Source organism: Odontesthes bonariensis, chromosome 8, assembly GCF_027942865.1.
Source record: "Odontesthes bonariensis isolate fOdoBon6 chromosome 8, fOdoBon6.hap1, whole genome shotgun sequence".
NCBI classification, from domain to species: domain Eukaryota; kingdom Metazoa; phylum Chordata; class Actinopteri; order Atheriniformes; family Atherinopsidae; genus Odontesthes; species Odontesthes bonariensis.
Window position 1 is genome coordinate 23753204 of NC_134513.1, and position 285350 is coordinate 24038553.

Sequence of the window (285350 nt, forward strand, 5' to 3'; positions counted from 1 at the left end):
AGTGCCTTCAAAGCCAACATGGACTTTGGCATCAAGAATTCCCCCGGCTTTGGGTGCTTTTAGACCCAGAAATGTACCTGTGGTAAAAGTTAATGGTGCCACACAGTCTCAGTCACTAGTGTAGTTTTAATGCAGTGAGTAAGAGAGATGTGAGCGTTTCTATTTTTCATGGCAGATTTGTGATATTTGTTATATTTTTTATAACAGTTATGTTATATATTACGTTGCATATTCAAACGTAAGTTTTAAGTTTTTTTTTTTTTTAAATATTTTTGTTTTGTATTGCAAATACATGGTATACAACACCACACATTTTTTATTGTATTATTATTTGATATCAGGAACATGCTTGGGAAACTGCAATTGCTCCCATCAAACCTAGGAACAAGAACAGAAAATTGTTCACTGTAGTTTTCCTGTCAAGTTTTAGCATCATGGTCATTCCAATTATCTCCAGAGTTTCTTACAGGACAAGGATGCAGAGACCCAAAGATAAGCTATGAGCTTGGGTTCAACTAAGTGTCAAATATTAGAGAAAGCACTACACATGAGGGTAGCCTGCATAATATCTGTGTTTTGCTGCATATTCGAGTAAAGTTACCGAACTCGATTCTCCTCTCGTTAGCGGTCTCTCCGTGTTAGCCGAAGCTAACAACACACTAGCATCCTCCAGTTCAATTTTAAACCTGGGGCTACAAAGCCTAACCAAATAACACATTAAAAGCACACGTAGCGACATTAAACACTAACATTTTCACTTACTTTCTCATTCGTTTCCCAGTGGTTACTCCTCGTTTCTTCTTCTAAGTTACTTCTCCTCACACAGGGGAATCGGCAAAAGCAGTCCCCGATTATCCACTTCCGTTGTGGCTCTTTTTACTTGCAGCCTCTCTTTTATTTGCAGTAGAGTTTGTTTTTGTTTGCAGCTTTACTTTTATTTGCAGCAATGGCGGGTCCCGGCCACCGTAGGAAAACAGTGATTTGCGTGTTTCTCAAAACAATTCCCTTCTCAACTACGCTATTTACTTTATCAATAGAGTCCAAAAACAAAACTACCGCATTATTCATTCTAGATGCTGCCTTCACGCTTTCTTCTCCAACAGCCAAACCACACTCCTCAACAGAAAAATCCACGCCGACTGGTATTTTAATTCCATGTTGACGGGAAAGGTTCCGAAAGCCTTCAGAACCATAACTTCTTCCAACCATTGCACCCAGCTAAAAAGCTAGGTGCTGCCGAAAAAGACACTAAAGAAACACCAGTGAAAACCAGTCAAACTATGTTAAAGTGCGAAAAACAAAGAGAAACACCGCTGTAAAGAGTGAAGTTCAAACCTTTAGCAATCCTCACATTCGTTCTCCTCTCCACACATGCAGCAGACGCTCACGCATGCGCACGCGAAAGAAAGAAAGAAAGAAAGAAAGAAAGAGAGAGAGAAAAGGAAAAAAGAGAGCGAGAAAAGAAAAGAAAAAAAGAGAGAGAGAGAGAGAGAGAGCAATAATTCATGTCACTACTGTGAATATCATATCTATTTATGGTCAGACTATGTGCATACAATGTGTAATTAACACAAGTGTAGTGCAATATGGCCAATAACTCAACCATAGTGCTATAACTTATTTTAATTAACTCTCTTTACTTTGTATATCTTGTATAGCCTATATTCTTTTTTTATACTTTGTTTTAGATTATTCTATATTAATTATATTTTAATTATATATCATATTAATTATTCTATATTATACTGTATTTTGGATTCATAGAGATCCTATGTGTGTGTTTGGAGCTACTGGGGACTTGAATTTCCCTGAGGGAGTCATCCCAAGGGATAAATAAAGTTCAGTCATGGGACAAATAAACGGGAAATATTTACGTTTTTATTTTAAAAAATAAATATGGACTTCGTCTGTAGTGTGATAATTAGCTTACTACTTTGATGTTTATAATAACCTAAACGTTTGAGAATTAAGCAAGTTATGTCTTGAATGTTTCACCATCAACACAACACATTCTATACATATCTATGGCTGAGAGGCTGCTGCAGCTTAATAACTTCTAATCAGTCCAGCAGGGGGCAGTAATGCTCCTCACACAGCTGGAAGTCATGAGTGGAAATGGTCTCTGAGTTAATAACAGATGTGGAGCAACAACTGGAGGAAAAAGAGAAATAAATCAAATAGAAAGGAAACAAAGGAAGAGCTGCAGAGAACGGAGGAGAAAGAAACTCTTTATCTGGATTATAAAACAGATGTGGAGCAACAACTGGAGGAAACAGAAAGGGAAATAGAAGCAGCGAATGAACGATTAAAAGAGCTCGAGCAACAACTGCGGCAGACAAAAGAGGAAAAAGAAAAGGAGAACTTAGACTGCAAGAAAAAGATTCTGGAGGGCCGTGGAGGAGCACGTGGGCCTGCTCGGGGAAGGGATCTGGAGGCGCACGCTGGTGCTTTTGACGTGGGGGGAAACTTTGGGAGAGAGTGCCGAGCAGCACATCCTGAGGAACGGGGAGCTGATGGCGCTCATCCAGAGGTGTGGGGGCAGGTACCACGTGCTGACCAGCAAAAGAAACAACGCCGTGACCGAAGGCTTGTTTGAGAAGATGGAGGACATAGCTGCTCTGAACAGCCGGATGTCGGTGTAGAGACTGAATTCAACATGTAAAAACTGTGCATTTCCTTTGTTTATGTGAATATATTTGAGTAAATGAGGCAGATGTCGTCATTTCTTCAACACATATCAGAGTTTATCTTGTTTTTCCTCTTCTTTGGGCGTCATGTGTAAAACAGGAAGGGCACTGAGTAGTAAACCGGTGCAAAATACACAAACTTGAAAGTATTTAAAGTACTAATAAAAAAGTGTAATATCTACAGATACTTGAGAATCATGCTCATGTCACACTTTGAGCTTTTTTTTTCATTAAAACTCTTTTAATCTTTGCAATATTACAACTTATTTGGAATTGATTAAAAAAAAGATTTTAAGTTAAAGTTATTTATTTAAAATGTTGTTGAATATATTTTTGTACATTTAAAAACTGTATTTTCATAATCATATCTTCGTAACAGTGCACCGAAAGCTTATTTTTTAAATATATCCTAAAGTTTTTGCATATTCATGTTGGATTTTAACGTAATTTTAAGGGCATTTTTTACACTTTAGCACGTAAACTAATAACAAAGTAAGTGATAAGTTGCATTAAATACTCATTGTTATTAATAGAAATGTGCAAAAAGTGTGATTGAGCGTATTATTGATAAGATAACAGCATATTAATGGTATGTAGTCTAAATTTTTAGCATCTATATAAGCAAAGTCAGTATATTTAATTTTACTGCTTCATCCTGTAAATGTTTATATACACATGTACTGAGGAGTACTTTAAGTTGTTCCACTTCAGCACAAAAATGTACAATAAAAACACTTCAAATTCACATTTTCTACAGTTTAATTACAAATAAAACATACTAGGTGTAAAACTGGTTGTTCCTAAATAGTAAAGTTAACTAATCATCACCATTAAAGGATAAGACCGGTTTTTTGACATAGGGCCCTTGATTTCACATTATAACATGATGTTCTACTCACCCCTGCTTGTTGTTGGTCATTTGGAGCTGTTCCGAAGATATTCGAGAGGCGTCTGGCTGCTCTCTTGAGACATTCGGCCATGAAACGGTTTCCTATGGGCAAGCTTATACAGGCACAAACTATGCTGTTTATATTTTATTAATTACTCTACACTAGCACTGATAACGTGGAGGTGCGTCGCTTACTTAAAAAAATCCGGGTTACTAATTTTGAATTTTAGCCGAATGAATAAATAGGCAGCAGGTCTGTGGGCTGTCTGTGGCAGTAGCACGACGAGGACGTCAGTAACACCCACTTTACGACAAAAAAATCAAAATTATATTATGTTATAATGTGAAATCAAGGGCCCAATGTCAAAAAAACGATCTTATCCTTTAAAGCAATACAATGTAACTTCTCAAAAAGCCCATTATGGAGCTCCCCCTACAGGCTTGGAGGTAATGTACGGTTACACTGTCGTAAATACAACACCCTTTCGCTTTCACGTTTCACGTTTGTTGACGAACCGGCGAGGAGTCAGAAGGTACAAGCTATGCCGACCAGTGGTGTAGTCTACCTTTTTGAGGTGGGTATACCGTATAGTTGGCCAGTCATAGGCCCGTGGTACCAAACTAGGGGTCGGGACTCGGGACCCCTCGGGACCCCTCGGGACCAATAGTAGCCCCTTAATGCACGCCGTACCTCCAGTGGCGCGCTGCAATAGTCATTGAAAAGTTAAGTACCATAGTACTACAATAATATGACATAACATAGGGCTTTTAATAATGCACTACGACTTGGTCATTGCCATTCTAGTAACAGCACATTTATAATGCTGTCTTAACGTGTTAAGGGACAAACATGTTTGTGGGGTCGCAGCTTTGCACTTACCTGCCCCTTGCATGCATGAGGGACAGCATAAACTCACTTTGATTGTGTGGACTGTGTGCTGTGTATCTCAGTGGCAATGGGACTCCCTGTGGCACTTAATCTTTGTACTCATCCCTCATAGAGCGAGGCCTAACAGAGTGTTTGTTTTAAAGCAGCAGAACACCATCACATCTTGAGACAGGTTGTTTTTTTTATATATATATACATATATATATATATATATATATATATATATATATATATATATATATATATATACACAAGGGCTTTCAGAATAAATATATATATACACACACATCCATTTTAGTTTTCCACCTTCCACTCCTATAGGGGGCGCTGTTGTGCGTTAGAGAATCACCGCTTTCAACTAATACAAAGAAGAAGAGTTTCTATGGGACGTTATTGTCAAACAACTGATGGGGAATCCCTGGGAGATTGACTGACTGCCGCAATTTCCGAATGAATGCTATTCTGAAGTGTTGTCGTTGTATTGTTACATTATAACAAGGCATCCATGAGAAGTGGTAGTTGATGAAACGTGGCTGTGCTATTCTAAATATTGAAAAGCGAATTTTAAGTGGGTATACAGAGCATTTCAGGTAGGTATCCCCCCAAAAAAGAGGTGGGTATACGCCGTATACCTGCGTTCAACATAGACTACACCACTGATGCCGTCCGAGAAGGTAAGAGTAATCAATGTAATGTACCTGGGAGCGTGAGAGGGTCTATTTGTTTTTGCGGTAGGTGTGCCAGAAAGCAAGTCGAAGTACTTCCGCTCAGTTCCCAGGCCGGTCCAGCAAAGTTACATAGTGCAGTTTTTCCAACTCAGACCCCGAAGGGCATAGGAGACAGGCCAATCGTAATATTAAAACTCATTCTAGCCGCACAATTTTTTTCAAGCTGTTATTTTAAGGTAGAAAGGTTACCGCCATGAGGGGGCAATCAAGCTCGAAGCCACAGCCACTGTCAACAAAAGCGAGACAGAGGCTCTGTGGCGCAATCTGTTAGCGCGTTCGGCTGTTAACCGAAAGGTTGGTGGTTCAAGCCCACCCAGGGACGTTCTGGCTTATGCGTATTATGTGAGTTAACGCAAACATTCTGTCGCCAAAACGCTCTCCTTATGCATTATACACGCTCCTTGGCAAAATATTTCTCCAAGGGTGACCTGTTAAGTGCAGTGTAATGCATGACTCAACCTGGAGGCTCCTCTGTCTTTTGTCAAAATTGCACAAGCAAAGTGAAAAAACAACCTTTTTGTCATATTGCTATGAAAGTCACACACAAACAAGAAAAAATTCAAAAAGGCCGAGAGACCAAATGAAGGCACTTGGGAAAAAATTTTGACATTAAATCTCTTTCTTTAACAAGTCAGACCAGGAAGTTAATGACTACTTGTTGTGTGCTACTTTACTTGTTACCTACACAGCAGATATCAACCTTATGACAAACATAAAGAAATCGAACACACAGTAATGAAGGGATGAGAGGTGGTAATGATCGAGGCCACGCCCACAGACAGCTACAGCAAGTCTCTGTGGCGCAATCGGCCAGTGCGTTCGGCTGTTAACCGAAAGGTTGGTGGTTCGAGCCCACCCAGGGATGAGTGTGTATACCAAAAAACCCACTGGTCAGCAACCAGTTGTAGGTTGGGTAGCAAATCGATAGCTGTAATGGGTAACTGAACCCACAAGTTATCCTTTAAGTCATTTGGTTGACAAGAGTTAAAGTGATAGTTATGAGTAGATTCACCCTAGGGTCATTTTGAACATCCAGCCAAGGAGTCCACCCGAAGTTTTTTCAATATTGGCTGAACATCAGCTGAATTACTCAGTTATCCCGAACAGCTTAGTACAAGCGCTAATGGAACCTGGCAGTATCTCCAAAATTACCACACTAAAATTACATGCCATGACACCAAACTTCTACAGTAGTACAAATATGGTCTGTACTCAAAAAACAATGCATTTGGAAGTTTGAAAATAGTCCAGGAGTTTATTATTATCAACACAAGCTTGATAGCTTTTCTGCTGCTAAAGCTGCGTTGACGTCACTTCCTTGATCTGGGAGCTTCAAAGTAAGATGAGGGTTGATCTACTACTGTAGACAACAAAGTATATGCTATATTCTACATGTTTTTTTTATGAATTTTTATGTTGTAGAGTTGTGAAATTATTTTATCAATGGAGAAATTGAGCAGCCTTGCTTTGAGTCAAAAACTGACAAAAACTGCGGGTGGGCTACTTGGCTGGATATCACGGTTCAAATGACCCCAGGTTGAATCTACTCCGGAGTATCGCTTTAACAAGAACCCGGCAACAGCAACAGTTGGATTTGATGTATTCTGTGATCATCAACGAGGTGCATTACTAGACGCAAAGACACAGACCAAGTAGCATGTATACCTTCGCATTGATGTCCTAAATTCTTGTGTCATGTTTGTGTCACATAAAACTGACATCACAGGACTTTTGGACCTCCTTGCAATAACGACCCCACCCACATTGAGGGGGTTGTGAGTAAGTACGAGTGGAAAAGAGCTTAATGTAGCAGGAGAATTGCCTCATCGCACATCAGAATTGTGTATGTTAATGGGAGGAACTGAAGGCCCGTCTTCAGAGATAAATGCCCTTTTTCCCCATGGCCTGACATGGCTTTCTTCACGGTCTTCTAATAAGCAAGTAAGATTTAAGCAAGAAATTAGTGTCAGGAGTGGGATTTGAACCCACGCCTCCTTTTGGAGACCAGAAGTCCCTGTGCTAAGGAAGGAATGAAGCCTTGAGTCTGGCGCCTTAGACCGCTCGGCCATCCTGACACCATTACTTCCCTGACTGTGTAAAATATGACAAACGTGAACCAAAATGCAAAACGCTACTCCACTTGACTATATTCGACTCAGGTTTTAGGGTTTTCCATGAGGTAGTAACAGCTGGTAGCAGCTACATTTTTAGCACCTACACGGCAGGGATTCGAGTTGAGTCCAGCCGAAAATGTGACGTCTACAGACTGCAGGCCACTGATTGGCCAGGGAGTGATGTCACTGGATGAGTAATGAAAGGAAGAGAGGGCCAGAGGCCATGGGTTGTTATTCAGATTTTCCTTCTTTTGTTTTAAAGTGAATAATCATACTTGACCAAAAAGGGAATACAGAAATGACATGAGCCCAAAGAAAGGTAAACGTAATGCTCTTATGCAAGTTTGAATGTTTTTTACTCATATTGTGCATTTCAGGAGGTTTGTGATCATTCAAAGAGGCGCCACTGAGGACGCTGTGATGGTGGTAACAGAGCTGAACTTTGACTTTAAGTGCTGGATCAAACATCTGTTGATTATTAAAAGTGCTATGCCCAACGTGGGGCTTGAACCCACAACCCTGAGATTAAGAGTCTCATGCTTAGGGTTGCCACCCGTCCCTTGAAATACGGAATCGTCCCTTATTTGGCAACAAAATGTTGCGTCAATACGGGACGCGATTTGTTCCGTATTTTCACAAATGTCCAATACACTTGTCTGTACAACACGCATCCACACAAAGCCCCGCCTCCCCGGCTGCGCACCTCTGTGAGCCTGGCTCCCTGCGCGCGGTGCTGTCGCTCACAGTTATTTAGAGAGACACACACACACCAGCGCGGCACAAAACCCGTGCATTTTTAATAATGTCCACTACACCCGACGCTCGACAACAACCTCAGAAGCGAAAACGCTTACAAAGTACAGGCGTGAATGGGAAGAGGCACATCTATGGCTGGACAGAGTCAGTGGCGATGAATATAAAGCCAATTGTAAAACGTGTCGGCGAGTGTTTTCTGTGGCTCACGGTGGGCTGTCTGATATCAGGTAACATGCATCAGGAGAGCAACACTGCAGACACATAAGAATGCAGACCCAAGCCTCAGTGTCACAGTTGTTCATTCCCCAATCGTCTGCTGAGACTGATAAGGTATGGAACAGTAAATAAATACATTTTGTTCGGAGAAAACGTGTATATATATATATATATATATATATATATATATATATATATATATATATATATATATATATATACATATATATATATATATATATATATATATATACATATATATATATATATATATATATATACATATATATATATATATATATATACATATATATATATATATATATATATATATATATATATATATATATATATATATATATATATATATAGACAAAGAGTTACTCCGTGCTGCAAGGAGTAACAAAAAGTACATCTGGAAAAAGAAGTAACAGATTCTGATTAAGATGGTTGAGGGAATAAGGAACATTTTGTTACTCCTTGCAGCACGGAGTAACTCTTTGTCTATATATAAATATATATATATATATATATAGACAAAGAGTTACTCAGTGCTGCAAGGAGTAACAAAAAGTACATCTGGAAAAAGAAGTAACAGATTCTGATTAAGATGGTTGAGGGAATAAGGAACATTTTGCACTTCCTTTTTTCTAACTGAATGAGAAGAAAAGTTTACAAATGTTTTTTTTTGTTTTTTTTCTGTTTTTTCCCCTCTGTAAGTAAAAATGTCCTGGAGGTTCATATGGTTTTGCACTTAAAAAGTTACATTAAGTTATCAATTTATTTTTTTTATAATTTAAAAGTTCATTGTTCCACACTCCACACAGATTTGATTTAAGATTTAATTAACTTTACTTTATAAGAGAATGTGTTTATTGGTAATAAATTGGCATTTCAAGCTTTAACTATCAATCAAGTTGCTTTTTTTTATCACCACTGTACTTAAGAGATTGGCACAAAATAACATATTACTGCTGCGAGCAGTGGCCAATGGAGTCGGCGGTGGTGGTCAAAGTCCAGACGAGCCATGGTGGGCGTCCCTTATTTTCATTTCTGAAAGGTGGCAACCCTACTCATGCTCTACCGACTGAGCTAGCCGGGCTATTCATATGTTGTAAAACATGCCTTCCGAAAAAAAAGAAGAGATATAACAAGCCAAAGTCAACTTTCAGAGATTTCGAATGACATCGGAACACATTCCTCCCTTTTCAACCTCTACCTACTCCACTCGACTGGATCCCACTCAGCTGTTAGGGTTTCCCAAGAGGTAATACCACCTGGCACAAGGTGGTACATTTTTAGAACCTACTCGGTCGGGGTCGAGTTGAGTCCAGCCGAAAATGTGACATTTACAGACTGCAGGCAACTGATTGGCCAGGGAGTGATGTCACTGGATGAGTCATGAAAGCCACTCCTGAACAAGAACCGGCAACAGCAACAGTTGGATTTGATGTATTCTGTGATCATCAACGAGGTGGATTACTAGACGCAAAGACACAGACAAAGTAGCATGTATACCTTCACCTTGATGTCCTAAATTGTTGTGTCATGTTTTGTCTAATAAAAGTGACATCACAGGACTTTCGGACCTCCTTGCTATAACGACCCCACCCACATTGAGGTGGTTGTGAGTAAGTACGAGTGGAAAAGAGCTTAATGTAGCAGGAGAACTGCCTCATTGCACATCAGAATTGTGTATGTTAATGGGAGGAACTGAAGGCCCGTCTTCAGAGATAAATGCCTTTTTTCGCCATGGCCTGACATGGCTTTCTTCACGGTCTTCTAATAAGCAAGTAAGATTTAAGCAAGAATTTAGTGTCAGGAGTGGGATTTGAACCCACGCCTCCTTTTGGAAACCAGAAGTCCCTGTGCTAAGGAAGGAATGAAGCCTTGAGTCTGGCACCTTAGACCGCTTGGCCATCCTGACACCATTACTTCCCTGACTATGTAAAATATGACAAACGTGAACATAAATGCAAAATGCTACTCCACTTGACTATATTCGACTCAGGTTTTAGGGTTTTCCATGAGGTAGTAGCAGCTGGTAGCAGCTACATTTTTAGCACCTACACGGCAGGGATTCGAGTTGAGTCCAGCCGAAAATGTGACGTCTACAGACTGCAGGCCACTGATTGGCCAGGGAGTGATGTCACTGGATGAGTAATGAAAGGAAGAGAGGGCCAGAGGCCATGGGTTGTTATTCAGATTTTCCTTCTTTTGTTTTAAAGTAAATGATCATACTTGAGCAAACGGGGAATACAGAAATGACATGAGCCCAAAGAAAGGTCAAAGTAATGCTCTTGCTCAAGTTTGAATGTTTTTTACTCATATTGTGCATTTCAGGAGGTTTGTGATCATTTAAAGAGGCACCACTGAGGATGCTGTGATGGTGGTAACAGAGCTGAACTTAAGTGTTAGATCAAACATCTGTTGACAATTTAAACTGCTACGCCCAACGTGGGGCTCGAACCCACGACCCTGAGATTAAGAGTCTCATGCTCTACCGACTGAGCCAGCCGGGCTATTCACATGTCATAAAACATGCCTTCCGAAAAAAAAGAAGAGATAAAACAAGCCAAAGTCAACTTTCAGAGATTTCGAATGACATCGGAACACATTCCTCCCTTTTCAACCTCTACCTACTCCACTCGACTGGATCCCACTCAGCTGTTAGGGTTTTCCAAGAGGTAATACCACCTGGCACAAGGTGGTACATTTTTAGAACCTACTCGGTCGGGGTCGAGTTGAGTTCAGCCGAAAATGTGACATTTACAGACTGCAGGCAACTGATTGGCCAGGGAGTGATGTCACTGGATGAGTCATGAAAGCCACTCCTTAACAAGAACCCGGCAACAGCAACAGTTGGATTTGATGTATTCTGTAATCATCAACGAGGTGGATTACTAGACGCAAAGACACAGACCAAGTAGCATGTATACCTTCACCTTGATGTCCTAAATTGTTGTGTTGAATGAATGAAGCTTTGAGTCTGGCACCTTAGACCACTCGGCTATCCTGACACCATTACTTCCCTGACTGTGTAAAATATGACAAACGTGAACCAAAATGCAAAACGCTACTCCACTTGACTGTATTTGACTCAGGTTTTAGGGTTTTCCATGAGGTAGTAACAGCTTGTAGCAGCTACATTTTTAGCACCTATGTAACCGGTGGTGTTTATCTGCACCCTGCGTTGTGATTATTTTTGACTGATTACCACACGGACACAGGACCCGAAGTTTTCATCGGACGCGATCTCCATTTATTTTCTGGAAACTCTGGAAACATGTACGGCACACACAGATATGCAATGAGAGGTGTGCCCCGATACAGCGTCTGTACAATTAAATCATAAAAGAAATGACAAACAATGAGTTTTCAAGCTAGCAATAAATAGCTTGTATATGCAGCTAGCACACAGAGCCACAAAGCTCACCTTTCCCATCAAGTGCAGTTGGCAAAAGGGGAGAGGTTAGGGCGAGGGGTGGCTTATAAAGGGAGGTGCTGCACTCAAAGAGACCCACAAGGACAAAGGAGAACAGTCCCACATGACAAAAATGGGGCACACACATAAATTATAACGTTTTAAACATATTTTGGGTAATTATATAAAAAAAGAAATATACATCAACATGTCGACAGTACACACAACTGTCTCTGTTACACTCTCCCCCCTAGAATTACACAAAATACAGAGGAGTGTAAGAATCTGCACACATAAACATTGGCCACAAAATCACACAAATATTACAAAATGTAAAAAAACAGCAGAATAAGCTTCCTATGTAAAGGATAAGAGAATCAGAGTACTGCTTGGCGCCTAGCAGGAACACATGAAACTCCACAGACAAAATGAGATGCCTTATACACCTCACATATGCAGGCCAAACTGTGTGGGTACATGAGAGTCACTACATCAAGACAGTGACTGATATACATACAACTTTTATCTTGGAAAAAACAATAACTTAAACAATATATGTTCAAAACATATTACTAACATTTTCACACATGAAGAACAGCACTGGGCCTTGGTTCAACCCCAAAAACAGATTCAAGTTGCACCATAGACTCAATCAAACGACACACTGGCTTTATGACCCGAACTAGAGCTAGCAGAAGATTGGGTTGAACCACCAGTGGCTGTGACAAGGGAACAGGCAATGGGGCTGAGGACTCGGCAAGAGGGGTAGGACCATCCAAAGAAGGGGAAACTGCCACAGAGGGAGATACAGGACACTCCAACCCAGCCGAACCATTGATGGAGGAATGCTCATGGACCCACGAAGCAGTGCGATTATCATCCCAGGCAACAGCACTGGTGAGGGAACCAACGGGGGATGGATCAGCTGTCGTAGCTGCAGCATCCAACGCCGACATCCCAGTGTCATGCCAACCAGTTGCAGGAGGATCACTGGCTAAACTAGTAGCACGCTCGGACACAGGGGCAGCATCACCATCCAAGACCACATCCAGGGGAAGGAAGTTTAGCTGGAGCAGCAGGTTACGATGGACAACGCGTTCACTCCCCTCATGATCTCTGATTCGGTAGATATGCAAGTCCGGTTTTGATGCCACTACAGTGTAGACAACGGGAAGCCACTTATCTGAAAGCTTATGTTTCCCCCTGACACCTTTGTTGGCTAGCAGAACCTTGTCACCAACTCAACTCAACTCAAACTTTATTTATAGAGCACATTTAAAAAACAACCGAGGTTGACCAAAGTGCTGTACAGGATAAAAGCTGCATTAAAGGTAAAAGTGAATAATGCAACCGTTCCAAGCACTTAAAATCAATAGATACTAAAACACAGTGCAATAAAATTTAATAAAATAAGTTCAAATAAAATACTTTAAAATAAATAAAATAAAGATATAAAACAAATCAATGTTATCAGCCAAGAGTCTACTTAAATATGATTAAAAGCCAGGGAGAAAAAGTGGGTTTTTAAGGAGGATTTAAAAGCCTCAAAAGATCCTACAGATCGAATGTGCCAGGGAAGGTTATTCCAGAGCCGAGGGGCCGCTGCCACAAAGGCTCGGTCACCTTTGGTTTTAAATTTTGTTTTAGGGGGGACCAGTAGGAGCTGATTCGAGGATCTCAGTGATCTGGCGGGGGAGTGGATATGAAGGAGCTCGGTCAAATATTGAGGGGCTAAGCCATTAAGAGCTTTAAAAACAAACAATAAAATTTTAAAATCTATTCTAAAAGCAACTGGGAGCCAATGCAGCGAAGATAAGACCGGGGATATGTGGTCACGCTTGCGTTTACCAGTGAGGAGGCGGGCCGCTGCGTTTTGTATGAGCTGCAGGCGGCGCAACAGTGACTGATCGAGGCCAAAGTAGAGAGAATTACAGTAATCCAATCTGGTGTTAATAAAAGCATGGATTACAGTTTCCAAATCTCTACGTGGCAAATATCCTTTAACTTTAGATAAAACCCTCAAATGATAAAAACTGTTATACACAACCGAGCTAACCTGGCGATCAAATTTCAGCTTGTCGTCAAATATTACCCCAAGATTTTTTACAGCAGGCTGAATATTTACTGTTAGGGGGCCCAGAAAGCCAGCAGGAAAGTCTGCTGGACCGCATCCAAACATAATGATTTCAGTCTTTTTTTCATTAAGAATCAAAAAGTTTGCAGACATCCAGGATTTTACATCGTTTAGACAATCAAGTAGTGTCTGTACAGAGTCAAGGGATCCAGATTTCACAGGCAGGTAGATCTGGACATCATCAGCATAGAAATGAAAAGAAAGATTGTGCTTCTTAAAAATTGACCCTAATGGTAACAAATATAGTAAAAAGAGAATTAGCCCAAGGATGGAACCTTGTGGGACCCCAAGAGTGAGAGGGGCCGATAATGAAGTGAATTCCCCTAGCTGCACAGAAAAGCTCCGATCAGTCAAGTAAGACTGGAACCATGAGAGAGCAGAGCCTGTAATGCCCACCCACCACAAGACAGAGGTTGCCCTTTAACCTTCTTATCATACTGGGCACACTGATGCCTCTGCTCAGCAGTACTGTTCTTTTGAGCCAGTGCCATGGTACAATGTAGATCAGCCAATAGGGACTTCACATAAGCATCATAGTCACACACTGAATCATCATGCAGTACGTTTTTGAAGAGAAGGTCAACCGGCAGCCTGGGAACCCTCCCGAACATCAAGAAGAAAGGCGCAAACCCAGTGGTTTCATGAACGGTGCAGTTATATACAAAAGTCATGGTCTGAATCATCTGCGGCCATTTCTGCCTGGAACGAAGGGGAAGAGATCTCAGCATGTTACCCAGTGTGCGGTTGAACCTTTCTGTACCGCCATTACCCATAGGATGGTAAGGTGAGGTATGGGACTTGTCAACGCCTGACAACTGCAACAACTCAGCAATCAATTCACTTTCAAAGGTAGCCATAAACGCAAAAGAAGTTGTCCCAGAGTTTCTTCGCCACTCTCTTAGCTGTTTGATCTCGACAGGGAAAGGCATGAGCAAGTTTGGTGAAGTGATCTGTGATTACGAGAACATCCACAGACTTGTTGTTACTATCCTCAGCTGACCAAAAATCAATAAAAACAAGCTCCAGAGGGGCACATGTTTTGATGCTCTCCAGCGGAGCTCTTGCGGAAAGCTCAAGGGTCTTACTGAGGATGCATCTGTGGCAGTTCCTCACATGATTGCGAACATCCTTTTCCATATCGTACCAGAAGAACCGCTGGCGGGCCAAAGAAAGAGTGCGAGGCTGACCTTGATGACCGGCGTGGTCATGAACACCTGCAAGTGCGTCTGCTTTCAGTGGCTCTGGTACAACAAACTGGAACCTTTTGTGTTTTGTCAGGGGTTCCTTTATGACCCTGTACAGGATATCATTCATAAGTGTCAGTTTGTCCCACTGCTTCAGAACCCTCAGAGTCTGCACACTTTCACCGCAGCGTTCACGCCTGGAGGGCCTGCGTTTCCGTCCGACATAGTGAACAACCCGTGAAATGAGTGGATCTTGTTGCTGATGAAACTGGAGGTTATCATATTGTTTACAATTTATTTTGATAATATGTTTAGAATTCAGATTTATTGATGCCATGATAAATTCTAATGAACAATGTTCAGTGGAGTTTATTTACTGCTGGACTGTTAATTTCACTCATTTTTCTTTTATTAGTCCAATGCGAGGATCAATAAACATGAAAACATGAAAATACGATTAAATGTGGTTCGTGTGTACAGTTTAATGATACAAATGATACACTTTTTTATGTGACTGCTGTCCTAAAGAAGCATATTGTCACACCCAGGGAATGGAAGACGCAGGAGCAGGTGATGTTCAATCCACAAGCTTTATTTGGAGGAGCAGGTGTTTCCAAAAACTCTCCAAGAGAGAACAAAACTAAAAAAGAAATCAATAATATATATACTTCTCCCAAAATGAGAGAGCATATCTATGAAAATTTATCAAAATAATAATCACTCCACTAAGGAGGAAAACAAAAAGATTATCAAACTTTAATCTTTTACCTTAAAGTCAGTCCTGCTGCGGAGGAAAACAAAAACCTCTCCTGTAAAATAGAAGGCACTACAATATGAAATCTTATCCAAACAAAAGATCACTCCACTTGGAGGAAAAAGCAAGAACGCTATAAAACTTAAACTATGCTTAATCAAGGCTATCTTATTAAAGTTATCAAAAACCAAAAACTCTCTTAGCGAGGAATTGATCTGAACAATGGCTTGGTACATGGACTATGGTTTATCAAAGGCGAGAGTGAAGCACGTTGGGAACAACAGATACGACACACTGGCACAAGACAAGGGGAGACGCAGACTCTTATACACACAGGGTTAACAGGGAACAGGTGGAATCATTCATGCGACAATCTAGAGACTAGAACACAGACTAGAACACGAGAGGAAGGTCAAGTGACCTGAAACTAGAGGAGAGTTAATCTTTCAAAATAAAACAGGAAATGACAAGACAAAAAAACCCCACTTGACCTCACCGCGGTGTGACACATATTAGACATTGATATTTTGTTTAACAGCTGTATTTGTGTTTGTGGGGCTATAATTGCATTTATTATGATGTGTATTTTTCTACTAAATAAATTATATAATTACTTCAACAAAGATACACATTGTTTGAGTGTGTAATATTTTTGACACAATTGACTGCTTCTTCCGTCATACAAGATTTTAAATTTAAATTCGAAATACAGAAATTATAAACACAGTACAAATACAAAGTGAAGCATAAATGGGATTCGGGAACACGAAGGCAGGACATAAAGAAAACGAACCAATACAGGGCATGATTAGCCATAGTGGTGCAAAGGTAACTACTCGATTTGATTCTTTTCATCCTGGTTGTGATCAGTGTACTTATCAACACAGTAAAAGATGGATCCTCAGCTTTTCCGTAGTATTTTTCAATACAAAGTGCATGGTTCATATGACAGTGGTTTGTCAAAACCTCAAATGAATGAACTTTGTATTATTACTCACAGGCAGACTACATGGCAACTGCCACTGGAACGAACATGACTATGAGGTGGATACACTATGAGGTGGATACGATTCAGTGAAGGATAGGGGCACGGACCTATCCTCTAGGGCTACAACCACAGACATAATATACTTAGACATTGGTAATTAGACGCCTCATAGACTGACGCTGCCTATTGGAGCAGACGTATCAGCGCGGCCGCCATCTTGGCTGGGTCTCCAATGCCCCCACATTGCATTTATTTCGACTGAGGAAGATGTATATCCCCAACTACAATAATCATTACTCTCCGAATATTTACCGGATTTTCAGTTTGCTTTGTTACAAACGACAGAGATTTAGTTGTCACACATTAAAAATATGTGCTCTCATGCTGAAAGACTTTGTATTATGCTCTTTAACAAAGACATATGGTAGGCAATGGCATGTTGATAAATGTATAAATTAATTTATTTACAATGTCGATGGAGATAATTATTAGAGCTTCCAAGTGGGTTGTAGGTGGAGAGAGACGTCAGGATGGCATGCGCCTTACACCAATTAGAGCATACATGGATGATATGACGTTGGTGACTACAACACTTATACATTTGTCATGTCTTTGGGGTTTTACCATGTTTTAGTTTCTGCTTAAGTTCTTAGTTTTCTCATGTTTTAGGTTCAGGTCTTGTTTTTAGTTTTTTCCATGTCCTGCCCTGCCATCAGCCTCACGTCCCTCACCTGTGTTTTCCCCATCAGCTGCACTCCATCCCTAATCACCCTCCACAGTATTTAGTTTCCAGGTTCCCTTCATTGTTTTGTCAGATCCTTAACCGTCGTCCATGGTCCATGTCACAGTAAGCTTGTATTTATCCATGCCAAGTCAAGTCTTTTGTTTTTTGTCACAGTCTTGTTTTGTTCACAGTCTCGTTAAGATTTTTGATATCCGGCTAAGCTGCGATTTTTGTTAAAACTTTTTTGTGAAAATAAATCAAGTTTTGTTCTACAAGGATCTGCATCCGCATCCTTCCTCCACACCCACCCATTTGGACAAAATTGATATATCTGAACTCTATAAATAGATGGAAATGTCTATATAAGTGGATATTGCACTGTTATAAATATTTATGGTTCTTACATATGGCCTACACTTATATACACTGCTCAAAAAAAAGGGAACCCCTAAATAAAACAATGTAACTTGAAATCAGTCACACCTTTGTGATTGAGGTGATTTAGTTAATTGAGATCTAGCATTGTGTTATTTTTGTGTTCCCTTTACTTTTGTGAGCAGTAGACATAAAATATTCTTCTTTCAACAACTTCTTGAAACAACTTATTACTGTCTACCATTGCTCAAAAGTAAGTGTTTTCATCTTATGACAATTTTTTTCTAGCAGAAAGCCTGTTCTACTTGAAAGGACCAGGAAAAAATACTAAAATAAAAGTAGTCTGTGGTGCCGAAGAAGCCAATGCAGTTTTCTTGGATTTCCACGCAAGCGACTCAGGAGCTCACACTGGCCAGAAAAAAACGCGAGATGCCATTTCTCTGCGTTTTTATTGGCCTGGAATGACTCGTGACATCGATAAATGGGTAAAAACACATGTAGATGAATTTTATATCTGTAGAATTCTCATCTCTTCTACAAAACGATTGCCTACAAATAGCTTTGTAAAGTCCTGTACAGGTGTGAGGAGCACATGAGATGGGCAGATCTGATCATATGCAATATTCTATAAATTCATTTTTTTTTACGTCATTATGTATTTTTTTCTTACAGGTATCGTGAAGTTATTAGACACTTTTAACTTAGTTACATTAAATTTAGTTAGATGAAATCTTTTTGGTTTTTAAATGTGGTGTCTACTTCATCGAGTACTAACACCGCACCACACTTTTTCATCTCTGATAAATTTATAGCAATAGTATTTAGAGTTCATGCTTATGGCTGACCCGTTGTTACTTAAGGAAAAAATTGCATTCTTTAACAAAACGCACAGACCTACCCTTAGAATTGATCTAAAAGTGTTTTCATTTAAACATGAACTGTATTGTTAAAATTGTGTTTTTATTTAATGATCATTTGGAGGTCAGGTGAAGAAAAAGTAAACAATCATTTTTAATGGAAGTACAATCCTCTGTTTGTATACACACACAATAAATATGTAAAATTATTGCGACACCTATCACCTATGCAGGTATATGAATGTGCTGTTTGCCAGTCAGCTGAGCATCAAATAAAAGAGACTCCAGAGCACATCCCAATAAAGGTATTGGTGAAGTCTTATTAACAAAGATTTTTTTCTGCGAAATGGTTAATGGACTATAATCTTTTACTCTACTTTTACAACCTTAGCACATTGTTGAATGAAATGTTTAAATCCGATCTGTTAGTGTATTCTTTATTTTGTCTCTTTCCATTTAGGTGTCAGAACCTTTTGGGCTGATAGGAATGGACTAAAATGGATGGAATGGACTAAAAACAACAACAAATGGACACCAATATATCTGTGTAATGATAGACTATTACACAAAGTGGACACAGGCGTACCCCATAACTTTAAAAAAAATGCCGAGGAGGTCACAAACCAGATTCTTAAGTTTGCCTATCAATTTGAGGCACCAAAAAGAATTTTGACTGACCAAGGCACAGAGTTCGTGAATGTGGTAAAATTACATTTCATCATCATTTTTTTTTTTTTTTTTCAAATTTGGCATGCAGTTCTTTGATTTCTGAAATGTGTATGGTTGTGACAGATAAACAAGAATTTCTGTGAAAAACCTTGGCATAAAGAGAAGTTTGTGTGCACCCTACAATCCCCAGACTAACGGTCTGGTTGAAAGAATGAATGGGACTATCCAAAGGTAACAGTGACAGGAATTGGCTATTGATCTACAATAATAGTCACAATTTCATAAGCTAAATCATGTCATCATGTCAATCTTAACATGTTTTTGTCAGATCTCTTTGCAAACTGGTAGGTTCTAAACCCGAGACATGGAACGAATATCTTGATGCGGTAATGTTTGGACTTTGAACAAAAAAACAGATGACAACAAAGTTTTCACCATTCTTTTTGATGTTTGGAAGGGAAGCCCGCTACCCAATGGGGATCCCAGAAAAATACCAGGTTTGAAACATAAAAAAGTATGATTTACATTGTATTAAAAATACTTATGGTTTGCCAATGTAGTTAAAGTCTGAAGTTTATGTTGTTATAGATCGACAAGAGCATGGATGAAGTAATGGAAGAAGAAAGTGTAAGTGAAAGCATAAAGCAGCTTGATCTCATCAAAGACATAGTAAAGGAAAATGTGTCAAATGTCTCATTCAGTTGAGAAAAAACGTTTTGAGACAAAATGTGAGGACTCAGCAGCGAAAAGGGGGAAAGCTGGAGCCAAACTTTCTTGGACCCCTCACAATCATATCCATTCAAGGAAAGAGTGCTGACCTTCTTGCAGAGAATGGGACAGTGTACAAAAATATCAGTACTGATCACTTATAACACTTCAAAGAACAAAATCCACGAGTTCCACATAAAATAACAACCACCTCACCTCCAGCTGCTACAACCACCTCACCTCCAGCTGCCACAACCACCTCACCTCCAGCTGCTACAACCACCTCACCTCCAGCTGCCACAACCACCTCACCTCCAGCCCCTACAACCACCTCACCTCCAGCTGCTACAACCACCTCACCTCCAGCTGCCACAACCACCTCACCTCCAGCCCCTACAACCACCTCACCTCCAGCCGCTACAACCACCTCACCTCCAGCTGCCACAACCACCTCACCTCCAGCCCCTACAACCACCTCACCTCCAGCCCCTACAACCACCTCACCTCCAGCCCCTACAACCACCTCACCTCCAGCCCCTACAACCACCTCACCTCCAGCTGCCACAACCACCTCACCTCCAGCCCCTACAACCACCTCACCTCCAGCTGCTACAACCCCAGCTCCAGGCAAAGAGGCAAAGTTAATTGCACTGTTGTGTTTCAGTGAAGTGTGAAGGTCCTGGGTTCAAATCCCAGTTAGAGCCTCTCTGCATGCATGTCACGTGCTTCCAGTATATTTGTATTTTATGTATTGTTACTCAAGTTTCCGGTGGTGAAAAAAATGTCTATTAGGTCAGTTGTTCTCTCTTGGGTATGTGTGTGTGAATGGTTGTTTGTCCTGTGTGTCTCTGTGGCAACTTCATGATTCATCCTCCCCAGATAGGTAATAGTCCTGCAATGACCATGAAAGAGGAGGAAATAGTCAGGTTCTTTCATGCCTTGGGATTCCCCCAGAAGAGCTGACCTGGGACCTGACCCCGGATAAAGCAGAAGAGGATGGATGGATGGATGGAAGGAAATGCAGTTCTGTCACTGTATCTCTCCTGCCTGACAAGTTTTTAAAAAAAACTTAAAATAATCCTTTAGAGAAGCTAGTCATTAAACATATCCTTTTTAAAAATATTACTCTGTTTAGGTGATTAATGCCTACCTTCATGTGATGGTCAGCAATTATAACCAGAAGCACAAGGACCAAGTCTTCCTAATTGACAGCTTTGAGCTGTGCATTTGGACCAAAAAAAGTTCTAGGTTACAGGTTTGTTTGGAAAACTTTGTAAAAGTAAAATGATGTTCGACGTAGGGATGCACCGAAAATTCGGCCACCAAAAATCTTCGGCCGAAAATGGCCCAAAAGTTCATTTTCGGTTTTCGGCCGAAAGACTGTTATCATCGAAACAACAAGGCCAAAACAGAATGTTGGGATGACGCAAGCAAAAACCGCGAACAGCACTCGGGCCAACATGTCTGCGGTGTGGACGTATTTCAGTGTATCTGAGAAAGACCAACGGATAGCAATTTGCAAATCATGTAAAGCTGAAATTTCTAGAGGGTGTGCATCTTCAAAGAGTTTCTCCACGTCGGGTTTAATTTATCACCTCAAATCTAAACATCCAGATCGCCATTAAGAATATGAGAAGAACGCGGCACAGAAAAGGAAAGTCAATCTGAGCACGCCGACTCCGTCTGTGGCGGACGTTTTTGAAAAGGCAAAAAGGTTTTCCAGTGATGGTGCCAAGGCAAAGGGCATTACACAAAAAATTATGGAATTCATTGCCTTAGATCAGTGTTTCCCAACCGGGGTCAGCGTACCCCTAGTGGTACGCGGAGGTACTGCAGGGGGTACGCGGCGCACAGGGAGTTTTTATGTTTTTTATTTATTTATTTATTAAGGCGTCACACTTTTATGGAGGACTGTTTATGAAGGAGACTCCAGTTTTGTGATGAATGTTACATGAGTTAGGCCTGTTAAGGTATTCTTAAAAAGAGAGAGAAATGAGTTATGTTCATGTATTATTAAAAAAAAGAGAAATGTTACTTGTTTAAGTTAGATAACAAAGGAAGATTATTTTGATTTAGTATTTATACTATTTTGGTTAATTATTTATATTTCAAGAAAATGTTTTTTATTCTTATGTTGAATTCAACTGAGGTTAAAAAAAAGAGAGAGAAAGCCTGAGAATTTTATGTTCAAGTTAAGGATATTAAATAAAATGATTTTCATGTAATAACCACTGTGTTGCTCTACTTTTGGAGAATCATCGCACGCGTTGTATGTGTGAGGGGGTACTCGTGGTGTGACAAGAAGGCTCAGGGGGTACTCAGGCCGAAAAAGGTTGGGAAACACTCACTGCATGAAAAGAGGGATTTGTGGATGTATGTGGCCCCTTACATACGTTAAGCCCCTGCACAAAAGCTAGCCTTACTTAATATTAGATCTCTGTCCAATAAGTCACTGTTAGTTAATGACTTCATAATTTCACACAATTTAGATTTTCTTTTTCTGACAGAAACATGGTTAACAGAGAGCACAAGTGCTACTGTTCTTAGTGAAGCAGCTCCCCCAAACTTTAGTTTTATGGATAAATGCCGAAATGGGAGGAAAGGTGGGGGGGAGGCTGCCTTATTTAAAGATACATTCCAGTGTAAAGAGATATCATTTGGTGATTTCACTTCTTTTGAATATCTGAGTTTTATTTTAAAGGGTGTTCCTAAAATTCTGTTCTTAATCATTTACAGATCTCCAGGATACTGTGCAAGTTTTATTGATGATTTTTCTGAATTATTGTCTGTTACCTCGACTGATTTTAACCATTTTATCTTGACCGGGGATTTTAACATTCACATGGATAATATGACGGATGGTAATGCCAAAGAATTTTCTTCTGTGCTGGACATGTTTGGTTTCTGGCAACATGTAACAGAACCTACCCACCTTCGAGGTCACATTCTGGACCTGGTCATTTCTAAAGGTGTTGATATTTCTTCTGTTGTTGTTACTGATTTGGCCTTGTCTGACCATTTTTGTATTTTATTTGATTTACATATTACTCAGAATGTTCAAACAACCAGCTTCTCAGTTAAGAAGAGGTATATCAATGAGAAAACAAGTGCTCAGTTTAGGGAGGCCATAGTTATGTTACCAACAATGAGCGCAGAGTCGGTTGAAGGAATGCTGGATCATTTTAACTTGAAAATTTTTAATGTAATGGAAGCTGTTGCACCGATAAGAATCAAGAGCACCTTGATCAAACAGAAAACCCCATGGAGAAACACCACTACGGTCAAAAATCTGAAAAGAGAATGCAGGAAAGCTGAACTTAAATGGAGGAAAACAAAGCTTCAGATCCACTATGAGCTATACAAAGAAAGCCTGCGTAGTTATAACAATGAGCTGTGCAAGGCCAGACAGCTGCATTTATCTGAAATGATTAATAAGAATGTCAACAATTCTCGAATTCTGTTTGCTATGGTTGAAAAACTCACAAATCCTCCTAAACAGTCAAACCCAGACCTCCTCTCCACTGAGAAATGCAACGAATTTGCCCACTTTTTTAGCCAAAAAATCAAAACAATTAGACAAAACATTCACGCAACACAGACAAACAAGAAAACTAATCTGTGTCTAAAACCTAGAAATAACTCTGACGTTATGTCACAATTTAATAATGTTGATTTAAAAATCCTAGAGGAAACAGTTCGGCAGCTGAAATCAACAACTTGTTCTCTGGACATAATACCATCCGACTCTTTAAAAACTGTTTTTACCTCAGTAGAAAGTGATCTCCTACGAATAGTTAACAGCTCACTGGCATCAGGCATTTTTCCCAAGTCACTAAAGACAGCTGCCATTAAGCCACTCCTAAAGAAGAGAACTCTAGATGCCTCTATGATGAACAACTACAGACCTGTCTCTAACCTCTCTTTTATATCCAAGATTATTGAGAAAGTTGTATTTAACCAGCTCAACGACTTTCTGAATGAAAGTGGAAGTCCTGATAAGTTTCAATCAGGCTTCAGACGTCATCACAGCACTGAAACAGCTCTGGTCAAAGTGTTAAACAACATCAGGTTGAATACTGATTCTGGTAATGTTTCAGTCCTGGTTCTGTTGGACCTCAGCGCTGCGTTTGATACTGTAGATCACAGAATCCTGTTACACAGGCTGGAAAACTGGGTTGGACTTTCTGGAGCGGTCCTTAACTGGTTCAGGTCCTACTTAGAAGGCCGGAGTTATTTTGTTACTATTGGCAGCTATGAATCTGAGCGAGTGGCCATGACTTGTGGAGCCCCCCAGGGGTCAATTCTTGGACCTCTTCTGTTTAACTTGTATATGCTCCCTTTGGGTCAGATATTGCAGAATTTTAACATCAATTATCACAGTTATGCAGACGATAAACAACTTTATGTGTCTCTGTCACCGGACGACTGCAGCCCAGCTGACGTTCTGTGTCAGTGTCTGGAGGAAGTAAACACCTGGATGAGAGAGAATTTTCTACAATTAAATGAAGACAAAACTGAGATCATTCTGTTTGGGAGCAAAGAGAAGAGGGTCAGCGTTGGTACATATCTTGAGACTCGGGACCTTATAATCACTGACCAAGTTCGTAACCTCGGAGTGTTGATAGACTCAGATCTGACTTTCAGCAGCCACATCAAAGCTGTCACCAAGGCAGCTTTTTACCACCTCAGAAATATCAACAGAATTAAAGGTTTCCTCTCCTAAAAAGACCAGGAGAAACTCATCCATGCATTCATCTCCAGTAGACTCGATTACTGTAACGCTCTTTTAACTGGACTTCCCAAAAAGAGCATTAAACATCTGCAGCTCATCCAGAACGCTGCTGCTAGAGTTTTAACCCGGACTAAGAGATCTGAACACATCACACCAGTTTTAAAATCTTTACACTGGCTTCCAGTCAGTCATAAAATAGATTTTAAAAGCCTGCTGATGGTTTACAAATCCCAGAATGGTTTAGGCCCAAAATACATCTGTGATATGTTCAGAGAATATAAACCCAGCAGAGCTCTTAGATCCAAGGACTCAGGTCAGCTGGTCCAGTCCAGAGTCCAGACTAAACATGGAGAAGCAGCATTTAGCTGTTATGCTGCAAATAAGTGGAACAAACTGCCAGTGGAGATTAAACTTTCATCAAATGTAGACATTTTTAAATCCAGGTTAAAAACATTTCTTTTCTCATGTGTCTATGCATGAAATATCTTTTAACTTATCTAGACTGTTGCCTGATTTTAAATTCATTTAAATGATTTTATTTGTTTCTCTTTATATTATTTTATGTATTTTTAATGCTTCTTGCACTCCCTGCTGAAATGCTTTTATTTTATGTAAAGCACTTTGAACTGTTTGTACATGAAATGTGCTATACAAATAAATTTGATTTGATTTGATTTGATATAAAACTGAAGGAAAAAAGTTTCACAGTAAGAGTAGCCTCAAAGCACACACAATACACTCATACCAACCATTTTTATTCACACAAATACTGTGAAGTACGTAACTTCCATACAGTATAGTATTGTAGAGGGAAAAGAAAAATATACATAGCACACATATACTGTAATATAAACACAAACAAAAAACAAGCAAAATTATGTGGCTATGAATGATGACATGATCTATAATTATGGCCCGAATTTCATCTGGGACAGCACGGTGTCTTCGTGCTCCTCGGCCTCTTCCCCCTATTCCACCATTGCGCATCCTCACTCCTCCTTTTCTTCTTCTTCTGCTGGTGAGAGGAGTGTGAGTGGAAGAGCTGAGAGAAAGGCTAAGTGTAAAGGTGGTTTTTCTACCCTTTATTCGCTATCCTTGTTTTCTCTGTTAAATGTTTCATTAGTTGTGTTAGTTCTGTGTACTCTGTGTAGTCTTGTGAGGTTAATTTCGAGGTTTTTTTCGCATTTGTTTGGTGCGCTTCCCGGCCGCAATGGCGTCTGGCGGCTTCTCCATGCTGTGCCGGAAGCACGGCATCAGAGTCGGTGCCGGCTCTCCGTGCAGTGTGGAGGAAGTGGCGCTGGCCGTGGGGCTGGTTATCGGGCACGGTTCGGTAAAGTCCGCTGCCCGCATGAACAGTGCGGTGGTTTTATTTCTAGCGAAGGTGGAGCAGGTGCACAGCCTGGTGGAGGCGGGCATCACCAGGGGCGCCGCCAGGCGGGGAAAGGTGATAACGTTTCTAAGGGCCCAGCGCAGCCTGGGGGGCCCTCGGAGGTAGTGATAATATAATATTAATATTGTTGCCCATTCTTAGAATTTTCTAATGAATTACAACATTTTTAAAGGAAAATAAACTAATTAAACACAATTTTCGATTTCAATAACTTTTCTTTAGTTCTTTGGCATATTGACATTTACTCGGCCCTCCCCCTCTTGCAAAATGGTGCGGTCCAGTTCTGATCGAATTGTAGTTGAACGCATCCGAAATGCAGGCAGGTGTACGGAGCGGCTGTCTGAAACACATGATGGACGGTGAGCTGACTGAAATAATCTAGAATGAAGTCGGGTTATCAGAAGCGGAAGGAAAGACGGGAGAAAGACGAGAGGGCCAGTAGAGGCAGGCAACTGGTCACTCAGTTTTTCTCAAAGAAAGGTAAGTTCACTCACTGACTTTGAGCTTTCAAACACTAGATGTTAGCGAATGGTAGGCTAACATATTAATATACATCTAACTTGGATGTATAACTGAAACCTGCATGCTTTAACCTTTTCCTGTATTAACTTATCTTGCATTCATCACTGATACAGAGCCAGGCTCCACATCAGGCAATGTTGCAGCGGCCAGTGACACCACCACTGCTGAAGTGCAGGAGGACAGGAGGAGTACCAGCAGTGAAGATGGTGAGAAAGTAGCAAAGAGTACCATGTCACTTTCAAATTGATTCACAATAAGATGTTTCCCTTCTTTTAAGGGTTACACTTTTACAGCTAAGTATGGAGTCAATTTGATTGCATGCATAACTGTAACTTGCATGCATTTAACTTTTCTATGCATTAACGTCCATGCATCACTAACCTGCATGCTTTAACTAAACTCCATTTGAATCCCTGATACAGAACCAAGCCCCTCATCAGGCCATGGTGACGACAACAGGGCCAGTGCCAGCAGTGCAGATGACAGTGCAGCACAGAGTAAGGAGCAAGAGCAGGAGGGGGCAGGGTTAATGGACATTTGCCAGTCTGAAAGTGAGGATCTACTTTCAAATGATCCAGGGTTGTGGCCAGTAAAGCTCATGGACAGTGACATAACTGGTATTGTCAGGAAATTGGCTACTACAAAGCAATTCCCAAAAGACTCTGAAGGGAAATCTTTTCCAGAGTACTTGAGGTACACAAAGGCAGCAAATGGCAGGGAAAAGACAAAAAGGGACTGGCTAATTTACAGTGAAAGTGTGAATGCACTGTTCTGCATCCCATGTGTTCTTTTTGCCCCTGATGTAAAAAGGCCCTCTCAAAGCGCACTGGGTGGATGTGGTTTCAAAATGTGTGATGTCAAATGGCATCACATGTATAACAAATTCCCTAGCCATGAGAACAATAGGGCACACAGGGATTGCTACTTAAAATGGAAAAACCTACAGTGCTCTATTACAGCTGCAAAAGGTGTAGACCACCACATACAAAGCCAGATGCAATCAGAAATAGAGAAAAATGTAGCTCTTTTGACACGCCTCCTTGATGTGACCCTGCACTTGGCATCCAGAAATTTGCCTTTTCGGGGTAAAACAAAAACATTAGGGAATGTCCACAATGGTAATTACTTGGGGACATTGGAACTATTCTCCCATTATGACCCACTTTTAAAGGACCACCTTGACAAAGTAAGGAACGCAACCAAAGAAAGCAGACCAACTCATTATTTGTCTTCAGATATTCAAAACGAGTTAATTCAGCTTTGTGGAGATAGAGTCTTGAAATCTATTTTGAAAGAAAGGGAGGATGCCATTTATTACAGCATTATTTGTGATGCCACACCTGACATTTCCCACGCAGAGCAAAATGTTTTGCTAATTCGATATGTCCACTACAATCACGATACAAAGGAATGGCAGATAACCGAAAGGTTCCTTGAATTTAAACAATTTCACAAAAAAAGGGAGTGAAATAGCGGGCATGATTGAGAATTTGCTTAAGGAACTAGACATAGATATCGGTGATTGCAGGGGACAAGGCTACGACAATGGTGCAAATATGTCTGGGAAAGTTAAAGGTGTACAAGCCCAAATACTGAAGACAAACAATCTGGCCACATTCTCACCTTGTGCTTCCCACACTTTAAATCTCACTGGGGTACATGCTGCAGGATCAAGCGAAGAAGTCTCTGCTTTTTTTGGCTTCATCAACTGTCTTTACAAATTTGTAAGTGCCAGTCCAGAACGATGGTCCATATACAAGCAAGCTACTGGATGCTCGGTCCACAGCTTATCTGACACTCGCTGGAGTGCGAGGATTGATGCAGTGAAGCCTATAGCCAAACACTTACCAAGTGTCATTGAGGCCCTTGGAAAGATACTGAGCACATGCAGTTTAACTAATGATGCCAGAGCAGAAGCTGTAGGTCTTCAAAGGTATTTTACGTCATTTGATGCCATTGTACTCCTGACAATATGGGTGAAGGTTTTGCATGAATTGACCTCAGGAATGTGCTACTGCAGTCAGGAAAGATTTCTCTGGATGTGGAGGCAGCCAATATAAATTCCCTCAAAGTTGAAATGCAGAATCTCAGAAATGAGTGGGATTCCCTCCTCTCCGAGGCAACACTCATTGCCAATGAAATGGGGATACCACCCCATTTCAAAAAGGAAGTCAGCCGTGAGAGAAAAAGAAAGAGGTTTTTTGATGAGACACGCACAGAAGAAACAGTTCAGGGCAATCCGGCAGACACATTCCGAAACACGGTCTTTTACAGTGCCATGGATCATATAATTAGTGACTTGGACACAAGGTTTCAAAGCACAGCAAATATCGTTGAGGAATTTGCTTCCATTATCAAAGTTGGAAAGTTAAGGGAGAGTGATGTTGCTGCTGTGTGCCGGCCACTGATCCACAAATACACTAAGGACCTCACACCTCAGTTTGAGTGTGAAATCAGACATCTCAACGATGTATATTCTGCCACTTTCCCATCTGATTGTTCTGGTATTGACCTGCTCAATGCAATTTATAAAATGCAGCTGCATAGCATTTTTGGGGAGGTTTGTACAGCTATAAGGATTTTTTGCACACTGCCCGTTACAGTCGCAGGTGGAGAAAGGGCATTCAGCAAACTTAAACTGATCAAGAGTTACCTCAGGTCAACCATGGTGCAAGAGAGGCTAAATAGCCTTGCACTTCTTTCAATCGAAAGTAATTTGGCTCACTCTCTAGACTTCAAAGATTTAATTTGTGACTTTGCCACAAGGAAGACTCGGCGGCTAGATTTTGGATTTTCAATCTTTACTACTGTATATGAACAGTGTACATAAAGATGTTTCATATTGTTTGCAACTGGAGTGTATATTTATGTTGATGTCTAGAATTTGGATATATTGATATTGTTTGCAATTGCACTGTAAATTCTGTTCTTTATATTTACATTTTTGGATTAAGAGGTTTTTTGCACTTTTAGACACTTTAAATCTTTACTATATGAACAATGTAAATTAAGATTTCTTAATATTGTTTGTAAATATCTTTGTTGATCTCTAGCACTTGTACTGTAAATTCAGTTCTTTGTATTTGTTTTAAGATCTTTTAATGTATCTTTGTATGTGCTATTTATTATGAACATTTGAACATTTGTTTTCAAAATAAATTTGTGTTGCTTAAAAGTAAGCAGAAACTGTTACTGGATTTTTTTTGCAGCGCATTATGTCTTTGCAAAAGACTATTGCATAGTTATTCAAGGTATGAAATTGTGTTTACTCATATGGTTTCCAAAGTATACACTAATGTCTGGGCTTATACTGCCCTCTACTGGTTTAACATTGTAATGTACCCTGAATTACAAAGCAAGGCCACCAACTCCATGAATGAGAAAACAAAAATCAAACTGACAATTGTTGTACAGTTTATTCAAATTAGAATCTTTAATGGGACGCAAAATTCCTGGCGGCGCCCCTGGGCATCACTGTTAACGGGAGGTTTGAGCCGGTGATGCCGCTAACGCAGCCGGCTACTAAAGTCACCCTGTCTAACGTGCTTCCCTTCATCACCGATGAGTTCCTGGTTAAAGAGCTGTCCAGGCACGGTAAGGTGGTGTCACCCATAAGGAAGGTGATGTCGGGCTGTAAGTCCCTGCTGCTGAGACACGCAGGCAGCTCTTTATGATTCTTAACAACAAGAACGACGAGTTTGAGTACCGCTTCTGTGTCCGTGTGGACGACTTTGAATACATTCTGTTTGCATCGTCGTCCACTGTGAAGTGTTTTGGTTGTGGTGAGGAGGGACACTTAGTTAAAGCCTGTCCCGGCTCCTGGCTCCTGCGGGATCGTGGGCGGGAGCAGGTGCAGCAGTGAAGGGGAGAGACACAGGAGCTGCAGGGAAGCGGCAGACTGATGAGATGCAGAGCCAGGCTGCAGAGAGCACCGAGGTGAACGGTGAGAGGAGAAGCAGGTGAGGTGAGAGATAACACCTCAGGTCAGTCAGCAGGTAAACTGGTGGATGATGTAACAGGTGCCAAGGGTGTGTCAGGTGAGGGTTCTGGAGAGGTGAGTGGAGCTTATTAAGTGGGAAGTAAGTTAGGTGGGGCAGGGGGACTGGGTGAGGTGGTAGAGGCATGTGACCCTGCAGGTGTGCTGGTTGGCGCAGGTAAGGCGGCGGGGGGGGCTCTGCAGAGGGTCTGAGGTCGCTGGGGGCCTGTGTGAAGTGGTTAAGGAGGGAGAGGCGAGTGTAGTGACGGGTGGGGCGGGTGTGCTGTGTGAGAGGAGCAGAGCAGCTGAGGCTGGAGAGATGGAGGCCTGTGAGGCTGGAGAGATGGAGGCTGTGAGGCTGGAGAGATGGAGGCCTGTGAGGCTGGAGAGATGGAGGCCTGTGAGGCTGGAGAGATGGAGGCCTGTGAGGCTGGAGAGATGGAGGCCTGTGAGGCTGAAGAAATGGAGGCCTGTGAGGCTGGAGAGATGGAGGCCTGTGAGGCGGGAGAGATGGAGGCTGTGAGGCTGGAGAGATGGAGCCCTGTGAGGCTGGAGAGATGGAGGCCTGCGAGGCTGGAGAGATGGAGGCCTGTGAGGCTGGAGAGATGGAGGCCTGTGAGGCTGGAGAGATGGAGCCCTGTGAGGCTGTGGGTGGCTCTGCTCCTGGTAAACTGTGCAGTAAGAGGAGAAAGGTGACGACTGTGGTGGTTGGTGGCAAGGCTGGGCGACTGGCAGACAGGCCGGGTGCTGCAGGGGGCAGAGCGGCTGTGTCTGACGGCAGTGACAGTGAGGGGGGTGTGTCTGACTGCAGTATGATGTCCCACAGCAGTGTGCTGTCCCACAGCCAGCAGGCTGCTCCAGTGTATCCTGCTGAAGACTTAAAGTCCTTTCTGCGGCAGACCAAAGGGATGAAGGGTCTGCTGTTGGAGCAGCACTTCCCTGACCTGCAGGGTTTCTACAGTTCTGCCAGCTACACCATTAAACACAAAGCTGAGTCAGACCTGACAGACCAGGAACTGTTCAGGCTGAAGAAGCATATGGGCAAAGTCCGAAAACAACTCGGCTTTTAATGATGTACTCACAGCTTCTATCTCTGTTTTTCTCATTGTCTGTTCTTAGTCTGTTTTTCCCCTTCTCCTTCCCCATGGATGGGTTTAATATTGGCAGTCTTAATTTAAACGGTGCCAGAGAGATGACAAAAAGGGCTGTTGTGTTCGCGATGGCCAGGATGAAACGCATTGATGTGTTGTTCCTTCAGGAAACGCACAGCGGCCCTGGGAATGAGGCCGAGTGGAGCAGAGAGTGGGGAGGGGAGCTGGTGCTGAGCCACAACACCACCCGCAGTGGTGGGGTAGGTTTCCTGTTCTCCAGAGGCTTCACTCCTACTCATCTGGATGTTCAGCATGTTGTGGCGGGGAGGTGCCTCCTGGTCACAGCTCACTTTGAGCATTTTAAGGTGGTTTTTATCAACATCTACGCTCCTAACAACGGTGCAGAGAGAAAACACTTCTTTGAGAACATGAACGACATTTTAAATGGCTGCAGCCAGGAGGATTTTTTATTCGTGGGGGGGATTTTAATTGTACTGTCAATGAAGTTTTAGACCGAAACCATGCAGAGCCTCATCCAGCATCCCAGCATGCCTTGGGGCAGCTGGTCTCCTCCCATGGCCTGGTGGACGTGTGGAGGAGGATGCACACGAGCTGCCGACAGTACACATGGTCCCACCTCAGTGAGAACAGAATCTCCTCAGCTAGACTCGATCGTTTTTATATTTTTAATCATAGAGTTGGTGTTTTAAAACAGTGTTAGATTTTACCAGTTGGTTTTACTGATCACTCTTTAGTTTTATGTTAGGTTTTTATAAAAAATATTTTACCCAAAAGCGCCTATTGGCATTTTAACTCGGTTTTAGCTGTCGACAAATCTTTCAGGGAGGCTTTTAATTTCTTCTGGAGTGATTTTAGGCAGAGGAAACACGAGTTTGTCAGCTTGAGGCAGTGGTGGGACCATGGCAAAGTGCAAATCAAACTCTTATGTCAACAGCACACGCTCAATGTCACACGTGACATCACCAGATCTGTCAGGGATCTGGAGACTGATATTGTGGATCTCGAGTGTGCAACTGAGTCCACGGGAAATCGAGGATATATTGAAATCCTCAAGACTAAAAAGATGGCTTTGGCCAACCTGCTGGACACTAAAGTACAGGGTGCGCTGGTCCGGTCCCGGCTCCAACACATCACGGAGATGGACGCTCCAACGAGCTATTTCTTCGGGCTGGAGAAGAAAAAAGGGCAGAGCAGACAGATCCACTCCCTGCTCTCTGAGACGGGGCAGGTGCTGACGGAGCCCGGCCTAATCAGAGAGAGGGCTGCTGGGATTTATGCCTCACTGTATCAGAGTGATTTTAAAGAAAATGACGTGCTGATGGACGAGGTCTGTGCTGGCCTCCCTCAGCTGTCTGAGGAGCTCAACTCCCTGCTGGACAGGCCTCTGGCTCCTCAGGAGCTGCAGGCAGCTCTGCAGAGCATGCAGGGGAGGAAAGCTCCGGGCATAGACGGGCTCACGGCCGAGTTTTATAAAGCTTTCTGGGACATCTTTGCCCACGATCTTTTAGATGTCTTTAATGAAAGCCTGATGTCTGGGTCACTGCCAGTCTCGTGCCGGAGAGCCGTCATCACTCTGTTGCCTAAGAAAGGCAACTTGCAGGACGTGAGGAACCGGCGTCCTGTCTCTCTGCTCTGCACCGACTATAAGCTCCTGTCCAAGGTCTTAGCCAATAGGCTGAGAGGAGCCATGGAGCAGGCTCTCCACCAGGACCACGTACTGTGTGCCCGGCAGGTCTATGGTAGATAACATCTACCTCATTCGGGACGTTTTGGAGGTCTCCAGTTCATTAGGCTTGAACACGGGATTGAAATCACTGGATCAAGAAAAGGCTTTTGAATGTGTTGAACACGACTTCCTCTGGAAGGTCATGGAGAGGGTTTGGGTTCAGCGCTGGTTTCGTAGCCAAGATCAAGGTGCTGTACAGTGACATTGAGAGTGTGCTGAAGGTTAACGGTAGCCTGTGTGCTCCTTTTGGGGTGCATAGAGGCGTCCGGCAGGGCTGCGCCCTGTCTGGGATGCTCTATGCGCTCTCCCTGGAACCCCTCTTACACATGATACGTTCGTCTGTCCGAGGCCTGTTTTTACCTGGTTTTAACAGCAGCATAGTTTTATCGGCTTACACCGACGATGTCGTTGTTTTTATTAAAGACCAACAGGACATGTGTGTTTTGGACTCCGTCATCACTAAGTTCTCTGTTGTGTGTTCTGCGAGGATGAACTGGAGGAAGAGCGAGGCCCTGGCTGTTGGCGAGTGGCGCGAAGGCCTCCCTGTTCTCCCCCAAAGCCTGACCTGGACAAGGGACGGCTTCAAGTATCTGGGTGTTTATTTAGGGAGGAACGACATTGTACAAAAGAATTAAGATGCTGTTTTAGACCAGGTTGAGAGCAAGCTAGCTAAGTGGCGGTGGCTCCTCTCGCAAATGTCCTTCAGGGGGAGGGTCCTGGTTTTAAATAACCTAATGGCCTCCTTATTGTGGGACCGGTTGGCCTGTCTGGACCCTCCACCTGGACTGCTGGCCCAGATTCAGGCCAAGATGGTCACCTTTTTCTGGGATAGGTTTCATTGGGGGCCTCAGTCTGTTTTTTTTTTTTTCCAGAGACGAGGGGGGCCAGGGCCTGGTCCACCTGGCCAGTAAGACAGCCACCTTCAGACTCCGGTTCTTTCAGCGTTATTTGACTGGACCGGAGGATCTGGTGTGGAGGGACGTGGCCAGCTGCATACTCAGGCGTGTTAACGACCTGGGGCTGGATGCTGTTCTGTTTTTTACTGATTTTAATTCCCTAAAGTTAAGTGGGTTGCCTCCTTTTTATCGTGGTGCTTTTAAGTCCTGGGCGCTGTTCCACACTCGAAGAAGTGATAAGTGTAACTCTCTGCACTGGCCTGGCTGTTACAGGAGCCTCTGATCTGTGGTGCCAGGCTGGACGTCTGCTGCAGTGCTGTGCCCGGTCTGCAGGGGGCGCTCTGCAGGTCAAAGGTCGTCTGCCTGCATCAGCTGGAGAGTGTTGCAGGTCCAGCACTCACGGACAGCCGAGCTCTGGGCTCCGTTCTGGGGGTGCGCTCCCTCCGCCTGGTGGAGAGGTGCCTGGAGCTGTGGAGGGCGAGGCTGACAGAGAAGGAGAGAGGCCTTCTCCTCGCATTCGGCAGGGGAGAGGCGGACCCGGACCCCAGGGACCCGTACCCAGACATCCACCTGAGGCCTGTGTTGGCGGAGCTGAGCGGGCCTCTGCTGACGTCCTGCAGTGCGGTGAAGCTGAGCCTGCACTCGGCAGATAAGAAGGCACTGTACATGTCCTGTGTTAAAACCATCCAACAGAAGGGTCTGTGCGACAGGGCAGAGTGTGTGTGGACCAGGAGGCTGGGTGGGCTGAGCCCACAATGGAGGGTCCTGTACAAACCACCTCTGAAAAAGAGAACAGGGGATCTCCAGTGGCGAATTCTACATGGCGCCATCGCGACTAACGCCTTTTTATCTAAGTTTAGTCCCAGTGTTATCAAAGTCTGTCCTTTCTGTAACCTGCCCGAAACCCTCTTCCACGTTTTCACTGAGTGCAGCAGATTAACAAGTTTCTTTAGTGTTCTCACTCGTGTTTTTGGTTTGTTTGATGTTCTTTTTACTGCACCCATCTTTATTTGTGGAGTTAAGTATTGTAAAACACAAAAGGAAAAGTGTACACTCCTTAATTTTTTAGTTGGGGAAGCTAAGTTGTCCATTTATTTAACTCGCAGAGACAAGCTGAAGGGTGAGCCGACCCTTGCCCCAGAAACTCTGTGGAAGTTCCATGTGAAGGCCAGGTTAAAACTGGAGTTTTGTTTCCACAGGCTCACCGGGAACCTGGATGTTTTTGTACAGCAGTGGGCTTACAAAGAGCTTTTGTGCCGAGTAGCTCACGGAAAATTATGATTTGCATCCTTTTTGAATTGATTTGTTGCCTTCGCTGTCGTTGACAATGTTATTTGCATCCTTTTTGACCTGATTTATTGACTGAGCTGTCGTTACCGCTGTGGCTTTCAGTAATTAAATGTAAATAAAGTTGTGTTTTTAAAAATAAAAAAAAACAATCTTCTTGGGTTATTATGGAGGTTGGCAGCTTAACGAAAAAGGTGCATTACCGCCACCTGCTGGACTGGGGTGTGGATGCAAGAGAGCCTACTCTAATGCTAGACTGGGGCTGCACGCTTTTCGGACTTCACGAAGGCCTACGATCTTTTTTTTTTTTGTCCCGCCCACTTCAAATCAAACCGTGATTGGTCAATTTTCCCATCACTCTCCAAACCAAAACACATAGCTTGGCCTTCCCCGAGATGCGTGAAGTCCTAACCAATTAATGAGCCGGTTAATCTTGCTTCGATAGAGATGGACGATTCTGATTGGATAGTATGTTTCAGGACAGTGACCCTTTCATTGCCGATGTGAATTTGACAGTAAACTTAACTTTGGAACATAGATTAGCGAGAATGTAGTATTTAATGTATTGTATTAAATTAATTGAGAGTGATTGAGTTTTTTTTATGTATACATACATTATTATTTAATACTAATATGTTTTTGTTCTGAATTTTTTAAGGCCTTCTCTGAAGGCGTAGAAGGCCCTGAGGGTTCCCCTCTGATGATACGCATCTTAAGCCTGGTTACATGCATTCATACAGGATTCATGAAAAGGATGTGGGCTTTGCTCCCTTCGATAGCTCAGTTGGTAGAGCGGAGGACTGTAGGTGCCCAACAACAGTTATCCTTAGGTCGCTGGTTCAATTCCGGCTCGAAGGATGTGCCAAGCTTTTGTATACAGAGGCTCTTTTGGCCAACTCCGTCAATCCTTTCAAAGCTTTTGGAATATGCTGTTTTACGAAAGACTGTTCCACTCTCTATCTAACTTGCTAAGGGCTAGTGGCGCAATGGATAATGTGTCTGACCACGGATCAGAAGATTCTAGGTTCAACTCCTGGCTAGCTCGGCACGATGGTTTTAGTCTCTCACTTCTCCCACTGCTTTAGAACAGGATCGCTTTAAACCTTCTACTCCCTGGGTATCCCAGCTCACTTACGCCCCAAAGATACCTCACAGTGTGTTGTCTTGCAACACATGTGGCTGACCCCACACCGTAAGGAAAGCTCGTCTTCCTCTTTATCTCTGCTGTCAATGATTTTGCTCCAAACACAAAAAAAAAAAACATGCCTGCCAGCCACATGCCGCAGAGCTACATATGCTATCCTTGGGATACGAAGGTGTTTCGGATCACATCAAAGCCACACACGACAAAAACCCACAACCGGCTGTGATCGTATAGTGGTTAGTACTCTGCGTTGTGGTCGCAGCAACCCCTGTTCTAATCCGGGTCACTGCAACCCCCCGACCGAAATTGTTTACATCGCTGAAAAAAGTGCCCAACTTACATTTCTTAAACTTTAAAAAAAAAAAAATTGTCTACAGGCCTCTGTCCCGTATCAAAGATCTGAAAGAATCAAACAGCACAAATGCAGAAGGACTGCCCATTTAAAGAGTATAAAAGGGGTCAAAGTATCAAACAGGCCCCAATGAGAAATAGTGCCTTTTTAATGAGTCGCCAAGGCCGCATATGTTCTGTGTTTTTTAGCTCTTCTAAAGGGAGGGTTTTCACACACCGCCACACCCAAAGTATAAACATCCTAACAACAGAAGATGAAAATCGTGTGCCAAATGAATGGATGGATAGACCTGACAAAAAAAGAACCAAACAAAATGGCTGGACTTTTGCGCTGGACAATGTGAGGGTATATTGAGGATCAACATCTGTGTTGGACGATGTGGAGACTTTCCCAGATAGATGCCAGATATGTTGTTGTAACGACTAAATGCATGATAGAAACTGGGGCTGATTTGATCTGAAACGCATCTGAAACTGATGGTTTCTCATCACTTTTTGTGTTTATTTAACTGATAAACAGGCCCAAGCCCCTGGCTCCCTTCCATAACTCATTTGGTACAGCAGAGAACTGCAGGTGTCCCATGATACGCATTTTAAGCATGGTTACATGCATTCATACAGGATTCATTAAAAGTATGTTGTCTTTGCTCATTTCGATAACTCAGTTGGTATAGCGGAGGACTGTAGGTGCCCAACAACAGTTATCCTTAGGTTGCTGGTTCAATTCCTGCTAGAGGGATGTGCCAAGCTTTTGTATACAGAGGCTCTTTTGGCCAACTCCGTCAATCCTTTCAAAGCTTTTGGAATATGCTGTTTTACGAAAGACTGTTCCACTCTCTATTGAACTTGCTAAGGGCTAGTGGTAAAATGGATAATGCGTCTGACTACGGATCAGAAGATTCTAGGTTCAACTCCTGGCTAGCTCGGCACGCTGGTTTCAGTCTCTCACTTCTCCCACTGCTTTAGAACACGATCGCTTTAAACCTTCTACTCCCTGGGTATCCCAGCTCACTTACGCCCCAAAGATACCTCACAGTGTGTCGTCTTGCAACACATGTGGCTGACCCCACACCGTAAGGAAAGCTCGTCTTCCTCTTTATCTCTGCTGTCAATGATTTTGCTACAAACACACAAAAAAAATCATGCCTGCCAGCCACATGCCGCAGAGCTCCATATGCTATCCTTGGGATACGAAGGTGTTTCGGATCACATCAAAGCCACACACGACAAAAACCCACAACCGGCCGTGATCGTATAGTGGTTAGTACTCTGCGTTGTGGTCGTAGCAACCCTGGTTTGAATCCAGGTCACGGCAACCCCCCGACTTAATTTGTTTGCATCGCTGAAAAAAGATCCCACTTTCAACTTAGATTTCTTAAATTTAAAAAAAAATAATTTTGTCTACAGGCCTCTGTCCCGTATCAAAGGTCTGAAAGAATCAAACAGCACAAATGCAGAAGGTCTGCCCATTTAAAGAGCATAAAAGGGGTCAAAGTATCAAACAGGCCCCAATGAGAAATAGTGCCTTTTTAATGAGTCGCCAAGGCCGCATATGTTCTGTGTTTTTTAGCTCTTCTAAAGGGAGGGTTTTCACACACCGCCACACCCAAAGTATAAACATCCTAACAACAGAAGATGAAAATCGTGTGCCAAATGAATGGGTGGATAGACCTGACAAAAATAGAACCAAACAAAATGGCTGGACTTTTGCACTGGACAATGTGAGGGTATATTGAGGATCAACATCTGTGTTGGACGATGTGGAGACTTTCCCAGATAGATGCCAGATATGTTTTTGTAACGACTAAATGCATGATAGAAACTGAGGCTGATTTGATCTGAAACGCATCTGAAACTGATGGTTTCTCATCACTTTTTGTGTTTATTTAACTGATAAACAGGCCCAAGCCCCTGGCTCCCTTCCATAACTCATTTGGTACAGCAGAGAACTGCAGGTGTCCCATGATACGCATCTTAAGCCTGGTTACATGCATTCATACAGGATTCATGAAAAGCATGTTGGCTTTGGTCCCTTCGATAGCTCAGTTGGTAGAGCGGAGGACTGTAGGTGCCCAACAGCAGTTATCCTTAGGTCGCTGGTTCAATTCCGGCTCGAAGGATGTGCCAAGCTTTTGTATAAATAGGCTCTTTTGGCCAACTCCGTCAATCCTTTCAAAGCTTTTGGAATATGCTGTTTTACGAAAGACTGTTCCACTCTCTATCAGATTTGCTAAGGGCTAGTGGCGCAATGGATAACGCGTCTGACTACGGACAGATTATGTGAACGGAGCGGAGCGCAACGCAATTCCCGCTCCCCGCTCAGGAGGATGTTCGCTCATTCGCTCCCCACTCAAAGTTGCGCCAGGACGCTCCGCTCAAAACTCGCTCCGCGCTCACCTTAATTTTCCTGCTGCTCAGGCGAAATCGCTCCACGCTCGCTCCAAATTTTCAGGAGAAGGAATTTTCTGACATTTTACTTCATGTAATTATGACAGGGCCCTGGGACACACGGCATTTGATTTAATGATGTGACCGGTGTATTGTCTTATTTACCTGGCTGTTAAATTATCGCCACTCTGACGTGCAAAAAATAATGTTTAGAAAATGTTGGGCGCCAGGTAGAAAACTACCACGTCAGGACGAAGCCCACCAGATTACTCAGCTTAAATATGCATCACACGACACAGCAAAGAGAGAGCCCAGGCTGGGCTAGGCAGGAGGAGGGAGAGGCGTGCGTGTGTGTGCGTATGTGTGTGTGTGGCCGCGAGAGCATCAGCAGAAACGGAAGCAAAGCAGAGGAAACGAGGGTCACGGTTAGAACTAGCACCTGAGCAGTCAGCTTAATTCAGACAATCAGAAAGGGGAATATGTCTTCACGGTACCTGACCTGTTCCGAGCGTTCCCGTGTCCCAAAACTCCAGACGAAATACACAATCCACGCTCGATAGCGTTTGTAGGCCCTACAGTTCGGGCGTTTCCCTGTTTATTATCCGCACTCTCTCTGCAACTAATGCTAGCTCCGCCACACATAGAACACACCGTTGCGCCCTCGACTTGAATTGCTCATTTCCTCATTTACTACGGGTGACAAGGCCCGCGTACCATCTCGCTCCATTCATGTTGCCCCGCGTTTCCTATTTAATTATTAATTTATTACACTAGACTACATTAAATCAAAAATGTTATTTTACAAATTTTATAATCCGACATTTTTAATTGACGTTGTGAGCGCATCGGAGCGAACTGGAGCGGAGCGAAATCCTCGCTCCGGCTTTTGAATTGAAAACCGCTCTCCGCTCTCACCATATTTCACCGCTCCGCTCCACCGTCCGCTCCACGCTCCGCTCCGTTCACATGCTCTGACTACGGATCAGAAGATTCTAGGTTCAACTCCTGGCTAGCTCGGCACGCTGGTTTTAGTCTCTCACTTCTCCCACTGCTTTAGAACAGGATCGCTTTAAACCTTCTACTCCCTGGGTATCCCAGCTCACTTACGCCCCAAAGATACCTCACAGTGTGTCGTCTTGCAACACATGTGGCTGACCCCACACCGTAAGGAAAGCTCGTCTTCCTCTTTATCTCTGCTGTCAATGATTTTGCTCCAAACACAAAAAAAAAAAACATGCCTGCCAGCCACATGCCGCAGAGCTACATATGCTATCCTTGGGATACGAAGGTGTTTCGGATCACATCAAAGCCACACACGACAAAAACCCACAACCGGCCGTGATAGTATAGTGGTTAGTGCTCTGCGTTGTGGTCGCCGCAACCCCGGTTCGAATCCAGGTCACGGCAACCCCCCCGCCGAATTTGTTTGCATCGCTGAAAAAAGATCCCACTTTCAACTTAGATTTCTTAAACTTTTAAAAAAATAATTTTGTCTACAGGCCCCTGTCCCGTATCAAAGGTCTGAAAGAATCAAACAGCACAAATGCAGAAGGTCTGCCCATTTAAAGAGCATAAAAGGGGTCAAAGTATCAAACAGGCCCCAATGAGAAATAGTGCCTTTTTAATGAGTCGCCAAGGCCGCATATGTTCTGTGTTTTTTAGCTCTTCTAAAGGGAGGGTTTTCACACACCGCCACACCCAAAGTATAAACATCCTAACAACAGAAGATGAAAATTGTGTGCCAAATGAATGGATGGATAGACCTGACAAAAAAAGAACCAAACAAAATGGCTGGACTTTTGCGCTGGACAATGTGAGGGTATATTGAGGATCAACATCTGTGTTGGACGATGTGGAGACTTTCCCAGATAGATGCCAGATATGTTGTTGTAACGACTAAATGCATGATAGAAACTGAGGCTGATTTGATCTGAAACGCATCTGAAACTGATGGTTTCTCATCACTTTTTGTGTTTATTTAACTGATAAACAGGCCAAAGCGCCTGGCTCCCTTCCATAACTCATTTGGTACAGCAGAGAACTGCAGGTGTCCCATGATACGCATCTTAAGCCTGGTTACATGCATTCATACAGGATTCATGAAAAGGATGCTGGCTTTGCTCCCTTCGATAGCTCAGTTGGTAGAGTGGAGGACTGTAGGTGCCCAACAACAGTTATCCTTAGGTCGCTGGTTCAATTCCGGCTCGAAGGATGTGCCAAGGTTTTGTATACAGAGGCTCTTTTGGCCAACTCCGTCAATCCTTTCAAAGCTTTTGGAATATGCTGTTTTACGAAAGACTGTTCCACTCTCTATCGAATTTGCTAAGGGCTAGTGGCGTAATGGATAACGCGTCTGACTACGGATCAGAAGATTCTAGGTTCAACTCCTGGCTAGATCGACACGCTGGTTTTAGTCTCTCACTTCTCCCACTGCTTTAGAACAGGATCGCTTTAAACCTTCTACTCCCTGGGTATCCCAGCTCACTTACGCCCCAAAGATACCTCACAGTGTGTCGTCTTGCAACACATGTGGCTGATCCCCCACCTTAAGGAAAGCCCGTCTTCCTCTTTATCTCTGCTGTCAATGATTTTGCTACAAACACAAAAAAAAAATATGCCTGCCAGCCACATGCCGCAGAGCTACATATGCTATCCTTGGGATACGAAGGTGTTTCGGATCACATCAAAGCCACACACGACAAAAACCCACAACCGGCCGTGATCGTATAGTGGTTAGTACTCTGCGTTGTGGTCGCAGCAACCCTGGTTCGAATCCGGGTCACGGCAACCCCCCGACCGAATTTGTTTACATTGCTGAAAAAAGATCCCACTTTCAACTTAGATTTCTTAAACTTTAAAAAAAATTATTTTGTCTACAGGCCCCTGTCCTGTATCAAAGGTCTGAAAGAATCAAACAGCACAAATGCAGAAGGTCTGCCCATTTAAAGAGCATAAAAGGGGTCAAAGTATCAAACAGGCCCCAATGAGAAATAGTGCCTTTTTAATGAGTCGCCAAGGCCGCATATGTTCTGTGTTTTTTAGCTCTTCTAAAGGGAGGGTTTTCACACACCGCCACACCCAAAGTATAAACATCCTAACAACAGAAGATGAAAATTGTGTGCCAAATGAATGGATGGATAGACCTGACAAAAAAAGAACCAAACAAAAAGGCTGGACTTTTGCGCTGGACAATGTGAGGGTATATTGAGGATCAACCTCTGTGTTGGACGATGTGGAGACTTTCCCAGATAGATGCCAGATATGTTTCTGTAACGACTAAATGCATGATAGAAACTGAGGCTGATTTGATCTGAAACGCATCTGAAACTGATGGTTTCTCATCACTTTTTGTGTTTATTTAACTGATAAACAGGCCCAAGCCCCTGGCTCCCTTCCATAACTCATTTGGTACAGCAGAGAACTGCAGGTGTCCCATGATACGCATCTTAAGCCTGGTTACATGCATTCATACAGGATTCATGAAAAGGATGTCAGCTTTGCTCCCTTCGATAGCTCAGTTGGTAGAGCGGAGGACTGTAGGTGCCCAACAACAGTTATCCTTAGGTCGCTGGTTCAATTCCGGCTCGAAGGATGTGCCAAGCTTTTGTATACAGAGGCTCTTTTGGCCAACTCCGTCAATCCTTTCAAAGCTTTTGGAATATGCTGTTTTACGAAAGACTGTTCCACTCTCTATCAGATTTGCTAAGGGCTAGTGGCGCAATGGATAACCAGTCTGACTACGGATCAGAAGATTCTATGTTCAACTCCTGGCTAGCTCGGCACGCTGGTTTTAGTCTCTCACTTCTCCCACTGCTTTAGAACAGGATCGCTTTAAACCTTCTACTCCCTGGGTATCCAGCTCACTTACGCCCCAAAGATACCTCACAGTGTGTTGTCTTGCAACACATGTGGCTGACCCCACACCGTAAGGAAAGCTCGTCTTCCTCTTTATCTCTGCTGTCAATGATTTTACTCCAATGAGGTGTATGGACCCACAGGCAAAATGGGGCCTAAAGGCACATGAGGAAATCTGAACTGAGTTCATTGAGTCCACAGACAAAATGGACGAACCAGAGTTTAATGAGTCCACAGCTGGTTAATTTCAAGACGCCTCCGCGCGTCTCCGTGCAAGACACTGAGATACACTGAAAAACAAACTCTTAAATAGTTTTACCCAAATAAGGTAGATTTGATATGGGACCGTACAGTCAGACCATATCTCTTGGCTTTACGCCTGGACCAGTGGCCTTGAATCTTCTTTAAAAGTAAGGGACTTTCTCTCCCCAGGCAGAGAGTTTTCACATTTGACCACAGGCTCTCCCGGGAAATGCATTTTCTGTAACTGAGACGGACCTGATGACAGAAATAAAGATTTCTTTTGTTCGACTTCGTCCGTTTCAGCAGCTTTCTTCACTCATTTTTTACACCGGTTTTTGAAGACGACCTCTCAGAATTTACTACATTTGGCGTCACGAACACAGAAGTCTTTGCTCCAGCATCTGGGTTCCGCCTGTCCTCAGTGGGGCTGCTGTCGTCGTGAGGCCGGCTAAGAAATAATAGGTGAGCTTGTCATCTTCTCATGGGGGCCGCTTAGCTGCACTGTGGACTGGGGGAAAACTGTTTTGCAGAAAGGGCATGCTTTTAGAGCCTGTCCGGGGTGGAGAGGTCGCCTACGGTTATCAGTGAGTGGGGAAGAATCTGTCTAAATTGTTGAGGTTGTTATAAGTACTGAAGTTGATGAAGTGAATTTTAACAGGCCGGAGAGAGGCTGTTATTGAAAAGTGTGTGTATAATAACAATGGATTTTGAGCCGACTAACATAGGCCCGCCCCGCGTCGCCGCCATGGGATAAGCCGGTTGTCGTCCGGCGGGAAATGTGGCTCGATGTTCGTTGTATTCGGACAGTGGAGTTTGTTTATTAATTAAACTGCTTCGGTAAACGAGTTTTAAGTGATACAGAGTGTAGTGGGTCAGTGTGGTGGGGAATCGCGGACGCGCGCTCTCCACTGCAGGCCTTCTGAGTCACAGTGCTTTTGTTGGTTTCGTCAATAATGCATCATAACATGTGCAGTGTCAAAACGTCAGCCAGGATGTACATTTGCTGAGAGGAAACCACAGACGCTCTTTTTGGTCTTGGAGCCAATATATGGTTTCGGTAAAATGATTAATGCGCGTAATCGCTGGGCGCGCTGAAGTTGTGAAACGGGTGTCGTTGAAAGACACGTCAAGCGCTAAGAAGAAGTTGTTGTTATTTACAGGTCGGGTGACCTGACTGTGGCATTAAGTGATCAGGAACTTTTGTCGGTAAAATGAGATCGGGCGTGGCCCAGTGCACGCTACAATTATTAAAATATTAAACAGCTGTCGACATACGCGGGTGCGCGCACAGAGAAAATAGAGAGAGAAAATATGCCGGCTTGGGGGTAAATGTTTTCTGTTGTCTGGCTGTTTGGTTCAAATGAGTTGTGAAGTCTTTGGTTTAAATGTTATATGTGTATATGTTGTCTGTGTATGTCTGTTGGTAGCTATCCACTAACTTTCATACTATACCGGCGTGCTTGGGTGGAGTGTTCCTATTGATGATGGATGAACTGACGGATGGTGAGATGCGAGTACATGGGCACGCGCGTGTCTTCGCGTGGTTTGTGGGGATAGCATGGGTGTGTGATTGCTGAAAACAGGACAATAACTGTCATATTGTGAGTTCTTGTGTGTCTGATAAGATCTGTCCATCTAATGAGACGATCAGTGTGCACGTATTCTGATTAAAAAAAAAAAAAAAAAAGTGTGGGGAAGCAGCCTCTGGGTGCGCGTTCACGGCGAAAGAGAGAAAAATAATAAGTGTTTGCAAAAGTGGATTTTGGCTTAGAGCGGGAGAGGTGGAGAGCGTTACTCCAGATAACAAAAAGAGGGGGATTGTCAGAGTTCGGAAATCGTGGTAATGATGGTGGGGTTCATGCTTATTTAATGGGAAAGTGAATACATTTAACATGTGCTCTGTTTCAAGGAATTAAATGTTACAAGTGGGGTTCTTGTTTTTCTCACCGAATGTACATGAGAGCCAAAGGAGGGCCAACACCCAAAACTCAGGACCCTCCATATAAGTCGATAAAGGACCAAGACAGAATGGGTGTGCGCTGAAGCGACCTGTGTGCGCGTTCACGGCAAAACAAGGGAGAATGAAAAAAGGTGGGGGTTGAGAGAAAGCTGGTTACGCGCATATTCGAGTTTGGAAAAGAAGCGCTGGAGTTAGAACCCAAATATATTGAAAGACATTCATTTTTAGTTAATCGGCTGTTTAATCAATACCAACGGAGAAAATTAAGAAATGCACAACCTTAATATCCGAGTTAAGCACATAATCTGATCTAGGATCGGCTGAGGCTCATACCAGAACAACGAGTGTTTCGGAGGAAAACGGAAAAAAAAAAAAAAAAAAAAAGATTTAGATTTAGATTCTTAGAATACACAGAATGGATAGGAATGGTGAGAGTTAATCTTATTTGAGGTGAATCTTATCTTGTACTATGTTTCATGGATTTGGGATGTTTCTGTGATCCCTCGAGTGTGTGGGAGGGTCCAAGCAGACAGAGAAGCTGCGCCCGAGCCATATAAGGCCAGTGTGATTTATCCACAGAGTCTTTAAAACATCAACATACATACACATACACACGAGCACTTACACTCCTATGCCCACATACATGCACACACACATGTCTGTGCTTGTTGCTGTGTGTTTGTTTTAACAGAGTGAGTCTCATTAAAAGAACAACTTTCTTAACAACTAGGTCCTACTAAACAGATCTCGGCGCTCTTTCCGCCCCCCAGGGTCGGTGCTGAAACCGTGCACGGGGGAGTGAAAACCTCCTAATGAAAGACCTCCAGCTGAATTGCTGTCAAAGGCCAGCTTCCACTGGAGGGGGGAAAAGTGACGAGATCATATTTTTTTTTAAATCAGTGGCCTGAACACTGCTGCTGTGTGTTCAAGTAGTAGCATCTATGGCATCAGAAACTATAAGGCTACTTCACGCATTAATGATTAAGGTACCTCATAAAGTGACTGTGATATTGTTACTCAACAAAACATTTTATTTGTCTCCTTCCAGACATCTCTCCTGCATAACTGTTGTTCTTTCACAGCCACACCTCGTGGTAGAGAGATGGACTTCACTTGTTCCATCCTCACAGCTGCCTGCCCAACGAGATGGAGAGCATCAGGATTGTATATCAGAAATTACTATAAGTGTCTTACCCAGGCCAGACTTGAATGCCATACATTATGAAAATGCAGGAATAAATATGCTTGTCGACAGGTCACATAGGAAGAACCCTGATGACACAAATATTACAAAAATTGCTGTCGTAACAGAAGCTGAAGTTCTCTTAAAACGACCACAGCCAAACAATTGTTCTAATCAAATAGCTGAATTGGTAGTTGTAACTAAAGTTAGTAAGTTGGAGAACAAAAAGGTTGTTAACATTTACATTAGCAATCAATATGCTCCCTCAAAAGTATGCGGGTTGACACAGCAAGGGAAAAATAGATGTATGAGGACATCCACAGGTGAATCTATACGTCATAAAGAATTGATTGTAGCATTATTGGATGCTATTCAGCGGTTAGCTGAAGTAGCAATTTATAGATGTGCTGGACACGTAACAAGCTTGTTTAAATCATGGTGCAGTATTGAGTCATGGACTAGGTCATGCCTCAACAGGGGGGATAGTAACAATAAGAAACAAGGTTTTTACAACATATGGGTTTACTAAGTATTTAATAAATAATAAATAAGTAAATAAATTTGTGTCTAACAGGTCAAAAATAGGCAAAACAGAAGCCACAGGGCACTCAAGTGACAATATGAGGATAATTCCTTAAAGCTAGAGAACCCTTTTCATCACATTTGTATGAATTCCATTGAATTAACTAAATGGGAAGAGAAACAATTCTGCCAAGTGATAATAATTGTGTTTACCAAATGGGTTGAAGTATTTCCATGTGCAGAAACAGATGGACTCTCAGTAGCAAAGGCACAGGGAAAATAAATATTTCCTAGATTGGGGATTATGGAAAAAACCTACAGTGATAATGGAACATACTTAGTAAACAATGTCGTCTCCCTGATGCTAAAGAACTTAAAAATATACCTTAGAAACCACTAGACATATCACCATATCAGTCAGCAGGATGACTGGAAAAACACAAGGGAATAGTTATGTCAAGACTGAAGAACAATCATAGAAGAAACAGGAAAATGGTTTCACTGTTTACCACTAGTAGTCCTAAAGGTCAGATAGGGCAGATGCGAGGAAGCATGCGGGTACAGAATTCTTTCAAAAACTAAACTTGGTTTATTATCAAAAAGGTTTCGAGGAAAAAGCGCAGCTGGGCCGGATATCAAAAACCAAACAGTAACAAAAACAAAACATAACTAAGGTTAAACAAAACAGGACTATGACTATGACTGAACACAAGAGGGGTACTTAATTTCAGTGACCAGTGACTAGTGAGGATTTGGCAGTGAACATGAATAAACCGGGAGACTAAATACTGTGGAGGGGATTAGTGATTGAGTGCAGTTGATGGCAGGACAGGAGAAGGACTAAGGAAAGGTGGCACGACATGACAAAACTAAATACGAAACCTGAACCTAAACCTTAACAAAACTAAGAAACGGTTAAAACTAAGAACTAAACAGAAAACTAAAAAGGTGTCAAAACACCACAGACACGACACTAAACATGCATATCATTTCAATTATCGCAAGATTAATGCCATTTGAGATAATGTATGACCATTTGTACTCCCACAGTGGAAACCATTCACCAAACACGATGAAGAGAAAGAAGAAACCGTTGCAGAATACATGGTTAAAATGTTAACAAGGAGAGAGAGATCTCTTCTGTCAATTCTGTTCCAGGTGAACCTGTGGAGAAATCTCTGAAGACAGTAAAACCCGGAGACTGGATCCTCATCAAACCAATAAAGAAAAATGGACGAAGAACTGGCCCAGTCCAAAGGGGGAAAGGTCCATGTCAGGTACTACGTACAACACCCACAGCAGCTGAAAAAGTAGAAAGGACTTCCTGGATTCACTTATCACACTGTAAACTAGTAAGACCACGACCTTCAGAAAAAGGGAAAGATTAGTTACCCACCACCGTTCTCTGAAGCATAAGTCTGACTACAAAGGGGAACTTTCTCAACAGGAGAGGTTCATCTCAACCTCAGTGAAGAAAACAACGGCTAAAACGAGAACATAGGGTGCGGCTAAAATAAGACAGGAAAATGGACAGACATCGGCCGTGGCATCCATTCAGATTACCAGGATTTTGTGGGTTAAGAGGAACTACCTGTGTATTGTTTATCATTACCTTTATTATAGTATTTCCAATTTTATGGTATGAAGCATGGATTAACAAAAATGAAGACGATGCGGAACAGAGTACCACCACTGCTCCCGTGACACTGCGGGTGCCTCATAGAAATTGGGTTTAGGCCTCACACACACAGAACAATACCAAGAAATATAAGAAAGATATTCATACATAGACATAGAGGTTCACATATAGGCCACTGAAGGCAACAAAGACCTGCTCACCCAGTAAAGTTCAATATTAATGTGTACTATTTAACTGAGATCTGCAAAAACGTGAGTTAAAATGTTAAGGAGTCCATAGTCAGTGTGAGAAAACTACAGAGATAAATGACGGTATGTACGTTAAAACAGAGATGAGAAATTGAGAAAAATAATAGTTTGTTCGTTTGTTTGTATGTATGTACAGGAAGGTGATCTGTGCATAAACTGGTTTGGGTTGTAATTATCCAGTAGTGTCTCAGTGAAACAACAGACTGGGGGAAACATAACGAAGTCAACAAAAAACAGTGTTCCGCTGATCTGATCAGTTGCTCAAGTGTACTCCATTCAAACTTGGTGGCTATTAAAGGGACATAAAATGAGGAAGGCTTGTTTAGAAGAAAATAGGAATAGAGATGTGAAGGTCAAATACATGTTTTAACGGGACACTGATAATATTAAATAGGCCACTCAGACGAGATGGGAAAAGAAGTTTGGTTTTTAAGGAAATCCCAGTGCGGAAGGAGACACAAAATTGTTGAAAACAATTGAAGAATGCCTTTCTGAAGGATGGTTTACCACAGATAAATAGCTTTGTGACCAAGCACAGGGTAGATCACTGTACGGCCCAGTTATATAATTAAATCAAATTAAATCAAATTTATTTATATAGCACATTTTATGTACAAACAATTTAGGGTGCTTTACACAGAATAAAAGCATTGCAGCAGGGAGTGGAAGAAGCATTTAAAATGCAAAAAAGAATATAAAGAGAAACAAATAAAATCATTTAAATTAATTTAGAAACAAGCAACAGTCCAGATAAGTTCAAAGATTGCGTGCAGATTTCATGCATAGACACATGAGAAAATAAATGTTTTTAACCTGGATTTAAAAATGTCTCCATCTGGGGAAAGTTTAATCTCCACTAGCAGTTTGTTCCACTTGTTTGCAGCGTAACAGCTAAATGCTGCTTCTCCATGTTTAGTCTGGACTCTGGACTGGACCAGCTAACCTGAGTCCTTGGATGTAAGAACTCTGATAGGTTATATTCTCTGAACATATCACAGATGTATTTTGACCCTAAACCGTTCTGGGATTTGTAAACCATCAGCAGGCTTTAAATGGATCCTGCTATTAGATAGGCAGTGAGTTGGTAGCCGGCTACACAATGGTAAAGCAAACGGAACGGATTTTGTCGTTGAAAAAGCTAGACCTAGATGACAAAATCACACTTAAAGATGTGAATTTAATGCAGGAAGCAGCGTGTACGATGGACAAGCAGCGTTGGGCTAAGAGGGTTGCCAGTCAAGACCCTATGGGTCTTTGGAGAAACCATGAGGGTTTGATGGTGGCGCCCCTGACTTGTTAGATTGGCTCATTCAGGAAGCACACGGGCAAGCCCATGTTGCAAGGGGGGAAGTTAAGAGAAAGATCACACAAGAGTACGGGGTTTTTGGGCACCGTACTTGCTCGAACAGGCGGATCACGTCATCGGAAGATGTGCCATTTGTTTGAAAAATAATGTTAGGAGAGGTATGACGGTTCCTCCAGGGCACATTCCGACTCCAAAAGGCCCTATGCGGAGTTAGTAATGGATTTCGTTGACATGATAAAACCAGTGGACGGCAAAAGGTATGTTGGTGGTAGTGGACAGGTTCTCACGATGGTCAGAGGCCTGCCCAACTGGGCGAAAAGACGCTCAATCTGTTGCTAAGTTCCTGTGTCGTGAAGTCATACCCAGATGGGGGCTTCCAGATAGAATATCATCAGATAACGGGCGAGAAATTGTTGATAGAACTGTAGAACTGATCTTACAGAAACTAGGAATCAAGCAACGTCTTGGAGCGGTTTATCATCCACAGAGCCAAGGCATGTGTGAGAAAATGAACGGCGTGTTGGAAAACCGTCTTGTAAAAATCTGTCAACATACGGGACTGAATTGGGGGGCAGCGCTTCCACTTGCTCTAATGGCATGCCGTTCAGGCGCACTTCGTGATTTGCAAATGACACCACATGAATTGGTGACGGGCAGACGAATGCCCACGCCCTTGTTGCGAACAAACGGGAAAGGTCCAAGTTTGTCTCTGTTGGAAGATGAAATGATGACATACAGTACATTAAGTATATGGTTACATAGGAACATATCCACGTATGTCATTGACAGGCAAAAACAGGACCACGAGCAGGAGAAGCTTGCGGAGCAAAAGAGAGACATTTTGCAGCCAGGGGACAAAGTGTTCGTAAAGGTCTTTAGGAGAAAGTGGTTTAACGCACGCCGGGAAGGACCATTTGAAGTTGTGCGCAGCACAGGGACAGCGGTCCAAGTAAAAGGGTCTCCCACGTGGTACCACCTGTCACACTGTGTCAAGGCAGCAAAAGAAGAAGAGACTCAAACTAAAGGTACACAGGACAAAAGGTCCAACGGAGGGAGCACGGACAGATTCAAAACACCCAAGAATGCTCAAGATCAAGGTCCAAGAGAGGAGACTGATAATGTTGCAAACAGCTATGATCCTGCTGTACCTGTTCATGATGACACCAACCGGGGCCCACCAATACAAAAATTTGGGGTCATCGATTTGCAACACGTGCCAGAGACAACGGGGGCCTCTTCTCCAGAAAGCAATCCAACAAAGATCAAAGAGAACAACAATGACGCTTCGAGAAGTGACACAGAGTCAGCCGAAGTCCGGCCGCAGAAAGACCAAACCCGAGAGATACGGCGATTAAGGTAATAGTGACCGAGGGTCAGTCGGCCCTGCTTCCATGCGAGTGCAAAGTGGTGGACGTGGGAGGACCCCATCTACCACAGTGGAAAGACAACTACGGAAAACTGATAACCTACTCAAATGCCACCATCAACGCACCACCAAAGTATGTACTGGTTAATGAGGCAAGGAGGGTGAAACAAGAAGGAGACTGTAGTCTTTTTGTGCGTCATGTTCAAAAAAGGGATCAAGGAATGTATATGTGTATATATTTTGGGTCCCCAACCCAGGGGAAAGAAGGGTGTAAAAGAGCTGAACCTGAAGTCAAATATGTGAGGTTAAGGTTAAGAAATGGAGGGGCGGAAACGATAATTCCTGAAGCAACACCTGTCTCAACACAACTCCCTCCACTCGTACACACATCCAAAGGGGAAATAATAGAACCGGCAACCACTGGTATTGCTCGGGGGACTGTAGCGAAAATGAACACCACCTCCAATAACAATAATAGGATAGGGAGTACCACGGCGAAATCTGCTCCGCCAACAAGCGCGGTGGAGAAAAAGGTGGTACCATCGGACACCATTTACCATGTCAATAGGAAATTAGACAAAGAGACACTAGATTTTGAACAGCAAGAAAATGATGCAGCTGCGGATGAACAGACAATTTATAAAAGAGAAAATAAATGGAGGGCATTTGGGTCTGATTCTTCGGTGTTGCAGATTACTGACCCATGGGCTAATAAGAACATGTGGTTCCAACAACTGACTCATTCCGTACGGCGAGCTACACTTGATAACTGCCCCTGCTTTGTAAAGGTTCCAGCACCAAACACATGGCCGTCAATTCTGGAAACAATACCTGAGCCACTTAGTCCCTTGTGTCAGGAGTATGTGTTATCTTGGTTGTTATATAATCAACAAGCACCAACGGATAGGTGGTTGGCTCTGTCAAAACATCTATTTACACCCAAAAAGGAATGTACAGGGTTAAGTGACTTGCCATATCTTAATTTACAAGATCAACAGGAGAAGGGGGCAGCAGCACGGCCTGATCCAATGGAAGTAGTGGCCGTTAAGGCCAAAGTCTGTTTTTGTTCAAACGACACTCACGGTGCTGAAGGGATGTTCGTAGGAATATCAGAGTGCGCTAGCTATAAGATGCAAGTCAGAAGAGAAGCAAACAACAACATTGAAGGCCAGACGAGGGTAACTTTCCATGCCCCGGATAAACGAGAGAGTAGGACCCTGTGGGTTAAGCATGAACTAATCACTGTAAATGTGACCATTGGAACCGTTAAAAGACATATGGTGGGTGTGTGGGAATAAAGTATATCTATTTTTACCATATGGATGGACAGGTTGTTGTTTTAGGGCTAGTCTAAAATTGCCATACGGGGTCGTTACAATCCAACAAGAACCACCAGCTGAGGAGATTCACCCCATTGACAGTTCGGCGAACAGGAAAAAGAGGAGAACCGAGCACAAAAGCCATTATTGGCAAGGGGAAGGTGGAATGAAGACACGGAAGAGGTGCAAGCAGAGGATGATATCATGGATATGTATCCACTTTAAAGATACAACTAAGACAATCATGCAGTAGGAGTGGACGGCCATTTTGTTAACCCAGTTTTCTCCTGTTTATATTACCCGAGGGAGGTAAGATGACTGTATTTTTGGTTTGCATTATTTTGTCAGGAAAGTCAACCATATTCAAGATAGACCTGTTTTGTTTGTTATTTTGGCCAGGATCCACTCCAACTCGTGTTCCTAATAAATGTGCTCATTGCGGATGTCAGGGTGTGGTGTAGGGAGGACACGGATGCGGACTTTCAAAAAGTAAAGGTAGATTTATTAACAAAAAGCAAAGTAACAACATAAAACGGGGCAGAGCCGGAGAAAAACGGAGCTATAAACAAAACAAAAGAACAAGGACATGGCATGGAATAAATACTTAGCTTTGATGAAAACGTGGGAATCGTGGCATGGATTACAAGCTGACATAGGATAAGGAACCAACAAACAGACAGGGGAGACCGGAAACTAAATAGGGAGTGAGAGTGATTGGGGAGTGAGTGCAGCTGAAGACAATGGACAGGTGAGGGGAATAAACTAATTACCTGGGGGAGGGAAGTGAAGGGAAAACTAAACATGGAGTGACACAAACATAACCTAGAACATGAAAACCAAAAACGTGAGTCCATGGGTGTGACAGAGCCCCCCCCTCAAGGGGTGGATCCCAGACAACCCCTTAAGAAATCCGAGGGTGGGAGGGAGGGGCTCGAAGCCGGTCAGGCCGGGGACCAGAAACGGGTGTGTGGTACCGGCTTCGGGCAGCAGGAGGCAATGGTCTGGCGGACGCCCAGACTTCCGTCGGCGTGGCGGCAGGAGACGGTGGTGGTCTGGCGGACGCCCAGACTTCCGTCGGCGTGACGGCAGGAGACGGTGGTGGTCTGGCGGACGCCCAGACTTCCGTCGGCGTGACGGCAGGAGACGGGGGTGGTCTGGCGGGCGGCCAGACATCCCGTGGCGTGGCAGCAGGAGGCGGTGGTCTGGCGGGCGGCCAGACATCCCCTGGCGTGGCAGCAGGAGGCGGTGATCCGGCGGACGCCCGGACCCCCGATGACGTGGCAGCCGGCGGTGATCTGGCGGACGCCCGATGACGTGGCAGCCGGCGGTGATCCGGCGGACGCCCGATGACGTGGCAGCCGGCGGTGATCCGGCGGACCGTCCCAAGGTCGGACGGACCTCCGACGGGGGGGAGCCCCCCCTTTAAGGGATGGATCCCAGACATCCCCAAAGTCTGGGGGTCAGGCCCGGAGGCCTCGTGGTCAGGCCCTAAAGCCTCTTGGTCAGGCCCTGTGGCCTCTTGGTCAGGCCCTGTGGCCTCTTGGTCAGGCCCGGAGGCCTCGTGGTCGTGGTCAGGCCCTAAAGCCTCGTGGTCAGGCCCTAAAGCCTCGTGGTCAGGCCCTAAAGCCTCTTGGTCAGGCCCTAAAGCCTCGTGGTCAGGCCCTAAAGCCTCTTGGTCAGGCCCTGTGGCCTCTTGGTCAGGCCCTGTGGCCTCTTGGTCAGGCCCGGAGGCCTCGTGGTCGTGGTCAGGCCCTAAAGCCTCGTGGTCAGGCCCTAAAGCCTCGTGGTCAGGCCCTAAAGCCTCTTGGTCAGGCCCGGAGGCCTCGTGGTCAGGCCCGGAGGCCTCGTGGTCAGGCCCGGAGGCCTCGTGGTCAGGCCCTAAAGCCTCGTGGTCAGGCCTGGAGGCCTCGTGGTCAGGCCCGGAGGCCTCGTGGTCAGGCCCGGAGGCCTCGTTGTCTTGGTCAGGCCCGGAGGCCTCTTGGTCAGGCCCGGAGGCCTCGTGGTCGTGGTCAGGCCCTAAAGCCTCGTGGTCAGGCCCGGAGGCCTCTTGGTCAGGCCCTAAAGCCTCGTGGTCAGGCCCGGAGGCCTCGTGGTCGTGGTCAGGCCCTAAAGCCTCGTGGTCAGGCCCGGAGGCCTCTTGGTCAGGCCCGGAGGCCTCTTGGTCAGGCCCGGAGGCCTCGTGGTCGTGGTCAGGCCCTAAAGCCTCGTGGTCAGGCCCGGAGGCCTCTTGGTCAGGCCCGGAGGCCTCGTGGTCGTGGTCAGGCCCTAAAGCCTCGTGGTCAGGCCCGGAGGCCTCGTGGTCAGGCCCTAAAGCCTCGTGGTCGTGGTCAGGCCCTAAAGCCTCGTGGTCAGGCCCTAAAGCCTCTTGGTCAGGCCCGGAGGCCTCGTGGTCGTGGTCAGGCCCTAAAGCCTCGTGGTCAGGCCCTAAAGCCTCTGGAACGGCTGGGGCCGGGGCCAGCTCTGGAACGGCTGGGGCCGGGGCCAGCTCTGGAACGGCTGGGGCCGGGGCCAGCTCTGGAACGGCTGGGGCCGGGGCCAGCTCTGGAACGGCTGGGGCCGGGGCCAGCTCTGGAACGGCTGGGGCCGGGGCCAGCTCTGGAACGGCTGGGGCCGGGGCCAGCTCTGGAACGGCTGGGGCCGGGGCCAGCTCTGGAACGGCTGGGGCCGGGGCCAGCTCTGGAACGGCTGGGTCTCTGGTGACTGTGGCTGCTGCTGGGTCCTGGGACTGCGAAGCTGAGGGGCAGCTGTACAGCGCGGCTACCTGGTGTGGCTCCAAACCAAAAATGTCCAGGGTTGCTGCGCGCCGCACGCTCATGACCTCAGCCCAGATGTCCGACACCTCCGGCAAATGCTGGAGGACCTGTTTCTGTAAAAAGAAGTCCACTAAATCATTAGCCTCGTTCAGATGTTGCCAGGAGGTGCTGTCCCGGGCCAAGCAGCACCAGAATTTTGTGACCAGTCTCCAAAAAGCGCCTTTGTCCGCCGCGTCCATTTTTGGTTGGTTCCTTCTGTCAGGGTGTGGTGTAGGGAGGACACGGATGCGGACTTTCAAAAAGTAAAGGTAGATTTATTAACAAAAAGCAAAGTAACAACATAAAACGGGGCAGAGCCGGAGAAAAACGGAGCTATAAACAAAAGAACAAGGACATGGCATGGAATAAATACTTAGCTTTGATGAAAACGTGGGAATCGTGGCATGGATTACAAGCTGACATAGGATAAGGAACCAACAAACAGACAGGGGAGACTGGAAACTAAATAGGGAGTGAGAGTGATTGGGGAGTGAGTGCAGCTGAAGACAATGGACAGGTGAGGGGAATAAACTAATTACCTGGGTGAGGGAAGTGAAGGGAAAACTAAGGCAAAACTAAACATGGAGTGACACAAACATAACCTAGAACATGAAAACCAAAAACGTGAGTCCATGGGTGTGACAGCGGAGTTGCCAGTTGAGTGAGGAAAGGTTGTAACCAGACTAGAAAAGAGTTTCTGTTTCTAGCACCATGTAGGAGCCACTCCTGGGATGGAAAGCTAAGCGATTATTACCACAAACATATTTTATAGTTTTATATTGAGTTATAATAACCTTGTCTACATGTATGACTTAACAATCTGCTATTGCAGTGGTGTGGCCAGACGCCGAGGTGTTCCAACTCTGTACGGGAGTTTTGACAGATGTAAGGGGGGAATGACTATGCTGAGGCTAACAGGATAAGATGGGTGGACACAAGTAGATACATGTCACATACACCCTAATATAGAAATTAGGGGAATTAGTAAACAACATATACAGGTATAGTAAGTAGGACTCTGGAAGCGGAGTTTGGACACATCGTGCGACAATTATGTAATCATGCAATATACTGTAGCATAAGTTAATTTTCCGGCAAGATACTGGTGGGTGTTTTCTTTTCTTTCTTCTCAGGATGACATTCTGGGAAATGGGAAACGAACTGAGAGACACTGGCTGTCCAGGGACCCCCACGGAATGGACTCAGAGACTCAAGACGGGATGATGAAAATGGACTGTGGGACCCTGGACAGGAGAATACGATAAAGAAAAATGGACGTTGGATAACTAAAGATGGAAACTGAGCTACACGGCTACTCCACTGCAAATGCATTGATATTTTTCAGTAGTACTAGTTTGCTAAACCTCTAGAATTGTGTGGATTGAGTTAGAATCATGAAAAATGTAATCGTTGATGTTATAATCTTGGTTGCTGTTATGAACCATTTCAATCTGCATTGTATGCCATAATGGAGTGTGAACTTATATGTTACTTGTGATATTGTTGTCATTATGCTTTTGATATAGCCTATTCTCTGTAATACAGTAGGAGCCACGCTTTGTGGACATAATAGGACGAAATTGGACCAAATTGACCATAAAGGTCCTGAAATTAGAAGTTAATGGTAAAGGTAATTGTTAATATGAAACAGGGATTGCTTGCTTAGATTGGCACCAGAGTGACATTCCCTTAGGTCATCCAATCTTTTTCCCCACTTTTTAGGAAGGGTGGTTTTTAATCGACTGGATGACAACTGACCTGCAGGTTCCCCACAGGGACACACAGATTGTATGGGAGAGCAGGACATGGATGTTTAGTCATGTCAGGAGACTGATGAGCTGTGTGACTGGAGGGAGACCGGTAGGCTGGTTTACTGTAGCCGAATTTGGACTAATTATATGATAGATTTAGCTTACCTAGTCTAAAATAGTTAAAATAATGTGCGCATAGACACGTAAATAGGAGTTTAACTAATCAGTTGACTCAGAAATTGAGGGCTTATGATATATTAAGAGATTGGGCAATCAATAATGTCGAACAAGTGAGGTCTTTGTTGATGCAGATTCATGGGTTTGACCATTTACCATGACACATATTGTAGAGGCCATTTTGTGTTTCGGGACTCTAAGTAGTCCCGAAGGGGGGAATGAGGTGTATGGACTCACAGGCAAAATGGGGCCCAAGGCACATGAGGAAATCTGAACTGAGTTCAGTGGCCCTCATTTATCAAGCCGTCGTAGAAAGCATCGTAGATATGAGCGGAGAACTCGTCGTACGCAGAGGCTCAAGTGAGATTTACAGAACATGCGTACCACACCAATCCCATCGTAAGATCGAGCGGCTGTTGATAAATCCGGTGGCTGAAATCCATCGTAATGATCCTAACCACGCCTTCTACAAAAGGGGGCTGAGAGGCCGCACCTCTAGAATTTGCGACATGGATAGACGAAAGGCGGCAAAGAAACGCTGTCAACGCTGTTGACAGCCGTCCCAGCTGTCAACAGCGTTGGCGATGTAAATCGCAGACCGGACGAGTTATGTATTTTCCCCTACTGTGATGGTCAATAAAATGTGATAAACTCCAGATTAAATTAAATCTAAAATTGAGCGATGTTTTACTTTTTCTCCAGTAAAATCAGGAAGAAGTGGTCCGATATGAAATTGGCCAAAAAAGAAGGTCGCAGCTCTCCGACGCAGCATGTCACAAACGGGGATGGGGGTGGGGCGGGGGGGTGGGGGCGGGGGGGGGGGGGGGGGGGGGGGGGGGGGGGGTTGGCGGGTGGCTTCTTCTGTTCTGCAGAGAAAACATCTGTTCTGTAAATGTGAAGTGATGTTGGCTGGCGTGATCGGAGCTACGTCCTCATCAGGCGTGCCAGGGAAACTTGACACTGATGCGCCCATGCTAGAGCTGGAGAATGGTGAGAATGACTGCACACCCAAGACGTTTAAATAAAACAGTTGCTTTAATTTTCAACACAAATGAGGTTCCTAATCAAACTAATATTTTTCATTCACAGATGAATCCGAAGTGGCATCCGGGCTACCTGACCCGCGCAACGAATACGCGGCCCGTCAATATCCGAAGCCTCTGCCTCTGCCCCCAGGTCTGCAGCGTCACACCGGCCAGCCGTGTTGACCACAGAGGTCCTAGAAAGACAAACAGAGATCGTGAAGTGGATGATGGCTTTAACACACACCATGCAATCTATCGACAGTACATTGAAAGACATAAATGAAACACTGAAGTCACAGAATAAATGCTGAAAGAAATCCTTGTTCTCCTTTCTTTTTTCCTTGAATAACAGAATGCTTACCGAAAGTCAGAATAGCTGAATAAGTTCCTCTCTCCTCCTGAGCGCTCTTGGCTGTGCAGGCTGGTGGTAGGGATCTCTGGGTGCGGGGTCCTCTGGATGTACATCTGGAAATGGCACTCCATTTTTTTGGGCAATGTTATGGAGATCCCCGCATGCAATAATAATATTGCATACCTTTTCGGGCGGATAGGGTTCCCCCCGCAGCCGAGAGACAGATCCAGCTTTAGGAGCCCTATACACCTCTCCACAGTGGCACGCGTGCGCGAATGCGCAGTGTTAAAGCCCCTCTCCTGTTCGGTGTGAGGGTGCACGGTTGAATAATGAGCCATCACTCTTCCGATTACGGAGTTGTACTTGTTTAATTTATTTAATTTGCGTTTATGTTTATGTTTATATTTATGTTGAAGTCAAATAAAACATGGGCCTTCTTTAAAGTGATAAGTCTGTAATTTTAACCTAGGGATTTGTTGCGACTCCTGAGCACGCACTAGTGACGCTGCTGTATTGCAGTCACCGCAAGTCAAAATGGAAAAGTGCGTACACGGCCTCAGACCTGTCGTGGCGATTTCATCTTTCCTGCGCTCACGATGGATTTGATAAATGCCAACCTTTGCGCAGAAAAGAACGTACACACGACCTACGCACGTTTTTCGTCTTACGCAAGTTTGATAAATGAGGGCCATTGAGTCCACAGACAAAATGGACGAACCAGAGTTTAATGAGTCCACAACTGGTTAATTTCAAGACGCCTCCGCGCGTCTCCGTGCAAGACACTGAGATACACTGAAAAACAAGCCCTTGCACTACCAAATAAGATTTGATATGAGACATTCGTACAGTCAGACCATATCTTTTGGCTTAACGCCTGGACAATTGGCCTTGAATCTTCTTTAAAAGTAAGGGACTATCTCTCCAAGAGCAGAAAGGATTTCATAGGGCAATTGGACACAGACTTTCTCCAGAAGATGCATCTTTCTGTAAATTAGACACGAACCTGACGACAGAAATAAAGAGTTCTTTTGTTCGACTGAGTTCTTGTCAGCAGACTCCTTCATCACTCGTTTTTTACACCGGTTCGGCGATTCTCCTCTCTATCAAATTCACTTCAGTATCCCAAGGATAGCATATGTAGCTCTGCGGCATGTGGCTGGCAGGCATGTTTTTTTTTTGTGTTTGGAGCAAAATCATTGACAGCAGAGATAAAGAGGAAGACGAGCTTTCCTTACGGTGTGGGGTCAGCTACATGTGTTGCAAGACGACACACTGTGAGGTATCTTTGGGGCGTAAGTGAGCTGGGATACCCAGGGAGTGGAAGGTTTAAAGCGATCCTGTTGTATAGGTGTGGGAGAAGTGAGAGGCTAAAACCAGCGTGCCGAGCTAGCCAGGAGTTGAACCTAGAATCTTCTGATCCGTAGTCAGACGCTTTATCCATTGCGCCACTAGCCCTTAGCACATCTGATAGAGAGTAGAACAGTCTTTCGTAAAACAGCATATTCCAAAAGCTTTGAAAGGAGTTTCGGAGTTGGCCAAAAAGAGCCTCTGTGCACAAAAGCTTGGCACATCATTCGAGCCGGAATTGAACCAGCGACCTAAGGATAACTGTTGTTGGGCACCTACAGTCCTCCGCTCTACCAACTGAGCTATCGAAGGGAGCAAAGCCAACATCCTTTTCATGAATCCTGTATGAATGCATGAAACCAGGCTTAAGATACGTATCATGTCTGTTAAGGGACGGGGAAAGAAAGAGGAAGAAGAAAGCGGCTGATCCCAGAGTCGAGAGTTCGATCCCAACAGTCGCATACTATGTTTTAATGAAACGGCTCAAACTATAGTATTGTTTTAAAGTATGTAAAAGTATATAAAGTATGTAAATTTCCTAATGCACTTTCTGAGTGAAGTGAGTGATAAATTGTTCCTAGTTTACGCATAAAATTATTACTAATATTTCAGAATCAATAGCAGCTCATATTTATTCACAGTAAAAGATCATAGACCTTATCTGTTTTTAAAGAACCAAATATTTATTTGTCAACAACAAAAAGAGTGAATTAAACCATTTTTTAACCTCAAAAAAACTAAAAACTGTGAACAAACTTAGCATTTACTTGCAACAAATTTTAAACAGTTGGACTTTGTACACAATCACAATAACAAAAAACAAGTAGTATCATCACTAAATAAGATGAATAACCCTCTGTGAAATAAATTAAAAGATTGAGAGGTCTGAAACAGCAGTAACTATATACAATAAAAAAAAGTTTGTAAATGCTAAAAAAGTATAAATGAGTACATACTTATGTCTTCTTTTTAATTTCTTCCAGCCACTGCTCTTTAGTTAGAGTTTCACCAGAGGGACAGTAAATTTGCCCTCTATATTGGCTGTGTCCTGTTTCAGCAATTCTGAACTGCCCGCATTTTTTGCACGTGTTGTGTAAAACTTTGCGGGTCAGTTTTCGGGGTGCTCTATTAGGGTGAGTGGAGCCTGCTATGGGAGCCGGAGCAGGGGCCAGAGGAGGGACCAAAACAGGAGCCAGAGCAGGAGCATGTGGAGGAGTGGCAGAGAACGTCCAAAAACTCTGTGTCTGTAGAGTAGAGGGGATAACACGAACCTGTGAGGCCACTGGAGCAATTGTCATTACCTGAGGCCTTTTGGGTGGAGCAGGGAGAAGCTGCTGCTGTCCTGGTGGATTTGTATCATCTGTAAATTGCAGCTTTCTTTTTAATTTGGCCTGTCCCACAGTGTTAGGTGGTAAACTGTAAATATGTATTGGTTCTGAATGTGGTATGGCATAATGGGGACGTATATTGGCGGGGAGAAGTGGGTCAGCAGCTACAGAAAACCGGCTTGGAAGGTTTAGCCCTTGTTGCACCACAGCCGTTTCCTGCCTTTTCACCCTTTGATTGTGCCACTGAACCAGGGTGGTGTAGCTCACATCCACCAGCTGCAAGGTAGTCTGCTGCATGATCGCTCTGTTTGCTAAAATGAGCTGCCTGATCTTTCTGTAGTCCTGAAGGATCAGATCCCATCTTGAGAATGTGCCTGTCCCTCTTTTTTTTGGACTACGATGGATCCTGCAGAGGCGAACAAAGATGGGCTCCACTAGGCGGCAGCAGTCTGGCCATTGGGCAGATGGGGCTGTGGTTGTTAAGGCATGACGCTTCACACTTTCCACCCCAGGGGTAAATTCCTGCCTCTTTTTGGGGGACCTAAACCTCCCAGTTAGTGCTGGGCGGTATACCGGTTCACACCGAATACCGGTTTATAATTTCATTATGATATGAATCTATAATATACCGCCATACCGGTGTATTTGATTACACAACGGGGGGAACGCTGCGTCGCGCGACATTGTTTGAGACGGGACCCTTTTCAGTGTTGCGCTTCTAAACACGCATGTTTACTGTCTGGGTGCGAGGTGGTAATAAGCACTTGCGTTACGCGAAGGTGAAGGTGGATAGGATAGACATGGAAAGTTCCGAAATCGAAGCTGCAGAACTAGTAGAACATGCTGACATAGAAGAACTTGTGCCAAAAAAAGGAGCCGGTGTTCTGTCGATTTCTCCTACTTGTCGAGAATTGCTACTTTGTGGTTTTGCGCATGCGCCGAGCCGATTTTCTAAGTTTCGTTTTCACGCCTATAATGTTTTGCTACCCTGCGTCTTGGTGTGTAACTGTAACATCCTCAAAATCCTGATTATTTTCTCTTTTGGAAGACATGCAAAGTAATAAAACACTTATCGTATTAACAAGCAGTTAGCTTAACATGCACAAATGGGGTGTCTGAAATATGACGCATATTTGAGCATGTTGAATAAGTGGAAGGTGCCTATGAAAGTTACGTTATCCAAGAGGCAGCGGCTTTTCTCTCTCACAATAAATACACAATTTTTCTCTTCTATATAAAAACATTAATTAATAACAGCGATGCTGTTTTTAGGAATGGAAGAAAACTGGACTACAGTTCACAAGTACCTTTCTGATGGACACTTCTGTCTTTATTTAGGTGACTCTGCTCCATCATTGTCATGAATGCATTGAGAACAGGGGGAGCATTATTTGACAGCGTGTTATTGGATTATCAAAATGTGCTACCCTCTTAAATAAATCAATTTCACTACACTTTTTATAATTACACACATGAGAGACAAAAAAAACGTACTTTATTTGATATACAGAGGTAAAAAACCATAAAGTAGCATTTTTTGATAGGGTAGCACAAATCGATAGACAAGCCTATCGGTTTTTGCGGCGGTAGCATTTCTCGACGAAGTAGCACAAATCAAGAGAACACCGTGTCTGCAGTTTGGAAGTTTTTTGGTTTAAAAAAATACGACGTCGACCAAACAACCATTTTATGCAAGTGTTGTTGGGCTACAGTTGTCACTGGAGGTGGCAACACGAGCAATTTGCTCCATCACCTTAGCCGTAAGCATGTCTTAGAATATCAAGAATGCATGAAGTTAAGGTCAGCACCCGCCACATCAGCAGGTAACACGGGGAAAGCAAAAGAAAAGTCGAGCCAAATGTCACTTCAAGACGCACAGTAAAAGTTCTGTATTTTGACTGCAATTGTGTTTGCATTCCGATTCCTCACTTCATTAGAATCATGAGTAGCACTTCTTTGTAAACAGCATCATTTTGTGGGGCGTTATTCTATGACGGTAAAATAGACCATCCTGAGTTAATCTACTGCAGTAATTCTGTTCTCAATCTGTAGAAAATGCTGTGAACACCTAATTATGCATGAAAAAAAATACCGTGATATACCGTGGAACCGTGATACCGTGAAAAAATACCGTGATATGTATTTTTGGTCATACCGCCCAGCACTAACACCAAACTAGTTTGAATTAAAGGGATAATCCAAAGTAAAATGCACTTTAGGTCAATTTACGGGATGTTGGGAGTACATACGTTGAGTTGACATCAAAATAATTTAATTCTGATGTGTTTTGAGAATTTTGATTTCACCGTTTTCAGCCAAAAGTCGTTAGCCTGGAGGAGAGTGGGGCATATGGTATCGCCGCTACAAAACGCTATTTTTACACCTCTTCTACAGCTCCAAACAACATAACACTTACGTGGTAGTGAGTAGAGGGTCCCTAAATCCAAACCAAAGTGTCCCGAGGTCTTCATGTGGTCGGATAGAGAGTCCAGAATGAATTTAATAAAGCCAGTATCTTTCCGGAAATGCTCCTGCTGCAGCTGGCATCTTCAGCGTAAAGTCCGTATAGTAGAGAGCCGAGTGTGGAGTAACACGCTCTGGAAATTCACAATTTCGTTGCCGTTTTTTTTTTACAAACATAGTCCAGTATTTCTTTCGAAAGCCAGGATGGGAACAAACACGCACCATAACTCCAAAAGTTTGCTCCGCTGTTTGTTCAACAATCTGCTCACACACCTCTCCTTCTTCTGTGATGGTCACTCCAGTCACGCAAAAGACGTCTTCAGTAAACAGGAGGCTAGGTCACGCGAGACGTAAGGTCACGTGACATTTTATAAAATTCCAACCTGTTAGTAAGCTAGGCTTTGCTGTTGCATACAACTTCATTTCACTTTCGAAAGAAATACTGGACAATGTTTGTAAAAAAAAACGGCAACGAAATTGTGAATTTCCAGAGCGTGTTACTCCACACTCGGCTCTCTACTATACGGACTTTACGCTGAAGATGCCAGCTGCAGCAGGAGCATTTCCGGAAAGATACTGGCTTGATTAAATTCATTCTGGACTCTCTATCCGACCACATGAAGACCTCGGGACACTTCTGTTTGGATTTAGGGACCCTCTACTCACTACCACGTAAGTGTTATGTTGTTTGGAGCTGTAGAAGAGGTGTAAAAATAGCGTTTTGTAGCGGCGATACCATATGCCCCACTCTCCTCCAGGCTAACGACTTTTGGCTGAAAACGGTGAATTGACCTCTGGGTTATGGGCCCAGCACGCTTATGCTGCGCCACTCTGCTACACACCTCAGATGGGACTCTAACCCTCAATTCCTGGCTTAGAAGGCCAGTGCCTTATCCATTAGGCCACTGAGGCTCTTCTGCTGCATCACTCTGCTATACACCTCAGATGGGACTCGAACCCACAATCCCTGGCTTAGGAGACCAGTGCCTTATCCACGTGACTATTCAAAATAAAAAACACAACTTAAAGAAATCGGGTAAACGATCCTCTAATCCATTTGACAAAATTGAAAGATTTCAGTCTTTTGACACAATAATTATTTTTTCTTACTTATATCAGAAAAGTGGACTTTGGAGAACACTCATGTGCACATCAAACTAGTTTGAATTAAGAGATGTAGAAAGGGTTTCAGAGTTGGTCAAGTGTCAATTGTGATGCTATGAATTTTACATCATCTTTTCCAGGTTTTTTTAACGAGATATGTTGAGTTTGATTTGAAAATTTATACATAGCAGAGGATGGTTTAGGTCCATAGACCTCTGGGTTATGGGCCCAGCACACTTCTGCTGCATCCACTCTGCTACACACCTCTGATGGGACTAAAACCCACAATCCCTGGCTTAGGAGGCCAGTACCTTATCCATTAGGCCACTGAGGCTCTTCTGCTGCATCACTCAGCTATACACCTCAGATGGGTCTCGAACCCAAAATCCCTGGCTTAGGAGGACAGTGCTTTATCCACGTGACTATTCAAAATAAAAAACAAAACTAAAAGAAATCGGGTAAACGATCCTCTCATCCATTTAACAAAAGTGAAAGATTTCAGTCTTTTGACACAATAATTATTTTTTCTTACTTATATCAGAAAAGTGGACTTTGAAGAACACTCGTGAGCACACGAAACGAGTTTGAATTAAGAGTGTGTAGAAATGGTTTCAGAGTTGGTCAATTGTTAATTGTGATTATGCTGAATTTTACATTATCTTTTCCAGGTTTTTTTAATGAGAGATGTTGAGTTTGATTTGAAAATTTGTACATAGCAGAGGATGGTTTCAGTCCATCAACCCCTGGGTTATGGGCCCAGCACGCTTCCGCTGCGCCACTCTACTACACACCTCTGATGGGACTTGAACCCACAATCCCTGGCTTAGGAGGCCAGTGCCTTATCCATGTCACTATTCAAAATAACATACTTAATAAAAAGAAATCGGGTAAACGATCCTCTAATCCATTTAACAAAAGTGAAAGATTTCAGTCTTTTGACACAAAAATAATTTTTTCTTACTTATATCAGAAAAGTGGACATTGGAGAACACTCATGAGCACACCAAACTAGTTTGAATTAAGAGTGTGTAGAAAGGTTTTCAGAGTTGGTCAAGTGTTAATTGTGATTATGCTGAATGTTACATCATCTTTTCCAGGTTTTTTTAATGAGATATGTTGAGTTTGATTTGAAAATTTATAGATAGCAGAGGATGGTTTCGGTCCATCGACCTTTGGGTTATGGGCCCAGCACGCTTATGCTGAGCCACTCTGCTACACACCTCAGATGCGATTTGAACCCACAATCCCTGGCTTAGGAGGCCAGTGCCTTTTCCACGTCACTATTCAAAATAACATACTTAATAAAAAGAAATCGGGTAAACGATCCTCTAATCCATTTAACAAAAGTGAAAGATTTCAGTCTTTTGACACAATAATTATTTTTTCTTACTTATATCAGAAAAGTGGACATTGGAGAACACTCATGAGCACACCAAACTAGTTTGAATTAAGAGTGTGTAGAAAGGTTTTCAGAGTTGGTCAATTGTTAATTGTGATATTGCTGAATGTTAAATCATCTTTTCCAGGTTTTTTTTAATGAGAGATGTTGAGTTTGATTTGAAAATTTATACATAGCAGAGGATGGTTTCGGTCCATCGACCTCTGGGTTATGAGCCCAGCACGCTCCTGCTGCGCCACTCTGCTATACACCTCTGATGGGACTAAAACCCACAATCCCTGGCTTAGGAGGCCAGTACCTTATCCATTAGGCCACTGAGGCTCTTCTGCTGCATCACTCTGCTATACACGTCAGATGGGACTCGAACTCACAATCCCTGGCTTAGGAGACCAGTGCCTTATCCACGTGACTATCCAAAATAAAAAACACAACTTAAAGAAATCGGGTAAACGATCCTCTAATCCATTTGACAAAATTGAAAGATTTCAGTCTTTTGACACAATAATTATTTTTTCTTACTTATATCAGAAAAGTGGACTTTGGAGGACACTCATGTGCACACCAAACGAGTTTGAATTAAGAGTGTGGAAAGGTTTTCAGAGTTGGTCAAGTGTTAATTGTGATTATGCTGAATGTTACATCATCTTTTCCAGGTTTTTTTAATGAGATATGTTGAGTTATATTTGGAAAATTATAGATAGCAGAGGATGGTTTCGGTCCATCGACCTTTTGGTTATGGGCCCAGCACGCTTCTGCTGCGCCACTCTGCTACACACCTCAGATGGGATTTGAACCCACAATCCCTGGCTTAGGAGGCCAGTGCCTTATCCACGTGACTGTTCAAAATAACATACTTAATAAAAAGAAATCGGGTAAACGATCCTCTAATCCATTTAACAAAAGTGAAAGATTTCAGTCTTTTGACACAATAATTATTTTTTCTTACTTATATCAGAAAAGTGGACATTGGAGGACACTCATGAGCACACCAAACTAGTTTGAATTAAGAGTGTGGAAAGGTTTTCAGAGTTGGTCAAGTGTTAATTGTGATTATGCTGAATGTTACATAATCTTTTCCAAAGAAATCGCGTTAACAATCCTCTAATCTATTTTACAAAAGTGAAAGATTTCAGTCTTTTGACACAATTATAATTTTTTCTTACTTATATCAGAAAAGTGGACATTGGAGAACACTCGTGAGCACACCAAACGAGTTTGAATTAAGAGTGTGTAGTAAGGCTTTCAGAGTTGGTCAAGTGTTAATTGTGATTATGCTGAATGTTACATAATCTTTTCCAAAGAAATCGCGTTAACAATCCTCTGATCTATTTTACAAAAGTGAAAGATTTCAGTCTTTTGACACAATAATAATTTTTTCTTACTTATATCAGAAAAGTGGACATTGGAGAACACTCGTGAGCACACCAAACGAGTTTGAATTAAGAGTGTGTAGAAAGGCTTTCAGAGTTGGTCAAGTGTCAATTGTGATGCTATGAATGTTACATCATCTTTTCCAGGTTTTTTTAATGAGATATGTTGAGTTTGATTTGAAAATTAATACATAGCAGAGGATGGTTTCGGTCCATCGACCTCTGGGTTATGGGCCCAACATGCTTCCACTGCGCCACTCTACTACACACCTCAGATGGGACTCGAACCCACAATCCCTGGCTTTGGAGGCCAGTGCCTTATCCACGCGACTATTCAAAATAAAAAACACAACTTAAAGAAATCGGGTAAACGATCCTCTAATCCATTTAACAAAAGTGAAAGATTTGAGTCTTTTGACAGAATAATTGTTTTTTCTTACTTATATCAGAAAAGTGGACTTTGGAGAATACTCATGTGCACAACAAACTAGTTTGAATTAAGAGTGTGTAGAAAGGCTTTCAGAGTTGGTCAAGTGTCAATTGTGATGCTATGACTGTTACATCATCTTTTCCAGGTTTTTTTAAATAAGATATGTTGAGTTTGATTTGAAAATTTATACATAGCAGAGGATGGTTTCGGTCCATCGACCTCTGGGTTATGGGCCCAACATGCTTCCGCTGCGCCACTCTACTACACACCTCTGATGGGACTCGAAACCACAATCCCTGGCTGAGGAGGCCAATGCCTTATCCATTAAGCCACTGAGGTTCTTCTGCTGCATCACTCTACAACACACCTCAGATGGGACTCGAACCCACAATCCCTGGCTTTGGAGGCCAGTGCCTTATCAACGTCCATCCATCCATCCATTATCTATACCGCTGAATCCGTCGATCGGGTCGCGGGTGGGCTGGAGCCTATCCCAGCAGTCAATGGGCGAGAGGCGGGGTACACCCTGGACAGGCCGCCAGTCCATCACAGGGCCACATAGAGACATACGAGACAAACAACCATGCACGCTCACTCCTAAGGACAATTTAGAGATGCCAATCAACCTAACATGCATGATTTTTTGGACAGTGGGAGGAAGCCAGAGTACCCGGAGAGAACCCACACATACACGGGGAGAACATGCAAACTCCACACAGAAAGGCCCCAGCTGGGTGTTGAACCTGGAACCTTCTTGCTGTGAGGCGACGGTGCTAACCCTTATCAACGTGACTACTCAAAATAAAAAACACATCTAAAAGAAATCGGGTAAACGATCCTCTCATCCATTGAACAAAAGTGAAAGATTTCAGTCTTTTGACACAATAATTCTTTTTTCTTACTTATATGAGAAAAGTGGACATTGGAGGACACTCGTGTGCACACCAAACGAGTTTGAATTAAGAGTGTGTAGAAAGGTTTTCAGAGTTGGTCAAGTGTCAATTGTGATGCTATGAATGTTACATCATCTTTTCCAGGTTTTTTTAAATAAGATATGTTGAGTTTGATTTGAAAATTTATACATAGCAGAGGATGGTTTCGGTCCTTCGACCTCTGGGTTATCAGCCCAGCACGCTTCCGCTGCGCCACTCTGCTACACACCTCAGATGGGACTCGAACCCACAATCCCTGGCTTAGGAGGCCAGTGCCTTATCCACGTCACTATTCAAAATAAAAAACACAACTAAAAGAAATCGGGTAAACGATCCTCTCATCCATTTAAGAAAAGTGAAAGATTTCAGTCTTTTGACAATAATTATTTTTTTTACTTATATCAGAAAAGTGGACATTGGAGAACACTCATGAGCACACCAAACGAGTTTGAATTAAGAGTGTGCAGAAAGGTTTTAAGAGTTGGTCAAGTGTTAATTGTGATTATGCTGAATGTTACATCATCTTTTCCAGGTTTTTTTAATGAGATATGTTGAGTTTGATTTGAAAATTTATAGATAGCAGAGGATGGTTTCGGTCCATCGACCTCTGGGTTATGGGCCCAGCACGCTTCCGCCGCGCCACTCTGCTACACACCTCAGATGGGATTGGAACCCACAATCCCTGGCTTAGCAGGCCAGTGCCTTATCCACGTGACTATTCAAAATAACATACAAAATAAAACGAAATCGGATAAACGATCCTCTAATCCATTTAACAAAAGTGAAAGATTTCAGTCTTTTGACACAATAATTCTTTTTTCTTACTTATATCAGAAAAGTGGACTTTGGAGAACACTCGTGTGCACAACAAACTAGTTTGAATTAAGAGTGTGTAGAAAGGCTTTCAGAGTTGGTCAAGTGTCAATTGTGATGCTATGAATGTTACATCATCTTTTCCAGGTTTTTTTAATGAGATATGTTGAGTTTGATTTGAAAATTTATACATAGCAGAGGATGGTTTCGGTCCATCGACCTCTGGGTTATGGGCCCAGCACGCCTCCGCTGCTCCGCTCTGCTACACACCTCAGATAGGACTAAAACCCACAATCCTTGGCTTAGGAGGCCAGTGACTTACCCATTAGGGCTCTGAGGCTCTTCTGCTGCATCACTCTGCTATACACCTCAGATGGGTCTCGAACCCACAATCCCTGGCTTAGGAGGCCAGTGCCTTATCCATGTGACTATTCAAAATAACATACTTAATAAAAAGAAATCGGGTAAACGATCCTCTAATCCATTTAACAAAAGTGAAAGATTTCAGTCTTTTGACACAATAATAATTTTTTCTTACTTATATCAGAAAAGTGGACATTGGAGAACACTCATGAGCACACCAAACTAGTTTGAATTAAGAGTGTGTAGAAAGGTTTTCAGAGTTGGTCAAGTGTTAATTGTGATTATGCTGAATGTTACATCATCTTTTCCAGGTTTTTATAATGAGAGATGTTGAGTTTGATTTGAAAAGTTATAAAATAGCAGAGGATGGTTTCGGTCCATCGACCTCTGGGTTATGGGCCCAGCACGCTTCCGCTGCGCCACCCTGCTACACACCTCAGATGGGATTTGTACCCACAATCCCTGGCTTAGGAGGCCAGTGCCTTTTCCACGTGACTATTCAAAATAACATACTTAATAAAAAGAAATCGGGTAAACGATCCTCTAATCCATTTATCAAAAGTGAAAGATTTCAGTCTTTTGACACAATAATTATTTTTTCTTACTTATATCAGAAAAGAGGACATTGGAGGACGCTCGTGTGCACACCAAACGAGTTTGAATTAAGAGTGTGTAGAAAGGTTTTCAGAGTTGGTCAAGTGTCAATTGTTATGCTATGAATGTTACATCATCTTTTCCAGGTTTTTATAATGAGAGATGTTGAGTTTGATTTGAAAATTTATAGATAGCAGAGGATGGTTTCAGTCCATCGACCTTTGGGTTATGGGCCCAGCATGCTTCTGCTGCGCCACTCTGCTACACACCTCAGACGGGACTCGAACCCACAATCCCTGGCTTAGGAGGCCAGTGCCTTTTCCACGTGACTATTCAAAATAACATACTTAATAAAAAGAAATCGGGTAAACGATCCTCTAATCCATTTATCAAAAGTGAAAGATTTCAGTCTTTTGACACAATAATTATTTTTTCTTACTTATATCAGAAAAGAGGACATTGGAGGACACTCGTGTGCACACCAAACGAGTTTGAATTAAGAGTGTGTAGAAAGGTTTTCAGAGTTGGTCAAGTGTCAATTGTTATGCTATGAATGTTACATCATCTTTTCCAGGTTTTTATAATGAGAGATGTTGAGTTTGATTTGAAAAGTTATAAAGTAGCAGAGAATGGTTTCTGTCCATCGACCTTTGGGTTATGGGCCCAGCACGCTTCTGCTGCGCCACTCTGCTACACACCTCTGATGGGACTTGAACCCACAATCCCTGGCTTAGGAGGCCAGTGCCTTATCAACGTGACTATTCAAAATAAAAAACACATCTAAAAGAAATCGGGTAAACAATCCTCTCATCCATTGAACAAAAGTGAAAGATTTCAGTCTTTTGACACAATAATTCTTTTTTCTTACTTATATCAGAAAAGTGGACATTGGAGGACACTCGTGTGCACACCAAACGAGTTTGAATTAAGAGTGTGTAGAAAGGTTTTCAGAGTTGGTCAAGTGTCAATTGTGATGCTATGAATGTTACAACATCTTTTCCAGGTTTTTTTAGTGATAGATGTTGAGTTTGATTTGAAAATGTATACATAGCAGAGGATGGTTTCGGTTCATCGACCTCTGGGTTATGGGCCCAGCACGCTTCCGCTGCGCCACTCTGCTACACACCTCAGATGGGACTCGAACCCACAATCCCTGGCTTAGGAGGCCAGTGCCTTATCCACGTCACTATTCAAAATAAAAAACACAACTAAAAGAAATCGGGTAAACGATCCTCTCATCCATTGAACAAAAGTGAAAGATTTCAGTCTTTTGACACAATAATTCTTTTTTCTTACTTATATCAGAAAAGTGGACATTGGAGAACACTCATGAGCACACAAAACGTGTTTGAATTAAGAGTGTGTAGAAAGGTTTTCAGAGTTGGTCAAGTGTTAATTGTGATTATGCTGAATGTTACATCATCTTTTCCAGGTTTTTTTAATGAGATATGTTGAGTTTGATTTGAAAATTTATAGATAGCAGAGGATGGTTTCGGTCCATCGACCTCTGGGTTATGGGCCCAGCACGCTTCCGCTGCGCCACTCTGCTACACACCTCTGATGGGACTTGAACCCACAATCCCTGGCTTAGGAGGCCAGTGCCTTATCCATGTCACTATTCAAAATAAAAAACACAACTAAAAGAAATCGGGTAAACGATCCTCTCATCCATTGAACAAAAGTGAAAGATTTCAGTCTTTTGACACAATAATTATTTTTTCTTACTTATATGAGAAAAGTGGACATTGGAGGACACTCGTGTGCACACCAAACTAGTTTGAATTAAGAGTGTGTAGAAAGGTTTTCAGAGTTGGTCAATTGTGATTATGCTAAATTTTACATCATCTTTTCCAGGTTTTTTTAACGAGAGATGTTGAGTTTGATTTGAAAATTTATACATAGCAGAGGATGGTTTCAGTCCATCTACCTCTGGGTTATGGGTCCAACACACTTTTGCTGCGCCACTCTGCTACACACCTCAGATGGGACTCGAACCCACAATCCCTGGCTTAGGAGGCCAGTGCCTTATCCACGTCACTATTCAAAATAAAAAACACAACTAAAAGAAATCGGGTAAACGATCCTCTCATCCATTGAACAAAAGTGAAAGATTTCAGTCTTTTGACACAATAATTCTTTTTTCTTACTTATATCAGAAAAGTGGACATTGGAGGACACTCGTGTGCACACCAAACGAGTTTGAATTAAGAGTGTGTAGAAAGGCTTTCAGAGTTGGTCAAGTGTCAATTGTGATGCTATGAATGTTACATCATCTTTTCCAGGTTTTTTTAATGAGATATGTTGAGTTTGATTTGAAAATTTATACATAGCAGAGGATGGTTTCGGTCCATCGACCTCTGGGTTATGGGCCCAGCACGCTTCCGCTGCGCCACTCTGCTACACACCTCAGATGGGACTTGAACCCACAATCCCTGGCTTAGGAGGCCAGTGCCTTATCCACGCGACTATTCAAAATAAAAAACACAACTTAAAGAAATCGGGTAAACGATCCTCTAATCCATTTAACAAAAGTGAAAGATTTGAGTCTTTTGACAGAATAATTGTTTTTTCTTACTTATATCAGAAAAGTGGACTTTGGAAAACACTCGTGTACACAACAAACGAGTTTGAATTAAGAGTGTGTAGAAAGGCTTTCAGATTTGGTCAAGTGTCAATTGTGATGCTATGAATGTTACATCATCTTTTCCAGGTTTTTATAATGAGATATGTTGAGTTTGATTTGAAAATTTATACATAGCAGAGGATGGTTTCGGTCCATCGACCTCTGGGTTATGGGCCCAGCACGCTTCCGCTGCGCCACTCTGCTACACACCTCAGATGGGACTTGAACCCACAATCCCTGGCTTAGGAGGCCAGTGCCTTATCCACGCGACTATTCAAAATAAAAAACACAACTTAAAGAAATCGGGTAAACGATCCTCTAATCCATTTAACAAAAGTGAAAGATTTGAGTCTTTTGACAGAATAATTGTTTTTTCTTACTTATATCAGAAAAGTGGACTTTGGAGAATACTCATGTGCACAACAAACTAGTTTGAATTAAGAGTGTGTAGAAAGGCTTTCAGAGTTGGTCAAGTGTCAATTGTGATGCTATGACTGTTACATCATCTTTTCCAGGTTTTTTTAAATAAGATATGTTGAGTTTGATTTGAAAATTTATACATAGCAGAGGATGGTTTCGGTCCATCGACCTCTGGGTTATGGGCCCAACATGCTTCCGCTGCGCCACTCTACTACACACCTCTGATGGGACTCGAAACCACAATCCCTGGCTGAGGAGGCCAATGCCTTATCCATTAGGCCACTGAGGTTCTTCTGCTGCATCACTCTACAACACACCTCAGATGGGACTCGAACCCACAATCCCTGGCTTTGGAGGCCAGTGCCTTATCAACGTCCATCCATCCATCCATTATCTATACCGCTGAATCCGTCGATCGGGTCGCGGGTGGGCTGGAGCCTATCCCAGCAGTCAATGGGCGAGAGGCGGGGTACACCCTGGACAGGCCGCCAGTCCATCACAGGGCCACATAGAGACATACGAGACAAACAACCATGCACGCTCACTCCTAAGGACAATTTAGAGATGCCAATCAACCTAACATGCATGATTTTTTGGACAGTGGGAGGAAGCCGGAGTACCCGGAGAGAACCCACACATACACGGGGAGAACATGCAAACTCCACACAGAAAGGCCCCAGCTGGGTGTTGAACCTGGAACCTTCTTGCTGTGAGGCGACGGTGCTAACCCTTATCAACGTGACTACTCAAAATAAAAAACACATCTAAAAGAAATCGGGTAAACGATCCTCTCATCCATTGAACAAAAGTGAAAGATTTCATTCTTTTGACACAATAATTCTTTTTTCTTACTTATATGAGAAAAGTGGACATTGGAGGACACTCGTGTGCACACCAAACGAGTTTGAATTAAGAGTGTGTAGAAAGGTTTTCAGAGTTGGTCAAGTGTCAATTGTGATGCTATGAATGTTACATCATCTTTTCCAGGTTTTTTTAATGAGATATGTTGAGTTTGATTTGAAAATTTATACATAGCAGAGGATGGTTTCGGTCCATCGACCTCTGGGTTATCAGCCCAGCACGCTTCCGCTGCGCCACTCTGCTACACACCTCAGATGGGACTCGAACCCACAATCCCTGGCTTAGGAGGCCAGTGCCTTATCCACGTCACTATTCAAAATAAAAAACACAACTAAAAGAAATCGGGTAAACGATCCTCTCATCCATTTAAGAAAAGTGAAAGATTTCAGTCTTTTGACAATAATTATTTTTTTTACTTATATCAGAAAAGTGGACATTGGAGAACACTCATGAGCACACCAAACGAGTTTGAATTAAGAGTGTGCAGAAAGGTTTTAAGAGTTGGTCAAGTGTTAATTGTGATTATGCTGAATGTTACATCATCTTTTCCAGGTTTTTTTAATGAGATATGTTGAGTTTGATTTGAAAATTTATAGATAGCAGAGGATGGTTTCGGTCCATCGACCTCTGGGTTATGGGCCCAGCACGCTTCCGCCGCGCCACTCTGCTACACACCTCAGATGGGATTGGAACCCACAATCCCTGGCTTAGCAGGCCAGTGCCTTATCCACGTGACTATTCAAAATAACATACAAAATAAAACGAAATCGGATAAACGATCCTCTAATCCATTTAACAAAAGTGAAAGATTTCAATCTTTTGACAATAATTATTTTTTTTACTTATATCAGAAAAGTGGACATTGGAGAACACTCATGAGCACACCAAACGAGTTTGAATTAAGAGTGTGCAGAAAGGTTTTAAGAGTTGGTCAAGTGTTAATTGTGATTATGCTGAATGTTACATCATCTTTTCCAGGTTTTTTTAATGAGATATGTTGAGTTTGATTTGAAAATTTATAGATAGCAGAGGATGGTTTCGGTCCATCGACCTCTGGGTTATGGGCCCAGCACGCTTCCGCCGCGCCACTCTGCTACACACCTCAGATGGGATTGGAACCCACAATCCCTGGCTTAGCAGGCCAGTGCCTTATCCACGTGACTATTCAAAATAACATACAAAATAAAACGAAATCGGATAAACGATCCTCTAATCCATTTAACAAAAGTGAAAGATTTCAGTCTTTTGACACAATAATTCTTTTTTCTTACTTATATCAGAAAAGTGGACTTTGGAGAACACTCATGTGCACAACAAACTAGTTTGAATTAAGAGTGTGTAGAAAGGCTTTCAGAGTTGGTCAAGTGTCAATTGTGATGCTATGAATGTTACATCATCTTTTCCAGGTTTTTTTAATGAGATATGTTGAGTTTGATTTGAAAATTTATACATAGCAGAGGATGGTTTCGGTCCATCGACCTCTGGGTTATGGGCCCAGCACGCCTCCGCTGCTCCGCTCTGCTACACACCTCAGATAGGACTAAAACCCACAATCCTTGGCTTAGGAGGCCAGTGACTTACCCATTAGGGCTCTGAGGCTCTTCTGCTGCATCACTCTGCTATACACCTCAGATGGGTCTCGAACCCACAATCCCTGGCTTAGGAGGCCAGTGCCTTATCCATGTGACTATTCAAAATAACATACTTAATAAAAAGAAATCGGGTAAACGATCCTCTAATCCATTTAACAAAAGTGAAAGATTTCAGTCTTTTGACACAATAATAATTTTTTCTTACTTATATCAGAAAAGTGGACATTGGAGAACACTCATGAGCACACCAAACTAGTTTGAATTAAGAGTGTGTAGAAAGGTTTTCAGAGTTGGTCAAGTGTTAATTGTGATTATGCTGAATGTTACATCATCTTTTCCAGGTTTTTATAATGAGAGATGTTGAGTTTGATTTGAAAAGTTATAAAATAGCAGAGGATGGTTTCGGTCCATCGACCTCTGGGTTATGGGCCCAGCACGCTTCCGCTGCGCCACCCTGCTACACACCTCAGATGGGATTTGTACCCACAATCCCTGGCTTAGGAGGCCAGTGCCTTTTCCACGTGACTATTCAAAATAACATACTTAATAAAAAGAAATCGGGTAAACGATCCTCTAATCCATTTATCAAAAGTGAAAGATTTCAGTCTTTTGACACAATAATTATTTTTTCTTACTTATATCAGAAAAGAGGACATTGGAGGACGCTCGTGTGCACACCAAACGAGTTTGAATTAAGAGTGTGTAGAAAGGTTTTCAGAGTTGGTCAAGTGTCAATTGTTATGCTATGAATGTTACATCATCTTTTCCAGGTTTTTATAATGAGAGATGTTGAGTTTGATTTGAAAATTTATAGATAGCAGAGGATGGTTTCAGTCCATCGACCTTTGGGTTATGGGCCCAGCATGCTTCTGCTGCGCCACTCTGCTACACACCTCAGACGGGACTCGAACCCACAATCCCTGGCTTAGGAGGCCAGTGCCTTTTCCACGTGACTATTCAAAATAACATACTTAATAAAAAGAAATCGGGTAAACGATCCTCTAATCCATTTATCAAAAGTGAAAGATTTCAGTCTTTTGACACAATAATTATTTTTTCTTACTTATATCAGAAAAGAGGACATTGGAGGACACTCGTGTGCACACCAAACGAGTTTGAATTAAGAGTGTGTAGAAAGGTTTTCAGAGTTGGTCAAGTGTCAATTGTTATGCTATGAATGTTACATCATCTTTTCCAGGTTTTTATAATGAGAGATGTTGAGTTTGATTTGAAAAGTTATAAAGTAGCAGAGAATGGTTTCTGTCCATCGACCTTTGGGTTATGGGCCCAGCACGCTTCTGCTGCGCCACTCTGCTACACACCTCTGATGGGACTTGAACCCACAATCCCTGGCTTAGGAGGCCAGTGCCTTATCAACGTGACTATTCAAAATAAAAAACACATCTAAAAGAAATCGGGTAAACAATCCTCTCATCCATTGAACAAAAGTGAAAGATTTCAGTCTTTTGACACAATAATTCTTTTTTCTTACTTATATCAGAAAAGTGGACATTGGAGGACACTCGTGTGCACACCAAACGAGTTTGAATTAAGAGTGTGTAGAAAGGTTTTCAGAGTTGGTCAAGTGTCAATTGTGATGCTATGAATGTTACAACATCTTTTCCAGGTTTTTTTAGTGATAGATGTTGAGTTTGATTTGAAAATGTATACATAGCAGAGGATGGTTTCGGTTCATCGACCTCTGGGTTATGGGCCCAGCACGCTTCCGCTGCGCCACTCTGCTACACACCTCAGATGGGACTCGAACCCACAATCCCTGGCTTAGGAGGCCAGTGCCTTATCCACGTCACTATTCAAAATAAAAAACACAACTAAAAGAAATCGGGTAAACGATCCTCTCATCCATTGAACAAAAGTGAAAGATTTCAGTCTTTTGACACAATAATTCTTTTTTCTTACTTATATCAGAAAAGTGGACATTGGAGAACACTCATGAGCACACAAAACGTGTTTGAATTAAGAGTGTGTAGAAAGGTTTTCAGAGTTGGTCAAGTGTTAATTGTGATTATGCTGAATGTTACATCATCTTTTCCAGGTTTTTTTAATGAGATATGTTGAGTTTGATTTGAAAATTTATAGATAGCAGAGGATGGTTTCGGTCCATCGACCTCTGGGTTATGGGCCCAGCACGCTTCCGCTGCGCCACTCTGCTACACACCTCTGATGGGACTTGAACCCACAATCCCTGGCTTAGGAGGCCAGTGCCTTATCCATGTCACTATTCAAAATAAAAAACACAACTAAAAGAAATCGGGTAAACGATCCTCTCATCCATTGAACAAAAGTGAAAGATTTCAGTCTTTTGACACAATAATTATTTTTTCTTACTTATATGAGAAAAGTGGACATTGGAGGACACTCGTGTGCACACCAAACTAGTTTGAATTAAGAGTGTGTAGAAAGGTTTTCAGAGTTGGTCAATTGTGATTATGCTAAATTTTACATCATCTTTTCCAGGTTTTTTTAACGAGAGATGTTGAGTTTGATTTGAAAATTTATACATAGCAGAGGATGGTTTCAGTCCATCTACCTCTGGGTTATGGGTCCAACACACTTTTGCTGCGCCACTCTGCTACACACCTCAGATGGGACTCGAACCCACAATCCCTGGCTTAGGAGGCCAGTGCCTTATCCACGTCACTATTCAAAATAAAAAACACAACTAAAAGAAATCGGGTAAACGATCCTCTCATCCATTGAACAAAAGTGAAAGATTTCAGTCTTTTGACACAATAATTCTTTTTTCTTACTTATATCAGAAAAGTGGACATTGGAGGACACTCGTGTGCACACCAAACGAGTTTGAATTAAGAGTGTGTAGAAAGGCTTTCAGAGTTGGTCAAGTGTCAATTGTGATGCTATGAATGTTACATCATCTTTTCCAGGTTTTTTTAATGAGATATGTTGAGTTTGATTTGAAAATTTATACATAGCAGAGGATGGTTTCGGTCCATCGACCTCTGGGTTATGGGCCCAGCACGCTTCCGCTGCGCCACTCTGCTACACACCTCAGATGGGACTTGAACCCACAATCCCTGGCTTAGGAGGCCAGTGCCTTATCCACGCGACTATTCAAAATAAAAAACACAACTTAAAGAAATCGGGTAAACGATCCTCTAATCCATTTAACAAAAGTGAAAGATTTGAGTCTTTTGACAGAATAATTGTTTTTTCTTACTTATATCAGAAAAGTGGACTTTGGAAAACACTCGTGTACACAACAAACGAGTTTGAATTAAGAGTGTGTAGAAAGGCTTTCAGATTTGGTCAAGTGTCAATTGTGATGCTATGAATGTTACATCATCTTTTCCAGGTTTTTATAATGAGATATGTTGAGTTTGATTTGAAAATTTATACATAGCAGAGGATGGTTTCGGTCCATCGACCTCTGGGTTATGGGCCCAGCACGCTTCCGCTGCGCCACTCTGCTACACACCTCAGATGGGACTTGAACCCACAATCCCTGGCTTAGGAGGCCAGTGCCTTATCCACGCGACTATTCAAAATAAAAAACACAACTTAAAGAAATCGGGTAAACGATCCTCTAATCCATTTAACAAAAGTGAAAGATTTGAGTCTTTTGACAGAATAATTGTTTTTTCTTACTTATATCAGAAAAGTGGACTTTGGAGAATACTCATGTGCACAACAAACTAGTTTGAATTAAGAGTGTGTAGAAAGGCTTTCAGAGTTGGTCAAGTGTCAATTGTGATGCTATGACTGTTACATCATCTTTTCCAGGTTTTTTTAAATAAGATATGTTGAGTTTGATTTGAAAATTTATACATAGCAGAGGATGGTTTCGGTCCATCGACCTCTGGGTTATGGGCCCAACATGCTTCCGCTGCGCCACTCTACTACACACCTCTGATGGGACTCGAAACCACAATCCCTGGCTGAGGAGGCCAATGCCTTATCCATTAGGCCACTGAGGTTCTTCTGCTGCATCACTCTACAACACACCTCAGATGGGACTCGAACCCACAATCCCTGGCTTTGGAGGCCAGTGCCTTATCAACGTCCATCCATCCATCCATTATCTATACCGCTGAATCCGTCGATCGGGTCGCGGGTGGGCTGGAGCCTATCCCAGCAGTCAATGGGCGAGAGGCGGGGTACACCCTGGACAGGCCGCCAGTCCATCACAGGGCCACATAGAGACATACGAGACAAACAACCATGCACGCTCACTCCTAAGGACAATTTAGAGATGCCAATCAACCTAACATGCATGATTTTTTGGACAGTGGGAGGAAGCCGGAGTACCCGGAGAGAACCCACACATACACGGGGAGAACATGCAAACTCCACACAGAAAGGCCCCAGCTGGGTGTTGAACCTGGAACCTTCTTGCTGTGAGGCGACGGTGCTAACCCTTATCAACGTGACTACTCAAAATAAAAAACACATCTAAAAGAAATCGGGTAAACGATCCTCTCATCCATTGAACAAAAGTGAAAGATTTCATTCTTTTGACACAATAATTCTTTTTTCTTACTTATATGAGAAAAGTGGACATTGGAGGACACTCGTGTGCACACCAAACGAGTTTGAATTAAGAGTGTGTAGAAAGGTTTTCAGAGTTGGTCAAGTGTCAATTGTGATGCTATGAATGTTACATCATCTTTTCCAGGTTTTTTTAATGAGATATGTTGAGTTTGATTTGAAAATTTATACATAGCAGAGGATGGTTTCGGTCCATCGACCTCTGGGTTATCAGCCCAGCACGCTTCCGCTGCGCCACTCTGCTACACACCTCAGATGGGACTCGAACCCACAATCCCTGGCTTAGGAGGCCAGTGCCTTATCCACGTCACTATTCAAAATAAAAAACACAACTAAAAGAAATCGGGTAAACGATCCTCTCATCCATTTAAGAAAAGTGAAAGATTTCAGTCTTTTGACAATAATTATTTTTTTTACTTATATCAGAAAAGTGGACATTGGAGAACACTCATGAGCACACCAAACGAGTTTGAATTAAGAGTGTGCAGAAAGGTTTTAAGAGTTGGTCAAGTGTTAATTGTGATTATGCTGAATGTTACATCATCTTTTCCAGGTTTTTTTAATGAGATATGTTGAGTTTGATTTGAAAATTTATAGATAGCAGAGGATGGTTTCGGTCCATCGACCTCTGGGTTATGGGCCCAGCACGCTTCCGCCGCGCCACTCTGCTACACACCTCAGATGGGATTGGAACCCACAATCCCTGGCTTAGCAGGCCAGTGCCTTATCCACGTGACTATTCAAAATAACATACAAAATAAAACGAAATCGGATAAACGATCCTCTAATCCATTTAACAAAAGTGAAAGATTTCAATCTTTTGACAATAATTATTTTTTTTACTTATATCAGAAAAGTGGACATTGGAGAACACTCATGAGCACACCAAACGAGTTTGAATTAAGAGTGTGCAGAAAGGTTTTAAGAGTTGGTCAAGTGTTAATTGTGATTATGCTGAATGTTACATCATCTTTTCCAGGTTTTTTTAATGAGATATGTTGAGTTTGATTTGAAAATTTATAGATAGCAGAGGATGGTTTCGGTCCATCGACCTCTGGGTTATGGGCCCAGCACGCTTCCGCCGCGCCACTCTGCTACACACCTCAGATGGGATTGGAACCCACAATCCCTGGCTTAGCAGGCCAGTGCCTTATCCACGTGACTATTCAAAATAACATACAAAATAAAACGAAATCGGATAAACGATCCTCTAATCCATTTAACAAAAGTGAAAGATTTCAGTCTTTTGACACAATAATTCTTTTTTCTTACTTATATCAGAAAAGTGGACTTTGGAGAACACTCATGTGCACAACAAACTAGTTTGAATTAAGAGTGTGTAGAAAGGCTTTCAGAGTTGGTCAAGTGTCAATTGTGATGCTATGAATGTTACATCATCTTTTCCAGGTTTTTTTAATGAGATATGTTGAGTTTGATTTGAAAATTTATACATAGCAGAGGATGGTTTCGGTCCATCGACCTCTGGGTTATGGGCCCAGCACGCCTCCGCTGCTCCGCTCTGCTACACACCTCAGATAGGACTAAAACCCACAATCCTTGGCTTAGGAGGCCAGTGACTTACCCATTAGGGCTCTGAGGCTCTTCTGCTGCATCACTCTGCTATACACCTCAGATGGGTCTCGAACCCACAATCCCTGGCTTAGGAGGCCAGTGCCTTATCCATGTGACTATTCAAAATAACATACTTAATAAAAAGAAATCGGGTAAACGATCCTCTAATCCATTTAACAAAAGTGAAAGATTTCAGTCTTTTGACACAATAATAATTTTTTCTTACTTATATCAGAAAAGTGGACATTGGAGAACACTCATGAGCACACCAAACTAGTTTGAATTAAGAGTGTGTAGAAAGGTTTTCAGAGTTGGTCAAGTGTTAATTGTGATTATGCTGAATGTTACATCATCTTTTCCAGGTTTTTATAATGAGAGATGTTGAGTTTGATTTGAAAAGTTATAAAATAGCAGAGGATGGTTTCGGTCCATCGACCTCTGGGTTATGGGCCCAGCACGCTTCCGCTGCGCCACCCTGCTACACACCTCAGATGGGATTTGTACCCACAATCCCTGGCTTAGGAGGCCAGTGCCTTTTCCACGTGACTATTCAAAATAACATACTTAATAAAAAGAAATCGGGTAAACGATCCTCTAATCCATTTATCAAAAGTGAAAGATTTCAGTCTTTTGACACAATAATTATTTTTTCTTACTTATATCAGAAAAGAGGACATTGGAGGACGCTCGTGTGCACACCAAACGAGTTTGAATTAAGAGTGTGTAGAAAGGTTTTCAGAGTTGGTCAAGTGTCAATTGTTATGCTATGAATGTTACATCATCTTTTCCAGGTTTTTATAATGAGAGATGTTGAGTTTGATTTGAAAATTTATAGATAGCAGAGGATGGTTTCAGTCCATCGACCTTTGGGTTATGGGCCCAGCATGCTTCTGCTGCGCCACTCTGCTACACACCTCAGACGGGACTCGAACCCACAATCCCTGGCTTAGGAGGCCAGTGCCTTTTCCACGTGACTATTCAAAATAACATACTTAATAAAAAGAAATCGGGTAAACGATCCTCTAATCCATTTATCAAAAGTGAAAGATTTCAGTCTTTTGACACAATAATTATTTTTTCTTACTTATATCAGAAAAGAGGACATTGGAGGACACTCGTGTGCACACCAAACGAGTTTGAATTAAGAGTGTGTAGAAAGGTTTTCAGAGTTGGTCAAGTGTCAATTGTTATGCTATGAATGTTACATCATCTTTTCCAGGTTTTTATAATGAGAGATGTTGAGTTTGATTTGAAAAGTTATAAAGTAGCAGAGAATGGTTTCTGTCCATCGACCTTTGGGTTATGGGCCCAGCACGCTTCTGCTGCGCCACTCTGCTACACACCTCTGATGGGACTTGAACCCACAATCCCTGGCTTAGGAGGCCAGTGCCTTATCAACGTGACTATTCAAAATAAAAAACACATCTAAAAGAAATCGGGTAAACAATCCTCTCATCCATTGAACAAAAGTGAAAGATTTCAGTCTTTTGACACAATAATTCTTTTTTCTTACTTATATCAGAAAAGTGGACATTGGAGGACACTCGTGTGCACACCAAACGAGTTTGAATTAAGAGTGTGTAGAAAGGTTTTCAGAGTTGGTCAAGTGTCAATTGTGATGCTATGAATGTTACAACATCTTTTCCAGGTTTTTTTAGTGATAGATGTTGAGTTTGATTTGAAAATGTATACATAGCAGAGGATGGTTTCGGTTCATCGACCTCTGGGTTATGGGCCCAGCACGCTTCCGCTGCGCCACTCTGCTACACACCTCAGATGGGACTCGAACCCACAATCCCTGGCTTAGGAGGCCAGTGCCTTATCCACGTCACTATTCAAAATAAAAAACACAACTAAAAGAAATCGGGTAAACGATCCTCTCATCCATTGAACAAAAGTGAAAGATTTCAGTCTTTTGACACAATAATTCTTTTTTCTTACTTATATCAGAAAAGTGGACATTGGAGAACACTCATGAGCACACAAAACGTGTTTGAATTAAGAGTGTGTAGAAAGGTTTTCAGGGTTGGTCAAGTGTTAATTGTGATTATGCTGAATGTTACATCATCTTTTCCAGGTTTTTTTAATGAGATATGTTGAGTTTGATTTGAAAATTTATAGATAGCAGAGGATGGTTTCGGTCCATCGACCTCTGGGTTATGGGCCCAGCACGCTTCCGCTGCGCCACTCTGCTACACACCTCTGATGGGACTTGAACCCACAATCCCTGGCTTAGGAGGCCAGTGCCTTATCCATGTCACTATTCAAAATAAAAAACACAACTAAAAGAAATCGGGTAAACGATCCTCTCATCCATTGAACAAAAGTGAAAGATTTCAGTCTTTTGACACAATAATTATTTTTTCTTACTTATATGAGAAAAGTGGACATTGGAGGACACTCGTGTGCACACCAAACTAGTTTGAATTAAGAGTGTGTAGAAAGGTTTTCAGAGTTGGTCAATTGTGATTATGCTAAATTTTACATCATCTTTTCCAGGTTTTTTTAACGAGAGATGTTGAGTTTGATTTGAAAATTTATACATAGCAGAGGATGGTTTCAGTCCATCTACCTCTGGGTTATGGGTCCAACACACTTTTGCTGCGCCACTCTGCTACACACCTCAGATGGGACTCGAACCCACAATCCCTGGCTTAGGAGGCCAGTGCCTTATCCACGTCACTATTCAAAATAAAAAACACAACTAAAAGAAATCGGGTAAACGATCCTCTCATCCATTGAACAAAAGTGAAAGATTTCAGTCTTTTGACACAATAATTCTTTTTTCTTACTTATATCAGAAAAGTGGACATTGGAGGACACTCGTGTGCACACCAAACGAGTTTGAATTAAGAGTGTGTAGAAAGGCTTTCAGAGTTGGTCAAGTGTCAATTGTGATGCTATGAATGTTACATCATCTTTTCCAGGTTTTTTTAATGAGATATGTTGAGTTTGATTTGAAAATTTATACATAGCAGAGGATGGTTTCGGTCCATCGACCTCTGGGTTATGGGCCCAGCACGCTTCCGCTGCGCCACTCTGCTACACACCTCAGATGGGACTTGAACCCACAATCCCTGGCTTAGGAGGCCAGTGCCTTATCCACGCGACTATTCAAAATAAAAAACACAACTTAAAGAAATCGGGTAAACGATCCTCTAATCCATTTAACAAAAGTGAAAGATTTGAGTCTTTTGACAGAATAATTGTTTTTTCTTACTTATATCAGAAAAGTGGACTTTGGAGAATACTCATGTGCACAACAAACTAGTTTGAATTAAGAGTGTGTAGAAAGGCTTTCAGAGTTGGTCAAGTGTCAATTGTGATGCTATGACTGTTACATCATCTTTTCCAGGTTTTTTTAAATAAGATATGTTGAGTTTGATTTGAAAATTTATACATAGCAGAGGATGGTTTCGGTCCATCGACCTCTGGGTTATGGGCCCAACATGCTTCCGCTGCGCCACTCTACTACACACCTCTGATGGGACTCGAAACCACAATCCCTGGCTGAGGAGGCCAATGCCTTATCCATTAGGCCACTGAGGTTCTTCTGCTGCATCACTCTACAACACACCTCAGATGGGACTCGAACCCACAATCCCTGGCTTTGGAGGCCAGTGCCTTATCAACGTCCATCCATCCATCCATTATCTATACCGCTGAATCCGTCGATCGGGTCGCGGGTGGGCTGGAGCCTATCCCAGCAGTCAATGGGCGAGAGGCGGGGTACACCCTGGACAGGCCGCCAGTCCATCACAGGGCCACATAGAGACATACGAGACAAACAACCATGCACGCTCACTCCTAAGGACAATTTAGAGATGCCAATCAACCTAACATGCATGATTTTTTGGACAGTGGGAGGAAGCCGGAGTACCCGGAGAGAACCCACACATACACGGGGAGAACATGCAAACTCCACACAGAAAGGCCCCAGCTGGGTGTTGAACCTGGAACCTTCTTGCTGTGAGGCGACGGTGCTAACCCTTATCAACGTGACTACTCAAAATAAAAAACACATCTAAAAGAAATCGGGTAAACGATCCTCTCATCCATTGAACAAAAGTGAAAGATTTCATTCTTTTGACACAATAATTCTTTTTTCTTACTTATATGAGAAAAGTGGACATTGGAGGACACTCGTGTGCACACCAAACGAGTTTGAATTAAGAGTGTGTAGAAAGGTTTTCAGAGTTGGTCAAGTGTCAATTGTGATGCTATGAATGTTACATCATCTTTTCCAGGTTTTTTTAATGAGATATGTTGAGTTTGATTTGAAAATTTATACATAGCAGAGGATGGTTTCGGTCCATCGACCTCTGGGTTATCAGCCCAGCACGCTTCCGCTGCGCCACTCTGCTACACACCTCAGATGGGACTCGAACCCACAATCCCTGGCTTAGGAGGCCAGTGCCTTATCCACGTCACTATTCAAAATAAAAAACACAACTAAAAGAAATCGGGTAAACGATCCTCTCATCCATTTAAGAAAAGTGAAAGATTTCAGTCTTTTGACAATAATTATTTTTTTTACTTATATCAGAAAAGTGGACATTGGAGAACACTCATGAGCACACCAAACGAGTTTGAATTAAGAGTGTGCAGAAAGGTTTTAAGAGTTGGTCAAGTGTTAATTGTGATTATGCTGAATGTTACATCATCTTTTCCAGGTTTTTTTAATGAGATATGTTGAGTTTGATTTGAAAATTTATAGATAGCAGAGGATGGTTTCGGTCCATCGACCTCTGGGTTATGGGCCCAGCACGCTTCCGCCGCGCCACTCTGCTACACACCTCAGATGGGATTGGAACCCACAATCCCTGGCTTAGCAGGCCAGTGCCTTATCCACGTGACTATTCAAAATAACATACAAAATAAAACGAAATCGGATAAACGATCCTCTAATCCATTTAACAAAAGTGAAAGATTTCAGTCTTTTGACACAATAATTCTTTTTTCTTACTTATATCAGAAAAGTGGACTTTGGAGAACACTCATGTGCACAACAAACTAGTTTGAATTAAGAGTGTGTAGAAAGGCTTTCAGAGTTGGTCAAGTGTCAATTGTGATGCTATGAATGTTACATCATCTTTTCCAGGTTTTTTTAATGAGATATGTTGAGTTTGATTTGAAAATTTATACATAGCAGAGGATGGTTTCGGTCCATCGACCTCTGGGTTATGGGCCCAGCACGCCTCCGCTGCTCCGCTCTGCTACACACCTCAGATAGGACTAAAACCCACAATCCTTGGCTTAGGAGGCCAGTGACTTACCCATTAGGGCTCTGAGGCTCTTCTGCTGCATCACTCTGCTATACACCTCAGATGGGTCTCGAACCCACAATCCCTGGCTTAGGAGGCCAGTGCCTTATCCATGTGACTATTCAAAATAACATACTTAATAAAAAGAAATCGGGTAAACGATCCTCTAATCCATTTAACAAAAGTGAAAGATTTCAGTCTTTTGACACAATAATAATTTTTTCTTACTTATATCAGAAAAGTGGACATTGGAGAACACTCATGAGCACACCAAACTAGTTTGAATTAAGAGTGTGTAGAAAGGTTTTCAGAGTTGGTCAAGTGTTAATTGTGATTATGCTGAATGTTACATCATCTTTTCCAGGTTTTTATAATGAGAGATGTTGAGTTTGATTTGAAAAGTTATAAAATAGCAGAGGATGGTTTCGGTCCATCGACCTCTGGGTTATGGGCCCAGCACGCTTCCGCTGCGCCACCCTGCTACACACCTCAGATGGGATTTGTACCCACAATCCCTGGCTTAGGAGGCCAGTGCCTTTTCCACGTGACTATTCAAAATAACATACTTAATAAAAAGAAATCGGGTAAACGATCCTCTAATCCATTTATCAAAAGTGAAAGATTTCAGTCTTTTGACACAATAATTATTTTTTCTTACTTATATCAGAAAAGAGGACATTGGAGGACGCTCGTGTGCACACCAAACGAGTTTGAATTAAGAGTGTGTAGAAAGGTTTTCAGAGTTGGTCAAGTGTCAATTGTTATGCTATGAATGTTACATCATCTTTTCCAGGTTTTTATAATGAGAGATGTTGAGTTTGATTTGAAAATTTATAGATAGCAGAGGATGGTTTCAGTCCATCGACCTTTGGGTTATGGGCCCAGCATGCTTCTGCTGCGCCACTCTGCTACACACCTCAGACGGGACTCGAACCCACAATCCCTGGCTTAGGAGGCCAGTGCCTTTTCCACGTGACTATTCAAAATAACATACTTAATAAAAAGAAATCGGGTAAACGATCCTCTAATCCATTTATCAAAAGTGAAAGATTTCAGTCTTTTGACACAATAATTATTTTTTCTTACTTATATCAGAAAAGAGGACATTGGAGGACACTCGTGTGCACACCAAACGAGTTTGAATTAAGAGTGTGTAGAAAGGTTTTCAGAGTTGGTCAAGTGTCAATTGTTATGCTATGAATGTTACATCATCTTTTCCAGGTTTTTATAATGAGAGATGTTGAGTTTGATTTGAAAAGTTATAAAGTAGCAGAGAATGGTTTCTGTCCATCGACCTTTGGGTTATGGGCCCAGCACGCTTCTGCTGCGCCACTCTGCTACACACCTCTGATGGGACTTGAACCCACAATCCCTGGCTTAGGAGGCCAGTGCCTTATCAACGTGACTATTCAAAATAAAAAACACATCTAAAAGAAATCGGGTAAACAATCCTCTCATCCATTGAACAAAAGTGAAAGATTTCAGTCTTTTGACACAATAATTCTTTTTTCTTACTTATATCAGAAAAGTGGACATTGGAGGACACTCGTGTGCACACCAAACGAGTTTGAATTAAGAGTGTGTAGAAAGGTTTTCAGAGTTGGTCAAGTGTCAATTGTGATGCTATGAATGTTACAACATCTTTTCCAGGTTTTTTTAGTGATAGATGTTGAGTTTGATTTGAAAATGTATACATAGCAGAGGATGGTTTCGGTTCATCGACCTCTGGGTTATGGGCCCAGCACGCTTCCGCTGCGCCACTCTGCTACACACCTCAGATGGGACTCGAACCCACAATCCCTGGCTTAGGAGGCCAGTGCCTTATCCACGTCACTATTCAAAATAAAAAACACAACTAAAAGAAATCGGGTAAACGATCCTCTCATCCATTGAACAAAAGTGAAAGATTTCAGTCTTTTGACACAATAATTCTTTTTTCTTACTTATATCAGAAAAGTGGACATTGGAGAACACTCATGAGCACACAAAACGTGTTTGAATTAAGAGTGTGTAGAAAGGTTTTCAGAGTTGGTCAAGTGTTAATTGTGATTATGCTGAATGTTACATCATCTTTTCCAGGTTTTTTTAATGAGATATGTTGAGTTTGATTTGAAAATTTATAGATAGCAGAGGATGGTTTCGGTCCATCGACCTCTGGGTTATGGGCCCAGCACGCTTCCGCTGCGCCACTCTGCTACACACCTCTGATGGGACTTGAACCCACAATCCCTGGCTTAGGAGGCCAGTGCCTTATCCATGTCACTATTCAAAATAAAAAACACAACTAAAAGAAATCGGGTAAACGATCCTCTCATCCATTGAACAAAAGTGAAAGATTTCAGTCTTTTGACACAATAATTATTTTTTCTTACTTATATGAGAAAAGTGGACATTGGAGGACACTCGTGTGCACACCAAACTAGTTTGAATTAAGAGTGTGTAGAAAGGTTTTCAGAGTTGGTCAATTGTGATTATGCTAAATTTTACATCATCTTTTCCAGGTTTTTTTAACGAGAGATGTTGAGTTTGATTTGAAAATTTATACATAGCAGAGGATGGTTTCAGTCCATCTACCTCTGGGTTATGGGTCCAACACACTTTTGCTGCGCCACTCTGCTACACACCTCAGATGGGACTCGAACCCACAATCCCTGGCTTAGGAGGCCAGTGCCTTATCCACGTCACTATTCAAAATAAAAAACACAACTAAAAGAAATCGGGTAAACGATCCTCTCATCCATTGAACAAAAGTGAAAGATTTCAGTCTTTTGACACAATAATTCTTTTTTCTTACTTATATCAGAAAAGTGGACATTGGAGGACACTCGTGTGCACACCAAACGAGTTTGAATTAAGAGTGTGTAGAAAGGCTTTCAGAGTTGGTCAAGTGTCAATTGTGATGCTATGAATGTTACATCATCTTTTCCAGGTTTTTTTAATGAGATATGTTGAGTTTGATTTGAAAATTTATACATAGCAGAGGATGGTTTCGGTCCATCGACCTCTGGGTTATGGGCCCAGCACGCTTCCGCTGCGCCACTCTGCTACACACCTCAGATGGGACTTGAACCCACAATCCCTGGCTTAGGAGGCCAGTGCCTTATCCACGCGACTATTCAAAATAAAAAACACAACTTAAAGAAATCGGGTAAACGATCCTCTAATCCATTTAACAAAAGTGAAAGATTTGAGTCTTTTGACAGAATAATTGTTTTTTCTTACTTATATCAGAAAAGTGGACTTTGGAAAACACTCGTGTACACAACAAACGAGTTTGAATTAAGAGTGTGTAGAAAGGCTTTCAGATTTGGTCAAGTGTCAATTGTGATGCTATGAATGTTACATCATCTTTTCCAGGTTTTTATAATGAGATATGTTGAGTTTGATTTGAAAATTTATACATAGCAGAGGATGGTTTCGGTCCATCGACCTCTGGGTTATGGGCCCAGCACGCTTCCGCTGCGCCACTCTGCTACACACCTCAGATGGGACTTGAACCCACAATCCCTGGCTTAGGAGGCCAGTGCCTTATCCACGCGACTATTCAAAATAAAAAACACAACTTAAAGAAATCGGGTAAACGATCCTCTAATCCATTTAACAAAAGTGAAAGATTTGAGTCTTTTGACAGAATAATTGTTTTTTCTTACTTATATCAGAAAAGTGGACTTTGGAGAATACTCATGTGCACAACAAACTAGTTTGAATTAAGAGTGTGTAGAAAGGCTTTCAGAGTTGGTCAAGTGTCAATTGTGATGCTATGACTGTTACATCATCTTTTCCAGGTTTTTTTAAATAAGATATGTTGAGTTTGATTTGAAAATTTATACATAGCAGAGGATGGTTTCGGTCCATCGACCTCTGGGTTATGGGCCCAACATGCTTCCGCTGCGCCACTCTACTACACACCTCTGATGGGACTCGAAACCACAATCCCTGGCTGAGGAGGCCAATGCCTTATCCATTAGGCCACTGAGGTTCTTCTGCTGCATCACTCTACAACACACCTCAGATGGGACTCGAACCCACAATCCCTGGCTTTGGAGGCCAGTGCCTTATCAACGTCCATCCATCCATCCATTATCTATACCGCTGAATCCGTCGATCGGGTCGCGGGTGGGCTGGAGCCTATCCCAGCAGTCAATGGGCGAGAGGCGGGGTACACCCTGGACAGGCCGCCAGTCCATCACAGGGCCACATAGAGACATACGAGACAAACAACCATGCACGCTCACTCCTAAGGACAATTTAGAGATGCCAATCAACCTAACATGCATGATTTTTTGGACAGTGGGAGGAAGCCGGAGTACCCGGAGAGAACCCACACATACACGGGGAGAACATGCAAACTCCACACAGAAAGGCCCCAGCTGGGTGTTGAACCTGGAACCTTCTTGCTGTGAGGCGACGGTGCTAACCCTTATCAACGTGACTACTCAAAATAAAAAACACATCTAAAAGAAATCGGGTAAACGATCCTCTCATCCATTGAACAAAAGTGAAAGATTTCATTCTTTTGACACAATAATTCTTTTTTCTTACTTATATGAGAAAAGTGGACATTGGAGGACACTCGTGTGCACACCAAACGAGTTTGAATTAAGAGTGTGTAGAAAGGTTTTCAGAGTTGGTCAAGTGTCAATTGTGATGCTATGAATGTTACATCATCTTTTCCAGGTTTTTTTAATGAGATATGTTGAGTTTGATTTGAAAATTTATACATAGCAGAGGATGGTTTCGGTCCATCGACCTCTGGGTTATCAGCCCAGCACGCTTCCGCTGCGCCACTCTGCTACACACCTCAGATGGGACTCGAACCCACAATCCCTGGCTTAGGAGGCCAGTGCCTTATCCACGTCACTATTCAAAATAAAAAACACAACTAAAAGAAATCGGGTAAACGATCCTCTCATCCATTTAAGAAAAGTGAAAGATTTCAGTCTTTTGACAATAATTATTTTTTTTACTTATATCAGAAAAGTGGACATTGGAGAACACTCATGAGCACACCAAACGAGTTTGAATTAAGAGTGTGCAGAAAGGTTTTAAGAGTTGGTCAAGTGTTAATTGTGATTATGCTGAATGTTACATCATCTTTTCCAGGTTTTTTTAATGAGATATGTTGAGTTTGATTTGAAAATTTATAGATAGCAGAGGATGGTTTCGGTCCATCGACCTCTGGGTTATGGGCCCAGCACGCTTCCGCCGCGCCACTCTGCTACACACCTCAGATGGGATTGGAACCCACAATCCCTGGCTTAGCAGGCCAGTGCCTTATCCACGTGACTATTCAAAATAACATACAAAATAAAACGAAATCGGATAAACGATCCTCTAATCCATTTAACAAAAGTGAAAGATTTCAGTCTTTTGACAATAATTATTTTTTTTACTTATATCAGAAAAGTGGACATTGGAGAACACTCATGAGCACACCAAACGAGTTTGAATTAAGAGTGTGCAGAAAGGTTTTAAGAGTTGGTCAAGTGTTAATTGTGATTATGCTGAATGTTACATCATCTTTTCCAGGTTTTTTTAATGAGATATGTTGAGTTTGATTTGAAAATTTATAGATAGCAGAGGATGGTTTCGGTCCATCGACCTCTGGGTTATGGGCCCAGCACGCTTCCGCCGCGCCACTCTGCTACACACCTCAGATGGGATTGGAACCCACAATCCCTGGCTTAGCAGGCCAGTGCCTTATCCACGTGACTATTCAAAATAACATACAAAATAAAACGAAATCGGATAAACGATCCTCTAATCCATTTAACAAAAGTGAAAGATTTCAGTCTTTTGACACAATAATTCTTTTTTCTTACTTATATCAGAAAAGTGGACTTTGGAGAACACTCATGTGCACAACAAACTAGTTTGAATTAAGAGTGTGTAGAAAGGCTTTCAGAGTTGGTCAAGTGTCAATTGTGATGCTATGAATGTTACATCATCTTTTCCAGGTTTTTTTAATGAGATATGTTGAGTTTGATTTGAAAATTTATACATAGCAGAGGATGGTTTCGGTCCATCGACCTCTGGGTTATGGGCCCAGCACGCCTCCGCTGCTCCGCTCTGCTACACACCTCAGATAGGACTAAAACCCACAATCCTTGGCTTAGGAGGCCAGTGACTTACCCATTAGGGCTCTGAGGCTCTTCTGCTGCATCACTCTGCTATACACCTCAGATGGGTCTCGAACCCACAATCCCTGGCTTAGGAGGCCAGTGCCTTATCCATGTGACTATTCAAAATAACATACTTAATAAAAAGAAATCGGGTAAACGATCCTCTAATCCATTTAACAAAAGTGAAAGATTTCAGTCTTTTGACACAATAATAATTTTTTCTTACTTATATCAGAAAAGTGGACATTGGAGAACACTCATGAGCACACCAAACTAGTTTGAATTAAGAGTGTGTAGAAAGGTTTTCAGAGTTGGTCAAGTGTTAATTGTGATTATGCTGAATGTTACATCATCTTTTCCAGGTTTTTATAATGAGAGATGTTGAGTTTGATTTGAAAAGTTATAAAATAGCAGAGGATGGTTTCGGTCCATCGACCTCTGGGTTATGGGCCCAGCACGCTTCCGCTGCGCCACCCTGCTACACACCTCAGATGGGATTTGTACCCACAATCCCTGGCTTAGGAGGCCAGTGCCTTTTCCACGTGACTATTCAAAATAACATACTTAATAAAAAGAAATCGGGTAAACGATCCTCTAATCCATTTATCAAAAGTGAAAGATTTCAGTCTTTTGACACAATAATTATTTTTTCTTACTTATATCAGAAAAGAGGACATTGGAGGACGCTCGTGTGCACACCAAACGAGTTTGAATTAAGAGTGTGTAGAAAGGTTTTCAGAGTTGGTCAAGTGTCAATTGTTATGCTATGAATGTTACATCATCTTTTCCAGGTTTTTATAATGAGAGATGTTGAGTTTGATTTGAAAATTTATAGATAGCAGAGGATGGTTTCAGTCCATCGACCTTTGGGTTATGGGCCCAGCATGCTTCTGCTGCGCCACTCTGCTACACACCTCAGACGGGACTCGAACCCACAATCCCTGGCTTAGGAGGCCAGTGCCTTTTCCACGTGACTATTCAAAATAACATACTTAATAAAAAGAAATCGGGTAAACGATCCTCTAATCCATTTATCAAAAGTGAAAGATTTCAGTCTTTTGACACAATAATTAATTTTTCTTACTTATATCAGAAAAGAGGACATTGGAGGACACTCGTGTGCACACCAAACGAGTTTGAATTAAGAGTGTGTAGAAAGGTTTTCAGAGTTGGTCAAGTGTCAATTGTTATGCTATGAATGTTACATCATCTTTTCCAGGTTTTTATAATGAGAGATGTTGAGTTTGATTTGAAAAGTTATAAAATAGCAGAGAATGGTTTCTGTCCATCGACCTTTGGGTTATGGGCCCAGCACGCTTCTGCTGCGCCACTCTGCTACACACCTCTGATGGGACTTGAACCCACAATCCCTGGCTTAGGAGGCCAGTGCCTTATCAACGTGACTATTCAAAATAAAAAACACATCTAAAAGAAATCGGGTAAACAATCCTCTCATCCATTGAACAAAAGTGAAAGATTTCAGTCTTTTGACACAATAATTCTTTTTTCTTACTTATATCAGAAAAGTGGACATTGGAGGACACTCGTGTGCACACCAAACGAGTTTGAATTAAGAGTGTGTAGAAAGGTTTTCAGAGTTGGTCAAGTGTCAATTGTGATGCTATGAATGTTACAACATCTTTTCCAGGTTTTTTTAGTGATAGATGTTGAGTTTGATTTGAAAATGTATACATAGCAGAGGATGGTTTCGGTTCATCGACCTCTGGGTTATGGGCCCAGCACGCTTCCGCTGCGCCACTCTGCTACACACCTCAGATGGGACTCGAACCCACAATCCCTGGCTTAGGAGGCCAGTGCCTTATCCACGTCACTATTCAAAATAAAAAACACAACTAAAAGAAATCGGGTAAACGATCCTCTCATCCATTGAACAAAAGTGAAAGATTTCAGTCTTTTGACACAATAATTCTTTTTTCTTACTTATATCAGAAAAGTGGACTTTGGAGAACACTCATGAGCACACAAAACGTGTTTGAATTAAGAGTGTGTAGAAAGGTTTTCAGAGTTGGTCAAGTGTTAATTGTGATTATGCTGAATGTTACATCATCTTTTCCAGGTTTTTTTAATGAGATATGTTGAGTTTGATTTGAAAATTTATAGATAGCAGAGGATGGTTTCGGTCCATCGACCTCTGGGTTATGGGCCCAGCACGCTTCCGCTGCGCCACTCTGCTACACACCTCTGATGGGACTTGAACCCACAATCCCTGGCTTAGGAGGCCAGTGCCTTATCCATGTCACTATTCAAAATAAAAAACACAACTAAAAGAAATCGGGTAAACGATCCTCTCATCCATTGAACAAAAGTGAAAGATTTCAGTCTTTTGACACAATAATTGTTTTTTCTTACTTATATGAGAAAAGTGGACATTGGAGGACACTCGTGTGCACACCAAACTAGTTTGAATTAAGAGTGTGTAGAAAGGTTTTCAGAGTTGGTCAATTGTGATTATGCTAAATTTTACATCATCTTTTCCAGGTTTTTTTAACGAGAGATGTTGAGTTTGATTTGAAAATTTATACATAGCAGAGGATGGTTTCAGTCCATCTACCTCTGGGTTATGGGTCCAACACACTTTTGCTGCGCCACTCTGCTACACACCTCAGATGGGACTCGAACCCACAATCCCTGGCTTAGGAGGCCAGTGCCTTATCCACGTCACTATTCAAAATAAAAAACACAACTAAAAGAAATCGGGTAAACGATCCTCTCATCCATTGAACAAAAGTGAAAGATTTCAGTCTTTTGACACAATAATTCTTTTTTCTTACTTATATCAGAAAAGTGGACATTGGAGAACACTCATGAGCACACCAAACGAGTTTGAATTAAGAGTGTGCAGAAAGGTTTTAAGAGTTGGTCAAGTGTTAATTGTGATTATGCTGAATGTTACATCATCTTTTCCAGGTTTTTTTAATGAGATATGTTGAGTTTGATTTGAAAATTTATAGATAGCAGAGGATGGTTTCGGTCCATCGACCTCTGGGTTATGGGCCCAGCACGCTTCCGCCGCGCCACTCTGCTACACACCTCAGATGGGATTGGAACCCACAATCCCTGGCTTAGCAGGCCAGTGCCTTATCCACGTGACTATTCAAAATAACATACAAAATAAAACGAAATCGGATAAACGATCCTCTAATCCATTTAACAAAAGTGAAAGATTTCAGTCTTTTGACAATAATTATTTTTTTTACTTATATCAGAAAAGTGGACATTGGAGAACACTCATGAGCACACCAAACGAGTTTGAATTAAGAGTGTGCAGAAAGGTTTTAAGAGTTGGTCAAGTGTTAATTGTGATTATGCTGAATGTTACATCATCTTTTCCAGGTTTTTTTAATGAGATATGTTGAGTTTGATTTGAAAATTTATAGATAGCAGAGGATGGTTTCGGTCCATCGACCTCTGGGTTATGGGCCCAGCACGCTTCCGCCGCGCCACTCTGCTACACACCTCAGATGGGATTGGAACCCACAATCCCTGGCTTAGCAGGCCAGTGCCTTATCCACGTGACTATTCAAAATAACATACAAAATAAAACGAAATCGGATAAACGATCCTCTAATCCATTTAACAAAAGTGAAAGATTTCAGTCTTTTGACACAATAATTCTTTTTTCTTACTTATATCAGAAAAGTGGACTTTGGAGAACACTCATGTGCACAACAAACTAGTTTGAATTAAGAGTGTGTAGAAAGGCTTTCAGAGTTGGTCAAGTGTCAATTGTGATGCTATGAATGTTACATCATCTTTTCCAGGTTTTTTTAATGAGATATGTTGAGTTTGATTTGAAAATTTATACATAGCAGAGGATGGTTTCGGTCCATCGACCTCTGGGTTATGGGCCCAGCACGCCTCCGCTGCTCCGCTCTGCTACACACCTCAGATAGGACTAAAACCCACAATCCTTGGCTTAGGAGGCCAGTGACTTACCCATTAGGGCTCTGAGGCTCTTCTGCTGCATCACTCTGCTATACACCTCAGATGGGTCTCGAACCCACAATCCCTGGCTTAGGAGGCCAGTGCCTTATCCATGTGACTATTCAAAATAACATACTTAATAAAAAGAAATCGGGTAAACGATCCTCTAATCCATTTAACAAAAGTGAAAGATTTCAGTCTTTTGACACAATAATAATTTTTTCTTACTTATATCAGAAAAGTGGACATTGGAGAACACTCATGAGCACACCAAACTAGTTTGAATTAAGAGTGTGTAGAAAGGTTTTCAGAGTTGGTCAAGTGTTAATTGTGATTATGCTGAATGTTACATCATCTTTTCCAGGTTTTTATAATGAGAGATGTTGAGTTTGATTTGAAAAGTTATAAAATAGCAGAGGATGGTTTCGGTCCATCGACCTCTGGGTTATGGGCCCAGCACGCTTCCGCTGCGCCACCCTGCTACACACCTCAGATGGGATTTGTACCCACAATCCCTGGCTTAGGAGGCCAGTGCCTTTTCCACGTGACTATTCAAAATAACATACTTAATAAAAAGAAATCGGGTAAACGATCCTCTAATCCATTTATCAAAAGTGAAAGATTTCAGTCTTTTGACACAATAATTATTTTTTCTTACTTATATCAGAAAAGAGGACATTGGAGGACGCTCGTGTGCACACCAAACGAGTTTGAATTAAGAGTGTGTAGAAAGGTTTTCAGAGTTGGTCAAGTGTCAATTGTTATGCTATGAATGTTACATCATCTTTTCCAGGTTTTTATAATGAGAGATGTTGAGTTTGATTTGAAAATTTATAGATAGCAGAGGATGGTTTCAGTCCATCGACCTTTGGGTTATGGGCCCAGCATGCTTCTGCTGCGCCACTCTGCTACACACCTCAGACGGGACTCGAACCCACAATCCCTGGCTTAGGAGGCCAGTGCCTTTTCCACGTGACTATTCAAAATAACATACTTAATAAAAAGAAATCGGGTAAACGATCCTCTAATCCATTTATCAAAAGTGAAAGATTTCAGTCTTTTGACACAATAATTAATTTTTCTTACTTATATCAGAAAAGAGGACATTGGAGGACACTCGTGTGCACACCAAACGAGTTTGAATTAAGAGTGTGTAGAAAGGTTTTCAGAGTTGGTCAAGTGTCAATTGTTATGCTATGAATGTTACATCATCTTTTCCAGGTTTTTATAATGAGAGATGTTGAGTTTGATTTGAAAAGTTATAAAATAGCAGAGAATGGTTTCTGTCCATCGACCTTTGGGTTATGGGCCCAGCACGCTTCTGCTGCGCCACTCTGCTACACACCTCTGATGGGACTTGAACCCACAATCCCTGGCTTAGGAGGCCAGTGCCTTATCAACGTGACTATTCAAAATAAAAAACACATCTAAAAGAAATCGGGTAAACAATCCTCTCATCCATTGAACAAAAGTGAAAGATTTCAGTCTTTTGACACAATAATTCTTTTTTCTTACTTATATCAGAAAAGTGGACATTGGAGGACACTCGTGTGCACACCAAACGAGTTTGAATTAAGAGTGTGTAGAAAGGTTTTCAGAGTTGGTCAAGTGTCAATTGTGATGCTATGAATGTTACAACATCTTTTCCAGGTTTTTTTAGTGATAGATGTTGAGTTTGATTTGAAAATGTATACATAGCAGAGGATGGTTTCGGTTCATCGACCTCTGGGTTATGGGCCCAGCACGCTTCCGCTGCGCCACTCTGCTACACACCTCAGATGGGACTCGAACCCACAATCCCTGGCTTAGGAGGCCAGTGCCTTATCCACGTCACTATTCAAAATAAAAAACACAACTAAAAGAAATCGGGTAAACGATCCTCTCATCCATTGAACAAAAGTGAAAGATTTCAGTCTTTTGACACAATAATTCTTTTTTCTTACTTATATCAGAAAAGTGGACTTTGGAGAACACTCATGAGCACACAAAACGTGTTTGAATTAAGAGTGTGTAGAAAGGTTTTCAGAGTTGGTCAAGTGTTAATTGTGATTATGCTGAATGTTACATCATCTTTTCCAGGTTTTTTTAATGAGATATGTTGAGTTTGATTTGAAAATTTATAGATAGCAGAGGATGGTTTCGGTCCATCGACCTCTGGGTTATGGGCCCAGCACGCTTCCGCTGCGCCACTCTGCTACACACCTCTGATGGGACTTGAACCCACAATCCCTGGCTTAGGAGGCCAGTGCCTTATCCATGTCACTATTCAAAATAAAAAACACAACTAAAAGAAATCGGGTAAACGATCCTCTCATCCATTGAACAAAAGTGAAAGATTTCAGTCTTTTGACACAATAATTGTTTTTTCTTACTTATATGAGAAAAGTGGACATTGGAGGACACTCGTGTGCACACCAAACTAGTTTGAATTAAGAGTGTGTAGAAAGGTTTTCAGAGTTGGTCAATTGTGATTATGCTAAATTTTACATCATCTTTTCCAGGTTTTTTTAACGAGAGATGTTGAGTTTGATTTGAAAATTTATACATAGCAGAGGATGGTTTCAGTCCATCTACCTCTGGGTTATGGGTCCAACACACTTTTGCTGCGCCACTCTGCTACACACCTCAGATGGGACTCGAACCCACAATCCCTGGCTTAGGAGGCCAGTGCCTTATCCACGTCACTATTCAAAATAAAAAACACAACTAAAAGAAATCGGGTAAACGATCCTCTCATCCATTGAACAAAAGTGAAAGATTTCAGTCTTTTGACACAATAATTCTTTTTTCTTACTTATATCAGAAAAGTGGACATTGGAGAACACTCATGAGCACACCAAACGAGTTTGAATTAAGAGTGTGCAGAAAGGTTTTAAGAGTTGGTCAAGTGTTAATTGTGATTATGCTGAATGTTACATCATCTTTTCCAGGTTTTTTTAATGAGATATGTTGAGTTTGATTTGAAAATTTATAGATAGCAGAGGATGGTTTCGGTCCATCGACCTCTGGGTTATGGGCCCAGCACGCTTCCGCCGCGCCACTCTGCTACACACCTCAGATGGGATTGGAACCCACAATCCCTGGCTTAGCAGGCCAGTGCCTTATCCACGTGACTATTCAAAATAACATACAAAATAAAACGAAATCGGATAAACGATCCTCTAATCCATTTAACAAAAGTGAAAGATTTCAGTCTTTTGACAATAATTATTTTTTTTACTTATATCAGAAAAGTGGACATTGGAGAACACTCATGAGCACACCAAACGAGTTTGAATTAAGAGTGTGCAGAAAGGTTTTAAGAGTTGGTCAAGTGTTAATTGTGATTATGCTGAATGTTACATCATCTTTTCCAGGTTTTTTTAATGAGATATGTTGAGTTTGATTTGAAAATTTATAGATAGCAGAGGATGGTTTCGGTCCATCGACCTCTGGGTTATGGGCCCAGCACGCTTCCGCCGCGCCACTCTGCTACACACCTCAGATGGGATTGGAACCCACAATCCCTGGCTTAGCAGGCCAGTGCCTTATCCACGTGACTATTCAAAATAACATACAAAATAAAACGAAATCGGATAAACGATCCTCTAATCCATTTAACAAAAGTGAAAGATTTCAGTCTTTTGACACAATAATTCTTTTTTCTTACTTATATCAGAAAAGTGGACTTTGGAGAACACTCATGTGCACAACAAACTAGTTTGAATTAAGAGTGTGTAGAAAGGCTTTCAGAGTTGGTCAAGTGTCAATTGTGATGCTATGAATGTTACATCATCTTTTCCAGGTTTTTTTAATGAGATATGTTGAGTTTGATTTGAAAATTTATACATAGCAGAGGATGGTTTCGGTCCATCGACCTCTGGGTTATGGGCCCAGCACGCCTCCGCTGCTCCGCTCTGCTACACACCTCAGATAGGACTAAAACCCACAATCCTTGGCTTAGGAGGCCAGTGACTTACCCATTAGGGCTCTGAGGCTCTTCTGCTGCATCACTCTGCTATACACCTCAGATGGGTCTCGAACCCACAATCCCTGGCTTAGGAGGCCAGTGCCTTATCCATGTGACTATTCAAAATAACATACTTAATAAAAAGAAATCGGGTAAACGATCCTCTAATCCATTTAACAAAAGTGAAAGATTTCAGTCTTTTGACACAATAATAATTTTTTCTTACTTATATCAGAAAAGTGGACATTGGAGAACACTCATGAGCACACCAAACTAGTTTGAATTAAGAGTGTGTAGAAAGGTTTTCAGAGTTGGTCAAGTGTTAATTGTGATTATGCTGAATGTTACATCATCTTTTCCAGGTTTTTATAATGAGAGATGTTGAGTTTGATTTGAAAAGTTATAAAATAGCAGAGGATGGTTTCGGTCCATCGACCTCTGGGTTATGGGCCCAGCACGCTTCCGCTGCGCCACCCTGCTACACACCTCAGATGGGATTTGTACCCACAATCCCTGGCTTAGGAGGCCAGTGCCTTTTCCACGTGACTATTCAAAATAACATACTTAATAAAAAGAAATCGGGTAAACGATCCTCTAATCCATTTATCAAAAGTGAAAGATTTCAGTCTTTTGACACAATAATTATTTTTTCTTACTTATATCAGAAAAGAGGACATTGGAGGACGCTCGTGTGCACACCAAACGAGTTTGAATTAAGAGTGTGTAGAAAGGTTTTCAGAGTTGGTCAAGTGTCAATTGTTATGCTATGAATGTTACATCATCTTTTCCAGGTTTTTATAATGAGAGATGTTGAGTTTGATTTGAAAATTTATAGATAGCAGAGGATGGTTTCAGTCCATCGACCTTTGGGTTATGGGCCCAGCATGCTTCTGCTGCGCCACTCTGCTACACACCTCAGACGGGACTCGAACCCACAATCCCTGGCTTAGGAGGCCAGTGCCTTTTCCACGTGACTATTCAAAATAACATACTTAATAAAAAGAAATCGGGTAAACGATCCTCTAATCCATTTATCAAAAGTGAAAGATTTCAGTCTTTTGACACAATAATTAATTTTTCTTACTTATATCAGAAAAGAGGACATTGGAGGACACTCGTGTGCACACCAAACGAGTTTGAATTAAGAGTGTGTAGAAAGGTTTTCAGAGTTGGTCAAGTGTCAATTGTTATGCTATGAATGTTACATCATCTTTTCCAGGTTTTTATAATGAGAGATGTTGAGTTTGATTTGAAAAGTTATAAAATAGCAGAGAATGGTTTCTGTCCATCGACCTTTGGGTTATGGGCCCAGCACGCTTCTGCTGCGCCACTCTGCTACACACCTCTGATGGGACTTGAACCCACAATCCCTGGCTTAGGAGGCCAGTGCCTTATCAACGTGACTATTCAAAATAAAAAACACATCTAAAAGAAATCGGGTAAACAATCCTCTCATCCATTGAACAAAAGTGAAAGATTTCAGTCTTTTGACACAATAATTCTTTTTTCTTACTTATATCAGAAAAGTGGACATTGGAGGACACTCGTGTGCACACCAAACGAGTTTGAATTAAGAGTGTGTAGAAAGGTTTTCAGAGTTGGTCAAGTGTCAATTGTGATGCTATGAATGTTACAACATCTTTTCCAGGTTTTTTTAGTGATAGATGTTGAGTTTGATTTGAAAATGTATACATAGCAGAGGATGGTTTCGGTTCATCGACCTCTGGGTTATGGGCCCAGCACGCTTCCGCTGCGCCACTCTGCTACACACCTCAGATGGGACTCGAACCCACAATCCCTGGCTTAGGAGGCCAGTGCCTTATCCACGTCACTATTCAAAATAAAAAACACAACTAAAAGAAATCGGGTAAACGATCCTCTCATCCATTGAACAAAAGTGAAAGATTTCAGTCTTTTGACACAATAATTCTTTTTTCTTACTTATATCAGAAAAGTGGACTTTGGAGAACACTCATGAGCACACAAAACGTGTTTGAATTAAGAGTGTGTAGAAAGGTTTTCAGAGTTGGTCAAGTGTTAATTGTGATTATGCTGAATGTTACATCATCTTTTCCAGGTTTTTTTAATGAGATATGTTGAGTTTGATTTGAAAATTTATAGATAGCAGAGGATGGTTTCGGTCCATCGACCTCTGGGTTATGGGCCCAGCACGCTTCCGCTGCGCCACTCTGCTACACACCTCTGATGGGACTTGAACCCACAATCCCTGGCTTAGGAGGCCAGTGCCTTATCCATGTCACTATTCAAAATAAAAAACACAACTAAAAGAAATCGGGTAAACGATCCTCTCATCCATTGAACAAAAGTGAAAGATTTCAGTCTTTTGACACAATAATTGTTTTTTCTTACTTATATGAGAAAAGTGGACATTGGAGGACACTCGTGTGCACACCAAACTAGTTTGAATTAAGAGTGTGTAGAAAGGTTTTCAGAGTTGGTCAATTGTGATTATGCTAAATTTTACATCATCTTTTCCAGGTTTTTTTAACGAGAGATGTTGAGTTTGATTTGAAAATTTATACATAGCAGAGGATGGTTTCAGTCCATCTACCTCTGGGTTATGGGTCCAACACACTTTTGCTGCGCCACTCTGCTACACACCTCAGATGGGACTCGAACCCACAATCCCTGGCTTAGGAGGCCAGTGCCTTATCCACGTCACTATTCAAAATAAAAAACACAACTAAAAGAAATCGGGTAAACGATCCTCTCATCCATTGAACAAAAGTGAAAGATTTCAGTCTTTTGACACAATAATTCTTTTTTCTTACTTATATCAGAAAAGTGGACATTGGAGAACACTCATGAGCACACCAAACGAGTTTGAATTAAGAGTGTGCAGAAAGGTTTTAAGAGTTGGTCAAGTGTTAATTGTGATTATGCTGAATGTTACATCATCTTTTCCAGGTTTTTTTAATGAGATATGTTGAGTTTGATTTGAAAATTTATAGATAGCAGAGGATGGTTTCGGTCCATCGACCTCTGGGTTATGGGCCCAGCACGCTTCCGCCGCGCCACTCTGCTACACACCTCAGATGGGATTGGAACCCACAATCCCTGGCTTAGCAGGCCAGTGCCTTATCCACGTGACTATTCAAAATAACATACAAAATAAAACGAAATCGGATAAACGATCCTCTAATCCATTTAACAAAAGTGAAAGATTTCAGTCTTTTGACAATAATTATTTTTTTTACTTATATCAGAAAAGTGGACATTGGAGAACACTCATGAGCACACCAAACGAGTTTGAATTAAGAGTGTGCAGAAAGGTTTTAAGAGTTGGTCAAGTGTTAATTGTGATTATGCTGAATGTTACATCATCTTTTCCAGGTTTTTTTAATGAGATATGTTGAGTTTGATTTGAAAATTTATAGATAGCAGAGGATGGTTTCGGTCCATCGACCTCTGGGTTATGGGCCCAGCACGCTTCCGCCGCGCCACTCTGCTACACACCTCAGATGGGATTGGAACCCACAATCCCTGGCTTAGCAGGCCAGTGCCTTATCCACGTGACTATTCAAAATAACATACAAAATAAAACGAAATCGGATAAACGATCCTCTAATCCATTTAACAAAAGTGAAAGATTTCAGTCTTTTGACACAATAATTCTTTTTTCTTACTTATATCAGAAAAGTGGACTTTGGAGAACACTCATGTGCACAACAAACTAGTTTGAATTAAGAGTGTGTAGAAAGGCTTTCAGAGTTGGTCAAGTGTCAATTGTGATGCTATGAATGTTACATCATCTTTTCCAGGTTTTTTTAATGAGATATGTTGAGTTTGATTTGAAAATTTATACATAGCAGAGGATGGTTTCGGTCCATCGACCTCTGGGTTATGGGCCCAGCACGCCTCCGCTGCTCCGCTCTGCTACACACCTCAGATAGGACTAAAACCCACAATCCTTGGCTTAGGAGGCCAGTGACTTACCCATTAGGGCTCTGAGGCTCTTCTGCTGCATCACTCTGCTATACACCTCAGATGGGTCTCGAACCCACAATCCCTGGCTTAGGAGGCCAGTGCCTTATCCATGTGACTATTCAAAATAACATACTTAATAAAAAGAAATCGGGTAAACGATCCTCTAATCCATTTAACAAAAGTGAAAGATTTCAGTCTTTTGACACAATAATAATTTTTTCTTACTTATATCAGAAAAGTGGACATTGGAGAACACTCATGAGCACACCAAACTAGTTTGAATTAAGAGTGTGTAGAAAGGTTTTCAGAGTTGGTCAAGTGTTAATTGTGATTATGCTGAATGTTACATCATCTTTTCCAGGTTTTTATAATGAGAGATGTTGAGTTTGATTTGAAAAGTTATAAAATAGCAGAGGATGGTTTCGGTCCATCGACCTCTGGGTTATGGGCCCAGCACGCTTCCGCTGCGCCACCCTGCTACACACCTCAGATGGGATTTGTACCCACAATCCCTGGCTTAGGAGGCCAGTGCCTTTTCCACGTGACTATTCAAAATAACATACTTAATAAAAAGAAATCGGGTAAACGATCCTCTAATCCATTTATCAAAAGTGAAAGATTTCAGTCTTTTGACACAATAATTATTTTTTCTTACTTATATCAGAAAAGAGGACATTGGAGGACGCTCGTGTGCACACCAAACGAGTTTGAATTAAGAGTGTGTAGAAAGGTTTTCAGAGTTGGTCAAGTGTCAATTGTTATGCTATGAATGTTACATCATCTTTTCCAGGTTTTTATAATGAGAGATGTTGAGTTTGATTTGAAAATTTATAGATAGCAGAGGATGGTTTCAGTCCATCGACCTTTGGGTTATGGGCCCAGCATGCTTCTGCTGCGCCACTCTGCTACACACCTCAGACGGGACTCGAACCCACAATCCCTGGCTTAGGAGGCCAGTGCCTTTTCCACGTGACTATTCAAAATAACATACTTAATAAAAAGAAATCGGGTAAACGATCCTCTAATCCATTTATCAAAAGTGAAAGATTTCAGTCTTTTGACACAATAATTAATTTTTCTTACTTATATCAGAAAAGAGGACATTGGAGGACACTCGTGTGCACACCAAACGAGTTTGAATTAAGAGTGTGTAGAAAGGTTTTCAGAGTTGGTCAAGTGTCAATTGTTATGCTATGAATGTTACATCATCTTTTCCAGGTTTTTATAATGAGAGATGTTGAGTTTGATTTGAAAAGTTATAAAATAGCAGAGAATGGTTTCTGTCCATCGACCTTTGGGTTATGGGCCCAGCACGCTTCTGCTGCGCCACTCTGCTACACACCTCTGATGGGACTTGAACCCACAATCCCTGGCTTAGGAGGCCAGTGCCTTATCAACGTGACTATTCAAAATAAAAAACACATCTAAAAGAAATCGGGTAAACAATCCTCTCATCCATTGAACAAAAGTGAAAGATTTCAGTCTTTTGACACAATAATTCTTTTTTCTTACTTATATCAGAAAAGTGGACATTGGAGAACACTCATGAGCACACAAAACGTGTTTGAATTAAGAGTGTGTAGAAAGGTTTTCAGAGTTGGTCAAGTGTTAATTGTGATTATGCTGAATGTTACATCATCTTTTCCAGGTTTTTTTAATGAGATATGTTGAGTTTGATTTGAAAATTTATAGATAGCAGAGGATGGTTTCGGTCCATCGACCTCTGGGTTATGGGCCCAGCACGCTTCCGCTGCGCCACTCTGCTACACACCTCTGATGGGACTTGAACCCACAATCCCTGGCTTAGGAGGCCAGTGCCTTATCCATGTCACTATTCAAAATAAAAAACACAACTAAAAGAAATCGGGTAAACGATCCTCTCATCCATTGAACAAAAGTGAAAGATTTCAGTCTTTTGACACAATAATTGTTTTTTCTTACTTATATGAGAAAAGTGGACATTGGAGGACACTCGTGTGCACACCAAACTAGTTTGAATTAAGAGTGTGTAGAAAGGTTTTCAGAGTTGGTCAATTGTGATTATGCTAAATTTTACATCATCTTTTCCAGGTTTTTTTAACGAGAGATGTTGAGTTTGATTTGAAAATTTATACATAGCAGAGGATGGTTTCAGTCCATCTACCTCTGGGTTATGGGTCCAACACACTTTTGCTGCGCCACTCTGCTACACACCTCAGATGGGACTCGAACCCACAATCCCTGGCTTAGGAGGCCAGTGCCTTATCCACGTCACTATTCAAAATAAAAAACACAACTAAAAGAAATCGGGTAAACGATCCTCTCATCCATTGAACAAAAGTGAAAGATTTCAGTCTTTTGACACAATAATTCTTTTTTCTTACTTATATCAGAAAAGTGGACATTGGAGGACACTCGTGTGCACACCAAACGAGTTTGAATTAAGAGTGTGTAGAAAGGCTTTCAGATTTGGTCAAGTGTCAATTGTGATGCTATGAATGTTACATCATCTTTTCCAGGTTTTTTTAATGAGATATGTTGAGTTTGATTTGAAAATTTATACATAGCAGAGGATGGTTTCGGTCCATCGACCTCTGGGTTATGGGCCCAGCACGCTTCCGCTGCGCCACTCTGCTACACACCTCAGATGGGACTTGAACCCACAATCCCTGGCTTAGGAGGCCAGTGCCTTATCCACGCGACTATTCAAAATAACAAACACAACTTAAAGAAATCGGGTAAACGATCCTCTAATCCATTCAACAAAAGTGAAAGATTTGAGTCTTTTGACAGAATAATTGTTTTTTCTTACTTATATCAGAAAAGTGGACTTTGGAGAACACTCATGTACACAACAAACGAGTTTGAATTAAGAGTGTGTAGAAAGGCTTTCAGATTTGGTCAAGTGTCAATTGTGATGCTATGAATGTTACATCATCTTTTCCAGGTTTTTATAATGAGATATGTTGAGTTTGATTTGAAAATTTATACATAGCAGAGGATGGTTTCGGTCCATCGACCTCTGGGTTATGGGCCCAGCACGCTTCCGCTGCGCCACTCTGCTACACACCTCAGATGGGACTTGAACCCACAATCCCTGGCTTAGGAGGCCAGTGCCTTATCCACGCGACTATTCAAAATAAAAAACACAACTTAAAGAAATCGGGTAAACGATCCTCTAATCCATTTAACAAAAGTGAAAGATTTGAGTCTTTTGACAGAATAATTGTTTTTTCTTACTTATATCAGAAAAGTGGACTTTGGAGAACACTCATGTACACAACAAACGAGTTTGAATTAAGAGTGTGTAGAAAGGCTTTCATATTTGGTCAAGTGTCAATTGTGATGCTATGAATGTTACATCATCTTTTCCAGGTTTTTATAATGAGATATGTTGAGTTTGATTTGAAAATTTATAGATAGCAGAGGATCCATCGGTTTCGGTCCATCGACCTCTGGGTTATGGGCCCAGCACGCTTCGAATCCTGATTGGAACATCCATCAATTCATGCAAATTCATACAAATACAACTGGTGAGAATAATAATGCAATTTCTGGCAATAAGAACAATACAGAGAAGAATATTAAACCACCACACACCTAATACTGCTTATATTTTTTATATTATAAAAAATGTTTCTGTTAATCACTTCTCACACACTGTCTGCAACATAAGTCTGTCCCTTTCTTTTAGTTTTAATGCTGTATAAGATTGATAAAATTAAGAATATTAATTGTATGAATTGAATTGTAATTTTTACGTTTTATTTCAAGAATATTGATAAAAATAAGAATGTTATACTACTATTACTGCTTATAAAAATAATTAACATTTATATCAAAGAAATGTTTCTGAGATTCAGTTCTCACAGCCTGTGGATCTATCAGCAATACCATTATTAAATTATTAAATTAATATTATTAAATTTGTGTGAGTTTACAAAGGTTTTCCATAGGTGTGCTCGGAAAAAACAAAGGATACTGCTGTAGAAATAAAGTTATTTTTATTTATATTTACAAACACACTGACAAGCACACACACACACACACACTAACAGTTTGCAAACTTTTACAAACAAGCACGCACACACAAATCGCTGCTTGAGCTTGGTCTGCCCAGTGTCCTCCCGACAGCAGTCACAGTCCACATAAAGAACTTGAGGTGGAGCCACACCTGCATCAGTGTACCTCTGGATGAGGCCAGCTGCCATTCGGTCCAGGGCAGGACCCTCTTGAGCTGTCAGAACACTGATGAGGAATTGGCCCACCTTATTGCCAACAGATGTCAGCCACAAAGCTGTCCCCTTTGCTAACCCTGACAGCTTCTTTGTGATCTGCAATCACACAGAAAAGACAGCGAGTGATGCTTGATTATCTATATATGAAACATTACTTTCATATTTCAGGTCTATACTACTACTAATGATTTATTTTCAATTCTTTTAATATTAAAAATGTAAAAAAAGTTACCTTTTTGGTGGAGTCCATCTTCAAGATGCTGCCATATGTGGACGTTATGCTGGCTTTAACGTGGTCCAGCCTGCCCAAGATATCCCTGCCATAAACAGCCAACATCCACCTGTGGGAGGGGATCGTTTCAGGCTCAGGTGGCTCCTGAAACCTCACAGGGAGCAAGCTTGGCTGGGAGGTGAAGTTGGAGCAGGCACCGAGATACCGGCAAACACGCTTCAGCCACTCCTCGCTGTGGTTCTCCCGCAGTTGCCTCACCAGGCGAGAAGGGCTGTTTCCCAGGGCCCTCTCCCTCAGGAACCGTATGACCCGCATGTCACAGGCATATCTGAATAAAACAAAGGAAAAGAGAGACAGACAGACAGACATAAACATTAAAACCAGCTAATCTCAATTGTGCTTTACATGACAAACATTTGTTACACAAGCTAAATAATCTCAGTATTCTCACTTGCGAGTTCGATCAGCCTAAATTCCAGGCTTGGTCCAGCTGGTCTAAGATGGCCTTGCTGGTGGAAATAAAGGCTGCTTTGCACCCACTGCACCAAACTAGAAGGCTACAGTTTCACAGAAAGGGAAATTAAATAAAAAATACACAATATACCATCATACATTAACATAACCATCAACCAACCAATAACCATCAACACTTTTTATACCTTTTTCATATGGAAACCACAATTGCATGTCTGCGTCCCCCCAAACAGAGACGTTTGCCCCCTTTGTTGCAGGGGACACTTCTCAATCTGTAACATATGACAGTGAATCATCAGTGGTCCCTCTAAATATGACATGGCTTTCCTGTGTTTATATACATGTCAAAGTTTACCTTCTGGTACAGGTCATGCCATTTCTTCTGTCGTGGTGCCGGTCTGTTTCCCACTTCAGAAGGCCAGACCCCCTGTGTAGCAAATCTGCGCAGGCGGGCCATCCATTCATCACACCCTGTGCTTCTTTTGCTTGGAAGCCATCTTCCAATAGAAAATAAGAACTGAGTAGTTAATCTGTTCCATACATTTATTTCACATAGCACATATGCCATCTCAGTGTTTTTGGACAGGGATGGAGGAAGGAATAATGTGGTTTGTGTGGGTATGATGTCATAACACCATAAAACTCAGATTATTACACACTAATTTGATTACATAGGGTTACAATTACAATAAAGCCCAAATCTATAGGCTACTAATTAACGTTAATTCAGACATTTAACGGTGGTACGACTTCACCTGTAGGCTAAGCATAACAATGTATTCATATACATCATGATGACTGTAACTCTGCCTATGTACGATAACAACTATATTTACAACGTTCATTAGAATGAATGAAACTGACCGCTATCCCTCGACCCTTACATAAACAAGACGTTCTTCGCTATACGGCTAGTACAGGTAATACGTTACCACAACTAAACATAACAACATTGTCGGTTTCTTACCTTAAATAATATCGTGAAGTACTTTGAAATTTCAACTTTTTTAATTCAAATTAAACTCCGGTCTCTCTCTGGCGATGCTCCGTCAGGTAGATACAAATGGGATTTGGCTTTCTTCATTGGCTATGAGCAAAAATGGGATTCGGCTTTCTTCATTGGCTGTGAGCAGAAATGGGATTCGGCTTTCTTCATTGGCTGTGAGCAGAAATGGGATTCGGCTTTCTTCATTGGCTGTGAGCAGAAATGGAAAAATGGAAATGGCGAAACGTGATTGGATGTGAATCAACAGTCTAACGTTCTCCCGGCACCGCTATCGAAGCACCCGAGAGTATACGAGCTCCACCCGACTACGCTACCTGGAAATCATGTCACTGCCTTACCTGTTTGCACTTCCATCGAGCACCTTACTGTATACTCAATCACAGGGTCAATACCTCTTTTTTTTATAGTGTGGATAGTTTTGTTTGTGTGTCTTTATGTTCATGACAATTCTTATTTTGTGAATTAAAAAACAAAATGTCACTCCTTCTCTCCTGTCTGCCTTCAACAAAGTTTAGAATAGCATCATAAACTTGGAAGGAGGTAACTGATTTGCAACAAACTTATAATGCAATGTATACTTGTAATGCTTCATAATTTATAGTAATTATAGGTAGGCTATGATCACAATTCTGTCGTTTTGTCATCTGAGGTAACAGTAGCTAGGTAGTTCCCGTTCTGAAATGTTGGTCGTTCAATAACTCGAATACACTTGGAGCAACATTACTAAGAAAGAACCACAACAACGTACATTTTAACCATTTAATTAAATAACTATACAAACAATACAACTGTTGAATGAATATAAAACAAGGAAACTATAGCTCCTCCCGAGGTGCCCGCAGTACTGGCCGTCTGGAGCTGGGTAGTTCTGGCGGATAGCCTGCACGCCACGACGCCCTCTGCCCAATCTCTCTCCTTGCAGGACCCACTCAAGAAAGTGCCGGTAGGCTGTTAGACGAAATTGTCTAGACAAAACATTGATCACAAAGTGAGTGATGGCATTTGAGCCTATCGTGCCACAGTAGCTTGCATAACTGCAAGCTATTTGTGCAATGAACATGCCACGTTAGCGTGTTAGCAAGAGTACTCCTTGACATAGTAACAAAGTAAACAAACTTACTTTACAGAAAGACGTCCATTTGGCCCTGTAGGCTTTGGCTGTCGTTTCCAGTTGACTTTAGGTATTCTAAAGTAGGTCTCCAGGACGCCACCAATTCGCCCCAGCTCGAGCCATATCTTCTCCAGTTCTCCGTGTTAGCTGCAGGCTGCAGCTCTATCTCTCTCTCTATTTCGTTTTTTTTATTGGCGGTTGGCAAACAACTTAAAGCAGCATTACCGCCACCAACTGGTAAGGAGTGTGGATCTCATGACAATTATATATACCTATATCTATATAGATATAGATATATATATGTTAGCTGCAGCTCTCTGCCAGTCTAAAGCACTGGCACTGATCTGTGATAGGTCTGTTAGCCCATTAGGTCCAACCCCCTATGGGCGATGTTGAAGGGTGGGAACTAGGCTTGTAGTCTCAACAGAAATCCACCCCTCTTACACTTCCTCCTACAATGACGCAAAAATCGTCATTTTGCGTCATTGTAGGAGGAAGTGTAAAGAGGTGAATACGGATTTCTCCCGTCTCAGGGGGAAATGAGAGAGTGTTGCATGACCATTCAAAAGTATGACTGGGTTTCTAACAATGCAAAGCCTAATGCAAATGGGTGGAGTGTCCCTTTAAGGATAACTGTTGTCGGGCACCTACAGTCCTCCGCTCTACCAACTGAGCTATCGAAGGGAGCAAAGCCCACATCCTTTTCATGAATCCTGTATGAATGCATGTAACCAGGCTTAAGGTGTGTATCATGGGACACCTGTAGTTCTCTGCTTTTTTTTAAAAGTTTAAGAAATGTAAGTTGAAAGTGGGATCTTTTTTCAGCGATGCAAACAAATTCGGTCGGGGGGTTGCCGTGACCCGGATTCGAACGGGGGTAGCTGCGACCACAACGCAGAGTACTAACCACTATACGATCACAGCCGGTTGTGGGTTTTTGTCGTGTGTGGCTTTGATGTGATCCGAAACACCTTCGTATCCCAAGGATAGCATATGTAGCTCTGCGGCATGTGGCTGGCAGGCATGTTTTTTTTTTGTGTTTGGAGCAAAATCATTGACAGCAGAGATAAAGAGGAAGACGAGCTTTCCTTACGGTGTGGGGTCAGCCACATGTGTTGCAAGATGACACACTTTGCGCTATCTTTGGGGCGTAAGTTTGCAGGGATACCCAGGGAGTAGAAGGTTTAAAGCGATCCTGTTCTAAAGCAGTGGGAGAAGTGAGAGACTAAAACCAGCGTGCCGAGCTAGCCAGGAGTTGAACCTAGAATCTTCTGATCCGTAGTCAGACGCGTTATCCATTGCGCCACTAGCCCTTAGCAAGTTCGATAGAGAGTGGAACAGTCTTTCGTAAAACAGCATATTCCAAAAGCTTTGAATGGATTGACGGAGTTGGCCAAAAGAGCCTCTGTATACAAAAGCTTGGCACATCCCTCTAGCAGGAATTGAACCAGCAACCTAAGGATAACTGCTGTTGGGCACCTACAGTCCTCCGCTCTACCAACTGAGCTATCAAAGGGAGCAAAGCCAACATCCTTTTCATGAATCCTGTATGAATGCATGTAACCAGGCTTAAGCTGTGTATCATGGGACACCTGCAGTTCTCTGCTGTACCAAATGAGTTATGGAAGGGAGCCAGGGGCTTGGGCCTGTTTATCAGTTAAATAAACACAAAAAGTGATGAGAAACCATCAGTTTCAGATGCGTTTCAGATCAAATCAGCCTCAGTTTCTATCATGCATTTAGTCGTTACAAAAACATATCTAGCATCTATCTGGGAAAGTCTCCACATCGTCCAACACAGATGTTGATCCTCAATATACCCTCACATTGTCCAGCGCAAAAGTCCAGCCATTTTGTTTGGTTCTTTTTTTGTCAGGTCTATCCATCCATTCATTTGGCACACGATTTTCATCTTCTGTTGTTAGGATGTTTATACTTTGGGTGTGGCGGTGTGTGAAAACCCTCCCTTTAGAAGAGCTAAAAAACACAGAACATATGCGGCCTTGGCGACTCATTAAAAAGGCACTATTTCTCATTGGGGCCTGTTTGATACTTTGACCCCTTTTATGCTCTTTAAATGGGCAGACCTTCTGCATTTGTGCTGTTTGATTCTTTCAGACCTTTGATACGGGACAGGGGCCTGTAGACAAAATTATTTTTTTTAAAGTTTAAGAAATCCAAGTTGAAAGTGGGATCTTTTTTCAGCGATGCAAACAAATTCGGTCGGGGGGTTGCCGTGACCCAGATTCAAACCTGGGTTGCTGCGACCACAACACAGAGTACTAACCACTATACGATCACGGCTGGTTGTGGGTTTTTGTCGTGTGTGGCTTTGATGTGATCCGAAACACCTTCGTATCCCAAGGATAGCATATGTAGCTCTGCGGCATGTGGCTGGCAGGCATGTTTTTTTTTGTGTTTGGAGCAAAATCATTGACAGCAGAGATAAAGAGGAAGACGAGCTTTCCTTACGGTGTGGGGTCAGCCACATGTGTTGCAAGACGACGCACTGTGAGGTATTTTTGGGGCGTAAGTGAGCTGGGATACCCAGGGAGTAGAAGGTTTAAAGCGATCCTGTTCTGGAGCAGTGGGAGAAGTGAGAGACTAAAACCAGCGTGCCAAGCTAGCCAGGAGTTGAACCTTGAATCTTCTGATCCGTAGTCAGACGCGTTATCCATTGCGCCACTAGCCCTTAGCAAGTTCGATAGAGAGTGGAACAGTCTTTCGTAAAACAGCATATTCCAAAAGCTTTGAAAGGATTGACGGAGTTGGCCAAAAGAGCCTCTGTATACAAAATCTTGGCACATCCTTCGAGCCGGAATTGAACCAGCGACCTAAGGATAACTGTTGTTGGGCACCTACAGTCCTCCGCTCTACCAACTGAGCTATCGAAGGGAGCAAAGCCAACATCCTTTTCATGAATCCTGTATGAATGCATGTAACCAGGCTTAAGGTGTGTATCATGGGACACCTGCAGTTCTCTGCTGTACCAAATGAGTTATGGAAGGGAGCCAGGGGCTTGGGCCTGTTTATCAGTTAAATAAACACAAAAAGTGATGAGAAACCATCAGTTTCAGATGCGTTTCAGATCAAATCAGCCTCAGTTTCTATCATGCATTTAGTCGTTACAAAAACATATCTGGCATCTATCTGGGAAAGTCTCCACATCGTCCAACAAAGATGTTGATCCTCAATATACCCTCACATTGTCCAGCGCAAAAGTCCAGCCATTTTGTTTGGTTCTTTTTTTGTCAGGTCTATCCATCCATTCATTTGGCACACGATTTTCATCTTCTGTTGTTATACTTTGGGTGTGGCGGTGTGTGAAAACCCTCCCTTTAGAAGAGCTAAAAAACACAGAACATATGCGGCCTTGGCGACTCATTAAAAAGGCAATATTTCTCATTGGGGCCTGTTTGATACTTTGACCCCTTTTATGCTCTTTAAATGGGCAGACCTTCTGCATTTGTGCTGTTTGATTCTTTCAGACCTTTGATACGGGACAGACGCCTGTTGACAAAATTATTTTTTTTAAAGTTTAAGAAATCTAAGTTGAAAGTGGGATCTTTTTTCAGCGATGCAAACAAAGTCGGTCAGGGGGTTGCCGTGACCCGGATTCGAACAGGGGTTGCTGCGACCACAACGCAGAGTACTAACCACTATACGATCACGGCCGGTTGAGGGTTTTTGTCGTGTGTGGCTTTGATGTGATCCGAAACACCTTCGTATCCCAAGGATTGCATATGTAGCTCTGCGGCATGTGGCTGGCAGGCATGTTTTTTTTTGTGTTTGGAGCAAAATCATTGACAGCAGAGATAAAGAGGAAGACGAGCTTTCCTTACGGTGTGGGGTCAGCCACATGTGTTGCAAGACGACACACTGTGAGGTATTTTTGGGGCGTAAGTGAGCTGGGATACCCAGGGAGTAGAAGGTTTAAAGCGATCCTGTTCTGGAGCAGTGGGAGAAGTGAGAGACTAAAACCAGCGTGCCGAGCTAGCCAGGAGTTGAACCTTGAATCTTCTGATCCGTAGTCAGACGCGTTATCCATTGCGCCACTAGCCCTTAGCAAGTTCGATAGAGAGTGGAACAGTCTTTCGTAAAACAGCATATTCCAAAAGCTTTGAAAGGATTGACGGAGTTGGCCAAAAGAGCCTCTGTATACAAAAGCTTGGCACATCCTTCGAGCCGGAATTGAACCAGCGACCTAAGGATAACTGTTGTTGGGCACCTACAGTCCTCCGCTCTACCAACTGAGCTATCGAAGGGAGCAACGCCAACATCCTTTTCATGAATCCTGTATGAATGCATGTAACCAGGCTTAAGGTGTGTATCATGGGACACCTGCAGTTCTCTGCTGTACCAAATGAGTTATGGAAGGGAGCCAGGGGCTTGGGCCTGTTTATCAGTTAAATAAACACAAAAAGTGATGAGAAACCATCAGTTTCAGATGCGTTTCAGATCAAATCAGCCTCAGTTTCTATCATGCATTTAGTCGTTACAAAAACATATCTGGCATCTATCTGGGAAAGTCTCCACATCGTCCAACAAAGATGTTGATCCTCAATATACCCTCACATTGTCCAGCGCAAAAGTCCAGCCATTTTGTTTGGTTCTTTTTTTGTCAGGTCTATCCATCCATTCATTTGGCACACGATTTTCATCTTCTGTTGTTATACTTTGGGTGTGGCGGTGTGTGAAAACCCTCCCTTTAGAAGAGCTAAAAAACACAGAACATATGCGGCCTTGGCGACTCATTAAAAAGGCAATATTTCTCATTGGGGCCTGTTTGATACTTTGACCCCTTTTATGCTCTTTAAATGGGCAGACCTTCTGCATTTGTGCTGTTTGATTCTTTCAGACCTTTGATACGGGACAGACGCCTGTTGACAAAATTATTTTTTTTAAAGTTTAAGAAATCTAAGTTGAAAGTGGGATCTTTTTTCAGCGATGCAAACAAAGTCGGTCAGGGGGTTGCCGTGACCCGGATTCGAACGGGGGTTGCTGCGACCACAACGCAGAGTACTAACCACTATACGATCACGGCCGGTTGAGGGTTTTTGTCGTGTGTGGCTTTGATGTGATCCGAAACACCTTCGTATCCCAAGGATTGCATATGTAGCTCTGCGGCATGTGGCTGGCAGGCATGTTTTTTTTTTTGTGTTTGGAGCAAAATCATTGACAGCAGAGATAAAGAGGAAGACGAGCTTTCCTTACGGTGTGGGGTCAGCCACATGTGTTGCAAGACGACACACTGTGAGGTATCTTTGGGGCGTAAGTTAGCAGGGATACCCAGGGAGTAGAAGGTTTAAAGCGATCCTGTTCTGTAGCAGTGGGAGAAGTGAGAGACTAAAACCAGCGTGCCGAGCTAGCCAGGAGTTGAACCTAGAATCTTCTGATCCGTAGTCAGACGCGTTATCCAATGCGCCACTAGCCCTTAGCAAATTAGATAGAGAGTGGTACAGTCTTTCGTAAAACAGCATATTCCAAAAGCTTTGAAAGGATTGACGGAGTTGGCCAAAAGAGCCTATTTATACAAAAGCTTGGCACATCCTTCGAGCCGGAATTGAACCAGCGACCTAAGGATAACTGCTGTTGGGCACCTACAGTCCTCCGCTCTACCAACTGAGCTATCAAAGGGAGCAAAGCCAACATCCTTTTCATGAATCCTGTATGAATGCATGTAACCAGGCTTAAGCTGTGTATCATGGGACACCTGCAGTTCTCTGCTGTACCAAATGAGTTATGGAAGGGAGCCAGGGGCTTGGGCCTGTTTATCAGTTAAATAAACACAAAAAGTGATGAGAAACCATCAGTTTCAGATGCGTTTCAGATCAAATCAGCCTCAGTTTCTATCATGCATTTAGTCGTTACAGAAACATATCTGGCATCTATCTGGGAAAGTCTCCACATCGTCCAACACAGATGTTGATCCTCAATATACCCTCACATTGTCCAGCGCAAAAGTCCAGCCATTTTGTTTGGTTCTTTTTTTGTCAGGTCTATCCATCCATTCATTTGGCACACGATTTTCATCTTCTGTTGTTAGGATGTTTATACTTTGGGTGTGGCGGTGTGTGAAAACCCTCCCTTTAGAAGAGCTAAAAAACACAGAACATATGCGGCCTTGGCGACTCATTAAAAAGGCACTATTTCTCATTGGGGCCTGTTTGATACTTTGACCCCTTTTATGCTCTTTAAATGGGCAGACCTTCTGCATTTGTGCTGTTTGATTCTTTCAGACCTTTGATACGGGACAGAGGCCTGTAGACAAAATAATTTTTTTTAAAGTTTAAGAAATCCAAGTTGAAAGTGGGATCTTTTTTCAGCGATGCAAACAAATTCGGTCGGGGGGTTGCCGTGACCCAGATTCAAACCGGGGTTGCTGCGACCACAACACAGAGTACTAACCACTATACGATCACGGCTGGTTGTGGGTTTTTGTCGTGTGTGGCTTTGATGTGATCCAAAACACCTTCGTATCCCAAGGATAGCATATGTAGCTCTGCGGCATGTGGCTGGCAGGCATGTTTTTTTTTTGTGTTTGGAGCAAAATCATTGACAGCAGAGATAAAGAGGAAGACGAGCTTTCCTTACGGTGTGGGGTCATCCACATGTGTTGCAAGATGACACACTTTGCGCTATCTTTGGGGCGTAAGTTAGCAGGGATACCCAGGGAGTAGAAGGTTTAAAGCGATCCTGTTCTGTAGCAGTGGGAGAAGTGAGAGACTAAAACCAGCGTGCCGAGCTAGCCAGGAGTTGAACCTAGAATCTTCTGATCCGTAGTCAGACGCGTTATCCATTGCGCCACTAGCCCTTAGCAAATTAGATAGAGAGTGGTACAGTCTTTCGTAAAACAGCATATTCCAAAAGCTTTGAATGGATTGACGGAGTTGGCCAAAAGAGCCTCTGTGCACAAAAGCTTGGCACATCCTTCGAGCCGGAATTGAACCAGCGACCTAAGGATAACTGTTGTTGGACACCTACAGTCCTCCACTCTACCAACTAAGCTATCGAAGGGAGCAAAGCCAACATCCTTTTCATGAATCCTGTATGAATGCATGTAACCAGGCTTAAGGTGTGTATCATGGGACACCTGCAGTTCTCTGCTGTACCAAATGAGTTATGGAAGGGAGCCAGGGGCTTTGGCCTGTTTATCAGTTAAATAAACACAAAAAGTGATGAGAAACCATCAGTTTCAGACAGGGCCGGTTCTTCCTACAGGCCACCAAGGCGGCTGCCTAGGGCGCCAAATTGCCAGGCCCCCCCCCTTTTTTTTTTTTTTTTTAGGAAAATTTTGTTTTTGGCCTTTTTATGCCTTTCACACGGTGGCCGACACGTGCAAACGAAAATGCCCCAACCCATTTTTCGAATGAAAATGTAATATTATATTACATAACATATGTGCATGGGTGTCGTCATGACGATGCAGTTGCAAGTCACAGCCACACTGGAACTAGATCACGCTAACGGTTGTAGAAGGTCAACTAGCGACATGAAAAGGACCAAAATGTCTGGTGCACAGGGGCGAAAACGAAAAAAAGATGAGGAGGAGAAGAAAGCCCAGTATAGAGGTATGTATTTTCATCTCAGACATTAGTTCTAAAGTTTAATCAAAATTGTGTTTTCTGTCACTGTTCATGGTTGACGTTTCATTGTAGAAGCTAGCTATCACTGCATAACGTTACTCCGCTAGCATTAGCTATTTCTAGAAAGCTTGTGGGCTATCGATTAGCCTGCTAGCTTAATCCACAAGCTGTCTTTCACAGGCAACAAAATCTTTTTGTTAAAGGAAACTAAAAACCTAGAGTTAGTCTTGTAAGCCAAACTACTTTAAGAAATAGCCTAGCTAGTTTTCTTTTGTTTTATCATTTAACATTTGTCGAGCCTTCCAGCTAGGTAAACATTCAAAGTAATCAGATAAATGAGTTAATTTGCTTGGAAATCTTATGGAAAAAATGGCTTATGTAGAATCTGCTACGGTCATGTAAATAGTAGATACATGTGAATACACAATTGTAATACATGTGATTGTGTTGGTGAGTGGTGTGTTATGCTCATATTATTTTATATTTTAAAATGTCTAGGTGCACTCCAGATATTTTTGCAGAGACCCTCACCTGAAGAAAGCTCAGCTGATCTCCCAGGTTCACCTCTCTCTGAATCTTGTGAGTTTATTTATTATAGTTTTTGGTAGTAATAGCATTCGATTTAGTAGTAGTGGGCTATACATAATAAAGCTATAATCATCTATTTTAGGAGTATGTTAATACAGTCAAAATATGAACTCACATTTCCAGTCATTGTAAAACTATAAAACTGTAAAATTCCCTGATTTGTCAAAAGCTGGCATGACCACAATGGATGGAGAAGAAATTAGGAGAAATCTTTCCAAACATGTGGGTCGCCCTCAGAGTTGCTGCTACCCTTCCAGTAACAGTAGCTTCTGCAGAGAGAAGCTTTTCCAAGTTAAAGTTGATAAAAACATATCTGAGGTCAACAATGAGCCAAGAACGTCTCAATGGGCTTGCTCTTATAAGTGTAAACCAAGACGTGTCAAGCCAGATATCATTCGATGACACCATTGATGAATTTGCGATTAGGAAGGCTGGGCGTGTTTCATTGTGAGGAGTTGGTTGTAAAAGTTCCAAAGTTTCTAAAAATAAAAATGTTCTGAGACCATTACCTTGCTTGTAGTTCATGTATCAAATATAAATGTACAGCATAATACATATAACATAGTGTACCTATATCAGAATGATTACATGTATTTTCTCTTTTGCTTTTTCCCTTTTTCATTTTCATAATTGTACTTTTACGTTTGTGTGTTTTGTTGGCTTATCCCTGTAAGGGTGGGGGGTGGGATTGCTGCTCAAAAGAAAAATTGCAAAATGTAAGACTGAATATATGTGTGCTGAATGGCTTTCTTTTGAGAAATAAAAAGATACTTAAAAAAAAAAAAAGAATGTGGTTGTGGTTTGTTCAAACATGATTCAAATGGGGGGGGGGGGGGGGGGGGGCGCAAAATCGCAATCTCGCCTAGGGCAGCCAATGGGCTAGAACCGGCCCTGGTTTCAGATGCGTTTCAGATCAAATCAGCCACAGTTTCTATCATGCATTTAGTCGTTACAAAAACATATCTGGCATCTATCTGGGAAAGTCTCCACATCGTCCAACACGGATGTTGATCCTCAATATACCCTCACATTGTCCAGCGCAAAAGTCCAGCCTTTTTGTTTTGTTTTTTTGTCAGGTCTATCCATCCATTCATTTGGCAAACGATTTTCATCTTCTGTTGTTAGGATGTTTATACTTTGGGTGTGGCGGTGTGTGAAAACCCTCCCTTTAGAAGAGCTAAAAAACACAGAACATATGCGGCCTTGGCGACTCATTAGAAAGGCACTATTTGTCATTGGGGCCTGTTTGATACTTTGACCCCTTTTATGCTCTTTAAATGGGCAGACCTTCTGCATTTGTGTTGTTTGATTCTTTCAGACCTTTGATACGGGACAGAGGCCTGTAGACAAAAATTTTTTTTTTTAAAGTTTAAGAAATGTAAGTGGGATCTTTTTTCAGCGATGCAAACAATTTCGGTCGGGGGGGTTGCCGTGACCCGGATTCGAACCGGGGTTGCTGCGACCACAACGCAGAGTACTAACCACTATACGATCACGGCCGGTTGTGGGTTTTTGTCGTGTGTGGCTTTGATGTGATCCGAAACACCTTCGTATCCCAAGGATAGCATATGTAGCTCTGCGGCATGTGGCTGGCAGGCATGTTTTTTTTTGTGTTTGGAGCAAAATCATTGACAGCAGAGATAAAGAGGAAGACAAGCTTTACTTACGGTGTGGGAGGAGAAGACATCTACCTGGCCATTAAGGAAATGCTATCAAAGCGAGGAATAGAGCCAAAACAAGTCATATCAATAACCACTGATGGAGCGAAAAGGGAGCTGTGCCAAGGTTTAAAGAAGACAACGCTGACCTGATCTCTTACCACTGCAATATTCATCAGGCTGTCCTTTGCTCCGCCCTGTCAGATGAGTATGCTGAGGTGATGAAGACAATGATGAAAATCAAAAACTTTCTCAGGGCATCTTCTTCTTGTCAGCATTGCATGCTCAGGGAATTTCTCAAAGAGGTTGATGCAAACTCTGATGATCTTTTGCTCCACAACAATGTGAGATGGCTCAGCAAAGGCAGGGTGCTAGAGCGATTTTTGGTCAATTAAACGTGAAGTAACAGCTTTCTTGGAACAACTGGAAAGTCAGAAAGCAGCCAACTTTTCTGTCTTTCTAAATGACGAGAAAAACATGGATATCATAGCTTTTTTGGCTGATATCATGTCACACCTGAATGGGCTTAATTTGCAGCTGCAGGGAAAGATCAATTCCATTTGTGATCTGATGACAGCTGTCCGCTCATTTCAACGAAACTTCAGGGGCCTCATGTACAAAGACTTGCGTGGATTTCCTACTGAAACATGGCGTACGCTCAAACCCAAATGCCCTCCAACGTCGGATGTACGAATCTGTGCGCACGCATCAATCCAAGCACATTTCGTTTGTACATCCCAATCAACGTGGAATTGAGCGCACATGTCGGAGCACCCGACTCCTCCCTGTCCACGCCCCTACTTAAATACTCAAATCATATTTAAATGAGCCCTGCACCTGCGATTCCCCTCTGTGTACGGTCAGAAAATAAAGAAAAAGACTGAATAAGACGGGGAAAAAGAAGAACTTCACGGAAAGCGATATGTCGGTGCTACTTTCTGAAGTGAAGGCGCGCAAAAATGTGTTCTTTGGCACGCTGTCCTCCGGCATAAGCAGCAAACGCAAGGAGTGGGTGGGATAATGAGAGTGGGTTAATGCTGTGGTGTCAGAGAAGCCACACATGCAGAGGTGAAGAAGAAGTGTTCCAAAATTAAGGTGGATGTGAAGCGGAGACTGGCTGCCCACCGCTGCAGTGTGGCCAAAACAGGCGGGTGGGGGGGTGACCGACTCTGTTTGAACAGAGAGTCGGGGCAACAATGAGTGACACTGCTCTCTCTGGGGTGGTGGGAGCACCTGTGGGTGACTCTGATTACCCCCAAGCTAAATACCGATGTTTTTGTGTAACTCACAACAACGTGTTCATACAGTAACGTGCAGAAGTGCGCCGGGGAAAAGGTGAGGCTGATTGAGACCTTTCACACTTTACGCACAGGGTTATTAATATATGCCCACAGACGATCAGGGGCTTGTTAGAAAGATCTTAAACTGAAGTTTAACCAGCAAAAAACAGCAAGAAACTAACTTTAACCACCGACTAATATATATAATATAATAATGATGCTGTGAAGATGGGATAGAAATTGGGGGCGCACATGCTCAATGCGCATCACGCACAGTGCCACCCTGTAAGTCTGTTCCCAACGATGCTGTTACTCAGAATGTATGAATCGTGCGTTGAACCACGGCACCTCGCCACAATGTTGGTTAATTGCATTTATGCATATGATCTGTACATCGATCGAATGAAAATGTTTCCTAAAAAGTTTGTATAGGAGCGCTTCCTGGACTCAAAAAAAGTTTGGTTGAGGTGCTCTTTGGATAGGGAAAAACTGAAGATGCAGAAACTGAAGGAAATCCAAGGCACTCTCCTTTGGAGAAAGTTAAAAAGCCTTTATTGTGATGGCTTGGTCATACTAGACATTATACTAGACATTAAAAAGATGTGTAGTAGTATGACCAAGCCATCACAATAAAGGCTTTTTAACTTTCTCCAAAGGAGAGTGCCTTGGATTTCCTTCAGTTTCTGAAAATGTTTCCTGTTAACATACAAATTCATCATGTGATGGCGCTTTTATAGCAATGTGTGCGCAGTCGATAGCTCCGATTACAAAACCGGCTCTCGCTTCAAATTGAGCTTTAATGTTGGCCTGTTGGGAATTTGATATATACGTGGCTGAGATGCGGATAATTCTGTCCCACGCGGCTGGCATGGTTCGGCTCAGGGTAGACTGGCACAGTCCCAATCGGTTGGCGACCTGCCCCTGGAATGCTCCGGTTGGAACCCCAGTGTGCACATCACCTGTGAGCACAGGCAGCGCATGGCTCCTCGCTGTGTTGCGCTCCAATGCCGGCCGCAGCTCTGCGCACAGTTCTAGGAGGATTTCCCTCAAAACGGCTAATGAGTAATCAGTCGCCATCATATGCCAGCTAATCCTCTCTGTTGTAGTGAACACACGCTCTCTTCGAATTGCACCCTTTGCAAAGTCTTCTAATACTGCTAAAGCAGCCATTGTTTTTAATGGTATGCATTGCACCACTTTGCGCTGCTTTTATATCCACTCGTGTAATTGCAGACACATGGGTGTATTAATTGTTTATCAGTATTAATTGTTCATGTGTCTCAGATGTGCACATCACTGTCTGAGGACTAATTGTTTTCACATTTATTTATCATAACAGTTTCCCAACATCACCTTAGGTGTCGCCAAAGAATCAACAGCTGCAGAAAAGTGCGTACGCCAGCCCTGAAGCTGCCGTGAGGCACCGCACATTTCCACGGTCTTTTCGTTCTTGATACATCTGATCGTTGACGTGAAAAGGTGTGTACGCCACTATTTTGTGCGTACGCACCCTTTGTACATGAGGCCCCAGGTGTTCAAAGAAGATCTGCAAGGAGACTACACACACTTCCCAAAAGTGAAAGAACAGGTGCAGGGCCATAGAGATGTCTCCTCTTTTGTTGACTTTGTTGACAAGTTGATTGAAAACTTCAGCAAACGCTTTGATAGCTTCAGCGTTGGAGAGGAGCTCACCCTCTTCATACAGAATCCATTTCTCATCACTGATGTCAGAGCATTCTCAAATGATGTCGCACATCACTTCAAGTGGGCAAACTCTGGGCCTCTCCAGATGCAAATGATTGACCTCCAGACAGATGTGGCCCTGAAAGAGCAGTTTGCAAGAACCAAATCTACCACCTTCTGGCTCCAGATGGTTTCTGAGACAGCTTTCCCAGATCTGAAAAAAGTGGCCCTGTTTATCTTGACCATGTTCGGCTCCACATACAGCTGTGAGGCAGCGTTCTCTACAATGAACATAATAAAAACAAAATATCGTTCCACGCTCACCAATGAGCATCTGCACATGTGCATGAGAATGGCCCTGACCTCCTTCAAGCCCAGATTTAAAATGTTGGCAGGGCAAGCCAAAGCTTAATTCTCACACTGAGCAGGGGAAATGAAGTATAGGGGGAAGACAGATGTAAGAGAAATCTGTAAGAGAAACAGTTCAGGTGTTTTGAGAATGTTTTGTTCAAGAGAAATATTGAGATTGTTCAATCAAAAGGAAACTGAAGCTGCTATTTTTTCTTAAGCACTTTCTTTGTTTTTGAATACATAATTTAGTTATTTTTTATTTAAACTGCAGCCTCACAAGGTTATCCTGTGTTTCAGTGCTAATAAACTTCTTTGAAATGATTTTAACCTATTATTTTTTTAAACACAATTTATTCCGATATCATCATACTGCAAATAGACTGCTTGAGGAAATTTATTTGAACTGGACCTCCTCACAGTTTTCTTGAATAGCCCTGCACTAGACCATCAGGGACCTGAAAGCAGTGCACACGGTACAGGTTGCAAGACTGTGGTAAACTCTTCCAAACTGGCAAATTAATTGGCATAGTGCATTGTACTGAAGTTGTGAACATTTTAGCCTTAGATGAAAGCAATTGTGCCCATCTGGAGAATGAATCCAAGCAAGCACAAGTTTCACGCTTTAGACTTCACTCTTATTTCAGGGAGAAATAGAAAGATTCCTGAGTAAGAGTGAGTGTGTCATAGCCCTGCAAGAAAAACGAAAGTTACGTATGTAACTACGGTTCTATGAATCCTGGATGACCGCCAGAGGCGGTGCTTTCAAGCACTGAATGATACATCTCGCGCATGCGCAGGTCGAGTGTTTATACCAACAACGTCACTCGTGACCCCCTGCTGACCCCGGAGAGCCTATATCTTCCGGCAACATCAGCAGGTCAGTCCCTACAGAATCTTCTCGCGAGTATACGAGGATTCTGAGTGACAGAACGCTCTGGCGGTCATCCAGGATTCATAGAACCGTAGTTACATACGTAACTTTCGTTCTATTTCATCCTTACTGACCGCCAGAGGCGGTGCTTTCAAGCACTGGATGACTAATACCAGAAAAGTCACGAGGAATCCAGCACCTACTCACTTACTGAGAGGAAGCAGCAGAGTCGGGCAGCAGGACCACAGCCAACGGGTGGGGAGTGGCAACATTCACTCGATAGAACCTGGAGAAGGTACTCGGTGACGCCCATGACGCTGCCTCACATATGTCTTCCAGGGGAACGCCCCGTAGGGCTGCCCATGATGTCGAGGCAGCTCTGGTGGAGTGGCAGCTCACCCCAGCTGGTCGGGGGTGCCCACTTCCCTTATATGCCTGGGCGATGGCGTCCACCACCCAGTGGGACAGTCGCTGTTTAGAGAGCGCACAGCCTCTCCGAGGGCCACCATAGCAGAGGAAGAGCTGGTCCGACTGCCTGATACCGGCAGTCGCGGCCACGTAGGCTCTCAGAGCCCGCAAAGGGCACAGTAGACGTAACCTGTCCTCTTCCTCCGGGGGAACAAACTGTGCCAGGTGGATAGGTCTGTTGAGGTTTGATGAAGACAGCACCTTCGGGAGAAAAGCGGAGTTTGGCCATAGGGAAACCCCCGAGCCATCCAAGTTCCACCTCATGCAGGAGTCGCTCACCGACAGAGCATGCAGCTCCCCGACGCGCTTCGCTGATGCGATAGCGAGTAGAAAGGCAGTCTTAGCGGAGACCCACCTCAGCCCTGCCTGAGCAAGGGGTTCAAAGGGAGGCGAGCACAGGGCGCCGAGCACCAGGTGCAGATCCCATGGCGGGGTGCGCCACACTCGTGGGGGGCGCAGCCGCCGCGCACCTTTCAGGAAAAGGGACACCAACCTGTGGCTCCCCACCGTGCCGTTATCCACTCGAGCATGCCGAGAGGAAATGGCCGCCACATACACCCTCAGGGTAGCGGGGGACCGGCCGTCATCCAGGAGTGACTGGAGGAACTCCAGAATCCCAGGGACAGGACAGTGCACAGGGTCCTCACCCCTGTCCAAGCACCATGTAGTGAACAGCCGCCACCTCTGTTCATAAATAGAATAGAATAGAATGCCTTTTATTGTCACTATACAAGTACAATGAGATTAAAAGCATCTCCTTTCTCAGTGCAGACATGAGATAAATAAAAATAGAAATAAAAATAAATATATATATACTGTATATATATATGTATATAAAATATAAAATATAACAATCTTAGACATAAAATAATAAAATATAGTACAAAAGGGGTGGTGGTAGGTGCACAGAGATATTACCATATATATGGATGAATATGCATTCCAGTGTGGGTTATTGCACATAACAGAATATTGCACATAACAGGATATTGCACGGTATATAAAGCGCCCGGGTAGAAGGCGCCCTCGCGTTTAGGATGGTATGGCAGACATCGCCAGAGCACTCAGTTAGCAGCGGGTCGGGCCCTGCAGTGGCCAGACCCACAGCTGCAGGCGGGACGGGTCGGGATGCCAGATCTGACCCTGCCACTGAGACAGGAGATCCCTCCTGTCGGGGAGGCGCCACGGGGAACCGCTGCAGAGCCTGTGCAGCAGTGGAAACCACGTCCTCCCTGGCCAAAAGGGGGCTACCAACAGCAGCCTGTGGCCCTGCTGGAGGACCCTCTGTAGCGTAGGGACTATCAGAGGGATCGGCGGGAAAGCATAGAGGAGAACCTCTGGCCAGTCGTGGGCCAGAGCATCCTGGCCCAGGGGACTGCTCTCCTCTGTCAGGGAGAACCAGAGGGGGCAATGGGTCGACTCTTCTGAGGCAAACGTGGGAGACGGCCGAAACATTGTCCGACCGCACGAGTACATGTCGGCCCCTCAAGAAAGGGAGGAAAGCCTGCAACGCCCTGTGCACAGCCCGCAGCTCTAGAGCGTTGATGTGCTGTGAGCGGTCCCACGCCGGCCACAGCCCCTGAGCCGTCCGGTTCTGCCACACGGCGCCCCACCCCGAGAGGGAGGCGAGTCACGACGGGATGCAATGGAGCCCATGGGCATGCCCTGGAGGAGAAACGAACGCTTCCTCCACGGGGCCAGGGCAAGAAGGCAACGGTGGGACACCGCAAGCCTCCTGTGCCGGTGTCTCTTGGCGTCCAGGTGAAAGCTGTGCAACCACCTCTGGAGGGGACGCAGCAACAGCAATCCTAAGGGGACCACAGCAGCCGCAGCTGTCAGTTTCCCCAGGACGCGTAAGAACTCCACGTAGTGGAACCGCCTGCCTTCCCGAAACGGGAGGAGGTGGCGGAGGATGTCGTCCACCCGCCGTGGCGACGGGCAAGCCATCATGGTGACCGCATCGAGGGTCACCCCAAGAAAAACTGTGCTCTGTGATGGGACCAGGCCACTCTTTGTAAAATTCACCCTGAGGCCCAAACGGGCCACATGGGAAAGAAGACACGTCGTGTCGAGGGCCACCTGAGACTGGGACCGCGCACAGACGAGCCAGTCGTCCAGATACGGCAAGATCTTCATGCCCCGCGACTGTAGGAGCGAGAGGGCTGCCGTCACACACCTGGTAAACACCCGTGGGGAGAGGGAGAGACCAAACGGGAGCACCCTGTACTGGAAATGACGCCCCTGAAAGGCGAATCGCAGAAACTGCCGATGGTGTGGCGCCACAGGAATGTGAAAATAGGCATCCTCCAGGTCTATGGAGGTAAACCACTCCCCTCTGGAGACCGTACGCAGAACCTCTGCAGTGGTCAACATATGGAACCTCAAGACCTTCAGGAACCTGTTGAGGTTCCTGAGGTCGAGGATAGGTCGGAATCCGCCATCTTTCTTTGCTACCAGAAAGTAAGTCGAGTAGAACCCCCCGGGGTGCAACAGGGGATCTACCGGTTCGATGGCACCCTTGCCCAGGAGGACGAACAGCCCCTGGGCGAGGGCTCGGGCTTTCGCCGGGTCGCGGATGACAGTCATCCTGACTCGGCCATGGGTCGGGGGCTGACGTCGGAACTGAAGTTTGTACCCGTGGGTCAAGGTGGAAAGAACCCACGGGTCCCTGGTGGAAGCAGCCCAGTAGCTGAGCTGCTGCTGGGAAAAAAGGTCGACGGTCGGCCCCGTGGCCTCAGCGTCGGGCCCCCCGACCTCTAGAGGCTCCAGGGGCACGACGGGTAGTACGTGAGACCTGAGGTTGCCCAGGGGGCAGTTGCTCAGGCGCCCGAAAGGACTGCGCCTGCCGCTGAGCAGGCTGTGGGCGTGAGTACTGGGGCCGAGGGAGGCCCCTGGCCTGTGAGTGGGTGCCGCGCTGCGGAGCAGCTGGACGGCCCCTAGGGTTGCCAGGCGGCGGCGCGCTTCTGTGAAGCTCAGACAGCTGCTGTCGGGTCTTCCCAGCTTGGACCGTGCGCTCGAGGGCTTCCAGAGCCGCGGAACCAAACAGCTCCCCCGGTTCCACCGTAACACTGCGGAGGGTTCTTCTGCAGGCCTCCGAGAGAGGGGACTGCGCCAACCAAACCTGGCGGCGAGTCTGAACGAGAGTTGCCATTACCCGTCCCAACTCCCTTGACATCAGTGCAAAGGCCTGTAGGGAGGCGTCAGTAACACTGTGGACAGAAGTGTCCAGCTCGGTGTCCTGTAGGGATGATGACAGGGCGAGCAGCAGGTGGGACATGGAATTACCCATGCGAGCCATGGATGCGTCCTGCATGGCTGCCAGGGTCCGAGCATCAGCTGTCGGACGGGTAGGGGCCCTAGGGTCCCTCCAGAACGTCTGTAATTCCCTCAGATACTCTTCTGATGGAGGTACAGTTAGTTCAGCGGTGGTTGAGGAGCGCCTGAAAAAGGCACTGGCCGAAGCTGGCTGAGCCTGCGGCACGTCCAGCTGCAGCCTGGCTAGAACCGTACGAATGGCGGCTCCCACCGAGCCTTCCTCACTACCACCCGCAGAGCTACGGGCTGAAGAAAGGGAGCCCGCTGCAGAGGGACGGGAGGCTTCGTCTCCCTCTAGCACGTCCGAAGCGTAGTCCCGAAACATAGTAGCCGAAGCTGCTATGGAAAACGCAAGGAGGCCGCTGGAGGAACAAGGGCACCTGGCTGGGTTGCCCCAGCCCCAGGCTGGAGAGCCAGGAGGAGGGACTTCATGCTGTCAAGCTCCGCTGTCAGCTGATCCACTCTAGAAGTAAGCCCGGACCCCTTGGCCCTCTTCCCGGAGGTGGGGCCTGCAGTCTCAGCAGGCCGACGCCGTGGTCGGCTAGACCGAGACGGGGCCAGCCGCTGGTCAGGGGTCAACTGGGGAGACAAGGGAGGGCCCAACAGGCGCTCTACCTCGGCCAGCCTTGCAGCCCTGACAGCATGAGGCAAGATGCCACAATTCATGCAGGACTCGTCTGAAAGTCCCTGCCTCAGATGTCCGAGGCCAAGGCACGAAGGACACAGATCATGGCCATCCTCAAGCTGTAGAGGAGCCATACAGGCCGAGCAGGAGTGGTTGCGATCCATGTCGGGACCACCTCTAGCTCTAAATATATATATCTATATATATATACACACAGTATATTTGACGATAGTACGTATTTACTAATTCTTATTCATATACTTCTTCTTCTTAGTTATAGATGAATGCTGGGAGAGGGAGCCGCAAACGGTGCCTTCACCGACAATCAACTATAGGCCGCCTGTTCTGGGAGCGGGGGGCGCACACGCCGCCTTACACCAGGAGAGGGGCAATTGTTTATTCAAACACTTATCTATAGGTGGATGCCGGGAGAGGGAGCCGCAAACGGTGCCTTCACCGACAACCACTATAGGCCGCCTGTGCTGGGAGCGGGGGGCGCAAACGCCGCCTTACACCAGGAGAGGGGCAGAACAATAGCAGCAACAAAATCAAAGAACCGGCACAACCGAGTTGGCCGCTTAACATAGGCAGGTCACAGATGCCGGGAGAGGGCTAGCAATTAGCCCTCTCAGACAATGTAACTATAAACAGACTGTTACTCACGTGCGGCACCGGGAGAAGGAGCGAGCCCGCTGCCTAGACCGGCGCTTGTAACAGCTGGCAGTACACTTCATCAGCCGAGGAAAAAAAAGGTTACAGACCTCTCGGCAGTTCGTTGCGGTCTCTGAAGGGCGAGCAGCTCGCAGCCTCGACGGGACATCGCGAGACCACCAGCAGCGAACGATGAAGGAAGAAATGGTTTTGGAATTCGTCTCATAAGCAGACGCGGGGTCTCCGGGGTCAGCAGGGGGTCACGAGTGACGTTGTTGGTATAAACACTCGACCTGCGCATGCGCGAGATGTATCATTCAGTGCTTGAAAGCACCGCCTCTGGCGGTCAGTAAGGATGAAATAGAACAGTTGATAGATGACTAAATAAGTTTCTGTCAGGGCAATGGTGGTATAGTGGAGAGAATAGCTGCTTTCCAAACAGTTGACCCGGGTTTGATTCCTAGCCAATGCATTCTCTGCTCCTTGTATAATCATCTTTCAATTGTACCTTGCCATCTCTACCTCTGCTCAGACAATGGGTGGCTTGTAGGGAAAACACAGTCTCAAGCTAATGCACTCTAGCAACTCTTCAACCAAGGAAGCATGTTTTGCTATGACTCTTCAGTTAAAGTGATGGTCTGTTTTCTCATGTACATTCTAAGTTCCACTGCACGAAAAGAGGGATTTGTGTCACTGTGGACGGCAGTGAACATCTGCGAATTTGCCTAATTTTCGGACGCACCTGGGCGCTTGCAGGCAGACAAACTTTAAGTTTGTGGAGCGAGAAAATCGTCACAAACGAACCCGACTCGCGGCGGGCTCTCACAGCGGGGTGCTAATGGCCCAGCGATTAGCACCCCGCTGTGAGAGTGCCTGGACCTCTCACTGGCCTCGCTGGTATTGGACGAAAAAGGCACGTGATTACATGAAAAAGCTCCTGTACTGTCGGTAAAGCTGACCGCCCATTGGCCAATTAGGTTAATATATGCATACTTTATATGGGCATATCATTCAGCAATTATGATTAATAATTGTGATTATGATTACTAATATTCCTGGGATGTTTGTGTACTTCATATATTCACGTCATTCTTATAAGCTGCACTATGACTAGGCTATGAATGCAGGCATGAATGACGTGAATCTATTGAGGAAATGAAAAAGGAAACTTTTTTTTTTAAAGCGCTTTTATTGCCACACCACACAATGTACATAGCTTACATTGTAATAAGAACCATGTTGATAATAAAGAATTGAAAACTATTTACACACACTGCTGTAGCCTACAATATACACAATAAGCCTAAACGCCGCCGTTTGGAATCCGCATTCTTCGCATTCCTCCGGTCCCTGCAGGGTCTGCGGGAGTTGTCAGACGTCCTCATCCTGGATCAGAAGCTGGCTTCTGGGAGCTATTGGAATAACCAATAAATAATCAAAACATAGTCTAGCCATGCACAGCATATTGACAACTTGTCTATAAAGTAACAAAAGTCATATTGACAGCGTATATGTTCTTACTCTCTTTCACTCTTCTGTGGTGAGACTGTGAGTATTTCGGGTTGGCTTCAAGACGCGCCTGTAGCACAGCACACAGGTCCGTCACGCAGCTAAAAACAACAACAAGAGGAATGAATAAAATGACCAGTGCTTAAAAGTATCAGTGCCAGCCGTGGTAAAAGTCAGCGCCGCTCACCCTCGATAGTGCCCCCGTCTACCTCTCTGAAGTTCGGACTGTTTGCCACTGCCTCCTTCAAGCGACTCGTTACATCCATATTGTGAGGTGACAGTAGCCTGTAAAAACAATAGGCCTATGGTTAATTAAAAAAAACTGCATTGACGTAACATAACATCGGGTCCAACTCAACTAGATATTGGGAGAACATTCACTTATTCTTACCCTTGATCTGGATTATAATGCCACGGTGTATTCTCCGAGTTATGCAGGCGGCGAACTGCTTCATATAAATTGAAATACATTTTTTTAAATAAAGCAACTCACACTGGTTTTCACGTGATGGACACAATTAAGTTGAGTTTAGCCTAAAGCCACAGTCAATAACCTACTCTTACCGCGATTTTCGGATTCTGTATCCGCCTTCTCTTGCGCTCTTCAACTTCTGTGGAATGTCCACACTCCAGTGCGTTCTCGACGGCCATCTTGCCTCCAACCTAGCGAATCTCTGGTCGATTCCTTCCAGAACCCTCTCCACGACCGTATCCACAGTGCTGGCCACCATACGAGACATCCCGGTCATAGCATTCAACAGGACTTTCATTTGATCTGCCTGTAAGCAAGTGAGTAAGTAAGTTTAATATACAGCACATTTGAAATCAGCGAGAACTGTCCCAAGTGCTGTACAGTGTCAACAAGACTAAAATTAAACAATCAAATGGTCATGTGCAAGTAGAAAAAAACACACAAACCTGTAGACCCGCAGAGAGTTGCTGGGGAGTTGAAAGCAAGTCGTCTTCCAGCCATTGTATTCCGCAAACCAGGGCAATTTTCACAGCACAGGACCTCAGCGATTTCTGTCTCCCTTTCTGCCGCCAGATCTACTCCTTAAACTTTTTGTTTACACTGCACGACACAATGTTTCTCATACGTGATTGAATGAGAGCTTATGCGAGCCGTTAAGCTCCACCAATCATATGCGTATACGTCATTACACGGAATACTCGCGAGACAACCTCCCGTCCTTTTGCTATTTAATGTTGTCTGACCACAGCTGGCAATTTGCACTGTTTTGACACAAAAATGGACTCTGCAAGGACAAAGAAAAGACGCAAAGGCCTGTATAGGTAATTCCATGGGTAATTCCATGTCCCACCTGCTGCTCGCCCTGTCATCATCCCTACAGGACACCGAGCTGGACACTTCTGTCCACAGTGTTACTGACGCCTCCCTACAGGCCTTTGCACTGGGTGGGTGATATGTATCGTTTGCGAAATTATCGTGAATGTTGTTTTGACGATGAGTAATTTTGCAATATCGAGATATATATATATATATATATATAAAACATTTATTTTTTATTTTTTTTTCAATCGCCAAAAATCAATAAAGTGCGGCGCCAGTGGTCCTCTGCCCTTACCACGGCGCCACGCCCTGCTTTGAACACTCTAATTTTTTCAAAGTAAACGCTTCGGAGTTCGGACCCAGCGGGACACTCAGCTAAGAGCATCGAGGGGGCGCCGAGAGGCAGGGCCTGGGACAGACGGTAGCTCGCCTCGCGGCGGACCGTCAGCTCGATCACGAGATCCAACTACGAGCTTTTTAACTGCAGCAACTTTAAGATACGCTATTGGAGCTGGAATTACCGCGGCTGCTGGCACCAGACTTGCCCTTCAATTGATCCCCGTTAAAGGATTTAAAGAGTCCTGTATTGTTATTTTTCGTCACTACCGGCTCCCCGAGTCGGGAGTGGGTCATTTGCGCGCCTGCTGCCTTCCTTGGATGTGGTAGCCGTTTCTCAGGCTCCCTCTCCGGAGGGAGAAGTAGCCTGAGAAACGGCTCGCGGTTATCTAGAGTCACCAAAGCGGCCGCGGCACCCCGAGAGGCACCCCACATGGGTTTTGGGTCTGATAAATGCACGCATCCCCGAAGGTCAGCGCTCGTTTTGCATGTATTAGCTCTAGAATTGCCACAGTTATCCAAGTAACGGTAGAGCGATCAAAGGAACCATGAACTGATTTAATGAGCCATTTGCAGTTTCACTGTACCGGCCGTGTGTGCTTAGACTTGCATGCTTGTGTTCATTTTATTGTGATCTTAATGCAAGTTTTAATTTTTTTTTTAAATATCGTCAAAATATCTTTATCGTGAAAATCCTAAAAAATATTGAGATATTTTTTTTTGCCCATATCGCCCACCCCTACTCGGCGATATTGTGACCATTGTGACACCGAATTAAGCCATACACAATAAAACACTGAGAGCACTACTGCACATTATGTATAGAGGCCAGATTTCTACATTTTTATTTCTATATTTCTATTTTATTTAAGAAACCTTTTAGAATATTGCTGTTGCATGCTTATTTTATCTTTATCTTATCTTTGTTATTATACATTTGGACATCCAGTGCGGGCAACAAAGAAAATAATTTCATCGTGCAGGGAAACACGTTTCTAACTGCACATATGACAATAAACCTTTGAATCCTTGAATCCTTGAATTTTGCCCACAAAAAGCGTTATTACAAAAGAGGTGTTTGGGAGAAAAAAAACAGATATGCATCACCTGTCACCAGCAGACAGCGTGCACCTCTTCTTTTTCAAGACAACACAGCAACAAACTTGGCTGGAGTTGGAGGTGATGGGGATGAACTTATAGAAACAGGCCTACCCACCTCACCTCACCCCACCCCACTTGAAAATGACTGTGGCAGCTCCTGACCTGATCACTGGCATTTACATATTAAAGGCTCTCCTAAGTAGGGGAGGGGAGGGGGGCATGGGGGAGCAGTTGCCAGGTCAATTTGCGACAACTTGGGCCAAGTTTTCACTTTTACCACCGCAAATGCAGGGGCTTAACGTATGCGGACATGTAAGGGGCCACATACATCCAGAAATCCCTCTTTTCATGCAGTGGTAGGCAGTATGGGGAAGCCAAGATCATTGCGCAACATCAGCTAAACTTTGGATTTTTTTACCAGTAACAGACTGGTAAAATCTTCCGACTTTAATGGCATGCCATTCAGAGGATTTCTGACATGGAGTACAACTAGCAAAGTACTTACCAGCTTTCACCATGTATTTATTTGGTTAGTACTCAGTACAGTGCTCTTGATTTCTGTACATATATGACAGCATACAACTAAACAAGACAACCACGAAGGGACTCGAACCCTCAATCTTCTGATCCTAAGTCAGACGCCTTGTCCGTTAGGCCACATGGTCTCACCTGAGTCCTCTGGCCGGTACAGGGGTGGTCTGCTGCCAAGTCTGAAACAGCCAGGAATAAAATTGTACCTCCAAGTCTGAGGCTCTGATCCTCAGTTGGAAAAGGGTCGAGGGCCCTCTTCTTGCTTAGAACCAGTTGCTGCCTCAAGTGGAAGAGTTTAGGGATCAGACCATTTTGACCACGACTGGAGGAGCTCGTTCTACCAGTCGATCTTCCTTCCAACGCTCACCTCTGGTAACTCCTTATGAGTGGTGACTAAATGAATGAGATTGCGAATGCATAAGGGCTGAAATCATCTTCCACTCTGTGGTGATTAGGCTCACCCTCTTGGATCAGGGTGACAAGCGTAGTCATCTGGAATACGCTGAGAATACAGTCTCTGCCGCTCTTCTTTGAATGAAGCCAGATCAGGCGGTATGGGCATCTGGTCAGAGTATCATGTAGATTCCCCCCAGGGGAGATATTTTGGATCAGTTGCACGGTGAGGAGGCCTGAGGGAAGGTCCAGGACTCACAAGAAATAAACCATTCTGGTCTTGCATTGGTATTTCTGTGTGTCCACCCGAGAAGAGGTGTAGATTATGTCCTGTGAGAATCGGGGCAAGGGATGTCTGCTCACATTGCTTCCCCTGTGATCCGTTCCAGGACAAGCAGCATCAAATATATTGATATATCTTTAAAAGTCATGGGTTATGGAAGGGCGCCTACACATGTGCTGTTGTTGCGGATGTTCTTGGCCAGTATGGGGATTGAACCCATGACCTTGGCGTTATTAGCACCACGCTCTGACCAGCTGAGCTAACCGGCCTGATTTTGAGTTGCCCTATGAGCAAATTTGTGCGAGAATAAGTGCTCTCAGTGTTTTCTCTGTTACCTATTTAAGTCACACAAACATTCTATACAGCTTGCCTTTGGTATTGCGGATTTGGATGTTATCAGCAGGTGAGTTGAAAGACTTTTAGTTCTTCAAAAAATGCTTTCAATGCAATTATTTTATCATTTGTTATATGCTACAATGACTCGACGTGATAGAACTTACTCATTCAAGTCTCTCATCTTTTTGTATTGCTTTAGTGTAGGCAGTATGGGGAAGCCAAGATCATTGCGCAACATCAGCTTAACTTTGGATTTTTTTACCAGTAACAGACTGGTAAAATCCTCCGACTTTAATAGCATGCCATTCAGAGGATTTCTGACATGGAGTACAACTGGCAAAGTACTTACCAGCTTTCACCATGTGTTTATTTGGTTAGTACTCAGTACAGTGCTCTTGATTTCTGTACATATATGACAGCATACAACTAAACAAGACAACCACGAAGGGACTCGAACCCTCAATCTTCTGATCCGAAGTCAGACGCCTTGTCCGTTAGGCCACATGGTCTCTCCTGAGTCATCCGGCCGGTACAGGGGTGGTCTGCTGCCAAGTCTGAAACAGCCAGGAATAAAATTGTATCTCCAAGTCTGAGGCTCTGATCCTCAGTTGGAAAAGGGTCGAGGGCCCTCTTCTTGCTTAGAACCAGTTGCTGCCTCAAGTGGAAGAGTTTAGGGATGAGACCATTTTGACCACGACTGGAGGAGCTCGTTCTACCAGTCGATCTTCCTTCCAACGCTCACCTCTGGTAACTCCTTATGAGTGGTGACTAAATGAATGAGATTGCGAATGCATAAGGGCTGAAATCATCTTCCACTCTGTGGTGATTAGGCTCACCCTCTTGGATCAGGGTGACAAGCGTAGTCATCTGGAATACGCTGAGAATACAGTCTCTGCCGCTCTTCTTTGAATGAAGCCAGATCAGGCGGTATGGGCATCTGGTCAGAGTATCACGTAGATTCCCCCCAGGGGAGATATTTTGGATCAGTTGCACGGTGAGGAGGCCTGAGGGAAGGTCCAGGACTCACAAGAAATAAACCATTCTGGTCTTGCATTGGTATTTCTGTGTGTCCACCCGAGAAGAGGTGTAGATTATGTCCTGTGAGAATCGGGGCTAGGGATGTCTGCTCACATTGCTTCCCCTGTGATCCGTTCCAGGACAAGCAGCATCAAATATATTGATATATCTTTAAAAGTCATGGGTTATGGAAGGGTGCCTACACATGTGCTGTTGTTGCGGATGTTCTTGGCCAGTATGGGGATTGAACCCATGACCTTGGCGTTATTAGCACCACGCTCTGACCAGCTGAGCTAACCGGCCTGATTTTGAGTTGCCCTATGAGCAAATTTGTGCGAGAATAAGTGCTCTCAGTGTTTTCTCTGTTACCTATTTAAGTCACACAAACATTCTATACAGCTTGCCTTTGGTATTGCGGATTTGGATGTTATCAGCAGGTGAGTTGAAAGACTTTTAGTTCTTCAAAAAATGCTTTCAATGCAATTATTTTATCATTTGTTATATGCTACAATGACTCGAGGTGATAGAACTTACTCATTCAAGTCTCTCATCTTTTGTATTGCTTTAGTGTAGGCAGTATGGGGAAGCCAAGATCATTGCGCAACATCAGCTTAACTTTGGATTTTTTTACCAGTAACAGACTGGTAAAATCCTCCTACTTTAATGGCATGCCATTCAGAGGATTTCTGACATGGAGTACAACTGGCAAAGTACTTACCAGCTTTCACCATGTGTTTATTTGGTTAGTACTCAGTACAGTGCTCTCGATTTCTGTACATATATGACAGCATACAACGAAAAATATGGGATCAAAAAAGGGTCAGAAAGATTTTGTACTTGTACAATGATGTTCACATGTGTAATAAAGTTTTGAAGTTGTAAAAATATTTTGTGTCTATGTAAAAACATGTTGTGCATTTGTAACAAAGTTTTGAAGTTGTAAAAACATTTTGTGCATGTGTAACAAAGTTTTGAAGTTATAAAAACAGTTTGTGCATGTGTAACAAAGTTTTGAAGTTGTAAAAATAGTTTGTGCATGTGTAACAAAGTTTTGAAGTTGTAAAAATAGTTTGTGTATGTGTAACAAAGTTTTGAAGTTGTAAAAACATTTTGTGCACGTGTAAAACTAAATCCGACGGACACACAAATTTCCCACCTTCAAGTACGACCCTGAAGTTACAAGTTTACAAAACTCAAGTTACGAGTACGAATTTTGACCCTGTTTTGACGCCCGAGTGAATAGCCAATCAGCACGTTGCTTACTGACTTGCCAATCAACCCGGTGCCCACCCACGCGCCAACCAACCATCCAATCAAGGAGCAGCAATTTCTGCCGGCCGGGATCTGAGCACCAACGACACTCAGTGGGCACACGTTGGTACTGATGGAGGAAAAACAGGATGGAGTCAAACGCTTCTGCTCAGGTAAGTTAATTAAAGATATCGGCAATTTCACAATGTAGCAAAAGTTTCTCAACGTCGTCATATAAGCGGTCATATAGGCCTAACGATGTGAAATGACAGGTGCCATGCCAAAAGTTGATTCCTGCCAGAAATTGATTTCCGGTACGCGGGAGCGCGCACAGTCTGTTCAATTTGAAAAGCGTAGCTCAGTGTTTCGATGTTTCCCTCCTCCACTCACCACACCTGATTCAAATGATCAGCTCGCCATCAAGCTCAGCAGTGGCCTGATAAGGAGCCATTCATTTGAATCAGGTGTGTTGGAGGAGGGAACATAAAACATGCAGGGCAGTGGGTCCCGAGGACCGGAATGAAGAAACACTGGTATGTGGCTCATATATGTGAGACTCAGGTTTTAGGGTTTTCCATGAGGTAGTAACAGCTGGGTCAATGTAATTTTGAATTTTAGCCGAGTTAATAAATAGGCAGCAGGTCTGTGGTCTGTCTGTGGTAGTAGCACGACGATGACGTCAGTAACACCCACTTTACGACAAAAATTCAAAATTACAGTAACCAGGATTTTTTTAAGTAAACGACGCACCTCCACGTTATCAGTGCTAGTGTAGAGTAATTAATAAATTATAAACAGCATAGTTTGTGCCTGTATAACGTTGCCCATAGGAAACCGTTTCATGGCCGAATATCTCAAGAGAGCAGCCAGACGCCTCTCGAATATCTTCGGAACAGCTCCAAATGACCAACAACAAGCAGGGGTGAGTAGAACATCATGTTATAATGTGAAATCAAGGGCCCAATGTCAAAAAAACGGTCTTATCCTTTAAAGTGAATGATCATACTTGAGCAAAAAGGGAATACAGAAATGACATGAGCCCAAAGAAAGGTAAACGTAATGCTCTTGTGCAAGTTTGAATGTTTTTTATTCATATTGTGCATTTCAGGAGGTTTGTGATCATTCAAAGAGGCACCACTGAGGACGCTGTGATGGTGGTAACAGAGCTGAACTTTGACTTTAAGTGCTGGATCAAACATCTGTTGATTATTAAAAGTGCTATGCCCAACGTGGGGCTCGACCCCACGACCCTGAGATTAAGAGTCTCATGCTCTACCGACTGAGCTAGCCGGGCTATTCACATGTTATAAAACATGCCTTCCGAAAAAAAAGAAGAGATAAAACAAGCCAAAGTCAACTTTCAGAGATTTCGAATGACATCGGAACACATTCCTCCCTTTTCAACCTCTACCTACTCCACTCGACTGGATCCCACTCAGCTGTTAGGGTTTTCCATGAGGTAATACCACCTGGCACAAGGTGGAACATTTTTAGCACCTACTCGGTCGGGGTCGAGTTGAGTCCAGCCGAAAATGTGACATTTACAGACTGCAGGCAACTGATTGGCCAGGGAGTGATGTCACTGGATGAGTCATGAAAGCCACTCCTTAACAAGAACCCGGCAACAGCAACAGCTGGATTTTATGTATTCTGTGATCATCAACGAGGTGGATGACTAGATGCAAAGACATAGACCAAGTAGCAGGTATACCTTCGCCTTGATGTCCTAAATTGTTTTGTCATGTTTTGTCCAATAAAAGTGACATCACAGGACTTTTGGACCTCCTTGCTATAACGACCCCACCCACATTGAGGTGGTTGTGAGTAAGTACGAGTGGAAAAGAGCTTAATGTAGCAGGAGAACTGCCTCATCGCACATCAGAATTGTGTATGTTAATGGGAGGAACTGAAGGCCCGTCGTCAGAGATAAATTCCCTTTTTCACCATGGCCTGACATGGCTTTCTTCACGGTCTTCTAATAAGAAAGTAAGATTTAAGCAAGAAATTAGTGTCAGGAGTGGGATTTGAACCCAGGCCTCCTTTGGGAGACCAGAAGTCCCTGTGCTAAGGAAGGAATGAAGCCTTGAGTCTGGCGCCTTAGACCGCTCGGCCATCCTGACACCACTATTTCCCTGACTGTGTAAAATATGACAAACCTGAACCAAAATGCAAAACGCTACTCCACTTGACTATATTTTCGACTCAGGTTTTAGGGTTTTCCATGAGGTAGTAACAGCTGGTAGCAGCTACATTTTTAGCACCTACACGGCAGGGATTCGAGTTGAGTCCAGCCGAAAATGTGACGTCTACAGACTGCAGGCCACTGATTGGCCAGGGAGTGATGTCACTGTATGAGTAACGAAAGCAAGAGAGGGCCAGAGGCCATGGGTTGTTATTCAGATTTTCCTTGTTTAGTTTTAAAGTGAATGATCATACTTGAGCAAAAAGGGAATACAGAAATGACATGAGCCCAAAGAAAGGTCAAAGTAATGCTCTTGCACAAGTTTGAATGTTTTTTACTCATATTGTGCATTAAAGGAGGTTTGTGATCATTCAAAGAGGCACCACTGAGGACGCTGTGATGGTGGTAACAGAGCTGTACTTTGACTTTAAGTGCTGGATCAAACATCTGTTGATTATTAAAACTGCTATGCCCAACTTGGGGCTCAAACCCACGACCCTGAGATTAAGAGTCTCATGCTCTACTGACTGAGCTAGCCGGGCTATTCACATGTCATAAAACATGCCTTCCAAAAAAAAAAGAAGAGATAAAACAAGCCAAAGTCAACTTTCAGAGATTTTGAATGACATCGGAACACATTCCTCCCTTTTTAACCTCTACCTACTCCACTCGACTGGATCCCACTCAGCTGTTAGGGTTTTCCATGAGGTAATACCACCTGGCACAAGGTGGTACATTTTTAGCACCTACTCGGTCGGGGTCGAGTTGAGTCCAGCCGAAAATGTGACATTTACAGACTTTAGGCAACTGATTGGCCAGGGAGTGATGTCACTGGATGAGTCATGAAAGCCACTCCTTAACAAGAACCCGGCAACAGCAACAGTTGGATTTGATGTATTCTGTGATCATCAACGAGGTGGATTACTAGACGCAAAGACACAGACCAAGTAGCAGGTATATGCTGGGCCCATAACCCAGAGGTCGATGGACCGAAACCATCCTCTGCTATGTATACATTTTTAAATCAAACTCAAAATCTCTCATTAAAAAAACCTGGAAAAGATGATGTAACATTCATAGCATCAGAATTGACACTTGACCAACTCTGAAACCCTTTCTGCACACTCTTAATTCAAACTAGTTTTGTGTGCACATGAGTGTCCTCCAATGTCCACTTTTCTGATTAAAGTAAGAAAAAGAATTATTGTGTCAAAAGACTGAAATCTTTCACTTTTGTTAAATGGATTAGAGGATCGTTTACCCGATTTCTTTTTATAATGTAGGTTATTTTGAATAGTTACGTGGATAAGGCACTGGCCTCTTGAGCCAGGGATTGTGGGTTTGAGTCCCATCTGAGGTGTGTAGCAGAGTGACGCAGCATAAGAGGGCTGGGCCCATAACCCAGAGGTCAATGGACCGAAACCATCCTCTGCTATGTACAAAGTTTCAAATACAACTCAACACCTCTCACTAAAGCAAACCTGGAAAAGATGATGTGACATGATGTGTCATCACAATTGACACTTGACCAGGGGTTATTCCTAAAAGCTTGCGTAGCGGAAAGCCTGGCTTATTTCGCTACTTCCGTCCCATGAACGTGGCTTATTTGAACGCCCGCTGAGTAACCATGGTAATTTATGCTGCTGAACTAGCCTGGTCTCGGGCAGGCTAAAGTTGAAGCTTAGCTTAGCTGCAACTCAAAAAAAGTCTGACCGGCTGAAACAGACTCCCGAAAGAAATGTTCACCAAGAATTCTGCGCTCCCGCAACTCATGTATTGTCTAAAAAACGAAACAAAAACTGTGGTTATCATATCACCACTTTCGCTGTCTCGAAAAATCAATTAGTTTTGATACAAATTATTGACAGCTCCTTTCAAAACAGTCAAGGACACTGTACAAATAAGATATTAGATAAAACGCAGGAATTAAAACATCATACCATATTAAAAATACACAGAACGGAGCAATCAATGGAGGTAAGCAAAGTTAAACGGATGGGTTTTGAGTTAAGACTTGAACAGAGGGAGAGTGTCAGTATTGCGAATGTCGGGGGGGGGGGACCTTTGTCCTTTCAGGCTGCTGCTCCATATTTACAGTAGCCGATAATGTAAAACAACCTACTGGCTGAAGTATTTGCATTAAGTTCATCATCTCCCTCAGGCTTCCCTAATGTTATCGGTGCACTACACTGTACCCATGTACGCATCCAAGGCAAGGCAATTTGTAGAGCACAATTCGTACACAAGGCAATTCAAAGTGCTTTACAGCTACATAAAATCACAAGAAGGCAATAAAATTATTCCAAAAAACAAAGAAATCATTAATTAATTAATTTAAAAGTGAAGAGTGCAGATAAAATACTTCCAGGTGTCATATGCACATCTAAATAGAACTGTTTTCAGCCTGGATTTAAACATTGTCACATTGTCCAGGCCCCTGCTGGACCCATGGAGGCTGACTATGTAAACCGAACATTTTTCCATATCCTAAATGTACAGGTACACTTGGGGATAATTGTCCATAGACTCTGAACTGGATTTCTCATTTTGAAAAATACCACATCAACCCCTTTGAGTAATGCTGAGCAATGTTACATTTATGCCCTGTGAAACCTCATCATTGACTCCTATCCTCCGACCATACAGATGATCTGTGATGGAGGTCATTTCATTTCCAACATTGAGGCTAAATGGCCGGGATCAGTTCATGATTGTAGGATCTTCCGAGCATCCTCACTGGCACAGAGGTTTGCACAAGGCGCAAGAATTTTACTTACCTGAAGGAGTGTACTTTTGAAGTAAGGTGTAGCATAGGCAGAATTTTGGTGATCTAATGAGAAGTCAGGTGTAGAGGTCATCTTAAGGAATTTAAAGTGCTCGTCATACTTTATTATAGTTAGCCATTTATGGCACATATTGCATCAAATTGCCTAAAGTCTTAACACATGTATATCCATCCAACATTTCTCTTATTCTGCAGGAGAGTTCAATGGTGTCCTGCTTAGGGACAGAGGCTATGCATGCTGGCCGTAGCTCCTCACGCCATATCCTGATCCAGGAACAAGGGCATGCACATGCACATGCACATGCACATGCACATGCACATGCACATGCACATGCACATGCACACGCACACGCACACGCACACGCACACGCACACGCACACGCACACGCACATGCACATGCTACAACAAGGGCACGGATAGAAATGACCTTTGGCCAAATTAAATACAGGTTCATTGCTTAAAGTTCTCAGGCACCATGGCTGACTTCTGACAGAGCCATCTTAAATTAATAGTATACTTCATATTTTATACATTTTGTCTTGTGGACAACTTTTCAGGCTCAAGTCTTTTCTTCGTTGAGTCCCTGGAGGTTCTAGTGCCTGAAAGGACTCAGTTTCTCCTGACACAGTGAGGGACCTGTACAGGGACACATATTTCCTTTGATCCTTGTTGTTGTGACCTTTGACTTAGAACTTCTTTTCATAAGTTAGCATTGACACAGTAGCAGTTTAAGTCAGAGCAAGTGTAAGAAGGCTAAATGGACAGAGATGATTTATAACTTTCCACACGTTTAGCTCATTGCACCCCACTGTGAATATAAATGTAAAAAACACATTTCTAACACGTTGCATGAACCGTACAATAATGACAAGTTTGAGTTCAAGTTGTGTTGAATTGTTTAATTATTATTAAATGTTTCTCAAGCTGTGGAGAGAAAACAGAATTAAATACAGTTCACAACACGAAATTCTCCTTTATCTGAATTTATACTAACATCCCTCCAGTTTCATAATCTCTAGCTTGATCTTTTTTATTTTCAGTTTCTTCCATATCTAGTTTGGTGCTCTCTTTATTGGACAAACACATTTCTTCAAAGGCTACTTACCACTCTGAAATATTTTCCTGTGCTTTACCTTCACCTGCTGCCAGGTACGCTTTTGGCTGTTAAGATAGCTCCTGTTGAGATGTAACAGTGAAAAAATAATATGTGGGTCACACACTCACGATAATATAGTCACAAAGTATGATGATGCGTGTCGATTATTGGGTTATTAATAAAGTGAGCAGGGCCAGTATATCTGTGCTGTACATCTCATACAGAGACAATTCAGCATGCTTTATGTAAACACATTATAACACAAACAGGAAAGCATAAATACATGAGGACAGTAAAATAAATGTCTAACAATTGACAATGGTATGAAACTTTCATAACTTACGCATTTAGTCTGTCTGCAGTTGTTTGCCATGCCGTATTCTTCGCTTTATTCATCGCAGCTGTATTACCATTTCTGGTGATGACACTTTTAAAATCCTCATACAGCTCCATCAGCATTATTTGTTCAGCTGCCGAAAAAATAACAGCTCTTGTCTTGCTCTCCTTTTCTGCCATCTCCATTTTTCCACCATCCACTCGTCAGGGCTTCTTACGTTCCTCGTGCACTCGCACTAAGCTAGGCTATGTAAGCCTCGCTTGGATTAGCCTCACTGAGATGCAGCTGAAATGTCTTTGTGGAGCAACTTGAGGCTTAATTGGGAGATGGTGCTAGTTCAAGCGACTATTTCTGGCTATAGCCTGGCTATCTTTAGCTACTTTCAAGGAATACCCCCCTGGTTGCTGACCAGTGGACTTGTTGGTATACACAATCGTCCCTGGGTGGGCTCGAACCACCAACCTTTCGGTTAACAGCCGAACGCGTTGGCCGATTGCGCCACAGAGACTTGCTGTAGCTGTCTGTGGGCGTGGCCTCAATCATTACCACCTCTCATCCCTTCATTAGAGTATGTGTTCGATTTATTTATGTTTTTCATAAGGTTGATATCTGCTGTGTAGGTAACAAGTAAAGTAGCACACAACAAGTAGTCAATAACTTCCTGGTCTGACTTATTAAAGAAAGAGATTTAATGTCAAATTGTTTCCCAAGTGCCCTCATTTGGTCCCTCAGCCTGTTTGAATTTTTTCTTGTTTGTGTGTGACTTTCATAGCAATATGACAAAAAGGTTGTTTTTTCACTTTGCTTGTGCAATTTTGACAAAAGACAGAGGAGCCTCCAGGTTGAGTCATGCATTACACTGCACTTAACAGTTCACCCTTAGAGAAATATTTTGCCAAGGAGCGTGTATAATGCGTAAGGAGAGTGTTTTGGCAGCAGAATGTTTGCTTTAACTCACGTAATACGAATAAGTCAGAACGTCCCTGGGTGGGCTTGAACCACCAACCTTTCGGTTAACAGCCGAACGCGCTAACCTATTGCGCCACAGAGACTCTGCCTGGCTTTGTTGGCAGTGAGCGTGGCTTTGAGCTTGACTACCCCCTCATGGCGGTAGATGCAAGCGTTCTGTATTTTTGCGTGATGAGACTCGAGTGAACTGCTGCTGATCTATGTCAAACTTGAACCGAAAAGTAGGAGGTGCTATACAGCAAGATTACCAGTTACAATACAATTGTAATATCTCTCATCAAACAGCTCAGCATGCTTTGGCACCTTAACTCTTGTCAACCAAATGACTTAAAGGATAACTTGTGTGTTCAATGGGACAAGTCACCCATTACAGCTATCGATTTGCTACCAAACCTACAACTGGTTGCTGACCGGTAGATTTGTTGGTACACACACTCGTCCCTGGGTGGGCTCGAACCACCAATCTTTCGGTTAACAGCCGAACGCGCTGGCCGATTGCGCCACAGAGACTTGCTGAATCTGTCTGTGGGCGTGGCCTTGATCATTACCACCTCTCATCCCTTCATTAGAGTATGTGTTCGATTTATTTATGTTTGTCATAAGGTTGATATCTGCTGTGTAGGTAACAAGTAAAGTAGCACACAACAAGTAGTCAATAACTTCCTGGTCTGACTTGTTAAAGAAAGAGATTTAATGTCAAATTGTTTCCCAAGTGCCCTCATTCGGTCTCTCAGCCTTTTTGAATTTTTCTTGTTTGTGTGTGACTTTCATAGCAATATGACAAAAAGGTTGTTTTTTCACTTTGCTTGTGCAATTTTGACAAAAGACAGAGGAGCCTCAAGGTTGAGTAATGCATTACACTGCACTTAACAGGTCACCCTTGGAGAAATATTTTGCCAAGGAGCGTGTATAATCCGGAGAGCGTTTTGGCGGCAGAATGTTTGCTTTAACTCTCGTAATACGCATAAGTCAGAACTTCCCTGGGTGGGCTTGAACCACCAACCTTTCGGTTAACAGCCGAACGCGCTAACCGATTGCGCCACAGAGACTCTGCCTGGCTTTTGTTGGCAGTGAGCGTGGCTTCGAGCTTGATTGCCCACTCATGGCGGTAGATGCAAGCGTTCTGTATTTTTGCGTGATGGGACTCGAGTGAACTGCTGCTGATCTATGTCAAACTTGAACCGAAAAGTAGGAGGTGCTATACAGCAAGATTACCAGTTACAATACAATTGTAATATCTCTCATCAAACAGCTCAGCATGCTTTGGCACCTTAACTCTTGTCAACCAAATGACTTAAAGGATAACTTGTGTGTTCAATGGGACAAGTCACCCATTACAGCTATCGATTTGCTACCAAACCTACAACTGGTTGCTGACCGGTAGATTTGTTGGTACACACACTCGTCCCTGGGTGGGCTCGAACCACCAATCTTTCGGTTAACAGCTGAAAGCACTGGCCGATTGCGCCACAGAGACTTGCTGTAGCTGTCTGTGGGCGTGGCCTCGATCATTACCACCTCTCATCCCTTCATTAGAGTATGTGTTCGATTTATTTATGTTTGTCATAAGGTTGATATCTGCTGTGTAGGTAATAAGTAAAGTAGCACACAACAAGTAGTCAATAACTTCCTGGTCCGACTTATTAAAGAAAGAGATTTAATGTCAAATTTTTTCCCATGTGCCCTCATTTGGTCTCTCAGCCTTTTTGAATTGTTCTTGTTTGTGTGTGACTTTCATAGCAATATGACAAAAAGGTTGTTTTTTCACTTTGCTTGTACAATTTTGACAAAAGACAGAGGAGCCTCCAGGTTGAGTCATGCATTACACTGCACTTAACAGGTGACCGTTGGAGAAATATTTTGCCAAGGAGCGTGTATAATGCGTAAGGAGAGCGTTTTGGCAGCAGAACGTTTGCTTTAACTCACGTAATACGAATAAGTCAGAACGTCCCTGGGTGGGCTTGAACCACCAACCTTTCGGTTAACAGCCGAACGCGCTAACCTATTGCGCCACAGAGACTCTGCTTGGCTTTGTTGGCAGTGAGCGTCACTTCGAGCTTGGCTGCCCCCCAATGGCGGTAGATGCAAGCGTTCTGTATTTTTGCGTGATGAGACTCGAGTGAACTGCTGCTGATCAATGTCAAACTTGAACCGAAAAGTAGGAGGTGCTGTACAGCAAGATTACCAGTTACAATACAATTGTAATATCTCTCATCAAACAGCTCAGCATGCTTTGGCACCTTAACTCTTGTCAACCAAATGACTTAAAGGATAACTTGTGTGTTCAATGGGACAAGTTACCCATTACAGCTATCGATTTGCTACCAAACCTACAACTGGTTGCTGACCGGTAGATTTGTTGGTACACACACTCGTCCCTGGGTGGGCTCGAACCACCAACCTTTCGGTTAACAGCCGAACGCGCTGGCCGATTGCGCCACAGAGACTTGCTGAATCTGTCTGTGGGCGTGGCCTTGATCATTACCACCTCTCATCCCTTCATTAGAGTATGTGTTCGATTTATTTATGTTTGTCATAAGGTTGATATCTGCTGTGTAGGTAACAAGTAAAGTAGCACACAACAAGTAGTCAATAACTTGTCAGTGTCGAGGGCTTTACTGTGGGATGATCAAATCCTCCGAGTGTCAGAGTTGGTCCGTTGCTGCTTTCTCTGATGAAGTGAACTTAAGTTCACAGAAGATTAATAAAAAGGTTGCTTGGAGTTGGCTTCTTGGTAGGAAAAGGTGATGATGGCGTGAAACAGCGGAGGTTAGGACGTGCGACGTAAAAGGACATGGATGGCGATGGATGAACAAAAACACGTAAAACGTGTATCTTCAGAGTATTTCAATCTGTTTCTTTGTTCGGGTCTTCCTCGTTTTCCTTGGGTCCTTCTTTGGTCATGGAGGGCTTCATCCTCTGTCTTTCCGCTCTCTCCTGAGACTCGGGAAACTCCCAAACTCTGGTGAGCTCTTCTTTCCTTCTTAAGTCATCTCCAAATCTTTCTGAGCAACTGTGATCTGCTCTGTTCTGAAACTCTGTGTTGAAACTGAGACCTTCTGAAAACAAGAGACAAGAAGCAAGAAGCGTGTGTTTTTCGCGGGCTCCGGGTTTTGACTCTCGGAGGCGGGGCGTGACGTAAGCTTACACTACTCTTTCAGCCAATGATATGCCTGAACTGTGGTGAACGTCTGCCTGTGTGTCTCTGTAAGGCGATCTGCATTTATATGGGGATTTCTGGATAAAACAAAGAAACTCCATTTCTCCATTACTCCCGTCTCATAGAACATTTGTCTCGGTGATTCCGAACACCACAACTTGTTAAGATATGCAGATTAAAGATATAACATACTTATGATATAAGGACATAAAATAACACACAACATAGACGATGATTCTGATTCTCACAATTCAGATGAATATCTGTAAAGTTATGACATATGAATAGCGAACCACACAATGTTAATTTTCTGTTAACAATGGAGATACCAAACAATGACAAATAGATACTGAAGGGACATCGTTAAAAGTTAAATTGTTGCATATATCTCGTCCATTTGACTGAGAATTTAAATGGGAATTTAAATGTTCAATTAATCAACACTGCAGACCACTAGGGGGCAATGTGGTTCCATCAGGCAGGTTGGGTATTTTCCAACAAGTTTGTTTCTTCGTCAATATTTAAGCCAGAATCGTACAAATTGTCTCTATATGCGTCTTGTGATCTAGCTGGAAACCTGAAAGAACGTGTATAGGGTAAACAAACACATTTAATACAGTTTAGGATTCGACCAAGATTGAGTCTTAGTGAAGTCTTCTCAGTCCGTGTGTAGCCATCGGTTCTCTCGTGGAAAAAGGGTGTTAAAGTGTCAACTTCGATTCATGGTCCAGATAAGATAGTAAGTCTTCCACTTCTCCAACCGAAAGATTCTTTGTTCATTCGAGTTTTCCAAATTTATGGCAAGTGTCTGTTGCTTGTTTTTCACTCCCAAAAGCTCTTAAGGTTGTTGTAAATTAGGCAGTTTTCTGTTCTCTGGATCTGGTTTTTATCCACATACGTAAACATCCCCCACAGGAATGTTGGTTTTGTCAAAGTTTGAAAAACTCTTAATCCACACGGCACTGTGACTGCTACATAGGGTAATTAATAACACATATTGTTTTCATTCCACTTGTTTGCATTTAAATCAATGTAACGCGAGCTGTAGGCTTAGATATTTATGCTCAAATCCACTCAAAGTAGGGGGCGGGGCTCCATCACGCTGTGTTTAAAATCATATTAACTAAAAATATATACTTTTACTTCCAAGAATGGAAATGTGAGGAGTGGCATATAACATATGTACAATGTATTATTCTTAATATTCACGGTAGATTTTGGTAGGTAGGCTTATTGCTGTAAAGCCTCAGCTGCTTGTGCCATCTAATGCGCTCCTGCACTATGTGCCCCACGTGAAGGATCGGACAGTGGTGTGCGCAGCTATAAGATCATGTTTCTTTCCTCAAGCCAATGACAAGAACTTCTGTGAGAAGTAACGCAAATGTCTGAATCATGCGGGAATTGCGGGCGGGAGCGGGACAAAATATGACAGGTGCGGGCGGGAGCGGGACTAAAAATCCTATCTTTGTGCGGGAGCGGGAGTGCACAATGCGGGAGCGGGCGGGCGCGGGACTTTTACAGAATTTACAGTCCCGCGCAGGCCTCTACTCGGAAGCTCAGTCACTCCAAAGGGTGGAAGGTGTCAAACGCAACTTATGGGACTTCGAACCATGTCTCTTTTAGAAAAGCAAGTTGCACCCTGGCCAAGACTCATGACAAAGGATAGGAAGTTCATCACGCTGACATAATAGAATACGCTGTGGGACAAAAGCACCTTTGCAGACTCTCCTTCTCTTGACATAGACTGACATGGGACAATTCAGTCAAGTTTATCCCACGTGAAACTACCTCTTTTGTAACTTTCCATAAACTTTCAAAATGAGGATGAAAGCCAAATAAAGAAACTTGTGAGTTGATTGTTTAACCTCTAGTCCAGACAACAGGGCCCTCATTCATCATTAGTGCGTAGAATCCCTTCTAAATCCTGTCGTATGAGTGAAATTTAGAATGTGCCCATGTACAACAAAATCGGCATTTATCAAACGTTCTTAGACAGGTCGTACGCAACAAGAGTGGCATCAAGCTCAGCAGCTGCCGCTGTGCCAGAGGATCAACATCTCTGGAGTCATTTCACTGCCATTTGAACAGCTTTATTCCTGGTAAGTCCCTCTCTACATGATTACACCTTTTTTTTTTTTTTTTTATTACTTTGTTTATTGGTATAGTTGTACAACATATACAATTTCATCATCAACAAAATATATATATAATTATTTTTATTATTATTATTATTTATTTATTTTTTTTTAATTATTTTTCTTTTTTTTTTTTTCCTCCCCTTTCCTCTTTCTCCAGTTCACAGTGTATGTCCATACACGACTACAGTTATTTTCCCTTATTTCAACATACCACCATATAAACTCTTTTTTTTTTTTTTTTTTTTTTCCACAAAGATACACAAATGACACTAGACAGTTGACGCATAGACAAACACATAAGCATACAAAAAATGGGGCAGAGAGAGAAAGAAAAAGTAAGAGATATATAGAGAGAAGGGGGGGGGGGGACATGACATAAATAAAAAAAAAAAATAAATAAAAAAAAAAATAAAAAAAATTTAGTGGCGTTCCCGTATGTGTGTATGTGTATAGTGTAGGTGTTGTATTGAATAATATGTATGTGCCAGTATAATGAGTTGGTGTGGAAGGGTATACCTAAACTTTGTGGACATCTTCATAAAAGATTTGGTAGCTTATATTATTGTTCCGTTTTCAAAATATAAGCGCATTTTATTGCACATATTGTCTGGATACATTTCCTTCCATTTTTCTGAGCAATTTCTACAAATTAATATATTTTTTTCCATTTCCAGAACACTTTCTATTGTTTTATACCATAGCTGAACCTCTGGTTGTTTACTTTGTTTCCATAGTCTTGTAATTTGCTTTAGTGCAGTAAGTCTTAGGAGATGAAAAAATTTTCGGTATATTCTTTTTATCTTATTTGGTAAGTCGATGCCTAGTATGTTTACTGATGTTAAAGGTTGTTTAAGATCAAAAATATATGTAATAGCTCGCCTTACCTCCTCCCAAAATGATTTTATTAAAGAGCATGTAAGGAGTATATGTGTATGCGTACCTTCTTCTCCACATCCTCGCCAACAATTTATGTCAGCTCCTGAGATATGAGCACATTGTTTAGGCACCATAAAAAATCTTTGATTAATTTTCCAGCCAAACTCCTTCCAGCATTTTGACTGAGTTGTTTTGAAATTATCTTTCCATGACTCTCTCCAGGAACTATCTGTAATATTTATAAGTAATTCATTCTCCCATTTTTCTTTTGCATTGTACTTTATTTTTGTCATTCTTTGTATTATTTTGTAGGCCTTCGCTAGACCACCTCCCTTTCTGCTTTTGTTTCTATTTTCTGATAAAAAAATTAAAACATCATTTGTTTCCTTTTCAGCCTTTTGTTGAATATAGCTCCTAACCTGTAGATATTTGAAAAAGTGTTTTTGTGGTAAAGCATATTTCTCTGCAAGAGTTTGAAATTAAACTACTAGGTTTTTATCAAAAACTTGTGCAAAAACGGTCAATCCTGTGTTTGCCCAAGCGTCTAAAATGCTATCATCTTTTTGTGCTTTAAAATCTGGGTCATATCTCATTTTTCTGTGATTACACCTTTTAGCTGGATTTGATATCAAAACTGGATTAACAAGCAATTTTTCTAAGGCATAAATATGTTGTTTTGTTTTTTTTGCTTGTTTTTTTTCAGGAACCAGTGCAAATCTGCTGAATTTCCAGCTCTATCTCCTGGAAGGCCTTAACAGGTGGAATCAGCTTTCTCCACCCAACCTGCTCCCTCCACCCAGCCTGCTCCCTCCACCCAGCCTGCTCTCTCCACCCAGCCTGCTTTCTCCACCCAGCCTGCTCCCTCCACCCAGCCTGCTCTCTCCACTCAAGCCTGCTTTCTCCACCCAGCCTGCTTTCTCCACCCAGCCTGCTCCCTCCACCCAACCTGCTCCCTCCACCCAGCCTGCTCCCTCCACCCAGCCTGCTCCCTCCACCCAGCCTGCTTTCTCCACCCAGCCTACTCCCTCCACCCAGCCTGCTCCCTCCACCCAGCCTGCTTTCTCCACCCAGCCTGCTTTCTCCACCCAACCTGCTCCCTCCACCCAGCCTGCTTTCTCCACCCAACCTGCTCCCTCCACCCAGCCTGCTTTCTCCACCCAGCCTACTCCCTCCACCCAGCCTGCTTTCTCCACTCAGCCTGCTTTCTCCACCCATTCTGCTCCCTCCACCCAGCCTGCTCCCTCCACAAACCTGCTCCCTCCACCCAGCCTGCTTTCTCCACCCAGCCTGCTCCCTCCACCCAGCCTGCCATAGCTGGCCGTATGTCTGAGGTGTGAAATATATAGTAAACTGTAGAATAGTAGATAGATAAAAGAAAACTTGAACAAAATGTCCTTTAACTAATATCTGTTCTGTTGGTTGTGTTGTCTTAGGGTTTAGATGAGGCAGGCGTACCAGGCCTGGACAAAGTGGACAGCTTGGCTGAGTATCTGGTGGAGCTGAGGAACAAAACCTCTGTGACGCTGAGCAACCAGGAGGTCAGTAACGTGTTGTTGCTTGCTGCATACATGCACTATGCACACTCCTCAGCTCACTGGAACATTGCTGTGTCCTCATGTACAATTGTGTTATTTCCCTGTGTAGGTGAGCAGCATTGTTGCTCTGTGGCAGAGCCTGCTGGACTTTGACAAGCAGAGGGTGGTATTTGCTGCAAGGCACCAAGACAAACTGAACACTGGGAGGTTTAGGTCCCCCAAAAAGAAGCAGGAATTTACCCCTGGGGTGGAAAGTATGAAGCGTCATGCCTTAACAACCACAGCCCCATCTGCCCAATGGCCAGACTGCTGCCGCCTAGTGGAGCCCATCTTTGTTCGCCTCTGCAGGATCCATCGTAGTCCAAAAAAAAGAGGAACAGGCACATTCTCAAGATGGGATCTGATCCTTCAGGACTACAGAAAGATCAGGCAGCTCATTTTAGCAAACGGAGCTATCATGCAGCAGACTACCTTGCAGCTGGTGGATGTGAGCTACACCACCCTGGTTCAGTGGCATAATCAAAGGGTGAAAAGGCAGGAAACGGCTGTGGTGCAACAAGGGCTAAACCTTCCTAGCCGGTTTTCTGTAGCTGCTGACCCACTTCTCCCCGCCAATATACGTCCCCATTATGCCATACCACATTCAGAACCAAAAAAATATTTACAGTTTACCACCTAACACTGTGGGACAGGCCAAATTAAAAAGAAAGCTGCAATTTACAGATGATACAAATCCACCAGGACAGCAGCAGCTTCTCCCTGCTCCACCCAAAAGGCCTCAGGTAATGACAATTGCTCCAGTGGCCTCACAGGTTCATGTTATCCCCACTACTCTACAGACACAGAGTTTTTGAACGTTCTCTGCCACTCCTCCACATGCTCCTGCTCTGGCTCCTGTTTTGGTCCCTCCTCTGGCCCCTGCTCCGGCTCCCATAGCAGGCTCCACTCACCCTAATAGAGCACCCCGAAAACTGACCCGCAAAGTTTTGCACAACACGTGCAAAAAATGCGGGCAGTTCAGAATTGCTGAAACATGACACAGCCAATATAGAGGGAAAATTGGCAAAAGTCCCTCTGGTGAAACTCTAACTAAAGAGCAGTGGCTGGAAGAAATTAAAAAGAAGACACAAGTGTACTCATTTATACTTTTTGAGCATTTACAAACTTTTTTTGTTGTATATACTTTATATTGTGGTACAGTCTTTCCACCTCCGTTGGCATTACTGGGCGCTTCGAACAAGTGCACCACCATTTGTCGGCGGTCACCCTGTGTCTCACAGCTGCAGCTGTGGCTCCAACTTCAGCTGGGACCACTTCTCTGTCCCTCCTCTCTCTCTCTGCCCGTTCTAACTCCATCTGGGGAAGTTCGGCATCTGTATATTCTGGTTCATAAAGATATCTCTTTAGCTCTGTGGTAAAAGGGATGTCTTCATCATCAGTGTCGTAGTCAGACATGATTACGCTAACTTTCCGAGCAGTAAACACCGTGAAACAGGCGCAGCTGTTGGCAGCGCGCATTGATACTGCAACCTAGTGCCAAGCCATTGTGAGGTGTAACTTTTTCGCAATATACGATTTTGTGATAGAAATGTATTACTCTTTTGAATGCATATTCTTTTGAGAAGAAAAACGCTTTATATGTGAAGCCCCAGCCAACTAGCCGGACTACTTACTTCACCCCCAAAACGAGGCTGTAACTCAGCTCACAGGACGCAGCGGGGCGTAAGAAAATGTTCATAAATAATATTTCTAGTATGGGATGTTGTACAGCTTCATGTCAAAAGAGGCGAACTATCCCTTTAAGCCTGGTTACATGCATTCATACAGGATTCATGAAAAGAATGTTGGTGCTGCTCCCTTCGATAGCTCAGTTGGTAGAGCGGAGGACTGTAGGTGCCCAACAACAGTTATCCTGAGGTCGCTGGTTCAATTCCGGCTCGAAGAATGTGCCAAGCTTTTGTATACAGAGGCTCTTTTGGCCAAGCTTTTGGAATATGCTGTTTTACGAAAGACTGTACCACTCTCTATCGGATTTGCTAAGGGCTTGTGGTGCAATGGATAATGCGTCTGACTACGGATCAGAAGTTTCTAGGTTCAGCTCCTGGCAAGCTTGGCACGCTGGTTTTAGTCTCTCACTTCTCCCACTGCTATAGAACAGGATCGCTTTAAACCTTCTACTCCCTGGGTATCCCAGCTCACTTACGCCCCAAAGATACCTCACAGTGTGTCGTCTTGCAACACATGTGGCTGACCCCACACCGTAAGGAAAGCTCGTCTTCCTCTTTATCTCTGCTGTCAATGATTTTACTCCAAACACAAAAAAAAACATGCCTGCCAGCCACATGCCGCAGAGCTACATATGCAATCCTTGGGATACGAAGGTGTTTCGGATCACATCAAAGCCACACACGACAAAAACCCACAACCGGCCGTGATCGTATAGTGGTTAGTACTCTGCGTTGTAGTCGCAGCATCCCCGGTTCGAATCCGGGTCACGGCAACCCCCTGACTGAATTTGTTTGCATCGCTGAAAAAAGATCCCATTTTCAACTTAGATTTCTTAAACTTTAAAAAAAAAAGAATTTGTCTACAGGCCTCTGTCCCGTATCAAAGGTCTGAAAGAATCAAACAGCACAAATGCAGAAGGTCTGCCCATTTAAAGAGCATAAAAGGGGTCAAAGTATCAAACAGGCCCCAATGAGAAATAGTGCCTTTTTAATGAGTCGCCAAGGCCGCATATGTTCTGTGTTTTTGAGCTCTTCTAAAGGGAGGGTTTTCACACACCGCCACACCCAAAGTATAAACATCCTAACAACAGAAGATGAAAATCATGTGCCAAATGAATGGATGGATATACCTGACAAAAAAGAACCAAAACAAAATGGCTGGACTTTTGCGCTGGACAATGTGAGGGTATATTGAGGATCAACATCTGTGTTGTACGATGTGGAGACTTTCCCAGATAGATGCCAGATATCTTTTTGTAACGACTAAATGCATGATAGAAACTGGGGCTGATTTGATCTGAAACGCATCTGAAACTGATGGTTTCTCATCACTTTTTGTGTTTATTTAACTGATGAACAGGCCCAAAACCCTGGCTCCCTTCCATAACTCATTTGGTACAGCAGAGAACTGCAGGTGTCCCATGATATGCAGCTTAAGCCTGGTTACATGCATTCATACAGGATTCATGAAAAGGATGTTGGCTTTGCTCCCTTCGATAGCTCAGTTGGTAGAGCGGAGGACTGTAGGTGCCCAACAACAGTTATCCTTAGGTCGCTGGTTCAATTCCGGCTCGAAGGATGTGCCAAGATTTTGTATACAGAGGCTCTTTTGGCCAACTCCGTCAATCCTTTCAAAGCTTTTGGAATATGCTGTTTTACGAAAGACTGTTCCACTCTCTATCAGATTTGCTAAGGGCTAGTGGCGCAATGGATAACGCGTCTGACTACGGCTCAGAAGATTCTAGGTTCAACTCCTGGCTAGCTCGGCATGCTGGTTTTAGTCTCTCACTTCTCCCACTGCTATAGAACAGGATCGCTTTAAACCTTCTACTCCCTGGGTATCCCAGCTCACTTAGGCCCCAAAGATACCTCACAGTGTGTCGTCTTGCAACACATGTGGCTGACCCCACACCGTAAGGAAAGCTCGTCTTCCTCTTTATCTCTGCTGTCAATGATTTTGCTCCAAACACAAAAAAAAAACATGCCTGCCAGCCACATGCCGCAGAGCTACATATGCTATCCTTGGGATACCAAGGTGTTTCGGATCACATCAAAGCCACACACGACAACAACCCACAACCGGCCGTGATCGTATAGTGGTTAGTACTCTGCGTTGTGGTCGCAGCAACCCAGGTTCGAATCCAGGTCACGGCAACCCCCCGACAGGATTTGTTTGCATCGCTGAAAAAAGATCCCACTTACATTTCTTAAACTTTAAAAAAAATAATTTTGTCTACAGGCCTCTGTCCCGTATCAAAGGTCTGAAAGAATCAAACAGCACAAATGCAGAAGGTCTGCCCATTTAAAGAGCATAAAAGGGGTCAAAGTATCAAACAGGCCCCAATGAGAAATAGTGCCTTTTTAATGAGTCGCCAAGGCCGCATATGTTCTGTGTTTTTGAGCTCTTCTAAAGGGAGGGTTTTCACACACCGCCACACCCAAAGTATAAACATCCTAACAACAGAAGATGAAAATCGTGTGCCAAATGAATGGATGGATATACCTGACAAAAAAGAACCAAAACAAAAAGGCTGGACTTTTGCGCTGGACAATGTGAGGGTATATTGAGGATCAACATCTGTGTTGGACGATGTGGAGACTTTCCCAGATAGATGCCAGATATGTTTTTGTAACGACTAAATGCATGATAGAAACTGAGGCTGATTTGATCTGAAACGCATCTGAAACTGATGGTTTCTCATCACTTTTTGTGTTTATTTAACTGATAAACAGGCCAAAGCCCCTGGCTCCCTTCCATAACTCATTTGGTACAGCAGAGAACTGCAGGTGTCCCATGATATGCATCTTAAGCCTGGTTACATGCATTCATACAGGATTCATGAAAAGGATGTGGGCTTTGCTCCCTTCGATAGCTCAGTTGGTAGAGCGGAGGACTGTAGGTGCCCAACAACAGTTATCCTTAGGTCGCTGGTTCAATTCCGGCTCGAAGGATGTGCCAAGCTTTTGTATACAGAGGCTCTTTTGGCCAACTCCGTCAATCCTTTCAAAGCTTTTGGAATATGCTGTTTTACGAAAGACTGTTCCACTCTCTATAGCACTTGCCAAGGGCTAGTGGCGCAATGGATAATGCGTCTGACTACGGATCAGAAGATTCTAGGTTCAGCTCCTGGCTAGCTCGGCACGCTGGTTTTAGTCTCTCACTTCTCCCACTGCTATAGAACAGGATCGATTTAAACCTTCTACTCCCTGGGTATCCCAGCTCACTTACGCCCCAAAGATACCTCACAGTGTGTCGTCTTGCAACACATGTGGCTGACCCCACACCGTAAGGAAAGCTCGTCTTCCTCTTTATCTCTGCTGTCAATGATTTTGCTCCAAACACAAAAAAAAAACATGCCTGCCAGCCACATGCCGCAGAGCTACATATGCTATCCTTGGGATACGAAGGTGTTTCGGATCACATCAAAGCCACACACGACAAAAACCCACAACCGGCCGTGATCGTATAGTGGTTAGTACTCTGCGTTGTGGTCGCAGCAACCCCGGTTCAAATCTGGGTCACTGCAACCCCCGATCTAATTTGTTTGCATCGCTGAAAAAAGATCCCACTTTCAACTTAGATTTCTTAAACTTTAAAAAAAATAATTTTGTCTACAGGCCTCTGTCCCGTATCAAAGGTCTGAAAGAATCAAACAGCACAAATGCAGAAGGTCTGCCCATTTAAAGAGCATAAAAGGGGTCAAAGTATCAAACAGGCCCCAATGAGAAATAGTGCCTTTTTAATGAGTCGCCAAGGCCGCATATGTTCTGTGTTTTTTAGCTCTTCTAAAGGGAGGGTTTTCACACACCGCCACACCCAAAGTATAAATATCCTAACAACAGAAGATGAAAATCATGTGCCAAAAGAATGGATGGATAGACCTGACAAAAAAGAACCAAAACAAAAAGGCTGGACTTTTGCGCTGGACAATGTGAGGGTACATTGAGGATCAACATCTGTGTTGGACGATGTGGAGACTTTCCCAGATAGATGCCAGATATGTTTTTGTAACGACTAAATGCATGATAGAAACTGAGGCTGATTTGATCTGAAACGCATCTGAAACTGATGGTTTCTCATCACTTTTTGTGTTTATTTAACTGATAAACAGGCCCAAGCCCCTGGCTCCCTTCCATAACTCATTTGGTACAGCAGAGAACTGCAGGTGTCCCATGATACGCATCTTAAGCCTGGTTACATGCATTCATACAGGATTAATGAAAAGGATGTGGGCTTTGCTCCCTTCGATAGCTCAGTTGGTAGAGCGGAGGACTGTAGGTGCCCGACAACAGTTATCCTTAAGGCCGGCGCACACCTTCACGATTCGTGTACGATTTTGTCGGCCCGATGACTTCGCATGGGAATTGTAAAGGTGTGCGGTAGCAGCCGACAAACGATTTTGTCGTTTGTCGTTTCATCGGATCAAATCAAACATGTTTGATATTTCCATACGAATTTTCCTTGTTCCGAATACAATCGTATGTGTGTGCGGTCTCTGTTCCGATGTCATCGTGCAGGATTATTTAAACAGCCAATGGGAATAGCGCACTTAGTCACGTTGGACGACTACGACACAAATATGGCTGCCTCCAGTTTGAAAGTCACGTGATTTGTGGCTTCCTATTTTGGTCATGTGATAACATTCGGTCAAAAAACTCGTAGGTTCGCAAGTGTGTGCGGTGGACGTGCGAGCGTGTCAAATACGGTCCGAATTGTTATGCCGATCACCCGACAAACGATGCAACGATGACATCGTAAAGGTGTGCAGATTGCTCCTGCTGGACCCATTCCCTCTCCACCACTTGCTCGTAAGCCCTATGTCCGCACTGTGGAGAACAACAAGTGTAGTCTGTGCCACCAGCCCCGCAACAAAGATACTGGCCACAGCCAGTATTATGGCCACATTTACTGCCCACAGACAGCTGTTGTGCCACTTGACCAGTGGATGGAGGAGATGAAGAGGAAGAGGGCAGAAAAAAAAATGTACTCATTCTTTTCATTGACTGTTATTGTGTGTGTGTGTGTGTGTGTGTGTGTGTGTGTGTGTGTGTGTGTGTGTGTGTGTGTGTGTGTGTGTGTATGTATGTATGTGTGAGAGAGTGCCAAAAGTTCTGTTCTGTTCGGTTCTGTTTCAGTGAGACAGGAGGGACTTAACATACTTTATAACAGAATCCTCTTGAATAACAGGACAGTGAGTGTCATCCACTGAATGTGATTGTGAAAACCAAAGCCAGAATCATTTACATTTATTCACAAAACACAACACTCTTTGCTGCTCAATTTGGAATTTGTTTCAATCATTTGTGCTGCACAGATGCAGTCTCTCAAATAATTGAGATTACCATAAAGAAGGAGGGGAAACATGATAGGGAGTTATTTACATTTACAGTTGTAGACTGTTAATACTGTTTTAACTTTAAATGTAGCATATGGAAATTTGAGTTAATAATTTTAATATTGTATCATATTCATTTCATCATATTAAATGCATTCATGTGCGTAATTGCATAATCACAGGGTTATTACTTTGGTGATTTGTATGGAAAAAGAGTTCCTGTGTTAAAATGACTACATTACCCAAAATACATTGCGAGACGAGAGCGCAAGCTAAGATGCAAGTGATATGTATCCCGCAAGAGACATGACTATTAAAGTGATGATAAACCTTGCAATAAGTGCAGAACTGTGTGTAAACAATGTTGAGAAGATAGAAGAGTAGATAAAAAGTATATAAAGTGTACGTTCTCCTCCTTTTCTTTCTCTCTCTTTCCCCCCTTTTTCCTCTCTTGTTTTTTCTTTCCCCTCGCCGGGTAGTCCCTTTTGCCCCATTTTTGGCCAAATGGATAAGGCACTGGCCTCCTAAGCCAGGGATTGTGGGTTCAAGTCCCATCTGAGGTGTGTAGTAGTGATGTGTCGGTCGCGAACAATCCGGCTCTAAGAGCTGACTCTTTGAAGTGAACGACAGGAACCGTTTTTTTTTCTTCAGTATCTCGCTGTCTCTCTGCCTCCCTGTCGTTGCGCTTGTGCTCTGGAAGTGCCACAGAGCCGACAGTTTTTTTCCCCACATTGGTTTTTTTGTCCTTCGGTACCTTGCAGATGGAGGTGTTCTCCATCTCTAGGCCTATTAGTTAAAAACTGGTGTTGTTCACATGGTCTTTTTTTATCCTTCATAGTTTTATACTTTAATTTAATAGAACTGTATTTGATATTTGTATTGTGGCCCCTTTTTTGTCATGAAGCTGCTTTGATACTTTTTCATATTGTGGTGGGTGTTTGTATTTTATCTGTTTAATTTATTTTAAGTTATTTTTGTGGAAGTGGTGCTATTTTGTGATAATTTAATTGGTTATAATAAAACTTTTATTTATAAAGCACTGTTATGCAGCATTTTTACTCATCATAAGTGCTTAACAATGTCAATAATGAAACAAAATGTTATAAAATTAGGTTTAAGCTATTAATAATTAATAATGTAAAAATATATATGGGGAGCCGTTTGGGAGCCGAAAGAGTCGGCTCTCCACAGTAAGAAGAGCCATTAGAGCCGCATCTCGAAAAAGAGCCGAAAATCCCATCAGAGGTGTGTAGCAGAGTGGCGCAGCGGAAGCGTGCTGGGCCCATAACCCAGAGGTCAATAGACCAAAATCATCCTCTGCTATGTATACATTTTCAAATCAAACTCGACATCTCTCATTAAAAAACCTGGAAAAGATGATGTAACACTCAGCAACATCACAGTTGACACTTGACCAACTCTGAAAACCTTTCTACACACTCTTAATTAAAACTAGTTTGGTGTGCTCACGAGTGTTCTCCAATGTCCACTTTTCTGATATAAGTAAAAAATAAGAATTATTGTTGTCAAAAGACTGAAATCTTTCACTTTTGTTAAATGGATTAGAGGATCGTTTACCCGATCTCTTTAAGTTGTGTTTTTTATTTTGAATAGTCACGTGGATAAGGCACTGGCCTCCTAAAGCTGGGCATGCACTGTGCTATTTTTGGCCCAATGTCGACAAGACTTTCACTCGTGCGACTATTTTGGAGATCGGACCAAGTTTTGGCTCAATCGTGCGTCTCGCATCGTGTAGTATACATGGGGTAACGACAAACAATTAAGCCCTCCCGACCACCTCCCGATCGTTCGGATGAAAATCAAACTTGTTTGAAATCCTGGTCGCCGCTCGTGAGGCTCTCGCACAGTTGAAGCAGTTGCACGTGGCGATTGACCTCATCTTGTCACACTACGCAGAGCCAAGCAGAATGTCCAGCAAAGAGGTGTTCTTTTGCTGGGGAGAGGCCGAGTGCTCCTGCTCAATCGTTTCCAGTTGTTGCTTGGCTCTTTTGATATAAATTATCAGAGCCTGAATTTGTACTTGTACCTTCAAAGCATCCTCGGGTGACAGGAACTTCATCCTACGAAAGCGGGGGTCAAGGGCAGCAGCAATGATGGCCACATTTTGTCCATTCTCTTTGAAGCAGACTCAGACTCCCACCTTGCCTTCATCTCTTGGTCTGCAGCAATCTGAAAAGAGTTCACAGAAGCAGACTTGTATGTGGTTTTCTTTGTAGACTTATGGAGACCCTTCAGCAGTGGAGGTAAAACAGATATTGTGACATAGGACTCTCCACTGAGAAAAACAGTGGCCTGTTCGAAAGGCTTGAGGACCTGCTCCAGTTCCTCTAGTAAGATCCACTGATCATTCCTCAAATCCATGTATTGCTTCCCACGCTGTGTAACGTCTGGGTCAGAAAGTGTTGCGACCATCGGCCACCGTTGTTCCAAAAGGCGACTCACCATGTAGTATGAGCTGTTCCATCTTACAGACACATCCTGGAGCAGGGTATGCTCAGATGTACCCCACTGTTTTTGTTTCTGTTTCAGCCTGCTGCTAGCTTTTCTTGAAATGCTTCACAAGAGACCATGCAGCCCCGAGTGTCCTGTCGATCATGGGGTTGTTCTTCAAGGCATGATTTACCACCAACTGAAGCGTATGGCCGGCACAACGATGTGATGCTACCCCATGTTTCTCCTCTAGGATGCGAAGAGCTGCAACAACATTTGCTGCGTTATCATGTACAATCGCCAGTACATCATCTCGAAGGGAGAAATCAAATTTATCTGCCACCATCTCAACCCAAGAGGCAATATTTTCAGCAGTGTGGCGCTCCTCAAGCGGCATTGTAGTTAAGCTAAACGAGGTCACCTCCCAATTTTCATGAATGAAATGACAGGTGACACCTAAATATGCCTCAGTGGCCAGAATGGTCCAAGCATCAGTTGTTAGGGATAGTTTGGAAATGCTATTTTTCTAGTTCACTTTTCACTTTGTCCATGGTAACCATATACTTCTTCTCCATTAAGTCAGTGAAGTGGCGCCTGGATGGAAGGGTGTATCCTGAGTGGAAAGTGTTTATCATTTCATGGAAGCCTTCACCTTCAACAATCGCAAGGGGCCTCATGTCCTTCACAATCATAGAAACGATCCTGTTTGTGTACACACTAGCCTCCTGGGGTGTGCAAGGTGCCTGGTTCTTTTTATGAAAAAAGTCCGCCACACTGCTTTGCTTACTCCTGTAAAGGCAAAAAACATAAAGTACATGAATATTCACAGCAGCAAATCAAAAATATAGCATCGTCCACATCATTGCTGTTATTATGATACATTTAGCTAACAGTAGGCTATACTACAGCCATCTCAGAGGCTCAACTTAAAAAAATATTTATGTAATTTAAATTGTCAACTTGTAATGCGTGTTTACTACTACTATTTGCATCACAAAATGTTGTCCAGGAAAAAGTCAGACCTCACTTCGCTTGGCGCTATTTTTGCCTCCCGTTGATATCAATGCGTCCAATGTAAAACTGTGCAGACCGAAGAGCAGACCGAGCAGTCCACTGCTTCCGAGCAGTAAACACCGTAACAGGTGCAGCTATCGCTAGGTGGCTAGGGAGATCGTGCAAAGGTCTCGCGTTGATAGCTACCAGGTATACCTTGGCATCAATGATGGGCATGACCCGCCCTACGGTGTCTTTGATTGACGTATCCTGATACTCCTCGCAAATCAACGCTCTCAGGGATAAAAACAAACTTTTAACTTCCTGGGTAAAATGGGTTCGAGTGGCCATTTGCTTTCCACAGCGTGGTAAACCGAGGGTCGAACTGGCTTCTGTTACTTTCGACATGCCGAAAAGAAAAGTCGTGGGACCTAACACAACAGAAAGAGACTGGCTGCGGAGAAACGTTCCTACACAGACTTTGACGAGATGGAAAAAAATGTATATGCACGCTCTCTGCAGCTCATAAGTGACGTTAAGGTTACAGTTACAGTTAGTGCAGTTCCAACAAGCAAGTATTTTGAGCAGAAAAGGAAATATTTGTCCAAATTACTACTTTAACATTATTCTAATGTAATCTGCTGATCTTTTGCAAAATTAAAAATATTTCTACAACAAGAATGAAATGAATATGATTGTATATAATTGCTCCTAAAATGTACACATACAATATTTTGCAAAAATGCTTGACTTAGCAAAAAACAAAAAAAACCAGTATATTATCATTACGAGTTGAAAACCTGCTTTTACTCAACTCGTGCTTTTCCCTGTAAATTCATTGTCTAATCAAATCAAGTATTTTCTACAATGTTTGCAACAGTTTAGTTTAACTGATAATTGTCCAACTTATATAAGTTTGATATTACACTTTACTACTAAGGGTATTGTATGCAACATTACTGTCTATATTGTTCTTATAAATACCCAAGTCATACAAGTTTCATTTTGTTCAGATTTACTAAGGATCTTATATCTGGTTTCACAGTTGTATGCTTTACATACAAGTTTCAGGCAAAGGACATACAAATTGTGTAAGATTTATCTATATCTTTTCCATATGGGTATAACACTGTCGACATGTTGATGTATATTTCTTTTTTTATATAATTACCCAAAATATGTTTAAAACGTTATAATTTATGTGTGTGCCCCATATTTGTCATGTGGGAGAGTTCTCCTTTGTCCTTGTACCTGTGGGGCTCTTTGAGTGCAGCACCTCCCTTTATGAGCCACCCCTCGCCCTAACCTCTCCCCTTTTGCCAACTGCACTTGATGGGAAAGGTGAGCTTTGTGGCTCTGTGTGCTAGCTGCATATACAAGCTATTTATTGCTAGCTTAAAAACTCATTGTTTGTCATTTCTTTTATGATTTAATTGTACAGACGCTGTATCGGGGCACACCTCTCATTGCATATCTGTGTGTGCCGTACATGTTTCCAGAGTTTCCAGAAAATAAATGAAGATCGCCTCCAATGAAAACTTCGGGTCCTGTGTCCGTGTGGTAATCAGTCAAAAATAATCACAACGCAGGGTGCAGATAAACACCACCGGTTACATAGGTGCTAAAAATGTAGCTGCTACCAGCTGTTACTACCTCATGGAAAACCCTAAAACCTGAGTCGAATATAGTCAAGTAGAGTAGCGTTTTGCATTTTGGTTCACGTTTGTCATATTTTACACGGTCAGGGAAGTAGTGGTGTCAGGATGGCCGAGCGGTCTAAGGCGCCAGACTCAAGGCTTCATTCCTTCCTTAGGACAGGGACTTCTGGTCTCCAAAAGGAGGCGTGGGTTCAAATCCTGCTCCTGACACTAATTTCTTGCTTGAATCTTACTTGCTTATTAGAAGACCATGAAGAAAGCCATGTCAGGCCATGGGGAAAAAGGGCATTTATCTCTGAAGACGGGCCTTCAGTTCCTCCCATTAACATACACAATTCTAATGTGCGATGAGGCAGTTCTCCTGCTACATTAAGCTCTTTTCCACTCGTACTTACTCACAACCACCTCAATGTGGGTGGGGTCGTTATAGCAAGGAGGTCCAAAAGTCCTGTGATGTCACTTTTATTGGACAAAACATGACACAACAATTTAGGACATCAAGGCGAAGGTATACCTGCTACTTGGTCTGTGTCTTTGCATCTAGTAATCCACCTCGTTGATGATCACAGAATACATCAAATCCAACTGTTGCTGTTGCCGGGTTCTTGTTAAGGAGTGGCTTTCATGACTCATCCAGTGACATCACTCCCTGGCCAATCAGTTGCCTGCAGTGTGTAAATGTCACATTTTCGGCTGGACTCAACTCGACCCCGACCGAGTAGGTGCTAAAAATGTACCACCTTGTGCCAGGTGGTATTACCTCAAGGAAAATCCTAACAGCTGAGTGGGATCCAGTCGAGTGGAGTAGGTAGAGGTTGAAAAGGGAGGAATGTGTTCCGATGTCATTTGAAATCTCTGAAAGTTGACTTTGGCTTGTTTTATCTCTTCTTTTTTTTTCGGAAGGCATGTTTTATAACATGTGAATAGCCCAGCTAGCTCAGTCGGTAGAGCATGAGACTCTTAATCTCAGGGTCGTGGGTTCGAGCCCCATGTTGGGCATAGCAGTATTAATAATCAACAGAAGTTTGATCCAGCACTTAAAGTCAAAGTTCAGCTCTGTTACCACCATCACAGCGTCCTCAGTGGCGCCTCTTTGAATGATCACAAACCTCCTGAAATGCACAATATGAATCAAAAACATTCAAACTTGCGCAAGAGCATTACGTTTACCTTTCTTTGGGCTCATGTCATTTCTGTATTCCCTTTTTGCTCAAGTATGATCATTCACTTTAAAACAAAAGAAGGAAAATCTGAATAACAACCCATGGCCTCTGGCCCTCTCTTATTTTCATTACTCATCCAGTGACATCACTCCCTGGCCAATCAGTGGCCTGCAATCTGTAGACGTCACATTTTCGGCTGGACTCAACTCGAATCCCTGCTGTGTAGGTGCTAAAAATGTAGCTGCTACCAGCTGTTACTACCTCAAGGAAAACCCTAAAACCTGAGTCGAATATAGTCAAGTAGAGTAGCGTTTTGCATTTTGGTTCACGTTTGTCATATTTTACACAGTCAGGGAAGTAATGGTGTCAGGATGGCCGAGTGGTCTAAGGCGCCAGACTCAAGGCTTCATTCCTTCCTTAGCACAGGGACTTCTGGTCTCCAAAAGGAGGCGTGGGTTCAAATCCCACTCCTGACACTAATTTCTTGCTTGAATCTTACTTGCTTATTAGAAGACCTTGAAGAAAGCCATGTCAGGCCATGGTGAAAAAGGGCATTTATCTCTGAAGACGGGCCTTCAGTTCCTCCCATTAACATACACAATTCTGCTGTGCGAGGAGGCAGTTCTCCTGCTACATTAAGCTCTTTTCCACTCGTACTTACTCAAACCACCTCAATGTGGGCGGGGTTCTTATAGCAAGGAGGTCCAAAAGTCCTGTGATGTCAGTTTTATGTGACACAAACATGACACAAGTATTTGGGACATCAAGGCAAAGGTATACAAGCTACTTGGTGTATGTCTTTGCGTCTAGCAATCCACCTCGTTGATGATCACAGAATACATCAAATCCAACTGTTGCTGTTGCCGGGTTCTTGTTAAGGAGTGGCTTTCAGGACTCATCCAGTGACATCATTCCCTGGCCAATCAGTTGCCTGCAGTCTGTAAATGTCACATTTTCGGCTGGACTCAACTCGACCCCGACCGAGTAGGTGCTAAAAATGTACCACCTTGTGCCAGGTGGTATTACCTCTTGGAAAACCCTAACAGCTGAGTGGGATCCAGTCGAGTGGAATAGGTAGAGGTTGAAAAGGGAGGAATGTGTTCCGATGTCATTTGAAATCTCTGAAAGTTGACTTTGGCTTGTTTTATCTCTTCTTTTTTTTCGGAAGGCATGTTTTATAACATGTGAATGGCCCGGCTAGCTCAGTCGGTAGAGCATGAGACTCTTAATCTCAGGGTCGTGGGTTCGAGCCCCACGTTGGGCGTAGCAGTTTAAATTGTCAACAGATGTTTGATCTAACACTTAAGTTCAGCTCTGTTACCACCATCACAGCATCCTCAGTGGTGCCTCTTTAAATGATCACAAACCTCCTGTAATGCACAATATGAATAAAAAACATTCAAACTTGCACAAGAGCATTACGTTTACCTTTCTTTGGGCTCATGTCATTTCTGTATTCCCTTTTTGCTCAAGTATGATCATTCACTTTAAAACAAAAGAAGGAAAATCTGAATAACAACCCATGGCCTCTGGCCCTCTCTTGCTTTCATTACTCATCCAGTGACATCACTCCCTGGCCAATCAGTGGCCTGCAGTCTGTAGACGTCACATTTTCGGCTGGACTCAACTCGAATCCCTGCCGTGTAGGTGCTAAAAATGTAGCTGCTACCAGCTGTTACTACCTCATGGAAAACCCTAAAACCTGAGTCGAATATAGTCAAGTGGAGTAGCGTTTTGCATTTTGGTTCACGTTTGTCATATTTTACACAGTCAGGGAAGTAGTGGTGTCAGGATGGCCGAGTGGTCTAAGGCGCCAGACTCAAGGCTTCATTCCTTCCTTAGCACAGGGACTTCTGGTCTCCAAAAGGAGGCGTGGGTTCAAATCCCACTCCTGACACTAATTTCTTTCTTAAATCTTACTTGCTTATTAGAAGACCATGAAGAAAGCCATGTCAGGCCATGGTGAAAAAAGGCATTTATCTCTGAAGACCTTCAGTTCCTCCCATTAATAAAAATATTATACATTGGAAGTTTAAAAATGTTAATTTCACATTTTAGAGTGAAATCATCATCAAAATAATTTTTAGGTAAAACTTCAGACATGAAATGTTGGACATGGATCTGTTTCAAGACCTGATATACAGTAAGTGAGAGTCATTGTTAGTGTCAATGTTAATTAAAGTTTGACTATATTTGGGCCTCAGTCTCCATCCTGGTCTGTTAGATGGTGCTGAGACAGGTTTGTTTTACCGGACTGATGATGTGTTGCTGGAACAGTAATCCTGCCCTGTAGATATTTCCTAACAACCAAAGAAAATTAGATATAACAATCTCTATCAAAGTAGTGTGATATTTAGAGCCTCCTTTTGGACTCAGATAATCTATCTAACTTATTTTAGTGCTGTAAGGTTCAAATGTCATGAAAAAGAAGTAAAAATACAAGTTTGATTTGTTTTTATTATTTCAAACGAACAGAAGCAAGAAACACCTTTAAGATTAAATCAGTAAGACTTTTAAAGCAAAAAGACTGAGAGCAGGAACAGAACAGAACCAGTTTCAGAGTCCCAGTGAGTCAGGTCAGGACTGGGAACACTGGTCTGTCCTCAGTGTCTCTGAGACTGGAGTCTGGCAGCCCTGGATGGCCTCACAGGTCACAGAGCTGGCCTTCTCCCACAGGTCTGCAGGGAGCCTCAGGGTGCTGCTCCAGCTGTAGAGGCCGTCCTTCTGCAGCACAAAGCGGCTCGTGCTCTGATCCAAGCTGCTGCTGCTGCCGTCCACCTTCCAGGACAGACTCCAGTCTGAGGGGAAGCCCTTGTTGGCCAGACACATGAGGGTGGCCTTGCCCTTCTGCAGCCCCTCTGTGGAGGGGGGGAACACCGTCAGGGTGGGACGGGTATCACCTAGGAAACACCAGTCAGGTCAGAGGACAGCAACCATAAAACTGTCAATCAAACAGCAGACAGTTGGACACCTTTAGTGTGAGAGAGTTGACTTTCCACTTGTAGAAGTTTCTGTCACATGTCATTTCTGCTCCATCAGTCACTGACTAACACATTGTTTCACTTCCCTTTAAGAAACCTCTCAGCAGAGACAGAAAATCATCTCATAGTTTTACCAGAAATATCTGAAACTGTACGGGATGTAAAACAAACACATGTGACATTATAAGTTTTACTTCAACATTCTCAAAGGTTAAAATATACATCAGTTAAAAGAATTTTCTGAAGACCAGTTCTAACATTAAATGTTCTTCAGATGGAGCGAAGTCATTATTTAAAAAAACACTGCAAATTATTTCAAATTAAATTTCACACATGGCATTATTCTAATAGAGAATTTAAGATTTAAACCACTCATTGGTCAAATTTAGTCTTTGGACTTTAAAGCTTCTAAAATACAGTTTGACATAAACATAGAAAAATATCATCAAAGCTGATCTGACGACTTCCACAAAGATAAGTAAAACTATGAATCCTGAAATAGTTTAAAATGATGAATAAACATATTTTACTCAGTTTAAGATATTCAAATAATTCCTCAAATATAAAATATTGTATTTCTCCATAAAAACAATATAAACTTACTTCCAACTTCCAGTCTGGTTCCTCCACCAAAAGTCCACCACAGTGATACAAACTCATTGAGCCGCCGTACAAAAACCTCTGACTGCACAGAGACACGGCTCACGGCTTTCTGACTCTGAGACAAACTAACTCACCAAACCTTTTTTTCATTTCTGAACATTTTCCTCTCATCAAACTCTATCGTATTAAAACTGAAAATAACACAGAGCAACAAATCAGATTTCTACATGTGGATTAATATTTTTACATATCACTCAGAAGTGTAAAAATATTCCTTGAGTTATGAAAAAAGACTTATTCATTGCTGTCCTGCTAAACATTTTTTACAGAAGTGAGACATTCTGATCACATTAATTAACAAATAAAAAAGATACTGATACTGATAAATATTTTGAATCAGTAGCACATTAAAGCTATTGATCCACTGATGAGACCAGACATACCCTAACTCAGTCATTATATAAATGAATAATTATTCTATCAACCCTAAATTATATTCTCTCCTACAAAATAAGGATGAAATCCCAGAGCGGGATGTTTCAAACAGGATTAAAGCTAAAGTGTCTAAAGACTCAAGAGACTCACTCCAGAACAAGAAATCTTTCCACACAGCAAAGTGTTTTCTCTATAAAGAAACATCACTATATTTTCAGTGCTTCCAGAACATTATATTCTTATGGTTGTCTGAATAAAGTTTAACATACTTACATTTTGTCTCGTGTGAAAATTCCACAGATATAACAGCACATCTTTTACATGTTCAGAAATGTTTTTATGGAGGTGGGAAGAGGTGTAGGGTGGCGTTATTGTCCAAGTGCTTTTCACCTTTCAACTTTGCTCAGTGTTGCAGTATGTTTGGGTGAGATGTGAATAAAAACATGGTTATATTTTGACATCATGCATTGTAAAAAAACCAAAAAAAATTAAACCATTATGATGTTTTTGATATGAGGTCAAATGTATCCGTTGTGTGTTGACTGGGCCCTAAAAGCACAAACCCCATAAGTTAGCTACTTTATCCAATCCAGGGTCTCAGGTGGCTGGAGCCAATCCCAGCTGTCATTGGTTGTTAGGCAGGGTGCACCTTGGACAGGTCCATCACTCTATTTGTCCATTAGTCCATTACACTTGACTTATAAACACGTAATTTATCTATTTATATTAATCATCATCAGAGAGTTCCAACTCCCTGTTGGAGTCAGTCAGAGCATTTCCATAGAGAGCCACTTTGCATCAGCAGCACCATGCTCCAGTGCTCTGGGAGACTTTATAGTCCTGAGAGTTGAACACTGGATGACTGACAGCTGACCTTCATGACACCAGAAGCCACAGAAATCCTCCTCATCAGAAACATGACTTTGATCTGCGTCCTCATCTGGACTCTCCTCTGCTGCTGCTTCACAGGTAAAGTCCAGAGAATCAAACTCCTCTCCTCTATGAACATCCGTCCCTCTGAAATGAAGCCGACAAAAGCATGAAGCTGCTTTATGTTTTTGTCTCTGTATCCTCAGAGTCCAGAGGTCAGGTCACAGTGACTCAGGCTGGAGCAGTGAGCTCTGCTGTGGGAGGCTCCGTCACCATCGCATGTAAAACCAGTCACAATGTTCGTGACTCCAACTATTTAGCCTGGTACCAACAGAGAGATGGAGAAACTCTCAAACTGCTCATTTATGCTGTTAGCAGCAGAGCATCAGGGATTTCAGATCGTTTTACAGGCAGTGGATCAAACTCTGACTTCACTCTGACCATCAGTGGAGTTCAGGCTGAAGATGCTGCAGTTTATTACTGTCAGAGTCTCCATAACATCAACAGTCAGTGGGTGCTCACACAGTGAAAAACAGTCGTACAAAAACCTCCCTCAGTCAGCCTGAACAGAAACTGAACCGACAGCTACAGAGACTGATACAGTTCACTGAGGACACACACACACAATTCTGTGAAGCAAAATAGATATTACTTAAATTATTAATCATCTATTAATATTTTATTACTTAGTTTCTTATCTGACTGATTTAAAAAACGTGGGGGAACAACATGGGAAAATCCATAAAAAAATTGTTCATGACCTCTGACCTCATCATCATCACTTACCATCATCTCAGCAATATCCATTTAGAAAACATGAATGCACTCCTCAGTTATCCCCATTTTCATAAATGAATGACTGGATGGCCCAGAAGAAAAGTCTAAATCTTCCAATTTAACAGTACATTGATTTAGATTAATACACATATGTTTAGTTACTCTGACTCTGAAACAAACAAAGTTACTCAACAAAACAATGATGAATTTACGAGTTGATTTCAAATAAAAATATATGAACATATAACACATAATAACGCTGTGTATTATTGTATTTAGCATTTACAATTCATGGCAAGATATGAAAGAGTCAGACAGTCTAATTTACTGGTAGATCTCTATTTAAATCACTTTCTAGAATAATTTAACAGTATTGCATTAAAAAGGTTCATTGATTAAAAAATGTCCTCTGTAGTTGACATTTGTGGTTATTTTATCCATTTTGTTCTGGATTTTTTTTTTTAAAAGATGGAAGGGATTCACTGACAGAGGCAGAGAGAATTTTACTGCAGATCGTTCGAGTAAACTCAGATTTTGAGTTGTCTGATGAGGAAGATGGAGAAAGGTTAGCCTAGGTTATCCAAACATTCAGATGTATTGGGCCTCACACACCAGAGTTCAAATAGTAGCAGAATCCATGACCAGAAATCTGTTCTACAAACTAAGAAATTCCATTAAGATTATCAATGAGCTTGACGTATCTGATGAGGACAAAAGCAAAGATCTCCTGTGGAAAGTCAGGCCTCTCCCAGACAAAATGAGGCAAGGATGTTTAAGTCTGCCAAGACATTTGTCCACTGATGAGCAAATGATTCCATTTACTGGTCGCTGCCCTGTTGGGCAGTATGTTAGGGGCAAACCATACCCAACTGGACTGAAAGTGTTTGTCTTCGCCACACCAACTGGTATGGTCTTAGATTTTGTGGTCTACCAAGGCAAGACCACCTTCAGAGTCACAGAGGGACAGGGCATTGGAGAACAAGCTGTCCTCCATCTGGTCCAATCCCTTCCCAAAGGAACCCACCTGTTCTTTGACAGGTTCTTTATGACCGTCAACCTCCTGGAGCGTCTGATGGCAAAGGGAGTGTCAGGAATCTGAACCCTTGTGATCAACAGAATTCCAAAGGAGTGCAATATTACAGGGGAGAAGGCATCAAAAAGAAAGGAAGAGGGGCATCTGAGATGGTGGTCAGACCAAGTCCTCCTGAACTTGCTGTCATTAAGTGGTTTGACAATAAGCCAGTGGACATGGCATCCTCTGCCTATGGCAGTGAGCCTGAGGACTCTGGGGATCACCGATGCGTGGCTTCAGTATGAGACTGACTGCCAGTTCTTATGTTGAAATAGATATTTTCATTGAATTTATTGATTGTCATCGTGGTTTAGGTTCACATGTATGAAATTCTAATTTATACTGTAGTGGACACGTGATATCTTTAATATTAAATTTATTATTTTGTTTTTTAAATATTTGCATTAGGTTAGCATTGGGTTAACAACTAGGAAAAATGGATAAAATTGTGATATGACGATAATTTTTTCTCCTGATAGTCAGGACTGAAACCAAAAATGATACTAAAGGAGAAAGAAGTTCCATACAAGACATGACTTGAGTTTTTTTTTTTCTTTTTTTTTTTTCATTTAGCTTTTTCAATTTTTTTTAAATGAAATCTATTACATTTTTAGAATGAAACAAGCTGTACACACAATATTTCTCGAAAAGTTAAAGTATGATAAAATAGGAATACAGGAGTTTTCAGTGAATACTTGTATGAATTGGCTGTTAATCCTTACACATGCATTTTAAAATTTGTTGAAACATTTCAAATAATAAAAAAAACACCATTTAATTTAAATGATTTATTATTTATTTCCAAATTGACAAAAAATAAATTAATAAGTAATTAGAACAGAAACATTTAAAGAAATCATTTACAGTTTCTAATCAATTTCTTAATGATAAGAAATGTTGGAGTCAGTCAGAGCATTTCCATAGAGAGCCACTTTGCATCAGCAGCACCATGCTCCAGTGCTCTGGGAGACTTTATAGTCCTGAGAGTTGAACACTGGATGACTGACAGCTGACCTTCATGACACCAGAAGCCACAGAAATCCTCCTCATCAGAAACATGACTTTGATCTGCGTCCTCATCTGGACTCTCCTCTGCTGCTGCTTCACAGGTAAAGTCCAGAGAATCAAACTCCTCTCCTCTATGAACATCCGTCCCTCTGAAATGAAGCCGACAAAAGCATGAAGCTGCTTTATGTTTTTGTCTCTGTATCCTCAGAGTCCAGAGGTCAGGTCACAGTGACTCAGGCTGGAGCAGTGAGCTCTGCTGTGGGAGGCTCCGTCACCATCGCATGTAAAACCAGTCACAATGTTTATGTTGATGGCAACGGCCATCGTTTAGCCTGGTACCAACAGAGAGATGCAGAAACTCTCAAACTGCTCATTTACTTTGCTGGCACCAGAGCATCAGGGATTTCAGATCGTTTTACAGGCAGTGGATCAAACTCTGACTTCACTCTGACCATCAGTGGAGTTCAGGCTGAAGATGCTGCAGTTTATTACTGTCAGCGTCTCCATATTATCAACAGTCAGTGGGTGTTCACACAGTGAAAAACAGTTGTACAAAAACCTCCCTCAGTCAGGCTGAACAGAAACTGAACCGACAGCTGCAGAGACTGATACAGTTCACTGAGGACACACACATTAGAGGTTATTAAACAGTTAAAGGTTAATTCATCCATCACATCAAGGCAAAATTCATATTAATCTTATTTTTCTGATAGATTTATATATAAAAGAAAAAGAGGAGTCAATGAGTGACAGTTCATGAGATATACTACTCCCATGACCTTTGACCTCAGGATAATTGTGCATCTCAACCGTCTCAACTATGTGTGTTAAAAAAAAAGTGAAAATACATTTAAAATCTAAATCCTAATTATCAGCGATCTGCACATCCTCTCAATGCCATAAGATTTTAATCACATTTATTGAGCTTAGAAAAGCTCGACATGACAATGATTTTAAACAATCGAAAGCTTTGATTCCACAAATATTTTCTGCAGACATAAATAACTATATATACATTTTTTTTGTATTATTTATGTATATATGTATAGAAAACTATTATGATAGAACACAAGCAAAGGAGCACATGAGAAGGAAACTATTTGACACAATTTCTATCTTTGTTAAATATTTTTTTAAACACCAGGTCCAAGCTGTTTTATGTCATACAGTTAAACAGAGACACTGTCTTATCACTCTGAAATAACAGTCAGTGTTTCAATGCCACCTGCTGTTATAAAACTGGTGTCCTGACCAGAGTTAAAGGCATTCACTGTGAATTTCATTCATCTATTGCCTGATTAGTACATCATCATATGACAGCAGGGATTCTTCTGATAACAAGAGGTTACATAATAATAGAAGAACATGCAATGGCAGATTCTATTTAAAAGACAAACCAAATTTTAAAAAATTACATTTAAATGTGTTTATTTTGACCTTGTAAACTGAAATTTCTGAAATCAAATGAAGTTTTGGAAATTTCAGTAAGATGAAGAAGTTCCTTAGCATTGGAAGATAGACTATATATATCATGTTCTATGATGACTGAAATGAATGAAAATTCATTATAGACTGTTTAACTGAAACCCTCTGAACAGCTTCTAAGTTGCTGTATGCTTTGATCCCAAATGTTCAGGTTTAACTTTTAAGTCAGACTGAAAGGACCCAAAATACTAAAAACACAAACCATTGTGAAAAAGATCATTTTAAGTAGAAAACTAAAAGAACATGGAGTAATAATCTCAGCAGAGAGCAGGAAACATCCTGCCATGTAGAGCACAGCTCCAGCTGACTGACTCTGTGTGTTTGCATATGTGTCCTGCCTCTCTGCTCCCAGATGTTAAGAGGTCAGTGTTGATCAGTGGCTGTCCAGAGCTTTCAGAGACACTGACACACCAGCAGCACAATGATGATGATGGCACTGACTCTGCTGCTGAGCACCCTGGGGCTCCTTGTTCAGGGTGAGAAATGAGACGCATTTACCATCATTCTCTGTTTTTAAACTGACGGCTTTTCTTCCAGTTAGATTTGTTGCAATAATTCATCTCCTCTTTCTCCAGGTTCATCAGCAGAAATCACCCTGACTCAGACTCCTGGATCTCAGTCTGTTGCTCCAGGACAGACTGTCTCTGTCAGATGTAAAGCCAGCACACCTATAGGTGATGACATTAACTGGTACCTTCAGAAACCTGGAGAAGCTCCTAAACTTTTGATTTATGATACTACATATCGTCAGTCTGGAATTCCAGAACGTTTTAGTGCAAACGCACAACAGACTGACTTCACTCTGAGCATCCGTGGAGTTCAGCCTGAAGATGCAGGAGTTTATTACTGTCAGCAGCATAACAGCCGCCCGTTCACACAGTGATACAACGTCGTACAAAAACCTCACAGCTGGAGAGGAACTGAAAGGACTCAACAGATGCTGAGAAGATAAAACCCATCTATATATGACTACAGTTTTTATCATAAGTAATATATGACAGCAACAAAACTTATTAAGACTAAGTTTGTGATTTGAATAATCAGTTTTTATATTTAAATTCATGTTTTGCTTTTGTGTTAGCCATTATCAAAGTATGAATGACTTCATCTTAACAAATAGAGATAAAAACTAATCAGTCTTTTATTGTATAGATTATTTTCTCTGAGCATCAGATATTTATCTGAGATCCACGAAGGACCAAATGTGTTGAAATGGATATCTTGGATGGGATCAGATATATCAGCATTAACTCAGAGATAAACCTCCCTAAACCTCCCTTCTGCAGTCTGTTAGTTACAAATCATCTGTATCCAGGTTCTTTCACATATCTACTGGAAAGGTTTTTACTAATAGTAAATATTTTGAAACAGTTGACCAAAAACTGATTTAGTATGTTTCAATAAACCTGCCTCCCATTTTCAGCAGTGATGCTGATCAAATTATGACTTAAAGAATAAACTTTTATGTCAAACAAAAACTCACAACATTTGAATGCAGACCTTGAAAAACCCATATTTTAGATCAAATTTTATTTGTCTTTTCTTCTTAGGCAATCAAGTGTGCATTTCTATGCAAATCAGCCAAACAACAACAATGATAATAATGATAATAATAATGATGATAAAGACAAGTCCCTGTTGGAGTCAGTCAGAGCATTTCCATAGAGAGCCACTTTCCATGTATGTTTATGTGATGTTTTATTTTTCATGCACCATAAAACCTTTGCCAAAGTGTAAAGTTTAACCCTGAACTTTCTTCTCCCTTTTTGTCCTGCATTATTCAAATGTTTGTAATTTCACCCAAAGCACATTTAAGGCATCATTTTAAAATTGCATTAAAATATGAGAAAATGAAAAAACAAAGTATACAACAATAATTTGGCACACTTTAAACATATATGGGTTTAAATTAGACTAAGATTGGTGATTTGAACGAGAATTCAAATGGAAACATTTTGACTTGGAAAAAAAAACTTCTTCATAGTCTGAATTCAAGTTGAAATTTGATGAAACCTTTATTGAGACAGATGACAGGAAAAGAAACAGAAAATAAATTTCATGATAAAAACTATTAGAATGCAGAAACGTTAAAATATTTGCCCAGTCCCAGTGAGTCAGGTCAGTACTGGAAACACTGGTCTGTTCTCAGTGTCTCTGAGACTGGAGTCTGGCAGCCCTGGATGGCCTCACAGGTCACAGAGCTGGCCTTCTCCCACAGGTCTGCAGGGAGCCTCAGGGTGCTGCTCCAGCTGTAGAGGCCGTCCTTCTGCAGCACAAAGCGGCTCGTGCTCTGATCCAAGCTGCTGCTGCTGCCGTCCACCTTCCAGGACAGACTCCAGTCTGAGGGGAAGCCCTTGTTGGCCAGACACATGAGGGTGGCCTTGCCCTTCTGCAGCCCCTCTGTGGAGGGGGGGAACACCGTCAGGGTGGGACGGGTATCACCTAGGAAACACCAGTCAGGTCAGAGGACAGCAACCATAAAACTGTCAATCAAACAGCAGACAGTTGGACACCTTTAGTGTGAGAGAGTTGACTTTCCACTTGTAGAAGTTTCTGTCACATGTAATTTCTGCTCCATCAGTCACTGACTAACACATTGTTTCACTTCCCTTTAAGAAACCTCTCAGCAGAGACAGAAAATCATTTCATAGTTTTACAGAAATATCTGAAACTGTACGGGATGTAAAACAAACACATGTGACATTATAAGTTTTACTTCAACATTCTCAAAGGTTAAAATATACATCAGTTATAAGAATTTTCTGAAGACCAGTTCTAACATTAAATGTTCTTCAGATGGAGCGAAGTCATTATTTGATAAAAACACTGTAAATTATTTCAAATTAAATTTCACATATGGCATTATTCTAATAGAGAATTTAAGATTTAAACCACTCATTGGTCAAATTTAGTCTTTGGACTTTAAAGCTTCTAAAATACAGTTTGACATAAACGTAGAAAAATATCATCAAAGCTGATCTACCGACTTCCACAAAGATAAGTAAAACTATGAATCCTGAAATAGTTTAAAATGATGAATAAACATATTTTACTCAGTTTAAGATATTCAAATAATTCCTCAAATATAAAATATTGTATTTCTCCATAAAAACAATATAAACTTACTTCCAACTTCCAGTCTGGTTCCTCCACCAAAAGTCCACCACAGTGATACAAACTCATTGAGCCGCCGTACAAAAACCTCTGACTGCACAGAGACACGGCTCACGGCTTTCTGACTCTGAGACAAACTAACTCACCAAACCTTTTTTTTTTATTTCTGAACAATTTCCTCTAATCAAACTTTATCGTATTAAAACTGAAAATAACACAGAGCAACAAATCAGATTTTTACATGTGGATTAATATTTTTACATATCACTCAAAAGTGTAAAAATATTCCTCGAGTTATGAAAAAAGACTTATTCATTGCTGTCCTGCTAAACATTTTTGTCAGAAGTGAGATATTCTGAACATTGATCCACTGATAAGACCAGACATACCCTAACTCAGTCATTATATAAATGAATCATTATTCTATCAATCCTAAATTATATTCTCTCCTACAAAATAAGGATGAAATCCCAGAGCGGGATGTTTCAAACAGGATTAAAGCTAAAGTGTCTAAAGACTCAAGAGACTCACTCCAGACCAAGAAATCTTTCCACACAGCAAAGTGTTTTCTCCATAAAGGCTACTTTCAGCTCCTTTATAGTAACATCACTATATTTTCAGTGCTTCGAGAACGTTATATTCTTATGGTTTTCTGAATAAAGTTTAACATACTTACATTTTGTCTCGTGTGAAAATTCCACAGATATAACACAGCACATCTTTTACATGTTCAGAAATGTTTTTATGGAGGTGGGAAGAGGTGTAGGGTGGCGTTATTGTCCAAGCGCTTTTCACCTTTCAACTTTGCTCAGTGTTGCAGTATGTTTGGGTGAGATGTGAATAAAGACATGGTTATATTTTGGCATCATGCTTTCATAAGTTGGGAGATGAAGATACAAATCATTATTCATCATTTTTTATAGCTGCTTTATCCAATCCAGGGTCTCAGGTGGCTGGAGCCTATCCCAGCTGTCATTGGGCATTAGGCGGGGTGCACCTTGGACAGGTCCATCACTCTATTAGTCCATAAGTCCATTACACTTGACTTATAAACACGTTATTTATCTATTTATAATAATCATCATCAGAGAGTTCCAACTCCCTGTTGGAGTCAGTCAGAGCATTTCCATAGAGAGCCACTTTGCATCAGCAGCACCATGCTCCAGTGCTCTGGGAGACTTTATAGTCCTGAGAGTTGAACACTGGATGACTGACAGCTGACCTTCATGACACCAGAAGCCACAGAAATCCTCCTCATCAGAAACATGACTTTGATCTGCGTCCTCATCTGGACTCTCCTCTGCTGCTGCTTCACAGGTAAAGTCCAGAGAATCAAACTCCTCTCCTCTATGAACATCCGTCCCTCTGAAATGAAGCCGACAAAAGCATGAAGCTGCTTTATGTTTTTGTCTCTGTATCCTCAGAGTCCAGAGGTCAGGTCACAGTGACTCAGGCTGGAGCAGTGAGCTCTGCTGTGGGAGGCTCCGCAACCATCACATGTAAAACCAGTCAGAATGTTTATGTTGATGGCAACGGCCATCGTTTAGCCTGGTACCAACAGAGAGATGGAGAAACTCCCAAACTTTTCATCAAGTATGTTAATCAGCGTTTATCAGGGATTCCAGGTCGTTTTACAGGCAGTGGATCAAACTCTGACTTCACTCTGACCATCAGTGGAGTTCAGGCTGAAGATGCTGCAGTTTATTACTGTCAGAGTGCTCATAACATCAACAGTCAGTGGGTGCTCACACAGTGAAAAACAGTCGTACAAAAACCTCCCTCAGTCAGGCTGAACAGAAACTGAACCGACAGCTGCAGAGACTGATACAGCTCACTGAGGACACACACATTAGAGGTTATTAAACAGTTAAAGGTTAATTCATCCATCACATCCAGGCAAAATTCATATTAATCTTATTTTTCTGATAGATTTATATATAAAAGAAATAAGGACTATATGAGTTCATGAAATATATTACACCCATGACCTTTGACCTCAGGTTAATTGTGCATCTCAACCGTCTCAACTATGTGTGTTAAAAAAAAAGTGAAAATACATTTAAAATCAAAATCCTAATTATCAGCGATCTGCACATCCTCTCAATACCATAAGATTTTAATCACATTTATTGAGCTTAGAAAAGCTCGACATGACAATGATTTTAAACAATCGAAAGCTTTGATTCCACAAATATTTTCTGCAGACATAAATAACTATATATACATTTTTTTTGTATTATTTATGTATATATGTATAGAAAACTATTATGATAGAACACAAGCAAAGGAGCACATGAGAGGGAAACTATTTGACACAATTTCTATCTTTGTTAAATATTTTTTTAAACACCAGGTCCAAGCTGTTTTATGTCATACAGTTAAACAGAAACACTGTGTTATCACTCTGAAATAACAGTCAGTGTTTCAATGCCACCTGCTGTTATAAAACTGGTGTCCTGACCAGAGTTAAAGGCATTCACTGTGAATTTCATTCATCTATTGCCTGATTAGTACATCATCATATGACAGCAGGGATTCTTCTGATAACAAGAGGTTACATAATAATAGAAGAACATGCAATGGCAGATTCTATTTAAAAGACAAACCAAATTTAAAAAAATTACATTTAAATGTGTTTATTTTGACCTTGTAAACTGAAATTTCTTAAATCAAATGAAGTTTTGGAAATTTCAGTAAGATGAAGAAGTTCCTTAGCATTGGAAGATAGACTACATATATAATGAATGTTCCATGATGACTGATATGAATGAAAATTCATTACAGAGTGTTTAACTGAAACCCTCTGAACAGCTTCTAAGTTGCTGTATGCTTTGATCCCAAATGTTCAGGTTTAACTTTTAAGTCAGACTGAAAGGACCCAAAATACTAAAAACACAAACCATTGTGAAAAAGATCATTTTAAGTAGAAAACTAAAAGAACATGGAGTAATAATCTCAGCAGAGAGCAGGAAACATCCTGCCATGTAGAGCACAGCTCCAGCTGACTGACTCTGTGTGTTTGCATATGTGTCCTGCCTCTCTGCTCCCAGATGTTAAGAGGTCAGTGTTGATCAGTGGCTGTCCAGAGCTTTCAGAGACACTGACACACCAGCAGCACAATGATGATGATGCCACTGACTCTGCTGCTGACCACCCTGGGGCTCCTTGTTCAGGGTGAGAAATGAGACGCATTTACCATCATTCTCTGTTTTTAAACTTTTCTTCCAGTTAGATTTGTTGCAATAATTCATCTCCTCTTTCTCCAGGTTCATCAGCAGAAATCACCCTGACTCAGACTCCTGGATCTCAGTCTGTTGCTCTGGGACAGACTGTCTCTGTCAGATGTAAAGCCAGCACACCTATAGGTGATGACATTAACTGGTACCTTCAGAAACCTGGAGAAGCTCCTAAACTTTTGATTTATGATACTACATATCGTCAGTCTGGAATTCCAGAACGTTTTAGTGCAAACGCACAACAGACTGACTTCACTCTGACAATCCGTGGAGTTCAGCCTGAAGATGCAGGAGTTTATTACTGTCAGCAGCGTAACAGCCGCCCGTTCACACAGTGAAACAACCTCGTACAAAAACCTCAAAGCTGGAGAGGAACTGAAAGGACTCAACAGATGCTGAGAAAATAAAACCCATCAATATATGACTACAGTTTTTATCATAAGTAATATATGACAGCAACAAAACTTATTAAGACTAAGTTTGTGATTTGAATAATCAGTTTTTATATTTAAATTCATGTTTTGCTTTTGTGTTAGCCATTATCAAAGTATGAATGACTTCATCTTAACAAATAGAGATAAAAACTAATCAGTCTTTTATTGTATAGATTATTTTCTCTGAGCATCAGATATTTATCTGAGATCCATGAAGGACCAAATGTGTTGAAATGGATATCTTGGATGGGATCAGATATATCAGCATTAACTCAGAGATAAACCTCCCTAAACCTCCGTTATGCAGTCTGTTAGTTACAAATCATCTGTATCCAGGTTCTTTCACATATCTACTGGAAAGGTTTTTACTAATAGTAAATATTTTGAAACAGTTGACCAAAAACTGATTTAGTATGTTTCAATAAACCTGCCTCCCATTGTCAGCAGTGATGCTGATCAAATTATGACTTAAAGAATAAACTTTTATGTCAAACAAAAACTCACAACATTTGAATGCAGACCTTGAAAAATCCATATTTTAGATCAAATTTTATTTGTCCTTTCTTTTTAGGCAATCAAGAGCGCATTTTTCTGCAAATCAGCCAAACAACAACAATGATAATAATGATGATAAAGACAAGTCCCTGTTGGAGTCAGTCAGAGCATTTCCATAGAGAGCCACTTTCCATGTATGTTTATGTGATGTTTTATTTTTCATGCACCATAAAACCTTTGCCAAAGTGTAAAGTTTAACCCTGAACTTTCTTCTCCCTTTTTGTCCTGCATTATTCAAATGTTTGTAATTTCACCCAAAGCACATTTAAGGCATCATTTTAAAATTGCATTAAAATATAAGAAAATGAAAAAACAAAGTATACAACAATAATTTGGCACACTTTAAACATATATGGGTTTAAATTAGACTAAGATTGGTGATTTGAACGAGAATTCAAATGGAAACATTTTGACTTGGAAAAAAAAACTTCTTCATAGTCTGAATTCAAGTTGAAATTTGGTGAAACCTTTATTGAGACAGATGACAGGAAAAGAAACAGAAAATAAATTTCATGATAAAAACTATTAGAATGCAGAAACGTTAAAATATTTGCCCAGTCCCAGTGAGTCAGGTCAGGACTGGGAACACTGGTCTGTCCTCAGTGTCTCTGAGACTGGAGTCTGGCAGCCCTGGATGGCCTCACAGGTCACAGAGCTGGCCTTCTCCCACAGGTCTGCAGGGAGCCTCAGGGTGCTGCTCCAGCTGTAGAGGCCGTCCTTCTGCAGCACAAAGCGGCTCGTGCTCTGATCCAAGCTGCTGCTGCTGCCGTCCACCTTCCAGGACAGACTCCAGTCTGAGGGGAAGCCCTTGTTGGCCAGACACATGAGGGTGGCCTTGCCCTTCTGCAGCCCCTCTGTGGAGGGGGGGAACACCGTCAGGGTGGGACGGGTATCACCTAGGAAACACCAGTCAGGTCAGAGGACAGCAACCATAAAACTGTCAATCAAACAGCAGACAGTTGGACACCTTTAGTGTGAGAGAGTTGACTTTCCACTTGTAGAAGTTTCTGTCACATGTCATTTCTGCTCCATCAGTCACTGACTAACACATTGTTTCACTTCCCTTTAAGAAACCTCTCAGCAGAGACAGAAAATCATCTCATAGTTTTACCAGAAATATCTGAAACTGTACGGGATGTAAAACAAACACACGTGACATTATAAGTTTTACTTCAACATTCTCAAAAGTTAAAATATACATCAGTTATAAGAATTTTCTGAAGACCAGTTCTAACATTAAATGTTCTTCAGATGGAGCGAAGTCATTGTTTGAAAAAACACTGCAAACTATTTCAAATTAAATTTCACATATGGCATTATTCTAATAGAGAATTTAAGATTTAAACCACTCATTGGTCAAATTTAGTCTTTGGATTTTAAAGCTTCTAAAATACAGTTTGACATAAACATAGAAAAATATCATCAAAGCTGATCTACCGGCTTCCACAAAGATAAGTAAAACTATGAATCCTGAAATAGTTTAAAATGATGAATAAACATATTTTACTCAGTTTAAGATATTCAAATAATTCCTCAAATATAAAATCTTGTATTTCTCCATAAAAACAATATAAACTTACTTCCAACTTCCAGTCTGGTTCCTCCACCAAAAGTCCACCACAGTGATACAAACTCATTGAGCCGCCGTACAAAAACCTCTGACTGCACAGAGACACGGCTCACGGCTTTCTGACTCTGAGACAAACTAACTCACCAAACCTTTTTTTTTTATTTCTGAACATTTTCCTCTCATCAAACTTTATCGTATTAAAACTGAAAATAACACAGAGCAACAAATCACATTTTTACATGTGGATTCATATTTTTACATATCACTCAAAAGTGTAAAAATATTCCTTGAGTTATGAAAAAAGACTTATTCATTGCTGTCCTGCTAAACATTTTTTACAGAAGTGAGATATTCTGATCACATTAATTAACAAATAAAAAAAGATACAGATACTGATGAATATTTGGAATCAGTAGCACATTAAAGCTATTGATCCACTGATGAGACCAGACATACCCTAACTCAGTCATTGTATAAATGAATCATTATTCTATCAATCCTAAATTATATTCTCTCCTATAAAATAAGGATGAAATCCCAGAGCGGGATGTTTCAAACAGGATTAAAGCTAAAGTGTCTAAAGACTCAAGAGACTCACTCCAGAACAAGAAATCTTTCCACAGAGCAAAGTGTTTTCTCTATAAAGGCTACTTTCAGCTCCTTTATAGTAACATCACTATATTTTCAGTGCTTCCAGAACATTATATTCTTATGGTTGTCTGAATAAAGTTTAACATACTTACATTTTGTCTCGTGTGAAAATTCCACAGATATAACAGCACATCTTTTACATGTTCAGAAGGGTTTTTATGGAGGTGGGAAGAGGTGTAGGGTGGCGTTATTGTCCAAGCGCTTTTCACCTTTCAACTTTGCTCAGTGTTGCAGTATGTTTGGGTGAGATGTGAATAAAAACATGGTTATATTTTGGCATCATGCTTTGTTAAACAACTAAAAATTTTCCACCATTATGATGTTTTTGATATGAGGTCAAATGTATCCGTTGTGTGTTGACTGGGCCCTAAAAGCACAAACTCCGTAAGTTTGAACATTTGTTTAACAGAAACAATTAAAAAATGTTTTGATTTTCAGCATTTCCATTGACCAACTATTCAGAAAATATAAATAAATGTTCAGTTTCATACCAGCAAGAGGAAAAAGGCATGTTTATCATTGTGTTTACCTTTTCCTCTGCGTTACACTTTTTAATCATTTGGGAGATGAAGATACAAATCTTTTAATCCATTCATCATTTTTTATAGCTGCTTTATCCAATCCAGGGTCTCAGGTGGCTGGAGCCTATCCCAGCTGTCATTGGGCATTAGGCGGGGTGCACCTTGGACAGGTCCATCACTCTATTAGTCCATAAGTCCATTACACTTGACTTATAAACACGTTATTTATCTATTTATAATAATCATCATCAGAGAGTTCCAACTCCCTGTTGGAGTCAGTCAGAGCATTTCCATAGAGAGCCACTTTGCATCAGCAGCACCATGCTCCAGTGCTCTGGGAGACTTTATAGTCCTGAGAGTTGAACACTGGATGACTGACAGCTGACCTTCATGACACCAGAAGCCACAGAAATCCTCCTCATCAGAAACATGACTTTGATCTGCGTCCTCATCTGGACTCTCCTCTGCTGCTGCTTCACAGGTAAAGTCCAGAGAATCAAACTCCTCTCCTCTATGAACATCCGTCCCTCTGAAATGAAGCCGACAAAAGCATGAAGCTGCTTTATGTTTTTGTCTCTGTATCCTCAGAGTCCAGAGGTCAGGTCACAGTGACTCAGGCTGGAGCAGTGAGCTCTGCTGTGGGAGGCTCCGCCACCATCACATGTAAAACCAGTCAGAGTGTTCATGGCTCCAACCATTTAGCCTGGTACCAACAGAGAGATGCAGAAACTCCCAAACTGCTCTTTTACTATGTTGGAAGTCGAGTATCAGGGACTCCAGGTCGTTTCACAGATGGTGGATCAAACTCTGACTTCACTCTGACCATCAGTGGAGTTCAGGCTGAAGATGCTGCAGTTTATTACTGTCAGAGTTTCCATGTTATCAACAGTCAGTATGTGTTCACACAGTGAAAAACAGTCGTACAAAAACCTCCCTCAGTCAGCCTGAACAGAAACTGAACCGACAGCTGCAGAGACTGATACAGTTCACTGAGGACACACACACACAATTCTGTGAAGCAAAATAGATATTACTTAAATTATTAATCATCTATAAATATTTTATTGCTTCCTTTCTTATCTGACTGATTTAAAAAACGTGAGGCAAGAACATGTGAAAATCCATAAAAAAATTGTTCATGACCTCTGACCTCACCATCACTTACCATCATCTCAGTTATATCCAGTTAGAAAAGCATGAATGCACTCCTCAGTTATCCCCATTTTCATAAATGAATGACTGGATGTTCCAGAAGAAAAGTTTAAATCTTCCTATTCAACAGTACATTGATTTAGATCAATAAATATATGTTTATTTACTTAAAAAAAAAAAAATCAAATCATGAATAATGAATATGTTTTATTTTTAAAAAGTACCTGCAAACAGTTGAAAATCTGTTTTCCATTTTCTTTACCTGTTTAATCCCACTCAGCTCAGAGTCTGGGGTGGGGCTGCCTATATATATATATATGTGTGTGTGTGTGTGTGTGTGTGTGCGTGTATATTTATTTATACACGTTCAAAAATGTCTGAAAAACCAGCTATCTACTTTTTTTTTCTCAGGTCCATTCATTAACTGTTGTGTCCTTTCATTGATCCTTATGAGTAGAAGAAAACAGCCAATTAATCACTGAAATACTGCTGATCAGATAGCAGTTTCTGAGAGAATTGTTGGTAATAATGTCCATATGAAAGATTGTTAGAATCAAGCTGGTAATACTCCATCTGTTCTATTTAATTTATTATACACATAAATGACATAAACTGTTGTTGTAAAGCCACAGTATCAGAGTAAGTTTGAGATACCTTCTTTATCTTATAATGTAAAGAAACAAAGTTTATAACAGAGCACAAGCAAAGGAGCACATATGAGGTTCACTCTTTAACACAATTCTTTGTTTTCTTATCATTTTTAACAGCAGCTCTGACCTCCTTTACATCACACAGTTTAAAGGAGACGGTGTCATGTCACTCTGAAGGAACAGTCAGTGTTACACTGTCATCTACTGCTGTTAAAAAAGGCAGTTAAAGCCATTCCCCTGTGGATTTCATTGATCTATCATCCTCATCAGTATATAAACATATGACAGCAGGGATTCTTGTGATATCTGTAAGCCTCATAATAATACAGAACACTACTGATGACTTCTACATGAGGTCCCAAATGCACTTCAGTAACAGAGAGCTTCCTTCAGTGGTGTGAAAAAACGAGTTGGTCCTTCACTAAAAGGCTTCAGTAAAGTTAATGTTAACAAATCTGAAGCAAAGTCATAAAAGTCTAAATAAAAGTCAAACTGAATAAAGGTTTTATTGCTTTAAGTCTTATTCTGACTGATGGTCTGACTGTTATATAAACAGTGTGGCAAAGAAAAAAGTCATTTGATGAATGGAGCCATAATTAAAGAAATCTTTATTGATTTGAAACATGAAAGATCAACAACAGAAACAAAATTGTTAATGTTGATGCATTTATTGACAGAAAGAAAGACAGAATACACAGTGAGACTTGAAAGAGATTAAAACCAGTTTCAGAGTCCCAGTGAGTCAGGTCAGGACTGGGAACACTGGTCTCTCCTCACTGTCTCTGAGACTGGAGTCTGGGAGGCCTGGGTGGCCTCACAGGTCACAGAGCTGGCCTTCTCCCACAGGTCTGCAGGGAGCCTCAGGGTGCTGCTCCAGCTGTAGAGGCCGTCCTTCTGCAGCACCCCGGGGCTCCTGCTCTCCTCCAGGCTGCTGCTGCTGCTGCCGTCCACCTTCCAGGACAGACTCCAGTCTGAGGGGAAGCCCTTGTTGGCCAGACACATTAAAGTGGCCTTCCCTTTCTTCAGCTCTTCACTGGAAGGGGTTAACATTGTCAGGGTGGGAGGGGCGTTACCTAGGAGACACCAATCAGCTTAGAGCACAGAAGCCATACAGCTGTCAAACACCAGACACTTGAACACCTTTACTCTGAGAAAGAAGATTTTCTCCTTTAAGGAGTTTCAGTCACAAGTTTCCTTCTGCTCCAACAGTCTCTCACACCTTGTTTCACTTCCCTATCAGAAACCTCTCATGCATGTCAGCAAAGACAGAATAATCACACATTTTCTATTAAAATGTCAAAGAAGTCCTAAAACATCACTAAAGCATGTTTCCTGGTATTCAACAATCTTAACATTACACATGCAGTATTTAGTTTAAAACTGAAAAATAGAAAAAATAAGTGAGAACAATCAAACAAGTTTCAAGTAAACATGAGCCAGAATTCAGAGAATTATTCATATGGTTTCAAACTCTAAGCAAACCGAATAAAGAGACAACAGTTATGGTGTTGGAAACCTGAAAACTATCCTAAGAAGTGAACACGCTTCATCTTTCCTTCACATCAAGCGGTTTGAATTTATGTCTAAAATGAACGTTGTTCCAACATTTTGACTCAGGTCTCACTTCAACTGCATGACAGAAGAGCAGACTCAAATATATGAAAACTGAAACTATTGGAAAAAGACAGATTTTTCATCCTTCAACATTAGAAATAAGACATTTTAAAGACTAATTAACAACATCCTGTTGAATTTGTAATGTAATATAAACTTACTTCCAACATCCAGTCTGGTTCCTCCACCGAACGTGTACCACAGTGATACAAACTCAGTGAGCCGCCGTACAAAAACCTCTGACTGCACAGAGACACGGCTCTCTGACTCTGAGATAAACAAAGTTACTCAACAAAAAAATCATGAGTTTATGAGTTGATATCAAATAAAAATATATGAACATATAACACATAATAACGCTGTGTATTATTTAATTTAGCATTTACAATTCATGACTTAAATCATCTTTATATTCATCAACGTTTTAGACTAATGATAATCTATTTTACTAAATAATAAATACTCTGGCAAGATATGAAAGATTCAGACAGTCTAATTTACTGGTAGATCTCTGTTGCAATGATCCTACAAATTAGCACTTATCAAACTTATTGATCCACTGATAAACAGCATCGTGGAAATGATCTAAGTCCCTGTTGAAGTTAGTCAGAGACTTTCCAATAAAAATCCTGAAGAACCATTGACTGAATGATCAATAGGAAATCTGCTCATCCCCTAATACCATCCATTCCTCCATTTTCTATTTCTGCTTGATATACTTCAGGGATGAAATTCCCAAAAGTGTTAAAAATTGGCTTTATTCTTAGACTTCATGTATTCATATTCTGTAGTTCACTAAATAATCCATCTTCCTAGTTTGTACGTTACACTCTGCTCATACAACGCAATGTATGTCCAACACTTTAAGATGATGTAGCGGGATAAAATAACTGGGTCAGATAAAGCGTCTCTTAGGACAGATAGGTCTGGTACAGTAGATACAGCTACTGTATCTACTGTATGTGTGTGAAACAACACTCACACACACACATCGCTTATCACATCCAAAGAACATGACAAAGACGGTGAATGGCGTGCTCACAACATGAGTAAATATTCAATGATGCGTCGTCAAATGTAGGTACAACCTCTGAGATAAGGGTGAACATAAATATGAAATGTTTCCAGATCTCGGGACTTGGTCGGACGGATTTCATGCGAGAACTCTGTCTCTCCAAGTCCAGCGCTGATACTTGACCTGTGACCTCCAATAAATACTTTGTTTAACTTAAGACTGCTCCAACTGGTTCTTGGGCTTCTAATAAAAGAATCGGATCTAACAGCTGGTGCCGCGACCCCGTGAATTGGACTGACTCCGAGGAAGGACTGCCGGAGCTGATTGAGGGGGTCACTTTGTTCAGACAATTCGAGGCGCCCGAGAAAATAAGGTGAGCAGAAAAACCTCTTATATATGAATATATGTAAAATTTCTGCACATTGGACAAGCTAAATTAAGTTGTCTGAATTAAGATGTCCCCTGATCAGTAAAAATCAAAGCATAAATTTACTGTTTGTTTGGTTTATTGAGTGGTCACACGTAAAGTATAAAAACACATCGTCTCACATAGGGAAAGAACATAAGTGTCCTGCAAAAAGTTTAATTCGAACAAATAGAAGAAACCGTGTGAGAAGTTATCTTCTAAATTGTTATCCTCATGGGAAGGGTCCGTAAAAACGTCCGCAGTTGGGTGGTTAGACAAGAAGAATAAAGTGTTATCCTCATGGGAAGGGTCTGTAAACTTATCCACAGTGGTGGTCAGACTGACAAATCATAAAGGACACAGGGCAAGAGTTTGTTATTTTTAATGAAACTGTGGGGGTGGTTCGCCATTTGAAGAGATTTTTGCTGTGACAGAAAACAGATCTCGAGTGGCTTGTGCATTTTGGGGTTGGAATAGAAAAAGGGGGGAAGTAAGATAGGGTGTTTCAGAAATTGGTGAAGTAAAACGAGTGGTGGACTGGGAAATGACCCCAAGCGAATCAAGCGCACAGGAGTTTTAGAACTTGCTAAACTAAGCTTCTTGATACGGGTCCTACCACTCGGGCACTGAGCCCTTCACCCATTCTGACTAACACGTGTAATAATATCTAAATATGTCACAAACAATGATCAATGAGTGGAAAACATGTGAACCCGGCTCTTTGGGGTCGGTACTATTTGACACCTTGACGAGATGGAAAAAAAAGGTCCCAAAAGAAGAAGAAAAAAAGGGGACTGATAGGTTTGTAGAGTGGACTAGAGAGATGCAAAAAAGAGGAATGTTTGGAGGATGTTGGGAGGGGGCTTTGCCGAAGCTGAGTGAGTTCAGTATCTTCTTAAAACAAGCAACTGGAAGTAAAGAACAAGCAGTAACACAGCTAAAAGAGGCAGGCATACTGCAAAGAGCGAGAGCAGATAGAGAAGAAAAAAAGGCATCAATATTTCTCGCGGACTGTCAGTGTTTTTTAGGTGAAGTTAAATTCTCCTGTCAGACACAGTCTTCCGCACAATTACAGCACCTCATGCCAGCAGGGCCGCAATCTTCTCCAGGGACACATCCTGACACACAAAAAGATAAGACACATCTACACAACATAACTGCAACCGAGGTGAATAAGACAACACTGTCTTCTCCTCCTCCTTATGCTGAGGCCCGCAGGCTATTGGACGCTCTCCAGAAACAGATGCCTCAAATTGAACCAATTAAGACAGAGGCACTAACCAACACTACACCTCCCACGATGGGTAATTTAGTGGTTGTTAAAAATGGCATACTGCAAACAGCTCCATTCCCAGGAGATACTAACTCTCAAACACAAGCAAAAGAGTATCTGAACGTAACGACGCGACAGAGCACTAATCCATTCACCACCAGAACTCTGGAACCTCCGGCCTCAGAACATTCAAGTGATTCATTTGTAACCCGATCATGGGCTACACCATCTGAACCGGTCTACATAAATAGATCAGGGGATGTACATGGTGGTCCCACAGTACGTGACCTGACTTCCGTATTCGAGCAAAGAAAACCGCTTGAACAGGTAAATCAGATTTACCGGTCACAAAGTCGGGATCTGCCACATGTCCCTGCTCAGAAACTGAGTAGTGGCAATATTCACTCTTGTACAGACACCCGTCGGAATTATCATCAGATGCCATTGATAACGGCAACTACTAGTGATAGTCGCATTACCACCACATATAATCCATTCTCCTTGCAGGACACTGCAATGATTAAATCCCAGTTACCAGACATAAATAAAGGGGGGGCACCATGGATTAAGGCATTCTTGGGAGCATGTGCTGGAATAGTCCCAGCCCTGGGTGATTTCAGACGAGTATTTGCCTCATGCACGTCATTGGGCATGTTGACAGAAATTGAACGACACTGCCGAACTGATCTGGACCCAGACAGTACGCCCCTCCAGCAGCTTGTATATTTACTCTGGCCACAGATACGAGAGAAGTTCCCTATACATATGAGATCAGCGGAACTGTGCCGAATTCCACCTAATAGAAATGAGAGAGGGACAGCTTATTTGCTCCGGGTAAGAGAATTATGGCAGGATAGAACTGGCGAGGATCCAGCCATAAGTGACACCATTGAGATGCTGTTTAGAGGAGCAGTGGAAGCTTCACTCACTCACTCTGTGCAATCTACGCTGAAAAAGGTGGTTGGACTAGCAAGCTTGACGTATGCATTATGGGCTGCCCACGGCACTCAATACATTGATAATGAAATGGAAGAGCAGGAACAGGACAGAATGGAGTTGGCTTCCCTTCAGGCACAAGTGGCAAAATCACAACTTAGAGACATGAGAGACAAAATAGAAAAAGAAAAAATCAACAGAGTCGGAGGCTGGGCCTAAGGGTTCTAACTAAAGATCAGCTGTGCAGCAGCATCATAGTAAATAATGAATCTCCAACAGATAACTGATAACCTCCAAGCTGCTCCATAATGTTATTAGTTGTTCTCTTTGTCATAAAATACTATCACCCTAAGAGTGTCTCATCTCAATCCTGCTTCTTCTTCTCTCATTCAGCCTGAGAGCAAGGACAGTCCAAACAATAAGTTTATCTACAGACTCTGAGTGATCATTGGCCGGTACTTTAAGAGTACAAGAACTACATATGATAATGGAACATGAATATGATTAAGAGAGATACCAAAGTACTTAGATAAACTGAAAACAGTTTTTCAATGCAAGAATCACAGTGAAGAGATAAGAAGCAATAAAATGTCCAAAATAAATCCAGGAAAACAAGACATTCATACAAGTTGTTGCTGAAATAAAATTTACACAAGCAGAGCGTTCAGAATATTTCCTCCTTTGATTGAAAAAGCTGTTGGAACAAAACAAATGTTCTACAGATTGAGACTTTATGATTTCCACCTGAAGCAGGACTGAGATCAGACAGTCAGACCATGTGACATATGTTAAACTATCAGGATTTAACAGCAAGGCCAGACAGTCAGATGTCAAACAGCCGGTTATCATCTTAAAGCAGTAAAGGTTAACCGTTATTATTTTAGAGATCATATTAACATAACTCCAAAAATTTAGCTGATCTAAATAGGCCTCCTCTGCCTCTCTTCACCAATTCTGAGTTAATAGTGATCAATATCCATATACCAGTTAACTATTTAACTGCAGCAGATTTATGAAACAATTAAAATGCTCTCTTAACAAAGCAGCAGCAGTGCTTTATAGAGAGGTTTAAAATAGGTTAGATTATTAGGATATTAACAAAAACACAACAAAAGGCGCTACAGGAGTCAGATATTACCAATAGCTTTCTTAAAGAGGAAAACTCTGAAAGACATTTAAAGACAGCTGCAGTGAGACTGATTCATAACAAGACAAGATAAGGTTTGTTTTTATGACACATTCAAAAACAGCCACAGTGACCAGAGAGCCATACAAGAGAAACAATATATAAACACGATTAGCAGTTTCTAACCCTGCAGATAAATGATAATTGAATTAAACAGTATAGCATTGGATAGAATGGATGAAATAGAAATAAAATTCTGTTTGCAGTTAAAGAGATGCCACTCAACCATAGTAACAAACTGAGAATTTTAGAACATTTTAAATAATTAGAGGTCTGAGCCGCTCTGATTGGAAAAGGAAGATTAATCCGTTTATAAGAAAAGTTTTTGTGAGCTCAGCCGGCGCCCTGTTAAACACCTCCATCAACTCAAAATCAGCTGCTCAAACTGGAAGGCAAGACAATGAAAAAGAGAAATAAGTCATTAAATGGCTTACAAGAGAAATGATTCCAATATTTGGGGTACCAGAAGTGATAAGATCAGACAATGGTACTCACTTCTCTTATGAAGAACTAAGAGAAGTGGAACAGATGTTTGGAACTGGACATAAGCTCGGTGAAGTCTATCACCCAGCTTCACAAGGACGAGCGGAAAGAGCAAATAAGAACCATCAAAAAGGCCCAACAAACTCTGTGCAGACACACAGTTAACTTGGGCTGAAGCTCTCCCTATGATGTTAATTAACCTGAGATTTACTCCAGATGCCACCATGAATGTTGTCAGGTTGTCCCACATGAGGCCTGGACAGGGAGAAAAGACTCTCTCCATTTACTACTGCACCAACAGGCTCACCCCCTGTTCTACGACAGTATGAAAACTCGTGTGAATATGTGAAACAACTGAATAACACGGTGATGAGTATATCTCAACAGGTTACAGAAATGCTCACTAAGGAACAGGACCGCCATACTTCACCTGTGTAAGTAGGAAACTGGGTCCTAAAGAAAGTCAACAAACGTGACTGGTCCTCTCCTCTGTGGACGGGACCAAACAAGGTAGCTGCAGCTACATCGGATTGTGTAAAGGTATGGTTGATAGGAGACAGACTGAGTAACTGGAGCCACAAGACTCGCTGTACTCATGCTCCAGATCCCACCGAAAGAACACTGACTGAGGAACCTCACCGACTGACAAAGACTGCATCACTGGGACTAAAACTCTGAACAGACCACTGACGATGAAAACAGTAAGAAAACACTGCGTTGGAGATTAGACTGTAGTACCACAGTGGCAGTAACATCAATGGTTACAATCACTGCAATGCTCATTCTCATTCTCCGCCTGGGGTGGGAGAGTCGAACATGAAAAGCTCAATAGGCAAAGTTTCTGATTCAACTGGAGCCGGAAAAAACTTAATGCTAACCACAAACATTTCTGTCCTGCAGCAACACGGGAGCAGAAACTGCAGTGGAGATGTTCGGCAATTAATTACTTCTCAAGTTTTCCCAACAAAATTCTGTGTGTGTTTTTGTCTTCTTTTGTCTTTGTTTTGTGTTGTGTCTCTGTGTTGATGTGTTCTCTAAATGATTTGAAGTTTTTCCACAGCAAAAGGAAATTGATGGTACTGAATTCTGCAGGAACGCTGCACAGCATTGAGTCATATGAGCACAAGGGTTATATCAACTGGCCAGTTGTTTTGTTTTGGGTTATTTTTTATTTTTTATTATTTTTGTTTTATTTATTTGGTTGTTTTGGTTTGGGGGACATAAGAAAAATGATGAATTGGGCACTAGGACTGAACCTGTGCCCACTAGTGAGGACAAGAAAGACATGTCCTGAGTATAAGATACAGGGCAAATGAAAATTGCTCTGGTGTGCTGCATGATTCGTTCTCCGACTAATTATTAATCCACAGATTCAGAACCACTACAGGACTCAAAGCCAAGCAACGGACAAGGAGTCCATCTGAAATTCTGGAAGGCCGTGCCCATCATGCCAAGATGATGGTTGAACAAACACACAATCTTCAAGCACTGTCAACATAACACAGCGGAAAGTTTCTCTTGAAATTGTCCTAAAAACAAGATTGGTTAGGGAAGAGGGATGCTGAAGATCCCTCAGGAAGTGACGTACTGGTGACCTCTCCTTCCAAGATTAGGTCCGGATCAGAATGCTGAACTGATGTTCAGCCATGAGGAGAACCGAGCACCAAGCAATGACAGGATTGGACCAGAAGAGACAACACGACTCGTCACGTGGACATCATAAAAAATTGTATTTGTTCATCTGTTGTATTTCATGTAATCATTAAGCTGATTAATCATTTTGTGGGTATAAATCAACCAATCATTAGTATAACCATTGCCAGTGGTGTGACTCGGCTGTTCGGAGCGGGACCTTAGACACTGAAAGGTAATGAGGTGGTCGGTCGCCAAGTGGAAACGGGGCCATAGGGGAATTTTTCCCAGTTCAGCCATCGAGTTTTCGCTCCTATTCGCTGCAAACGGTGGACGAGCCTGCTGGTAATGTTAATTGCCTTATGCACTGTTTGAGTTTCAAGATGTTAGAAATTTTTTGTAGCTTCGTTATTTCTTATTATGTGTTATGATGGTGCTTATGGGTGAGCAGGGCCTTGACACTGCTCAAACCACATATAGTTTTCCACACAGAAGATGGGTTCGGGGCCACATACACACAGAGGCGTGACACTTATAGTTTTTAAGAAATGTGCTCATTTGCAGAGTTATAATCAGTGAGTTATGAAGGTCTTAACCCTCTCGGAAAGAGGTTCTTTTCCGAGCAAAATGATGGAATACTCCTGATAGAAAAGTTTTTGCTAACGCATTAGAATTGTTTATTATTATTATTGTTTATTATTTTCCACATGCCTGTGCAATGAAGACTTGCTTGCTGCTGATAACGCAATGAAGAACAGCTTACACATTGATGCTTACATAATGATGACAAAAAATCTCCTCTGGTTGTGCTGCACCTTAAAGTGGCCGCAGACTTGCAGTTTGGGGCCCTGCTAGGTTGGCTGCCGCTAACAGGGATGACACAATACAGAATATGACACTCCGACCTCATTTTAAGGTTGACATGATGAAATCATGCCAAGAGGGGGAATGTTATAAATTGGCTTTATTCTTAGACTTTATGTATTCATATTCTGTAGTTCTCTAGATAATCTATGTTCCTAGTTTGTACATTTACACTCTGCTCATACAACGCAAATGTATGTCCAACACTTTAAGATGACGTAGCGGGATAAAATAACTGGGTCAGATAAAGCGTCTCGTAGGACAGATAGGTCTGGTACAGTAGATGCACGCCTGAAACAACACTCACACGCATCGCTTATCACATCCAAAGAACATGACGAAGACTGTGGATGGCCTGCTCACATCATGAGTAAATATTCAATGATGCGTCGTCAAATGTAGGTACAACCTCTGAGATAAGGGTGAACATAAATATGAAATGTTTCCAGATCTCGGGACTTGGTCGGACGGATTTCATGCGAGAACTCTGTCTCTCCATGTCCAGCGCTGATACTTGACCTGTGACCTCCAATAAATACTTTGTTTAACTTAAGACTGCTCCAACTGGTTCTTGGGCTTCCAATATAAAGAATCGGGTCTAACAATGTCTAGTTTTGTCTGAAGTTTTCATTTTTGGTGATTTCCTGTTTTGCATTAAAAGTACGCATTTGTCATACTGTCCCGTGATTTAGTACAACAAATAGATCTTTCGAGAGTATAAATCCTGTTATCATGTACTGTAAGAGTACCTCTGGTGTGAGAGCAGTAAACTTTAAGGTAACTACTAGTTATGTTTAGGTTTTATTTTGTACTGTAGCTATACATACTGTGGGCTACACCACAGCTGACTGCTTATACCTCATTATATAGTCATATACTGTATACATAGACAGCTTTGGTATTGCCCTTGAGTATAATCCAGGGTTTTATACCTGAAGCTATGCCATAAATCCACTATCAGTGGACTACACATACGAATTCACAGACCGACTTGGAATTATTAGGAAGTTTATTTCTAAGAGTTCTGTGTTGAAGCAGTGCTGCACACTTAGAAGGCGGTACATTGGGTTTAATTCATTTTCATTTTCAATTAATTTTTATTTATATAGCGCCAAATACAACAAATGTCATCTCAAGGCACTTAGATAATAAAGTCCAATTCAAGCCAATTGGAATTCAATTAATTGTAATCATAATTATTCATAAAATAATCCAATTCGTTCATATAGAGCCAATTCAAAAACAATTTCCTAGCTAAGGAAACCAACAGATTGCACTGAAAACTTTTTCTTTTTCGGTCCAATCCAATCTTTTGAGCGTGCCTGAGGCGACTGTGGAGAGAAACGACTCCCTTTTAACAGGAAGAAACCTCTGGCAGAACCAGACTCAGGAAGGGTGGCCATCCGCCTCGACCAGCTGGGGTTTGAGAGGACAGAAAGGGGGGGGGGGCACTGTAACACCATTCAAAGGATATCTGTTGGAACAGGGAAACACGAGTTAATGACCACAATAATGTCACATATACATAAAGAGAGTAAAGTGAGGAAAGGTGTGACAGATGAGGCCCCCCAGCAGTCTAGGCCTATAGCAGCTTAACTATGGGATGTTTCAGGATCACCTGAGCCATCCCTAACTATAAGCTTTATCAAAAAGGAAAGTTTTAAGCCTGGTCTTAAAAGTGGAAAGGGTGTCTGCTTCCCGGACATTTACTGGTAGCTTATTCCACAAGAGAGGGGCCTGATAACTGAAGGCTCTGCCTCCCATTCTACTTTTAGAAACTCTGGGAACCTCAAGTAAACCTGCAGTTTGGGAACGAAGTGCTCTGTTAGGAAAATATCTTACAATGAGATCTTTAAGATATGATGGAGCTCGGTCATTAAGAGCTTTATATGTTAGGAGAAGAATCTTAAATTCTATTCTGAATTTAACAGGGAGCCAATGAAGAGAAGCTAAAACTGGAGAAATATGATCTCTCCTGTTAGTTCTCATCAGAACTCTGGCTGCAGCATTTTGGATCAACTGAAGGCTTTTCAGAGAATATGTGGGACAGCCCAATAATAAAGAATTACAGTAATCCAATCTTGAAGTAACAAATGCATGGACTAGTTTTTCTGCATCACTCTGAGACAAGATGTTCCTGATTTTAACAATATTACGAAGATGAAAGAAGGCAGTCCTAGAAACCTGTTTTATATGCGAGTCAAATGATAAATTCTGGTCAAAAATAACTCCAAGGTTCCTCACTGTAGAACTAGAAGCCAAGGAAATACCATCTAGAGTAACTATATAGCTAGACAATTTCTCCCTGAAGCGCTCAGGCCCAAAGATAACGACTTCAGTTTTGTCTGAATTTAGAAGCAGACAGTTCTGAGTCATCCAGGTCTTTATGTCTTTAAGACATGCTTGTAGTCTGATCAACCTATTGGGTTCATCTGGTTTTATAGATATCTCCTTGAACAGTCTGGTTGGGATTGGGTCTAAAACACAAGTTGATGGTTTAGAAGAGACTATTGCTGTTGTTAGTTCAGAGAGATCAACTGGACAGAAGCTGTCTAAATATAAATCAGGTTCTAAAGATACTTCTAAAGCTGCTGTACTTGATGATACATCACTGACAATAGTGGGAAGGACTCCATCAATCTTCTCTCTGATAGAAACAATTTTATTGATAAAGAAGCTCATGAAATCATCACTGCTGAGAGTTAAAGGAATAACTGGCTCAGCAGAGCTCGGACTCTTTGTCAGCCTGGCTACAGTGCTGAAAAGAAACCTGGGATTGTTCTTATTCTCTTCTATCAATGATGAATAATAAGCAGTTCTAGCTTTACGAAGGGCTTTCTTATACGTTATTAAACTATCTTTCCAGACTAATTGAGACTCTTCTTAATTAGAGGAACGCCACTGTCTCTCCAGCTTTCTTGCAGTCTGCTTTAAAGCACGCAGCTGTAAATTATTATACCAAGGAGCCAACATCTTCTGACTGATTACCTTCCTTTTCAGAGGGGCAACATTGTCCAGTGCTGTACGCATTGAAACTATAGTGCTGTCAACAAGAGAGTCAAGTGCTGCTGGAGTAAAGTTTAGGTAGTCGTCCTCTGTCATATCTGCACATGGCAGTGAAGAAAAGGATGATGGAATTAATTCTTTAAATCTGGTTACAGCATCCTCTGATAGACACCTTCTATATGTAAATTTCTTCTCAGAAACTGTATAGTCAAGTAATGTAAACTCAAAGGTTATCAGAAAATGGTCAGATAAGACAGGGTTATGAGGGAACACTGTTAACTGTTCACTCTCAATGCCATAAGTCAGAACAAGATCAAGGGTGTGATTAAGGCAGTGAGTCGGTCTGTGAACACTCTGAGAAAATCCAATAGAGTCTAATATAGAATTAAAGTTCATATTTAGGCTGTCATTTTCAACATCTACATGAATATTAAAGTCACCCACTACAATGACTTTATCTGTACTCAGCACTAACTGGGATAAAAACTCTGAGAATTCAGACAGAAACTCAGAATAAGGGCCAGGTGGACGATACACAACAACAAACACAAGAGGTTTCTGGGATTTCCACTTTGCGTGGGAAAAACTGAGAATCAGAGATTCAAAAGAGCTCAAACTAATCTTGGGTCTGGGACTGATTAGTCACCCTGATCTGAAAATAGCTGCCACTCCTCCTCCTCTGCCTGTGGTTCCAGGAACGTGAACATTTAAACAGTCAGAGGGAGTTGCTTCATTAATGCTAACATGATCCTCCTGTTTCAGCCAGGTTTCTGTAAGACAAAATATATCAATATGATGATCACAAATCAACTCATTCACTAACAGAGACTGCGAAAGGAGAGATCTGATATTCAGCAAACCACATTTAATAGTTTGATGTTTTTGTTTAGTTAAAGTTTTTGTTTTAATAATTTCTTTTTGCACAAGAGGATTTGCTCCTTTTGTGTTAATCGATTGGGTGGGTAGCAGCAGGTGGGAAGCTGCAGAGAAGTGTGTAAGACTACAACTCTGCATCCTGGTCTGAGCCCTGGGTTGTCATGTTTTAGGGTGGCAAATAAATTCGTCCATATTTCTAGAAATGAGAAATCCATTCACTTCCAAAGTGGATGGATGCCGTCTCTCCTCATCAGACCAGGTTTTCTCCAGAAAGATTGCCAATTATCTATGTAGCCCACATTGTTTGCTGGACACCATCTAGACAACCAGCGATTGAAGGACGACATGCGGCTAAACATGTCATCACTGGTCAGATTTGGCAGGGGTCCAGAGAAAACTACGGAGTCCGACATTGTTTTGGCAAAATTACACACCGATGCAACATTAATTTTAGTGACCTCCGATTGGCGTAACCGGGTGTCATTAACGCCGACGTGAATAACTATTTTACCATATTTACGTTTATCCTTAGCCAGCAGTTTTAAATATGATTCTATGTCGCCCGCTCTGGCCCCTGGAATGCATTTGACTATGGCCGCTGGTGCCTCTAATGCCACGTTTCTGACTATAGAGCTGCCAATTACCAGGGTTTTTTCCTCAGCGGGTGTGTCGCTGAGTGGGGAAAATCTGTTAGAAGCGTGGACAGGTCGATGGTGAACAACGGGCTTGACTTTAGAGCTATGCCTCTTCCTGACAGTCACCCAGCCACGTTGTAATCCTGGCTGCTCAGGTTCTGCTAGGGGGAGGCTAATTGAGCTAGCTACGCTAGGTGGCTCCACACTGGCTAAAGGGACCTGGCTCGCTATCGGTTGATTTTCAACAGTGCAGAGCCGAGCTTCCAATTCAGATAACCTCGCCTTCAAAACTACAAAAAGACTACATTTGTTACATGTACCATTATCGCTAAAGGAGGCAGAGGAGTAACTAAACATCTGACACACGGAGCAGGTGAAAGCAGGAGATGGAGGGAGAGAACTAGTAGCCATGCTACGCTAGAGAACCAGACCACCGTTAAAAAGTGAGAATAAAGATTAAAGATCTGTAGGAGTGTGTTAGAACAGAACGGTAAGCTATAGAGTTTAACTATGCAAAATTGTGTAAGTTATAGATCGAAATAAAGTGATTATCAGTACTCCAAGCGGAGCAAGAAATTTCACAGTGCACAAGCAAGGTAACAGGAAGTGATGCAACACGTCTTACCGCAAAGCGTCAAAGCGTCACAGCGTTCCCCAGAACAAATGCATGCCACCATCCGGTCTGCCCGGGTGACGTATTTATCCGGGTTGAAAACCGGATAACCCGGATTTTGTTACAGCTCTAAACACAAATGGAAGCCGTCTTTGCCGTTTCTGAGAAGTCGCATCTGAAAGATAGCATCTTAACTTTGTAAACCTTTTCAATCGGAACACGAGCCAGCTGAATCTATGCACAACTTTATGCAGACGCATCGCTTCAGACCATTCACTACAATATATGGTTGGATAAAAAAAAATGCGCTTATAAAACAAAGCTTACTTGGCAGAGGTCTGCACTCTCTGAGTGCATTTCTAGTTTAAAAATAAATTAAACAGGGGCGCTCGTGAGCAGACATGGAGTAGGCAGCATTTTTCAGAGCTCCTGCAGAATCAACAATATTTTTTTATGAAAACAGCTAAATATATGTGAAACTCAGCCTAAACGTTTGCAAAAGACAACACAGGGAGGCAAACGGTCTAACAGCACGCAGAGCGACGATTTGAATGGCAGAAAAGCTCCAAAAAAACAAATACGGCGGCAAAGCTAATGCTAATAGGTCACGACCTACCACGAGACAAACGCCAGGTGTACCGAACCAGCCCACACCCACTCGGCCAAAAAACTCAGACATGACCGCTGAAGCTATCAAAGAGGAGGTCTTATCTTTTCTAAAATCATAAGGAATGAACTCAAAAGTGCGCTGGCGGATGACTTCAACACACTTAAATCGGAACTGCAAGGAATGCGGTCAGAAGTCGCCAATACTACAAAAGCAATGCGGGCAGAAATCGACCAGATCAGAACAGACATTATGGAGATGGGGGGCGGATAGTAGACCAGATATATTAATTGAAATAGAACAAACTCTTTATAGGATTAATATGATGGGGCTTACAGTAAATTTTATATGGGTACCAGCGCATTATGGAGTTGAGGGAAATGAAATGGCTGATAGAATGGCTAAACAGAGTGTAAAACGAGTAATGATTGATATTAATGTAAGACTGAGTGTAAAAGAGGTAAAGGGTATTATAAAACAAAAAATGGAAGAGAGATGGCAAAAGTTATGGGAGGAAGAAAGAAAAGGACGTTGGTTGTATAAAATACAACCGAAAATAGGGAAATGAGAAGAACAGAAAGAAGAAGGAGAGAAGAGACAATTATAACAAGACTTCGAAAAGGACATAATGGATTGAATAAAAATCTATATATGATAGGAAAATATCAGTCAGGGAAATATGAGTGTGGGGAAGATGAGACAATTGAACATGTTATATTATGTTTTAGGAATTATCAGGCTCAGAGAAATAATTTAATTAGAAATCTTAGTAGGATGAAAATGAAATTGGATATAGTAGATTTATTGCAAAAAGAATCAGGAAACAGAGGATATCAGGTCATTTTTTATTATTTAAAACGGTGTAGGTTATATAATAGAATTTAGTATATATAAAGTATATAAATATGTGTATATGAGTAGGGACTATGTAAAAGTGTAGGAATATGTAGATATAAGGGTGTATATGTGGATATGGGTGTATGGGTGTACATATATATATATATATATATATATATATATATATATATGTACACCCATACACCCATATCCACATATACACCCTTATATCTACATATTCCTACACTTTTACAATTATATATATATATATATATATATATATAATTGTCATTTGGCGGCAGAATGTTTGCGTTAACTCCCATAATACTCATGAGTCAGACCATCCCTGGGTGGGCTTGAACCACCAACCTTTCAGTTAACAGCCGAACGCAATAACCGATTGCGCCACAGAGACTCTGCCTGGCTTTTTTTGGGCAGTGGGCGTGGCTTCGAGCTTGACTGCCCCCTCATGGCGGGAGAGGCAAGCGTTATGTATTTTTGTGTGATGAGACTTGAGTGAAATGCTGCTGATCTATGTCAAACTTGAACCGAAAAGTAGGAGGTGATATACAGCATTATTACCAGTTACAATACAATTGTAATATCTCTCATCAAATAGCTCAGCATGCTTTGGCACCTTAACTCTTGTCAACCAAATGACTTAAAGGATAACTTGTGGGTTCAGTGGGACAAGTTTCCCAGTACAGCTATCGATTTGCTACCAAACCTACAACTGGTTGCTGACCGGTAGATTTGTTGGTACACACACTCGTCCCTGGGTGGGCTCGAACCACCAACCTTTCGGCTAACAGCCGAACGCGCTGGCCGATTGCGCCACAGAGACTTGCTGTAACTGTCTGTGGGCGTGGCCACAATCATTACCACCTCTCACCCCTTCATTAGAGTGTGTGTTCGATTTATTTATGTTTGTCATAAGGTTGATATCTGCTGTGTAGGTAACAAGTAAAGTAGCACACTACAAGTAGTCAATAACTTCCTGGTCTGACTTGTTAAAGAAAGAGATTTAATGTCAAATTTTTTCTCAAGTGCCCTCATTTGGTCTCTCAGCCTTTTTGAATTGTTCCTTGTTTGTGTATGACTTTCATAGCAATATGACAAAAAGGTTGTTTTTTCACTTTGCTTGTGCAATTTTGACAAAAGATAGAGGAGCCTCCAGGTTGAGTCATGCATTACACTGCACTTGACAGGTCACCCTTGGAGAAATATTTTGCCAAGGAGCGTGTATAATGCATAAGGAGAGCGCTTTGGCGGCAGAATGTTTGCGTTTACTCCCATAAAACGCATAAGTCAGACCGTCCCTGGGTGGGCTTGAACCACCAACCTTTCGGTTAACAGCCGAACGCACTAACCCATTGCGCCACAGAGACTCTGCCTGGCTTTTTTTGGCAGTGGGCCTGGCTTCGAGCTTGACTGCCCCCTCATGGCGGTAGATGTAAGCGTTCTGAATTTTTGCGTGATGAGACTTGAGTGAAATGCTGCTGATCTATGTCAAACTTGAACCGAAAAGTAGGAGGTGATATACAGCATTATTACCAGTTACAATACAATTGTAATATCTCTCATCAAATAGCTCAGCATGCTTTGGCACCTTAACTATTGTCAACTAAATGACTTAAAGGATAATTTGTGGGTTCAGTGGGACAAGTTACCCAGTAGAGCTATTGATTTGCTACCAATCCTACAACTTGGTGCTTACCGGTAGATTTGTTGGTACACACACTCGTCCCTGGGTGGGCTCGAACCACCAACCTTTCGGTTAACAGCCCAACGCGCTGGCCAATTGCGCCACAGAGACTTGCTGTGGTTGACTGTGGGATTGGCCTCAATCATTACCACCTATCACCCCTTCATTAGAGTGTGTGTTCGATTTATTTATGTTTGTCATAAGGTTGATATCTGCTGTGTAGGTAACAAGTAAGGTAGCACACAACAAGTAGTCAATAACTTCCTGGTCTGACTTGTTAAAGAAAGAGATTTAATGTCAATTTTTTTCTTAAGTGCCCTCATTTGGTCTCTCAGCCTTTTTGAATTTTTCCTTGTTTGTGTATGACTTTCATAGCAATATGACAAAAAGGTTGTTTTTTCACTTTGCTTGTGCAATTTTGACAAAAGATAGAGGAGCCTCCAGGTTGAGTCATGCATTACACTGCACTTAACAGGTCACCCTTGGAGAAATATTTTGCCAAGGAGCGTGTATGTTGCGTAACGAGAGCGTTTTGGTGGCAGAATGTTTGCGTTTACTCCCATAATACGCATAAGTCAGACCGTCCCTGGGTGGGCTTGAACCACCAACCTTTCGGTTAACAGCCGAACGCGCTAACCTATTGCGCCACAGAGACTCTGCCTGGCTTTTTTTGGCAGTGGGCGTGGCTTCGAGCTTGACTGCCCCCTCATGGCGGTAGATGCAAGCGTTCTGAATTTTTGCGTGATGAGACTTGAGTGAAATGCTGCTGATCTGTGTCAAACTTGAACCGAAAAGTAGGAGGTGATATACAGCATTATTACCAGTTACAATACAATTGTAATATCTCTCATCAAATAGCTCAGCATGCTTTGGCACCTTAACTAGGGATGGGGCCGATCCGATCCAGTATCGGTATCGGGTTCCGATATCAACGTAATTCACCTATTGGAAATTTCCGATCCACACCCCGAGATTTCCGATCCACACATTATGCTGAAAAGATTCTCGCGCACAGTTCTGGTATGCTGCTTTGCTACTGCAAGATGTGGAATGGATTTCCTAAACGGGGCCATCTCAGTGATCACAGTATTGCACAAGCACGCCTCCGTTCAAGAATTCCATGCCACAGTTTGCAACAAGCCAGCAGGCGAACGTTGAGCTGGGAGATTCAAAGTAAGATGAGGGTTGATCTACTACTGTAGACAACAAAGTATATGCTATATTCTACATGATTTTTCATGAATTTTTATGTTGTAGAGTTGTGAATTTATTTTATCAATGGAGAAATTGAGCAGCCTTGCTTTGTTTTCTACAGTAGTAGATCAACCCTCATCTTACTTTGAAGCTCCCTGAAGTGACGTCGACGCAGTTTTAGCTGCAGAGAAGCTATCAGGCTTGTGTTGATAATAATAAACTCCTGGACTATGTACAAACTTCCAAATGCATCGCTTTGTGAGTACAGACCATTTTTGTACTACTGTAGAAGTTTGGTGTCATGGCATGTGATTTTAGTGTGGTAATTTTGGAGATGCTGCCAGGGTCCGTTAGCGCTTGTACTAAGCTACTCGGGATAACTCAGTAACTCAGCTGATGTTCAGCCAATATCGAAAAAACTGCGGGTGGGCTACTTGGCTGGATATCACGGTTCAAATGAGGATGAATCTACTCCGAACTATCACTTTAAGCATTCACAGCTTGCACAGTCTCGCCTGGAAAACCTGCAGCGTGAAATGCAAGTGGGAACAGTGAGCCACTCTATGTTGTTGCCACTTTAGTGGACGCTCGATACAAGGACAGGTGAGGCATTTTTTGTTGCAATTTAATCAAAATGCTGCTGAATCAAGTGTTAACATATTCCTAACTTTAACGTGAATATTTCTAATGACATTAACTCAATGTAAACTAAAAGTAACTGGATAATGGGGAAGTGTGTGTGCGTGTGTGCGCGTGTTTGCCTGCCTGCATGCCCAGCTGTATAAATTTGAAAGAACAAGAGTGTTATCAGAGATATCGGAATAGTATCGGTTATCGACAGATATCCAAATTTAGTTATCGGAATCGGATCGGAAGTGAAAATATGTGTATCGGTGCATCCCTAACCTTAACTATTGTCAACTAAATGACTTAAAGGATAACTTGTGGGTTCAGTGGGACAAGTTTCCCAGTACAGCTATCGATTTGCTATCAAACCTACAACTGGTTGCTTACCGGTAGATTTGTTGGTAAACACACTCGTCCCTGGGTGGGCTCGAACCACCAACCTTTCTGTTAACAGCCAAACGCGCTGGCCAATTGCGCCACAGAGACTTGCTGTAGTTGACTGTGGGATTGGCCTCGATCATTACCACCTATCACCCCTTTATTAGAGTGTGTGTTCGATTTATATATGTTTGTCATAAGGTTGATATCTGCTGTGTAGGTAACAAGTAAAGTAGCACACAACAAGTAGTCAATAACTTCCTGGTCTGACTTGTTAAAGAAAGAGATTTAATGTCAAATTTTTTCTCAAGTGCCCTCATTTGGTCTCTCAGCCTTTTTGAATTTTTCCTTGTTTGTGTGTGACTTTCATAGCAATATGACAAAAAGGTTGTTTTTTCACTTTGCTTGTGCAATTTTGACAAAAGATAGAGGAGCCTCCAGGTTGAGTCATGCATTACACTGCACTTAACAGGTCACCCTTGGAGAAATATTTTGCCAAGGAGCGTGTATAATACGTAAGGAGAGCGTTTTGGTGGCAGAATGTTTGCGTTTACTCCCATAATACGCATAAGTCAGACCATCCCTGGGTGGGCTTGAACCACCAACCTTTCAGTTAACAGCCGAACGCGCTAACCGATTGCGCCACAGAGACTCTGCCTGGCTTTTTTTGGGCAGCGGGCGTGGCTTTGAGCTTGACTGCCCCCCCATGGCGGTAGATACAAGCGTTCTGTATTTTTGTGTGATGAGACTTGAGTGAACTGCTGCTTATCTATGTCAAACTTGAACCGAAAAGTAGGAGGTGATATACAGCATTATTACCAGTTACAATACAATTGTAATATCTCTCATCAAATAGCTCAGCATGCTTTGGCACCTTAACTCTTGTCAACCAAATAACTTAAAGGATAACTTGTGGGTTCAATGGGACAAGTTTCCCAGTACAGGTATCGATTTGCTACCAGATCTACAACTGGTTGCTGACCGGTAGATTTGTTGGTACACACACTCGTCCCTGGGTGGGCTTGAACCACCAACCTTTTGGTTAACAGCCGAACGCCCTACCCGATTGCGCCACAGAGACTCTGCTTGGCTTTTTTTGGCAGTGGGCGTGGCTTTCAGCTGGACCGTCCCCTCATGGCGGTAGATGCAAGCGTTCTGTATTTTTGCGTGATGAGACTTGAGTGAACTGCTTACTGCTGACTATGTCAAACTTGAACCGAAAAGTAGGAGGTGCTATACAGCAAGATTACCAGTTACAATAGAATTGTAATATCTCTCATCAAACAGCTCAGCATGCTTTGGCACTAGAACTCGGTCAAATAGTCGACTTATTCGACGTCATAAATTCGTCGACATGATTAATTCACGTTTTATGCATCGCAAATCTTTTTTCTTTGGTTGAAGTCCCCGTTCCAAACGACCTACTAGATGAACTCTCACTCCAGTCCAGCGGTGGCAGTAAATATGCACCAGAGTTGCCAATCGGTGTAGACGCCTTAGTTTAAAACGGAAGAAGAAGAATTCATAACGATGGCGGCGGCAAGCAGTAGTTGGAGCACTAAAGAGCATATAGCTTAAAAAGCACGCACACAGTCTTCCAAAGTCTGGGAATTTTTCACCCTTAATGCGCCTAACAATTTGGTTGTTTGCAGACTATGCAAATTTAATTTGGCGTACCACAGCAGTACATCAGCGATGCACGAACACTTAAAACGAAAGCACCCTGGAGCTCGTCAGGATGGCAGCAAAACACTGTAAGTTCTGTTGATTTCAAGATCCTCTCTGAATAAACGCTACGTTAGACTGTTGAGTTGTTGTCTAGTTATATTCCCGGCGTAAAAGTTACGTCTTTTAACTACGACTAGAACAGGTCCCATGCTTGCCAGTTTAAAGCTGTTAGCGCTACCAGTCCCGACATGTTTCTTCTGTGTTATCTATTTGCTAACACCGGACGGTGGATTTTATACTCTGCCATTATGTAGTTCTAGTCTACCTGTTGACTGTCGAAATTCCACGATCTAGTAGCAACCAGATCCAAGTAGTAAACACGCATTACAAGTTGGCAATTTAAATTACATAAATCATTTTTTAAGTTGAGCCTCTGAGATGGCTGTAGTATAGCCTACTGTTAGCTAAATGTATCATAATAACAGCAATGATGTGGACGATGCTATATTTTTTATTTGCTGCTGTGAATATTCATGTGCTTTATGTTTTTTGCCTTTACAGGAGTAAGGAAAGCAGTGTGGTGGGCTTTTTTCATAAAAAGAACCAGGCACCTTGCACACCCCAGGAGGCTAGTGTGTACACAAACAGGATCGTCTCTATGATTGTGAAGGACATGAGGCCCCTTGCGATTGTTGAAGGTGAAGGCTTCAGTGAAATGATAAACACTTTCCACTCAAGATACACCCTTCCATCCAGGCGCCACTTCACTGACTTAATGGAGAAGAAGTATATGGTTATCATGGACAAAGTGAAAAGTGAACTAAAAAAAAAGCATTTCCAAACTATCCCTAACAACTGATGCTTGGACCAGTCTGGCCACTGAGGCACATTTAGGTGTCACCTGTCATTTCATTCATGAAAATTGGGAGCTGACCTCATTTAGCTTAACTACAATGCCGCTTGAGGAGCGCCACACTGCTGAAATATTGCCCCTTGGGTTGAGATGGTGGCAGATAAATTTGATTTCTCCCTTCGAGATGATGTACTGGCGATTGTACATGATAACGCAGCAAATGTTGTTGCAGCTCTTTGCATCCTAGAGGAAAAACATGCGGTAGCATCACATCGTTGTGCCGGCCATACGCTTCAGTTGGTGGTAAATCATGCCTTGAAGAACAACCCCATGATCGACAGGACACTCGGGGCTGCATGGTCTCTTGTTAAGCATTTCAAGAAAAGTGAGCCGGCTAGCAGCAAGCTGAAACAGAAACAAAAACAGTGGGGTACAGCTGAGCATACCCTGCTCCAGGATGTGTCTGTAAGATGGAACAGCTCATACTACATGGTGAGTCGCCTTTTGGAACAACGGTGGCCGGTGGTCGCAACACTTTCGGACCCAGACGTTACACAGCGTGGGAAGCAATCCATGGATTTGAGGAATGATCAGTGGATCTTACTAGAGGAACTGGAGCAGGTCCTCAAGCCTTTCGAACAGGCCACTGGTTTTCTCAGTGGAGAGTCCTATGTCACAATATCTGTTTTACCTCCACTGCTGAAGGGTCTCCATAAGTCTACAAAGAAAACCACATACGAGTCTGTTTCTGTGAACTCTTTTCAGATTGCTGCAGACCAAGAGATGAAGGCAAGGTGGGAGTCTGAGTCTGCTTTCAAAGAGAATGGACAAAATGTGGCCATCATTGCTGCTGCCCTTGACCCCCGCTTTCGTAGGATGAAGTTCCTGTCACCCGAGGATGCTTTGAAGGTACAAGTACAAATTCAGGCTCTGATAATTTATATCAAAAGAGCCAAGCAACAACTGGAAACGATTGAGCAGGAGCACTCGGCCAGTCCCCAGCAAAAGAACACCTCTTTGCTGGACATTCTGCTTGGCTCTGCGTAGTGTGACAGGATGAGGTCAATCGCCGCGTGCAACTGCTTCAACTGTGCGAGAGCCTCACGAGCGGCGACCAGGATTTCAAACAAGTTTGATTTTCATCCGAACGATCGGGAGGTGGTCGGGAGGGCTTAATCGTTTGTTGTTACCCCATGTATACTACACGATGCGAGACGCACGATTGAGCCAAAACTCGTTCCGATCTCCAAAATAGTCGCACGAGTGAAAGTCTTGTCTACATCGGGCCAAAAATAGCACAGTGTATGCCCAGCTTTAGGAGGCCAGTGCCTTATCCACGCGACTATTCAAAATAAAAAAAAACAACTAAAAGAAATCGGGTAAACGATCCTCTAATCCATTTAACAAAAGTGAAAGATTTCAGTCTTATATAAATAAAAGTTTTATTATAACCAATTAAATTATTCACAAAATAGCACCACTTCCACAAAAATAACTTAAAATAAATTAAACAGATACAATACAAACACCCACCACAATACGAAAAAGTATCAAAGCAGCTTCATAACAAAAAAGGTGCCACAATACAAATATCAAATACAGTTCTATTAAATTAAAGTATAAAGCTATGAAGGATACAAAAAGACCATGTGAACAACACCAGTTTTTAACTAGTAGGCCTAGAGATGGAGAACACCTCCATCAGCGAGGTACCGAAGGACAACAAAAACGATGTGGGGAAAAAAACTGTCGGCTCTGTGGCACTTCCAGAGCACAAGCGCAACGACAGGGAGGCAGAGAGACAGCGAGATACTGAAAAAAAAAAAACGGCAAAGAAAAAACAAGAGAGGAAAAAGGGGGAAAAGAGAGAGAAAGAAAAGGAGGAGAACGTACACTTGATATTCTTTTTATCTACTCTTCTATCTTCTCAACATTGTTTACACACAGTTCTGCACTTATTGCAAGGTTTATCATCACTTTAATTGTAATGTCTCTTGCGGGATACATATCACTTGCATCTTAGCTTGCGCTCTCGTCTCGCAATGTCTTTTGGGTAATGTAGTCATTTTAACACAGAAACTCTTTTTCCATACAAATCACCAAAGTAATAACCCTGTGATTATGCAATTACGCACATGAATGCATTTAATATGATAAAATGAATATGATACAAAATTAAAATTATTAACTCAAATTGCCATATGCTACATTTAAAGTTAAAACAGTATTAACAGTCTACAACTGTAAATGTAAATAACTCCCCATCATGTTTCCCCTCCTTCTTTATTGTAATCTCAATTATTTGAGAGACTACATCTGTGCAGCACAAATGAATAAAACAAATTCCAAATTGAGCAGAAAAGAGTGTTGTGTTTTGTGAATAAATGTAAATGATTCTGGCTTTGGTTTTCATAATCACATTCAGTGGATGACACTCACTGTCCTGTTATTAAAGAAGATTCTGTTATAAAGTATGTTAAGTCCCTCCTGTCTCACTGAAACAGAACCGAACCGAACAGAACAGAACTTTTGGCACACACACACACACACACACACACACACACCCTCACACACACACACACACCTCAGCTCTGGCCCTGTCATATATCCACGCCAACAGACACACAGACAAACAACAGAGAGAGACAAGTAATGGTGACTATAGGCCTCCACTCTTCCTCCAGTCATCCAGGGTCTGTCCTGACTCTGGACAGTAGCACCGCCCCTTTAGCTGGGTGTGTCCGGTCTGTTTGTTTTTGTTCTGGCCACACACTTTGCAGGTGTAGTGGTATTTCTCCTTTTTCAGCCTCTTCCGTGGCTGTTCCCCCCTTGCCATTCGCTCCTCATCCTCCTGGGCAGCTTTGTTCAGCCTCCAGGCAGGTTGCCTTGGCTGGGCACCTGGAAGGCCCTCTGGAGGAGCTTGTGGTTGAGGAGCCTGAGAAAAAGGAGGAGCATGTGTGGATGGAAAGTGGGGAAATGGGGGAGCATATGAAAAGGGAGCTTGCTAGAACGGAGCTGGGCCAAATTGTGGAGGGAACTGAGGAGGTCAAAGGTCATCTGTTCGTGTGCATGTTGCACAGGGGCAGCCGGGAGAGTGCTGATTGGAGGGAGAGGCTCCATGGCCAGGTGCAGCTGTTGAGGGAGAACTGTACCTTTCAGCAGCATGTTCCCGTCCTTCCTCTTGTCCCTCCTAAGCAGCCTACAAGACAAACATTCATTATTTTATATGTGTAAGCCTATCCTCCCCGCCTAAGGTTATTACATACAGTGTATTACATATTTTCTAACAAGCATGAGGTTAAATATTCATATACATGTATATACAGTATATACTGTCTTAGCTGTATGGGGAAGGTAAATGAAATAACACATACCATGCAGAGACCGTGGTGTTGTTCACCGGCAACAGAGCCAGCGTCGTCTGGACCAGGACAACCCTGCTGTCCTCCAGCAGCTGTCTAATGTGGCTGTACACACTCACAGTGGACTGAGGGATGGGCAGGGTTTTCCCCTTCATGTCCTTGGGCCTGTTGTGTGACTGCTGGAACTCCTTGGCCAGTCTGAGGCAGACACACTCACTGACCCTGTGGACTTCGGGGTCCCGGGCTGCTTGGCCGTGAGTCATGTACAGTCTGTGGGAGAGAAGTGTGATATGATCTGGACTGTGAACAAGGTTGTAAAGCCACGAAGAACCAAGTGACAATGTCAGTAGGGATTGCAATAAAGTAATTTACACTTAATAACATGTGCTGTCTCTTAGTCAATGATTTGCATTGAACCAAAATGATAGAAAGCACCTCTCTGCCGCCTGCTGTCCAGGAGCAGAGCCACTCGGCTTCCTCGGTGCTCTCCACGGTCCTCCTGATGCCCGCGCTTTCTTCCTAGCCTTCTGGGTGTAGCTAAATGGTGAAAGAGACATCCATATTCTTCATTCAGCCCATGGAGTGTATGTTTAATTCTGGTGCACAAAATAATTACTATTTTGTACCTTGAAGGCTTCTTGTCCATGGCATGGAGAGCTGTGTAGCGGTGGACTATTTCCTCCTCCTCCTTGGCTGACCAGGCTGTGATGGTGCGATTCAAGTCTAGTAGGTAGGATGCTAGGGCATCAACTGCCTCCCATCCTGCAACACCTCTCCAGTCACATTGACTGGTCCGAAAAGTGAGAAAAAGAATAACCAAGCAAATAAATGTACTCTTGTTTCTAATATGTGAGCCATGCTGATTTTACATTCATTTATCTTATTAAAATGTAACCACATTTACTTCAGTTAAATATTATGTTTTAGAGTAAGGTGTTACAGAAAGTGTTATTGAGCTCTGTGACGAGGGGTCCGGGTTCAGCGTCACCCATCACAGCACTCAGAGGATCACCAGCCCCTATCGCAGCTGACTGGCCCACAATGTCAGGTGTGCTGATGGTGTCATCCGGCTCCTCCTCCTCCTCCAGCACCTGCGAGGGGACTTCAGGGACCTGCGATGGAGCCAGGAGGTCACCTCTGTTGGTCTGGGCCAATAAATATTCCACTCCTATGCGCTCGCCTGTAACCAGTATAAACACAAAGATGAAGAAAGGACATGCATACACGTCCATCTCCTCCATGAGTAGCACAATCATCACACAACAGAAATGCATGTCCTCTGAGTAGGGGGCAGCCTAAGGAAGAGAGGAGGAGGGGACGAAATACTCTGGTCAATCAGTGTTGCTTAGTTTGTCGTGTCACCGTGTCTCCTCTCCCAGCCTCTATGTCTCCTCTCCCTGTCTCTCTGTCTCTGTGTCTCCTCTCCCTGTCTCTGTGTCTCCTCTCCCTGTCTCTATGTCTCCTCTCCCTGTCTCTGTGTCTCCTCTCCCTGCCTCTGTGTCTCCTCTCCCTGTCTCTCTGTCTCTGTGTCTCCTCTCCCTGTCTCTGTGTCTCCTCTCCCTGCCTCTGTGTCTCCTCTCCCTGCGTCTGTGTCTCCTCTCCCTGTCTCTGTGTCTCCTCTCCCTGTCTCTGTGTCTCCTCTCCCTGCCTCTGTGTCTCCTCTCCCTGTCTCTGTGTCTCCTCTCCCTGTCCCCTCTCCCTGTCTCTGTGTCTCCTCTCTCTGTCTGTTACAAAAAGAGGGCCATGCTACATGCAACTCAGAATCCCACACTCACAGTTTTCTCCAGAGTTGTGGAGATATATATTGTTCAATAAATAAATCCACATGCTGCAGTGGCTTATCAGGACTTAGTAAATCATTTCACCTACCTTGTGGAACCCACAGGAGCACAGAAGGCTAATTCCTCGAACAGATCCTTTGTGTGGTTCTGCAGGGGACAAGCATCAATTTTCTCCAGGGCCCTTTTGCACTTCTTGGCCCCTGGACGTTTGCCAGTAGAGAAGTGGTATTGGCCCTGGGCATATTTTACACAGATGTCCCTCCAGTAAGCATCAGGTTTGCAAACATTAATAAAACAGGTTAATGTAAAGCTAGGCTATGTGTACAGAGGGTATGAATTCATCCCCCTTTATGTGGCTTAATGTGGTTTCATGTAGGGATGTTAGAGGTTGTTTGATTTAAAATTGGGCGAAACAAAAGCAATTGTTATTACAATCTCTTCAGTATATACCCAAATGTGGAAGGCAAATGAGGTCAAATTATAAATGTGTTGATATACAGTATGCATTAAATAGCCATTCCAAATATGACCACTAGGTAGACCTACCAAGCATAAATAGAAGGTCAACTACATGAATAAGGCAGTAGAACAAGTGATGTTGAACCTGGAGACATGATTGAAAATGTTTGTTAAATAAAGTGGAGTACAAGCTCTTTAAGGAAGCTACAAAGTTTATCGACTGAGTTCGTAAACAACACATGGTACCAGGAGTGGGGTTTGAACCCACGTGGGCGAGCCACTATGCTTTCAATCACGTTACATCCAGTCCTCAGCATGCACAGGCAAATGGTAAAGCTGAAAAGGGGGTGCACATCATTAAACAGATTCTGAAAAAGACCACAGACAGCAAGTCAGTTCCTTACTTAGCTCTTCTAGGCTACAGAGCTGCCCCGCTTGAATGTGGTTTATCCCCAGCAGAACTGTTAATGAATCGCAAAGTACGCACAACCCTTCCCTGTTACACAGACATCAAGCACAACACAGGGATACAGACAAAATTGGAGAACATGAAGTGGAAACAGAAACAACGTTTTGACAAGTCAACTAAGCCTCTCAGTCCACTCGCCAAGGATGACGTGGTGCGAATCCAGGATCAAGAAGCATGGAACAGAAAAGCAACTGTTCTCCAGGAGGTCGGACCTAGATCCTATGAAGTGAAGACTGAAGAAGGACATGTGCTCAGAAGGAACCGCCGCAGCCTTCTGAAAACAAAAGAGACTTTCACAGAGGCTGAAAATGATTCTGATGATTTCAGTGCAGACGCAGCATCAAGTGCAGACAATGGACATTTGCAGGACACAAGCAATGTTCAGTCGGAATTACCTGTCCTGAGAAGATCTGGGCGCCAGACAAAAAGACCTGATAGACTGAACTTGTAAGAAGAATGGACTGGATATTGGTTCACTGTAAAAAAAAAAAAAAAAAAACTGGTGATGTGTTGATGAATGTTTAAAGTAAGTATCAGTGTGTTAGATCTATTAAGTAAGTAAGTTAAGTATCAGTGTGTTAATGTTTGGATCTACAGAAGGGGGGATGTGTTGATATGCAGTATGCATTAAATAGCCATTCCAAATATGACCACTAGGTGGACCTACCAAGCATAAATAGAAGGTCATCTACATGAATAAGGCAGTAGAACAAGTGATGTTGAACCTGGGCTGTGTTCGAAACCGCCTACTACATACTACATACTTGAAAACAGCATACTCATCTATCTGACAGTATGCAGAGCGTTTACACACAGTGCACTTCGCTCCTGCCCGAGCCGAAATCAGCCGGCCTGAAAAGCTGATTTCGCTTAAGCTATAAACTCTGTAAATATATAACTTTAGCAACATTTGACACATTTTCAGGCGAGAAAGTAGTCATTTAGACCCCCAAGGTGTTGAAAATCTGACAAAATACCGGCTATTTACAATTTTGTTCCCACAAATTCGCCGCTAGTAAAGCTAGCCGCAGTGAGCAACACACTTCCGGTTATGCCGTTTTGACTCCTCTCGTCCCGTTAACGGAATTTGACCGTTCAAATGGCGATGGGCGACGTCACGTTACGTTGCATCTTGGGTAGTTTGAGTGTGACAAGTAACCTCATGATGAATACTCAACATTTCGGCGAATCTAGTATGCATCTAGTGTACATCCGGGAACTTAAAAAAGTATGACTAGTAGGAATAGTAGGAGAAGTAGGCGGTTTCGAACACAGCCCTGGAGACATGTTTGAAAATGTTTGTTAAATAAAGTAGAGTACGAGCTCTTTAAGGAAGCTACAAAGTTTATCGACTGAGTTCGTAAACAACACAATAAAGGGCTTGCTTTCCAGGTAAAATGTGGCGGGATTTATGTCCACACACCTCAGAAATCTTTTAGGTGCTCTTCTGGTGAGAGGCCTTAAACATATCACAGAAAATAATAATGGACTTACTGTGCTTTCTATGTTAAAATTCTCAGAATATTCCTTCCCTATTCTCACTTGTATTTTTCTTCCTTCTAAATTTTTTTTAATCCATTTAAACATACAACCATTTATACCCATTCTTCTAATTTGAACTAATAACCCTTCTCTCCACATCATATCATACGCTCTTTCAATATAAAAAAATACTGCTACAACACTCTCTTTATTTACTTGAGTCTTTCTTATTTCATTCTCTAGACATATTACTGGATCCATTGTACTCCTCCCTCTCCTAAATCCACTTTGATACTTTGATATAAGTCCTTTACTTTCTATATAATATAACAATCTTTCATTTATCATTCTCTCCATTATTTTACATATATTGGATGTTAAAGCTCTTGGTCTATAATTTTTGATTTTTGGTTTTGATTCATCTTTTCCTGGCTTTCTAATTGGTATAACCACAGCTTCTTTCCAACTTTTTGGTAATTCTCCCTCCTCCCAAATTCAAATCCAATCAAATATTCTCAGAAAATTCACTTAAATGACTTACCATTACATAACAAATCTGATCTTTCCTGGAGCTGATAATTTATATTTTTAAACTGCCCTATTCAATTCCATTATTGTAAATGACATATTCAATAAATCATTCGATTCGACCATTTTTCCAATAACTCCTTATTTTCCAGAATTGTCTTTTCTCGCCCTACTACACTGATAATTTCAGAACTATGAATTCTAACAAACACTTTTCTCAACATCTCTGCCTTATCTTTATTTTTCACTGCTGTTGTTTCTCCATTATTTAATATTGGATATCCATTCACTCTTTTAATTCCTTTCATTCTTTTAATCACTTTTAACAGTTCTTCTTACCTTTGCTTGCAATTTTTTGTATTCATTCAAATTCTGAGGGCTATGATTTCTTTTTAATACTTTAAAGGCTTTATTTTGTTTCTTCCATAGCTGCAGTACATTCTATTGTCCACCATGGTACCAACTTCCTTTCCTTTTTCCCACCTTTTATCCTTATAGTTTGAGTGGCCACTTCTACAATAGCATTACATATATAAAGATTAAAATCCTCAATACTACTATTTAAATCCACTTTTGGTATTTTTAATTCACTATTATCTGAATGAGCCCTGAATCTTCTAAATCTAATTATACCTGATGAGCAACAGCTGTGTCACCTCCACGAGGAGCTGATTTAAACCTCACAGGTGGGTTGGGATGTTGTTTGCTGACTGGAACAATGGGAGTTGTTGGAGTCCTGTTGATTTCTGTGCTGACGGCTTGGCTGGCCAAAGGTTTTGCATTTTTGTCTGCTGTTTTTGGTGTTAAGTCCTAAAACTGGATTGTGTCTGTTGTTCTGTCTCACGATTAGCATTTGTGCAAAAATATGCTCTCTCCATAGGATCATGTTGGCCAATAGTTGGGATGAATCATGGAGCTGCCAGTGAGGTTCAGAAAAAGCAAAGCGGTAAGGAAAGCTGTAAGAAATGTTTTAAAGCTGTAGGTTTTCATAGTGACTCAATGCCTTTTGTGTCATAGACTTTTCTTCAAGGAAACCCCTTGAACTTGTCCAGCCAATGGATTCCAAGTTGGGGAAGAACTCAAAAGAAGGTACGCAAAATGAGTTTGAGTCTTCCTTGGATGGTGAAACTTTATAAACTGCGTTAGTTGAGCATTGACTGGAAAATGGTTTTCAGAAGACTTCTGTCTGAACAGTGACCCGTTTCAATCTGCTGCTGTCTACTTGACTCCTGCATAGTTGTATAGTATGTGTCAGGATATGGTAAAGCCCTTTAAAGCTTTGTCACACTGCAAGAAAAGCAACTAAACGGAGTTTAAAGCTGAAGTGTTTGCATTTTCTGTTTATGGCTAACTTGTCTATATTTCTTAATCCACTTTTGAACTTCTTTGCAGTCTTAATGGAAAGCAAAGAAGTTAAAGGTGCTGCATCCATTGGCCACATGAAATATAAGCAAGCTGAAATCTCACAAGTAAATCTGAAGGCTAAAAGAGAAGTGAATGTTTCTCTGGCGGTCGCCGCCAATCCGACAGAAGCTGCCGCAGCAGTGGCGGTCGCCGCCAATCCGACAGAAGCTGCAGTGGCGGTCGCCGCCAATCCGACAGAAGCTGCCGCTGCAGTGGCGGTCGCCGCCAATCCGACAGAAGCTGCCACTGCAGTGGCGGTCGCCGCCAATCCGACAGAAGCTGCCGCTGCAGTGGCGGTCGCCGCCAATCCGACAGAAGCTGCAGTGGCGGTCGCCGCCAATCCGACAGAAGCTGCAGTGGCGGTCGCCGCCAATCCGACAGAAGCTGCAGTGGCGGTCGCCGCCAATCCGACAGAAGCTGCAGTGGCGGTCGCCGCCAATCCGACAGAAGCTGCCGCTGCAGTGGCGGTCGCCGCCAATCCGACAGAAGCTGCCGCTGCAGTGGCGGTCGCCGCCAATCCGACAGAAGCTGCCGCTGCAGTGGCGGTCGCCGCCAATCCGACAGAAGCTGCCGCTGCAGTGGCGGTCGCCGCCAATCCGACAGAAGCTGCCGCTGCAGTGGCGGTCGCCGCCAATCCGACAGAAGCTGCAGTGGCGGTCGCCGCCAATCCGACAGAAGCTGCAGTGGCGGTCGCCGCCAATCCGACAGAAGCTGCAGTGGCGGTCGCCGCCAATCCGACAGAAGCTGCAGTGGCGGTCGCCGCCAATCCGACAGAAGCTGCAGTGGCGGTCGCCGCCAATCCGACAGAAGCTGCAGTGGCGGTCGCCGCCAATCCGACAGAAGCTGCAGTGGCGGTCGCCGCCAATCCGACGGAAGAGGCTGCCGCCGCCAATCCGACGGAAGAGGCTGCCGCCGCCAATCCGACGGAAGAGGCTGCCGCCGCCAATCCGACGGAAGAGGCTGCCGCCGCCTAACTTGCCAGCCTGAACCTCTTTTTAAATAAAACAGTGGTATTGTACAATGTGTGCTGCTGAAACCAATTCCTTGGCTCTGAATAATTTATTTGTCTCGCTGGAAGGGTGGCTGTCCAAGGCCTTCCTAAGGAAGGGAACCAGGAAGAAACATCCTGTGATGTTTGGAAATGGATTTAAGTTGGAGCTGCATGTTCTTATAGATGCAGCTACTCAAATCATGGCTCTGTACAGCTAGTTGCCAGCAGGGTCCTATCCAGTTTTCAGCCAAGTAACACCACCCCCAGCCATAACAACAAAGTAGTAATGTCCTTAATCAAGGAAGTGAGCTGCAATGCCTTTGCTCCACATGGGGAGGAGCAGTGACTGAAGCTAAAACTGTGTACAGCTGTCTCTGTATTTTTAGTTTCTCGTGGAGTCATCTGAAAGTAAAATATTATGCCAGAACTCCTTTTTAAATGGTGACGAAGATGTAGGTGCCTGCAATGGTTTTTACTTCCTCCTGAAGAGTGCAGACATCTCTACTTCCTCCTGCTGCTTACAGCTTTATTCCCTTTTAAATCATCCTACTTTCCACAAGTCTTGGATATAATTTTATTCTTTTATTCCTTTAATTGTATATTTGTAAACGGTATTGGCCCTCCTGTTTACAAAAATAATCGAGTAGAACAATGTCTCCTCACCCTGCAGTATCAGTGAGCTGCACAGAGTGTGAGCTCCTGTTAGGATAACACAGCTCGGATTAAAACACTGCAAGACATATGTAAGAACGAGGAATTTATTGATTCTAATATAGCTCCTGTGCAGGCTGTAGTGCCTTCACGTGCCAAAGGACTAACTCAGATCTTTCTACATGGGATCACAGCTGATGTGGAATCTCACACTGCAGAGGCGAGAGGCAACATGTACAGATTAAAAAGCAATGGGCCTAAAATTGATCCCCACACTTAATTTGAATTCTCGAGGAGCATGTATCCATACTTATGAAAAACTGTCAATCTGTGAGAGGTGTAAAGCCATTTATGAACAGTGCCAGAGCACCAGACTTCTAACTCTGTTTAATAAAATCTGGTGATCCACTGTGTCAAAAGCTGCACTAAGATCCAGCAACACCAGGGGCCCGTTGCACAAAAGTAGGATTTAGACATCCAGGATGAATTACTTAGCCAGGTTCAAGGAATCCAAAACATGGGCGCCCAGGCTTAGTGTGTTGCACAAAGGCCAAGCCAGGATGAGCAGACACGGATTCATTAAGCCAGGTGAAACCGATCCTGGATAAGTGCTGCACACGGCTTGCTTAAATAGACCCCACGATCGATTATAGATTCACTTATTCACCATGGCAACAAGGGTGGCGTATCTCTCCCCAGCAGAGCAAGAACTATTAATGGAAGCATATGAAGAGGTGAAGGAGAAAATAAAACAAAAAGGAAATACTGCCACAGTTAAAAAACAAAGGGAGCAAGCGTGGCAAACCATTGCTGACCTCCTGAATGCGTAAGTAGTGCACAAATACACACTCACCACTCTACTGAAACTATCACAATTAGGCTACAAATAAAATGTTAATTAACATATTTGAAAACATATTTGTAACCCACTTTGATTTTGAATAAGTTGAAATTGACTGCATGTGAGTGAAACTATCTAAATGTAACTCCATGCTCCTCCACTGTTTCATCGTGTGTGTGTGTGTGTGTGTGTTTTTGTGTGTGTAGATTTAACATGACTGGGCCAAAACGGACATGGCAGCAAGTCAAAGTAAAATATAAGAACATCCTGCAGAATGGTAAGTCCCCTGACAAATACTTAACAAGTGTACTTTTTAGTAAGAATGTGCCTGCCGTCACATTGCCTGTACTGTGCATTCATTGGTTTAACATCTTATCATTTCAGATGGTCTGCAATGCTGACTATTTGATCAGTAATGTTGTGGCAAAGTGGCCCGGCTCGGTCCACGACTCCCGAGTGGTTCGGAACTCTATTGGCGCCTATCACGAGGTGAGCCACAGAACCTCTATTGATAACCACTTTTAACATCATGGCTGTGTTAAGAATGTCACTACTTATGAGGTTGTGATGGTAACATCATGTATTCACAGGTGAATTCCTGGGTGTATTGCTGGGTGACAGAGGGTATGCCTGCCAGCCTAAAATGAATGTCAATGGTATGAAACTTTCATAACTTACGCATTTAGTCTTGTTAGCAGTTGTTAGTCATGCCGTTTCTTCGCTTTATTGATCTTAGCTGTATTACCATTTCTGGTTATGACACTTTTAAAATCCTCATACAGCTCCATCAGCATTATTTATTCAGCAAGAATATTACTGGGCATGTATTGTTGTAATGTTTGAAATACTTGAACGCAGTTTTTCTAGAGAATATAATTGTTTTGTATATGGGATTATTCTCCATCGACTCTTTTGGGCTTTCACATGCGCGAGCCTACAACCAGCCGGTGAGTTACATACTGTTTATAAAGTTGTTTTGTAACGTCCCCATGCCAGTAATGTGAGAACCATGTATATGGTTTTGATGGTAAGGCTTGTGACTTTATTGTCGGATGGGTTATAAAGTGGTATGACGTTTCTGCAGTGTGCAAGTTGTTGTTTTACGTGGAAGGGTTAGCGCTTGCCCCTTAGCCACCACGTATTAGCCTCGCATGACAGGGTGTGCGGACAGAGCGATCTCCACACAGGGAGCGCAGATACGCACCTCTCTGTGTCCTACTATCACTATTTGACAACCCCTAGCAATGGAAACACGCTTCAAATGCACCGGAGTTCCGCTTTAACAGCCAAAAGCGTACCTAGCAGTAGGTGAAGGTAAAGTAAAGGAAAATATTTCAGAGTGGTAAGTAGCCTTTGAAGAAATGTGTTTGTCCAATAAAGAGAGCACCAAACTAGATATGGAACACAAGAAACTGAAAATAAAGAAGATCAAGCTCGAGATTATGAAACTGGAGAGGGATGTTAGTATAAATTCAGATAAAGGAGAATTTCGTGTTGTGAACTGTATTTAATTCTGTTTTCTCTCCACAGCTTGAGAAACATGTAATAATAATTAAACAATTCAACACAACTTGAACTCAAACTTGTCATTATTGTACGGTTCGTGCAAAGTGTTAGAAATGTGTTTTTTACATTTATATTCACAGTGGGGTGCCATGACCTAAACGTGTGGAAAGTTATAAATCATCTCTGTCCATTTAGTCTTCTTAGACTTTTAGTCTTCTCTGTTAAAAATAAGAGGATCTTGAGCAGAAAGCGAACACCATGGAGAAACACTATGATGGTAAAGGCCTTGAAAACGGAATGCAGGAAAGCAGAGCGTAAATGGAGAAAAACTAAACTTCAAATTCACCATGACCTCTACAAACAAAGTCTTTGTAATTTTAACCACGGGTTACTCCGCGCTAGACAGCAACACTTATCTGAAATGATTAATAAGAACATCAACAACACTCGTGCTCTGTTTGCTATGGTTAATAAGCTGACAACCCCCCCAAATCAGATAGTTTCAGAACTCTGTTCCACAGAAAAATGCAATGAATTTGCTTGTTTTTTCAATGAAAAATCAAATCTATAAGGCTAAATATCAACATAAATCAGCAAAATAATAAAATGACGCAAACCTTAAAACCACCTAGGAATCAATCAACTATGATGTCAGAATTCAATAAAGTTGACCAAAAAACCATAGAAGAAACAGTCCAGCATCTTAAACCATCAAAATCCTGTCTTGACACAATGCCATCTGACTTCTTTAAAACTATTGTAAGCTCTGTCCAAACAGATTTGCAGCTCACTTCAATCAGGCACGTTTCCTAAACCCTTAAAATTAGCTGCCATCAAGCCACTCCTAAAAAAGACAACATTGGATGCTTCCATTTTAACCAACTACAGACCCATCTCAAATCTTCCTTTTATAGCCAAGATTGTTGAGAAAGTGGTTTTTAATCAACTCAGTAACTTCTTGAACTCCAGTGGACTCCTTGACAAATTTCAGTCAGGCTTCCGACCTCACCACAGTACAGAAACGGCTCTCATTAAAGTGTTAAATGACATAAGGTTGAACACTGACTCAGGCAAGGTGTCAGTTCTGGTATTGTTGGATCTCAGTACTGCATTTGACACTGTAGATCACAGTATACTGCTGAACAGGTTGGAAACCTGGGCAGGACTCAGCGGGACAGTCCTAGAATGGTTCAGGTCCTACTTGGAGGAGCGGAGTTATTTTGTGACTATTGGAAGTAATCAATCTGATCGAGTGGCTATGACGTGGAGTTCCTCAGGGGTCAGTTCTTGGACCCCTTCTGTTCACCCTATACATGCTGCCTCTGGGTCAAATTCTGAAGAACTCTAAAGTCAACTACCACAGCTATGCAGATGACACACAGATATATCTCACACTATCTCCAGATGACTGCAGTCCTATAGAGTCATTGTGCGACTGCTTAGAGCAAGTCAAAAAGTGGAAGAACCAAAATTTCCTTCATATAAATCAAGAAAAACTGAGGTCATTGTGTTTGGCAACAAAGAGAAGAGGTTTGCTGTCAGTAAACATCTTGAGTCACTGTCTCTAGAAACTAAAGACCAAGTCCGGAACCTCGGCGTGCTGATAGACTCAGACCTGACCTTCAAATATCATATCAAATCAGTCACCAAATCAGCCTTTTATCAACTTAAGAACATATCCAGAATTAAGGGTTTCATGTCCCAAACAGATCAGGAGAAGCTGATTCATGCTTTCATCTCCAGCAGACTTGACTACTGTAACGGTCTTCTGACTGGACTCCCCCAAAAGAGTCTCAAACAGCTGCAGCTCATTCAGAACGCTGCAGCCCGAGTTTTAACCAGAACAAAGAGATCACATCACATCACCCCAGTTCTCAAGTCTTTACATTGGCTCCCGGTCAGATACAGAATAGATTTTAAAGTTCTGCTACTTGTCTACAAATCACGGAATGGTTTAAGTCCAGAATACATGAATGACATGCTAGCAGAGTATAAACCCAGCAGAGCTCTGAGATCTGCTGACTCAGGTCAGATAGTGGAGCCCATAGTTCAAACTGAACACGGTGAAGCAGCTTTTAGCTGTTATGCTGCACACAACTGGAACAAACTACCAGCAGAACTGAAATCAGCCACGACTGTAAGCACTTTTAAATCCAGGTTAAAAACATTTCTCTTTCGGTGTGCTTATGGTTGAGTTTATATCTTTCTTTTTCCCCTCTTCTTTGATTGCTTTTAACTGTGTTTTTAATTTTCATTCTATTTTTTTCTCTTTAAATTGCTGCTTTATTCTGTTCTTTTAAATGCCTTGTCTTTATGTAAAGCACATTGAGTTGCCTGTGGTATCGCAGGGAATCGCAGGTGCAGGGCTCATTTAAAGAAGATTTGCATATTTAGGTAGGGGCGTGGACAAGGAGAAGTCAGGTACTCCAACACGTGCGCTCAATTCCACGTTGATGGGATGTACAAAGGAAATGTTCTTGGATTGATGCGTACGCACAGATTCATACATCCGGATATTTTTGTGCGTAGGAAGGCATTTGGGTTTGAGCCCCTGGTCTACTCCAGCGACCTCGTCTTGGCTAATAGTTATATCATTTGCCGTTGCCTGTTATACGTCTGTAGTGGGTAAACATGAAAGATAAGCAGTTTGGGGTACATTTAGAAAGTGTTTATCCATCCCACAATGTATGTATGTATTCAATTCAATTCAATTCATTTTTATTTATATAGCGCCAAATACAAGAAATGTCATCTCAAGGCACTTAGATAATAATGTCCAATTCAAGCCAATTGAAATTCAATTCATTGTAATCATAATTATTCATAAAATAATCCAATTTGTTCATATAGAGCCAATTCAAAAATAATTTCCTAGCTAAGGAAACCAACAGATTGCACTGAAAACTTTTTCTTTTTCGGTCCAATCTCCCGTCCTGAGCGTGCCTGAGGCGACTGTGGAGAGAAACGGGGGGGTCGGGGGTCACTGTAACACCATTCAAAGGATATCTGTTGGAACAGGGAAACACGAGTGCCACATATCAAAGTAATGTTTCTGAGATTCAGTTCTCACAGCCTGTGGATCTATCAGCAATACCATTATTTCCCTTTCTTGTAAATTTGTGTGAGTTTACAAAGGTTTTCCATAGGTGTGCTAGGAAAAAACAAAGAATACTGGTGTAGAAATAAAGTTATTTTTATTCATATTTACAAAAACACTGACAAACATACACACACACACAGACACGCATGCAAACACACACACACACACACACACATACACTCACACGCACACACGCACACACACGCATGCAAACACGCACACGCATACACTCACGCACACACACACACACGCACACACACACACACACACAAACATACACACACACACTCACACATACACTCACACGCACACACGCACACGCACACGCACACACACACACACACACACAAACACACACGCACACACGCACACACGCACACACACACACTCACACACACACAAATACACACACACACAAACACACAGACATACACTCACACGCACACACGCACACACGCACACACAAAAACACAAACACACACACACACACACAAACACACACGCACACACGCACACACACACTCACACACACACTCACACACACACACATACACTCACACGCACACACGCACACACGCACACACACAGACACACACACGCACACACACACACACACACACACACACACACACACACACACTCACACAATAACAGTCAATGAAAAGAATGAGTACATTTTTTTTTTCTGCCCTCTTCCTCTTCATCAACAGCTGTCTGTGGGCAGTAAATGTGGCCATAATACTGGCTGTGGCCAGGGGCTGGTGGCACAGACTACACTTGTTTTTCTCCACAGTGCGGACATAGGGCTTACGAGCAAGTGGTGGAGAGGGAATGGGTCCAGCAGGAGCAATCTGATGGACAGCAGGAACTGGAGTTGGACACACAAAAACAAATGGGGCAGAGGAAGGACTGGGGTTGGGGATGACAGGTGAAGGAGAAGAAAGGTGTGAAGGTGTTTGGACCATGGTGGGACATGCAGGACTGGGGTTGTGGACAACAGGTACGGGAGCGGGATCAGCAGGGAACAGCTGCCTTGGGCTTGGGCCTGTTTATCAAATAAACACAAAAAGTGATGAAAAACCATCCATTCATTTGGCACACGATTTTCATCTTCTGTTGTTAGGATGTTTATACTTTGGGTGTGGCGGTGTGTGAAAACCCTCCCTTTAGAAGAGCTAAAAAACACAGAACATATGCGGCCTTGGCGACTCATTAAAAAGGCACTATTTCTCATTGGGGCCTGTTTGATACTTTGACCCCTTTTATGCTCTTTAAATGGGCAGACCTTCTGCATTTGTGCTGTTTGATTCTTTCAGACCTTTGATACGGGACAGAGGCCTGTAGACAAAATAATTTTTTTAAAAGTTTAAGAAATCTAAGTTGAAAGTGGGATTTTTTTTCAGCCATGCAAACAAATTCTGTCAGGGGGTTGCCATGACCCGGATTCGAACCGGGGTTGCTGCGACCATAAAGCAGAGTACTAACCACTATATGATCACGGCCGTCTGTGGGTTGTTGTCGTGTGTGGCTTTGATGTGATTCCAAACAACTTCGTATCCCAAGGATAGCATATGTAGCTCTGCGGCATGTGGCTGGCAGGCATGGTTTTTTTTTGTGTTTGGAGCAAAATCATTGACAGCAGAGATAAAGAGGAAGACGAGCTTTCCTTACGGTGTGGGGTCAGCCACATGTGTTGCAAGACGACACACTGTGAGGTATCTTTGGGGCGTAAGTGAGCTGGGATACCCAGGGAGTGGAAGGTTTAAAGCGATCCTGTTCTATAGCAGTGGGAGAAGTGAGAGACTAAAACCAGCGTGCCGATCTAGCCAGGAGTTGAACCTAGAATCTTCTGAACGTAGTCAGACGCGTTATCCAATGCGCCACTAGCCCTTAATAAGTTCGATAGAGACTGGAACAGTCTTTCGTAAAACAGCATATTCCAGCTTTGAAAGGATTGACGGAGTTGGCCAAAAGAGCCTCTGTATACAAAAGCTTGACACATCCTTCGAGCCGGAATTGAACCAGCGACCTATGGATAACTGTTGATGGGCACCTACAGTCCTCCGCTCTACCAACTGAGCTATCGAAGGGAGCAAAGCCAACATTCTTTTCATGAATCCTGTATGAATGCATGTAACCAGGCTTATGATGCGTATCATGGGACACCTGCAGTTCTCTGCTGTACCAAATGAGTTATGGAAGGGAGCCAGGGGCTTGGGCCTGTTTATCAGTTAAATAAACACAAAAAGTGATGACAAACCATCAGTTTCAGATGCGTTTCAGATCAAATCAGCCCCAGTTTCTATCATGCATTTAGTCCTTACAAAAACATATCTGGCATCTATCTGGGAAAGTCTCCACATCGTCCAACTCAGATGTTGATGCTCAATATACCCTCACATTGTCCAGCGCAAAAGTCCAGCCTTTTTTGTTTTGGTTCTTTTTTGTCAGGTCTATCCATCCATTCTTTTGGCACATGATTTTCATCTTCTGTTGTTAGGATGTTTATACTTTGGGTGTGGCGGTGTGTGAAAACCCTCCCTTTAGAAGAGCTAAAAAACACAGAACATATGCGGCCTTAGCGACTCATTAAAAAGGCACTATTTCTCATTGAGGCCTGTTTGATACTTTGACCCTTTTTATGCTCTTTAAATGGGCAGACCTTCTGCATTTGTGCTGTTTGATTCTTTCAGACCATTGATACGGGACAGAGGCCTATAGACAAAATAATTTTTTTAAAAGCTTAAGAAATCTAAGTTGAAAGTGGGATCTTTTTTCAGCCATGCAAACAAATTCGGTCGGGGGGTTGCCATGACCCGGATTTGAACCGGTGTTGCTGCGACCACAATGCAGAGTACTAACCACTATACGATCACAGCCGGCTGTGGGTTGTTGTCGTGTGTGGCTTTGATGTGATTCCAAACAACTTCGTATCCCAAGGATAGCATATGTAGCTCTGCGGCATGTGGCTGGCAGGCATGGTTTTTTTTTTGTGTTTGGAGCAAAATCATTGACAGCAGAGATAAAGAGGAAGACGAGCTTTCCTTACGGTGTGGGGTCAGCCACATGTGTTGCAAGACGACACACTGTGAGGTATCTTTGGGGCGTAAGTGAGCTGGGATACCCAGGGAGTAGAAGGTTTAAAGCAATCCTGTTCTATTGCAGTGGGAGAAGTGAGAGACTAAAACCAGCATGCCTATCTAGCCAGGAGTTGAACCTAGAATCTTCTGAACGTAGTCAGACGCGTTATCCAATGCGCCACTAGCCCTTAATAAGTTCGATAGAGACTGGAACAGTCTTTCGTAAAACAGCATATTCCAGCTTTGAAAGGATTGATGGAGTTGGCCAAAAGAGCCTCTGTATACAAAAGCTTGGCACATTCTTCGAGCCGGAATTGAACCAGCGACCTAAGGATAACTGTTGTTGGGCACCTACAGTCCTCCGCTCTACCAACTGAGCTATCGATGGGAGCAAAGCCATCATCCTTTTCATGAATCCTGTATGAATGCATGTAACCAGGCTTATGATGCGTATCATGGGACACCTGCAGTTCTCTGCTGTACCAAATGAGTTATGGAAGGGAGCCAGGGGCTTGGGCCTGTTTATCAGTTAAATAAACACAAAATGTGATGAGAAACCATCAGTTTCAGATGCGTTTCAGATCAAATCAGCCTCAGTTTCTATCATGCATTTAGTCCTTACAAAAACATATCTGGCATCTATCTGGGAAAGTCTCCACATCGTCCAACTCAGATGTTGATGCTCAATATACCCTCACATTGTCCAGCGCAAAAGTCCAGCCTTTTTGTTTTGGTTCTTTTTTTGTCAGGTCTATCCATCCATTCTTTTGGCACATGATTTTCATCTTCTGTTGTTAGGATGTTTATACTTTGGGTGTGGCGGTGTGTGAAAACCCTCCCTTTAGAAGAGCTAAAAAACACAGAACATATGCGGCCTTGGCGACTCATTAAAAAGGCACTATTTCTCATTGGGGCCTGTTTGATACTTTGACCCCTTATATGCTCTTTAAATGGGCAGACCTTCTGCATTTGTGCTGTTTGATTCTTTCAGACCTTTGATACGGGACAGAGGCCTGTAGAAAAAATATTTTTTTTAAAAGTTTAAGAAATCTAAGTTGAAAGTGGGATCTTTTTTCAGCCATGCAAACAAATTCGGTCGGGGGGTTGCCATGACCCGGATTCGAACCGGGGTTGCTGCGACCAAAACGCAGAGTACTAACCACTATACGATCACGGCCGGCTGTGGGTTGTTGTCGTGTGTGGCTTTGATGTGATTCCAAACAACTTCGTATCCCAAGGATAGCATATGTAGCTCTGAGGCATGTGGCTGGCAGGCATGGTTTTTTTTGTGTTTGGAGCAAAATCATTAACAGCAGAGATAAAGAGGAAGACGAGCTTTCCTTACGGTGTGGGGTCAGCCGCATGTGTTGCAAGACGACACACTGTGAGGTATCTTTGGGGCGTAAGTGAGCTGGGATACCCAGGGAGTAGAAGGTTTAAAGCGATCCTGTTCTATAGCAGTGGGAGAAGTGAGAGACTAAAACCAGCGTGCCGAGCTAGCGAGGAGTTGAACCTAGAATCTTCTGAATGTAGTCAGACGCGCTATCCATTGCGCCACTAGCCCTTAGCAAGTTCGATAGAGAGTGGAACAGTCTTTCGTAAAACAGCATATTCCAAAAGCTTTGAAAGGATTGACGGAGTTGGCCAAAAGAGCCTCTGTATACAAAAGATTGGCACATCCTTCGAGCCGGAATTGAACCAGCGACCTAAGGATAACTGTTGATGGGCACCTACAGTCCTCCGCTCTACCAACTGAGCTATCGAAGGGAGAAAAGCCAACACTCTTTTCATGAATCCTGTATGAATGCATGTAACCAGGCTTACGCTGCGTATCATGGGACACCTGCAGTTCTCTGCTGTACCAAATGAGTTATGGAAGGGAGCCAGGGGCTTGGGCCTGTTTATCAGTTAAATAAACACAAAAAGTGATGACAAACCATCAGTTTCAGATGCGTTTCAGATCAAATCAGCCCCAGTTTCTATCATGCATTTAGTCCTTACAAAAACATATCTGGCATCTATCTGGGAAAGTCTCCACATCGTCCAACTCAGATGTTGATGCTCAATATACCCTCACATTGTCCAGCGCAAAAGTCCAGCTTTTTTGTTTTGGTTCTTTTTTGTCAGGTCTATCCATCCATTCTTTTGGCACATGATTTTCATCTTCTGTTGTTAGGATGTTTATACTTTGGGTGTGGCGGTGTGTGAAAACCCTCCCTTTAGAAGAGCTAAAAAACACAGAACATATGCGGCCTTGGCGACTCATTAAAAAGGCACTATTTCTCATTGGGGCCTGTTTGATACTTTGACCCTTTTTATGCTCTTTAAATGGGCAGACCTTCTGCATTTGTGCTGTTTGATTCTTTCAGACCTTTGATACGGGACAGAGGCCTGTAGAAAAAATATTTTTTTTAAAAGTTTAAGAAATCTAAGTTGAAAGTGGGATCTTTTTTCAGCCATGCAAACAATTTGGGTCGGGGGGTTGCCATGACCCGGATTCGAATCGGATTTGCTGGGACCACAACGCAGAGTACTAACCACTATACGATCACGTCCGGTTGTGGGTTGTTGTCGTGTGTGGCTTTGATGTGATCCCAAACAACTTCGTATCCCAAGGATAGCATATGTAGCTCTGCGGCATGTGGCTGGCAGGCATGGTTTTTTTTGTGTTTGGAGCAAAATCATTGACAGCAGAGATAAAGAGGAAGACGAGCTTTCCTTACGGTTTGGGGTCAGCCACATGTGTTGCAAGACGACACACTGTGAGGTATCTTTGGGGCGTAAGTGAGCTGGGATACCCAGGGAGTAGAAGGTTTAAAGCGATCCTGTTCTATAGCAGTGGGAGAAGTGAGAGACTAAAACCAGCGTGTCGAGCTAGCCAGGAGTTGAACCTGGAATCTTCTGATCCGTAGTCAGACGCGTTATCCATTGCGCCACTAGCCTTTAGCAAGTTCTATAAAGAGTAGAACAGTCTTTCGTAAAACAGCATATTCCAAAAGCTTTGAAAGGATTGACGGAGTTGGCCAAAAGAGCCTCTGTATACGAAAGCTTGGCACAACCTTCGAGCCGGAATTGAACCAGCGACCTAAGGATAACTGTTGATGTGCACCTATAGTCCTCCACTCTACCAACTGAGCTATCGAAGGGAGCAAAGCCCACATCCTTTTCATGAATCCTGTATGAATGCATGTAACCAGGCTTACGCTGCGTATCATGGGACACCTGCAGTTCTCTGCTGTACCAAATGAGTTATGGAAGGGAGCCAGGGGCTTGGGCCTGTTTATCAGTTAAATAAACACAAAAAGTGATGACAAACCATCAGTTTCAGATGCGTTTCAGATCAAATCAGCCCCAGTTTCTATCATGCATTTAGTCCTTACAAAAACATATCTGGCATCTATCTGGGAAAGTCTCCACATCGTCCAACACAGATGTTGATCCTCAATATACCCTCACATTGTCCAGCGCAAAAGTCCAGCCTTTTTTTTTTGGTTCTTTTTTGTCAGGTCTATCCATCCATTCTTTTGGCGCACGATTTTCATCTTCTGTTGTTAGGATGTTTATACTTTGGGTGTGGCGGTGTGTGAAAACCCTCCCTTTAGAAGAGCTAAAAAACACAGAACATATGCGGCCTTGGCGACTCATTAAAAAGGCACTATTTCTCATTGGGGCCTGTTTGATACTTTGACCCCTTTTATGCTCTTTAAATGGGCAGACCTTCTGCATTTGTGCTGTTTGATTCTTTCAGACCTTTGATACGGGACAGAGGCCTGTAGAAAAAATATTTTTTTTAAAAGTTTAAGAAATCTAAGTTGAAAGTGGGATCTTTTTTCAGCCATGCAAACAAATTAGGTCAGGGGGTTACCGTGACCCGGATTCGAACCGGGGTTGCTGCGACCACAACGCAGAGTACTAACCACTATACGATCACGGCCGGTTGTGGGTTGTTGTCGTGTGTGGCTTTGATGTGATCCCAAACAACTTCGTATCCCAAGGATAGCATATGTAGCTCTGCGGCATGTGGCTGGCAGGCATGGTTTTTTTTGTGTTTGGAGCAAAATCATTGACAGCAGAGATAAAGAGGAAGACGAGCTTTCCTTACGGTGTGGGGTCAGCCACATGTGTTGCAAGACGACACACTGTGAGGTATCTTTGGGGTGTAAGTGAGCTGGGATACCCAGGGAGTAGAAGGTTTAAATCAATCCTGTTCTATAGCATTGGGAGAATTGAGAGACTAAAACCAGCGTGCCGAGCCAGCCAGGAGTTGAACCTAGAATCTTCTGAATGTAGTCAGACGCGCTATCCATTGCGCCACTAGCCCTTAGCAAGTTCGATAAAGAGTAGAACAGTCTTTCGTAAAACAGCATATTCCAAAAGCTTTGAAAGGATTGACGGAGTTGGCCAAAAGAGCCTCTGTATACGAACGCTTGGCACAACCTTCGAGCCGGAATTGAACCAGCGACCTAAGGATAACTGTTGATGTGCACCTATAGTCCTCCACTCTATCAACTGAGCTATCGAAGGGAGCAAAGCCCACATCCTTTTCATGAATCCTGTATGAATGCATGTCACCAGGCTTACGCTGCGTATCATGGGACACCTGCAGTTCTCTGCTGTACCAAATGAGTTATGGAAGGGAGCCAGGGGCTTGGGCCTGTTTATCAGTTAAATAAACACAAAAAGTGATGACAAACCATCAGTTTCAGATGCGTTTCAGATCAAATCAGCCCCAGTTTCTATCATGCATTTAGTCCTTACAAAAACATATCTGGCATCTATCTGGGAAAGTCTCCACATCGTCCAACACAGATGTTGATCCTCAATATACCCTCACATTGTCCAGCGCAAAAGTCCAGCCTTTTTTTTTTGGTTCTTTTTTGTCAGGTCTATCCATCCATTCTTTTGGCGCACGATTTTCATCTTCTGTTGTTAGGATGTTTATACTTTGGGTGTGGCGGTGTGTGAAAAACCTCCCTTTAGAAGAGCTAAAAAACACAGAACATATGCGGCCTTGGCGACTCATTAAAAAGGCACTATTTCTCATTGGGGCCTTTTTGATACTTTGACCCTTTTTATGCTCTTTAAATGGGCAGACCTTCTGCATTTGTGCTGTTTGATTCTTTCAGACCTTTGATACGGGACAGAGGCCTGTAGAAAAAATAATTTTTTTAAAAGTTTAAGAAATCTAAGTTGAAAGTGGGATCTTTTTTCAGCCATGCAAACAAATTAGGTCAGGGGGTTACCGTGACCCGGATTCGAACCGGGGTTGCTGGGACCACAACGCAGAGTACTAACCACTATACGATCACGTCCGGCTGTGGGTTGTTGTCGTGTGTGGCTTTGATGTGATCCCAAACAACTTCGTATCCCAAGGATAGCATATGTAGCTCTGCGGCATGTGGCTGGCAGGCATGGTTTTTTTTGTGTTTGGAGCAAAATCATTGACAGCAGAGATAAAGAGGAAGACGAGCTTTCCTTACGGTGTGGGGTCAGCCACATGTGTTGCAAGACGACACACTGTGAGGTATCTTTGGGGTGTAAGTGAGCTGGGATACCCAGGGAGTAGAAGGTTTAAAGCGATCCTGTTCTATAGCATTGGGAGAATTGAGAGACTAAAACCAGCGTGCCGAGCTAGCCAGGAGTTGAACCTAGAATCTTCTGAACGTAGTCAGACGCGTTATCCATTGCGCCACTAGCCCTTAGTAAGTTCGATAGAGAGTAGAACAGTCTTTCGTAAAACAGCATATTCCAAAAGCTTTGAAAGGATTGACGGAGTTGGCCAAAAAAGCCTCTGTATACAGAAGCTTGGCACATCCTTCGAGCCGGAATTGAACCAGCGACCTAAGGATAACTGTTGATGGGCACCTACAGTCCTCCGCTCTACCAACTGAGCTATCGAAGGGAGCTAAGCCCACATTCTTTTCATGAATCCTGTATGAATGCATGTAACCAGGCTTAAGATGCGTATCATGGGACACCTGCAGTTCTCTGCTGTACCAAATGAGTTATGGAAGGGAGCCAGGGGCTTGGGCCTGTTTATCAGTTAAATAAACACAAAAAGTGATGACAAACCATCAGTTTCAGATGCGTTTCAGATCAAATCAGCCCCAGTTTCTATCATGCATTTAGTCGTTACAACAACATATCTGGTATCTATCTGGGAAAGTCTCCATATCGTCCAACACAGATGTTGATCCTCAATATACCCTCACATTGTCCAGCGCAAAAGTCCAGCCTTTTTGTTTTGGTTCTTTTTTGTCAGGTCTATCCATCCATTCTTTTGGCACATGATTTTTATCTTCTGTTGTTAGGATGTTTATACTTTGGGTGTGGCGGTGTGTGAAAACCCTCCCTTTAGAAGAGCTAAAAAACACAGAACATATGCGGCCTTGGCGACTCATTAAAAAGGCACTATTTCTCATTGGGGCCTGTTTGATACTTTGACCCTTTCTATGCTCTTTAAATGGGCAGACCTTCTGCATTTGTGCTGTTTGATTCTTTGAGACCTTTGATACGGGACAGAGGCCTGTAGACAAAATAATTTTTTTAAAAATTTTAAGAAATCTAAGTTGAAGGTGGGATCTTTTTTCAGCCATGCAAACAAATTCGGTCGGGGGGTTGCCATGACCCGGATTCGAACCGGGGTTGCTGCGACCACAACGCAGAGTACTAACCACTATACGATCACGGCCGGCTGTGGGTTGTTGTCGTGTGTGGCTTTGATGTGATCCCAAACAACTTCGTATCCCAAGGATAGCATATGTAGCTCTGCGGCATGTGGCTGGCAGGCATGGTTTTTTTTTGTGTTTGGAGCAAAGTCATTGACAGCAGAGATAAAGAGGAAGACGAGCTTTCCTTACGGTGTGGGGTCAGCCACATGTGTTGCAAGACGACACACTGTGAGGTATCTTTGGGGCGTAAGTGAGCTGGGATACCCAGGGAGTAGAAGGTTTAAAGCGATCCTGTTCTATAGCAGTGGGAGAAGTGAGAGACTAAAACCAGCGTGCCAAACTAGCCAGGAGTTGAACCTAGAATCTTCTGAGCCGTAGTCAGACGCGTTATCCATTGCGCCACTAGCCCTTAGCAAGTTCGATAAAGAGTAGAACAGTCTTTCGTAAAACAGCATATTCCAAAAGCTTTGAAAGGATTAACGGAGTTGGCCAAAAGAGCCTCTGTATACAAAAGCTTGGCACATTCTTCGAGCCGGAATTTAACCAGCGACCTAAGGATAACTGTTGATGGGCACCTACAGTCCTCCGCTCTACCAACTGAACTATGGAAGGGAGCAAAGCCAACATCCTTTTCATGAATCCTGTATGAATGCATGTAACCAGGCTTAAGATGCGTATCATGGGACACCTGCAGTTCTCTGCTGTACCAAATGAGTTATGGAAGGGAGCCAGGGGCTTGGGCCTGTTTATCAGTTAAATAAACACAAAAAGTGATGACAAACCATCAGTTTCAGATGCGTTTCAGATCAAATCAGCCTCAGTTTCTATCATGCATTTAGTCCTTACAAAAACATATCTGGCATCTATCTGGGAAAGTCTCCACATCGTCCAACACAGATGTTGATCCTCAATATACCCTCACATTGTCCAGCGCAAAAGTCCAGCCTTTTTTTTTTGGTTCTTTTTTGTCAGGTCTATCCATCCATTCTTTTGGCACATGATTTTCATCTTCTGTTGTTAGGATGTTTATACTTTGGGTGTGGCGGTGTGTGAAAACCCTCCCTTTAGAAGAACTAAAAAACACAGAACATATACGGCCTTGGCGACTCATTAAAAAGGCACTATTTCTCATTGGGGCCTGTTTGATACTTTGACCCCTTTTATGCTCTTTAAATGGGCAGACCTTCTGCATTTGTGCTGTTTGATTCTTTGAGACCTTTGATACGGGACAGAGGCCTGTAGACAAAATAATTTTTTAAAAGTTTAAGAAATCTAAGTTGAAAGTGGGATCTTTTTTCAGCCATGCAAACAAATTAGGTCAGGGGGTTGCCATGACCCGGATTCAAACCGGGGTTGCTGCGACCACAACGCAGAGTACTAACCACTATACGATCACTGCTGGTTATGGGTTTTTGTCGTGTGTGGCTTTGATGTGATTCGAAACACCTTCGTATCCCAGGGATAGCATATGTAGCTCTGCGGCATGTGGCTGGCAGGCATGTTTTTTTTTTGTGTTTGGAGCAAAATCATTGACAGCAGAGATAAAGAGGAAGACGAGCTTTCCTTACGGTGTGGGGTCAGCCACATGTGTTGCAAGACGACACACTGTGAGGTATCTTTGGGGTGTAAGTGAGCTGGGATACCCAGGGAGTAGAAGGTTTAAAGCGATCCTGTTCTATAGCATTGGGAGAAGTGAGAGACTAAAACCAGCGTGCCGAGCTAGCCAGGAGTTGAACCTAGAATCTTCTGATCCGTAGTAAGACGCATTATCCATTGCGCCACTAGCCCTTAGCAAGTTCGATAAAGAGTAGAACAGTCTTTCGTAAAACAGCACATTCCAAAAGCTTTGAAAGGATTGACGGAGTTGGCCAAAAAAGCCTCTGTATACAAAAGCTTGGCACATCCTTCGAGCCGGAATTGAACCAGCGACCTAAGGATAACTGTTGATGGGCACCTACAGTCCTCCGCTCTACCAACTGAGCTATCGAAGGGAGCTAAGCCCACATTCTTTTCATGAATCCTGTATGAATGCATGTAACCAGGCTTACGCTGCGTATCATGGGACACCTGCAGTTCTCTGCTGTACCAAATGAGTTATGGAAGGGAGCCAGGGGCTTGGGCCTGTTTATCAGTTAAATAAACACAAAAAGTGATGACAAACCATCAGTTTCAGATGCGTTTCAGATCAAATCAGCCCCAGTTTCTATCATGCATTTAGTCGTTACAACAACATATCTGGTATCTATCTGGGAAAGTCTCCATATCGTCCAACACAGATGTTGATCCTCAATATACCCTCACATTGTCCAGCGCAAAAGTCCAGCCTTTTTGTTTTGGTTCTTTTTTGTCAGGTCTATCCATCCATACAGTGAGGCACAATGTGGCTGCATGATGCTGATCCCCTGGATCAGAAGGGACGAATGGGAGAGCATTCTTTCGTCGGCAATGTAAAGATCGACCTCCCACCGCCTTTCACCGGCGAAGAAAAGCAGAGTTTCTCAGGCTGGGCAAGACAGTATGAGGTTGGTGTGAGAGCTCTGGTTGGAGGCTCCAGGCTGGATTATGAATATGAACTTGCAAGGATTCTGCCAACACGACTATCCAAGGCAACATTTCTTCTGTGGGACAGCTTACCAGCAGCAGTGCAGGCTGACTATGCGGCTGTGAAGGAGAAGCTACAAGAAGCCTTTGGACAGAGACATTTCCTGGACTGTTTTAGAGCAAATCTCTCTGCTCGTCCCCGTGCCCCAGGTGAGAGTCTGGAAGTGTATGCAGCAGAGATTAGTAAGCTGGTTCAGGATGCTTTCCCTGGTTACGGGGGAATAGCTCACAAAGAAGAAAAGTTCAGACGGTTCCTCGCGGGGCTTGACCCGGCTCTAAGGGCTAAGTGTCATGAGCAAGGGGCTACTGACTTGGACGAGGCTTTGGTGATTGCTGGACGGTGTGAGATGGCTCGAGAGACTTTAAAATTGGACTATGTTAACAGCCAGTCCCACCCACCTCTGGTTGTCGGAAGTGCAGCAGCAATGGTGCAGTCTGTATCTGATGGCGGCGGGCTGTATCGTGCTGTGGACAGACTTACTGAGGACATAAGAGAGTTGAGAACGGACATGAGACGTATGGTGGAGGACAATAACCGGCTGAAGTCAAATCACGCCTCTGATGGATGGAAAAGACATTCTCCACCACATGGAGGTCAGTGCCAGTGTACCTGTGGGGAGCTGGGCTGCCAGTCACGCCGAGCGCCAGTGGGCTGGAGAGGTCGTTTGCCTGATCATGGTTGGTCGGACAGACGTGGCGAGGAGAGCCACAGAGAGAGAGATGGGACATCCTCTGAGCAGCACGCCCACTCTCCACGTTGGCGGAGCCCCAGCCCTGCCAGGAACACCTTTGCTGGAGAGACACGGCGGCGGACGGGAGTGCGCTTTCTTTCTACAAGGCGGGAGAGCCCTGCTCACCAGTCGGGAAACGAGATATAGCTGGTGTTGTGGCCCAAACGTCAGCTGAAGAACGCAAGGGCCCCCAAGAAAGAGAAATATGCGCCCTTCTACCAGATACTGTTCAAATTCAAGACACTTTGAAGCCCAGATGCACTTCTTATGTGAGGGGCAGCCTGGAAGGTATGGAGATAAATATATTGGTGGACTCAGGATCGACAGAATCATTTATAAGCTCTGATTTTCGCATGGCTGTTCCTGCTCTACGCACACGACCTCTGAATGCTGAGCTGATTGATGCACGTGCTGTGAACGGTCAGATGCTCGACACATTGGGCACTATCACTGCCACCCTTCATCTGGGCAACAAATTCTGGCAGCATGTGTTTTATGTGATGAGAGGTTCTACACAAAAAGCACTGTTGGGACTGGACTTTTTGAGAGCAAATCATGCCCTTTTGGACTTTGAACAAGGTCGATTGCAGTTGAGAGAGACAGCATTCCCACTGTTAAGGACCAAGGATTTTATTCCAGAATGCTGCAATGTTTCCATCACAACGGCAGTCACACTACCACCCCTCAGTGAGATGATGGTGCCTGTTAGCCTGACGCCAGCTGTGCTATCTGATCCACTACCAGACTTTATGGGTTATCTGGCGCCCAATCTTCCAAGAGGCAGTGAGTGTGTGGTGGCTCACACAGTGACCTTGGTAAAAGAGGGGGCCACAACCGCTCGTCTGCTCAATCCTACAGACCAGGACATTCCACTGAGAGAAGGCATGCATCTTGGTGAGTTTTACTCAGTGCAGGAATCTGAGCTAGTGACACTCCCACAGCCTTCAGCTCAACTCTGCTCTGCCATTGCAGTCGGTGATGTACCCTCTGTGTCTCTCGACGATTCTCCACTTAACGAACAGCAAAAAGAACAGCTGATTGCACTGCTGAGGGAACACACAGACATCTTTAACAACACAAAGGGGCCAACAGGGAAATGCACCCTCATCCAACATCGTATCAAGACAGGGGATCATCCTCCTGTCCGTCAGCGCGCCTACCGCACTTCACCAGAGAAGAGGGGGGAGATTGACCGCCAAGTGGGTGCCCTGTTAACACAGGGGATGATTGAGGAGAGCTGCAGCCCCTGGGCCTCGCCTGTCGTCTTGGTCAAGAAAAAGAATGGTGAGTGGAGGTTCTGTGTGGACTATCGACGTCTGAACAGTGTGACAGTTAAAGACTCGCATCCACTCCCGAGAGTTGATGACACCTTGGATGCGCTGGCAGGGGCTGTCTGGTTTAGCACATTGGACTTTTCCAACGGATATTGGCAAGTGGAAGTTGCCGAGGACGACAGAGAGAAGACTGCCTTCACTACAGGCAGGGGCCTCTACCAGTGGCGTGCAATGCCAATGGGCCTCACGAACTCTCCTGCAACATTTCAGCGCATGATGGAACTGGTGCTTAGGGGCCTGCCCTGGCAGGTGTGCATGGTCTACCTGGATGATGTGTTGATATTCAGTCCCACATTTGAAGAGCACCTTTCCAGGCTACGCGAAGTGTTTTCCCGGATTAAGACAGCAGGACTCAGACTGAATCCTGCAAAGTGCCATCTGGCACGTGATAATGTGGTGTTTCTGGGCCATGTGGTTTCCAGTCATGGACTACAGCCGGACCCCAGGAATACAGAGAAAGTGAAAACCTGGCCCGCACCCCAAAATCCAACAGAGGTAAGAGCATTTGTGGGCCTGTGCTCTTATTATAGACGTTTTGTGAAAGACTTTGCCCGGCGTGCGGCCCCGCTGCACCGGCTGACTTGTAAAGACATTTCATTTGACTGGACACCTGAATGTGATGAAGCTTTTGAGTATTTGAAATCAGTGTTGTCAACTGCTCCTGTTGTCATAATGCCTGACTTTAACAGCCCCTTTAGAGTGTATACAGATGCCTCCCAGGAATCGGTGGGAGCTGTGCTGGCGCAGGACAAGGAAGGGCTGGAAAGAGTGGTTGCATATGCCAGTCAGTCACTTGTCCCCACCGAAAGGCGCTGGTCCACATTTGACAGGGAACTGTGGGCTATAGTGTGGGCTGTACGTCAGTTTAGACACTACATTGGATCAGCAGCTTTTACCATCATCACTGATCACAAGCCCCTTTTAGGCCTCCGCAACATGGCTCTCGACAAAGATCCCACTGGAAGAAGAGCCCGGTGGGTCCTGGAGCTAGATCCTTACAACTGGGTCATTGAATATAAGGATGGACAACGACACACAAATGCAGACGCGCTTTCACGGAGGCCTCAACAACCAGAATCCTGTGTGTCCAAGGTCACCCTCTTGGATGCTGCGATTCAAGTGAATGTCATCAGCTCGGAGAAGGAAAAGACTGTGTCACAGACAGTTACTCCAGCACCGGAAATAGTGAATCGGCTAAGCTCGGATCTCAACCCAGATGGTCAGCCTACGGAGACAAATAATGAGGCGGATGTGCTCTCATTCCTTCAGGCTCTGTCAAGTGAAGAACAGGGGATGAGGGAGCTTCAACAGGCTGACTTGGATACAAAGCCAGTCATGAACTGGATTGAGGGGGATGGATCTCGTCCACCTCGGGCGAGGATGAGAGGCAGCTCTCGGTGGCTTCGCAAATTATGGACCGAATATCCCCGCCTTTCAGTAGTAAATGGACTGCTTTGTCGAAAGGTGAGCTCATCTCTCACTGGAGATGCTCTGTGTCAGGTGGTGGTGCCTCGTTCCCTTGTCTCAGATGTGCTGCAGCACCTGCACGGGGGCCCGGCATCTGCACATTTCTCGGCGGAAAAAGTGTTTGAGCAAGCAAGGCAGGTGTGTTACTGGCCCTCTATGTTTAAAGACATCAAGCTGTGGTGTGACTTATGTGTGCCTTGTCAGACCCGCAGAGCACCCGTGCCAAGACATCGGGCACCTATGGGTGGGTCCCCAGCCACACGACCATTTCAAAGAGTGGCTGCTGACATTCTTGAGCTGCCTGTGACATCAAAGGGAAACCGATATGTGTTGGTGGTGGAAGACTACTTCACAAAATTTGTGAATTTATATGCTCTTCCCAACCAAACAGCCCAATCGGTTGCAGGTTGCCTATTTGAGGACTATGTTCTTGTGCATGGAGTTCCAGAGACTGTTCACAGTGATCAGGGTCGGCAGTTTGAAGCTGAGATTGTTCAAAGACTCTGTGAGCTTTTGGGAATAAAAAAAACACGCACCACTCCCTATAATCCGAAGTCAGATGGGATGGTGGAACGCTTTAACAGAACACTGATAGACCAGCTGGCCAAGTTATTGCAGACTTATGGAGGGGAGTGGGATGGATATGTTAAGCATGTGGCTTTTACCTACAATACATCTGTTCATGCCTGCACCAATTACTCCCCATATTTTCTGACACATGGACGTGAGGCCCGTATTCCTGTGGATGTTTTATTGTTGTCTCAGAGGGCCAACTCCTACTCTTCTTGTGGCTATGATGACTTTGTGACATCACTCATGGGCAGATTGGATGCTGCTTTTAGTGGAGCCAGGCTGGGTTCTGCAGATGCTCACGAGAGACAAAAACTTTACCATGATGGCATGGCTCGTCATCGGCCATACACTGTGGGGGATTTTGTTTGGCTGCATGATCCTACAGAGGATCGATTGAAACTGGCTCCTCATTGGAAGGGCCCTTACAGGGTCATGGCAGTGTTAGACACACAGGGGGAGCGAGGACTCACCTATCGCATTGGGGATCCTTCCAGCTGTACGGGGAGTGGGAAAGTAGTACACTATAACAGACTGAAACCTTACACACTACCGATACCTTCTGCTCTTTCCACTACGTTGCCTGAGTTCAATGGAGAGCCACAAGAGTCACTTGCTACAGTGGGTTTGGATGTGGGTCAACACCCTGACTCAGGGGAAGCACAACATAAAGTTTCCCGGTCAGGAAGGCTCCTGAGACAACCTGCTCATTTTAGGGATTATGTATCATACAGTTAGATTATATTTGTTCATTAAGTTATGCTGTTGCAATTAAGAGAGGGAATATTAAGAAAGTCAGCAAATGCTCTGTTTTGCCAGGTTTAATGTGCTGTAATGATACTTTGTCTTTGTGTGTGGTTTTGCATGTCCAAACGCTGTGGTGTATCAGCTTTTGCTGGTGTGCATGAAAATGTAGTGGGGCGTGCTTTACTGTGACTGCACTAGTCAGGTTGCATTGTGTCGGGATTGCGTTGTGTTTGTTTTCATTGCATTACTTTAAGTGTATGGATAAAGCTAATGTGGTCTTTACAGTTTTTTTGTTGAAACGAGGACGTTTCTTTTTGAGGGGCCATAGGTATGAATGCTATTTTTATGAGCCCTGTATAGAGGGATGTTTAGCATGTTGGTAACATCCGGTATTAATGTGAAGAGCTTTTATTTTGTACACAAGACAGGAAATGGTTCCGGGGTTAACCTGTAACTCAAGGTGTGTGTGAATAAAGGGCGGCTGCCGTTCAAGCCAGCGAATGTGAGAACGCTACCTGTGGTTCTTTTATATACCTCAATATAATAATAAGAAGACCCTCGGTTACACTAACGTTAGTGGCTGGTCTGGCTGACTACTAAATGCAGCTTACACTGCCAGACAACAGGTGAAGACGCCAAGGGCCATGCTTTTGTCATCATAGTTAGCTAACATTTCAATTGACGACATGCTAGCGGATTCGGTGCCTTTTGCTGAGTAAAGTCAGAGGCATGGTGGTAAATAAAGCTAATGCTACTCAGCTTCAGTTTGATACTTGCCTTCTGCCTTCGTCCTTCCTCCTGCCTGGACATTAGCTGCTGTTCGCTCAAAGTTTCTGTCGACCAAACGGGAACAGCCGCGCGGTGGTTGTTGAACTTGTTAACCGTCCGTCACGTCAAAGTCGGATGTTCAGTGTCCCTGTAACAGCCAATGGCATGTCTTCTTCTTCTTCTGGGAACCGCGCATTTCAGTACTCCAATGAATTGTCGCGTTGTTGTCATCACATTGATCAGGTTCAGGTCCCAGTCTGTGCCGGGCATGTGAGACGTTTTTTTTTTAAATTTTTTAGTGTGTGTTTATGCAATGTATTATAAGTATTATAAGTTCTAAGATAATATAATAAATCCATGGTTTGTGCAGGGAGACGTTGCAGCAGTAGAATGTCTCCTGATTCAGACATGCTGAAGTACTTTCAAAATAAATGTTAATACTGTATAATGTTAATAAATGTTACCATCTAGGAAATTACAGTAATTGTAGTTATTTTCAATGAAAAAATTAGTCAATTAACAAAGAAATTATAGTGAAATTACAAATTAAATAGTTATTTTACTATTAATTTCTCAGTAATTTTAAATGATTTTTAAACTTTTTTTTAGAGTTTTAAAGTTGAATTTTACAGTTTATTTAATTAAATAACAGACAAATATTTGTGAAATCACGCTACATTTGTGAACATAATTTAACAATAAATATATGTATTTCTAATTTTTTGTGTAAAAGAACAGAAATATTGTGTGTTTTCACAGTTACAGTGATTTCCTGTTATTTTACATTTACAACTAAATGAATGAGATTGCGAATGCATAAGGGATGAAATCATCTTCCACTCTGTGGTGATTAGGCTCACCCTCTTGGATCAGGGTGATAAGCGTAGTCATCTGGAATACGCTGAGAATACAGTCTCTGCCGCTCTTCTTTGAATGAAGCCAGATCAGGCAGTATGGGCATCTGGTCAGAATATCATGTAGATTCCCCCCAGGGGAGATATTTTGGATCAGTTGCACGGTGAGGAGGCCTGAGGGAAGGTCCAGGACTCACAAGAAATAAACCATGCTGGTCTTGCATTGGTATTTCTGTGTGTCCACTCGAAAAGAGATGTAGATTATGTCCTGTGAGAATCGGGGCAAGGGATGTCTGCTCACATTGCTTCCCCTGTGATCCGTTCCAGGACAAGCAGCATCAAATATATTGATATATCTTTAAAAGTCATGTGTTATGGAAGGGCGCCTACACATGTGCTGTTGTTGCTGATAATCGTGGCCAGTATGGGGATTGAACCCATGACCTTGGCGTTATTAGCACCACGCTCTGACCAGCTGAGCTAACCGGCCTGATGTTGAGTTGCCCTATGAGCAAATTTGTGCGAGAATAAGTGCTCTCAGTGTTTTCTCTGTTACCTATTTAAGTCACACAAACATTCTATACAGCTTGCCTTTGGTATTGCGGATTTGGATGTTATCAGCAGGTGAGTTGAAAGACTTTTAGTTCTTCAAAAAATGCTTTGAATGCAATTATTTTATCATTTGTTATATGCTCCAATGACTCGACGTGATAGAACTTACTCATTCAAGTCTCTCATCTTTTTTTATAGCTTGAGTGTAGGCAGTATGGGGAAGCCAAGATCATTGCGCAACATCAGCTTAACTTTGGATTTTTTTTTACCAGTAACAGACTGGTAAAATCCTCCGACTTTAATGGCATGCCATTCAGAGGATTTCTGACATGGAGTACAACTAGCAAAGTACTTATCAGCTTTCACCATGTGTTTATTTGGTTAGTACTCAGTATAGTGCTCTTGATTTCTGTACATATATGACAGCATACAACTAAACAAGACAACCACGAAGGGACTCGAACCCTCAATCTTCTGATCCGAAGTCAGACGCCTTGTCCGTTAGGCCACATGGTCTCACCTGAGTCATCCAGCTGGTACAGGGGTGGTCTGCTGCCAAGTCTGAAACATCCAGGAATAAAATTGTACCTCCAAGTCTGAGGCTCTGATCCTTAGTTGGAAAAGGGTTGAGGGCCCTCTTCTTGCTTAGAACCAGTTGCTGCCTCAAGTGGAAGAGTTTAGGGATCAGACCATTTTGACCACGACTGGAGGAGCTCGTTCCATCAGTCGATCTTCCTTCCAACGCTCACCTCTGGTAACTCCTTATGAGTGGTGACTAAATGAATGGATTTGGGTATATACTGAAGAGATTGTAATAACCCCAACCCTAAATTTGACTTGTCCTAAGTGTAATTGCTTTTGTTTCGCCCAATTTTAAATCAAACATCCCTACATGAAACCACATTTAGATGATAATGATTCTATTTTTGTGAAAGGGGGATGAATTCATACCCTCTGCACGCAAGGCCAGTGTATCTAATGAGGCTTCAATTTGAGATCGAAATTATACCAGCTGTAGTTTAAGACGGAAATTTTTATGGTCAAACTTACAAGCGAGAGGACGAGGTAGCCGTACCCTCTGCCAACTGGCCGTCAAACAAGTTCCTAACAAATTCCTAACAGTCCTAACACATTTCTAACACATTCCTAACAGTCCTAACAAAGTCCTAACAAATCCTAACAAGTCCTAACATTTGATGTGTTTCGTCATCACGTAAGTCATGCGCAGTGGTGGTCGATGGGAAAAACAAAAACAAGTTTCCCGCTACTGTCTCCCAACTTTTGACTCCCGTTTAAAATCGAGATAAAATTGGTATGTATGGTGAATAGATTATTTAATCCGTTTAATATAGTTTAACCTGACTCTGTCCGTATCTGTGCGTCGTTCTGTTGGTTTAAAATATCCTTTCAAGCGTTATTGTCTTATTTTAACGCTCCTTCCTGGCGTTTTTTTTTTACTATCATTCGGCTAAAATTTTAGTTTTTTGGGATGACGAAGACAGGGAAGCCCGATTCGTATTGGGCTGGTGTTATGCAGCTGTATGCTCAGGGAAAGTTCAAGTTTTCCACTGGGAAGAGACCTGGAACCAGAAGATGGAGGGCTGTCATTCAGCGGATAGACGCTTGTCCACTGACTCCTGTCTTCAACCAGAAAGTCCGGACAACCGACATATTTGGAAAAGAAATCCCCTGCAATTGTGGTTATCATAAGGTGAGTTAAACTTTTTTATTTATTTACAATAGATGGAAAAAAAAGCTATGTTTCACACTGCAATATGCGACTGTTAAAAGTTGTGAGTGTTTCACAGATTTTTACCTTTCTGAATATATAAGCCACAAAATCTAATTAGAAATTGTTCTAAAATTGATTGTTCTAAAACACTGGAAAGAATTTAATGTTTTATTACAAAAGTTTTTCAAGCTTTAGCAACAAATTCAATGTTGTTTTTCCACAGTCAGGTGAGCAGGCAGGTTCAACAAGGGTTCAATCCGAAAACGTGTCAGGTGCAGGGACAGCGTCAGATTTCCAGGCCAACCAGAGCAGCCAAGGTGTACCTAGGGCCCCAGCAGATCCAGCTGCACAGAGCATTTCAAATGTAAACCCAGCCATGCACAGGAGCTCAAGTGTAGCCGCAGCTGCAGCAGATCCAGCTGCACAGAGCATTTCAAATGTAAACCCAGCCATGCACAGGAGCTCAAGTGTAGCCGCAGCTGCAGCAGATCCAGCTGCACAGAGCAGTTTAAATGTAAACCCGACCATGCACAGGAGCTCAAGTGTAGCCGCAGCTGCAGCAGATCCAGCTGCACAGAGCAGTTTAAATGTAAACCCGACCATGCACAGGAGCTCAAGTGTAGCCGCAGCTGCAGCAGATCCAGCCGCACAGAGCAGTTCAAATGTAGGCAAAGTTCCAGCTGACCCCACAGCCCAGAGGAGCTCAAATTCAGGAAGATGTCAACCTCAAAGCATCTCAGTCAGTCAAACCCCAGAGCAGATACAGTGTGCATTATGTAGTGCAAACATCAACGTGGAACATTTTAATGAACACTTATCTGACTTTCATGCAGAACAATGTTGTGAGCAATGTGGGAAAAAGGTCAAGGGTGCAGTTGGGCTGCTTCAACATATTGAAGAAGGTCATGACCCACCACACCAAACATCAGCATCTCAACCACACCAACTACCAGCATTCAAACCACCACAACATGGGAAACCAGCAACACCACCCCAACAACCACCACTTCAGCCACAGCAGTGCCTTCCACCAGTGCAACGCCTGCCGCCAATTCCTCCAGCTGCTTCTTCTCCTGTTGTCCACCTTAGGCCTCCAGAGGTGAATTGGGTGAGTTTTCTTCCCAAGCAGTTTTTGCGGGTCATCAAGCCGGCAGACCAGGAGTGGATTGCACAGTGCCTTTACCACCCCACAGGCCAGTTTAGACAACGGTTCTCCCAAAACTGGTTTCATCCACCCAGTCCACCAAAGGTAGTGATTGCACCTCCGGATCCCCTGGTCTACTTCAGGCAGCGGATGTTTCTGTGGGCACCTATGCGGATGTGGGGTATTTCACTGAAATGTCAACAGTGCAACACCAAGATGCACCACTCTGGGATCTACACAAAGGTCAGAGAAGTCGTTGACCTGGATTCAAGGTACTATTTGATTGGAGGAGATTATCCACGATGCAGTAAATGCATGATTCCTGTCTGTCCGTGGAGCACTGAGGTTTTAAGCCAATTAGATCCAGCCAACAGAAACAAGTTTCCAGCTACTCTCACCACACAGCTGGCTCTGGACAAAAGGTGCGTGACTTTGCTGAAACCGCGGACTGTTGGAAATAGCTCCAGTTATGTGCAGCAAGCTTTAGAAGAGCTGCACAGTGAGGAGTGGGCCAAGCGCACCATTGAGTATATGTCTGACTGTGAGCGTCACAAAAAAAAGAGTGTCTTAGCCAGGAGCCATAAAGTTGCCTACCAGAATCCGCCACGGTTTTGCCCTCTTCCTCTTGCACAGTGGTTTCAGACTGTACATGCCAATGAAATACTGAGTCACTTGTCTGAGATGAAGGGTGTCATCACCTCAACATACGGCAGGATTTTAAAGCTTGACTCTACCAAAAAGGTACAGTAAAACACCTCTAAAATTTTTTCAATTCTAATTATTATTTGCATTCTGATGTTCTTGCTTTTCATTTTCTTTACACCAAACAGATCACCAAAAAGCTTGCTGGTGGCATTTCTGAGACGGCTACGTGGATGACGAACATCACCAACGAACATGGCCAAGCTCTGAACTGTGTGCTGACCACAGGTGAGGGAGCAGGTTTGGAGGAACTGTGCCAAGGGATTGTCCTGCGCTACCAGAATGCTGGAGAACCAGAGCCAAAGATCCTTTATGTTGACAGAGACTGCTGCAGTGCATCAGGTTTGTGATCTTCAGACTTTGTTGCACTTCATTGTAACATTAGTTTACAATTCAAAGTTTAAAACATTTTAAACTTTAAATTAAAAACCTGATTCAAAAGAAAGAAATGTGTTTTTAACAAGGTATAATCTGGCAACAGTTATGTTTTATGTCACAACATTAATACCATAAGCCCTGAGTCATCATGAAAAAGGAATAAAGAAATACTGTAGAATGTATTTGTGTTTTATTTTGCTTATTTTTTGTCTAAGCAGGTGCGCCTCCAGTGCTTGAGTGGTTTCGGCCGTGGAAGACTACAGTGAGACTGGACATCTTTCACTACATGAGACGATTCCCAACCGGTCTCACCACAGAGCATCATCCTCTTTATGGCACATTCTGCTCCAAGTTGTCCTCCTGCATTTTCGAATGGGATCAAGATGATGTCAGCCGCCTTAAAGAAGCAAAGAGCTCAGAGCTGAGGAAAAAGTATCCTGGTCAACCTCCCACAGAAGCACAAGTTTTGGCCAACATTAGCTCCAGTGAGCTTGCTAAACATTGTAGAAGAAGAACCAGAGGAGTAGAAGAAAGCCGGAAACTCATTCAGGGATTATTAAAGTCCATGTGGGAATTGACTGACACCACAGGTTTACGCCTAATCAACCCTGAGAGCATGACTCGTGTGTGGCAAGTGCAGCAGAAGCACCTACCATGCATCCAAGACCCACCTGGTGTTGAACTATATACTAAGCTTGGCTCAACACAAAAGGGAGACAAAGAAGTTCAAACCTTCAGATGTGGCAGGGGGTCGTCTTCAGTTGAAAGCTTTCATTGACATCAGTGCTCCTTCATCCCAGGTAAACAGTAAATTGCTATATTTGATGTCATTCATTGCTGTCACACCTTCCAGATTTTTATCTGTACATCTAAAATGGTTAAATCAGCATAATTTCTGAAAAGAAAATGCAAAGAATATTTGTCATTTCATAAATGCAGCTAATCTTTGCCACGTTGTTTTTTTTTAAGGATGGAGAAGCAATGCCATGCACACTCAGATGTATATGCTTGAGGGTGGATCCAGATGGAACATGAAAAGAGCCCAAGAAGCTTTAGATGCGAGTCGCAGATCTCACACTAAACTCTACGATGTTCGTCTGATGTCCAACATCAACACCCTGAGCATCAGAGTGCTGGGTCATGCCCTCTTGCCAGAGTTCATTCCCCCAGGCTGTCCAACTGGTATTGGACCTTTATCTCACAAATTCCACAAAAATACTAATTTTCGTGCAGCAAATTTGTAAACTTAAAATATGGTTGTTTGTGTACTTTATGATTGACTTTGTAGGTGAGCGGATTGCTGCGGAGTATCTTCTTGCTCAGTCAGACAGGGGAGACCTGTTAGGTCCCCAGCAGGACAGCGAACTGGGAGTTGTTTTGCCAGAGATGCAAGCCGATGTTCAGGAGGAGGACAGTGCTGATGGTACCATCAGTGACGTCACTGACATTGTCTTGGAGAGCCCCTCCAGGGTGCTGCAGTATGAGCAGTTGGAGATATCAGCCCCTAATATTCCTTTTCTCCAGGAAGGGTCATCTCCCATGTCATCTCAGGTAATGTGATCATTTCATTAGAATGATTTGATTTATTTTTAATTACAAATATTCACTTGCATGTATTGTGAATAATTTGTCTCATTAACAGAACCAATAAGCATCACGTGTTGCATGCTGAAAATCTGAAAATCTAAAATCTGAAATGGATATCATGAATACAGAGAAAATGGTTTTTTTTTGCAGTCCAAGGATATAAGGAATCTTTGCTGTCTTTTCTGTATGTTTTCAGGAAACTAGTCTCGATGCAAGCCCTGCTTCTCCCACTCGCACTGTTGATCCAGTCAGAGATCTGCTTACTGATGACAACTCCTTTTGTGGACCAAGCAGCAGTTCATCCCAGGTATAGTGAGACCCTTATGGGTCCATTGTGTTTGGTTAGAGTATGAACCACTTTGTTTCGTAGCTGGTTTATGTTATATGGACAATTTGGGGACGTAGTTAGTCTTGTTTTGAAATCAGGCTTTGGCTCAGCTTGATCTACAGGTTCTTTTCCACTTTTATTATTTGGGTTAGTGTTGGTTGGCTTGCTTGCTATTCTCAGCACCTACACCTGCATACTTCATTCATGCACACCACGGACAGCACTTGATGTTACGCTTTGATTTACTTTATTTTTATTGAACAAGATATTTCTCTTTTTTTTCTTTGCTACAAATATGGATTATCCAGTCCGATACCAGTGGTGCGACTCCAGAGGTTTTCCTGGATGGGAGGCTGTTGACAACTTGGCAGAGTATCTTTTGAACCTCAATCACACAATAACTGCGCTGTCAACCACAGAGGTAGAAGAAATTATGCAGCTGTATTCTGCTTTACACGACATGGACAAGCAACCCTCCAAATACACCCTAAAAAGTAAGAAGAGCACGTTGCCAGGACCATGGAGAGCTTCTCGGAAACGCAGTGGGTCTGCACCTGGTCAGCAAGCAGCTGAAAGGTAACCTGTCTGATATTTGACACAATGCATAATTTGTTTGCCTACTGACTAGTAAAAGCCAAGTCAAGTTTTGTAATTTCTATTTGTTATGTCTTAGCATTTTAAAGTTTTAAGATTAGGAGATTAATACAGTAATAATAATTAATACTATTGCATTTCATGGCTGCTCCATTCAAATTAGTTTAAAGGAACTTGCATTTTTCTGCAATTTTAATGACCTGTTTTTCACACAGACTGTTTATGACCCATGGCCAGGCTGCCCAGAGACCTGACACCAACAGAATCTCTGAGTGCATTTGCCTCAAGCTGTTAAAAGAATACCAACAAGCGAGAAACCGACCAAAAGACTGCAAGGGAAAAGTTCTGCCCATTCCACAGTCAATCGTGCAAACTCACTGTCATGTCAAACAGCTGCTTGAAGACTCCCAGCCCATACAAGACCAGACCAACTTGTTGTTAGTCACCATCAACAACACCACTGTGTGTGCTTGGTAAGATGCCTTTTTTATTTTGAATAGATTTTGCACTTTACACTTCACTTCACTTTGAAAAGTAAACCGTTTCTATTGTACACTGCATGAAAAGAGGGATTTGTGTCACTGTGGACGGCAGTGAACATCCGCGAATTCGCCTAATTTTCGGACGCACCTGGGCGCTTGCAGGCAGACAAACTTTAAGTTTGTTGAGCGAGAAAATCGTCGGAAACGAACCCGACTCGCGGCGGGCTCTCACAGCGGGGTGCTAATGGCCCAGCGATTAGCACCCCGCTGTGAGAGTGCCTGGACCTCTCACTGGCCTCGCTGGTATTGGACAAAAAAGGCACGTGATTACATAAAAAAGCTCCTGTAAAGCTGTCCGCCCATTGGCCAATAAGGTTAATATATGCATACTTTATATGGGCATATCACTCAGCAATTATGATTAATAATTGTGATTATGATTACTAATATTCCTGGGATGTTTGTGTACTTCATATATTCACGTCATTCTTATAAGCTGCACTATGACTAGGCTAATGCAGGCATGAATGACGTGAATCTATTGAGAATGAAAAAGGAAACTTTTTTTTTTAAAGCGCTTTTATTGCCACACCACACAATGTACATAGCTTACATTGTAATAAGAACCATGTTGATAATAAAGAATTGAAAACTATACACACACACTGCTGTAGCCTACAATATACACAATAAGCCTAAACGCCGCCGTTTGGAATCCGCATTCTTCGCATTACTCCGGTCCCTGCAGGGTCTGCAGAGTTGTCAGACGTCCTCATCCTGGATCAGAAGCTGGCTTCTGGGAGCTGTTGCAATAACCAATAAATAATCAAAACATAGTCTATCCATGCACAGCATATTGACAACTTGTCTATAAAGTAACAAAAGTCATATTGACAGCGTATATGTTCTTACTCTCTTTCACTCTTCTGTGGTGAGACTGTGAGTATTTCGGGTTGGCTTCAAGACGCGCCTGTAGCACAGCACACAGGTCCGTCACGCAGCTAAAAAAAAACAACAAGAGGAATGAATAAAATGACCAGTGCTTAAAAGTATCAGTGCCAGCCGTGGTAAAAGTCAATGCCGCTCACCCTCGATAGTGTCCCCGTCTACCTCTCTGAAGTTCGGACTGTTTGACACCGCCTCCTTCAAGCGACTCGTTACATCCATATTGTGAGGTGACAGCAGCCTGTAAAAACAACAGGCCTATGGTTAATAAAAAAAACTGCATTAACGTAACGTAACATCGGGTCCAACTCAACTAGATATTGGGAGAACATTCACTTATTCTTACCCTTGACCTGGATTATAATGCCACGGTGAGTTATGCAGGTGGCGAACTGCTTCCTATAAATTGAAAACACAAAATTCATTTTTTTAAATAAAGCAACTCACACTGGTTTTCACGTGATGGACACAATTAAGTTGAGTTTAGCCTAAAGCCACAGTCAATAACCTACTCTTACCGCGATTTTCGGATTCTGTATCCGCCTTCTCTTGGGGGTGCGCTCTTCAACTTCTCTGGAATGTAACTTCAGTCCGTTCTCGACGGCCATCTTGCCTCCAACCTAGCGAATCTCTGGTCCATTCCCCCCAGAACCCTCTCCACGACTGTATCCACAGTGCTGGCCACCATACGAGACATCCCGGTCATAGCGTTCAACAGGACTTTCATTTGATCTGCCTGTAAGCAAGTGAGTAAGTAAGTTTAATATACAGCACATTTAAAATCAGCGAGAACTGTCCCAAGTGCTGTACAGTGTCAACAAGACTAAAATTAAACAATCAAATGGTCATGTGCAAGTAGAAAAAAACACACAAACCTGTAGACCCGCAGAGAGTTGCTGGGGAGTTGAAAGCTAGTCGTCTTCCAGCCATTGTATTCCGCAAACCAGGGCAGTTTTCACAGCACGGGACCTCAGCGATTTCTGTCTGCCTTTCTGCCGCCAGATCTGCTCCTTAAACTTTTTGTTTACACTGCACGACACAATGTTTCTCATACGTTGATTGAACGAGAGCTTATGCGAGCCGTTAAGCTCCACCAATCATATGCGTATACGTCATTACACGGAATACTCGCGAGACAACCTCCCTTCCTTTTGCTATTTAATGTTGTCTGACCACAGCTGGCAATTTGCACTGTTTTGACACAAAAATGGACTCTGCAAGGACAAAGAAAAGACCTCGGCGATATTGTGACCATTGTGACACCGAATTAAGCCATACACAATAAAACACTGAGCGCACTACTGCACATTATGTATACAGGCCAGATTTCTATATTTTTATTTCTATATTTCTATTTTATTTAAGAAACCTTTTAGAATATTGCTGTTGCATGCTTATTTTATCTTTATCTTATCTTTATTATTATACATTTGGACATCCAGTGCGGGCAACAAAGAAAAGAATTTCATTGTTCAGGGAAACACGTTTCTAACTGCACATATGACAATAAACCTTTGAATCCTTGAATCCTTGAATTTTGCCCACAAAAAGCGGTATTACAAAAGAGGTGTTTGGGAGAAAAAAAAACAGATATGCATCACCTGTCACCAGCAGACAGCGTGCACCTCTTCTTTTTCAAGACAACACAGCAACAAACTTGGCTGGAGTTAGAGGTGATGGTGATGAACATGTAGAAACAGGCCTGCCCACCCCCCACCTCACCTCACCCCACTTGAAAATGACTGTGGCAGCTCCTGACCTGATCACTGGCATTTACATATTAAAGGCTTTCCTAAGTAGGGGAGGGGAGGGTGGCATGGGGGAGCAGTTGCCAGGTCAATTTGCAACAACTTGGGCCAAGTTTTCACTTTTACCACCGCAAATGCAGGGGCTTAACGTATGTAAGGGGCCACATACATCCACAAATCCCTCTTTTCATGAAGTGCAATATACCCTCACATTGTCCAGCGCAAAAGTCCAGCCTTTTTGTTTGGGTTCTTTTTTTGTCAGGTCTATCCATCCATTCATTTGGCACACGATTTTCATCTTCTGTTGTTAGGATGTTTATACTTTGGGTGTGGCGGTGTGTGAAAACCCTCCCTTTAGAAGAGCTAAAAAACAGAACATATGCGGCCTTGGCGACTCATTAAAAAGGCACTATTTCTCATTGGGGCCTGTTTGATACTTTGACCCCTTTTATGCTCTTTAAATGGGCAGACCTTCTGCATTTGTGCTGTTTGATTCTTTCAGACCTTTGATACGGGACAGAGGCCTGTAGACAAAATAATTTTTTTAAAAGTTTAAGAAATCTAAGTTGAAAGTGGGATCTTTTTTCAGCGATGCAAACAATTTCGGTCAGGTGGTTGCCGTGACCCGGCTTCGAATCAGGGATGCTGCGACCACAACGCAGAGTACTAACCACTATACGATCACGGCCGGCTGTGGGTTGTTGTCGTGTGTGGCTTTGATGTGATCCCAAACAACTTCGTATCCCAAGGATTGCATATGTAGCTCTGCGGCATGTGGCTGGCAGGCATGTTTTTTTGTGTTTGGAGCAAAATCATTGACAGCAGAGATAAAGAGGAAGACAAGCTTTCCTTAAGGTTTGGGGTCAGCCACATGTGTTGCAAGACAACACACTGTGAGGTATCTTTGGGGCGTAAGTGAGCTGGGATACCCAGGGAGTAGAAGGTTTAAAGCAATCCTGTTCTATAGCAGTGGGAGAAGTGAGAGACTAAAACCAGCCTGCCGAGCTAGCCAGGAGTTGAACCTAGAATCTTCTGATGCCTAGTCAGACGCCTTATCCATTGCGCCACTAGCCCTTAGCAAATCTGATAGAGAGTGGAACAGTCTTTCGTAAAACAGCATGTTCCAAAAGCTTTGAAAGGATTGACGGAGTTGGCCAAAAGAGCCTCTGTATACAAAAGCTTGGCACATCCTTCGAGCCGGAATTGAACCAGCAACCTAAGGATAACTGTTTTTGGGCACCTACAGTCCTCCGCTCTACCAACAGTCCTCCGCTCTACCAACTGAGCTATCGAAGGGAGCAAAGCCAACATCCTTTTCATGAATCCTGTATGAATGCATGTAACCAGGCTTACGATGCGTATCATGGGACACCTGCAGTTCTCTGCTGTACCAAATGAGTTATGGAAGGGAGCCAGGGGCTTGGGCCTGTTTATCAGTTAAATAAACACAAAAAGTGATGACAAACCATCAGTTTCAGATGCGTTTCAGATCAAATCAGCCTCAGTTTCTGTCATGCATTTAGTCCTTACAAAAACATATCTGGCATCTATCTGGGAAAGTCTCCACATCGTCCAACACAGATGTTGATCCTCAATATACCCTCACATTGTCCAGCGCAAAAATCCACCCTTTTTGTTTTGGTTCTTTTTTGTCAGGTCTATCCATCCATTCTTTTGGCACACGATTTACATCTTCTGTTGTTAGGATGTTTATACTTTGGGTGTGGCGGTGTGTGAAAACCCTCCCTTTAGAAGAGCTAAAAAACACAGAATATATGCGGCCTTGGCGACTCATTAAAAAGGCACTATTTCTCATTGGGGCCTGTTTGATACTTTGACCCCTTTTATGCTCTTTAAATGGGCAGACCTTCTGAATTTGTGCTGTTTGATTCTTTCAGACCTTTGATACGGGACAGAGGCCTGTAGACAAAATTATTTTCTTAAAAGTTTAAGAAATCTAAGTTGTAAGTGGGATCTTTTTTCAGCGATGCAAACAAATTCAGTCGGGGGGTTGCCGTGACCCGGATTCGAACCGGGGTTGCTGCGACCACAACGCAGAGTACTAACCACTATACGATCACGGCCGGCTGTGGGTTTTTGTCGTGTGTGGCTTTGATGTGATCCGAAACACCTTCGTATCCCAAGGATAGCATATATAGCTCTGCGGCATGTGGCTGGCAGGCATGTTTTTTTTTTGTGTTCGGAGCAAAATCATTGACAGCAGAGATAAAGAGGAAGACGAGCTTTCCTTACAGTGTGGGGTCAGCCACATGTGTTGCAAGACGACACACTGTGAGGTATCTTTGGGGCGTAAGTGAGCTGGGATACCCAGGGAGTAGAAGGTTTAAAGCGATGCTGTTCTAAAGCAGTGGGAGAAGTGAGAGACTAAAACCAGCGTGCCGAGCTAGCCAGGAGTTGAACCTAGAATCTTCTGATCCGTAGTCAGACGCGTTATCCATAGCGCCACTAGCCCTTAGCAAGTTCTATAAAGAGTGGAACAGTCTTTCGTAAAACAGCATATTCCAAAAGCTTTGAAAGGATTGACGGAGTTGGCCAAAAGAGCCTCTGTATACAAAAGCTTGGCACATCCTTCGAGCCAGAATTGAACCAGCGACCTAAGGATAACTGTTGTTGGGCACCTACAGTCCTCCGCTCTACCAACTGAGCTATCGAAGGGAGCAAAGCCAACATCCTTTTCCTGAATCCTGTATGAATGCATGTAACCATTCACTCATTCATTGGTCCTGCAGACTTTGCTAAAGGTATGTGATGCCCACTTGCCCAGCTCACATGGATTGCATGGTTATCAAATAAGTGGATGGTAGGAAATAAGATATTCTAATCTGCAGCCCCCTGTGACACCTATGTGGGGCGACAAAGGCAAAACCGAAGAAAAATGTGTCTGACTTGACAAGTTTAAGTAGATAATAAAGGAAGCAGAAACTGAAAGGCGACAAATATCTGATTGCAAGGCATCTCTAAAAGAGCCATGGTTCGAATCCCCATAACTTGGCTTTGACACATGGCGACAAAGATCTGATTGCAATTCTTTTCTAAAAGAGACATGGTTCGAAGCCCCATAACTTGTGTTTGACACCTTCCACACTTTGGAAGGACTAAGCTTCCGAGTAGTCTTTCTGCAGCTCCAACAGAGAGCAATCGGAGCCACCTGTGCCCAGAAAGTTTCCAGCTGTAACTGAGGTGAAGTGCTATAAAGACACCATCAAAACAACTGCCCCGTGTGAGGGTCAAACTTACGACCTTCAGATTATGAGACTGACACGCTGCCTACTGCGCCAACAAGGCCTGCAAAATATAAACATGCATGTATTGTCAGCCTAGGCTCACTTTCCCACACCCATTCATTGGTCCTGCAGACTTTGCTAAAGGTATGTGATGCCCACTTGTCCAGCTCACATGGATTGGATGGTTATCAAATAAGTGTATGGTACGAAATAAGATCTTCTAATCTGCAGCCCCCTGTGAAACCTATGTGGAGCGACAAAGGCAAAACCGAAGAAAAATGTGTCCGACTTGACAGGTTTAAGTAGATAATAAAGGAAGCAAAAACTGAAAGTGACAAGGATTCGGCGCTCTCACCGCTGCGGCCGGGGTTCGATTCCCGATCAGGGAATGAGGGAACCAGGTTTTGGCACTGTGTGTAGCGTAAACCAAAGACATTTCTGCTGTTGTTTTCCAATGACATGACAAGAATGTCAATTTAATCGAGCCCTGTCACAAATTCAATAGGACGTTGGTTAGTAACGAGTCATCCTATGCGCACCACTTGATTTGAAATAACACTTTACAGCCAGCAGATTTACTATTTCTCTTTAGAGAAGGGCTCGCTTAACTCTTTCCAGCAGCTCTAGGACCATTGTGGCTTTTAAAAACTAAAAGAATGATCAAGTTTTCCTGATACTTTGATGTGTAACACGGTGCTTAATAACATTTTGAGCAGCAAAGACAAATGCTATTTGTCATTAAATGACATGGGCATCCACGAATGATACGGAAAAAGAGAAATTTCATGGTCTATTGTCGGACAAAATGTTTTTGTCCGCGGACTTGGACCATTTGGTGATCTGGCAGGTGCTGGCCGTCCATCCGTCCGTCCGTCTTGGATCAAGTTTGAGGGAGGCCCGTTTTTTGTGTCGTACGGCACTGTGGAATCTAATCTTCCCCACTTGCTTTGTAGAGGAGGAACTTAGAATGCATATGAGAAAACAGACCATCACTTTAACTGAAGAGTCATAGCAAAAAATGCTTCCTTGGTTGAAGAGTTGCTAGAGTGCATTAGCTTGAGAATGTGTTTTCCCTACAAGCCACCCATATTATGAGCAGAGGTAAAGATAGCAAGGTACATTTGAAAGCTAATTATACAAGGAGCAGAGAATGCATTGGCCGGGAATCGAACCCGAGTCAACTGCTTGGGAAGCAGCTATTCTCGCCACTATACCACCAATGCCCTGACAGAGCCTGATTTAGTCATCTATCAACTGTTTTTCTTGCAGGGCTATGACACACTCACTCTTACTCAGGAATCTTTCTATTTCTCCCTGAAATAAGAGAGAAGTCTAAAGCGTGAAACTTGTGCTTGCTTGGATTCATTCTCCAGATGTGCACAATTGCTTTTATCTAAGGCTAAAATGTTCACAACTTCAGTACAATGCACTATGCCAATTAATTTGCCAGTTAGGAATGAGTTTACCACAGTGTTGCAACCTGTACCGTGTGCACTGCTTTTGGGTCCCTGATGGTCTAGTGGTTAGGATTCCGTGCTTTCACTGCCGCGGCCTGGGTTTGATTCCCGGTCAGGGAATGAGGGAATCAGGTTTTGGCACTGTGAGTAGCGTAAACCTAAGACAGTTCTGCTGTTGTTATCCAATGAGATCCAACTAGAATGTCAATTTAATCGAGCCCTGTCACAAATTCAATAGGACGTTGGTTTGTAAGGAGTCATCCTATGCGCACCACTTGATTTGAAATAACACTTTACAGCCAGCAGATTTACTACTTCTCTTTAGAGAAGGGCTCGCTTAACTCTTTCCAGCAGCTCCAGGATCGTTGTGGCTTTTAAAAGCTAAAAGAATTATCAAGTTTTTCTGTGCTTGCTTGGATTCATTCTCCAGATGTGCAGAATTGCTTTCATCTAAGGCTAAAAATTTCACAACTTCAGTACAATGCACTATGCCAATTAATTTGCCAGTTAGGAAGAGTTTACCACAGTGTTGCAACCTGTACCGTGTGCACTGGTTTCAGGTCCCTGATGGTCTAGTGGCTAGGATTCCGTGCCCTCACCGCCGCGGCCTGGGTTCGATTCCTGGTCAGGGAATATGGGAACCAGGTTTTGGCACTGTGTGTAGCGTAAACCTAAGACAGTTATGCTGTTGTTATCCAATGAGATCCATCTAGAATGTCAATTTAATCGAGCCCTGTCACAAATTCAATAGAACCTTGGTTTGTAAGAAGTCATCCTATGCGCACCACTTGATTTGAAATAACACTTTACAGCCAGCAGATTTACTACTTCTCCTTAGAGAAGGGCTCGCTTAACTCTTTCCAGCAGCTCTAGGATCGTTGTGGCTTTTAAAAACTAAAAGAATGATCAAGTTTTTCTGATACTTTGATGTGTAACACGGTGCTTAAAAACATCTTGAGCAGCAAAGAGAAATGCCATTTGTCATTAAAGGGACACTCCACCCATTTGCATTAGGCTTTGCATTGTTAGAAACCCAGTCATACTTTTGAATGGTCATGCAACACTCTCTCATTTCCCCCTGAGACGGGAGAAATCCGTATTCACCTCTTTACACTTCCTCCTACAATGACGCAAAATGACGATTTTTGCGTCATTGTAGGATGAAGTGTAAGAGGGGTGGATTTCTGTTGAGACTACAAGCCTAGTTCCCACCCTTCAACACCGCCCATAGGGGGTTGGACCTAATGGGCTAACAGACCTATCACAGATCAGTGCCAGTGCTTTAGACTGGCAGAGAGTTGCAGCTAACATATATATATATATCTACCGTTTATCTATATAGATATATATATCTATATAGATATAGATATATATAATTGTCATGAGATCCACACTCCTTACCAGTTGGTGGCGGTAATGCTGCTTTAAGTTGTTTGCCAACCGCCAATAAAAAAAACGAAATAGAGAGAGAGATAGAGCTGCAGCCTGCAGCTAACACGGAGAACTGGAGAAGATATGGCTCGAGCTGGGGCGAATTGGTGGCGTCCTGGAGACCTACTTTAGAATACCTAAAGTCAACTGGAAACGAAAGCCAAAGCCTACAGGGCCAAATGGACGTCTTTCTGTAAAGTAAGTTTGTTTTCTTTGTTACTATGTCAAGGAGTACTCTTGCTAACATGCTAACGTGGCATGTTCATTGTACAAATAGCTTGCAGTTATGCAAGCTACTGTGGCACGCTAGGCTCAAATGCCATCACTCACTTTGTGATCAATGTTTTGTCTAGACAATTTCTTCGTCTAACAGCCTACCGGCACTTTCTTGAGTGTGTCCTGCAAGGAGAGAGATTGGGCAGAGGGCGTCTGGCGTGCAGGCTATCCGCCAGAACTACCCAGCTCCAGACGCCCAGTACTACGGGCGCTCAGGAGGACGCTCAGGAGAAGCTATAGTTTCCTTGTTTTATATTCAACAGTTGTATTGTTTGTATAGTTATTTAATTGAATGGTTAAAATGTACTTTGTTGTGGTTCTTTCTTAGTAATGTTGCTCCAAGTGTATTCGAGTTATTGAACGACCAACATTTCAGAACGGGAACTACCCAGCTACTGTTACCTCAGATGACATAACGACAGAATTGTGATCATAGCCTACCTATAATTACTATAAATTATGAAGCATTACAAGTATACATTGCATTATAAGTTTGTTGCAAATCAGTTACCTCCTTCAGAGTTTATGATGCTATTCTAAACTTTGTTGAAGGCAGACAGGAGAGGAGTGACATTTTGTTTTTTAATTCACAAAATAAGAATTGTCATGAACATAAAGACACACAAACAAAACTATCCACACTATTAAAAAAAAGAGGTATTGACCCTGTGATTGAGTATACAGTAAGGTGCTCGATGGAAGTGCAAAAAGGTAAGGCAGTGACATGATTTCCAGGTAGCGTAGTCGGGTGGAGCTCGTACATTCTCGGGGGAGTGGCCTGCGGATCTTGAGCATTGCAATGCATTATGGGGATTGTTGTCTTTAATCCACAAGCACAAAAAAGTCATTTTCTGCCTTTTCTCGGTCAAGAAGGCACCAAATTAGAAATTTATGCTACTATTCTACTACATATATGGCCCACTTTCAATACATATTCATGTCTCCACTGGTGGAATGTTCCTTTAAATGACATGGGCATCCACGAATGATTCGGAAAAAGAGAAATTTCATGGTCTATTGTCAGACAAAATGTTTTTGTCCGCGGACTTGGACCATTTGGTGATCTGGCAGGTGCTGGCCTTCCATCCGTCCGTCCGTCTTGGATTGAGTTTGAGGGAGGCCCGTTTTTTGTGTCGTACGACACTGTGGAATCTAATCTTCCCGACTTGCTTTGTAGAGGAGGAACTTAGAATGCACATGAGATAACAGAGCATCACTTTAACTGAAGAGTCATAGAAAAACATGCTTCCTTGGTTGAAGAGTTACTAGAGTGCTTTAAGCTTGAGACTGTGTTTGCCCAACAAGCCACCCATTGCCTGAACAGAGGTAGAGATAGCAAGGTACATTTGAAAGCTGATTATACAAGGAGCAGAGAATGCATTGGCCGGGAATCGAACCCGGGTCAACTGCTTGGGAAGCAGCTATTCTCTCCACTATACCACCAATGCCCTGACAGACCCTTATTTAGTCATCTATCAACTGTTTTTCTTGCAGGGCTATGACACACTCACTCTTACTCAGGAATCTTTCTATTTCTCCCTGAAATAAGAGAGAAGTCTAAAGTGTGAAACTTGTGCTTGCTTGGATTCATTCTCCAGATGTGCAGAATTGCTTTCATCTAAGGCTAAAATGTCCACAGCTTCAGTACAATGCACTATGCCAAATAATTTGCCAGTTAGGAAGAGTTCACCACAGTGTTGCAACCTGTACGTGTGCACTGCTTTTGGGTCCCTGATGGTCTATTGGCTAGGATTCGGCACTCTCACTGCCGCGGCCCGGGTTCGATTCCCGGTCAGGGAATGAGGGAATCAGGTTTTGGCACTGTGTTTAGCGTAAACTTAAGACAGTTATGCTGTTGTTATCGAATGATATCCATCTAGAATGTCAATTTAATCTAGCCCTGTCACAAATTCAATAGGACGTTGGTTTGTAAGAAGTCATCCTATGCGCACCACTTGATTTGAAATAACACTTTACAGCCAGCAGATTTACTACTTCTCTTTAGAGAAGGGCTCGCTTAACTCTTTCCAGCAGCTCTAGGACCGTTGTGGCTTTTAAAAACTAAAAGAATGATCAAGTTTTTCTGATACTTTGATGTGTAACATGGTGCTTAATAACATTTTGAGCAGCAAAGACAAATGCCATTTGTCATTAAATGACATGGGCATCCACGAATGATACGGAAAAAGAGAAATTTCATGGTCTATTGTTTGACAAAATGTTTTTGTCCGTGGAATTGGAGCATTTGGCCATCTGGCAGGTGCTGGCCTACCATCCGTCCGTCCGTCTTGTATTGAGTTTGAGGGAGTCCCGTTTTTTTGTCGTACGGCACTGTGGAATCTAATCTTCCCCACTTGCTTTGTAGAGGAAGAACTTAGAATGCACATGAGATAACAGACCATCACTTTAACTGAAGAGTCATAGCAAAACATGCTTCCTTGGTTGAAGAGTAGCTAGAGTGCATTAAGCTTGAGACTGTGTTTCCCCAACAAGCCACCCATTGTCTGAACAGAGGTATAGATAGCAAGGTACATTTGAAAGCTAATTATACAAGGAGCAGAGAATGCATTGGCCGGGAATCGAACCCGGGTCAACTGCTTGGGAAGCAGCTATTCTCTCCACTATACCACCAATGCCCTGACAGAGCCTGATTTAGTCATCTATCAACTGTTTTTCTTGCAGGGCTATGACACACTCACTCTTACTCAGGAATCTTTCTATTTCTCCCTGAAATAAGAGAGAAGTCTATAGCGTGAAACTTGTGCTTGCTTGGATTCATTCTCCAGATGTGCAGAATTGCTTTCATCTAAGGCTAAAATGTCCACAACTTCAGTACAATGCACTAGGCCAAATAATTTGCCAGTTAGGAAGAGTTCACCACAGTGTTGCAACCTGTACCGTGTGCACTGCTTTTGGGTCCCTGATGGTCTAGTGGCTAGGATTCGGCGCTCTCACCGCCGTGGCCCGGGTTCGATTCCCGGTCAGGGAATGAGGTAATCAGGTTTTGGCACTGTGTTTAGCGTAAACTTAAGACAGTTATGCTGTTGTTATCGAATGATATCCATCTAGAATGTCAATTTAATTGAGCCCTGTCACAAATTCAATAGGACGTTGGTTTGTAAGAAGTCATCCTATGCGCACCACTTGATTTGAAATAACACTTTACAGCCAGCAGATTTACTAGCCTGATTAACATAGACTTTCAAATCTCTTCGACATTCTGGTCTGACCAAGACCATAACGAATACGATTCGAAATGGCTTGGTCAACCCGCCTCCCTTGGGTTGCTACTGGTTGTGGCCAGAAAAGGCTGTGCCTAAGCTTAAGCCAATCACACCACTCTTTCCTCTGACGTATTTAGCTACCAGCGGGGCTAACTGGTAGATTAAACTCTTACCAAAGTCAGTAGGGAGCAAGGCGAAAACGTCTTTCCTGTCAAGAAATGATTCAAGGGCTGTTCTTTGCTCGATTTTTAACGAGAATCTCCCGTCGAACACTTTCATTACAGCATCTACAGCAGTGTCAAAAGCTTGACGCTGCTCCATGTTGATATTGAATGAAGCGCTTCCGTATACAATCCATGGGTTGAGTGGCAGTTCAACCACGTCACTACCTTGAACAAGCCTCTACCCTGGGCCATTGGCGCTGCTCAAAGTTGATTGCTTCCCGACGAAGTGGGTGGAGTTCCCATTTTTTCGGGAACTCGAATCCACCTGAATGAGCAGTTTGCCTGAGTAAGTGTAGCAGAGCCGAAGGTGTTGCGTCACTGCGAGGGCGGAGCCTGGGTACAGATTTACTACTTCTCTTTAGAGAAGGGCTCGCTTAACTCTTTCCAGCAGCTCTAGGACCGTTGTGGCTTTTAAAAACTAAAAGAATTATCAAGTAAAGACTGTACCGTGTGCACTGCTTTTGGGTCCCTGATGGTCTAGTGGCTAGGATTCGGTGCTCTCACTGCAGCGGCCCGGGTTCGATTCCCGGTCAGGGAATGAGGTAATCAAGTTTTGGCACTTTGTGTAGCGTAAACCTAAGACACTTCTGCTGTTGTTATCCAATGAGATCCAACTAGAATGTTAATTTAATTGAGCCCTGTCACAAATTCAATAGGACCTTGGTTTGTAAGAAGTCATCCTATGCATACCACTTGATTTGAAATAACACTTTACAGCCAGCAGATTTACTACTTCTCTTTAGAGAAGGGCTCGCATAACTCTTTCCAGCAGCTCTAGGACCGTTGTGGCTTTTAAAAACTAAAAGAATGATCAAGTTTTTCTGATACTTTGATGTGTAACACGGTGCTTAAAAACATCTTGAGCAGCAAAGAGAAATGCCATTTGTCATTAAATGACATGGGCATCCACGAATGATACGGAAAAAGAGAAATTTCATGGTCTATTGTCGGACGAAATGTTTTTGTCCACGGACTTGGAGCATTTGGCGATCTGGCAGGTGCTGGCCGTCCATCCGTCCGTGCGTCTTGTATTGAGTTTGAGGGAGGCCCGTTTTTTGTGTCGTACGGCACTGTGGAATCTAATCTTCACCACTTGCTTTGTAGAGGAGGAACTTAGAATGCACATGATGGCAGGTGAGATCGCGTGTGATGCTGTGAACTCTCGCGAGCCCAGTGCGGAATCCAACATGGCGTCCTCCATCTAGCTCTAAAAACAGCGCTAATATCCACAACAAACGCCAGACAACGACACCCAAAACCTAAAAATATAGGTCTGAAACCTCTACTTGGACTGCTCAACATATCGTTCACCCTGGAAGAGACGATCGAGTCACTTCAGGAGTTTGTAGAGGAGTGTTTTCAACGTGTCGTCATGGGGAAAACAACGCAAGCGACCAAACGCAGCCGCAAAGCCGAGTCCCCGACAGCTGCCACCTGGCCACAGAAGGAGTTTGTGGCCATCCTAGACTCCATAAATGAGCGATTGGCGAGCTTTGATGCCAGGCTTGCTCTGGTGGAGATCCTCTACAAGGAATTCCAGTCCCTGCGAGAATCCCTGGAGTTTCGCCAGAATCAGGTAGTGATGCTAACCGAAGAAAACAAAACACTGAAAGACTCGGTAAAGCAACTTTCCGAGGGGATGACAAACCTCAACAAGGAAAATAAACAAATAAAGGAGTCCCTTCTCGACATTCAGGCCCGTAGCATGAGAGACAACCTGGTTTTTGCCGGGCTTCCGGAACTTGAGGAGGAGAACCTGGAGACCACCATCAAAATCTTCCTTCACAAACAGCTGAATCTCCCGAAAGAAGCCGTGGACACAATCACCTTCCACCGGGTTCATTGCCTCGGAGGGAGGAGACTAGACCACCAGCGACCCAGGCCGATCGTCGCCAAATTCGAACACTTCAAGCAGAAGGAACTGGTGAAGAGCCGAGGACCTGGTGAGAGCTGGGCGGAACGGACTTTAGCGTCAACGATCAGTTCCCGAAGGAGATCCTGGATCGTCACAGACGTCTGTTCCCGCTCAGGAAGAAGTTCATCGAAGAAAACTCCCGAGCTGTCATCGCCGTGGATAAACTCTATGTGAACGGTCAACTCTTCAGAGACCCAAACATCACCCCCTGGCTTTATTAAGTGTACTATTTTCTCCGCCGATATAACATCTTGTCAGGTAACCACACTGAACAGTAAACACGAACACTTATGCATACTGGCTTGAGATAAAACTTAGGACTATGCATAGGTAACACTAGTATGCATAATACACATAGCCGCACAAAGGTAGGTCACTGCTTTATGGCTGTGAACATTTCACCCCCCATCACCTCCATATTCTTTTTTGTTGTTGTTGTTCTTGTTGCTGCTGCTGTTGTTGTTGCTCTTGTGGTTGTGGTTATGGTTGTTGCGTCTATTTGGGCTTTTTTTTATCTCACACTTCCACTCTTTTGCACTGTTTTTCTCTTCTTTCTCTCTTCTCCAACCTGCTGCATTTCCACTTCAGTATGTCATATTAATGTTAACATGCACGGCACAGAAGGAGATTTGAGTAGCACACGTAATCAAACGCCACGCTTACACAGCACTGACAGCGCACAAGCACTCAGAACAGAAGCACAATCAGTCGCCTGCAAGCATAAATGCACACACATACAAGGGATGCTCTTAACAAGCATCCAGTTATTGATCCAGAAGGCAGATTTATAATTGTTACCTTATTGATCCAAAATATTTATGCATTGCTAATATATATGCCCCAAATGTTGATGACCCCTCGTTTTTTCACTCCTTTTTCACTTCACTCTCCGATCACTCTGTTAACACACTCATCATAGGAGGGGACTTTAACATGGTATCTGACTCAGTGGACAGGTGCAGTACTACAGGAAGTCAGCGGAACTGGCAGTCCACAAATGTTGTTAAACAATATATGAATGATTTTGGTCTTTGTGATGCTTGGCGCTCCCACCACCCCACTCTCAGAGAGTACACCTTCTTCTCAGCAGTACACCACTCATATTCAAGAATAGATTATTTCTTAGTTAGCAGTTCTCTGATGAGTAATATTTCAGACACCAAAATCCACCCCATCACATCAGTGATCACGCTCCAGTTTCTGTCACACTGAAGAATAACAGAGTTACACCACCAGTTAGAAATTGGAGATTTAATACATCATTACTTAAAGACCCTGATTTTATTGATTATTTCAAAAGGGAATGGTCTATATATCTGGAAAATAATGAGCTGCCAGGAGTGTCAGCTTGTGTTCTCTGGGAAGCGGGAAAAGTAGTTATGAGAGGCAAAATAATCTCTTTTTCATCAAATAAGAAAAAGAGGGAAAGTTCAAGAATATCAGATTTAGAACTCAGGATTAAATCATTAGAAGTTGTCTACAGTGCCTCCAAAGAGGAACACATACTGAATGAATTAAGGAAAGCTAATCTTGAACTAAATGAAATTATTGATAAACAAACACAGTTCCTGATACAAAGACTTTGCTTGGAGAATTTTGAGCATGGCAATAAATCTGGAAGGTTCCTAGCAAATCAATTAAAGATAAACAAAGAGAAAACAACAATCTCTTCGGTTAGGGATTCGGAAGGAAATATTACCCATGACCCTGATGTAATCAACAATGCTTTTAGGGACTTCTATAAAGCCTTATAGATCACAAAATGATCCACCAGACAGAAACATAGATCAGTTTCTTAGTAACATCAACCTCCCAAAATCACAACTCGAACTGGCCACGGCTCTGGATTCACCCCTCTCAACAGGAGAACTCAATGAAGCCATTCAACATATGCCTAGTAACAAAGCCCCAGGACCAGATGGTTTTCCAGCTGAGTTCTACAAAGAATTTTGGACTGTTTTGGAACCTACATTTCACAAAATGGTCAGACAAAAAAGTCAAGGAGAATGGCAGATTATCCCCTAACATGAACTCTGCTAACATTATCCTTCTACAGAAACCAGGAAAAGACCCTGTACTTCCATCCAGCTACCACCCAATATCACTAATAAATGTAGACCTCAAAATAATCTGCAAAGCTCTCGCCGAAAGAATAGAAAAAATAACTCCCCTTATAATACATCCTGACCAGACAGGTTTTATAAAGGGTAGACACTCATCCACTAACACACGCAGACTAATTAATCTCATAGATTATTCTACCATCAGCAACTTGGAATCGTCGACAATCGTCTCTTTAGATGCTGAAAAAGCATTTGATAAAGTTAACTGGAAATTTTTATTTGCAGCATTAAACAATATCGGGTTTGGGGCGTACTTCATTAACTGGATAAGGATACTATATAGCTCCCCAAATGCATGTGTCAGGACAAATGATCCAATTTCTCCAAGCTTCAGTCTGAGCCTAACTCTAACCCTTCAGTCAGAGAGGTACCAGACAGGGTTGCCCACTTTCACCCTCACTTTTTGCAATCTTCATCGAACCTTTAGCAGCCGCTATCAGACAAGATGGAAATATTAAAGGCATCCATCCCAAAAATATTGAACATAAAATAAGTCTTTATGCTGATGATGTATTACTTTTCCTTCAGAACTCAGAGACATCTCTCACTCACACGATCACACTCATAAATAAATTCTCAGCACTTTCTGACTACTCTATCAACTGGTCTAAGACCATCGTTCTGCCCATCAACTGTAGTTTCAAGAATATACCAGCTATCACTTTATAGTCAGGAAATATTGGATACTTAGGCATAAACATTTCCTCCAGGCTGTCAGAGCTAACAAAGCTAAATTATGTTCAACTCTTAAAGACAGTAGAGGATGATCTCACTCGTTGGAAGTCATTACCCATATCACTTATGGGGAGAGTTGCTACCATTAAAATGATGGTATTACGAAAAGTTAACTATTTGTTTTCAATGATCCCCATAAAACCATCCGCTACTTGGTTTAAGTCACTAGATTCATGCATCTCCAAATTTTTGTGGAAAAACAAACCACCACGTATTAGTTTAAAAACTCTACAGAAGACCAAGGACAGTGGTGGATTAGATTTACCTAATTTTCAGCACTATTTCTTAGCCAATAGGTTACAATATATATCAAAATGGTTTAAATCTAGCCCACTAGATGAACCATGGATAAATATAGAACAAGCTTTATGTGATAATATGGAAATCTCTGACCTGCCACTTATTAGTCCAAATGTAAAACATCACAAATGCTTCAAAAGCATTAACATCAGCACCTCTCTGACAGCCTGGTGGGAATTTCTTAAAATTACAAAGTCCTCACTTCTCCCGTGTAAACTTACACCCCTCTGGAACAATCCTGACTTCCTGCAAAACAAAAAAATGCTAAACTTTACTCCATGGAAGAACAAAGGAATAAAACATCTGGAACATATTGTCCAAAATGGAAATTTTATTTAATTCGATGCGCTCATATCACAACATGGGTTAGAAAGCAATAAATTTCTAGAATACCAACAACTTAAATCTATAATAACTAAGAAATATATCCTCCAACAACCAGACTTACAACTCCCCATTAGGGTAGCAGAATTTTTAAGTAGTCGTTTAGGCCACAGGGAGCAGTCGTTTAGGCCCCCCTGCAGTTGTTTACCTGAGCAGCTGAAATCTTTATTATTGTACATTTGTTATTATAAGATATAAGTCAGCTCTACTGGTCTCTCTGGGTAGCCTACATATCTATGGTAAATTATTTAATAACCAACTTTAGTGTGGAAACGTTGTTTTTATTTAATAAATGGTGATTTATAAACGGGCTTCTAAATGATTAGGCTACAGCATTATTGTCCAACAAATGTGTGCATGTGGTTTATTTTCACACAACGTTTGTTGGCAGTTTTGCATCTCCTCTTCCAATTTCCAAGCAACTCGCAGTGCTCTTAAGCGTCTTTCGTGCGCTTGTGTGTGTTTTAATGTTTAATGTTTATATCCTATGAATAACTGCAAAAAAAACATGGCCAATATTTAGTGAACATGTGTTCATATATAGTCTAGCCATCCAAGCCATCGAAACCACTCTCCCTTGACTAGAGGTAGGTGTTGGTATGCCGGGCGACCAATTAAATGTGCCAGCTGTGAACGAGGCGAGGGTATGGAATGTTAACCCATCAAAGCCACTTGCAGCTCTGTATGCAGAGCGATTACTATCCGCACAGATCAATGACACATGCCAACCAGCCATCTGTACATTTTCGCGCGCTCTCTCTAAAAATAGATAAACCAGGGAAGCAATTGTACACGCCCCAGCTACCGCGGAAATTATGTGATCAGGATTCCAAAAATATTCTCACAAACCACGAATCAAACTGGCTTCTGAATAACAAATTATTAGGTATTAATAATTATTGTCCAACGAATGTGGTGTTTCAGATCAGTCACCCTTTCGATGACAATTCGATGCTTATCTTATAAATCACTATTTTAATTCTCACAAACCGCGCGAATCTAACGGGCTTCTAAATAATTACAGCATTATTGTCCAATGAATGTGGCAATGCGGATGATTATTTCCACAATTTTATGAATTTATAAATCACCATTTATTAAATAAAAAAAACGTTTCCACACTAAAGTTGGTTATTAAATAATTTACCATAGATGTGTAGGCTACCCAGACAGACCAGTAGAGCTAACTTATATCTTATAACGAATGTACAATAAAACAATAAAGATTTCAGCTGCTCAGGTAGCCTGGCCTAAACGACTGCAGGGGGGCCTAAACGACTGCAGGGGGGCCTAAACGACTGTGGCCTAAACGACCTGCTCCCATCCTCAACAACCGGAATGAGGATCTTGACTACCGCTTCCGTGTTCGTGTGGATGAGTTTGAATATATTTTGTTTGCAACATCGTCCACTGTGAAGTGCTTTGGTTGTGGTGAGGAGGGACATTTAATTAAAGCCTGTCCTGGCCGCGTTGTCCCGGCGGCGGCCGCAGCTGAGCCGGCTGCACCCGCGGAGCGGCGGGCGGCGGCCATTACCGCCGCTGAGGCGGCTGCGGGGTCGGTGGTGGCTCCCGCGGGGTCGTGGGCGGCGGTCGCTGCTGGCAGAGCAGGTGCAGCAGAGGAGAGGGACACGGGAGCTACAGGGAAGGGGGAGAGGGAGAAGGTGTGAGGAGAAGCAGGTGAGGTGAGTAATAAGACCTCGGGTCAGTCAGCAGGTAAACTGGTGGAGGATGTGAGTGTACCAGGTGCCAAGGGTGTGTCAGGTGAAGGTTCTGGAGAGGTGAGTGGAGCTTATTACATGGGAGGTAAGCTAGGTGGGGCAGATGGACCGGGTGAGGTGGTAGAGGAAGGTGAGCCTGCAGGTGTGCTGGAGGGAGCAGGTAAGGCGGCGGGTGGGCTCTGCGGAGGGTCTGAGGTCGCTGGGGGCCTGTGTGAAGTGGGTAAGGAGGGAGAGGCGAGTGTAGTGACGGGTGAGGCGGGTGTGCTGTGTGAGAGGAGCAGAGCAGCTGAGGCTGAGGAGATGGAGGCCTGTGAGGCTGGAGAGATGGAGGCCTGTGAGGCTGGAGAGATGGAGGCCTGTGAGGCTGGAGAGATGGAGGCCTGTGAGGCTGGAGAGATGGAGGCCTGTGAGGCTGGAGAGATGGAGGCCTGTGAGGCTGGAGAGATGGAGGCTGTGAGGCTGGAGAGATGGAGGCCTGTGAGGCTGTGGGTGGCTCTCCTCCGAGCAAACTGCCAGTAAGAAAAGAAAGGTGATTACTGTGGTGGTTGGTGGCAAGGCTGGGCGACTGGCGGACAGGCTGGGTGCTGCAGGGGGCAGAGCGGCTGTGTCTGACAGCAGTGCCAGTGAGGGGGGGGTGTCTGACTGCAGTATGATGTCCCACAGCCAGCAGGCTGCTCCAGTGTATCCTGCTGAGGAACTGAAATCCTTTTTACAATTGACCAAGGGGATGAAGGGTCTGCTGTTGGAGCAGCACTTCCCTGACCTGCAGGGTTTCTACCGTTCAGCCAGCTACACCATTAAACACAGAGCTGAGTCAGACCTGACAGACCAGGAACTGTTCAGGCTGAAGAAACACATGAGCAAAGTCCGTAAACAACTCGGCTTTTAATGATGTACTCACAGCTTCTATCTCTGATTTTCTTATTGTCTGTTCTTGGTCTGTTTTTCCACTTCTCCTTTCCCATGGATGGGTTCAATATTGGCAGTCTTAATTTAAACGGTGCCAGAGAGATGACAAAACGGGCTGTTGTGTTTGAGATGGCCAGGATGAAACACATTGATGTGTTGTTCCTTCAGGAAACTCACAGCGACCCTGGGAATGAGGCGGAGTGGAGCAGAGAGTGGGGAGGGGAGCTGGTGCTGAGCCACAACACCACCCGCAGTGGTGGAGTAGGTTTCCTGTTCTCCAGAGGCTTCACTCCTACTCATCTGGATGTTCAGCATGTTGTGGCGGGGAGGTGCCTCTTGGTCACAGCTCACTTTGAGCATTTTAAGGTGGTTTTTATTAACATCTACGCTCCTAACAACAGTGCAGAGAGAAAACACTTCTTTGAGAACATGAATGACATTTTAAATGGCTGCAGCCAGGAGGATTTTTTTATTCGTGGGGGGGATTTTAATTGTACTGTTAATTAAGTTTTAGACCGAAACCATGCAGAGCCTCATCCAGCATCCCAGCATGCCTTGGGGCAGCTGGTCTCCTCCCATGGCCTGGTGGACGTGTGGAGAAGGATGCACACGGGCTGCCGACAGTACACATGGTCCCACGTCAGTGAGAACAGGATCTCCTCAGCTAGACTCGATCGTTTTTAGATTTTTAATCATAGAGTTGGTGTTTTAAAACAGTGTGTGATTTTACCAGTTGGTTTTACTGATCACTCTTTGGTTTTATGTCAGGTTTTATAAAACATATTTTACCCAAAAGCGCCTATTGGCATTTTAACTCGGTTTTAGCTGTCGCCAAATCTTTCAGGGAGGCTTTTAGTTTCTTCTGGAGTGATTTTAGGCAGAGGAAACACGAGTTTGTCAGCTTGAGGCAGTGGTGGGACCATGGCAAAGTGCAAATCAAGCTTTTATGTCAACAGCACACGCTCAATGTCACACGTGACATCACCAGATCTGTCAGGGATCTGGAGACTGATATTGTGGATCTCGAGTGTGCAAGTGAGTCCACAGGAAATCGAGGATATATTGGAATCCTCAAGACTAAAAAGATGGCTTTGGCCAACCTGCTGGACACTAAAGTACAGGGTGCGCTGGTCCGGTCCCGGCTCCAGCACATCACGGAGATGGACGCTCCAACGAGCTACTTCTTCGGGCTGGAGAAGAAGAAAGGGCAGAGCAGACAGATCCACTCCCTGCTCTCTGAGACGGGGCAGGTGCTGACGGAGCCCGGCCTAATCAGAGAGAGGGCTGCTGGGTTTTATTCCTCACTGTATCAGAGTGATTTTAACGAAAATGACGTGCTGATGGACGAGGTCTGTGCTGGCCTTCCTCAGCTGTCTGAGGAGCTCAACTCCCTGCTGGACAGGCCTCTGGCTCCTCAGGAGCTGCTGGCAGCTCTGCAGAGCATGCAGGGGAGGAAAGCTCAGGGCATCGACGGGCTCACGGCTGAGTTTTATAAATCTTTGCCCACGATCTTTTAGATATCTTTAATGAAAGCCTGATGTCTGGGTCACTGCCAGTCTCGTGCCGGAGAGCCGTCATCACTCTGTTACCTAAGAAAGGCAACCTGCAGGACGTGAGGAACTGGCGTCCCGTCTCTCTGCTCTGCACCGACTATAAGCTCCTGTCCAAGGTCTTAGCCAATAGGCTGAGAGGAGCCATGGAGCAGGCTCTCCACCGGGACCAGACGTACTGTGTGCCCGGCAGGTCTATGGTAGATAACATCTACCTCATTCGGGACGTTTTGGAGGTCTCCCGTTCATTAGGCTTGAACACAGGATTGAAATCACTGGATCAAGAAAAGGCTTTTGACCGCGTTGAACACGACTTCCTCTGGAAGGTCATGGAGAGGGTTTGGGTTCAGCGCTGGTTTCATAGCCAAGATCAAGGTGCTGTACAGTGACATTGAGAGTGTGCTGAAGGTTAACGGTAGCCTGTGTGCTCCTTTTTGGGTGCATAGAGGCGTCCGGCAGGGCTGCGCCCTGTCTGGGATGCTCTATGCGCTCTCCCTGGAACCCCTCCTACACATGATACGTTCGTCTGTCCGAGGCCTGTTTTTACCTGGTTTTAACAGCAGCGTTGTTTTATCGGCTTACGCCGACGATGTCGTTGTTTTTATTAAGGACCAACAGGATGTGTGTGTTTTAGACTCCATCATCGCTAAGTTTTCTGTTGTGTGTTCTGCGAGGGTGAACTGGAGGAAGAGCGAGGCCCTGGCTGTTGGCGAGTGGCGCGAAGGCCTCCCTGTTCTCCCCCAAAGCCTGACCTGGAAAAGGGACGGCTTCAAATATCTCGGTGTTTATTTAGGGAGCAACGACATTGTACGAAAGAATTGGGATGCTGTTTTAGACCAGGTTGAGAGCAAGCTAGCTAAGTGGCGGTGGCTCCGCTCGCAAATGTCCTTCAGGGGGAGGGTCCCGGTTTTAAATAACCTGGTGGCCTCCTTATTGTGGCACCGGTTGGCCTGTCTGGACCCTCCACCTGGACTGCTGGCCCAGATTCAGACCAAGATGGTCACCTTTTTCTGGGATAGGTTTCATTGGGGGCCTCAGTCTGTTTTGTTTTTATCCAGAGACGAGGGGGGCCAGGGCCTGGTCCACCTGGCCAGTAAGACAGCCACCTTCAGACTCCGGTTCTTTCAGCGTTATTTGACTGGACCGGAGGATCTGGTGTGGAGGGACGTGGCCAGCTGCATACTCAGGCGTGTTTACGACCTGGGGCTGGATGCTGCTCTGTTTTCTACTGATTTTAATTCCCTAAAGTTAAGTGGGTTGCCTCCTTTTTCATCGTGGTGCTTTTAAGTCCTGGGCGCTGTTCCACACTCGAAGAAGTGAGAAGTGTAACTCTCTGCACTGGCTGTTACAGGAGCCTCTGATCTGCGGTGCCAGGCTGGACGTCTGCTGCAGTGCTGTGCCTGGTCTGCAGGGGGCGCTCTGCAGGTCAAAGGTCGTCTGCCTGCATCAGCTGGAGAGTGTTGCAGGTCCAGCACTCACGGACAGCCGGGCTCTGGGCTCTGCTTTGGGGGTGCGTTCCCTCCGCCTGGTGGAGAGGTGCCTGGAGCTGTGGAGGGCGAGGCTGACGGAGAAGGAGAGGGGCCTTCTCCTCGCATACGGCAGGGGAGAGGCGGAACCTGACCCCAGGGACCTGTACCCTGACATCCACCTGAGGCCTGGGTTGGCAGAGCTGAGCGGGCCTCTGCTGATGTCCTGCAGTGCGGTGAAGCTGAGCCTGCACTCGGCAGATAAGAAAGCTCTGTACATGTACTGCGTTAAAGCCATCAACCAGAAGGGCCTGTGCGACAGGGCAGAGTGTGTGTGGACCGGGAGGCTGGGTGGGCTGAGCCCACAATGGAGGGTCCTGTACAAACCACCTCTGAAAAAGAGAACAGGGGATCTCCAGTGGCGACTTCTACATGGCGCCATCGCGACAAACGCCTTTTTATCTAAGTTTAGTCCCAGTGTTATCAAAGTTTGTCCTTTCTGTAACCTGCCCGAAACCCTCTTCCACGTTTTCACTGAGTGCAGCAGATTAACCAGTTTCTTTAGTGTTTTCACTCATGTTTTTGATGTTCTTTTTACTGCACCCATCTTTATTTGATTTACAAGCTGAAGGGTGAGCCGACCCTTGCCCCAGAAACTCTGTGGAAGTTCCATGTGAAGGCCAGGTTAAAACTGGAGTTTTGTTTCCACAGGCTCACCGGGAACCTGGATGTTTTTGTACAGCAGTGGGCTTACAAAGAGCTTTTGTGCCGAGTAGCTCACGGAAAATTATGATTTGCATCCTTTTTTAATTACTTTGTTGCCTTCGCTGTCGTTGACAATGTTATTTGCATCCTTTTTGACCTGATTTATTGACTGAGCTGTCGTTACCGCTGTGGCTTTCAGTAATTAAATGTAAATAAAGTTGTGTTTTTAAAAATAAAAAAAAACAATCTTCTTGGGTTATTCTGGAGGTTGGCAGCTTAACGAAAAAGGTGCATTACCGCCACCTGCTGGACTGGGGTGTGGATGCAAGAGAGCCTACTCTAATGCTAAACTGGGGCTGCACGCTTTTCGGACTTCACGAAGGCCTACGATCTTTTTTTTTTTTTTTTGTCCCGCCCACTTCAAATCAAACCGTGATTGGTCAATTTTCCCATCACTCTCCAAACCAGAACATATAGCTTGGCCTTCCCCGAGATGCGTGAAATCTTGCTTCGATAGAGATGGACGATTCTGATTGGATAGTATGTTTCAGGACAGTAACCCTTTCATTGCCGATGTGAATTTGACAGTAAACTTAACTTTGGAACATAGATAAGCGAGAATGTAGTATTAAATGTATTAAATTAATTGAGAGTGATTGAGTTTTTTTTATGTATACATACATTATTATTTAATACTAATATGTTTTTGTTCCGAATTTTTTAAGGCCTTCTCTGAAGGCGTAGAAGGCCCTGAGGGTTCCCCTCTGATGATACGCATCTTAAGCCTGGTTACATGCATTCATACAGGATTCATGAAAAGAATGTTGGCTTTGGTCCCTTCGATAGCTCAGTTGGTAGAGCGGAGGACTGTAGGTGCCCAACAACAGTTATCCTTAGGTCGCTGGTTCAATTCTGGCTCGAAGGATGTGCCAAGCTTTTGTATACAGAGGCTCTTTTGGCCAACTCCGTCAATCCTTTCAAAGCTTTTGGAATATGCTGTTTTACGAAAGACTGTCCCACTCTCTATCAGATTTGCTAAGGGCTAGTGGCGCAATGGATAAAGCGTCTGATTAAGGATCAGAAGATTCTAGGTTCAACTCCTGGCTAGCTCGGCACGCTGGTTTTAGTCTCTCACTTCTCCCATGCAGAAGGTCTACCCATTTAAAGAGCATAAAAGGGGTCAAAGTATCAAACAGGCCCCAATGAGAAATAGTGCCTTTTTAATGAGTCGCCAAGGCCGCATATGTTCTGTGTTTTTTAGCTCTTCTAAAGGGAGGGTTTTCACACACCGCCACACCCAAAGTATAAACATCCTAACAACAGAAGATGAAAATCGTGTGCCAAATGAATGGATGGATAGACCTGACAAAAAAGAACCAAAACAAAAAGGCTGGACTTTTGCGCTGGACAATGTGAGGGTATATTGAGGATCAACATCTGTGTTGGACGATGTGGAGACTTTCCCAGATAGATGCCAGATATGTTGTTGTAACGACTAAATGCATGATAGAAACTGAGGCTGATTTGATCTGAAACGCATCTGAAACTGATGGTTTCTCATCACTTTTTGTGTTTATTTAACTGATAAACAGGCCCAAGCCCCTGGCTCCCTTCCATAACTCATTTGGTACAGCAGAGAACTGCAGGTGTCCCATGATACGCATCTTAAGCCTGGTTACATGCATTCATACAGGATTCATGAAAAGGTTGCAGGCTTTGCTCCCTTCGATAGCTCAGTTGGTAGAGCGGAGGACTGTAGGTGCCCAACAACAGTTATCCTTAGGTCGCTGGTTCAATTCCGGCTCGAAGGATGTGCCAAGCTTTTATACAGAGGCTCTTTTGGCCAACTCCGTCAATCCTTTCAAAGCTTTTGGAATATGCTGTTTTACGAAAGACTGTTCCACTCTCTATCAGATTTGCTAAGGGCTAGTGGTGCATTGGATAAAGTGTCTGATTAAGGATCAGAAGATTCTAGGTTCAACTCCTGGCTAGCTCGGTACGCTGGTTTTAGTCTCTCACTTCTCCCACTGCTATAGAACAGGATCGCTTTAAACCTTCTACTCCCTGGGTATCCCAGCTCACTTACGCCCCAAAGATGCCTCACAGTGTGTCGTCTTGCAACACATGTGGCTGACCCCACACCGTAAGGAAAGCTCGTCTTCCTCTTTATCTCTGCTGTCAATGATTTTGCTACAAACACAAAAAAAAACATGCCTGCCAGCCACATGCCGCAGAGCTACATATGCTATCCTTGGGATACGAAGGCGTTTCGGATCACATCAAAGCCACACAAGACAACACCCCACAACCGGCCGTGATCGTATAGTGGTTAGTACTCTGCGTTGTGGTCGCAGCAACCCTGGTTCGAATCCGGCTCACGGCAACCCCCCGACCGTATTTGTTTGCATTGCTGAAAAAAGATCCCACTTTCAACTTAGATTTCTTAAACTTTTAAAAAAATAATTTTGTCTACAGGCCTCTGTCCCGTATCAAAGGTCTGAAAGAATCAAACAGCACAAATGCAGAAGGTCTGCCCATTTAAAGAGCATAAAAGGGGTCAAAGTATCAAACAGGCCCCAATGAGAAATAGTGCCTTTTCAATGAGTCGCCAAGGCCGCATATGTTCTGTGTTTTTTAGCTCTTCTAAGGGAGGGTTTTCACACACCGCCACACCCAAAGTATAAACATCCTAACAACAGAGGATGAAAATCGTGTGCCAAATGAATGGGTGGATAGACCTGACAAAAAAAGAACCAAACAAAAAGGCTGGACTTTTGCGCTGGACAATGTGAGGGTATATTGCACTGCATGAAAAGAGGGATTTGCGGATGTATGTGGCCCCTTACATACGTTAAGCCCCTGCATTTGCGGTGGTAAAAGTGAAAACTTGGCCCAAATTGTCGCAAATTGACCTGGCAACTGCTCCCCCATGCCCCCCTCCCCTCCCCTACTTAGGAGAGCCTTTAATATGTAAATGCCAGTGATCAGGTCAGGAGCTGCCACAGTCATTTTCAAGTGGGGTGGGGTGAGGTGAGGTGGGGGGTGGGCAGGCCTGTTTCTACACATTCACTATCACCTCCAACTCCAGCCAAGTTTGTTGCTGTGTTGTCTTGAAAAAGAAGAGGTACACGCTGTCTGCTGGTGACAGGTGATGCATATCTGTTTTTTTTTCTCCCAAACACCTCTTTTGTAACCGCTTTTTGTGGGCAAAATTCAAGGATTCAAGGTTTCAAAGGTTTATTGTCATATGTGCAGTTAGAAACGTGTTTCCCTGAACAATGAAATTCTTTTCTTTGTTGCCCGCACTGGATGTCCAAATGTATAATAATAAAGATAAGATAAAGATAAAATAAGCATGCAACAGCAATATTCTAAAAGGTTTCTTAAATAAAATAGAAATATAGAAATAAAACTATAGAAATCTGGCCTGTATACATAATGTGCAGTAGTGCGCTCAGTGTTTTATTGTGTATGGCTTAATTCGGTGTCACAATGGTCACAATATCGCCGAGGTCTTTTCTTTGTCCTGGCAGAGTCCATTTTTGTGTCAAAACAGTGCAAATTGCCAGCTGTGGTCAGACAACATTAAATAGCAAAAGGACGGGAGGTTGTCTCGCGAGTATTCCGTGTAATGACGTGTAATGACGTATACGCATATGATTGGTGGAGCTTAACGGCTCGCATAAGCTCTCGTTGAATCACGTATGAGAAACATTGTGTCGTGCAGTGTAAACAAAAAGTTTAAGGAGCAGATCTAGCGGCAGAAAGGCAGACAGAAATCGCTGAAAACTGCCCTGGTATGCGGAATACAATGGGCTGGAAGACGACTAGCTTTCAACTCCCAGCAACTCTCTGCGGGTCTACAGGTTTGTGTGGTTTTTTTTACTTGCACATGACCATTTGATTGTTTAATTTTAGTCTTGTTGACACTGTACAGCACTTGGGACAGTTCTCGCTGATTTTAAATGTGCTGTATATTAAACTTACTTACTCACTTGCTTACAGGCAGATCAAATGAAAGTCCTGTTGAATGCTATGACCGGGATGTCTCGTATGGTGGCCAGCACTGTGGATACGGTCGTGGAGAGGGTTCTGGAGGGAATCGACCAGAGATTCGCTAGGTTGGAGGCAAGATGGCCGTCGAGAACGGACTGAAGTTACATTCCAGAGAAGTTGAAGAGCGCACCCCCAAGAGAAGGCGGATACAGAATCCGAAAATCGCGGTAAGAGTAGGTTATTGACTGTGGCTTTAGGCTAAACTCAACTTAATTGTGTCCATCACGTGAAAACCAGTGTGAGTTGCTTTCTTTAAAAAAATGAATTTCGTGTTTTCAATTTATAGGAAGCAGTTCGCCGCCTGCATAACTCACCGTGGCATTATAATCCAGGTCAAGGGTAAGAATAAGTGAATGTTCTCCCAATATCAAGTTGGACCCGATGTTACGTTACGTCAATGCAGGTTTTTTTTATTGACCATAGGCCTGTTGTTTTTACAGGCTACTGTCACCTCACAATATGGATGTAACGAGTCGCTTGAAGGAGGCGGTGTCAAACAGTCCGAACTTCAGAGAGGCAGACGGGGACACTATCGAGGGTGAGCGGCGCTGGCTTTTACCACGGCTGGCACTGATACTTTTAAGCACTGGTCATTTTATTCATTCCTCTTGTTGTTGTTTTTTAGCTGCGTGACGGACCTGTGTGCTGTGCTACAGGCGCGTCTTGAAGCCAACCCGAAATACTCACAGTCTCACCACAGAAGAGTGGAAGAGAGTAAGAACATATACGCTGTCAATATGACTTTCGTTACTTTATAGACAAGTTGTCAATATGCTGTGCATGGATAGACTATGTTTTGATTATTTATTGGTTATTCCAACAGCTCCCAGAAGCCAGCTTCTGATCCAGGATGAGGACGTCTGACAACTCCGCAGACCCTGCAGGGACCGGAGTAATGCGAAGAATGCGGATTCCAAACGGCGGCGTTTAGGCTTATTGTGTATATTGTAGGCTACAGCAGTGTGTGTGTATATAGTTTTCAATTCTTTATTATCAATATGGTTCTTATTACAATGTAAGCTATGTACATTGTGTGGTATGGCAATAAAAGCGCTTTAAAAAAAAAAAAAGTTTCCTCAATAGATTCACGTCATTCATGCCTGCATTAGCCTAGTCATAGTGCAGCTTATAAGAATGACGTGAATATATGAAGTACACAAACATCCCAGGAATATTAGTAATCATAATCACAATTATTAATCATAATTGCTGAGTGATATGCCCATATAAAGTATGCATATATTAACCTTATTGGCCAATGGGCGGTCAGCTTTACAGGAGCTTTTTCATGTAATCACGTGCCTTTTTCGTCCAATACCAGCGAGGCCAGTGAGAGGTCCAGGCACTCTCACAGCGGGGTGCTAATCGCTGGGCCATTAGCACCCCGCTGTGAGAGCCCGCCGCGAGTCGGGTTCGTTTCCGACGATTTTCTCGCTCAACAAACTTAAAGTTTGTCTGCCTGCAAGCGCCCAGGTGCGTCCGAAAATTAGGCAAATTCGCGGATGTTCACTGCCGTCCACAGTGACACAAATCCCTCTTTTCGTGCAGTGTTAAAGCCTTAATGCAATGAATCCTAAGAAAATCATCCCAGTGGAGATGTAATGTTGGGGATTCCCAAAACCTGCC

At 42.9% G+C, this 285350-nt stretch overlaps 2 long non-coding RNA genes, 73 other non-coding genes and 4 gene segments (V, D, J or C); 19 read left to right on the forward strand and 60 right to left on the reverse strand.

Moving 5' to 3' along the window:
• Nucleotides 1–7157: 7157 nt before the first annotated feature.
• On the reverse strand, nt 7158–7268 carry trnal-caa (transfer RNA leucine (anticodon CAA)). The gene is made up of 2 exons: nt 7231–7268; nt 7158–7203 (listed from the first exon to the last, which is right to left on the reverse strand). It is a non-coding gene; the product is annotated as a tRNA-Leu (tRNA).
• A 2827-nt stretch (nt 7269–10095) lies between these two features.
• trnal-caa (transfer RNA leucine (anticodon CAA)) lies at nt 10096–10206 on the reverse strand. The gene is made up of 2 exons: nt 10169–10206; nt 10096–10141 (listed from the first exon to the last, which is right to left on the reverse strand). It is a non-coding gene; the product is annotated as a tRNA-Leu (tRNA).
• Nucleotides 10207–10728: 522 nt separating this feature from the next.
• On the reverse strand, nt 10729–10801 carry trnak-cuu (transfer RNA lysine (anticodon CUU)). Its single transcript has one exon. It is a non-coding gene; the product is annotated as a tRNA-Lys (tRNA).
• Nucleotides 10802–36506: 25705 nt separating this feature from the next.
• Nucleotides 36507–36595, forward strand: trnay-gua (transfer RNA tyrosine (anticodon GUA)). The gene is given in 2 exon segments: nt 36507–36543; nt 36560–36595. It is a non-coding gene; the product is annotated as a tRNA-Tyr (tRNA).
• Nucleotides 36596–39263: 2668 nt separating this feature from the next.
• trnay-gua (transfer RNA tyrosine (anticodon GUA)) lies at nt 39264–39352 on the forward strand. Its single transcript is given in 2 exon segments — nt 39264–39300; nt 39317–39352. It is a non-coding gene; the product is annotated as a tRNA-Tyr (tRNA).
• A 2391-nt stretch (nt 39353–41743) lies between these two features.
• Nucleotides 41744–41832, forward strand: trnay-gua (transfer RNA tyrosine (anticodon GUA)). Its single transcript is given in 2 exon segments — nt 41744–41780; nt 41797–41832. It is a non-coding gene; the product is annotated as a tRNA-Tyr (tRNA).
• A 114-nt stretch (nt 41833–41946) lies between these two features.
• trnar-acg (transfer RNA arginine (anticodon ACG)) lies at nt 41947–42019 on the forward strand. The gene has a single exon. It is a non-coding gene; the product is annotated as a tRNA-Arg (tRNA).
• A 316-nt stretch (nt 42020–42335) lies between these two features.
• On the forward strand, nt 42336–42407 carry trnah-gug (transfer RNA histidin (anticodon GUG)). The gene has a single exon. It is a non-coding gene; the product is annotated as a tRNA-His (tRNA).
• A 716-nt stretch (nt 42408–43123) lies between these two features.
• Nucleotides 43124–43212, forward strand: trnay-gua (transfer RNA tyrosine (anticodon GUA)). The gene is given in 2 exon segments: nt 43124–43160; nt 43177–43212. It is a non-coding gene; the product is annotated as a tRNA-Tyr (tRNA).
• A 17716-nt stretch (nt 43213–60928) lies between these two features.
• Nucleotides 60929–61017, reverse strand: trnay-gua (transfer RNA tyrosine (anticodon GUA)). The gene is given in 2 exon segments: nt 60929–60964; nt 60981–61017. It is a non-coding gene; the product is annotated as a tRNA-Tyr (tRNA).
• Nucleotides 61018–75576: 14559 nt separating this feature from the next.
• Nucleotides 75577–75648, reverse strand: trnai-gau (transfer RNA isoleucine (anticodon GAU)). The gene has a single exon. It is a non-coding gene; the product is annotated as a tRNA-Ile (tRNA).
• Nucleotides 75649–81696: 6048 nt separating this feature from the next.
• trnai-gau (transfer RNA isoleucine (anticodon GAU)) lies at nt 81697–81768 on the reverse strand. Its single transcript has one exon. It is a non-coding gene; the product is annotated as a tRNA-Ile (tRNA).
• A 5620-nt stretch (nt 81769–87388) lies between these two features.
• trnai-gau (transfer RNA isoleucine (anticodon GAU)) lies at nt 87389–87460 on the reverse strand. Its single transcript has one exon. It is a non-coding gene; the product is annotated as a tRNA-Ile (tRNA).
• Nucleotides 87461–93082: 5622 nt separating this feature from the next.
• Nucleotides 93083–93154, reverse strand: trnai-gau (transfer RNA isoleucine (anticodon GAU)). Its single transcript has one exon. It is a non-coding gene; the product is annotated as a tRNA-Ile (tRNA).
• Nucleotides 93155–114604: 21450 nt separating this feature from the next.
• Nucleotides 114605–114677, reverse strand: trnar-acg (transfer RNA arginine (anticodon ACG)). The gene has a single exon. It is a non-coding gene; the product is annotated as a tRNA-Arg (tRNA).
• A 1306-nt stretch (nt 114678–115983) lies between these two features.
• Nucleotides 115984–116056, reverse strand: trnar-acg (transfer RNA arginine (anticodon ACG)). Its single transcript has one exon. It is a non-coding gene; the product is annotated as a tRNA-Arg (tRNA).
• A 114-nt stretch (nt 116057–116170) lies between these two features.
• Nucleotides 116171–116259, reverse strand: trnay-gua (transfer RNA tyrosine (anticodon GUA)). Its single transcript is given in 2 exon segments — nt 116171–116206; nt 116223–116259. It is a non-coding gene; the product is annotated as a tRNA-Tyr (tRNA).
• A 1094-nt stretch (nt 116260–117353) lies between these two features.
• trnar-acg (transfer RNA arginine (anticodon ACG)) lies at nt 117354–117426 on the reverse strand. The gene has a single exon. It is a non-coding gene; the product is annotated as a tRNA-Arg (tRNA).
• Nucleotides 117427–117540: 114 nt separating this feature from the next.
• trnay-gua (transfer RNA tyrosine (anticodon GUA)) lies at nt 117541–117629 on the reverse strand. The gene is given in 2 exon segments: nt 117541–117576; nt 117593–117629. It is a non-coding gene; the product is annotated as a tRNA-Tyr (tRNA).
• Nucleotides 117630–118725: 1096 nt separating this feature from the next.
• Nucleotides 118726–118798, reverse strand: trnar-acg (transfer RNA arginine (anticodon ACG)). The gene has a single exon. It is a non-coding gene; the product is annotated as a tRNA-Arg (tRNA).
• A 114-nt stretch (nt 118799–118912) lies between these two features.
• trnay-gua (transfer RNA tyrosine (anticodon GUA)) lies at nt 118913–119001 on the reverse strand. The gene is given in 2 exon segments: nt 118913–118948; nt 118965–119001. It is a non-coding gene; the product is annotated as a tRNA-Tyr (tRNA).
• A 1104-nt stretch (nt 119002–120105) lies between these two features.
• On the reverse strand, nt 120106–120178 carry trnar-acg (transfer RNA arginine (anticodon ACG)). The gene has a single exon. It is a non-coding gene; the product is annotated as a tRNA-Arg (tRNA).
• Nucleotides 120179–120292: 114 nt separating this feature from the next.
• On the reverse strand, nt 120293–120381 carry trnay-gua (transfer RNA tyrosine (anticodon GUA)). Its single transcript is given in 2 exon segments — nt 120293–120328; nt 120345–120381. It is a non-coding gene; the product is annotated as a tRNA-Tyr (tRNA).
• A 2584-nt stretch (nt 120382–122965) lies between these two features.
• trnah-gug (transfer RNA histidin (anticodon GUG)) lies at nt 122966–123037 on the reverse strand. Its single transcript has one exon. It is a non-coding gene; the product is annotated as a tRNA-His (tRNA).
• A 10720-nt stretch (nt 123038–133757) lies between these two features.
• Nucleotides 133758–134151, reverse strand: LOC142385846 (uncharacterized). The gene is made up of 3 exons (XR_012770243.1): nt 134137–134151; nt 133962–134050; nt 133758–133852 (listed from the first exon to the last, which is right to left on the reverse strand). It is a non-coding gene; the product is annotated as an uncharacterized LOC142385846 (long non-coding RNA).
• A 3118-nt stretch (nt 134152–137269) lies between these two features.
• Nucleotides 137270–137342, reverse strand: trnal-uag (transfer RNA leucine (anticodon UAG)). The gene has a single exon. It is a non-coding gene; the product is annotated as a tRNA-Leu (tRNA).
• Nucleotides 137343–138079: 737 nt separating this feature from the next.
• Nucleotides 138080–138153, reverse strand: trnai-aau (transfer RNA isoleucine (anticodon AAU)). The gene has a single exon. It is a non-coding gene; the product is annotated as a tRNA-Ile (tRNA).
• Nucleotides 138154–138656: 503 nt separating this feature from the next.
• Nucleotides 138657–138729, reverse strand: trnar-ucg (transfer RNA arginine (anticodon UCG)). Its single transcript has one exon. It is a non-coding gene; the product is annotated as a tRNA-Arg (tRNA).
• Nucleotides 138730–139466: 737 nt separating this feature from the next.
• On the reverse strand, nt 139467–139540 carry trnai-aau (transfer RNA isoleucine (anticodon AAU)). The gene has a single exon. It is a non-coding gene; the product is annotated as a tRNA-Ile (tRNA).
• Nucleotides 139541–141709: 2169 nt separating this feature from the next.
• On the reverse strand, nt 141710–141782 carry trnak-cuu (transfer RNA lysine (anticodon CUU)). The gene has a single exon. It is a non-coding gene; the product is annotated as a tRNA-Lys (tRNA).
• A 715-nt stretch (nt 141783–142497) lies between these two features.
• trnal-caa (transfer RNA leucine (anticodon CAA)) lies at nt 142498–142608 on the reverse strand. Its single transcript has 2 exons — nt 142571–142608; nt 142498–142543 (listed from the first exon to the last, which is right to left on the reverse strand). It is a non-coding gene; the product is annotated as a tRNA-Leu (tRNA).
• A 531-nt stretch (nt 142609–143139) lies between these two features.
• Nucleotides 143140–143212, reverse strand: trnak-cuu (transfer RNA lysine (anticodon CUU)). Its single transcript has one exon. It is a non-coding gene; the product is annotated as a tRNA-Lys (tRNA).
• A 4111-nt stretch (nt 143213–147323) lies between these two features.
• Nucleotides 147324–147397, reverse strand: trnan-guu (transfer RNA asparagine (anticodon GUU)). Its single transcript has one exon. It is a non-coding gene; the product is annotated as a tRNA-Asn (tRNA).
• A 470-nt stretch (nt 147398–147867) lies between these two features.
• On the reverse strand, nt 147868–147941 carry trnan-guu (transfer RNA asparagine (anticodon GUU)). Its single transcript has one exon. It is a non-coding gene; the product is annotated as a tRNA-Asn (tRNA).
• A 353-nt stretch (nt 147942–148294) lies between these two features.
• On the reverse strand, nt 148295–148368 carry trnan-guu (transfer RNA asparagine (anticodon GUU)). The gene has a single exon. It is a non-coding gene; the product is annotated as a tRNA-Asn (tRNA).
• Nucleotides 148369–148833: 465 nt separating this feature from the next.
• On the reverse strand, nt 148834–148907 carry trnan-guu (transfer RNA asparagine (anticodon GUU)). The gene has a single exon. It is a non-coding gene; the product is annotated as a tRNA-Asn (tRNA).
• An 897-nt stretch (nt 148908–149804) lies between these two features.
• Nucleotides 149805–149878, reverse strand: trnan-guu (transfer RNA asparagine (anticodon GUU)). Its single transcript has one exon. It is a non-coding gene; the product is annotated as a tRNA-Asn (tRNA).
• Nucleotides 149879–150231: 353 nt separating this feature from the next.
• Nucleotides 150232–150305, reverse strand: trnan-guu (transfer RNA asparagine (anticodon GUU)). The gene has a single exon. It is a non-coding gene; the product is annotated as a tRNA-Asn (tRNA).
• An 8479-nt stretch (nt 150306–158784) lies between these two features.
• trnay-gua (transfer RNA tyrosine (anticodon GUA)) lies at nt 158785–158873 on the forward strand. Its single transcript is given in 2 exon segments — nt 158785–158821; nt 158838–158873. It is a non-coding gene; the product is annotated as a tRNA-Tyr (tRNA).
• A 114-nt stretch (nt 158874–158987) lies between these two features.
• trnar-acg (transfer RNA arginine (anticodon ACG)) lies at nt 158988–159060 on the forward strand. Its single transcript has one exon. It is a non-coding gene; the product is annotated as a tRNA-Arg (tRNA).
• Nucleotides 159061–160157: 1097 nt separating this feature from the next.
• trnay-gua (transfer RNA tyrosine (anticodon GUA)) lies at nt 160158–160246 on the forward strand. The gene is given in 2 exon segments: nt 160158–160194; nt 160211–160246. It is a non-coding gene; the product is annotated as a tRNA-Tyr (tRNA).
• A 7585-nt stretch (nt 160247–167831) lies between these two features.
• trnal-caa (transfer RNA leucine (anticodon CAA)) lies at nt 167832–167942 on the forward strand. Its single transcript has 2 exons — nt 167832–167869; nt 167897–167942. It is a non-coding gene; the product is annotated as a tRNA-Leu (tRNA).
• A 716-nt stretch (nt 167943–168658) lies between these two features.
• Nucleotides 168659–168731, forward strand: trnak-cuu (transfer RNA lysine (anticodon CUU)). Its single transcript has one exon. It is a non-coding gene; the product is annotated as a tRNA-Lys (tRNA).
• A 529-nt stretch (nt 168732–169260) lies between these two features.
• Nucleotides 169261–169371, forward strand: trnal-caa (transfer RNA leucine (anticodon CAA)). Its single transcript has 2 exons — nt 169261–169298; nt 169326–169371. It is a non-coding gene; the product is annotated as a tRNA-Leu (tRNA).
• Nucleotides 169372–170086: 715 nt separating this feature from the next.
• Nucleotides 170087–170159, forward strand: trnak-cuu (transfer RNA lysine (anticodon CUU)). The gene has a single exon. It is a non-coding gene; the product is annotated as a tRNA-Lys (tRNA).
• A 522-nt stretch (nt 170160–170681) lies between these two features.
• On the forward strand, nt 170682–170792 carry trnal-caa (transfer RNA leucine (anticodon CAA)). Its single transcript has 2 exons — nt 170682–170719; nt 170747–170792. It is a non-coding gene; the product is annotated as a tRNA-Leu (tRNA).
• A 594-nt stretch (nt 170793–171386) lies between these two features.
• Nucleotides 171387–172562, reverse strand: LOC142385847 (Ig kappa-b4 chain C region-like). The segment is given in 2 exon segments: nt 171387–171795; nt 172480–172562. A coding segment is annotated over 1 exon segment (252 nt).
• Nucleotides 172563–180136: 7574 nt separating this feature from the next.
• LOC142385848 (Ig kappa-b4 chain C region-like) lies at nt 180137–181335 on the reverse strand. The segment is given in 2 exon segments: nt 180137–180568; nt 181253–181335. A coding segment is annotated over 1 exon segment (252 nt).
• A 4191-nt stretch (nt 181336–185526) lies between these two features.
• On the reverse strand, nt 185527–188383 carry LOC142385688 (Ig kappa-b4 chain C region-like). The segment is given in 3 exon segments: nt 185527–186361; nt 187046–187160; nt 188369–188383. Coding segments are annotated over 3 exon segments (453 nt in total).
• Nucleotides 188384–190689: 2306 nt separating this feature from the next.
• Nucleotides 190690–191816, reverse strand: LOC142385850 (Ig kappa-b4 chain C region-like). The segment is given in 2 exon segments: nt 190690–191082; nt 191785–191816. A coding segment is annotated over 1 exon segment (303 nt).
• A 14946-nt stretch (nt 191817–206762) lies between these two features.
• trnan-guu (transfer RNA asparagine (anticodon GUU)) lies at nt 206763–206836 on the reverse strand. Its single transcript has one exon. It is a non-coding gene; the product is annotated as a tRNA-Asn (tRNA).
• Nucleotides 206837–207306: 470 nt separating this feature from the next.
• Nucleotides 207307–207380, reverse strand: trnan-guu (transfer RNA asparagine (anticodon GUU)). The gene has a single exon. It is a non-coding gene; the product is annotated as a tRNA-Asn (tRNA).
• Nucleotides 207381–207734: 354 nt separating this feature from the next.
• Nucleotides 207735–207808, reverse strand: trnan-guu (transfer RNA asparagine (anticodon GUU)). Its single transcript has one exon. It is a non-coding gene; the product is annotated as a tRNA-Asn (tRNA).
• A 470-nt stretch (nt 207809–208278) lies between these two features.
• On the reverse strand, nt 208279–208352 carry trnan-guu (transfer RNA asparagine (anticodon GUU)). The gene has a single exon. It is a non-coding gene; the product is annotated as a tRNA-Asn (tRNA).
• A 2122-nt stretch (nt 208353–210474) lies between these two features.
• Nucleotides 210475–210548, reverse strand: trnan-guu (transfer RNA asparagine (anticodon GUU)). The gene has a single exon. It is a non-coding gene; the product is annotated as a tRNA-Asn (tRNA).
• A 20444-nt stretch (nt 210549–230992) lies between these two features.
• trnay-gua (transfer RNA tyrosine (anticodon GUA)) lies at nt 230993–231081 on the reverse strand. The gene is given in 2 exon segments: nt 230993–231028; nt 231045–231081. It is a non-coding gene; the product is annotated as a tRNA-Tyr (tRNA).
• A 2668-nt stretch (nt 231082–233749) lies between these two features.
• Nucleotides 233750–233838, reverse strand: trnay-gua (transfer RNA tyrosine (anticodon GUA)). The gene is given in 2 exon segments: nt 233750–233785; nt 233802–233838. It is a non-coding gene; the product is annotated as a tRNA-Tyr (tRNA).
• A 1103-nt stretch (nt 233839–234941) lies between these two features.
• Nucleotides 234942–235014, reverse strand: trnar-acg (transfer RNA arginine (anticodon ACG)). The gene has a single exon. It is a non-coding gene; the product is annotated as a tRNA-Arg (tRNA).
• Nucleotides 235015–235128: 114 nt separating this feature from the next.
• Nucleotides 235129–235217, reverse strand: trnay-aua (transfer RNA tyrosine (anticodon AUA)). The gene is given in 2 exon segments: nt 235129–235164; nt 235181–235217. It is a non-coding gene; the product is annotated as a tRNA-Tyr (tRNA).
• A 716-nt stretch (nt 235218–235933) lies between these two features.
• Nucleotides 235934–236005, reverse strand: trnah-gug (transfer RNA histidin (anticodon GUG)). The gene has a single exon. It is a non-coding gene; the product is annotated as a tRNA-His (tRNA).
• A 501-nt stretch (nt 236006–236506) lies between these two features.
• On the reverse strand, nt 236507–236595 carry trnay-aua (transfer RNA tyrosine (anticodon AUA)). Its single transcript is given in 2 exon segments — nt 236507–236542; nt 236559–236595. It is a non-coding gene; the product is annotated as a tRNA-Tyr (tRNA).
• A 1289-nt stretch (nt 236596–237884) lies between these two features.
• trnay-gua (transfer RNA tyrosine (anticodon GUA)) lies at nt 237885–237973 on the reverse strand. Its single transcript is given in 2 exon segments — nt 237885–237920; nt 237937–237973. It is a non-coding gene; the product is annotated as a tRNA-Tyr (tRNA).
• A 717-nt stretch (nt 237974–238690) lies between these two features.
• Nucleotides 238691–238762, reverse strand: trnah-gug (transfer RNA histidin (anticodon GUG)). The gene has a single exon. It is a non-coding gene; the product is annotated as a tRNA-His (tRNA).
• Nucleotides 238763–239078: 316 nt separating this feature from the next.
• trnar-acg (transfer RNA arginine (anticodon ACG)) lies at nt 239079–239151 on the reverse strand. Its single transcript has one exon. It is a non-coding gene; the product is annotated as a tRNA-Arg (tRNA).
• Nucleotides 239152–240644: 1493 nt separating this feature from the next.
• On the reverse strand, nt 240645–240733 carry trnay-gua (transfer RNA tyrosine (anticodon GUA)). The gene is given in 2 exon segments: nt 240645–240680; nt 240697–240733. It is a non-coding gene; the product is annotated as a tRNA-Tyr (tRNA).
• A 7497-nt stretch (nt 240734–248230) lies between these two features.
• trnai-aau (transfer RNA isoleucine (anticodon AAU)) lies at nt 248231–248304 on the reverse strand. Its single transcript has one exon. It is a non-coding gene; the product is annotated as a tRNA-Ile (tRNA).
• A 505-nt stretch (nt 248305–248809) lies between these two features.
• trnar-ucg (transfer RNA arginine (anticodon UCG)) lies at nt 248810–248882 on the reverse strand. The gene has a single exon. It is a non-coding gene; the product is annotated as a tRNA-Arg (tRNA).
• Nucleotides 248883–253036: 4154 nt separating this feature from the next.
• On the forward strand, nt 253037–253721 carry LOC142385851 (uncharacterized). The gene is made up of 3 exons (XR_012770244.1): nt 253037–253122; nt 253292–253504; nt 253611–253721. It is a non-coding gene; the product is annotated as an uncharacterized LOC142385851 (long non-coding RNA).
• Nucleotides 253722–259194: 5473 nt separating this feature from the next.
• On the reverse strand, nt 259195–259302 carry trnan-guu (transfer RNA asparagine (anticodon GUU)). The gene is made up of 2 exons: nt 259266–259302; nt 259195–259230 (listed from the first exon to the last, which is right to left on the reverse strand). It is a non-coding gene; the product is annotated as a tRNA-Asn (tRNA).
• Nucleotides 259303–260018: 716 nt separating this feature from the next.
• On the reverse strand, nt 260019–260090 carry trnah-gug (transfer RNA histidin (anticodon GUG)). Its single transcript has one exon. It is a non-coding gene; the product is annotated as a tRNA-His (tRNA).
• A 503-nt stretch (nt 260091–260593) lies between these two features.
• Nucleotides 260594–260682, reverse strand: trnay-gua (transfer RNA tyrosine (anticodon GUA)). Its single transcript is given in 2 exon segments — nt 260594–260629; nt 260646–260682. It is a non-coding gene; the product is annotated as a tRNA-Tyr (tRNA).
• A 557-nt stretch (nt 260683–261239) lies between these two features.
• On the reverse strand, nt 261240–261312 carry trnam-cau (transfer RNA methionine (anticodon CAU)). Its single transcript has one exon. It is a non-coding gene; the product is annotated as a tRNA-Met (tRNA).
• A 1090-nt stretch (nt 261313–262402) lies between these two features.
• trnag-ccc (transfer RNA glycine (anticodon CCC)) lies at nt 262403–262474 on the reverse strand. The gene has a single exon. It is a non-coding gene; the product is annotated as a tRNA-Gly (tRNA).
• A 3317-nt stretch (nt 262475–265791) lies between these two features.
• trnag-ccc (transfer RNA glycine (anticodon CCC)) lies at nt 265792–265863 on the reverse strand. Its single transcript has one exon. It is a non-coding gene; the product is annotated as a tRNA-Gly (tRNA).
• A 280-nt stretch (nt 265864–266143) lies between these two features.
• Nucleotides 266144–266215, forward strand: trnae-cuc (transfer RNA glutamic acid (anticodon CUC)). Its single transcript has one exon. It is a non-coding gene; the product is annotated as a tRNA-Glu (tRNA).
• Nucleotides 266216–266979: 764 nt separating this feature from the next.
• On the reverse strand, nt 266980–267051 carry trnag-ccc (transfer RNA glycine (anticodon CCC)). The gene has a single exon. It is a non-coding gene; the product is annotated as a tRNA-Gly (tRNA).
• Nucleotides 267052–267332: 281 nt separating this feature from the next.
• On the forward strand, nt 267333–267404 carry trnae-cuc (transfer RNA glutamic acid (anticodon CUC)). The gene has a single exon. It is a non-coding gene; the product is annotated as a tRNA-Glu (tRNA).
• A 13100-nt stretch (nt 267405–280504) lies between these two features.
• On the forward strand, nt 280505–280593 carry trnay-gua (transfer RNA tyrosine (anticodon GUA)). Its single transcript is given in 2 exon segments — nt 280505–280541; nt 280558–280593. It is a non-coding gene; the product is annotated as a tRNA-Tyr (tRNA).
• Nucleotides 280594–281390: 797 nt separating this feature from the next.
• trnay-gua (transfer RNA tyrosine (anticodon GUA)) lies at nt 281391–281479 on the forward strand. The gene is given in 2 exon segments: nt 281391–281427; nt 281444–281479. It is a non-coding gene; the product is annotated as a tRNA-Tyr (tRNA).
• The last annotated feature ends 3871 nt before the right edge of the window (nt 281480–285350 follow it).